General features: G+C 38.3%; 2 protein-coding genes across 3 annotated transcripts; both read left to right on the top strand.

Moving 5' to 3' along the window:
* Positions 1-111603: 111603 nt before the first annotated feature.
* Positions 111604-163310, top strand: hao2 (hydroxyacid oxidase 2 (long chain)). The gene is made up of 9 exons (XM_028800756.2): positions 111604-112011; positions 120895-120959; positions 138052-138204; positions 149201-149352; positions 149870-150153; positions 152454-152672; positions 162110-162268; positions 162513-162582; positions 162697-163310. The coding sequence occupies exons 2-9, from the start codon at positions 120931-120933 to the stop codon at positions 162750-162752; spliced, it is 1122 nt and encodes a 373-aa protein (XP_028656589.1). The 5' UTR covers positions 111604-112011; positions 120895-120930; the 3' UTR covers positions 162753-163310.
* Positions 163311-167920: 4610 nt separating this feature from the next.
* On the top strand, positions 167921-231640 carry LOC114650859 (kelch-like protein 9). 2 transcript variants are annotated; one of them, XM_028800757.2, is made up of 8 exons: positions 167921-168079; positions 175451-175509; positions 206545-206698; positions 215055-215187; positions 217033-217229; positions 220670-221465; positions 223923-224036; positions 230764-231640. In XM_028800757.2, the coding sequence occupies exons 2-8, from the start codon at positions 175499-175501 to the stop codon at positions 231252-231254; spliced, it is 1896 nt and encodes a 631-aa protein (XP_028656590.1). In that variant the 5' UTR covers positions 167921-168079; positions 175451-175498; the 3' UTR covers positions 231255-231640. The 2 variants fall into 2 exon arrangements, with proteins under 2 accessions (XP_028656590.1, XP_051782165.1); XM_051926205.1 differs by having other exon boundaries at positions 167921-168077; positions 175441-175509.
* Positions 231641-247065: the final 15425 nt, after the last annotated feature.

The following is a 247065-nucleotide window of genomic DNA, read 5'->3' on the forward strand; positions in this document are numbered from 1 at the left end:
TTTCAGATACTTGTATACAGGTAGTCTTTGACTTATGACTGTGTCTTACAACCATTCGACTTACAACCAATACCGCGTCTCATGGGCAAATGACAGTTTTTTCCATGCCAGCTCCATATGACTCATTCATCTTGATCTAAGTTTATTATCTGCAGCAATTTTGACTATGTTCCGTTACATTTATCTTACTATTACAGAAAAAAGGGCAATTTATCGCAACACAAAATGAAGGTGACTAAGCAGTATGAGGGAGGAAAGAAAGTGAATACTATCGCATGTGACCTTAATTTATTCCATTGTAACCAGTTTCTGCCACACACACTGTACTGCTGCGCTCTGGCTTTGAATCCGTTTAACCTCCGAAGCTTCTGCATTATAACTCACAATGTGCCACTTTGTGTGAACTGCCATGAAGGGGTAATAAAACCACACTGAAATCCTTTATCTGTTAATGTTTATTATTAACAGGCTGAAATGTTAAAACAGAAAACATATGAGTACTCTGTCTCTGCCGGAAAAACTCCTCCTCTCACAGTTAACAGTGAACACTGGGAGAGGCTCACACTGATGACGTAACATGATACAGACAAAGAAAGGATTTGTGAAGCTGTTAATGATTCGGCACCCATGCAAGCAACAGTAATAATGAAACAAAATGATTAAGTAAAAAAAATGTATAAAAAAATGATAGAAAATCCATACAATGTGCTAAGAATAATGATAAAAATATATATAAATCAAACAATATGACTTAAGCGACTTATTATATAGTAATAAACATACAGTCGGGTTTGAATACATATGTCAGTGCATCTTACATCCAGATCAACTTGTGACTGGTCTGCTGGAACCGAATGTGGTCGTAAGTTGACGACTAATTGTAGTTAGTACCTGTACCTGTATACTGTAGGTCAGCTCATAAAATGCTGAGAAGTGTCAAACACACAAGCTTGGTGGATGTTAGTTGCTGTTTAGTTCATTTTATGTTATGGTTGCATCACATACTTGGATCATCTTATGTTATGGTCATTAACGCTATTTCCGTTTGCCATAGAATGGAGGAGCATAGCCTGGAGGAACAGTGATGTCACTTCCACATGAGCCAAAAAATACTTCAACCCTCCCACTCCCACCTCTCTATATCAAGTCACCTGAACACTAGACTTCTGTCAGACCAGACCACAGGCTCATGAACAGAGGACTTCTCTACATCACTGAGCCCAAACTTGCATCATTCTGACATTACTTCAAGAATCTTGCTTTTTGCCATATTTTTTCTTTGCAAACAACCCTGTACATTAAATGGGACACCCATGGTGCCCTGACCTTTCTTCTGTTTATCTTGTCTCTTTTTACATGGTATAAACTTGTTTAGTGTCTGGTGCTATTAAATCAAGATAAACTGTTATACCACCAAGTACTTTTTGAGTTTATATTAAAACAGAAGAAGATAAACCTAAACGAATGAGGAGAAATGTCTGGGATCCATCCACAAAAGACAAAATCTGGAAAACTGAGGTGAGATTGACATGACAACAGTGAGGGACACCATTAAGTATTATGAATGAAAAATACTTTAAGACAGACATAAAGTAAAGAGACATAGACAAATGGGTGGAATGGATAATTTAAATTTGCTATCTGGACAAACATCAATGATAATTTTGTGCTTAGAAGGAGTGATAGAAAGAAACCTAGGTGGTTCTGTGGTATTATTTGTCCAATTTCCAGACAGATCAAAACTATGAGCACTAAGAAATTACACTCCGTACTAAATTGATTGGTGGGAAAACTAGGGGTTACTCTCATAAAATCTCAAATGCAAAGTGATGTCAGGATAAACACAAGAGGTTTCTTTATTTAACATAGCAAAAATGTACATACATAGGAGGGATAAGCACAGGGAGGACAGAGTACAACAAAATATTTTCTTGGTCTACCTACACAAGGAACTCCCTAACTGTCATTGTCAGATTAAAACACTCTCAATATCTCCTCCATCTTTCAAACTCACATTCCAGCTCCACACACAAACTGAATCAAAAGCATGGCGCAACCTTTATAACTGCACTTTGAACCATTTTTTAAATCACTTCTGGGGTCCTACTTGTGGCTTTGGGCTTCTTTGCATTTCTGAGCCCTACACTGTTTTTAATAACTTGGCCCTTGTGCTAAACAGATAGCCTGTCTTCCATCACATGAAGTAGTGGTTCAGATATAATGTAACAAGCCACTTTGTTGCCAGCTATAAGCCAGAGGGACTTCTATCTATCTATCTATCTATCTATCTATCTATCTATCTATCTATCTATCTATCTATCTATCTATCTATCTATCTATCTATCTATCTATCTATCTATCTATCTATCGTTTATGAGACTATTTCCTAAGCTTCTTAATCCAATCCAATTTCAAGTTCAAATATGTCACATGTGCAAAGCACAGTGAAGTTCTTACTTGCATATCTGAGAAATAGGGTTGTGTGTAAAATAAAGCCGATAAGCCAATTTTATGAGGACAAATTCAAAACACACAGATCTACAGTATGAGCAGCACAAAGGCGCAATTCATAAACTAATAAGAGCTGATCAGTGCAGTGCAGGAGGACTGCGTCTAAAATATCTGCATGCTTAACAAGCCAAGAGCACTTGCCGAGATTTTAAAGAGCAGAGTGAAATGTGGTCGATGCTACATGGCGATACATCGTTGCTTTTCACTGCACTTTGTAGAGATTTGGCAGTTACGAATCTATCAACAGCACACGACAGGCCTTGCCAATGTGTTTCGCAGATGTTGCCTCTAATAAATAATATATGAACTAATCATGGAAACATGTGTTTTGTTTAAAGGCAGAGAGTTTAGTCAAACTTAACCACACACATTTTTTTTCCTAGTACATTAGAGGGTAAATTTTCAGATCGTTAAATGCCTTAATGGTTTAGAGATAAGAAAACTAGAATCTGTCACCTGTTCATCAGTCAGTCTTGTGCAGAAACCTGAGAAAAACTGGAACAACAGCTAAATTTCATGTGGGTTTATATATATATATATATATATATATATATATATATATATATATATATATATATATATATATATACACCTGTATAGTTTTTAGAGTCTTTCTTATTAGTAAATAATGAAACACATTCTTTCATTTTTGTCTGGCACAATAGAACTTAATATTGTCAATTGTTTGTGTTTAATTTCATACAAGTATATTTACACTCATGGATGCAAAATGTTAATATTTTCAGCAAATATTCCACATTTACTTAACCCTGTCTGCCACTCATATAATCTCATGTGTGTATCTGTGATCTGATGTTGTATTCACAGTCTGTCTTTGTATTTATTGCCTGTTGTTGGGTCTGTGATGCTGTCACTAGTCTGAGGAAGACATGCAAGTAAGATTTTCTTTGTGCTATGTACAAATGGCAATAAATCCGAACTAAAGAAATACATATGCATTAGAGTAATCTCAAGAAAGTCCATCCATCAGTTTGATTTCTGTACCCACTTCTTCTATTATAGGCTAAAAGATGAACAATTATGAACAACATTGCACATTCTCTCTCTGACACACTAACACAGTATTTTCAGCCAACAAATTATTCATCAGAATTGTGTCAAGAAACGTAGCCGAGGCTCCTTTATAGCAGTAAGACTGTATAATGCTTTATCATGAGGGCATTTACATCCAAATATTAACAGAAACCTGACTTCTAAAATGCCACGTAAACCCATATTCAGATTAGAGAAATTGGTTTATTGGCATCTGAGAAACTTGGTTACCAGAGATGGATTTCTCCACAAACAACCTGATTATGTGGCCATGAAAACCCTTAACCAGGTTACTGTTAAGGATTTTGTAGTCTGCGCATGTCCATTGCACTTGGCCAGCCTGCCTATGTATTTGCTTTGCAGGTGCTTTCAGCAGCCACAGGTAAAATGTCCCCAAAATAAATTTCTAGAGTAAAATGTTCAGGAGATCACATTATTCCTTCTTCTGTCTAAAATAACCTGTCTCAATATTCAGAAATCTCTAAATTTATGTTAATGAGCTAAATGTACAGTTCTAAAGTCAGCGACACAATCTCGAGAGCAGTAGGGAAATATGTTAAAAATAACATGCATTATGTAGTTCGATTACTTTTTAATAACGAGTCACCTAATGCCATACCTATCTTACTGAAGTAAAAGTACCTGCATTATTAATTATTCCAGCAGTACTGGGTGTAAAGCAAGAAACACATGTACCAGGTCCTTTGAAGGTTCCTGTACAGCCAAGCAGTAAAAGAGTGTGCTGCATGCAATCTGGTAACAGAAACCTATAAATAAAGTGTCAATTTGACTAAATATATTTATAAAACACAATAAAATTATTATAGGCGTTATGCTTCTTTTCAAATTCGTGGTGGCCGATAATGATGTTTAAATCTTTTTTTGTGCAGTTTAATGAGTGCTCTGCCAAAGGAGGACTCCGGAAGATTACTGTGCATGTAAGTATGGATTACTAAGAAACCAAATGTTTGCTATAATCAGGTTATTCCCTTTAACTCAAATATGTGTGCTGTGGGAACTAACCCGAACATCATCAGACAGACACCAGCTCTACTAGAAAACACACACTTTTATTTACAATAAAGTTCCCAAACACAGTCCTGCACAGCACACAGTGCTCCCGCACTAATCACCCCAAATCACGGGCCTTTAACGTCTGTGGGCTGCCTTTCTGACGTTTGCTGGAGCTTCATCCTCCTCCAGTACCCGACTCTCGCTCCCCGACTGTAGGAAGGCGGCCTCTTTTATAGTCACCCGGATGTGTTCCAGGTGCTCCTTGATGTCCTCCGGCGGCACTTCCTGGTTTGGTGGAAGTGCTGCATGAGCACCCGGAAGCACTCCGGGCGTCCCTGGAAGGTTCTTCCTCCACCTTCCCAGGTGTGGCGGAAGTGCAGATCTCCTGGGCTCCACGATGCTCGGGGCGCCCCCTGGCAGTGGCCACGGGCCCCAGTGGGTTTGAGTCTCCTCACTGCGTCTCCGTGGTCCCCTCACTATCCAGGGTGGTTGCCCCCTCGTGGCCCCGGTGACGTATAGACAGCCACCCGGTCCTTCCAGGCGTCCCAGCTGGGTCTGGCCCCCAGCCTTCTGCCACAGTGTGCATGTAAATGCACGGTGGACTGAAACTGTCAAATAAAACGTTTTTCTTTCTTTTTAGTCATGCTGGTGAATATTTGAGAAGGGATTATTATTTTTCATAATTTAATATTTATTATATTAAATTACATAAAATATTAAATATATTTATTTATTGAGATTTTGTAAAAAGCCAAATTTTTCACTTAGGGACAAATACATTTCTATCTATCTGTCTATCTATCTATCTATCTATCTATCTATCTATCTATCTATCTATCTATCTATCGAGCTGGAACTTACAGTACATGAAACAGGCTGGAGGAACCAATATTGCAGAAAAGCTCTGATAATGAAACCAAGAGTCTCACCCTTACACAACTCAGGACTCACCACTGAAAATAGGTCTTGGAGTTGAGTTCGTTGATAAATCCTGGGTGACAATCTAGCCATTTTACCTGAGTAGGCTCAGCTCTGAATCGCTACATGAACACACTATGGATGCTCGCCACTTGCAATGCAGTACTGGGGGGTTCGGATGGCTGTGCTGCCAATCACTAGAGTGGACAATTGAATGGAACTTTTGAAACATGGAATTGGCTAAAGAAGAGGAATAAACTGTCCAAGCATAGTTAGTGTAATGTTTTCTCACAGCGTTGGCTCTGGTACTAGACACTGCATTTTCATTTCTCTCACTTTATTGTTTATTGAGGGGCTCTGGATGGCAGCCATGCATTGGCAATTTCTTCCAGCGTACATAACGGTTCACTCACTGCAAATACAAGCTGTATTGAGGTCGGTGTCGGTGGGGGTTTTCTTTGTTTTATATAATTTTGAAAGTTACCAAAATTTTCCATTCTTATCACAAAATAGTTTTACAGAGGTTAATGTTGATTGCTTACACATAATGACTATTCAGCAAATTCAACCTTATTATGTGTGTTTTGTATAATAAAATGGATGGGCTATAAATCTGACAACAACACCCAAGAAATTAATTATTTTGACTTGTTTAAAGGGCCAGGCCTTCATGCCTAAGCTTTCTTACCTAATTTACAAGACAATAGGACCTCATTGGTTTAGGTGCCATTTTGTATAAGCTAAGGCCAATAATGGATGATTCTAACAAAGATGACAGAAGTCTTAAAGGTGCCTCGACCTGTGTCAGTGACACATACTCTCTCAACCTCAGCAATTTGCTGATACCCCCAAAAGTTTCTGGCACTTGTCTATGCTGGCCGCTGATGACACTCAGAATCAAAATGTCCTCAGAATCAAAATGTGACAGTGTTAACCAGAATGTCCACTCAATAGACTTTATTGGTGCCTAAAGATTTTACATGTTAGTAACAGGAACTAAAATATTCATTTATCTGTAATTCTTGATGACAATGCAACAAATAAACCTTCTAAGCCATAGCTAAGATTTTTCCAACCACATAACCCAAACAGCATGGCAAGCTATCTAAATTCTAATGAAAGTAGCACAGAATCAACACAAATTCCTTTCACAGTTTCAGACGTTTTCAGAGTGATACAATTTCAATAATGAAAAGGTTGTTTTGTTTTAAACTATAAAGAAAAATGTTTTTTAGAAAAAGGGTTTCATTTTGTCTCATTGAAACCTTTTTTGTAATACCAGATGATTAGGTTCATATTGGCAGACTGAGTCAATTTATAGCCACATCCTTCATCATCATCTCAAACATTCTGACTTTTGAAATAAATTAGGTTAAGGTCCAGCACTGGTCGATAGTCCAATATTCTATCTTTCCACTTGATTGAAAGTCCTTGGCGTGGTTTTCTTGGCAGAGTTACTATTGAACTGTCAAATGTAGTGAATTTAATGCGAGGAAAAATGTCATCATTGCTCTGGAAATAAACAGAACCACGTTCGGCTGTCTTTGATGGTAAGTAGCTTTATTTTTAGCCAGACTGAACTTGTCATTGAACACATCTTCACAATACATACCATCCAGTGAATGCACAATGAGATTTATTCTGTTTACTGCTGCAACAGCTCTTAAGGGCTGGTAAAGGGAAACAATCACTATGTATAACAGCAACTTGCACATCAAAATGGTGCTATCACTTCAGTATAGCTGCATGTATAGTATTGGTGGGTTACTTTTTTAAGGTCACAAAATAAGACGTTGGAAGTGTATAAAGCAAATGTACGATTAAAAACATAGTCAGTAGGCCACACAGACAAGGCAGCCATATAGTTATATTAGTTCCATGTTCTGTAATGTGATCCAAGTATGCAGGTATTGTAGACCAGTACCAAGAAGTCATTTGTGCCATCTTAAAGGCTGCAGCTACAACTGATTCAAAACAGTTTATATATAAAGAGAGTTACAGTTGACATAAAACAAAAGCCTCCAAACTGAACTATGAAAGGTGGAAAGATGATACCTTGTTAAACCCCCCATATAATACTGGGTGGGCAAAGAAATAAATCCTTTATGTTTACCAAATAAGAATTCAATACTTACAATTGATTGGCAAAAGATAGTGGTACTTTGAAATGTGTGGTAACACCTACAGTGTTCAGCTTAAAGAAAGAAAGAGATGGAGAAATAGGGCATATATGGAATATTTTGCCATTTATTTGAGAAATGTTTGTAAATCATAGTTAAATAAGATAATAAAAGTGCATCCTTTACACCCAGCTGACCACTGTTGATCTCTCTTTTACTAACATGCTGGAATTCTATGAGGAGGCAACAAAAGGATACAATCAAAGTGGAGCATATGATATTATTTACCTTGATTTTCAGAAAGCATTTGATAAGGTGCCACATGAGAGGTTGGGCATCAAACTAAAAGAAGTGGGAGTTCAGGGTGATGTTTTTAGATGGGTGCAGAATTGGCTCAGACGCAGGAAGCAGAGGATGATGGTGCGAGGAACCTCATCAGAACTGGCCGATGTTAAGAGTGGTGTTCCACAGGGGTCAGTGGTAGGGCCGCTGCTATTTTTAAAATATATAAATGATTTAGATAGGAATATAAGTAACAAGCTGGTTAAGTTTGCAGATGATACCAAGATAGGTGGATTAGCAGATAATTTGCAATCCATTATATCATTACAGAAGGACTTGGATAGCATACAGGCTTGGACAGATTTGTGGCAGATGAAATTTAATGTCAGTAAATGTAAAGTATTACACATAGGAAATTAAAATGTCAGGTTTGAATTCACAATGGGAGGTCCGAAAATCGAGAGTACACCTTATGAGGAGGATTTAGGAGTCATAGTGGACTCTAAGCTATTGACTTCCCAACAGTGTTCAGAAGCCATTAAGAAGGCTAACAGAATGTTAGGATATATAGCATGATGTGTGGAGTACAAGTCCATGGAGGTTCTGCTCAACCTTTATAACACACTGGTGAGGCCTCATCTTGAGTTTGGTGTGCAGTTTTGGTCTCCAGACTGCAAAAAGGACATAGCAGCGGTAGAAAAGGTCCAGAGAAGAGCAACTAGGCTGATTCCAGGGCTACAGGGGATGAATTATGAGGAAAGATTAAAAGAGCTGAGCCTAAACTGTTTAAGCAAAAGAAGATTAAGAGGTGACATGATTGAGGTGTAAAATTATGAAGGGAATTAGTACAGTGAATCGAGACTGTTATTTTAAAATGAGTTCATCAAGAACACAGGGACACAGTTGGAAACTTCTTAAGGGTTAATTTCACACAAACAGGCAGTTTTTCTTTACACAAAGAATGATAGACACTTGGAATAAACTATCAAGTAGTGTAGTAGACAGTAAGACTTTAGGGACTTTCAAAACTCGACTTGATGTTTTTTTTGGAAGAAATAAGTGGATAGGACTAGCAAGCTTTGTTGGAACTGAATGGCCTGTTCTCGTCTAGAGTGTTCTAATGTTCTCTTTCTGTGTTTCAATATCAGATTACAAGGCAGAACTTTCTGTTGAACATTTAGATGTCTTTCCTCCAAACCGAGCCTCCTGGGCAAAGGTGAAGAGCCAAGAACTCAGGAAAGGACAAGAAACTCACCCAGGATTCTTTTACACCAGAAATTTATATAATAATAATAATCTAATGATGATAATGATGATGATGCGCTCATTCTACCTACAGTTACTTGTATGTGTAAAATTAAATCAGCATTAAAAGCCAAGCAAAGTGGTCTTTATTCTTGAATGTTCAAGTGAATCTGTACTTCGTCAGCAGTTTGTGCTTTGGTCTAAAAACAGACTGCAAATCAACTAACATATTTTTGAGGAACTATGCATCCCCTATATAGTGCACACCCCTGTTGTATTTGCATTCAGGAAATTGTAAAGTACTGTGGTGGGTTGGCACCCTGCCCGGGATTGGTTCCTGCCTTGTGCCCCGTGTTGGCTGGGATTGGCTCCAGCAGACCCCTGTGACCCTGTGTTCGGATTCAGCGGGTTGGAAAATGGATGGATGGATGAAATTGTAAAGTAATGAAAAAAAGTTTCATCTTTACCCCTAGCATGCGTGCACAAAGTATTTAAATCTGTATTTAAATAGCACTTTATAGTGACTTCCATTGAGCATGCAATCTCAAAGTGCCCTACTAAGCAGTATAGCCTGGCCCTGTTCTTCAGATCTTTATTTATTTAGCCAACAATTTTATCTAAATGAATTCTTTCCAAGTTAAAACAGTATATGCCCAGTGGGGCACCTGGCTTACTCAGGCTCAAGCTGTGAGGAAGAAGTAGAGATTGAGCCAGCAATATTGCAGTTTGTAGTCAGATGCCTAAATGTCTAGGCCACACATTTTTATGAAGTAAGTGAAAGTAAAATAAACAAGGAAACAGCACAATAAAACCATTTAAGATTGGTTTAATATCGCTATTCTACCAGAGTGGATTTGACAAAGGAAAATAGTAAGAAAATGATAAGGAGATATTAGGCAACATGTAGTCAAAAACTAAGGAAAGCCAAAAAGTGAAAAGGAGCTGATAACAGTCCTGAAAATCTAGGTAGTTTTTGCACTAGCTAATAATACAAAAAAGATTTGTTAAGAATTTATAATCCCGAATGTGAAATGACAGTGGAGGCTTCAGTGAATTTCAATAACTTTTTAATAACCAACTGCAACACATTACAACACATGCTCTTAACTGTGAACCATGCAGCGTAACTTGGTAATGTGGTTCCCTTTTTTTATTCTTGCCCCGCCTCCAGTCCATCCATTAATCACTTCCCCCAAGTTGCCATAAAACACTTAGTGAATACACATGCTGCTGTCTTTATATAATACCCAAGTAACGACATCAGCTACTGTCACTTCCTGTACTCATATGATGGCATCAGGGCTCCATTGCCAACAACTGTACTGTATGTGGCAATGAATTTTTAGAAAGGGAGAAGAAGACAAAAAGTAGTGAAGAATAAGTCAAAAACTTGTAACCAAGGAGAGACAATCAGAAACCCAAACAAAAATGCTAACTGAAAAATGTAGTCAGAAACCAACACTAGGGATCACCAACTATAACTTCAAAAAACAACAAGAAATAGGCATAACAGAATTTCAGTGAATATGCAATCTTAGATTAAGTGTCCCAGCGCAGAGCCCACTTAAATATGGTCACACTATTGACATCATGCTATGCTACTTCATGGAAAATAGACAAAGACTACAAGCTTTAAGTGAATGAACTTAATTACTTTTTTTATAAGATTTGAAACCAATGATTTGAGTATCGAAAATGTAGAAGTAAGGGAGATGCTTTGTAAAAGTAAAAGGAATACTGCTGGGATGAGGCTTAGTACAACTGAAGTGGAGAAATCTTTGTGGCAGGCAATCCATCCCCCTTGGAGAATAGCTACCAATCGTCATCCAGGAACGTCGGTATTGGAGTGGGGGCCCCTCATGGAGAATGACCACAAATCAATACAGAACCTTCTGGTTTCCCCTTGCCCATGGTGACCCATCACAAGGCATTCTGCAAAATGTTTGCAACCCTTGCCTGCTCAGTACTATTGTGATTCACGACTCAACATATCATGCAACCCAAAATTGGTCACGACCCATAGTTTAAGAAACACTGGATTCAAAAAATATTCTTTCTAACTAGGAATGTAAGAGCTCATCTTAGGTAGATTGAAAAGAAATGTTTCAAAATTGTGGTCACTCAATATGAATGTATTAAACAAAATAGTTTTTGAAAATTTAACTAAGGATAATACAACATTTGAGTCAGACTGACACGTATTCACAGTTATTCTCAGAAACTTCTCAAGGTTCCTATTAACCCGTTCCCTCTGACCATTGCTTTTAAGATTATAACCTGAAGTAAAATTAAAAAATGGAAACATGGAACAAAAATATAGCCAAAACTACAAAGTAAACTGCAAGGTTAATCCTCTGTCAATAATGATTGATTTTGGGTTTCCATGATGGTGAAAACATGGGTGCTAGGTGAGAATTAATCTACAATAATTAAGATTGTTGTATTATCCAAAGAGTGTAATAAAATCTATGAATAACTCTTCACATGAATGATGGAGGAGATAGGGAGAACATTTGGCTGTAACAATCCCAGAGGAAATCCCAGACATGGTGGTTACAGAACCTCAGAAACAGCTGTCCTCCTGGGATTGTCATACACTACAGTCTGTAATGTTTACAGTGAACAAAATAAAATAAAATATATGCAGTGATGTATGAAGGGCCTGACTTGACTACACTAACAGAAAAACATCAGCTCTTTACAACAATGGTGTGCTGAAGGGCATCTCTGAATGGACATGATGAGCAGCAACAGCAGAAAACCACACTGGGTTTCACATCTGCCCGCTAAGAACAGGAAAATGAGGTGCCAATGGAAACATGATCACTAAAACATGAAAATATTACTAGCTTTTAAAGATCATTTTTCATATTAATACATACATTTGTACATCTGGAAACATTCACAAATTATGCAAAAAAATAGACTTCATAAGGCTTCCTATAATTGTAATTTAAGCTAAAGGGTCAGAGTAGTGTAGATTAAAGGACAATATCTTAGGCAAACTTTTGTAGTCCTTTTCCTTGTAAAGCGTTTGCATTTGAAACTAATCATAGCTATTGGTCCTCAGAACATCTTTCTTATATTTGGTTGTATTTTTGTATGTTTGAAATTCTTAAAAAAAACTATATAAATGAAAAATATACTTATTTCATTTAGGCTCGGGGCAGGAATACATTTCTGTTTCTTTGAGGATCAACCCACCCACATGATAGTCATCTCAGGATGATTTTCTGCTTTAGCAACACATGAAATCGAGAGGTCAGCTGAGAGGACTGCGGAGGTGATGACATGTTTACGACTTGGGATACTAAGAGGAATGGATGGCATGTATGAAGTTGCACTTGATGTGACTGATTTTGACCAGCTCTTTGATATTGAGAACACTGTCTGCTGCTTGTAAATCTGTACTGCTTTTCAGGAACTGTCATGGCTGACAATTGTGTCAGAAGACAACTAGACGCGGTAAGGATACCATAAGTGATCAACGTAGAGTCATTTGTTTTCTGTCCAGACAGGTTGTGGGAAATCATACACAAATAAAATACTAAATGAAGGATATGCCAGGAAAAAAAGGCTATCATATAAACATCCCATCTAAATAAATAGCTTATATCCTGTCACAAAATATTGCAGTTTAATTGCAGGGCTATTAGAATTCTCCATTTTCAACAAATCAGTGGCTTTTTCTGAAAATGTTTCAAAAGTCTATCCATCCAGTTTAAAACCTGCTTGTCCAGTCCAGAGTGAAAGGTATCAGGCAACTAACCCTGCGGCAATGGGAGCAAAGCTGGGTCCGAGTGAGACATCCAATTCTGTTAAGTTTTGCTTAGTTAGTTTTTTTGAAATTACTATAAAGCAATCAAAAGAGTGGTCATTGATTAAGAAGGAAAAAGACAATCATCCCATATACTGTAGTTAAATAAATGGAGGACTAGTGGGGGAAACTCTGGCCTAAAAATGAATCAACCGTGGAGATCAAGTAAGATTTTCTGATTATTTCCTGGCTACATAAGAGATTTGAAAAAGAACAGGAGACCATTGTGTCCATCAAGCTTATTTGTTTAGCTAATGTCTAGGCTGACCTAATATCTCATACAGATACTTTTTAAAGGTTGTAAAAGGTTTCTGATACAATTACATATCATTTGTTTGTTCCAAATTCCCAAAACGTTTTGAGTAAAGAAGTGCTTCCTGACTTCAGTCCTAAATGCATGTCCCTAATTTAAACGGGTGTACACAAGTATGTGATTCACTGTTAAGTTGAAAGAATTCTGCTGGATCCACTTTATCAATGCCTGTAAGTATTTTTAAGACCCAGGCTAAGTCCTCACGTAGTCTCCTCTGTTCAAGACTAGACAGGTTTAACTCTCTAAGTCTGTCACAGTAGGACGTGTCCTTAAGTCTTGGGATTCACTTGATTGCAAAGCTTCAAAGGCTGCTATGTCTTTCTTGTAGGATGGTGACCAGAACTGCATACTGTACTCCAGATGCGGTCTCACTTGTGCATTATATAGTCTGAGCATAATGTCCTTTAATATATATTCAACAGTTTTTATGATATAAACTTCCAATATGTCTTTTTGATAGCTTCTGTGCATTGTTATGTTTTATCAAAGGGTGCTTTTTAATGAAAAGCTGAATGACTTCATTTTAGCTTCTGTACTATGCAAATGTTTATGTCTCTGCATTGCCGAAGGCTCTGTCTCTGGAAAAATTAATACTAAAAAATAAAGTTAAACTACAACACATGATAAAAGCAGTACACAGAGTCATTGCTGTTGTCTGTAGACCAGCAATAGCACAACTTGTACTTGATTAAATTCTTGAGATGTTTAATGATTATGTTATGACTTTGTTAAATTTTTCATGGCCTCAAATATACTTTTTTTAAGGATTTACAAATTTTCCCAAAGTTTTTGAAAGTTGCTGTTTTTAGCTTCATGGTTATTTTGTTGCCTTGTTTGCTTCTAGAATGAGTTCTTTCATTTTATCCCTATTTCAAAACTACGTGCTGTTTTCTGTACATGGTTGCTTAGATGTTAGTTACTGTTCCTATAGTGCACACCCCAGGGGTCATGTCATATAGCTACTATGACTAGGAGTCCCAAGACACATAAGTCCTAAAAGATTGCAAAAGCACTTCTAATAATGCCCACTAGAAGGGGATATACCGCCAAACCCCAGCTAGATAAATGGACAAACAGAGAAACATCATGAAAATAAGGAGGTTTTATTCTTCACAAAAATGTTCTGCTGCACAGAGAAGCTCCACAGAGCACAATGGCAAAATGGATTTGCCTAGAAACAGAAGTCAGTCCAAGGCGGATGCAGTCCCAACATAATAATGAAGCATGATGGTCAATATCTCAAAACGTACAAAGCACAGAACAGGCACAGGAACTCTCAAAACTCCCAGAGTGTATTCACAATGAACCTCCAAGAACTATGGGAGACCCTTCAGATTTATAGGGTGGAGGGCAGTTCTTGACCGTCAACTGGCAGGTGGTCCCACCTCTTGGGGAACCCAAGGACACTGACAGGGTTGTCCCTCAGGACTATGTCCAAACTTGGTCCATGCCAGCAGAGCACTGCCATTTGTCGTACTGGGGGAGGAACTGCTCTTGATACACAGCCTCCTCCAGTCCATCCACTAACGATACTAACACTTACAATATGAAGGCTTTTCAAGTACCCATATACAGTGGTGTGAAAAACTATTTGCCCCCTTCCTGATTTCTTATTCTTTTGCATGTTTGTCACACAAAATGTTTCTGATCATCAAACACATTTAACCATTAGTCAAATATAACACAAGTAAACACAAAATGCAGTTTTTAAATGATGGTGTTTATTATTTAGGGAGAAAAAAAATCCAAACCTACATGGCCCTGTGTGAAAAAGTAATTGCCCCCTTGTTAAAAAATAACCTAACTGTGGTGTATCACACCTGAGTTCAATTTCCGTAGCCACCCCCAGGCCTGATTACTGCCACACCTGTTTCAATCAAGAAATCACTTAAATAGGAGCTGCCTGACACAGAGAAGTAGACCAAAAGCACCTCAAAAGCTAGACATCATGCCAAGATCCAAAGAAATTCAGGAACAAATGAGAACAGAAGTAATTGAGATCTATCAGTCTGGTAAAGGTTATAAAGCCATTTCTAAAGCTTTGGGACTCCAGCGAACCACAGTGAGAGCCATTATCCACAAATGGCAAAAACATGGAACAGTGGTGAACCTTCCCAGGAGTGGCCGGCCGACCAAAATTACCCCAAGAGCGCAGAGACGACTCATCCGAGAGGTCACAAAAGACCCCAGGACAACGTCTAAAGAACTGCAGGCCTCACTTGCCTCAATTAAGGTCAGTGTTCACGACTCCACCATAAGAAAGAGACTGGGCAAAAACGGCCTGCATGGCAGATTTCCAAGACGCAAACCACTGTTAAGCAAAAAGAACATTAGGGCTCGTCTCAGTTTTGCTAAGAAACATCTCAATGATTGCCAAGACTTTTGGGAAAATACCTTGTGGACTGATGAGTCAAAAGTTGAACTTTTTGGAAGGCAAATGTCCCGTTACATCTGACGTAAAAGGAACACAGCATTTCAGAAAAAGAACATCATACCAACAGTAAAATATGGTGGTGGTAGTGTGATGGTCTGGGGTTGTTTTGCTGCTTCAGGACCTGGAAGGCTTGCTGTGATAGATGGAACCATGAATTCTACTGTCTACCAAAAAATCCTGAAGGAGAATGTCCGGCCATCTGTTCGTCAACTCAAGCTGAAGCGATCTTGGGTGCTGCAACAGGACAATGACCCAAAACACACCAGCAAATCCACCTCTGAATGGCTGAAGAAAAACAAAATGAAGACTTTGGAGTGGCCTAGTCAAAGTCCTGACCTGAATCCAATTGAGATGCTATGGCATGACCTTAAAAAGGCAGTTCATGCTAGAAAACCCTCAAATAAAGCTGAATTACAACAATTTTGCAAAGATGAGTGGGCCAAAATTCCTCCAGAGCGCTGTAAAAGACTCATTGCGTTATCGCAAACGCTTGATTGCAGTTATTGCTGCTAAGGGTGGCCCAACCAGTTATTAGGTTCAGGGGGCAATTACTTTTTCACACAGGGCCATGTAGGTTTGGATTTTTTTTTCTCCCTAAATAATAAAAACCACCATTTACAAACTGCATTTTGTGTTTACTTGTGTTATATTTGACTAATGGTTAAATGTGTTTGATGATCAGAAACATTTTGTGTGACAAACATGCAAAAGAATAAGAAATCAGGAAGGGGGCAAATAGTTTTTCACACCACTGTATCTATGTTACGTAAGTCAGTAATGATTTATTCATATCTATTATTTTTGGTATATATTCACTCTTTTTTGTCTTGTAACTTTTTCTTTCACATCTTGTAAAGCACTTTGAGCTACTGCTATCCTATCTATGAAAATGTGCTATAGACAAAAAATCCTGTTTTTATTTCATCTTCCTCTTTTGTATTTTCCCCTTTATTTTAGAATAAAACATTTCAGCCAAATAAAATGGAAAAAACACAGTAAATACAACAGTATGCTTCAAAATTAATCCAAAGAAAAGAATTCAGCTTTCAAACCCCACCCAGCCCCGAAAAAACAAAAAAAGAGAGCAAAATTGTTTTTTACATGAAAAAACAGAAAGTAGAGTGAGAAAGTTAAGCCCAGGCCCAGCTTGTTTTGATATATTTTATTGTTCTTTTTTTAAAGTTTGAGATTTAGTTTGGATTTAATTCAGTGAGTTACGTTAAAACTAACCTTAATGTCATGATCTGGCTTTTGCAGCTATTCCTTTTTTCTCTAAAACTATTTTAAAAATCATTGGTGCTTTGAGGCCAAAGAATCCAGTGGGAAAGTGTTTTGTTTTTTGTTTTAAATGCGTTTTTAATGAAGTTTAAATTAAAATGTGTTTTCCCGCAGTGCCATGTTGTTTATCTTATGGGTACCTCAATTGTAGGTTGCTTTCTGTTCACAGTTGCTATGCTGTTGTTCAGTAGGGTCAAGTCGAAGCATGCAGTGCTCGACATCGAACAGGTCTGTGTTTTTTACTTCCTTGTTGTTAAGTTTATGGATAAAACAAAGAAATGATTTAATGTTCTCAGTGTTTTGATTGAAATTTTGGCAAAAAAAATTTTTTTAATGAAGTTCTTTCATTTTATGTTTTGGCTCTGGTTGCATGAAATTATTTTGGTTTTTGAATACTCTGCCACATTCTTTGAATTACGATTTTGGTTTCACATTCTGGGTTTGTGTATTAGATTATTTTCTTCCTAGTATCAATCAATGTCTGTTAATCAAGCCACAACCTGTCCTGTTCCCATTCTTATTTAAATAATGCTGCTGCTCAGCAGAGTCTTTGTACTTAATGCTTTGTTATTTTGGGCCAGGGCTTGGCAGTTATTCTCTCCCTTAGCGATCTTTTTCAAAGTTTTAAGACATTCTTGACTTTTATGAGGCTTAAAATTATAACAAAATCATGTTGTTTGAATTTAGGAATGATCCCTCCCATCTCTTCTTTTCTATTGAACAATACATTAATACTTGGTTTACACAAGATTCTGCAAATACAGTCAAATTAGTTACTGGAATGTGTTCACCCTACCATAAACTGTGTATACACACCACTTTTGGTATTGCAGTTTTCCTTCTCTACATATTTACATTAACTACATTTACTGCTATACTTGATGCCATTGTGGCGAATGTGGCATTTGATTTGTCCAAAGAACAAAAATACTTACTTTCAACGGGGACTGGCAGATAAAGAGCTTTAGAGATTGCTTGAAAGAGAAGTCATATGTCAGAGCCAAGATTCTTTGCAAAAAATACCAAAACAAATTCTAAACTCAGCACTGTTTAAATAAAAAAAATCATAAGTCCTAACTGTAACTAGATTGACTTTGTCCAACTAATATAATTATGTCATTCTTCATTTAGAGTAATTTTTAATAAAGTTTAGATGTCATGTGCTGTGTGCAACCAAATTAGGTAACATATAGGCAGGGACATTACATACCATGTCAGTGTTTCATTGTTGTGATTTAGTCTTAAAGACAATGCCAGAAGGGGAGGGAAGCGTAATTAAACTAAAACTAATAGATATCCAAAATCCAGATATTTCAGAAACTACACAATAACTTGTAAGGAAACACAATCCAAGAATAAAAAACTAATAGGTCAAAGCTTAAAATACTATGTACATAAAAAAGAGGAAAAATACAAGAACAAAGGGAAAGGCAGTAAAAAGACACTTAAAGAAACTTACAAAAATATGAGGTAATTAAATCAGTGTGCACACTCCAAAATTCACATAGAAAACCAAGAGATAAAATCTGAAATATCAAAGCGATAAATGTTGTGTAGATACTCAAGTACACTGGATTTCTTGTGAAGGAAAGTGGAACGTGTAGGCTTAAAACCAATAAAAATCTCAGACAGGCAAGGTCAAAAACCACTGAGACAAAAATAAACTGAGCACCAAGTTAAAGGGGAGAACCAAAAAGAGTTTAACTTGAAACACATCCAAAGGTGAAACTGAAACAAACCACTCTACTAGGTTTTTAAAGTTAAGCTACCAAGAATAGCAAGAAAGATTTTCTTTATCCAACCAAGGGATAATTACCCATAAAAACATAGCCACATTCAGCTGTATGTAATGAATGTTATGTTGTTAATGCGATGGAGCAGTCACAAGACTCCCTGCTGGTATGGTGTGAATGGTTTCAAAAACAACATGGAGCAGAAAATAAATAGCAAAATCAAGTTCCCTGTAAAAATAACAAATAAGTCCAGATAAACATGTATAATATTAATGGAATAATAATGAATAATAATAAATGCAAAACAACTCTTTCTCCATAGCATGCCCATTTGTAAAATAGCAAGTATGAAAGTGATGCAGGTGCCCGGGTGCATGTAAATTGCATGCACAAATCCAACAATAGTCCTCAAGTCCAAAATTGCACAAGATATTCTACTTTAGAGCCTCTCTTCTTTCAGTGCAACGTACAGTATCTTGAACCTCATACTCAACCTCACCCTCCACAGAAATAGGGGGAGGAGGAAGTCCCATGTTGCAAGCCATACCTTTTACCTGATTTTAAACTGAGGTGGACTTTCTCAAGTAGCAACCAGTCTGGCAAAGGTTCCAGCCTAAGAACCGTAAAGTCCTAATAAAGTCAGGAAGATATGGATTCTAAGGAGACAAAAGAATGTTGTTGCAAAACTGGAGGATTTCCTAGTCAATCCAGTAGTTGGAGCAAACAGGGAGCTAAAATGTCTAATTAAACAATAGTAATAATTGTCAAGTCCAAGAAACCATTAGAATTGCATAACATAATATGGTGGTCTCCATTTATGAATGACGCTATCTTCTCTGGATCTAACTTCAGACCTGATTTACTAAAGTGATAACGGGCAGATGACTGATGAAACTCACACTTTCCTAATTTAGTAAACAAATTGTTTGCTCAAAATCTAGATAGAACCACATGTGCATGGAGAATGTGTGAGTAGCAATTAGGGGAAATATTAAAATGACATCGACAGTGTTGATTGTCGAAATTCGACAAAATGTTTTTCACAGCAAATATGTTGTCCACCAAATATTTTCCTGGACATTTTTCGTTTCAAATGCCTCATGATGCTTTGCCAGGCCAGCATGACATCACAAAGCTGTAGCAGCCATGTGCAGAACGTTCACACATGCTTACTGTAAGAGTGTTGCCAATGTGGCCATCACTAGATGACAAGCACATAAGGAAAAAAAATGTGCTGAAACTACCCAGCCCCATCCAATGAAGCGATTGACACTGCTGCATGATATTTTTTCCTCATCTGTAACTGCACTTGTTTTACTAAGGGGAACCCAGCTCCTCAATTTTTGTATGTAGGTTTTCAGTTAATTTAAAAAGCTAAAAATGGCACCCAAAGCCAAAAAGTTCAAGAAACACTGCTGGAGTTTCATCTCTCATCTTTCCATCTCTATATATTTAAAATCCAGTGTCTGTCTGTCTGTCTGCCTGCTTTTCATGAGAATACTACTTAACGGATTTAGATTGGATTTTTTTTCTATAATTTGCTTGAACATTCAGGTTGATTTTGCGACTTCTCTCATTACGCTATGTATCATAGTTCGCTTGCTGTACCGATTAATTTACGCAAATCCAAGAGACATGCAGCGAACTGAGGGGAGGGGGCTGGGCCCTCCTTCCTCACACACCAGACTTGGGGCTTTCCTTACCTCTGCTTAGCTAGTGAATGAGAGAACTGCTTAATGGATTTAGATTGGGTTTTTTCTATAATTTGCTTGAACATTTCAGTTGATTTTGCAACTTTTCTCATCGCGCTAAGGATCATAGTTCGCTTGCAGGAGTGATATATTTGCGCTAATCCGACACAGAGGCTGCGGGCCGAGGGGAGAGGAAAGTGTGACGTCAGGAGTTGGGAGCCAGGCAGGGCCTTCCTCACTGTCCTGTTTCACTATTGTGCGGGCGGAGCCGCAGGGGACGGCTAGTCTTAAATAAGTGGAAGGCCAGAAGGGGCAGGTCTTCCAATGACAGGACAGAAATGACATCATGGTTCACCCGGATTGCTTTCCTTCACTCTAGGGGATAAGACACATAGGCAGTTATAGACTTTGTTGAACTTTTCTCCTTCCCCATTATTCTCCCCTGATCTCAGTCAGAGGAGTACTCCCAATGTTTGTGTATATGACTATAGAACAAAGCTTAGGCGAAAGACCAAAGAAAAACTGATTGTGACTAGCGAAAAAGCATTGTTACTATCACTAATATGGTCAGGATCACTAAAAAACAGCTTAATATAGGATTCCCTTGAAAATAACAGTAATTTTATTTCATTGCAATGTCATAAACAAAGTAGTAGTAAACAAAATAATACACAAAATAATAAACAAAGTAATACAAATATTGCATAGTGTGATGAAGCACATCAGAGTCCATGGCAGTGTGTAATTTCTTTTCTCTGGCTTGGAGGGATATAGGTGTGAGTGGGCATGTAGGAGTGACTCCGGGGTGTTGATGGCCAGTTGGCTGGCCAGGCATTAACTTCATGACGTGTGCGGCAACCAATTGTCTTGTTAACACTTTGGGGTCTGTGATTACAGCGCAAAAGGAGCCTGAGTAGGAGAGTATAAGAACGATCAGATTGATAAGCAAAGGGAGAGCCGGGAAGTGCCAGCAAGTGCAGTGGTGAGAAGGCAGGTGGTTGGTGACTCCACAGCATTCAAGGCATAAATTGTTCCCTGTTGAACACAAGGGAGAACTGGAGAATGATCGGGCAGCATACTAGGGATCCCTTAGACACTGAAGAGAGTGTGTGGAAGACAGAGATCCAGCTCAGAGGTTTGCGGCTGTCATCGATAGAGGCAGTTGCAATGAGAGCCAGAGGAAGGGACCAAAGCTGCCAGCAACTCTGCCATGAGAAAGACCCAATGGGCTGAGCTGGGAAGACGGGGAGTGAGACAGAGAGACGCGCTGGGCTGACAGAAGCAGAAAAGAACCTGATACCTGCATGGTGTTACACTGGGATGTTTAACTTATTTATTAGTGTTTTTATCCTCCACATGAACACCTGTTTTTGTGGATATATTATTTATTGAAGAACTTGCATGGCACTACTATCACATTGTTTGGGTTGTGAAAACAAAACCACAATTGTACTTTGCACCTTACTCTTGCTGGTTGTGTGTCCTTGTTGTCCTGGCTCATCTTGGTACATGACTATCGATGGTCCCCATTTCAACAGTGACATGGAAGCTGCCAACCTGGACCTTCATACATAGAAAGAAAATATTTCTAACACGCTAAAGTCAATTAAAGTTTATTAGCATTATATATTTCCCTAAAATTTTGTTATTTTCAGTTTAGTGTATTGAATAATATTACTTTTACTGTTACTTCCTTCAGTTTAATTCCTATGGCCACGACAATGCTCTTAATGGTTAGTTACTATGCCAGCTGCCTTTAGTCAAAATGCATGATATCATCTTACCACAACCATATAGTCTGTGTTGAAAATTTCATCAGTTTCATCATATGGGACATTTTCATTGTCCCATTGGAATTTTTTTAAAGTAAATCCAAAATTTATGAGCAGAGAACTTTTTTTATTTATTTCCCTCATTTTGGAGCAGAGTTAAATGAGACGTTATTTATGCCACCCGGCTACAGAACAGCTCTCGTTAGTTAAGATTACAGAAGAAGAACATCATATCACAGGTGAAGCAGTCATCCCATGCATTGTGAACGCAGTCAGTATCAGCAATCTCAGACACATTCTGCCATCCACTGTCACACATGTCAGCCTCAGTGAGTCCAAGGCAACTACAAATGAATGAGCAGGCCTCCGACGAGGGTTGTCTGGGTTCCGCGCGGAATTTTATCGTTTGTCGAGTGTCAGCCTGTCAAAACCTGTTCTGCTGTGTAGAGGGAATATTAAAGTGGTTGCATGTTTTTGTTCAGATGTTTTGCTCCCTCTCTTCCTTCAGAATGAACACGAGAAGCAAACGAACTGAGAGTGTGCAGCCGGCAGTAGCGGCAAAGCTCCCGACTCCGTGCGTGACTTTCGAGTGCTGATTTTTTACGACATTTCTGATGGTTTAATCCGCCAGGTGGAACGTACCATGTTTGCCATCTTTTTCAACATCGATGGCATTGTCGCGTCAATTCCGCTGATGGAGAGGAAAACTGTGACCTCTGAGTGGTACACCACTCAGTGCCTGCCTGACGTTTTTTCTGCGATGGCTAGAGGCCGGTCCAAGAACTTGTGAAGGCACTTTTTGCATCATGACAATGCGCCAGCCCACACGGCTAATGCGACGAAGCATTTCATTGAAGACAGTGGTGTCAACGTTTTGAACCCGCCACCCTACTCGCCTGATCTTGCACCATGTGACTTTTGGCTCTTCCCGAAGGTGACAGAACCCCTGCGAGGCCACAACTTCGAAACTCGAGAGGAACTGATTGCAGCTGTCAAAGAACAGCTGGACAACCTCCCAAAGACAGCCTTTCGCGAGTGTTTTGCGGCGTGGGTCAGAAGAGCCCAAAAGTGCATTGATGTTGGCAGTGAATACTTGGAAAAAGTTTAAAAAGGATCGAAGTACATGAGAAAAATAGAAAAAAAAATCCTTGGCTACTTGTTTCGAATGATTCCGCGCGGAACCCAGACAACCCTCGTATCTATTCTGTTTCTGTTAAAGTGTCTGCAGTCTTTCTCAAATTGTGTGAAGGCACTGATCTTCCCTACTTGAGTGGAATCTACCACTTAGCTGTCTATCCAGAGCACACTTTCTATTGTAATATAAGAGGATGACATCATCAAAAAGTTGAGATGCCAAACTGGCAACTACATTTCATTCGAAGTAAGTCTTCAGCGAACAAATGCACATGGAAGGAACAATGGTAGTAGTTCATGCCCATGTACCACTGCTTGAGAGTAACAAGACACAAATTTGAAAAAATAGTGAAAAAACAGTGCTTTTTAATTTACAGGGTGCAATGAATAAAGCAAAGTCAGTGCAGTTTCATCAATAGCCATTTACACAGTTCAGACTAAAAGTAAACAGGAGAAAAAACAAATATTTGCAAAAACAAGTTGCGCCTTCTTCCTTAATTCTCAGTAGCAATCAAGAAAAAGAAAAAAGAGATTAGAAAGACAATTTTTAGTAAAAAGCAATAAGCCCATAGTTCACCTGAAAGACATCCTCCAGCTCTAAATACTCTGGTTTTTTAACCCCCAAAACTGCTGCATCCAATCTGCGTTGCTGTACTCATCCCCAATGCCACACTCCCTCTCCTGGAACTCTACACATGAGTGAGTTCATCCATCTCTCTGACAAACATTCTCTCTCTCCCTCCAGTAAGTAATCTTATTACCATTTTACTCAGGCCTTTCACCTTATTCCTCTTCTGCAAACTACTCATACCTGCTCTTTCCCTGTCAGTGTCAAAATAACAAAGGTGATTCTGACCTCTTCTGCCCTGAGGTACGTATTCTACGTGCCTTACCAGAGTCCTCTGCTCTGTACTTCCTCTTCAGTATAAAAGTAAATGCTTTCTTTTCATAAAAATTTACTCATTAAAATGGCTTTAAATAGTTATCTTTTAAAGTCATGACTGAATCCCAATGATGTGACTCATCATATTGCCCAGCACTGTTTTTTAAGGCTCTTCTTGAAAAGAGATCCATCTTTTTAGAGAAAAGGATCCAGAATCAACGCAGACTTCTGGTTGTCAGTCAGTCATTTTTTAAACCGCTTTGTCCTGAACAGGGTTGTGGGGACTGCTGGAGCCCATCCCAGCTAGCATAGGACACTTAGTAGGAACAAACCCTGGACAGGGCATTAGTTCTTCGCGAACTACACACACACACCCCAACCACACATTAGGGACAATTTTGTATAGCCAATCCACCTAACTTGTATTTCTTTGGACTATAGAAACTGGAGCAATCCACACAGACACAAGGAAAACATGCAAACTCCACACAGGGAGGACTCTTCTTAAATAGGGAAAGGACCAAAAGGGGTGGGGCTTCCAATGACAGGCTGGAAGTGACATCATGGTTCACCCAGAATGTCTTCCTCCACTCTAGGGGACAAGAGGCAAAGGCAGTTACCGACTGTCTTCTTCCCTGTTACTCTCACCTGATCTGAGACAGAGGAGATACTCTCAAGGCTTGCGTGCATGACACTATATAATGTCAAGTAAGTGTTAACATTGAGATGTGCTATTCATACCTTTTCTGTAAGGAAAGAAAATGTTAATATTCCTCTTTATAGGTTTGCCTTAAAATGTAAACATTTAATTCCATTGGTCAGCTTGTTTCCCATGTAAATCATAAACCATAAAGACATTTCTCATTTTCAGAAACATTAGCCTTTTAAGATTTTTTGTAATATTGTAGCGTAGTAAGAATTTCTAATATGTCATCTGGATAGTATCATACCAGCCACACTTCAGTAGGCTGAATTTTTGACATAAAATAAGGTGACAGCTAGCTTCTCATCTCCACCTTTCATTATAATTATTCATTTATAAAAAGGAGTGATACATGGAGAATTTCCTTCTAACTGTTATCTGTTGTTTTGTTAGCATCCTGAATATTCACTGTCTGCCCTCTGTGAACACATAAGTAGTTATTCTTGCTTTTATGCTTTTAGTGTTGGGTTTTCTAACACCTTCATATTGCATTATTTAAATACCAGTAAAGGCATACTGCACGAAAACGTGCAGTGAATACACTTGACTTGACCATTCCTAGTTTTCATCCTCTTTCTCAGTACGTTTATCATTTGTTTGCTCAGAGGTTGATGCGCTTGCTGCTTCCTGAGCAGCTCTTCTTTTTTCCACCCTAGCGGCCTGCTTCTTCTCTTCTTTTGTCGGCATCTTTTCATGTTAAAACTAATTAAGTCAGTTTTTGTGTTGCAATTACTTAGTAGGTTTTTCTTAATTTTTCACTTAAGCTGGCACTTAAGTCTTCAATCTGCCTCAAAAATGATTTAAGATATGAAGAGGTAGGGCAAGTGACGGCGAAGGTGGTAGGGATGAGAACGGCGCCCTGCTGTGCGCTGCAGAGATTTGATTCTACAATAAAATAAATATAAAAAGAGTAATAAAAATCATCACCCCGAAAGTTGACAGTAGAGGTCATGTAGTATATGTGTACCAAATATCAGATCGAAAGGTCAAACGGTTTGCGAGCTACAGGAGATTTAAAATCCTGGACAGACAAACGGACAGCCACGGTAGCGTATTATGTAAGAAGATACAGTACTTGAAAATAGATATTCTCTCATGCCATGTCCACACTGCTATATATCCATTTAAAAAGAATTTTTAAATAAAAACAATCTCTGTCCACACTATTATTTTCACATTGTTTACAAAAGTTCACACTACAATGACAGAAAACGCATATGATGTAGAAATTCACTTTCACTGGGCATGCGCATAAGGACAGAAAAATCCACAAAGGGACAGTAACACAACTGGCATAAGGATTTATCGTGAAACTGTAGCGACCAGTAAATATTTGCCTTTTGTGCAAGCATGAATCATCCATATTGTACAAAACATAATTTAAATGTAAGCATTTTAGAATTTAGATAAGCAATACAACAAGTGCCATTGAAAGCAACTCTTCTCTGTCGGCTATAATAGAATTTGGTTTTCTTTCATGAAGTCTACTTTTTTACCTATCCATATTGTAATGGCAAGTCAGTGTTTTTAAAAGTACAGTATATGGCTCTGGATAGCGTTTTCAAAAATCTCCATTATCGGGGGTTAAAAATGCCATGGAAGTGTGGCAGACTAATGTCTGCATATTTAAATGAAAATGTAATAGTCTGGATGTAGCCTCAGTCCTTTGGTGTATTTTTCCGTTAGCAGATTGTAGCCTTATAGTTGTGATAATAACAAAATAACTCTAAGCCATTGCAGAATAAATTAATGAATTTGGCATACTATTTGAATATATACCAATACCAACTGGGTACTAAATGTGATATACACACTGATCAGCCAAAACATTAAAGTCACCTGCCTAAAATTGTGTTGGTCCCCCTCATGCCACTACCACAGCTTTGACCACCCAAGTATGTACTCCACAAGACCTTTAAAGGTGTTCAAGCTGTTAGCATCAGATCCTTTAAGTCCTATAAGTTGAGAGGTGGGGCCTCCATGGATCAGAATTTATTTTTCCAGCATATCCTTCAAATGCTTGATCGGATTGAGAACTACGGAATTTGGAGGCCACCTTGAACACTATATCGTGTTCCTCAAACCATTTCTGAATAATTTTTGCAGTGCAGTGGGGCTCATTTTCTTGCTGAAAGTGGCCATTGCCGTCACAGAATACTGTTTCCATGAAGGGGTGTACGTGGTCTATAACAATTTTTAGACAGGTGATTTGTGTCAAAGTTACATCCACATAAATGCCAAGATCCAGAATTTCCTAGCAGAACATTGCCCAGAGCATCACGCTGCCTCTGTTGACTTGCCTTCTTCCCATAGTGCATCCTGATGCCATCTTGTATCCAGGTAAATAACGTACACTTACCTGGCCATCGACATGATGTAAAAGAAAACATGATTCATCAGATCAGGCCACCATCTTCCATTGATCCATGGTCCAGTTCCGATGCTAATGTGCCCATTGAAGGCATTTTTAGTAGTTGACAGGGATCAGTAAGCCTTGGATGCTCATGACCCTGTTGTTGGTTCACCAGTTGTCCTTCCTTGGAACACTTTTGGTAGTACTAACCACTACATACATTGTACACTGAACAAGACCTACCAATTTTAGATGTTCTGACCCAGTCATTTACCCATCACACTTTGCCCCTTGTCAAAGTCACTCAAATCCTAATGACCATCTTTTCTGCTTCCAGCACATCACCTTCAAGGACTAACTGTTCACTTGCTGCCTAATATATATAACCTTGACAGGTTCCATTGTAACAAGATAATCAACGCTATTCACTTTACCGTTCAGTGCTTTTAATGCTGTGGCTAATCAGTGTAATTGCACATAGGTGGGTATGTGGTCTTATGAGAAAGTCCTGGAAGCTGTAAGAGACATGTCACTGTCCACATCGAGACAACCACACAGGAACAGTTAAGAACTCTATCAAGATGTTAGGTTACATAAAACAACACGATGTGAGGAGGACAAGTCAAGAGTGCTTTGTTAAACTGTATGAAGCAGTTGTGATGCCTCATCTGAAGTACAGTCTACAATCTTATTATAAGAAGGACATAACAAGACTAAAGAAAGGAAAGAGATGAAATATTATTCTCATTCTAGTGTACAAGTTATCTATATATAGTACCTATCTACAAGCTGTCAGTATATTGTATCTATATATTCCCTCAATTGTATTGCCTTGTTCCATGCTTTCACATTTAAAATGTAACTATTGTTATTTATCATTTTCATCCAAGTTATGGTAGCCCAGCTATTTAATATTGGTAGTTATTTTTCAATCTTACTTAGTGTATTTAATCTATATAATCTTTGAAAAGTTTAAAATTAACTATAAAAATATCTTCCAGGTTAAATACTCAATTCTACATTGTCTTTGAAAGCACCATAATCGTAAATTATTGTTCCTTATATTGGTTGTAAGAATATACAGTAGTCTTTAAGAAAATATTTGGTTTTCTCTTTGGGTAAGAGAAATCTAACAAACAGTAGCTGTGGTTATGATCATAACTGCTCCAAATCCTCTTACTGCACATTTTGGAGATTAAACTGTGGTTTAAAGAATCTTGGAGGAAAAAAGAAAAGAAAAAAAATAGAAAATACAACTTTCCTTTCCTGCTAATCTGTGTCACACTTGCCTTTCTGTTACTTTGTTTCATTGGTTTAACAAGTGCCTTTTTGTGAAAAGAATTGGTAAAAATTAGAGCACATTACAAACCTAAATGATGGAGTCGGGAATCTAGGCAAGCTCATGAAAACAACAAAAAACCTAGCAGTGAACATTTGAAAGTCTTGAAAAGGACGCTTAAAATATACAGCTCTTCTGAGACTAGCAAATCACTTTGTTGTTAGACTCAACATGTAACTGAAAACATACACCTTCCTAGTCGGCCTCTCTCTTTGTCTCTCTGCTGCTTGTGCTGGATTCCAAACAATATTAATTGTGGTGTGTAAAACACAAAGTGGACATCCCACCACAGTTCATACTTAAGCCATGCTACTAATTGCATTGTCGGCTTATTAAATCTCTAGAGCCAATTACACACCCTTATCATGCAGTGCTGAATCACTGGTTTAATAACAATTCACCGTACGCCGCCATTCCAAAGTGAATTATAACCAGAGAGGTAGACACAATAGTCAATCCAGAAAAATTGCATAAATTGTCACACACATCTCTTCTTACCTTGTAAATCTGTCAGCACGCTGTTTAAAATTTTCATTAAAGCAATCTTGCTTTAATCAACATTTGGCAACTCTATCCGCTTTTCTCTTGAAACTTAAGAGTGGATTTGGTTTAAAGATGCCGCTGCCCTGTACTTCCTCTGACATTTTACTCAGAACCATCTCCCTTAGATGAAAGTGACTAATGGTTTTGTATATCTATTAGAATTGAAAAAAACGTTATGACTGCAAAATAAAGTTTAAAAAAATTATTTTGGTCCATCCATCCGTCAGTTAGTTTTCTGAACTGTATTCTCCAACAGTCTATTCTGGCAATACTAGGCCAAACTGGACACAAGTCCAATGTAGGCTGCACTAATGTGTACACCCGCCATTACTTACAGTACAATTACGATTTTCCTTCTTTCTACAGTATCTGACCATTTTCAGTATTTGGTTAATTCAATTAGGATCACATGGAGGCAGAACATATTTTTTAAATACTGAATACAAAATAGGAAAAACTACTCATGTGGCTGCCAGCATGCCCAATTTAGCATCCCATGGCCCACTCTGTTCATGGTATTTATCAATTACAAGGTGAAGTGTTCACTCAGTCTTTTCCGGATTACTCCTCTTTGCTATTATGTCAGCAATTTGAGAAGGTTTTCAGAGCAGACTGGGAGAAAGATATAAGGACAGAAACAGGCCAAAACTGGGAGTTCAAACAGCACAAATTTCATAGTCAAAAATTCATAGCAAAAGCTTAAAACCAGACAAACCAACAAAACAAAATAAAAAGTCAGAAAAGGTTATTTTGGAAAAAATGTTTTTCAATCTTCAACTCAGAAGAAGAAATGAACTTGCAGACAACCCTGGAACCTGCATTGTTGATTACTTTCAGGTTACAACCTCACATGACAAACTTCTATAAAAGCAAGCATCCAATATAGCAGTAGTCATTAAGAAAGCGATGGCTAAAATGGCACTAAAAATGAAACTATTGAAGTATGTAGAAAAATAAAAAGTAAACATTGAGTTCAGGACTATTGTCAATTCAACAAAGTATTTCATTTTTCTGGAAATTCACTGTGCAGCCAGCTTAGATGAACATTTTTTTTCACAGTGCCCCATGATGCTTTGCAAGGCCAGCGTGACATCACAGAACTGTAACAGCCATGCCTACTGTAAGATCGTTGCTGATTTGCTAATGTCACGACCCATTTATTACTCCAGCTGGATTTCCACCCCACATGCATTTGAGGGATACATTAGCTGACCTTAATGAGAATATTATGAGTACTGCCACCAGATGCATAACAATGATTCCTGTGCACCCGTAGCACAGCACTACATCACTGATTTTCATGCATAATTATCCATGTGCCTATGCTACTTGTCAAAACAAACCTTAAAGGAGCCCTCCCTGAATCACTTTCACATGAGACCTTGTAAAATAATAACAAAACATTTCTTACTAATTACAAGGTGTCTCATTAATGTTGATGGAAGAAAAAAATATGAAGCATCTGCACAGATAGATGGAAAACAGAAAAGACGTTCCAATTGCACCCAGAGCTGTGACTTCAAATAATGGAATGAGTCAGTCCTGCTTCGTGGAATTGCCACTGTTTGCTTTAAGATTGGAATATTGTGAGTGCAATTATCAATATTTTACTTATTTATTGCTAGTGACTATTTGTTATATTTTGTTTATGGTATATATTCAATCTGCTGTCTCATAGTACAGATAATATTTTTAGCCACAATAATCAGTCCAACATAGTTGGGAGATGTTTCCCTAGCCCTCAGGGACACTTAAAAGACCACTGCCCCATTATAATCCACTCAAAACTAGTTCTGTTCCTGTTTCCTCATTGACTTCAGTGCATTTCATAGAGTTTGGCTAAGTTCCTAAATTATTTCAATGATTTTGCCAAACTCACGTCAATCTGAACTCCATGGAGTTCGCTCATCACTACAGTAGTTCTGCCCATCCTGATTCTGAGATCCTCATTATGGCCTTGTCTTCTTTGGTCTTACATTCTAACTCTTGTTCGCTGCTAGATTAGTGCAATGCTTTAACGGTGAGCAAGCTTGTCATGTTTTCATTGATCTAAATCCTGCCTTAAGTGTAGTTTTATTTTCTGTGATCATTTTTTTTATATAGGTAATTAATTATGCTTTTTGTCCTTTTGGATGTTTTGTTTTGAATATTGCTTTGTTTATTATTATTGTTTATGTATTATGTGACAGTGATACCACATGCACTTCAGAACAGGTAATCCACCTGGAACTAAACATGTCTGAGCCCAGCCAGTACTTGGATGGGAGACCAACCAGGAAAAGCTACTGGAAGAGGTGCTGGCAAGGCCAGCAAGGGACGCTTACCCGGTAGTCTGTGTGTGAATCCCAGTACAGTGATTGGGACACGGTGCTGTAAACATGGTGCCGTTCGTCAGATGAGACGTATAATTGAGGTCCTGAGTCTCTGTGGTCATAAAAGATCCCTGGGCATCCTTCATTAAGAGCAGGTTTGTATCGCAATGTCCTTGCTAAAATGCATATCACGGCCTTGTCATTCTGGACCCCTAATAATCCCTTGTCTTTAATTGGCTATCCTGGCAAACTGTCTTTCACACTTTCACCATTTAACAGCTAATGTGTGGTGAGTGAACTGGGACAAAATGGCTGTCAGGTTAATGCTGCACCCACCACAGTTGAAGTAGCACCCCACTCACTATGTAAAACACTTTGAATGGTGAAGAAAGTGCTATATAAATGTAAAGAATTATTATTATTACTCTATTTAATTATGTGCCCTGTCCCCTTAAAGTTGAGTTTCATGGTGGGGCCACCATAATGTATTGCTGAAGAACTGCTGTTAGGGAAATTTTCTTTTTTTTTAGATAAAAAAAATAGTTGAGAGTTACCATTACTAATGTCTCCATGATGGATCTCCATTATTGCATCAAACCTGATGTAGCCTGCAAGACTAACTAATATAACATGCAGCATTCATAACACAGTCAAGAAGTATTTCAGTTTACAGCAAACAACAAATTGATAAATGGTATATTGTTTTAACACACTTATGTCTTGGTATAATCAAAAGGTTCCTAAAACAGATTATAAGTGTTTGGTTCATTGAAGAGGACATCTAACTGTAAATTATTATAAAGAACAAAATAAAAAGTTAGCTGTCATATGATCTCACCTTGGAAGTGATGTGCTGGTACAAATGATACAGTATGTCTTAGTTATATAGGCACTTTACACATTCATACACAAAGTTTTCCTCTAATCACCACCTTCTGCCTATTTAAGTCCATGCACAGGACCAGACCTTCAGACCGGCAGCGAGTTTTATAAAATTATCATTGTAACTTTGGTTTGTGGATTTTTTTGATTTTTGACTTTTCTTTGTTCTGCTTTTTGGTTTCCAATTTCTGGGTTGTGGATTTACCTTGCTTGCTTGTAGGTTGCCTTTTTTGATCACATCTTTGCTTGTTCATGTTTTAATATTTATATTTCAGAATTGTTTTAGATAACCAACTATCAAAACTCTCAGTGAGCTTAATTTGTTTATTTTTTTAACTAAAGGGTTTCAGTGTTTCCACTTCCTTTGAATATTTCTAAAGAGTGTTTTGAATCTGGGCTTTCCTGTTTTTGTGCCTTCTGGTTTGGAGGATTAGGCCTCTGTTTGGTCATGGAATCACACCACAATCCATCCCTGGTTGCACATTTTGTGTAGTGGTAACTGCTGGTGGCTAGCTGCAAACCCACAACAGCTGAATTACAAAGGCCCACAGAAGCAGTTTTTTGACTGTTTTCTTTGAAAAATAGAAGTAATTCTATATCGATGTGTGCAGGGACTGCCTTGAAGCACTGCAAGAGAGTGCTTCCTTATAACTTCAGTTGAGGTCCCTCTTACTCAGCCTTCACTTTTATGTGTGAATCACCAGAACTACAGCTTCAGGCTAGATTTGGGAGGCATGGCTTTCTTTTGAGCTTGGCGCCTACAAATAGGAAAGCATGAGACTCTAATTGGAGGTTTGGATCTCATTTTTACATTTTATTGTGTTGCGTTATATTGTGAGACACAAGTCATTAACAAGTTCATAAGAAAGCTGAGTGTTACTTTCTTCCACTCTTCTGACATCGTATAGAAAATTTGTTTAGGAAATCATGCAGTATTACTTTACTGTGTGGTATGGTGCACCCTTCATGTAAATGCACTTATTTCATTTCATTCATAGACAAACACTCATTTTATTTGGATTAATTTACTGCTAGAAAACAACATACTGTTTTAGAGGTCACACCCTCAGGTTTGATAAGCCTCGATCATCACCATCTTGCCAAACTTCACTCATGCACCAGTCCTCATAAGGTCTCACTGCTACCCAGAACCATTAGACAGTGGAATAACACACAAAGCTGCTTACTTGCAGCTAGTCCTACTCCCTTCCACTTCATGTGTTTAAAACTGCAGTGAAACTTATGAATCTTTGATGGATATTAGAACTGTCATGCTACATCGGGCCAATTGACAGTCAGATATTAATCTGACATAACTAGAATGAAACTGGCGGAATTGGCAAACACCACACAGACCAGGCTAGGACCTGGCATCATCCATCCATCCATTTTCCAACCCGCTTGATCCTAACTACAGGGTCACGGGGGTCTGCTGGAGCCAATCCCAGCCAACACAGGGCGCAAGGCAGGAAACAAACCCCGGGCAGGGCACACACACACACACACGCACACACACACACACCAAGCACACACTAGGGACAATTTAGAATCACCAATGTACCTAATCTGCATGTCTTTGGACTGTGGGAGGAAACTGGAGTACCCGGAGGAAACCCACGCAGACACGGGGAGACCTGGCATCAACTGTAATCAATTTTAATATTTAAACTAAGGATGCAGAACATCAGACTTGAATGAGGTGTGACCTGCTGCTTGAAGAAGTGAGCTGTACACCATGAGACTACCAGTTCAGTTTCTACTGTTGGAGCCCAGCATGAATCAGAATCTCTTAAACTGCGAGGACTCCCATTGCATAAATATCGTAACCTTTGGGACTGGTCACTCACTACAGAGGAAAGTATTAGGTGCAGAAAATAAATAAATAAATGTCGATGGTGGCCTACTCTGGCTACAGTTTTGACTTAGAGCCAAACTTCTGATCAGTGTCTAGTTTAGATCTGTATGCTTATTGGTGTTAACTGGTCATTCTTTTTTTCTTTCAGAAACTATATGGAATATGAGATGTGTTCCTCTTGAAGTATTTGCCCAGATTTGTATTGTAAAGGTTTCTTCTTTACTGAGTTGGATTTCTCTCCCAGCCTAAAGTATTGATATCCATCCTTTCACTAGCTGAGTGGTTACTCCATATTGAACTGGCGTGAGAGTCAAGTGGTGTTTGCTCCAGACCTGGCTCCTGCTTTGTGCTAAGTTATTGCTGAGCAAGTCCTCTGCTACCCATGATCCTATAAAAGGGATGCAGAAAGTCAGATGAATGGCTTACTAGAAGGTTGATTGTGTGGGTGAATGGAATAAAATTCTGTAATGCTTTTCTCAAGCCTGAAGAGTTAATTCCTTTAGTTGGTCAGAGAAGGACTCACATTTTAATCCTGATGTACACCTGTAAGTTGTTTTCATATTGCCCCACTGGAGTGTACCATCATCATATTGGGAATGCAGGCACTATATTTAAAAGCAAGTTACAATCCGTCCTGTTTACAGGAAGTTTAGACACGCTGTTTTGAACTGTATATGAATGTTTTTCTATGAGGATAAACTTTTTACTCACAGTTATTTCATACATACAGTAGAGCAGTGGTTGTGGGACTCCACTTTATATTTTGGTTTTTAATTCTATGTGTTTTGTCTAAGATTATACATACTTTCTTTTTGTTTCAGTTTATAACTCACATTATGTAGGTACATTATAATGGCCGGTCACTTTATAACTCAAAAAGTGGATGGGATAAATCTAGTCCTAGGGAAATTGGATACTGAACAGAGAAACATTCTTGACAAATTAAGGTCTTTTGCACATAACTTTCATGTTCAAAGCTTTTGATCAACATTATCCATCATTAGAATGATTAGCCAATTGCCAGTGAGTAACATTATGGGGTCCGAAATTACATGTGGGGATATTGGCATAGGATATAACGCCTAAGGTTGAAAGAAGAGACCATTACATCAGAGAAACTATGCAGCTGGACCCAAGAGACAACCCAAGAGGGTTGCAGCCATTTTGAGTAAAGTAAGAATCAGTACAAATAAAATTAAACTAGCCATGGTCAAAACCACAAAGGCAAAATATATTTAGCACAGTCCTTGACGTCAGACATAGAATTGTAAGCAGATAATTATAGTGAGACAGTCAGAATCCATGACAATAAAACAAGAAAGCCAAAAAGTTAGATGAAAATCTCACCCGAGGGGCAAAAAAGAGTTCATAAGTAGGGATTCTTTTAAGTGCTCACTTTTGCTATTTATTAGGTTGTACCCACATACTTGGATGATGGGCACTCTGTGCTTCCAGCTTATACATCGCCATTCACCTAGTGCGACCACTGCAAGCCGTAGCCTGGCAACCAGTCAACACATCCGCACAATGTGCACTCAAAATGAAAACAAGATGGCACCACGGAAGAAAATTATTAAACTGTTAAAAATGTGTCTGACTTAAAAACCAGTATGATAACCATATTTCTTGTAGATTCTAAAACCCCCAAAGCAAAGCCTTTGTTTCGAGGCCAAGGAGAACCTGTACAAAATTAAAAATAAATGTCAGATCCTGACACTTCCTTCAGAGATGCATCATTGGACACTGCTGTTGAGCCTTTATAATTATTTTTTTTTATCCAACTGTTCTAAAAGTCTTGGACTTTAAATGAAGGGTGTATTTTTATTAGGGCATTATATCCAGACTTTGCTATTATTTGTTTTCACAGCTATTCATTTTTTTGCTAATAAATATTGTTTTACAGTGAACTTCTATACTTTCTTTGCAAATCTTAAATGACTGAGGTAATAAGGTAATTAATGGGCACTTGGTTGTAGTAAACTGACATTTCTTTCCTACAGGACGAGAAAGGATGCCTTTAATACTGGGTGTCACTGGAAGGAGTAACTCACTGTTGATAGAAGGCAATAACTTACATGTATCAACCTCCATTGTCTTGGGGGCACCTGTCTGGTCTGCTCAAGCCAAAATTAGTGAGTCCCTGTCTGCAGTACTGAAGAGTTATACTCGGCGCAGGCATAACTCGTAATCATTACTTAAGTGCATTAAGTGTGTGTGTCTTTCTGTGTGAGTGAGTCTGTGTAATGAGACAGAGTTTCTGGATTTACTGTTAGTAGCAAAACGACCAAGGGATAATAACGTGAGCCAGATTTGCAGTTAGTATCAAGCAAGGTCATAACCAGGAGATCGAAAATATATTGAGCAATCAAAGCACCAGGGCTAACCAAAACACAAGGTCAAAAGCAAAGGACAGAATTTAACCAAACTGAAGCTAGCACTTGAACTACTCAAAAATGAATCTCACTAACACAATTGTGCTTATTTTTTCATCTAACTGAAGGATAATCTCAACTCACGCCATGGCCATATTTATACTGGAGATTCAGATGATGTTAAAAATGCGATGACTGTGGTCATATAATCAGTGATTTGTGTTGTGTACATAGTGAATGGGAAAACCAAAAATAATTAATGTGCACTATGACATTTTGTGTTAAGAGTAGGAAAACCCCTTCTTGGTACACAATAATACACCCACTCCGTAACTTTGCCGTAATATTTTTGTTTTGATTGCAACACTCAAATCTGGAAGGTGGATGCACCTTACTTTGAAACCTATGGCTGTCAGCAAAGGTCTAACAATGAAGTTGTAGCTGAACTAATGTTTTTAATTAAAGGCCAATTCTGTTTATTTACAATAGATGCTTCACTTCTCTCAGTCAGAACAGTCCATTATATAGTATATCGAATTCTGATTTTCCATAACTTTTCCTTTGGACTTAATCATTGCTTTAACTCTTTCAGGGCTGATGTCGACTTTTGTCAAAATTCAGGGGTAGAGGACAGTAATCAGCTGTAAGCTGCGACAAAACTCAGCCTTACGTTTTAGTTTGACTCTCTCTAGAAAGAATGTTACATAGCTTTGTTGATTTGACCTTTATTCCCTACGCGTGCATGAGTAGTAAAGTCCAAACCACCTCTAAAATAGCAAGAGACCAAAGTGAATGCGCAAAGCAAAATACTCCTTGGGCGTTTTACGTAATTTCATGCATTCCTGCTGTCTATTGAGGTGCCCCCACGCAGCCATTGTTGCCAGAGATGCCGAAAATGCGCCAACAACAGCCACGGCACGTAGCAACAGATATTGTATGTTGATTTATGTGTGAAACAATTGCTTTGTGTGCTTCTCAGAAAACTGTGTGTTTTAGAAAAAATATTCAGCCTTCAAAGAGTTAAGTTCTCATGCATTAACTCCCATTGTCTCATACTGTTAGTCACCTTCTTGGTATTAAACCTAACTCACTCTAACTCTTGTGGGTGGTTGCTGGGCTCACTCTCTGTGACAAGTGGAGACGCTAAGCAACGTGCTAAGTTTATCTATATTACTAAACGACAGTTTAATATATGCACGGACGGCAGATGCAGGACGCACCGAGGTGCATGTGCCAGAGCGCCTCAGCGCCTCAGAGTCAAACCCAGCGGTTTCCCAGAGTCGGTAAGTGGCGCCCAAACAACACAACCTGTACAAGACCGCATAGATGCGCCCAAACAACACAACCTGGAAACTAAACTTTCTCTAATCCACTGTGCCAGCAGTCAGTGTGGCATATTTGAATCACATAACGGTAATTCAGTATTAAAAGTAAGAGTTGTACCTAACGACACAGCCACCGAGAACAAATACGAGACAGCATGGATAAAAACAATAAACGGAGGCTCCTACAACACGCTTCAGAAACACCAGAAGCAAAGAAGTCAAGGCTCCAAAAAGAAACAGTTCAACTAACGGAAATACAAAAACGAGCCCGTATGGATAAAAACAATGAACGAAGGTGCCTACAACGCGCCTCTGAAACAGCAGAAGCAAAGGAGTCACGGCTCCAAAAACAAAGAGCTCAACGATTAGAAATACAAAACCGAGCCCGTATGGATAAAAACAATGAACGAAGGCGCCTATTAATATATGCACGGATGGCAGACGCAGGACGCACCGAGGCGCATGCGCCAGAGCGCCTCAGCGCATTGGGGGCAAACCTTTCCACTCCGATATTGTTTGTATTTATAAGTGCAACAACTCAAAGACATTTTGGACTTAAATGATGTAACAATTAAAATTCAATTTTTGTTTTAATAAATTGATTAATTTTAGTACAAATATATGTATTTAATTCAATGAAAACTTTATCAGGACGCTCCCACCCTCTATCATTTGTCATTCCTCCAAATATCGGAGGGAATAGAAACTGATTGCCATTCTTGCATTTGTGATTCTTTAGAGAATCGGGGGTTTACTGGTAGCAACATAAAACACAATTTGTAATATCCCATGTCATGTTATTTTCTATCCCGCTTAATCCAGAACAGGGTTGCAGGGCATGTATGTCGCATGGGACGCAAACCCTGGACAAGGCACCACTCCTTCACAGGGAGAACATACACACAAATACACATTAAGCCAATTAAGCATCGCCAAATCACCTGACCTGCATGTCTTTGGACTGTGGAAGGAAACCAGTGCACCCAGAGGAAGCCCACACAGACATGGCGAGAACATGCAAACCTCGTGCAGGGAGGATCTGGGATGTGGACCCTGGTGGTCTCCTTATCACTATCACTTGCGCCACCATGCCTCCCAATTTATAAGATGTACAGGCCAATTGTGGTTAGGCTTTGAAAGCCCAAAGTTCTATTACCTCAGCTAAACTGAGCCTATAAGACCATATGCATTATTATACTCTGTATGCCTACAAGGCAAATGTTGGCTCCTATTGTCACCTGAAACCCCCTTAGTGATTGCATCTGTCAGTCCAGTCAGGGTCTTTGTGGTGTTTCAGATTCTCCCAGTATCCACAACCATATTGGTGATGGTGTCTGTAAATTGGTCCAGTATTAGTGAGTGCAAGTGTAAGAGGGTGACGGTGCCCTGCACAGTCTTTTCTTCTTACTAGAATATCTTTTGAACATGTGACAGCTTTTTGGATTTAATAAAGACCGTAAGCCATACACATTGAATCCATTTAATATCTGCTTTTGATTGTTCTCCTTTCAACTTAATGTGCTTTTCAATGTCACTTTATATGGCAATGAAGAAATCTGTTTGTGTTTGAGCTTAAACATTTAATTCACTCTCCTGACAGCCATGTGTCCAGAAACAGTGTACCACAAAAATGCAGATGTGTCGTTGTTGTTAATTTTGGCAGTGAGACACAGAGTTACATTTAAAATTTTCACCTTAAACACATATATTGTGATGGGTGGTCCAGTGTATAAGACATTTACAGGCAGGATAAAAGGAAGACTCTAGGATAGACAGAAAAGGCAGAGCACTGCCAGAGACGATTCGTGTCAGCATGCCAGTGTAGAAGGAGGGTCAACACTGGACGTAATAGGATCTGTTATAGTACCAGATACATACAGAATGTAGACAGTGAGATACAGCCTGGGCAGTGTGGCGGAAAACCTTTATGTAACATTGTTAGTATGTTAAGCTTTTCAATTATACTGCATTTTGTCTATCTTCTCTAAGCAGGATGAGGTCCTTCAAGTATGCAGTCACCTTTCCGCTAGCCCCTGACCTTGGAATGAAACATCATTATCTCTCTCTCTATTACCAAATACAGGAAAATCTAATGTCCCTTATATGGATGTATTTGTAATTGGTTAACATGTTATAAGCTCTATGCTAAATATGCTTTTGTACAGTATATTCATATAATATAAAGCCTTTGTCTAACAATGGACTGGCAGCACTCCCATAATTACAATGCAGAAAGCTTGCAGTACAGCAAAGATTTTTTTATTAAATAAATATCTTACACTTATACATATTGCTGGAGCCTGAAGAACCATTTAATGACATTAGAACTGGGATCAAGATTTTTCCCTATCAGTTCAAGTACTCTCACTGGGCAAATTATTGGGAACACTAAGACTAATACTAGGTAAGGTCTTCTTTAGCTCTCAAAACAGCATCAGTTCTTTGTGTCATGGATTCTACAAGATGTTTGAAATATTCCTTTGAGATTCTGGTCCATGCTGATATGATTGTATTATGCAATATCTTTAGGTTTTGTCAGCTGCACATTCATGCTGCGTTCTACCACATCCCAAACATTTTCAGCTGAATTCAGATCCAATGTCTCTCCATCCATCCATTTTCCAACCCGCTGAATCCGAACACAGGGTCACAGGGGTCTGCTGGAGCCAATCCCAGCCAACACAGGGTGCAAGGCAGGGAACCAATCCCGGGCAGGGCGCCAACCCACCACAGCCAATGTCTATAAAGGCCATTTATGTTTTTTCTTGGTGATGTAGTACATTATTATGCTGGAAGTAGCCATTAGAAGATGAGTAAATTGTAGACATGAAGGGATGAACAGTCTGCAACAATACTCCAAGAGGCCATGGCTCTGAGGCTAGGGATCTGCACTGGCAATCAGAAGGTTGTCGGTTCAAATCCCGTAAATGCCAAAAGGGACTCTGCTCTGTTGGGCCCTTGAGCAAGGCCCTTAACCTGCAATTGCTGAGCGCTTTGAGTAGTGAGAAAAGCGCTATATAAATGCAAAGAATTATTATTAAAGAATTATTATGATTAATTGATACTAATGGGTCCAAATTGTGCCAAGGAGACATTCCCCACATCATTACAGCACCACCACCAGCCTGGATGGTTGATACAAGGCAGGTTGGGCACATGGATTCATTTTGGTGCTGTCAAATTCTGACCCTACCATCCATGTGCCTCAGCAGAAATTGGGATTCATCAGAGCAGGCTGTTTTTCTAGTCTTCCAGTTCACCAGTTTTGGTGAGCCTGCTGCCCACTGCAGCCTCAGCTTTCTATTCTTGGCTTAAAGGAATGGACTCCAACATGGCCTTCTGATGTTGCAGTCCATCCACCTCAAGGTCTGATGGTGCATTCTGAGATGCTTTCCTGCCCATGACCATTCTACAAAGTGGTTAACTGAGTTATCATAGCCTTTCCGTTAATTCTCCTCTGATCTGTCTCATTAACAAGGCACTTCTGTCCACAGAACTGCGACTCACTGGATGCTTTTTTTTTGTTTTTCACACAATTCTCAGCAAACCCTTGAGACTGTTGAGCATGAAAATTCCAGGGGATCAGCAGTTACAGAAATATTCAAACCACCTTATCTGGCCTCAACAACCATATTACAGTCATAGTTATTGAGATCCCATTTTTTCGTATTTTAAGTGTTTGATAGGAATATTAATTGAAGGTCCTGATCTGTATCTGCATGATTGTGTGCATTCCGCTGCTGTCACATGATTTGGCAGATAAGATAATTGCATGGGTGAATAAGTTAACAGGTATTCATAATAATTTGCTCAGTGAGTGTATATAATTTACCTTCAGTAAGATTGTTGTCTGTAGACTCAATGGTGATTGGGGGAAGCTGAGAAGGAAAACATCACTGGAGGTTACTTTGAGAGACCTCTTAGCATATTGTGGACTGTCAAAGGCTCAGAGAATAGGAATGAAGTTGCACCCTAGTAGAACAGCCAACAGTGTGGCCTACTTGAAGATGTGGCATTTTTGTGGCAGCAATAATCTCAGGAGTGATGAGGAGAGACCAGGAACCACTGGAGTGAGAGTCATTGCTATAAAAGTACAGCTGTCACTCATCCTGGAAAAGATCTCAGAATATGCATTAGTCATGTCTTGAAGCTAAAAACTCAACAAGTCAAGTAGTGGGGGTGAAGTGGGACAGGACAGAAAAAGAGGCCAGGGTTACAGTACAGAAAGGCAGAGACATACAGAGAGACAGGGGGCAGAGAAAGGTAGATAGGTGGTGAGTGAAGGTGTGCTTTGTGTGCTATTATCAGGTTTGCAAACCACTACAGCAGGTAAGCCTAAATCTGTGTTTCTTTCACTTCTATTTTACTATTTTACTTTCTACTAATTTTTGCAGTCTCTCCATGATTTTAGTAATGCAGTTGAGGCACTTGTCAGGTCAGGGGATGAGACATGTCAGATATTTTTTTTAATTTTCAGCATTGTATACAGTATGTGTATATTAGAACATTGGAACATTAGAAAAATCTTTATGAGAACAGACCATTCAACCCAAAAAGCTCCCCTATCCTGTCCCATAAATCCCCCAAAATAACATCCCTCACTTTCAACTACTTTTTCTATCTTGTGGTCCCAGGAAAGGTGTAGGGAAATGGATTTTCCAATGCATCACTGTTGCTACCATGTTTTGTCTTTTTTTGAAATCAGCTTGTGCGATCTTCTTCCAATCTTGGACTTAGTGGTCCAATGTTTGTTGCTTCATATGGCACTTTTTGACTTATGCTTGTGCAAAGTGTTTTTTGCTATTCAACCATTATATTCCTTTCATTTCATTGTATAGAGTGCCACTACCCAACAGTCCCTTATCCACTCTTGCTTCTATTCTCTTCATATACTGCCTATGGAATGGTTTATTATGCAAACTCTTTTCTTTGATCTGCTCCTTTTTTTAGGCCTGTTTGTCTTTGCTGATCTTAAATAGGGCTTTTGTGATGACATTTCTCATGAACACTTCTTGACGTAATCAGACAGACTTATTTTCCCTTCCACTACTCCCTGCTGAATCCCATGGTTGTCTGTGCTTCCTTGAAGACGGACACTGTCAATGTCACTTCACGGGTACACAACATTGTTGGTAGTCATTACCTTCATCCTTTTTCAGTCTAATGCTTCTTGCTCTTCCTACTTCCAATGTCAAAATATGGCTGTGTAAAATTATGTCAAAAATGGTATTACATCCATTGTGTCTGCATTTCAACATCTTCTTAACTCTTTTAAAGTATTCCTTAGTGATGCAGTTCTAAACTTCTGCATGTTTGATGTTATCTGACTGCAATACGCCCAAATATTTGGAGGCATCTTCTTCATCTAATGCTTGAATTTTTTGCCAGTGGGTATCTATCTCTATCCCTTTCATGTTGACTGACTTCCTTCTGTTCACAACTAATGTGGAAAAAGTGCTATTATAAGTACTTTTATTTATTAGCATCTTATTATTTTCTGTTTTATCTTTACATATCTTAAGTAATTGATACTGCAGCATTCATTTTGTGTAAAGCATATTGAGATACATTCAATTAATGAAATTAGCTATTTAAATACAGTAATCCCTCCTTCATTGCGGGGGTTGCGTTCCAGAGCCACCCGCAAAATAAGAAAATCCGCGAAGTAGAAACCATATGTTTATATGGTTATTTTTATATATTTTAAGCCCTTATAAACTCTCCCACACTATTATAAACATTTCACGCACAATTATACAGCATAAACCCGTTGTATTCTCTTAGATATTAGGTAAGATTCGTTGAAATTATGTATGTAAACTCAGTTTACATACAGTAAAACCTAAATATTATTTTAAAGATATCGAGCGTCTCCGATATCACATATGTTACAGCCATTACGACAGACAGGCCACCAGCAATAAATACGTACAATGCAAGAAAAATTGTATACAGTAAAATGTGTGTACATGTAATAAGTACTGTACGTAAATAATTAATTATGGTTACTCACCAACAATGACACGATGACTTGTCCGATAACGATAAGTTTAATTTTACTGCACAACAAAGGATAGCGTTACAGCTCTTCTAAAGGAGCCTCTTCAGGCGACTGTTTAGCACCGCCGTTGTTCTTCTTCCAGCACTCTTCAATCCAAATCCCTAAAGCAGATTCCATCCAGACTACTGCCTTATCATGTCCACTTGCAACTCGTTTTGCGCCCTGGTTAAAGGACACTGCGGCCGTAGATCTTATATGCTTTTCCTCCTTTTTAAATAAAAAGAATCGTGGACTCATTGATGCTGTAATGGTGTCCTGCAGCGGTGTAGCTGTTTCCTTCCTTCAACTTATCCAAAACTTTTACCTTTTCTGCTATCATTTGCATCTTCTGTTGGCGCTTGAACACGGCTCCTGAAGCAGTAGCAGGGGCACGTTAATGCTGAATGAGTGAGATTAGACTTCCTGGTTAATGCAGCACTCCGTCGCTGAGCCAATCAGCAGCACACAGGAACTTAACTGCATGCTCTGATTGGGTAGCTTCTCAGCCATCCGCCTATAGCATCTCTTGTATGAAATCAACAGGGCAAACCAACTGAGGAAGCAAGTACCAGAAGTAAAAAGACCCATTGTCCGCAGAAACCCACGAAGCAGCGAAAAATCCGCGTTATATATTTAGATATGCTTACATATAAAATCCGCGATAGAGTGAAGCCGCGAAAGACGAAGCGCGATATAGTGAGGGATTACTGTAACTGTATTATTAGACTCAAAAAAGATGCTAAGATTTGCACTGGGTGTGACGAGGATGGATAGGATTAGAAATGAGTGCATTAGAGGGTCAGCTCAAGTTGGACGGTTGGGAGGTGAGATTGTGTTGGTTTGGACATGTGCAGAGGAGAGATGCTGGATATATTGGGAGAAGGATATTAAAGATAGAGCTGCCAGGCAAGACGAAAAGAGGAAGGCCTAAGAGGAGGTTTATGGATGTGGTGGGAGAGGATATGCAGGTGATGGGTGTAACAGAACAAGATGCAGTGGACAGAAAGATATGGAAGAAGATGATCTGCTGTGGTGACCCTTAATGGGAGCAGCCAAAAGAAGAAAAACAAGACTGAATGGCAATCTAGTTTGCTATATTAAACACCTTCTGATTGATTTATTGATTATTTTCCCCTGTTTCCTTTCACCTTTTATGGCTACTTGACATTCTAAGACGAGAACAGCTAATTAAAAAAGATGTACAGTAATTTTCAAATTTAGTAACTCTTCACATATTTGTGGTAATATGGCATGTGTGGAGTAGATTTCATTTAAATTAAATGCACATTTGAATGTGTTTATCAAATGTTGTGCTCATTGCTAAAAAACAGAATGATGCCATTCACACATAATTGTTTTCTCAGAAGCCGTTGTTCCTGTGTTTGTCTTTTCTTTGTATGTTTCCTCTGAAGATTAAATCATTACCCAACTTTGCTAACCTCTTTGTATATTTTTTACTGCAAAGTTACCCCAAAAAGAAATATAATTTCTGGAAAATACAGAATTTTATGTTAAAGATAATGTAAATATATCACCAGAAAGGAACTGCATTATGGGTGGAGGGCTGACCTATTGTTTTGTACTAATATGAACCAGAACATTAACTAATTGTTTATTCTAGCCAATCATAGACTGCAGAAGGAGGGTGGGCACCCAGGATTTTTTTTTATCTTAAAGTGATGTGCCAGCAATTACTGCGAAATTGAGTCCACAGGGAAACTTAGAATTTCGCTTTACAAAAAGAATCACTAAACTATGCCATGTCTTGACGAGTCAAATTTGTGCAATTAATCCAGGAAGAAAGATATTTAACATATGTAACCCTCAACTCTCAATATATTCATCTCACCTGCAACCTTGTGGCAGTGCGGATGTGGGAAGTGCAATTCCCATCTGCCGGAAGGAGTGTGCTGTGGCGGGCAACTTGATCAGCGGCCACAAAGTTTAATAGGAGCATCAGAAAAAGCTGGATGTCATCAAAAATATCAGCTGTTGCATTTTTTTGTTTGTTTTTCTTTTCTCTACTGTTTTGGGATAACAAATCTTTGCTTTGCTGAATTACAGTTACAGTTGTATTAACAAGAGGCACTTTTCTACTGTATATTTTAATCTTTTTATTTTTATGAGAAATTTATGGGTCCAAAAGTAGCTTTTGCAATGTTACCAAATCCATAGGGAACCATGTTCCTTTTTCTACCGAATAAAATATTTAAAAACTCCCAGATCCAGATAACTGTAAATTTCGCTATTGCAAACCTGTATGTTAAATATAACATATTTGAAAGAATGCCAGCTGTTTTGCTTATAACTACCGATTATGATGTTATAGGTGACCAAATCTACAAAGCACGATTCGACCCACATACATGATGTACTTGGCTGAGTATCCATTATTGTACACCACATGTGACAATAAACCTGAAATGAACTGATTACACTGCATGTTTTTTTTTTATCAATGTTTGGCCTTACGTTTTTAAAAAAGCCAATAAATGAATTGATATATCTTTGCTATTAAACACCATTAAGCTTCAAAACTGTGGCTTGCCCTCTGGATTGCAGCAAACCCCCCAGTTACCGTTGTGTCTGCTGAGCAAAAGTAAGCTCATCAAGACATACTTGAGGTCATCCATGGCACAGTAACATATGAGCGGCTTGGCTCTCATGAAACGCTGCACAAAAGCTGTCATGTGATGTCCTAAAAGATGACTTTCTCTTCATAAAATGAAGACTTGTGCTGTTGTGGTTTACAACAAGAAAACATAAGAGACCCTTAAACATTTGCTTTTAATTTTTAATTTTTTTTTTAATATTTGTATTTGACTTTAAAAAGTTACAGTTAAGTCTGTGATGTGTGCTTCTTCGTTCATTTACTATTTATTTACATATTTATTGTTCAAATTAAAGCTGTTATGAGAAATACTAAAGTATTGCATTCAGGGAGGAGCAGGGTGGGGAATTTGGGGGCCAAAGAAGATTCCATTTAGGGCACTAGCTTGGCTAGGGAGTAGAAGTGGTAAAAGCAATTAGTAACTTTTATAGTTTTTTGTTGGTAACCCTCACTGTAATGAAGCGGTACAATTTTAGGCTTTGATGCCAATGCAAAATTGATATCCTAGCGGTTTTTAGTTTTGAATGATTTACATTTAATGCGGCTTAAACATAACTGAATATTGCTATTGTGATATACAAGAAGGGCCCCCTCTACTGTAGTCACTTTCTTTGGTCCAGGTACAGTAGCTTTCTTTGGGATGGCGAGACCACATTCCATGTAGTGTGGTGCTGCAGTGAGTAGCTCTGCTACTTCACAGATCCAGTATCCTAGGATCAAAGCTCATGCCTCCTAATTGTGCAGCGTGTATGTTCTAACCATGTCCTACTCCAGTCTTCCTCCCAAATCCACAAAACTCTGCAGGTTAAATTAAACATCCATCCATCCATCCATCATCCAACCCGCTATATCCCAACTACAGGGTCACGGGGGTCTGCTGAAGCAAATCCCAGCCAACACAGGGCTCAAGGCAGGAAACAAACCCCGGGCAGGGCGCCAGCCCACCGCAGTAAATTAAACATTCATTCCAAATTTACCAGTATGTGTATGTGTGCCATGTGATAGACTGGCCGCCACCCTGTCAAGGCTGCTTTCTGCATTGCATGTAGAAGGCTACAAAAAAACTGGTAACATCCTGTAAACCAATGCAATATAACAAACTTAGTCAAGTCAAGTTACATTTATTGTCATGTGCATATAGTACAACAAAACTCATACTGACATGTCTTCTCAGAACAGTTGACAAAAATGCAAAAAAGACCAAAGAAAAGTAAATAAATAAACACTATGCTTAGCATATCACATGTACAAATTTAGGTGGCCTGGGGGGTATTTTTCGTACGTGGATTAGTCGTTTAGCCGGATGTAATTGTTGACGATTTGGCCTGATCCTGGATCTGTCGGTTTTTTCGAAACTCTTGCTGGGTGTGTTGTCATAGCAACAAATCCAAATCCTCAAACCTGCTCGAAGCTGGTTTGTTCGATGTAAATAAGGATTAGCTCACACACTTAATCAGTGTCCGTGCATGGAATTCATTCAGTCATGACTTCACCGTTCAAGAATGAGCGACCGATTGATATCGGTGTGCAAATCATAAGAAGAGAATTTCATATAGAGAGGGTTTTGCGCGATCTGCAAGGTCCTTTATTGCTCCCGGAGGAAATTCTTTTCGAAAGATACCGCTTTAGCCGAGGGGGAATGTTGTACCTAAAAGATTTATTAGCACCTTATATTCGAAGTCAAACTCGGCGAAGTCAGGCTCTCACAACCACACAGACAGTATACATTGCTTTGAGGTTTCTTGCAAGAGGCACTTTTTTTATATACTGTAGGCGATGCGGAAAATCTATTTAAAAGTGCAGTTTGCCAGGCAATTCGTAAAGTCTGTTTGGCTCTGAAATATTTCCTTTCGGTTTTCATTGTGTTTCCTGGACACCTGCGTGTTCAGACAATAAAAGAGGCGTTTCATGCCATTGCAGGTAGGCAACACACAGGCAAAAACACCCACAGTTCCAGACTGTGGAAGATTGTGGGTTCGCTTCCCAGTTCCTCCCTGTGTGGATAGCGCTTTGAGCACTGAGAAAAGCGCTATATAAATGTAATGAATTATTATTATTATTATAAAGAATTTCACAATCAGCCAAACATTCTCATTACCCAGGATTTCCAAATGTGATTGGGGCACATGGAACTGATTAGAGTGGAGTTTGATTTGGAAAATATACCTCTCCTCCTTATGAATAATCGGACAGAGTGTCTTCATCAAATATTTGACCTTCGTCAATATCTCGTTGGTCAGACACAAGTTCTAGGGATATGACATTCCCTGCAACTGACCCAACAAAAAAGAGGGCTATATGGAACATACCTATGGCACACATTGATGACAAATATATGCGATGACCATCCTTTAACTGAAATGAAGTGACCACTGCATCCTGCCACTGGTTCTGAGGAGGATCTTCCCCTGAAATACCCTCAGAAACAGGGCGATGGGCATTTTGCTGGAGAGCCAACTCTTCTGCAGGGGATAGGTCTGGACCGCATGGACCTCCACCTGTTTTTTGCTTGTCTGCCTTCTTATTAGCTTTAGAATTAATGTTTTTTATATCACATATGATTCTTTATGTCAACAATTCTTTAAATAGTTATATACCAATATTTACCAGTTTGAAGTATATTCTTGAACTTCACTTTAACCTGTTCCCATGTTCTCCTTGTGCTCACGTTTGATCTGGAATTATGACATATTAAATAATAATTAATCTGACACATAGGAAATGAAACGCTGCATTCAGTAAGTACAATGCACACTACTTAGCGTTTAATTTGTCTGCCATTTTTTGCCAGCCGTCTTTTCTGGTTTGGGCTGCTTTTGCAGTGTTACCCCTTGTGCATATTAAATCTTGAAATTCTTCTTGTCCTTCAAATAAAAGGTCTTGCTCTGCTTGTGTGAAAAAAAAATGTGCCCATTCTTTTGTCATTTTGTTACATCCTATCAAAGACTTGTTGATCATGTTTTCTAGACTCAATATATATGGGCTTTTCACTCAGCACGGGCGCGCGCATTCATCTCGGATGATTTGATCCAGCTAGACTGATCTAATACACGGCTGCGTTTGAAAAACCGACTTATCCCGGATAAGTTTCACCGGCATTAACTCATCCAAGGTGAGGCATCTGATCTCAGATGATTTAAGCGACTTACAGAAAATACCCCACTGGAGGGCAAAGAGCAAAACACAAAAAAAACACAAAAAAATAAATAAAAACATAAACTAAAATTTAACATGAAATATGAATTAAAACGTAACTTGAAATGCAAACTAAAACTCGACTTGAAACACAAACGAAAAATTGACATTAAATGCAAATTAAAAATGAGGATATAAAGACAAACTAAAAATTAGAGTGAAAATGCAAACTAAAAATTAACATGAAACTCAAATTAAAACTTGACATGAAACACAAATTAAAATTGACATGAATTGCAAACTAAAAATCGACATGAAATAGAAAAGTAAAAATTAACATGAAACATAAACTAAAATTTAAGACAAAATGCAAAGTAAAAATTAACATTTCATGCACTTTTTGTACTTTGCCACCATAAAAAAAAAATTATATATATATATATGAAATTAAAAACTGCATAATTGAGAACATTAGAAAAAAATAGCAAGTCCCAAGCAGAGATTTATTGGGTTCAAGAAGAAAAACAAACCTTACACTAGAGGTGCTGCTAATCCTCAGCTGATCAGTGAAATTCACCAAAGCGTTTTTCGTAGTATTTGTCAATTTGGCCCTTGATCTTTGTTCATCAAAATTTTCCCTCTAGCTGTTTAAGAGAAACTTTTTTTTTGTTCTCAGAGCCCCATGATGCTTTGAAAATCTACAGTGACATTACAGATTACACAGCCAGCAAGAATGTAACAGCCATGTTGGATGGGAATGTCACTATCAAATCTGTTCTACCTGCCTGACTTGCATAGTGTATGGGCAGAACTTTAATGCATGCATATTATAAGCATATTCCATCTCACGCTTGCCTGATTTGCTTCACACATTCGTGAATAATTTATGGCATATACGCACATGCATGATGTCACTACCAGATTGGTAACTTAACCCACATTTCCACCCTTCATGTGTTTAAATAAAAAACAATAACTTGCAGTATTTTCATTTATGTAGGAGTATAGTGAAAATACTTTGTAGTTCTGCATAGGTTCATTAATCATTTTATGGTCCTTGCGATGTAGTGCAGATCAGGTAGTGACAGGGAAGCTCCCTGAGTATATAATGCTGATCCCTTGCATCACAGGTTCTGTGGGTGTTAGTGAGTCAGTGTGATAGGAGCTCTGGAGACACAGAAAGAGATAAAGGACAAGGACTATTATGGACTTGATGTTTAATTTTATCTCAGAGAGGTGTAGTGGTTAGCACTACTGTCTCACAGTTCAGTCCAGCATATTAATAAAATGTAAGAAATATTTATTCATTTAATAATTATATTTACTTATGAAGCATAACATAGCTTCACAGCCAAAAGAATAAAAAAGTCTCCATTTGTTTCTAGTTTGGTATGTAGCAGGCATGACTTTCTAGCAAGTAGCTTATTTGTCATGCAAAGTGATGTGAAAAATATTATCAGCTTTTCAAATTTTTTCACTTTGCCTGTAAAAGGCTCACATCACCTGACACACTGTGTTACCCTGAAAATCGAGTGTGATCGTTCTCCATATAGGAATACTATCTGTTATAAATACTGTATATTTAAGAACCTATATTTAAGAAACAGGAGGAGATCAGTCAGTCCATCAAGTTGTTATTTGTTATTTACATCAGCAACTTTTTAAAATTTGATTCCAGACTTGTTGGGTGTGTTTAACTTTCACTTTGTGAAAGGGCATCAGCATTCCATGAGTTACAATTGCTCATCAACAGGAATGTCTGCTTTATAACTCATAGTTCATTTCTGCACAAAGTGTGCCAAGTGTCAGATATAGCAACAGTTCTGTCAGTATACAAAGTGTACAGTCGGCATCAGTTTTATATGGAGAAAGGAGAACACACAAGATGGCACATTGTGGATGGACTGATCCACAGATGAATGCCGCTCACTTGTAATGTATTCACTGACATGACAAGCGTGACACTGTATACAATTACAAGAATAAACAACTGGTTTTCTTTACATGAGTACATATCTGCCATCAAATCATATATGTGATACATGTCATTGTGCATGTGCCTGTGTGTAATTTACATACAATATAGCTGTACTAATACCATATTTTTTTCTCCTAAAAGACAACTCATTTATGGTTAAATAACACTTTGCATCGACCCTTCCATTTTCACTAAGAAAGCCCACCATTTATTCTTGTGTTTATAACTATTGTCAGGTCTGCCATGTCTGTAGAAACTTTGTGAGTGAGCTGCCATCCACTATTGAGTTCTTCACTTCTTCTACTATGAGCCAATTCACATTCTTGCTGGCTGCGCACTTTGTATTCCATGTTGTGTGAATGACATTGCAACACCATTTTAAACAAGTTTATCTATCTGAAATAACTGGAGCACCAATGGTTTTCAAGTTTGTTTATTTCTTCATCACGAGTAGTGAAATAATGTAAAAGTTTGAACATTTTTTGTTGATTTTTTCATAGTTGTTTACTGAAGAAATTCAACAGTTTACATCTTGGAAACAATGCTTAGTAAAGTTGGTAACAGTGGCATGAGAGGATTTGTCGAGGTTAAAAGGATATGCAAATACAACCAAGTGCAAGCTGGAGGAGAGAGATAGCAATTTTACACCTTGGTACCAACGTTGATAGTCATTAGCACTAAAATATAAGTAACATAATAGTTATAATTGGATACTAACCCTCACCTATTCTGTTTCTCTTCTCGGTACTCAAATGTGGCACTTGGTGCCATGGCCCACCTGCCAAGTTGTTTTGCCTGCCTAAGGTAAAGTCATCCCTGATGGAGGATTACAGGAATCATGGGGCAGAGGGGTCTTTTCATCGGATTGGCTGGCCCAGCGCTGCTTCTGCTGTGGAATGGCCAGTTGGGTGAGGCAGCTTGATGGCTGAGGTCTCCAGGACTCTAAACACATCCGAATCATATTATGGGATATCATCTACTGTTAAATTCTGTACTCTGTACTTGTAATATTTTTTTTTTACTATCATACTGTATTGAGGATTACTTCTGTTCTGTTCTGTGTACTGTATTGTATTGACCCCCTTCTTTTTGACACCCACTGCATGCCCAACCTACCTTGAAAGGGGTCTCTCTTTGAACTGCCTTTCTCAAAGTTTCTTCCATTTTTTCCCTACAAGGGTTTTTTTGGGAATTTTTCCTTGTCTTCTTAGAGAGTCAAGCTGAGGGGCTGTCAAGAGGCAGGGCCTGATAAAGCCCATTGCAACACTTCTTGTGTGATTTTGGGCTATACAAAAATAAATTGTACTGTATCGTATTGTATTGTTGAATGGTGTTGTTTGTAGTGGTAATAAGGGGTCTATCATGTGAAATACAAAAACAAAAAAAAAATACCAATCATGTTTTCTGAGTGGAAGTTCATAGTTGCAACAACAAGAGCATTTGAAGTGCAGCTATTTAAAAAAAAAAGTCAAGGAAGGACATACGTGTGACATGCACATTGATAAAATAATTAAAGATTTAAAGACACAATACCAGTTGGGGTTGGCTGTGGCACTTCTACTGTTAAATTATTTTATCTCTCTACTTCTTGTGGTGCTCCTTTGAGGAGTTGGAGAACTGCTGCTGCAGATAGCTGTGCCCCTGCATGGGGGGAACTATACAGTGCAGATCAAGAGACAAGCACTTATGTTTTTATTACCATGAGATATGAGATTTGTGTGTAACCACAGTTAGATCCAGCATTTCTCTGACTTCTGTTTTTTTTCTCTGTAACTGAACCAACTCTAGAAGGCAACAATGCAGCCTGATAAGTCACATCATTTTATTTCAATGTGGCACAGTGGCTTAGTTGTTAGCACTGCAACCTCATAGCTAAAGTCACATTTTTGGCCACAATAATCAGTCCAGCATAGTTGGCAGATAATTCTCTAGCCCTCAGGGACACTTAAAAGACCATTGCACCATTATAATCCAGGCCATTTTTAAAAAAAATTATTCTTTCCCTTTGACTTCAGTACATTTTACAGAGTATTCTGAAATTCCTGAACATTTCTGCATTTTTGCCGCACTCTAGTCAAAGCAAATTCAGTGGGGTTCACTCATCACTAGTGGTGAGGTGAGGCTTCTTTAATTCTGTGGATACAGACACAACATTGAAATTTCCATTTGGTGTATCCACCCTGTTTTACGTTTTTATTAAATATCTCTCATTGATGAGCACTCTCATGACAATATAAAGTATAAATAGATTTAGGGAAAACAGAGTTTACTAATGTAATAAAACCAAGAGATAATAGCAGTGTTAATATTAACTGGATATAATGCTTAAGCTTAAGATTAGTGAATGTTAAAGCAATTTGTGAAATTGTTTACTTATATATGCAATACTGGACAGCAGAAAATGAGCTCTTATTTGATCATTTACTTTTGGAACAAGAAGAGTCCCTTAGGAGTATAAAATATCTGTCATTGTCCTTTGGAGTTTGTAGTTCTGTGCCTGGGAAAATGCCTTCTGCTGCCTTAAAGAAGATAAAGACGATCAGAGACTTCATACGTTGGACTGTACCATGGGGCTCTTCAGTTTTTTGTTTAGTTATGACTGTAAGCATATGGTAAAAAATCAAAGTAAGTGTTATGATATTAATGTTTTGGAAAGTGTAGAATTCATTTTTCTTTTAATTTTTTGTAGTTGCATTTTCAATTTGATCATGCGATTATTAATGTTTCCAGGCCTCTGTTTTATGTTGTTTAATTTCAATCTTAACCATTTTGTGAACTTTCAAACATCTATAGCCATGCTACTGCTGGCAATGAACTCCTGTTGCTATAACATGTTAGCTGAAAGTTGTAACATGTAATATCATCGACTCAAGGATATTTAAGAAATTGACATGGTGTCTGTGGTGCCCAGCATTTGGATTTGTAACAAAAACCAATGTGTGTAGCTATAAGAGACCTCCTTTAGGAAGTTGAGAATTTACAGATTATTTTAAGTTTGATTTCTGGCCTTTGCTGTTTTGGTTCATTTTGACTTTCTGGGTTTTGACCACTGTCTTTCTTCAACTCCTGTTCATGCTTTAAATCTTTGACCTTTTGCCTCTCATTTTAAAATCCACTGACACAGGGGAAATATATATAGATTTGAGCACAACTGATGGTCTTAACAGATGCATTGAGTATTTGTAACAGAATGCTGCTAAGTTTATGTTTTGTTATGACTTAGTGCTGAAAACAACAGGCCAGCCCAAACATAAATCTCCTTGGAAATATGGCCCTAGATAATGAGAGCTTGCAAAGTACTTGGATATGTCCTAAAATATAGAAACATCTTACTAATGGACAGAAAACCGTAAAAACCTTTGGATGTAAGATAGATCCTGTTATATTCAGGTTATTCCCATATCTTGTGTTCAAATTCCCATTGTATGTCTTTTTGTGCATGTTTAACTCATTTGTTTATGTTAATATTGTTTTGTATGCTTATCATTTGTGTTATTATGTGTTTTTATTAGATGCATGTGTTATTTAGTTTCTATTTATTCATGCTTGTTCTACTATGTTCCTTGTATTTTGTGGGAGGTTCCCCACGAGGCAAGGCCACCTCATCAGTCTATCTCTGCCCTCAAACCTATAAAGACTTAGGAGACAAGCAGTTACATGCTGGGTGTTGCTTTATTTACTGGATTATTAGCTGTTTTCTCTGTTTTTGACCCCTGTCTGTATTTGTGTATATGTGACTTTTTTGCCACTGGACTGCCTAGTTTTTAAAGCAATTACTGCTGAGCCTTTTGTGCTACTTTGAGCATTTTTGTAAGATTTTTTATAAATATTCTTTTTTTGCTATTTCTGATATACAAGCCAAAGGTTGATGTGACCCTTTCTCTTGTGGTGCTTCCTGCAGCTATGCTTTTACTCATTTTACCAGTTTTGAAGACCTGCTCCCCATCTACTTTAGAGACCTTATTTTGGGATTTTGTTTAGAGGGACTCTCCAGGTCATGACAGATCCAAAACAAGATTCTGTATAAAAAATGTTTACAAAAGAGCAAAAAAAAAAAAAAATAACTAAAGGTAAAAAGAGATACTACCACAGCAATCTGAAAGCAAACATATCCAAGAACAAAAACCTAAACCAAAACCCTTAAACAGAGGCAAAAAGAGTCAAAGAAACCAGTAAATCCAAAAAACAAAGCAAAACTCACAGAGAAGATCCAACATGCACCAAGGCAAACAGAACCACAGGGAACTTGCACTCCCAGCCTGCTTTAGAAGGCTGTGGGCGGTCCCTAGCAGTGAGGTATTGGTGGCCCCGCCTCTTGGAGGTTCACCCACAAAATACAAGGAACATAGGAAAACAAAATTACTGATATGGAAACTAAATGACAAAAAATAAAATAAAATTGATATAGAATACATAATTATAAAAATAAATAATATTAACATAAATGATGGTAATCACAGAATTAAAAATGAATAAAAAAAACATACAAAAGGAATTTAAACATAAGCCAAAGGAGTGAACCCTTAGCATTTTTTGGATGTAAATCAGCATATGCAGTTCACATTGCGTTTTCTTTTCATACAAATTCCAGATAAGTCTTGGGAGATGCCTGTTTTGACATACAGCAAGTCCACAGATATGAACAATCACATCAAACTCCAAAAGTTTACTTTTCAACTGAATTTCAATTAACTTTAATCTAATGACTTTTTCTTAATTCTAATTGAAGAGTAACAGTTTTAATGCAGATAAATACATACCAGATATCACTAACAGTGTGGAATACTACAGTACAATACACATTTTGTCATTATTTTAATTTATTTTGTGCTTTTTATGCATAATCGTCACCGAAGGCACACAATGCAATACACAAGAAGATCTGTCACAGATAATGACTTTGATCGACAGCAGGCAATTTACAGTATCTGAGCTGTACACACCACTAATTATAATTCTCAGCATCCTAAGTACACCCCTAGCATGTCGTCTTAGGAGTACAGCTGTTGGGGAGGGGAGATAACACTCTGAGCAGTCCCTCACCAAAGACAGCACTTTTCAACTGAAGGACCAATTGTCAGTTAAGTGGCGATTTTCTGTGCCATCGTTACGTCTTTTCCAACTCTGTGAGGTACTGTGCTAATCAGAAATTGTAGGATGCTTAAGCATGGGGTAAACATACTGTATATACCTGTGGTCTTTCATAGTTGAAATTAATTGTGTTTTGTTATTTAAAGTACAGTAATATTGTTTCACAGTCTTTTTATTAATAAGTTTGAAACATGTTTTCTGTTACACTGGTAATAAAGTACTATGAATTTTTGAATATTTTTCCATTAACAATCATTTTCAGTGCAAAGAACAGTACTAGCTCATAACCTGAGAACTGCAGTACTTTTTAGAATCAAGGATTATTATAGATGGAAAGGTTTTTTTGTTTAATTTTTAATTTATTGGAATAACCTGTCAGAGTACACATTAGAACATTACAACAAGCTAGACGAGAACAGGCCATTCAGCCCAACAAAGGTCACCAGTCCAATCCACTTATTTCTTCCAAAAAATATCAAGCTGAGTTTTGAAAGTCCTTAAAGTCTTACTGTCTACAACACTACTTGGTAGCTTATTCCAAGTGTCTATTGTTGTTTATGTAAAGAAAAACTTCCTAATGTTTGTGCGAAATTTACCCTTAACAAGTTTCCAACTGTGTCCCCATGTTCTTGATGAACTCATTTTAAAATAACTCTCAATCTGCTGTACTAATTCCCTTCATAATTTTAAACACGTCAATCATGTCACCCCTTAATCTTCTTTTGTTTAAACTGTTTAGGCTCAGCTCTTTTAATCTTTCCTCATAATTCAAACCCTGTAGCTCTGGAATCAGCCTAGTCGCTCTTCGCAGGACTTTTTCTAGTTCTGCTATGTCCTTTTTGTAGCCAGGAGACCAAAAGTGCACACAGTACTCCATGTGAGGCCTCACCAGTGTGTTATAAAGCTTGAGCAGAACCTCCTGTGACTTGTACTCCACACACCGTGCTATACAACCTGACATTCTGTTTGCCTTCTTAATGGCTTCTGAACACTGTCGGGAAGTCGATAGCTTAGAGTCCACTATGACGCCTAATTCCTTCTCATAAGGTCTGCTCTCGATTTTCAGACCGCCCACTGTGTATTCAGACCTAACATTTTTACTTCCTATGTGTAATACTTTACATTTACTGAGATTAAATTTCATCTGCCACAAATCTGCTCAAGCCTGTATGCTGTTCAAGTCTCTCTGTAATGATTTAACAGACTCCAGATTTTCTGCTAATCCACCTATATTGGCATCATCAGCAAACTTAACCAGCTTGTTACTTATATTCCTAACTAAATTATTCATATATATTTAAAATAGCAGCGGCCCTAGCACATGTATATATCTGTTTCATTTTTAAGGATTTTACATCTTATCTAGGATTTATTTTATTTCATGCATTTACTGTTTTCAACAACTCTGTGAACTGTTCCTTTTTGCTGTGATTTTGTAACTTTTGGTGGGTTTTAATAAATTTACAGCTATATTACAAAATAATGAGAAGCATCTTTTCATTGGGAATATGTTCAGTGAGGGAAATGATACTTTTGGAATCAGAAAATTTCACTACTGACACAAGCATTCAGTGTTACGTTTTGCACTAGCTCTTAGACATGCTGAGAATACTCCTCAGTCCTTAAATTAGATAGATAGATAGATAGATAGATAGATAGATAGATAGATAGATAGATAGATAGATAGATAGATAGATAGATAGATAGATAGATAGATACTTTATTAATCCCAATGGGAAATTCACAGATAGTTGAGCAGCTCACTGTTGACCAAGTTTAGCAGGAATGATTTAATAATGTAGTTGCATCTTTTGAAAAATATATTTTCTTAATATTATTTCACCCCTAGACACTTCTTTCACTTCATGTAAATGACTTTACTTATCCATATTTATTTTTGGCATGAAAGCTAGTGAGGCCACCCAGACCTAGAAGATGTCCAGGAATTGACAGGAGGGGCAGAGCCATAGGTTGATGAAGGTTGTCTAGTCAAATGCTGTGCTTCACCTCATCCTTCAAATACTCAGTTGAAAGTTCTGATGACTTGAGTAGTCAAAATGGGATGAGAGTAGGGGAGAGGAACTGCAGTGGTCGGCGTCTCAGCCAAACTGCAAGACTCATGAAGGGTAGAACTGGGGCGACAAGGTAGAAAGACGCACTGAGCTGATACTAAAAGAGAGGAAGGAAGGTAAAATCTGGAGGACAGTCAGGATCATGGCACATTGGGGGCTTCGTTTGCTGTGGAGTGGACCAAAAAGTTTGAGCAGCGCATGGAGGCTTGTGGTTGTAAGAATGTATCCTGACTGTTTATATACATCAGTTTTATCTTTGATTTTATTGGCTTATTTACTGACCTGTTTATTGATTTTTTTAACCTTATTAACACTTTTTTTTGGCATGTAGGAGCTCCATCCTACAGAGTGCTTGTTTCTCAGATTGACGCCTCCTTCTGGTAGCCTCAGGATTCATGGGGGGGGGGGGGGGGCAGAATGGGTGGAATCAAATGTATTCACTTGTCATCTTCTCGGTACTGTGGAGGGAACAGAAGAGGACATGGTTAGTGTCAGCGCCCCCTCTCGACCCAAGGCAGGAGTACATACCTCAGATGAGCCCGGAGGGTGATCCACTGACACACATGCATACAAACACCAAATGTAAATGCTTCCTACTCTGACCACTTAGGCAGTATAAAGCAATGGGCAGCTGGCAAATGCGAAGAAGAAAATGAAAACTTCAGTTTATTCAGATACTGAAAATAACGAACCTGCATGTGTGTTTGCACCATTAAAAAACTTACGTCAATGTTCTGGGTCTGCCAAAATTATGAAATGGCTTAGCTTACTGAGTTCTAAATAAGAGAGTGTTGCAAGAAAAAGCATTATAAAGCTGTATTCAAACAGCAGAGGACTTGGATCATGCAGTAGGATTTCCAGTCCATACGTTATTGTATTCCCCTACCAATCATTGAAGTACCTTGTCCTTCTTTAACTGGGTGTGACGTTTATATGTCAGATGTTATTTTAAAGCTACAATTTTGACAGAATGGGGTAGCACTGTAATACTAAACAAACATATAGCTGACAACTTCAAGATTGTAGAATGCTAAATGAAATCCTGTACATCATGTAAGTGCTGTTTATGTTCATAGTTCCAAACTCCTGCTGTGTAATAATAAAAAAAAATATCAATGAAGAAAACATTTTATTAGCATTCAAAAGTAAAAGCTGTCAGAACAATGCAAATACAGACAACCTCTAATCAAGAATAGCTAATTAGATTTTTTTTCCAGACTAAAGTTCTTTGAACTATGGAATAAAAAATAATGTTCTAATAGGAAACAGACGCATAGCAGAGAACCAGTGTAAATCCTGTCTTTGGCAGCTCTCCATACCTAAGTCTTGGTAATCACTAGTCGTTTCTAGCCAGACAGGCTAGAATACAACCAAAAAAACCCTAAATTATGGAAGATGATCAGTTCAAACTGAATATTCATGTCAGTGTTAATATAGTGCATTAGCAAATATAGTTGAACAGAGATGTGTGATGACTCACAGTATTATAATCAGTAAAACTGCATTGCCTTAAAATAGATATGTGCAAATGGTACAGTCGTTGCTATCAATGCATGTGAGCCGGTTAGTCAAGGTAACATCAGCATACAAAGGTTATTCCCATGCTGAAAAAATTAAAAGAATATTAGAGACATACAAATTTAGGTGATATCATTAAGAATGAGATTATTATTTTGTAATTGATGCATTCATTAAATTATCCAGCTAATCCAGTGTTATTATGAAATTGTACAGAATTAGTGCTGTATTATCTGTCCATTGATGTTCTTTATTCAAGAACTTGAAGGTATATCTGGCTTCAAAGGAGACAATCCAAAAAGGGAAACCGTATATAGTTCTGTTATGGGTTACCGTATATACTCGTGTATAAGTCGGGTCTTGAAACCCAAAAAATCGATCATAAAATCAGACTCCGACTTATACACCTGTTCAAAAATACGACACATTCTTTTTAAATCTTCTTGCTTCCTCCAATCTCGCACCAGTTTCTCAGACACATCGAATTTTGTTGTAATAGTGCAGTTACCAATTTCTTTCGCCACTTCAACAACTTTTAATTTAAAACCAGCTTCATATTTTTTTCTGATCGAATGCTCCATCGTAGATAAGGGATACTCTTACTATAAAGGTGTATGAGGGTGTGAGATACCAAAAACACAAAACAGTGCAAATGTCACTTCGGAATAGTTTGGGTATTACCGTGTGGTCACCTAGGCACAATACATAGAAAAAAAAGGCAGTGTGCTCCGTGGTTACTCTTTAAGGTGGGCGTCAGCATATCATAATCTCTTGGTCAAATAGCGTATTTTCCGCATTCGACTTATATGACTGACATTATAAAATAGCAGAAATTATATGATAAAATCAAGCTCTGACTTATACGCAGGAGAACGTAAACGTGAGTATATACGGTAATCAAGTCACTGCCAAGGTTTTGAGATTATCCACATGGAGTTTGTTGACATTTCTCCTGTTTGTGAATTATAATGTCCTTCTTGTTTCATTGAGCTGTTATGTAAGCTGCAGCAAGAAATTACTTTTTGAGAATATTACAACAATTTCAAAGAGAACAGGCAATTCTCCTCGAAAAAACGTGCCAATCCTATTTGCCCAATTTTTCCAAAATAATCAAGTTTATATACATATTACAGCCAAAGTACCTGGCATTGCCAGTACTGCCAGGAAATTCAACATGGCAAAAAAAAAAAACCCCAATGAGAAAAATAAACATACTCCGTGACCCAGATTGGTTGAGAAGGAAACGCAACACATACCTGCAATCATTAAGGTTGTGCTTACCTGGTAGAAAACTTTGTGCTTGCTGATGATGATGTTCTTCATCAACTGTTGCATACTCCTGCTACCTCATGGGAATTGTAGTCCCTACGTTAACACTGCTTTTTGGGCTGCCCACTCTTTGAAATGACATATACCCTAAATTTGAACTTGGGCCAACCAGTAAGGCACATGCAAAATTTTGTGAAAGTCGGTTCAACCATTATTGCGTGATTAATGAACAAACAGACATCCAAATGTCTACAATTTTATTTATATAGATATTTGTGTGTGTGTGTGTGTATGTGACCAAGAACAAAATAGTTGGTAGTTCTTTTATCGTTTAAGAGAGATGAAAGAAGAAATGGTAAGAGCAGCAGATTGGGGGAATGGACATTGTTAGTGCTACTTTGGACTGTAGTGATGTTATCAGTCAACAGAAGTTCTCGACAACACCTTTAACAACAGGTGGCTCATGTATAAATGGTGCATACGCACAAAAATGTTGTGTACGAACGTTTCCAAGCTCAGATCGCGATGTATAAAACCTAAACTTGACGTAAAGCCACACACATTTCCACGGTACCTCATACCCTGGCGTACGCAAGTTCTCCTCTCGGTTTTGCAGACTGGCGGCACCCAGCGTCAAAGCAGTGCTACTGTTCCTGTGTGGTTACCCTTTCTTTTTTAGATCCACATCCCTGACTCGGCTTTATAAATACACTGAAATTAACCGCATATCGTTTATTAGTTTAATGCATCTGATTGTAATTAACCTGTAACAATATAATGGTCCATGGAATAGCCATAGTATTCCAAATACCATAACTGATTTAGCGTTGTTACTGCACCTTCTTTTTCTTCTTTCAGCTGCTCCCGTTAAGGGTTGCCACAGCGGATCATCTTTTTCTATATTACTCTCACTGCACCACTCGGAGTATTTATATCACTGTATCTGAGTTTGGAATCACAGCAGCAGCTGATCGGAAAGAGAATTATCGGTATACAGCATCAAGCACACGCTGCTTCAGCCACGGCAAAATGCTTCAGAGCCTTTCCTGTACGGATTTCGCAGTTCAGAATCAGTTTCATCCCAAGAACTTTAAATGCACTCAATCAGTCCATCAAGTGCTCCTTGTAGAACTGTTTGTACTTATAAGTGCAATTACCTCACTGTTCCCTAATAAGCTTTCATATGACACTCAGACGGTTGACTACAACTTGCCTCTTCACAGCGACTTTGATATCTGACAACTTCTTTTTTATTTTGGGCACTGTGTGACTTTGTGAACTTGAGCTTTCGAGTTTCTCCGACACTATATGTCACTCGATCAACTTCCTTTTGTTGATTATACAGTATTACTGTTTAAACCAACGAATAGTAAGTTTTTTCTTGCCTCCACTTGGTATTCGCTGAAATTCTTCTATTTTCCCCCATGCTTTTCCCATTGTCTTTTCACAGAACGCTGAGCTTAAGGGCTATTTATATTGATTTGCATATTCAAAGAGGCGTAATTCTGGGAGTAGTTGGGGTGGGGCAGCAGGCACGTGCATGTGCGTTACTTTTCACGCTGACCGGGATTTATGTAGCGGAAGAACGTGGAAGTTGGCAAATGCACAAATTTATGCATCTGGATTTTTCTGTGTGTATGCACAGTCCCGCTTTTGTGCTTACGCCATGTTATAGTGTGAATTCTACGCACAGCTTTATACATGAGGCCCCAGATCTGTGCAGCTTTTAAAATGCTATAACAAAGGATACAAGTAGAATGAAGTACATTTTCCATGGTTAGTGTCAAAAACTTTACAACCCAAGAAGACTTTATAGTAGAACCACTGCTTCTGTATCCTTGATCTGAGAAAGGCTTAAGATTATTTTTATGAGGGTTCCTCAAGTGTTTTGAAGTGAAATCTGGGGTATTTTTAAGAAAGGTCAGAAGGATAATATCTATTAGATTACCAAGCACACCATTACAGGAGAAAGGAAAGTGTTTTCACTACAGGCTAGCATTGATTGACCGATGATATAAATAGAAGAATTCATATTAACAGTAGTTGAGGTAGTGGCCTGAATTACATCCTGCAGAAGGTGATACTGGACAGGCATAAGACCATACAGGATTCTGATGTTGTTCAGTGGTAACAGTCATCACTGAATGCAAACAGGTTGTGGTAGTTTCTTGAAATGTGTAAAGGGCCTTGGGGAAGATCATCCCAGCCGGACAGATTTAGGTAAATAGTAGTGGGGCACAACCAGCAATTCAGTGGTGTTTCTCAGGTTCTTTAAAGGTCATCAGGGGGTACTTTATTAATTTATTTTACCTGCAGTTGATAAAGACAAGTGATCTGGGAAATGCCTGCTAACCTTTAAGTGATAATTGGGCCTTAGAAGTGCAGGAGCTCCTGAGGCCACCTGAGGAATCCCTAGACTTATGACACAGGGCTTCTAAATGACATGTATGACCCAAGACATGGTTTCTGGGTTGCCATGGAATGGTCTTGATCTTAGAGGTATACAATTGTTTCATCCTCACTGTTGCAGCAAGCATGGAGTCAGAAGAGGAGACAGTGGCAAGGGTTCAACTGGTAGAAGAAAGAGAGGCCAGTATTTTGAGAATATGATTGCATGACAGAAGATAAACAAGCAGAACTGTACGTTTTAGTATTAAGCAATTTGTATGTAGGTTTTACTGTATTTCAAGCTAATTTTTACCGATTAATTATATTTTGGTGATTTATTTTTTATTTTGAGTTATTTTGAAAAAGTTTATTTTAATTACCTTCTAATTTAAGCAATACCACTGGGATGCTTCATATGCCACTGATCATTGTGCCAATGATGTCATGGATAAGACTCTACAAAGGTGTAACAATGTTACAGTGTATTATCCCATAGCACTAGATTTGGTTTATAGCTTCTGAATTTTATTTCGTCTTCAGCTTCTCAGTGATTTCTTGTTCTCTGATTGATGTTTATTTTTTTAACATTATTGGGTTGCCAGAATAGGTTACATATAATAGAGTTCTGAATGAATTTGCTTTGTATTCATTGTTTAATTTTCCTATAGAAAAACAGCTAGAAACCCTTAAACAAAAGATATCATATTAGCACCTCAGCATCCTGTATTTGCAGGTCTTTGACTGTGAAATCCATTTCATCAACAGGCAATAATTAATTTAAATAAGTCAGGACCCCTCCTTTCCGCCACATTGGTCTTACCAGTAGAGTGACTGAAACAATATCAACCATCTCTTTACAAATCCACAAAATCCAAATCAGGGCTGCAGGGAGCATGGCAGTAATGGATGAAAGGCAAAAAAACACCAAATGTGATACAACTTTTCTGGAAAGCACAGCCAGTCAATCCATTAGGCAATGTTGTGATGTAGCGGGTCCGTGGCTCTGAATGAAATGCCAGTTTTTAAATAATCCATTCGCTGTGTCAGTCTCCATGGGTGTGATCGTTAAGCCATGTGGAGCTGATGAGGCAATTGAGGTGAGTCGCACCTGCACATGAGGGTACGATCGTTCTCAATTGCTTAATCGGCTTCCTGTGGTGCGTGATTGAGGAACTGCGCCCACGGAGCTATATAAGTACAGGCTGCCACAGGAGAAGAGAGATGAAAAAGAAAAAAAACGAAAAAGGTTTGCAGAGCGAGAGTGTGGCATTGGGGGCATTGGAAGAGAGTAGAGAAGCCAGCAGGTTGAAAGAGAGGTCAGTGCGGTCAGGGGCCCAGTGTTAGAGTGAGTGATTGGTGCTCGAGGGGTGGATTGCGCCAACTGATTACAGGAGTAGAGGAGTGGGTTTGGTCGAGGTGGCATCCTTCCTAGGGATCAGAGGGACGACGGCGTATGCGAGATGGAAGACAGGAGGACAACCGACCCCAAGTGGTCTGGCAGACATCGACGGAGGCAGCCAAGATGGGGGTCAGTAGCGAGAGGACTGCGGTGGCTGAAGTCTCTCCAACTGAGCAAGCAATGGGTGAGCTGGAGAGACATGAAAGGAGGTGTACTTGGCTGATTTGCCCCAATGATGTCTGCAGATTTTTAGTCTCATTTTAGCCTGGCTTTAAACACATGGATTTTTTTTACCTGTTTTTATGGATTATTTATTTATGGACGTTTTGAGCACTGCACTTTATTTGAACACTGGTTTTGAGTTTGGTTTTAATAAAAGCACTTTTGCAACTTTTCACCATCCTCTTGCTCAGTTTGATTTGTCCTCATTGCACAGCTCATCCAGTTACATTACCAACGATTTTGGGTTTGAGGGCTCCCAAATCTAGAAGAGGGAGCATTGAGCAGGACCCACACTGTCACAAACATGGGCAGCCGCTTAGGGTGCCGTCATCCAAGCGGCTCCGTTTCTGAAAGTTAAAGAGTACACACTCCAGACACTGAGGGGTGATGTTTATGTTTATGCAATCTTGAACCCATAACTCCTATCTCAAACCCTCCACCCTAAGCCAAATAATATTGAATGGAGTTATGGACACTGATGGGTGCCATTTTGGTACTTCAAAGGGCATATGATCCAGACACCAAGGGGAATCAGCCCTGAACAAGGCACCTGGCCTGTGCTGTGCCTATTTTAAGAGACCAAACCTGACCAATCAAAAAAGAAAGACAGAAAAATTTTCAGAGAGTACACATAGAACAAGCCTCAGTACTCTCTCCTCAATATTTCTACCATGTTTTGAGAGAAAAAAAATATTAGAATTGATGAAAGAATTATGGGTGTTTGAAGTTTGTCTGGAAGTGTATACACTTCAAGTAAATCTGGAAAAATTCAGTGAAATATGGTGAAAAGAATAAATTGTATCCTGACGTACAGTATTATGAGGGGAGAAAGTGAAAAAAGCTGGTAGAATTATACCTTGATCTATCCAAGGTCAAGAATAGTGACATAGGACAAGGGGTTCATTTGTCACACAGTGAGAAGATCATAGAGCAATTGGTTTGATTTAGCATGCATTGAAGATAATATTTGATAGCATAGGTACACACTGCCCTTGGTCCATTTAGAATATTAAAACATAACAAAAAAATTGACAAGAACAGGCCATTTGTCCCAAGAAAGCTCACTAATTATATACATCTACTTCCTCCAAAATAACATCAAGTGAAGCTTTGGAGCACCCTGAAATCCTGTGCACTACCTGGTAATGTACTCCATGTGTTTATGGTTCTCTGTGTGAAGAAAAACTTTTTAACTTTGGTAAAAAAAAAATTATCCTTGCCAAGTTTCTAAAACTCTCCCTGTGTTCTTTTTGAACTCATTTTAAAGTAACTAATTGCTTTCATAATTTTAAACACTTTCGTCATGTCATCTCTTAAACTCCATCCATCCATCCATCCATTATCCAACCCGGTATATCCTATGTACAAGGTCACAGGGGTCTGCAGGAGCCAATCCCAGCCAACACAGAGCGCAAGGCAGGAAACAAACCCCAGGCAGGGCGCCAGTCCACCGCAGCATCGCTTAAACTCTGCTTGCTTAAACATACTTTATTCTTTCCTCATAACTCTCATACCTCCCACTCTGGAATCAGCCTGGTCTCTCTTCTCTGGACTTTGTCCAGCACTGCTAAATCTTTATTATACGTCAGAGACCAAAATTGTAAGTGATCCAGGTGAGGCCTCACCAATGTGTTACACTGTAAAGACTGAGCATAACCTCCTTGGACTTGTACTGTACACATCAGGGTGCTATATAACCTAACATTCTGTTAGCCTTCTTAATGGCTTCTGAACGCTCTCTGCAAGTAAATAGTGCTAAATCCACTATGACTCCTAAATCCTTCTCATAAGGTGTACTTTCAAGTTTCAGACCTCCCTTTGTATATTCAGATATAAAATGTATATATTTTACATTTACTTACATTAAAAAGTAATCTGCCACAAATCTGCCCAAGCCTGTGTGCTGTTCAAGTTCCTCTGTAATGGTTAAGCTGATTCTAGATTAGCTGCCATTCCACCTGGTTTGGCATCATCTGCAAACGTACACTCTGAATTTCCACTTCTTTTTGTTTAATGGCCAACCTCCCATGTGGGACCCTATACTATACTATACTATACTATACTATACTATACTATACTATACTATACTATACTATACTATACTATATCACTCATTTATTTATTTATAAACTAGCTGATTACCCAGTGGCTTCACTCACTAAGTGCAAGGGAAAAAATAAAATGTAGTATATAAGTTATTAAACAGTAAAACATTAACATTTAAGAATTAAAGATACATTGAACACTACTAGAGTAGTTACGGGTAAACTACAATTTAAAGGCAGTATAACAGAACAGGTAAGTGGTACTAACAGCAGCTAAAATGTATTTGGATCATCTCTCGGTAGTAGATCCCTTGTGAAAGGCGCTAGACGAACGCTGTGGTATAGAAATTACATTTTCTTTGTGATCGTCCAAATTTCTGACAACCTTGTACTGGTATCCGTCAATAAGGGCGCGCACATAAAGGCGACCTTCAAAAGGGCGACCTCAATTGGGCGCGGCGAATAAAAGCACACATAAATAAAAGCGATCTTCAAAAGGGCGACCTCAATTGAGCGCCGAATAAAGGCGCGCGCAAATAAAGGCGAGCTTCAAAAGGGTGACGTCAATTGGGCGCAGCGAATAAAGGCAAACACAGCAAAATTACAGAAAATTTATTAGATAAAGGCAATGATTGAACGTATAAAAAGGTGAAAGCAAGAATATTAAAACATCCAATTAATTAATGCATGAACTTCTACCGAACTACTTCTAACGAACTATTTCTAAAGCTCTCTATATTTCGTTGTTTTCAAAATTACAGAAAATTAGATTAAGGCAATGACTGAATGTATAAAAAGGTGAAAGCAAGTTACACTTGAAGCTGTAGATTATGTGCAATGCCACGTAGATATTCGAGATGCGGTCTATTAGCATAATCAAGGACAATTAATTTAATTCGCTCCAAAGGTCATCCTTTTGAAGCGCTCCTTTATTTGCGTGCGCATTTATTCGGCGTTCAATTGAGGTCGTCCTTTTGAAGCTCGCCTTTATTTACGCGCGCCTTTATTCGGAGCTCAATTGAGGTCGCCCTTTTGAAGATCGCTTTTATTTATGTGCGCTTTTATTCTCCGCGCCCAATTGAGGTCGCCCTTTTGAAGGTCGCCTTTTTGTGCGCACCCTTATTGAATAGAACCCCTTGTACTATGTGCCTGTGATTTAAGAGAAAAATAATTCTGATAAATGGGGACACTACCCTTCCGTGCTTAACGGAAAAAGGTCCAAACAATTCCCAAGTCCAACACTTTACTTGAAGAGGTCTGTACATCTTTTTAGATGTAAACTCTCCATTTTCTTAAAATACTTGAACACAAAAGCAACCTTGAATGTTTGGGGGTTTTAGTGACCCGAACTCACCTTAAGGGACAGCAATTAGTAATTTACAAACAGAGTCCTGCTTCAATGGCACCGATTACACTCATTCGCAAAGACTTCCACTCTCGCAGGAGCCAACGGGGCACTTGAAGTGTCACAAACAGTGCGAGAAGAGAGGACGCTGCCCGAAACTGCGAAGCTCTCGATCAGGCGGCGCAGCCCAACATTCTGCGCTTCCCAGCGTCCACTTTGTTCTCATGACCCCTCGCCGGTGAAGGCGGTCTCGTCTTCACATTGTTTACAGCTCGGCGCAGTTAAAAAGTAGAAAGATGCAAAGCTGTTTTCCTCATCTCTTCTACTATTAAGTACTGCCAACTAAAAAAAAGTTACAATGTGGCAGTTTCCGCAACAGTCAAGTGGACGAATAAATAAAACTTCTCTGTCAGAACGCGACTGGCAGCGGATGGCTCAGTACTGTACTCCAGAGAGGAGGGCTGGGAGAGGGCGACGCGGGGCGCACTTCTATGGGATAGATCGGCGTGTTTGTGTTTACTTCTTTTCAATATCAGTAAAATAACTCTCACACAAATAATAACAATTTGTAAAGACGATATAAAAATGGCATCCACAAACAAAGTGATTAGTTCCTGTATTATAAAATGTTCTGTGGTCATATGTAACTTCCATATCGCATGGTCATATGTAATTTCCGTTTCAAACGCGAAAAGAATTTTATATATATAGATTGTTAACAGAATATGAATAAGATATTCTAAAACCTTTTCATCAGAGTTAAATGTAGAAATAATTTATAAAAGCAGTCACTTTTTCATGTTTATTTTATGTGTTGTGAAGGCTAGGGGGCACCAGAGAGCCCCAAACCCCAGATAAATACGAATGCACAAAGACAGTCCCAGGTTCAAATAAAAAGTTTTTATTACACAGTACCTCAGTATAGAGCACAAAACACAGTTATCACAGTTCACAGTGTGAAAGATGGAACTACATGTTATGATACTGTGAAAGTACCAAATTTGTGAAGCATTTCTTGGTAATTCCAATAGGCTCTTTCCTTTTCATAGAGTAATCTCCTAACAGGAAGGGTCACTGAGGTGTAAAGGGATGACCAGGACAGGATAACATAAAACAAGCAGAAAAGCAATCCTGTCTTTCAACTGTGCCAAGTCATTAATCAAAAATTGAAGTAATAGTTATAAAACAGAAAATCAGATTAGCAAAGTCAGGTGCACATGATGATTTTTTTATGTGGATAAAGACATGACTAATGCGCCAGTTTTTACATTATTGCATCTGTTACATTAATTACAGTATCTCCTGAGACATGCTCTGTAGCAATCAACACCACATCATAACAACCGCCAACTCAACATGGTTGCACCCATAAAAAAAATTAATACTGTGGCGAAAGCAGTTCCATTTTTTATTAGTAACTGAACACAACAAGGAATGAAGTAGGAATAAGACAGAATACATGTGTGTGAATGACAGGGAGGTCAGAGGAATGGTGAGGATGAAGGGAGTAGAGTTGGTGACGGTGGATGAGTTTAAATACTTGGGATCAACAGTACAGAGTAATGGGGATTGTGGAAGAGAGATGAAAAGAGTGCAGGCAGGGTGGAGTGGGTGGAGAAGAGTGTCAGGAGTGATTTGTGACAGACGGGTATCAGCAAGAGTGAAAGGGAAAGTCTGCAGGATGGCAGTGAGACCAGCTATGTTATATGGGTTGGAGACGGTGGCACTGACCAGGAAGCAGGAGATAGAGCTGGATGATGTTAAGATTTGCATTGGGTGTGACAAGGATGGACAGGATTAGAAATGAGGACATTAGAGGGTCAACTCAGGTTGGGCGTTTTGGAGGCAAAGCCTGAGAAGTGAGATTCCATTGGTTTAGACATGTGCAGAGGAGAGATGCTGGGTTTACTGGGAGAAGGATGTTAAGGATAGAGCTGCCAGGTAAGAGGAAAAGAGGAAGGCCTAAGCGAACATTTATGGATGTGGTGAGAGAGGACATGCAGGTGATAGGTGTGACAAAGCATAATGCAGACGACTGGAAAATATGGAAACAGTTGAGTCCGCTATTGTGACCCCTAATGGGAGCAGCCGAAAGATGAAGAAGAAGAACATAATAATGTTACAATAATGTACACAGAATTATAATTTGTAGAACCCAGGTAGAAACAAATAATGAATCTTTTTGGCTGATGTCTCCTTTATCAACACAACATACATTTTTTATGTTTGAAAAACCCCTTTAATATTAGTTTATATATACTGTATAGTAGTTATTAAAGATGAGGAAACCCAAAGAAACTTGGCTGAACTCCGTATAATGTATTGAAGTCAATGGGGAAGTAGAAACTGAGATAGTTTTGAGTGGGTTTTAATGGTGCAATTGTCTTTTAAGTGCCCCTTAGGGCTAGAGAAGCTTCTGCTAACTATGCTGAACTAGGTGTTGTGGCCAAAAATGTGATGTGTGCTGTGAGTCAGCAGTGCCTATGATGGTGCAGGCAGGCTCCATGCTTTCGCTTTCCTTTGGGAGGTCTTGAACCCACAGCCATCAATAGTCATAACTGAGATGAGCCGGGCAAATGAGGACACTCTTACATAGCAAGAGGTAGGTGCAACAGTGTTCAGTGCTTTTATTTAACATCCATCCAAATCAAAAACTGTGTTCAAGGAAATTGTGCAGTGCTCCAATAATCAATAACTAATAATCTTCTAAAAATAAGGTAAATGTGGAGGTTAAAACAATCCCATAATTAAAGAGTACATTCAAATTAAGGTTAAAATCCCATGCAGGATCCAGGCCTTTAAAAAACTCACGGGCCTTGGTGCAATTACTTAAAACAGATTTTTCCTCTGCTTTCCCTTCATGAGACCTTGCAGCAGAGGAGACACCCAACCAACAACCAAGCAATGATGTTACAGTAAGCATGTGTGACTGCTACAGATAAGGCATTTTGAAAATAATGTTCATCAAATAATGTTCATCGAAGCCAGCCACAGGGCGAATTTCCTGGAAAATATTCAGAGAAAAAGGTCACCGGCACTTTTGTGAATTTTGCCAATCAAAACAAGTAGTTGTTTAGTTTGATGCAGTGACATGCAGGCAGTTGCTGTTGAATGATGATGGGCAATTTAACTAATGGGATTTGGAAGGGGAGTTAAGGGAACAGGAGCAGAAAGAAGGCTTGAAAAAATGAACTGCAAAGCTTAGGGTACTTGGGAAATCAGGACATTGGAGAGAGAAAATGTCAACCTGCAGTATTAATGAGACAGGAAATGTGGGAACAGAGAAGAACAACTCGATTGTTTTGAGGTGTGCTCCATAACTGAGATAACAGAAGATAAGGACTGAGCACCATTAAACAATGAATCTCTTTAGCAAGTGTCAATTGTGTTGCTTTGTTAACATTTCTTTACAACTTACATGTGGTGTAAATATTTCTGAAAAGTCAATACATTTGACCCCTCTTCATCTGAGTACATCAGCAAAGCTAAGTTACCTAGTGATGGACTTGTGGTGGTCACACATAATAATAAATCTATTTTTAATCCTAGTCCTCCTAGTGGGGCTGATAAGATTACTCCAGGCTAAGCCTGATGTTGGATTTTAGGAACAAAATTTAATTAATGCAGTTGATAAATTACTGGAGATGGTGAAAATGTGAAATTGTTGTTCAATAGCAGCTTTTAAGAATGTAGTAATGAATCATTCAAAGACGGAAAAATTATATGATGCTCAAGTCTATTTGTCATGGAAAGAAAATTTTCTTCTGTTATAAATATGGAAAAGTAACACGATTTGCTGAACATGTTGTCATTGTATCCTGATTAGTCACTTTTATTTTCCAACTATTGTTACTATTACGTTAACAGTACTGTATGCTCTTCACACATTTGTCTTCTGTTACACTTCTGTCTCTTTCAGTCAGCATGCATCTCTTCTGTCATTTATTATTATTCTTTATTTAGAACCTTTTACCAAGGAGACATATGAGAATAAAGCATTATCCACATAATGCACTTGGCTGATGCATATGACAAAAAATTATTTTGTATTTAATTGTTTTATATAATAAATATCTTATAATTTACTTAACCCTTTGGTTATTTAAATATTTATCTATTGTGGAGGTTGATTTGATATTGTTGGGGTTCTGTTGTTTCTGATACCATTTAAAGGTTGTTATTTCAAGAGATCTATTCAATCTGTTTAGCCTCACGATTGTTTGCTGAAGAACACATTATTTTACTGTACATGTATTAATCATAGTTTTAAAGGATCTCCTTATTTTAGGAAATTAAATAATGACTGATTTTTTTCAGAGCTTTTGTAAGCATTTTTTATAAAGGGTGAGTGACCTTTTTTTTTCTTCTAACAGAATATTGCGTGCTTGTGTAATGTTGGAAGCTTACTTTAAATCTGATTGTCTGAACATAATTGGCTATCCTGGAACACCATCTATGATATGCTTCCAGAAAAAAAGAGAAAACTGAAAACATTAGATCTACCATAACATGGAGGAGAGGCCTCTAAACCCAGAATAAGAATAAGGAGTTGAAATTATCCAAAACTAAAGGGTTTAATAAATATAAATAAATATAATGGAGGGTTACTCAACAGCAGAAGAACACAAAGTAAGAAATAAGTTAAATTGATATGAATGATCTTGTCTGTACTGTGGGGTGCTGATCTACTCCCAGCCTCTTTACCTTCTCTGTTAATTACAAATAGCTCCCATATCAGACTCAGCACGATTCTTGGCAGACTTTCACCTGCAGGTCCAGCTCTTGCCAATTAAAAATGCACTAGATTCTAAGATTCTATTTACATCTGGGTTAGTGTTATGCCTGTATTTGGTACAAAGACACCATATCTGTTGGCACCTGGTGTTGTGCAAAGGAGTCTCAGGTGTGCTACAATGGGTTAGAGGCCTCCACAAAGAGCCACAAAACAGGCCTGGAGCTTACCAGCCTGTCAAGAAAAGGTTAAAATAAATCAGCCAGCTGTCCAACTGCTACCTGCAGGCTTCTGCCTAAGATGAAGCTAAAATGGGAAGGTGACTTTGAAAGTTCAAAAAGTCTGCAATAGTCCCACAATACACACAAATGTCCAATAAGGGAGAGGGTAGCCGTAAACATCTGGCTTGTTAACAAAGGCAGCTTTGAAACTTTATAAAATTTAAGAGTTTAAAATAGAAAATAAAAAATGCTCAGTAGAGCAAAAAAGGATTTGCCTAAAAGGCAATCCCAAACAAACGAGTCCCAGTACACTATCCAAGGCCAAAATCCAATAAACAGAACAGAAACAATAGGTTTTGATTTAACATATGTTCTTATGTTTTATTAGTGTTTTTGTTAACTTTATTTCTTTTGATTTTATAATAATACGAGGTGAGACACAAAAATAACTGTATTGGTAAAAAAAAAATTTACTTACATACTTACAGCATTCTAAACATTGTCACCATCTATATACTCCCCCTCCCGATCTCTACACCGCTCCATACGTATCTTCCATTGGCTGAAACAGTGCTGGAAGTCTTCTTGCTTGAGGCTCTTCAACAGGCTTGCTGTTTCTGTCTTCACTTTATCCATTGAAGAAAAATGTGTTCCCTTCTGGTCACTTTTGAGTTTCAGGAACAAGTAAAAATCACAGGGAGCTAAATTGGGCGAATAGGGAGGATGATCGAGGGCAGGAATGTTATTGTCAGTCAAAAACTGCTTTACGGAAAAAGCATTGTGCGCGGGAGCGTTGTCTTGTCTTGTCGCGCTGTTTGCTTATTTCACCCGACATGGTCGCGGCAACTCGTGCAGCAATTGTTGTGCAAATACTGACTGGGCTATTCACAGGATACACCTAGCCAGCCGGCAGTTTGAGAGGCCGTGTAGAAGGGGATATAGTTCTATGATTCACATCCGGCTGACCTCCAGACGGTTTTCCAGGAAAGCTCCAAGCCCAGTCCGGTTATTTTTGTGTCTCACTTCATATCCTGTCTTTTTAAATGTAACTATATTTCTTGTACTTTGTGGGTGGGGCCGCAAGAGGCAGGACCACCCTGCTTTCAAGTTCAAATGAAGTGGGAACCATTCATCATTTGTCGAAGTTTTGTAAGCATCACATTTTATGGTTGGATGTGCTGTTTTTAGATTACTTAATGCCTTGTTTCAAGGATTTTGATGACTGGACTACATATTAGGACTTTATTTGCTTTGAATTGCATTTTAGACAAATTTTTTGTGTGCCCGTTTGTGCTTTGAAATTGTCTTTATGTTTTTCTCTTATCATTTATTGATAAAGATTCTTCGTTTACCCAGTTTTTACAAACCAAAGGTTTACGATCATCCTTTTCCTTTCAGGGCTCTAGGTGTACATTTTGAAATTTTAATAGTTTTTGCTAGCTCTGTATTTTTGGGCCTGCAATAGTTGAAGCCAGCACGTAACCTTAGCAGCCTGGCTGAAGTCAAAGTTGCCTCTGCTGGGCAGACCAGGTGTGGTTCTGGTCTGCTTTCTAGCTTGTTTTAGAGGCTTCAACTACAGTATTTTGCTCTGGAGGAAACCTCATTTCATAATGCAATACTTGCAATAGCTCCAAACTGCTTTCAATGACTGCCTAAGAGAAGCCATCTCATCCACAAGAATATAAAGTTGTGACGTCATGGTGGCTCCACCTCTTAGAGTTCCAACTACAGAACACATGAAACATTTTTAAACTTAAAGACACAGTAAATAAATATTAAATAATGAACAAAAATAATAGACATGACATACAAACATAAAAAACAATAAATCAACAACAACAATAGAAAAAGAGAAAATACACATAAGCCAGGAATATGCCATGGCAGAAACATAGCACCAGGTGTTCCTAAGGTCCCAGACCAACCACTGGTGTAAATGCAAACACACACACACACACACACACACACAGACAGAGGTTTTACCACCTCTATGAGGATTATTATGTTACACAGCCAAGGAAACTTTTATAATTCCTGTCAGGCCATGTTTCTTTTGGCATGACTGTCCCTGCTCAGTAGCACTTGCTTAACTACACTGACTTGACCATTTAACATTGACATTTTAGCTACTGTATGTTCAGAATAGACTCATCTCCCAGAAACCCTAAAGTTGGATAAAATGGGTTTGCTAAATGGATGGGTGGTAGAAAGTCAGATCAACAAGACAGCACATCTGACAAGCACAAGAGTGCAGACAGAAAATTACTGTTTCAGCTGAAACAAAGGCATCTGGCGGATAACCCATGCTCTGTAGATTGTCATCTTATAGCCCTTAGTTCCGCTACATGCCTTATATTTCACTATTTTGCAGGCAGACCAAATGAGATGAGGTTTTTAATGCATGGTTGTTTATGTCAGTACCTTGTTAGTATGGGACTGCTCCACAGAGTGCGGAATGCACATCTGGAGGATTTAGGAATTTACAGTGACTGAAAACGGATCTTGGAATGCATTTATAGCACATCAAACTGGAGCGAGCTGTGACATATGTGTTATAATGGTAAAATCCGTCACCTGAGCTGAAGAGGATGGGGTGAAGTTTCCACAAAAACTTTTATATATACGCCATTGAAAATGAGTAATCCTTAAATTGTAATAAACCCTAAAAGCACACAATATAATCCCCTTGCTGAAGTAATGTTCCCATGGTGGCTGTAATGTAAATGTATGCCAGAGTGTTATTTCTTTCAGCTGTCGAGTCATCTAACAAAGGATGATTTTTTCCCCCATTCGTGGTTTGGGCATATGGAATTCCATCTGGGTTCTGTTGTTTGCTTGTCATTTTTGGATTGATGGAATTGCTACTCATTTTTTTTTAAGTTAGGCATTACAAAGTAGCAGTGTCACTGCTAATATTTGCCTAATGACCTTATTAAGTGAAAAAAAATCTAGGCTGGTGGCATCACCAGAAACCTAGAGGGTTTTTCATTATTACAGATGGCATCTCTCAGAGTGTTCACTACCAAAAGCATTTGAAGTCAGCGTCACAGTCTGGATACCAAGAAGGACACATGTTTTGGTTAGTGTGAGTAACAGAGCCTGACATGGGGTCCATAACTGCATCATTCAATTCCCAAAGCCCCATTTGTAACCCATCGTGCCATGCTGGTTAGTTTCTGATAATCAATAGCTTAGTGATGTTTTTCATATCAGGTTTCAAAAGATCTCTTTTTAATAGCAGACCAGCAGACATTTTGAATAACCAAAGATATGCAGCTCATGTCTGAGTGAAAGTCTCTTGCCCTATTCCTTCTCTGCAGCTTTGCCTCTTTGTGTCTCTTGCGTCTCGAAACTGAAAATGTCAATTGTATTATTTTGCCTTTTTTGTTATATTCTGTATTCTCCCTAATTTTTCCCTTCTTTCTCAAATAATATTGTCTTTGTGTAGTTATTTGTAATGTTGCTGTTTACTCTAGTCATGTGGAACCACTTTGGAGGTTCTGAAATATTCTTTTAATCTTGACTTTATTTGGAATCTATTTCTATGTATTGTTTATGGACTGTTTGTTTCCATTTTGATGACATTATTCATGTTGTGTTGTGCTCTGTGTCTATGGATGCTTTCGTGCCTCTATGGGACTGTTGTGCAGGCATCAGTGCTTTCAGATGATCAGTGGTTTCAGACGCCACACTATTTAAGGTTGACAAGTTTCAATGATTGTTTAATCAGATCTTTACTTAAGAAAGGCTCTTTATTAAGAAGAATGTAATAGGGTATAGGGACAAGGGGGTGCGACAGTGTACAGGACTCAGTTACGGGGAGTTTTGGTGCAAAGGTGGTACCCTGCCACAAGAACACAGAGGGCCATTAACATGACTTCAAGAGAGGCCCACTAAATCAACAACTTAATTAAGAAGGTAGCGTCAGTTATGGGATGCAGTCTCAACCCACTAGAGGAAGTAGTGGAAGTAGATGGCCTATATTATAAATGCTACAGCACTTTTAGCCAATGAATCATTCATTAGTAGTGTGTGAAGAAAGCACTTAATACCAATGGCAATATGTCCTTATAAAGTCTCTCTTTGACAGTATCTTCCAAATCAGAAATTTCTCCTTTTTTTAATTCTTACGTGTGTTTGTGGTGGGTTGTTGTTGTCATTTTTTATAATATTCCTTGAGCTTCTGTAAAAAGATAAGTTTTCTCTTGGGACAAGTAAAGTACTATCTATCTATCTATCTATCTATCTATCTATCTATCTATCTATCTATCTATCTATCTATCTATCTATCTATCTATCTATCTATCTATCTATCTATCTATCTATCTCTTGTAAACACAATAAGACAACAGTCAAAAGAGTGTTGGGGATCTGAGGGATGCCCTGTTTAATAATACTCAAAGAATGAAAAGAAAAGCATGTGTCATATGAAAAGAATAATGGCAAACTAAAAAATAGTGAAAGATTAGAAGAGCTCTGTCCTGGTCTCCAGCTGGTCTGAATCTGAATGCTGACTTCTGAGTGCGCAAAGGCTTATTTGACCAGATGACCAGAAGGATTTGGGCTTCAGACATCACATCAGAAATTACACCAGTTGCCCTCTGTGGAATTCTGCTCCACTCTAGAGAGAGAAGCGGAATATGTGTTAGCGATGGTGTCAAAATTTACGTCTTGTCTCCAAAACCCATAAAACTCTATCCATGCCTGCATGATAGATAGATAGATAGATAGATAGATAGATAGATAGATAGATAGATAGATAGATAGATAGATACTATCTATCTATCTATCTATCTATCTATCTATCTATCTATCTATCTATCTATCTATCTATCTATCTATCTATCTATCTATCTATATACAGTCATATGAAAAGTTTGGGAACGCCTCTCAGCCTGCATTGTTACTCTACTTTCAACAAAAAAGATAACAGTGGAATATCTTTCATTTCCTAGAAACATCTGAGTACTGGGGTGTTTTCTGAACAAAGATTTTTAGTGAAGCAGTATTTGGTTGTATGCAATTAAATCAAATATGAAAAACTGGCTGTGCAAAAATGTGGGTCCTCTTGTAATTTTGCTGATTTGAATGCATGTAACTGCTCAATACTGATTACTTGCAACACCAAATTGGTTGGATTAGCTCATTAAGCCTTGAACTTCATAGACAGGTGTGTCCAATCACAAGAAAAGGTATTTAAGGTGGTCAATTGCAAGTTGTGCTTCCCTTTGAATCTCCTCTGAAGAGTGACAGCATGGGATCCTCAAAGCAACTCTCAAAAGATCTGAAAACAAAGATTGTTCAGTCTCATGGTTTAGGGGAAGGCTACAAAAAGCTATCTCAGAGGTTTAAAATGTCAGTTTCAACTGTAAGGAATGTAATCAGGAAATGGAAGGCCACAGCCACAGTTGATATTAAACCCAACAGGTGTGGTAGGCCAAGAAAAATACAGGAGTGGCATATGCACAGGATTGTGAGAATGGTTACAGACAACCCACAGATCACCTCCAAACACCTGCAGGAACATGTTGCTGCAGATGATGTATCTGTACATCGTTCTACAATTCAGCGCAATTTGCACAAAGAACATCTGTATGGCAAGGTGATGAGAAAGAAGCCCTTTCTGCACTCACGCCACAAACAGAGTCGCTTGTTGTATGCAAATGTTCATTTAGACAAGCCAGATTCATTTTAGAACAAAGTGCTTTGGACTGATGAGACAAAAATTGGGTTATTTGGTCATAACAAAAAACGCTTTGCATGGCGGAAGAAGAACACCGCATTCCAAGAAAAACACCTGCTACCTACTGTCAAATTTGGTGGAGGTTCCATCATGCTGTGGGGCTGTGTGGCTAGTTCAACACTTATCTTACAAAATCCCAGATTAACATCACTAGTTGGGTGACCCTAACCATGGAATGTCTGAGACTGCAGAATATAATTTATTAAGTGGCAGCTCATTTTGGGACTGACAATCTCCATGAATAGGCAGATAAATGCAGCAACAGAAGGAAGAAAGGAATAAATCAGATTTTCAGTAGTCACTCCCAAATATAACTTACTGCCTTCACTGTCTTTGGGTTTGAGGACTGAAGATTAGAGATTGGACTTGTCAGTTATCAAAGCCACATAATATGGTTGGACATAATTTTTATTTTGAGTGGCTTTAGAGGGAGATGGCCGTTTATCAGAGAATGATTTGAGCTTTCATCAGGACAGTGATTTCAGTTAAACTGTTTTCTGGCTCGTGTATGCTTTCAGCTGTCTTTTAAGAATTCTAATGCCTTGTGTAAATTGTTAATAAGTTCTTATTTTATTGGTGTTTTGTCTTGGTAGAGTAATATATTGCTCTGCTTTCCCCTATTGTATTATTAAAATGTAGCCTTTGTCAGAATGCCTCAGATATCACAGACTTACCACTGTTTATAAGGTATTATAGTATATAACTTATCCCCACCTTCCCTCCTACATCTATAACATCAGGCAATTAGGTGTAGTAAAAGACAAGCAGGAGTTAAGTTACAATTTAAACAATGTATTATTGGTAATATTCATAAATAATAATAATACGCAAAGTACATTTGAATATTGGCAACCATACAACCTGATTAAATGGTGATGAGTAGTTTCAGGAGGCACACAGACTTGTAGTTATTTAAAATGTCTAGTTAAGGCATCATTGGTGCTCAGCTTTCTTCAAAACAGGCAGCATGCCTGTTTCAATATGGCTGCCGAGCTGTGCTCTTCATTGTGTTGTCCTTTCAGTTCATCAGTTTGGTAAGAGAGAGATGCTCCTTCATCAGATGTTAGTAAGAGACAGAGAGAGAGTGAGTTTAACCAAGCAAATTTTATAGATGTTCTGTCCAACCCCTACAGCCAATAGGGCGTCATGGTACTTAAAGGTTTCTGATACAAGCCAATTCCAAACAGCCATACTTAAGACCAATGGGGGAATAGAACATCTTAACACCTGCCCCCAAACCATATGTTAAGGTAAAGCTTGGCAGTCAGGCAGCCTGGCTTTCTTGCGGGGTTTGAAGGGAGAGACTTTAGCTGAGAACACTTGTCAAACTTGTTTCAGGCACTTCCCCCAAATCCTGTCGTAAAATTCAAAGAGATTCAGTCCTGGTGTACTTAAACCATCAAACCATTGCTGTTATTATCAATAATGTAACACTAATATTACATTGCTTTGCCTAAGTTACATATAAAGACATACAAAATATTTATCAAGCTTTATACAAAATCTCACATCACAACAATTGGGTTTCAAGAGATTGCAGCATTTTTTTGGCATATGAGATAAAGTCATTTTCTCTTTGTAAATAACTTAATTGTTTTTGATTTCTGTTTTTTTTGAGACACGTGGTGTTTGTTCTTGATTCTGTGTCTGACTAATCTGTTTTTACAATGAAATTAATTTACTGTTATGTTCATTTTTGACATAGTGTTGCCAGTTTTTACAACTTTGCCTTTTGCCTTCATGTTCCACACACTTATAATGCCATAATGCTGCTCAATCTTATCTTTAATAATTCTTCCCATTAAGTTATCTGTGATTCACATTAAACTTACTGGTGTATAGTTGCTTGGATCTTCGCCATCACCTTTTTTAGATAATAGTGCACAGTGACTTCATCAAAATATGCATCAAGGGTTTATACAGTATTATGTTCTTCCTAACCTCCTTTAAGAAAGTTAAAGGGTAAATAAGTACATTATGGAGATTTATTTGATTTCAGCCTATTTAATCTGAGCAGTACTTCTCCCTCTACAATTTCCAAATCCCTCACTACCTCCTTAGTAGTTCCTTTTACCTATTGGAGATTATCTACTTCCTCACATGTGAAGACCTCAGAAAAATACGAGTTTAGTTTTTTTAATTTACTACTAATTCCAAATGTATGTATGTGCCTCTCCTGCATTATATGTAAAAGTTTAATCCGTTAATCTTATAAAGATGATTCAAAGTTGATTCATTAACCGTCAATTTAAAATTGTTACAAATCACAATGCTGTATTGGTGTCAAAGCCTAAAATTACAGCTGCCTCATCATAAAATGAGCTTAAATAAATGTCTCCCATCAACACAGTAAAAGTTATTAATTAACTCCCCAGTCATTCTCTTTCTGTCATTTCTAAAAAATACGCATTTCATACTGTTTCATCACGGTTTATCTCTATCGCACTTGGTAACGATATGCTGGAAGACTTTTTTTTTAATTGTCCCAGAGGGAAATTTGTTTGTAGCAAGAAAGTACAAAACATAGGATGTTGTTACACAGAAACAAGAAAACAAGCCAAGACCCAAAAACAGACAGCCAGTGTTATCATAAGTAAGCACAAAGATTACTACTTATCTTTAACAGTGAATCACTTAACTTTAACAGAATTCAGCAACATCCCTACAAATAACAGAATTTGAAATCAACAAAATTGCTTAAACCCCTGGGAATAAAAGAGCTTTTAAATGTGTTGCTCTTTACCCCTAGGAACATAAAAATCTGCAGCCTGATGACAACACCAGAAATTTATGAAAAAGAGGATGGCTATTGTTTGAGAACTGAGGTTTTGTTTGGCAAAAAATGAAGATCATCCATTCATTTCAGAGTTATCGTCCCATGTACACAGTGAAATATAATTCCTATCTGCATGTTTGACCAGTACAGCTGTGTATGTCGAATCCAAGGGTATTTTAATGGATTATTTCATCATTGATTTTAATGGGTTTTAGTGTACTTTCTTAGTTGTTTAACCGCCACAGATGAGCAGTTTGCATATGACTGCAAATGGGAGGAGAGAGAGAGATGGACAGAGGTTGGGAGCAAGTGCTGATAGAGCATTGCAGCACCCACCACATGAGAAACCACCTGGATTGTGACCCAGGTGCAGCCATAGACACCTCAGCACCACACTTGAACACTGTGAGATGTTTTTTATAGTGGCTGGAATGCCAGTCCTGCCACCAACCCCCAAGTTTTCCTCGTAAGTTAGAGGACCTGCTTGCAGAGCTGGATACAGATTAACATCAAATCCAGGATAAAGCAATTGGAGGTTAAATGTCTTGCTCAAGGGCCCAACAGAGTAGATAGAGTCACTTCTGGTGTTTATGGGATTCGAACCAGCAACCTGACGCAAATCCCTAGCCCCAGAGCCACGACTCTAAGGTGTGGTGTAATTAACTTGTGTCAGTTGGGGTTGCCATTAAATAAGAGTGGGTTAGTGCTCAGAAAGGGAGACAACAAGAACAGCAGTGAAACAGGAGAGACTATAAAGAAAGAAAAGACAGATCGAGAAACAGTTGGTGGAACGTATTCCTGTTAGAAAGGTCAGGACAGTTGACACTGGCTCTGTTGAGCTGTGTAGAGGGGCAGGACCAATGGCTGGGAACAGTTCTAGGAGGCAGCAGGTTGTATCCCTGCGGGATGGCAGAGCTAGTGATCAGAGATGCATAATAGAGAGTGGCAATTGGAACACAGAGTAGGGAGGTATCCAAAGCATAGTGGCATTGTTTAAAGGGCAAGAGGCCATCTGAGTTGCAGGGTACCAACTGAGGTGGCAGTTTGAATTTGTGGTGACTGATGAATGTGGCAGATTGTTATATGGTGGGCTACAAAATACGGGCTGTGGTAAGCGATAGTGGTGGCAAACTGGGATACAAGAAAATAAGCAGGAAGGATTTGTCCCTGGGTCCTGACAGGAGAAAACAGGAATACATCAACAATGTATTTTTTTGTTTTTCAAAAGTATTTATTTATTTATATACTAAGCTCCTTGGAAGATACTATTTTATGGGCACATTTTTTTAAAAGAAACTTTATTTATAGAAGGATTATTTTTACTGTATTACTTTAATTCTTTGTTTTTAATAAACTTCTGCACATTTTTGACCATAAAATCATGTCTCTCTCCTCACTTGGCCTAGTCCATTTCAGTCATGACTATTAGATGTTCCAACAAAGGGTGGTGCCCATGGTTACATGCACAGGGACATCCTAATTGCCCCCTCTGTCCTTATCTGGTGGCATGAATCTCGTTCTACTGGTTATCTCTTTATTATAAAAAAAAATCCTGTGGGAGGGAATGACTAGGAGACGACATGTGATCTTCACGTTAAGATCACGGAAGATAGTTAAAAGACCCGCGAGGACATTAAACATGAGACATTGTGCCAAGAGATTGACCCAGGACCATCTCGCGATGACGTAGAACATGAGACACATCCTACTTACAATCAATATCAAATAAGACAACGGGGCAGAAAAACATTCAGTCTTGTGAAGGATTTGAGCACACACAGATCCAGGGCATCAGCGCATATAAAGCGTATAAGGACAATACGTCATAAATGAAACGTCGATGACTAAGCGAAGAAGAAAGCAGCGCGGAGAAAAGAGACTCAAAAGCGTTGGAGAAAAAAAAGAGCAAAAAAGAAAAAATAATCTAGGTGCAAATTCAGAAAATAAGGAAAGTAATTATCAGCCCGTAACAAGTGGAATTGAAACAAAGCACGTCCAATTGGGCTCAGAATTACAAGACAGAGTAAAAGACAAAGTAGAACTTCATAAACACGTTCACAAACGTTGGTGCTATACAATGCAGAGCAGATTATGAAAGCAGTGGAATTCGAAAGGCTCAAAAAAAAAAGAAAAATGTATGCACGATACAAATGTGGAGAAAGTTAAAGAATATGAAAGTAGGAAAATTAGAAAGTATAAAAAAAGAAAGTAAAGATCACAGTATCACAATCAAATGGAAATTACTACTTGAAAAAGGGAAAATAATCACCACGGACCAGGTGTCATTGGAAAAAAAAGCAGGACAAAGCGAGGTCAGAAATAAAAGACAGAGTAGAAAACAAAGTAAAACGTCATAAAGAGGTTACAAAACAAAAGGGCCAAACACATGCAGAGCAGGCTAGAGGTAATGAAAACTGTAATTCAAAAGACTCAAAACATAGGCGCGAAACACATGCAGAGCAAGATACAGAATATGAAAGCACAAAAAAACGACAGTGTCAAAAAAAGAAAGTAAACAACGCATTAGTTCAAAAAAAGAGAAATTATTACTCGGAGAAACAACTAAAAGGCGAATAAAGATCGAATATATGGACACAGGTGATATGTCAGAAGTATGTAAATATTGTAAGGCTTTGAAGTTTAAGTCAGAGAATTTCAAAAACGTGTTTTACCTCACATGCATTTATTGGTTACTTTGCAAAAAAAAATTATTAACTGCTGATGATGTCGATCGCTTTGTCTGTGCTGAAATTCCAAACAGAGAAACCTCTCCTGAATTATGGTACAAAGTCATTAAACACATGTCTCACTGACCTCATTTAAAAGATTCAGCACAATGGGACTCGAAAGATTCCAAATATTGTATAAGGCAGGGGTGTGCAAAGCCATTCCTGGAGGGCCGCAGTGGCCGCGGGTTTTTATTCCAACCCAGTTGTTTAATTAGAAAACAATCCTTGCCAATAATTACATTTCATGGCTTTTTAGTGCTTTAACTCTGCTATGTCAAGTCATTCTCAAATCCTAGATTTTTTTTTCCATTCTAAAGATATCCAAATATTTTGAAGTGTAAAACGGATGGGTAATTCTCAATCCTTGACTTTTTTGTCTTCTCTTTCCTTCCAAGTATTTAATTAAACCAAATAGTGCATGATAAATACACACAGGCGTAAAGGGTAACAAGCAAAATGGATAACTGCTGGTTTCTTTTGTCATTTGCATCTTATTGCTAATAAGGAGCAATTAAAAACCAAGAATGCAGCTGTTTAAGACTTAAATAAGCAATAAGGGTTCAAAATCTTAACGAGGGAGATAACTAAAATGAAGCAGAAGTGTTTCTAGAGCAATTAGTGCTTCTTATTAAGCAATTGGGTTGGAACAAAAGCCTGCAGCCACTGCGGCCCTCCAGGAATGACTTTGCACATCCCTGGTATAAGGGGTGTTTTGGAGTTTTAATAGTTCTTTGGGGGTTTGAATGAAAGGAACTTTGCTTGCTTAAGGGTTTGGCAACACCATACACCCCTTTTGGACCCATATATTTCTCAGAAAAGGGTGAAACGTGGAAAGACACTTTTGGAAATTGGAACATAGCTAAACAGAAAATACAATGAGACAAAATCACATAGTCAGACTAAAGCTGTGATCCAATAAGTTAATAAAATTGTTATTCAATTTAGTTGAAAAGAAAATGCTGTACATACAATTTTAGATGAACTTTATGCATGCTGGTAATGGTGGTCCTCCTGCCAGCCCCATTGCTGCCTAATTGTAACTGTAGTCCTAATGTCAGCGCTGGCTTATTACAATACCTGTCTCTGATATGCAATATACTCTATATTTATTAATTCAGATATATATAAGAAAGCTTTGATGTATTTTATACAGTTGCTAGAAGTCATGGTCCTGGCTATGGAGTTTACTCATTTGAACCCCAACTTCTGACTACATTCTCTATTTGCCTTGTTTTTCTTCTGCATCCCAGACGTGTGCAGATAAGGCTGACTGTTGACTCTGACAGTGAACCTGAGAATGTGCCCTGTGTTGGAGCGGTGTCCCATGTAGAGTTAGTTCTTGTTTTGTGTCGGTTTCTGCCAGATAGGCTTCACTATCCTGTGACCCTGAATTGGAATAATTGGGTTTAGAAAAAGAAGGAGTGAAAGTAATCACTTTTGTAAGCTTCATTATAGGCAGTGATGTTCGGGGGCTAAAGCATTAAACCCGATGTCTACTAGTACAGGAGGAGTGCGTGTCTGACTTGGTGATTGATCCTGAGCATGTCAAATAACCCCCCAGCACTCCAATTATAAAACATGTATGTAAGAGTTGTACTGACTGTTTTATAAGTCATAAGTTATACGTCTCCCTGAATCAAAGCATCAGCCAAATATGCAATAATCTTTTTACATTAGGTTCAGTGAACAACATCTTTAAATAATCTGGCTGTAAAAGCAAAGAACTTGCAGATTTCCTGGCAATAATCTTCAAGTTAAAGACAGCAACAATTCCTTTCTGAGAGCCTCATTAGCAAAATGCTGGGACTATGAACAGGAATGAACCATCAATGCTCGGGGAGCCAAACTGAAATCCAGACACACCACATCAGACTTCAAAGAAAGCTCTACGATATTACAAATGGTCAGAAACACCATCTTCATAGTTTTGATGCTGTAAGACAGAACTGTGTATGGACTTGACAAAAATAAGCATTTCCTCCTCCTTGTTCTTTTAGGGGGCACAGCAAGCCTGCACGAGAGTCAACACAAATGCCAATCTCTTTACCCATTATCAAACCTGCTTTTTCCAATTCAAGGAATGGATCTTAACAAGGCTACAAACAATGGAAAGATTGTTAATCCATCATATATCCACACATGTTCAGATATATACTGTAACTTTAGGTAGAAAACCCATACAGACACATGGAGTCCAGTCAAACTGCACACAATCACAAAGTCAGGATTTATGGCAGTAGCTTGTACCATTTTGCCACCTTGTCACTTCAATCTAAATGTAATGGTAGTAATTTAATTTTTAATTTTTCAAATTTAATGTTATCATCAAATGAACAAGGTGTTTATTAACATAACAAGATGCAGAGGATAGAAAGATATGTAAGAAGATGATCTGCTGTGGCAACCCCTAATGGGAGCAGCCGAAAGAAGAAGAAGAAGAACAAGGTGTTTATTGGCTTTCACACATATTGTAAGTTGCTGAATAGTTCTAAAACTTTTAAATCATTAATTTAGGAGTTAATTGAGCATTCATTTTATGAGAACATTTGCAATAAACCAGTTCAAAAACAAACAAAAAATATTTCAGTTAGGATAGTTGTGGTTTAATAGGTGTTGTGTGCAGAAAGTATTTAGCAATATTTTAAAGATAGCACTACATGCATATTTTGTCCACTGGGCTGCTTTCATACTTATGGTAATATGCCTTTATGATGCCTCAATGTGACTGCTTTTCTAATTTTTGCAAAATCAAAGTTTTCTTTTTTTGTAGTAATTCTGGTGTGTATTGTTGTTGTTATAATATATCTTGAGCTTCCATGAAAATTTCCCCCTTGGAACAAAAAGTACTACCTATATACAGACATGGACACATTTGTTGGTAGACCTCCACAAAAAAAGAAGGACCCACAATTGTCTCAGAAATAACTTGAAACTGACAAAAGTAATAGGCACCCGTCATTGTTTATTCTGTATTTAACAAAAATCAGACTCTGATTTACAGTTTTGACTCAACAGAATATTTCAAATAATAACACAAATTAAAATGGGGTGGACAAAAATGATGGGACCCTTAACCTAATATTTTGTTGTACAACCTTTAGAGGCAATCACTGGAGACAAGCGATTCTTGTAGCTCTCAAGGAGACTTCTGCACCTGTCAACAGGTAGTTTGGCCCACTCGTCCTGAGCAAACTCCTCCAGCTGTGTCAGGTTTGAAGGGTGCCTTCTCCAGACTGCATGCTCCATTTCTTTCCATAGATGTTCGATAGGATTCAAATCAGGGCTCATAGAAGGCCACTTCACAAAAGTGCAATGTTTTGTTCTTGACCAGCCTTGTTTCTTTTAGCTGTGTGTTTTGGATCATTATCTTGTTGGAGGATCCCTGACCTGTGACCGAGACAGAGCTTTCTGACAATGGGCAGTATGTTTCGCTCCAGAATGTCTTGAGAGTCTTGAGATTTCACACAGACTCAAGGCATCTGGTGCCAAATGCAGCAAAGCAGCCTCCACATTTCACAGTAGGTATGGAGTTCTTTTCTTTGAAAGCTTATTTTTTTTGCTTTAATAATAATAATAATAATTAATTACATTTATATAGTGCTTTTCTCAGTACTCAAAGCGCTATCCACACAGGGAGGAACCGGGAAGCGAACCCACAATCTTCCACAGTCTCCTTACTGCAAAGCAGCAGCACTACCACTGCGCCACTATGTGGACATAGAGCTGATGTGACTTTCCAGTTTTGTCTCATCTGTACAAAGGACACTCTCTTAGAGGCATTATGGTTTGTCAATATGCTTTTTGGGAAATTCTACTCTGGCTTTTTTATGTTTTTCTTTCAACAGTGATGTCCTCCTGGGTGTTGTTCCATTGATCCCACTGTCACTCAGAAAGCAAAGCATGATGCAATTAGACACTGACGGGCCTTGCCCTTGGAGTTCAGCTTGTATTTCTTTGGAAGATGTCCTTGGCTTTTTGTCTATCATTCTCACTATCCTTCTGTCATTTTTGTAGTTGATTTTCCTCTTGAGGGTGAATCCCGGGAGGTTGGCTACAGACCTTAAACTTCTTAATATTTGCAACTGTTGTTACAGGAACATCAAGCTACTTGGTGATGGTCTTATGGCCATTGCCTTTAACATACTTGTCTATAATTTTCTTTCTGATCTCCTCAGACAGCTCTCTCCCTTGCTTTCTCTGGTCCATGTTCAGTGTGGGATGCACAATGATACCAAACAGAAGAGTGCCTACTTTAATCTATTTAAATTGCCTGAATGACGAACAAAAAGATGTGTAATACTAATTAGAGAAAACAGCTAGTTTGAAAAGTCTCTCTAATCCAAATTTTCTAGGGGTACCAACAAATGTGTCCAAGCCATTTTAGAATATCTTTGTAAATTAAGCAATACTTAATCTTTTTTGACACTTTCTTTGCTTTACTTGACATATCACAGACATGGGGGTGTACATGGGACCATTGCATTTCATTTAATCACTTTTTAGGAGGCATACATTTCCATGAGCTATGAAGGTACCAATCTATCTATCTATCTATCTATCTATCTATCTATCTATCTATCTATCTATCTATCTATCTATCTATCTAAAATATGCATTAGGCATAAGAAAATAAATATTTATTGATTTCTTCCTTAGGCATTATTGGACTTAAATCACGTGTTTTTTAAAACCTAATTGTATTAGTATTAAAGTATGCCGACTTTTTAATCTCTCTGATTATAGTCAAATCAGTCAGATTGTGGGTTTGTGCTCTGCGGTTCTATTCAATAAGGGCATGCACAAAAAGGCGAGCTTCAAAAGGGTGACCTCAATTGGGCGCAGCGAATAAAGGCAAACGCAACAAAATTATTACAGAAAATTTATTAGATAAAGGCAATGATTGAACGTATAAAAAGGCGAAAGCAAGAATATTAAAACATCCAATTAACTGAGGTCACCCTTTTGAAGCTCACCTTTTTGTGCGCGCCCTTATTGAAGGATACTGTGCTCTGGTTGCCCTTTCAAAGTAAGAATCTGCAATTACAAGAAAAATATTTTTATAACTAGCTTCACAATTAATATTTCCATTAATTAACAAATGTTAATTAGTAAATTTATCAAAATGAATTTTGTGAACAAATAATACAAAGTAAGCAAAGCCACCAAACAAAATATTTGTCATTCCAGCTTTACACTTTTTTCCTCTTCTTTTTTTCCTTTTTATTCACTGTAAATGGCATGCATGTCTACATGAAGTAAAATAATCTTATTTCACTTCTGTATAGTCAAGATGCTGGCAGAACATCAGACAATGCCAAAAAAAATGTTTCTTTCATTTATTAAACTGAGATCTAACGATGGCAAAGAATGTCAGAATTGCACTTTTTTGACCGACAAAAGCAAAAAGGAACTTTTTAAAATATCACCAAGTGCCTCATAAATGTCAGTGGGTTCAGTTCATTTTTTGAAAATGTTTTACAAGAGCTGTAATTCAAAATCCAAAAATATGTCTGTAATATAGTATATAAATATACAGTACCATATATATAGTTTTTATTTTACTCACGCTTCTTATTTTTTCTAATCAAACTGTCAAGGAGCTGGAGGTCGTGACCCACCACACTGCACAAAGCTGCTGTTTAGACCGTACACTCACTGCTCAGCGCTAACCCTTTAACCTACTGTGGTAATTACAAAATGAATATAGGACCAAAATACTTAATTATTGCTATAATGGGACTTTTTTGTGGATTACTGGTTAATAAATTAAACATGTTTACATTTATTTTTTTAACCTTTTGGTAACATTTATCTTGCTCCAAAAATGCTTTTGAAATGTATAATATTATTTAGCATCTTACCACCGCACCATTTTATTTATTTTTTCTGCCACTGTTTTCCAGTGTCTAGCATAACTAGTTGTTCTGACAATTGTAGAACAAATTGCATTACCCATTTTACTAAGTTTTGGCACACAAATATTAACTTAAAAAGCAGCTGCCAGGCACTCTCAATTTCAGCACAAGTGTCAGTTTCCTCTCTACTGGGACTCTTTGGAGTTCATTTTCTTAACTTTATCTGATAAGACTGATCAGACACATACAAAATGACACCCAGAGATTTTTCCTTAATGCACCATCTAATCATTTGGTTAGTAATCAGAAAGTCATAACTCAATGATTGGCAACCTTTATGGACAAAACCAATTGTCAATCAAAAGGTTTGTCTTATGTGCACCCATGAAATCAATGTCAAAATGTCAACTGCTTCCTTTAAAATCCATTGCAAGACCAGGGGCCTCATGCATAACACCATGTGTAGAATTCACACTAAAACATGGCATAAGGACAAAAGCAGAAATGTGCGTACGCACAAAAATATCCAGATGCATAAATCTGTGCGTTTGCCAACTTCCATGTTCTTCCACTCCATAAATCAGAGTCAGCGTGAAAAGTAACGCACGTGCACGCGCCTGCAGTCCCGCCCCGTCTCCTCCCAGAATTACGCCTCTTTGAATATGCAAATCAATATACATAGCCCTTAAGCTCAATGTTCTATGAAAAGACAATGGCAAAAGCACGGGGAATAGAAGATTTTCAGTGAATACCAAGTGGAGGAAAAGAAAAACATACTATTTGTTGGTTTAAACAGTGGTATAAACAACAAAAGGAAGTTGATCGAGTGACAAAGAGTGTCGGAGAAACTCGAAAGCTCAAGTTCACAAAGTCGCACAGTGCCCGAAATAAAAAAGTTGTCAGATATCAAAGTTGCCATGAAAAGGCGAGTCGTAGGCCACTGTCTGAGTGTAATATGAAAACTTATTAGGGTACAGAGAAAATAAAATAAAAATAGGGACATAGTGAGAAAAAAGCTTGAAATGTCAACTTTAATCTCGAAATTTCCACTTTAATCACGTAGTTTACAGTATTTTGTCATTAAAGTAGAACATCATAAACTTCAAATGGGCTTTCTCTTCCTCCGACTGGACACAGTATCCCTTGCATTCATGATATTACAGCTCTCTGATTAATTAAAATACTGAGATGTATACTTGATATCATTTTCATGATGATAGGAGATAAAGCTTGTTATTAAACAGTGGTGCAGTGATAGTGATGAGTTGGCGCCTTGTCCAGAGATTGTTCCTGCTTGCAGTGCCATGTGCGACCTTCGATGAAATAATTTATTGCAGCAGTACTGTCTCTTTCAAACGTACTAACCTCTAATTCCTGTCCTTCCTTTCCTTTCTCCAAGTAACCAATTGCCACACAATCAGCTCTGTAATACTGTACATGTTAAGTCATCTGTAAGCTTAGAACGCCGATTCTTCAAAACTTTTAAGGAACATTTAAATATCTTCGTAGTACATGTTTAACTATTATGTCCATCTATCATTCCAGTGTCGCGACAGCCCCAGCAAGAATACAGCGCGAGGCAGGAACAATCCCTGAACTAGCTAGCGCTGCGACACCGTGTCCTTACATGTTTAATTATAAAAAATATAGATTTTTTAAAATGATGTTAACATTTTATCTGTATAATGTAATAAACATATTTTGCTACATTTCATCTTAAAAATAATATCGCAATTATACTAATAAGTACAAACAGTTCTACAAGGAGCACTTGATGGACTGATTGAGTGCGTTTATAGTTCTTGGGATGAAACTGTTTCTGAACCTCAATGTCCCTACAGGAAAGGCTCTGAAGCGTTGCTGTATGAGAGCAGTTCAATAGTTAGTGTGCATGGCTGAGGTAGCATGTACTAGATGCTGTATACCGATAATTCTCTTTCCGATCAGCTACTGTAGAGCTGTGATTCCACACTCAGATACAGTGGGATAAATAGTCTGAGTGGTGCATTGAGAGGAACAATGCTAAAGCAGCTATGGTATTTGGAATAGTTTGGCCATTCTGTGGATCATTATATTTTTACAGGTTAATTACAATCAGATGCCTTAAACTAATAAACAATATGCGGTTAATTTCAGTGTATTTATAAAGCCGCGTCAGGGATGTGCATCTAAAAAAGAAAGGGAAACCATTGCTTTGACAATGGGTGCCGCCAGTTTGCAAAACCGAGCTGAGAACTTGCGTACGCCAAGCATTTAGCTGGCTTAAAAATGTGCGTGGCTTTACACCAAGGTTAGGTTTTATACATAGTGATTTGAGCATGGAAACAGGAGTATGCACCGTTTATACATGAGGCCCCAGATCTGCGCTCTCTCCAGATGTTCAGTGCTCTTGACCTGGCCATAACTTCTGCTCTATAACAGGGACCCTGTTACCTATTGTGTGGCTAATACAAAGGCTGGAGCAATCCCTTTAAATCTGAAGGGTATCCTGGTGCTGGACTAGAACAGTGGAAGTCTTTTCTGTATTGGAGTAAAATGAAGGTGCCACAAATCCAAACCTTGCTAAGGAAAAGCAAGTTGCCTGAGTAAGAGAGGGACTATACATAAAATGAATGTGCTCATATTGCTAAAGACAGGAGTTGACTGATCAGATGTAAACCTTATGGTAACAGAGTAGGACATCAGAATGTGTGACCAAGACAAAAAAAGAATAATAGTTCCTGAGCAAAGAATGAAAAACACACTAAACATCTTTCCATTATAAAGACAACTCAAAAGGATTGAAACAAAGCAGTGTCTACACCAAACCATAAGTACACCTACTTTGATTCTGAGAACTGTTAATTGGAGCTTAGTAGTTAAGATAAAGCCAGCTAATGTTATTATTGTATTGGTATCACTGTACTGTAACTGATAAGTAATAAACTTTGAGAAAAATACTTTTTAAGTTTCTCTTCCTAAACCAAATAGGAGACTTCAGAGAATCATCACACACACACAAACACACACACACACACACACACACTCACACACAGTGAACCAACTGTTTGGGTGGGGAGTTAAATCAGTGTACTGTATACTAGCTGTGAGCAAATGAACATTACTGTTATGGTATAAATGCTAGAAACTTCAAAAATAGATAGTTTATTCATTTTGTCCACCTGAATTGAAAAACAAGAATTCATAAGTTATGTGCCTTTTTCTATAGGAGAGAAGTTCAACTAAGCTAGAATAAAATTATGTTATGTGTTGTTTGTTTTTATCTATCTATCTATCAAATTGTATTATTTGGTTTATTGCAGCAAGCATGTCTGGTTCATTTGTTGAAAAATTGACTAACACCATATCTGAACCTCAACAGAGAAAGTTATTTAATGTAGACTTTTGTCAATTTATTTTCATAAAATGTATAAATCTCTATATATTTCTGGCATCCCTATTAAGAAGGAGAAACAGACATCCCTCACACACACTACACAATTATTCCCAGAATTCCTCAGGAATGTATGTCGGGTGATGCCATAAACGTGATCATTTAAATAGACTGGAAGGTATGTTTTCAAATGATTCAAGATTCAGATAGTGTGTGTAATTTTAGGCAAACCTTTATTTTGTTAGAATCTAGAGCTTTTTGATTTCTGCTTTTGTCTTTGCACTTTGATTTTTGATTAACATTTTGGGCTCTGAAGAATGATAGTTTTATTTCCTGGTGAACTTGGCAAATTTCTGGACCATGTGTTATCTCCCAGTCCTTACTCATAAAAATATTTTTTCTGCCTCTCCTTGTGCCAGAACAATTACTAAATGGTGGAGGGAAAACATTTCAAAGTTACACATTAGCTGAATCTCCAAATTAAAAACAATGAATATGGAAAGCATGGATCTCTTAGGTACACTTTCAGGTTTCTGATAGTTCCTTACAACATTTTGTTAACTGGCTTTCTCATTTTTGAAATCTCAAGGAGCTGAAGATCCTCCAATTAACACCTTTTGCTTAATTTACTCATTTGTGCTAGTGGTCATGTTATGATGGATAATTACTCTCTGCAACTAAAGGATTCCTTGATTTGAAATTTGAAATGATCTTAGAATATAACAAACTGGTTGCTCTCCACTTGTGGGCTGAGCTTTCCAGGAGCATCCAACTGCTCCCATTCTACTGACATTCCAGCATCTTCAGATATTGCAAAAAAGTTACACAAGGGAATACCATTTTGAAATATAGGAGCTGAACACACAGCTAATCTGTGCATCAGATAATTTCTGTAATACAGTTAAAACCTGAACCCATGACAGATAAAAGAAAAGACAGATGACAGAACATCTTTTTTAAAAAAGATATACAGTAGATTAGTTTGGTGAATAGTCGTATTTATTTACAAAATAAAACTATATGAACAAAATACTGTATAATATAGTTTTAACAAAATGAATTAATTCATATAATATTGTAACGACCAGCATACTAAGCAAATACAACTCAGAGGTACTGGAGTTTTCTGAATTTATTTATTTTTTAATTTTTTAATATTTTTATTTTATTAATTTTCATTGTAATCATTCCATACAAACAGATCAATTTATAACCCAACAAATTTGAAAACAAATCAAACCCCACCCCTGAGAAGGAGAGCTTAGCTAAAGGAAAATTTCTTTAAGCTTTTTAATAAGGCAACATTAGACAAAAGAAGGGGAGAAGTAAATATCTATATAAATAAGAGATGGAGAAGGGAGTTAAATGCAATAATAGTTATTTCTCTTATTCTAAAGGTACTGGAGTTTTCTATGTTTTACTTGTAGTCTTTGTTCCATACAAAACGGTGCTCTGTCTTATACACCGTTACTGTATCTGGGTTGTGGAGCACACCTCCAAAACAGTAAAAGAAAGCTTTCCCTACCAATCAGTTTATCTCCTGCCCCTTACACTCTCTTTTCTCTATATCACAAACACTCCTGCTTATTGACTCCAGACTCCCTACTCAAAACTTCCTTCTGTGGCACCTTCCTTTTCCTCCTAACTTCTACTGCCACTCATCTCCTGAACAGAAGCCCTTCACCCAGTCCCATCACTTACAGCATTCATTCCACCCTTTCTGCTCACATACAGTGCATCACAAGCTGCCTGCATTGCACAATATATCAACCAAACATAATATAACTGAATTTAAAAAGAAAAGTACAATACAGAAGAACCTTAATACAGAATAACATTATCGTCAGTAGTTTCCATTTTTGACACATTTTTCAATTTTGTCGACATCACGCTTTATATTGTTTACTGTTCTTCCTACTCCGTAAATTGAAGCAATACTTGAAACACTTTCACATTTCATAAATGTTTAATAATTTCCGTTTTTGTGACAATTCCAACACTATACGTTTATCGGCCATAACAATTTACAGTATAGCAGATCAATTATAACAAAAAGGGAAAAGTTACAAAATGCTATTAAAACTGAAGGTATGTAACTGACACTGTGGTGCTGGGGAAGAACAGTATGTGCTAGCACAAGAGAAAGTTGTTCCAATGTGCAAAGCTTGCAGTGTACTGCATGGTATTAGTAATGCAGTAATAGGTAGGCACTGGCGTGCGCAATGAGTTTTTTCTTTCTATTTTTTTGTCCCTGACGGTTAACGGAGACTGACGGTTAATCGAGTGATGGATAATCAAGGTTTTACTGTCTAAGGCTGAAGGAAGAGGTTTTCTACTGTAGAAACTGAGTGATGGTTAATCAGACAATTTCCAGCAAGAGACTAAGGCTAATTTTGTAGTGACTGCATTCAAAGAGCAATCAGAATTGGAAGTGAGAACAGAAAGATCAAGAAGAAGGAAAATGTGAGGAGCTAAAGGGATGTCGAAACAAAGGATAGAAGAAAGAAATCCTGATATATTAAGCAAAAAGCTGAAACTGTGGAACATTTTCAGTATATACTGTGATATGTGGCCGGCCTTTCATCTCGGCCAATACCCCCAGGCCACCAGGTGGAGCCCTTCCTGCAGCATGGAGGTGCCCCGAATGCCAGCAGGGAATTCTGGACAATGTAGTTTTTATTCCCAGCCCTGTTGGATACCTTGGGGCCCGCTAGAGGACGCTGCAGGGAGGCACAGAGACTATTTGCCTTACGCCCAGGAAGTACGTCAGAGTCACGTGGACAAAGGGAACGATGTGCTTCCTGGGTGAAGAAAAGAAGGATTTTTATCTGACCCGGAAGTGTTCCAGGTCACATGGACAGAGAGGGTGAAACGCTTCCGGGTCAAGGACTATAAAAAGGACAGTGAAACACCAGAGCGTTGAGCTGAGCTGGGTGGAAGGGTGGCAACGCGTCTGGGAGTGGAGGATTGTGATTATTGATTTATGAGTATTGTGGAGTGGAGGGTGCTTTGTGCACTGTTTATTGTTCAAATAAATTATATTTGGACTTTTACCTGGTGTCTGAAGAGTGGTCAGAGGGTTCAAGGGGTCGAAAGGACCTCAAACTGTCACAATACATAATCCCAATAATGTACACATTGTTGCAGCAATTTCTGTCTTCAAATGTAGTCATCTTAGCACCCAATTACACAAACTGACCCACCAGAGATAAAATCTGTTTGCTTTGTTCATCAAGAGTGTTCATCAGCTTACTAAAGTCCTCAGATATTTTAATGCTCATCATTGGCCACCATCAGCAATGAGTCAAGTTAATTTTAATGCTCTGTTGGATAGAGCTACTTGTTGCAGCAAGGTGCTCAAACACAAAGGACTTTATGTTTTCCACATGGGTGTCCACCATTGCTGCACTGACTTCTACAGGCACTGACGACTCCATGTGATGAACTTTCTTAGTGATGCCCGAAGATTCATGTTGCAAGTAGATAAGAATATCCGATTCAAATTGTATGGTTTTTTGGGTATAGCAGTAGAGACAGAATGAACCAAGTTTGAAAATGTACACATGGAGTAACATTCAGGGAAGTTTGAAGGCTGTGCAGGTAATTTAGCCTTCAATGGACCAAGTTCTGTAAGTCGGTTCTACAGTCTTTCCTATCCATTTCAGGGTTGTGGCAGACAAAGACTATCTCACCAAGCTTGGGAAAAAGGCGAAAAACAGGCCTGGACAGGACTCTAGTTGTCACAAAGACCACTCTCACTCACACACACACACACGCACACCATATTCACACACAGTGACAATTTGCAGTTGGCAATTAACATGACCTAAATATAAATAAATTAATTCATAAATACCTTAGTAATTAATTCCTTATTTGCTTGAGCATGTCTGGCCGTTGTCATTTTTATGAAATGGATCTCGCAAAGCTATTCAGTTGAAACAAACTTTATTATAGTGAATGACTATTGTGGATATCAGGTGAATGTGGCAAACTGATTGTAAATTATAGGGTACCAGACTGAGACAACTGTGTAACATGTAGTATGCATAAAGTCCATCCTGATTTGTTTAATGTCTGCTTTATCTCATCATCACCAACAAGAGTTCAGGGAACAAAAAAACAAAACACTTTCACACACAAACACATAGGATTCCACACAGTGCTTGTAGTGGAAACAAATAAATGGAAGTATTGTCTGTTTTTATCTGCTTCTTGGTTATCTTCTCACTGCTGTTCAAATTTTACACAAGTTCTTAATTAAGCTTTTTCTGTCATAGTTTGGAACGTGCTATTATATGTATATTACACCGAAATGGGATCTTGGAGTTTTGTACACACTGTCCTCAATATATTGTTTGTCGTGGTGGAGTAACGTTTTATTAGATGGGCATCCTGTTATAACATTTTGATATTCTCCAGTTATTTATTGGAATGCATAGCCTGAAATAGGAACGACTTGCCACATTAGTAAATTATGGTAACAATGAAATAGTGAATCATTATAATGTGTAAATAATGAAGCTGATTTAGTGTGAGGTAAATAGTACTGACTAAATGTTTATTTGCTTTGTGCACAATGGTGCACACCACAGGGTACTTTATTCATATCTAGATAACCGTTTTGTTTTCCATGCTTGCATTTTATACTTTTACAGCCATTAAAACCATTAACTTACCTGTAATGGGGTGGGAGATGTATGGCAACGATGTCTGTACATGCCAAACTGGATTTGCCAATAAGAGGATTGCAGTCCTGCACACGCGCGAGCAGCCAGTGGCAATAACTTCCTACCTGCGTGCAGTCGGTTGGTGTTTCATTAACTTGTGTTGGGAATCTGATTACCGTTAGCAGTGGTTCAGAAAAAGAAGAAAAAATACAAAGTATACAAGCTTGTGTAACCGCTCCCAAGGAATTAATTAGATGAGTTTGCAAATTCGCCAATGCTTTTCAATGGGAAATTTTGAAATTTTAAAACTGCATACAGCACAATATATTCAAAATATCTCAATGAAAATTGAACAACTTAACACGAATAAGTGAGACACATGTCAACAAAATTGGATTTTGCAAGCCTGAGTTGTTTCATGTGTAAAGACAGATGGACAGACATGGGCTTTGCACATTATATGCAAACACACCTAATCAACAAAAGCTGGACACCAGCGCAAATTGGTTACTTCAACTTACAAGGTTTATTTACTTTAACTGCTGCAGAACATCTGTACGATGTAATCTATTAGTTGTTTTCAATAGAAAGCCCATGTGTAATATCTTGATATTTCCTTTTTTCAGTTTTTACTCACCTACACTTTAAATTTAAACCTCTGGCAGTTTACTGCTTACATTTTCACCATTTTAGGTCATTTATTGTATTAAATGGATTAAATTTAAAGAAAAACTGAGATGTTCTGAAACTTGTCACCGGTAGTGTATGTATATGTATTGTGAGAGCCAACCCGACCACAGACAGACAGACACCGTTCTTAAGTCCACCACACACGGTTTATTTACAATATTTACAGTTATTAAGTCCTGCACAGCTCACAGTGCTCCATCACCAAACACCCTTTATCTCTCGGGCCTCTCAATGGTCTTCTTCGGGCCGCCTTCTCTCCTTCCTCCAAAGCCTTGTTCTCTTCCTCCTGACTCTCGCTCCTCGACTGTTGGAAGGCGGCCCCTTTTATGCTCTCCCGAATATGCTCAAAGTGCCCCTTGATGAACTTCTGCTGGCACTTCCTGGTGTGGCGGAAGTGCCGCACAAGCACCCGGAAGCACTCCAGGTAACCCTGGAATTCCTTCCTGGTGTGGCGGAAGTGCTGGCTTCCCGGGCTCTAGGATCCACCGGGCGCCCCCTGGCAGTGGCCATGGGCCCCTATAGGGTTGTTCTTCCCAGCTCTGTTCCCGTGACCCCCATAGCAACCAGGGTGACTGTCCTCTCGTGGCCCGGGGGAGGTATAATCCCTCTCCCAGTCCTTCCAGGCGTCCTGGCTGGGCATGGCACCTAGCCGCCTGCCACAGTATATATATATATATATATATATATATATATATAGTACTTCTGTCTTTGTTTTTGTGTGTTGGGGTTAATTTTGTACTTACAGAAGTGTGTCTCCTGTCCAAGATATGAGTTTTAGGACCCTCCTTCTCCCACAGCTGGAAGCTTTTCATTCTGTTCATTTTTAAGGATCATCCATTAGTTCGAGACTGTGGTTGAGTTTTCAACTGTTGGTGTCGTATTTGAAACAGACTGGGATGGAGTGCTAGACCATCATGGGGCCAATTCATGCACACATCAACAAGGGGCAAACTTAGATTTGAAAATTAACCTAACCTAACATAGGCAAACCCTGAGTATCCAGAGAAAAACCAACACAGACACAGGAGTAACAAGCAGAATCTACAAAGACAGCAAACAGCCACTGGATCCATGAAGAAGCAATGCTGTGCACTACACTACTCACTTATACATTATTCAAACTGATATGACTTGTTACACTGTTATAATTATTCTGTAGAAAAATGAAAAATACCTCCAACCGATACACTGTTGTAATGGTAATGAAGCCTTGGCTTAGACTGCCCTCTGCAGGTATCTTTAAGTATAATAATCTTTACAAATATCAATTTAAGGTTTAAGGTTTCTTTATTTAGTCATGTTTACACAAGAAAACATGAAATTTGCCTTCTCAGTTGCATCTAATAACAGACAGAATGAAATAAAACAGACAAATAGAAACAAGAAAGGTTAAGGTAAGACAGTTAGATAATACATATTTACACCAAAAAAAAATTTCCTTGCAGACAAAAACTAAGCAGGTATTTTTAATCTCTTAAATGAAGATAAAAATGAACTTTTTAGGCTGTCATGTAGATTTTTTGTTTTTTCTGTCCTCCCTGGCCATCGGACCTTTCTCTTATTCTATGTTAATTAGTGTTGTCTTATTTTAATTCTTGCTTTGTCTTTTTTTCTCTCTTTTCTTTATCATGTAAAGCACTTTGAGCTGCATTATTTGTATGAAAATGTGCTATATAAATAAATGTTGTTGTTGTCATGCAGATTTCCAAGATACACATCAAAATTATCTGGAGGCTTTTAGGTCATTTTACTTTGTGTGCAAGTTAAAAAAATAATCTTTACTTGACAAGTATTTCTAAATATTTGTTTATAATAATTATTATATGATATTGAGTAGCTTTCTAATATATTTATTCAGCATACTACATTTCTTAGCAATACCTATCATGATTTCACACTGAACTGTAGTAGAGCAGGGGTCCCCAACCCCCGGTCAACGGCCCACTACCGGGCTGCAGCCGTCTGACAGCCGGGCCGCGAGAGAACTGCCGGCAACGGAGACTCACTCAGACTTTTCAGAACGCTTGGCGGGCGGGGCTTTGCAGCGGCGCAGAGAGAGGAGAGAGACCGAGGTGAGAGAGTATTACAACAAAGTATTGTTACGGTCCCGACAGTTTCCCCATATGACACGAGTCTATAGAAATCACGTTACTACGAAGTACATTCAGCAGATGCTTTCATTACAACGAAGTGAACTTGAAATGCTTGAACGAATCTTCCACAGAGCAGTTAGATCTGTGGTCGCAGCTCAGATGTGCACGTTTGCACAACGATCCCCAAACAGAAACATTGTAAAAAATATTCTTTCTTCGAACTTTCCTCGTACTGTTTTTTTTTTTTTTTTTGCTGTTTTTGTTTTCTGTGGTTTTCATTGATACCTTTTGCTTATTGCTTGTCAACATTTGAAAAACATCCATTGGAATTTAACTCATTGTCACCCTCCTATAGAAACGGCAGACACGAAAAAAACGATAACAGTGTTAATGTTTGTGAGGTGCAATCTGTTGGAATGGCAAATGCAAAGCATATGTCTTTGTTATATGCAAAAAAAGAAGAAAAATCTCATTTGCAAACGTATGCGAACTGCTTAATAACTTTAATAATAATAGAAATGTTATGTAAATTGTGTATAAAACTGCCCTCCCCCCCCCGACCGGTCCGTGGAAAAATTTGCATGAAATAAAGTGGTCCTTGCTGTGAAAAAGTTTGGGGACCACTGTAGTAGAGGATGAAATCTCAGCAGGTGCGCAGTACTTAGATTTGTTCATTTTGTGTGAGTGTTTATTCAAATGTATTGCATTTCAGTGTATTTAAACAATGAAGTTTGCAGTGTCAGTGTGTTTGTCACCCTTCAGTTACTATATTGATATTGGTAATCAGACGAGTCATATATTTCAGGTGTGCCTGTTATTTTGCAGTTGTTTGACTGTGTCTTTGCAATAAGAAAAAAGCGGCGTTACGGTGATACTAGTTTCCCAATAAATTCAATGCCCCTTTAGAATGGACACACGATCATGGCCAAAGCCCCCCAAAAAAGCACATAAATCCAGTATAAAGACATACATCACGGATTTATGTTACTTAATACGTCAATAATCATAATTCACCTTTATGGAGTTGTCAGAATGACCTTTTCATTCTGAAGTCAAATAGGTGAGCATGTTAATAATAAAGAACTGCGAAGCAACAACCGTTCAGTACCAATGAAAATTGGTTTACATCTAATGGAAATTTTAAATCTATTTGTAAACTTTCAGAAAGTGCTTTTCACCAATCAACTGCGATGTTGAACTCTTCCTCTTTACGATTGAGGGAGGTCATTTTTCCATGGGAATTATTTTATCTGCTGTATACTCAATAAAAGCTCATTGAATTTAGAAGTTATTTATTTTTTAAAATAAGGCAAACTACTTTATAGAAAAAATATTTTATTTTTACTGTGGCTTCAGTGGGTAGAGATAATGGGTGGAGTATTTCCTTAACCTACTTGTTGACTGTAGCATTAATCATCATTATCAGTTACCATCAAAAGTGTTTATAATTAATTCTGAAGTACTAGGGTGTTGTACTGTGTTAGCCATTATGAATGTAGTGAGAAGTCAAGCAAAATGATACCTTTTTATTGGCTAACTACAAAGATTACAATATGCAAGCTTTCGAGACAGCTCAGGCCCCTTCTTCAGGAAAGATATAATTGCCCGAGTTGCCTCGAAAGCTTGCATATTGTAATCTTTTTAGTTACCCAATAAAAGGTGTCATTTTGCTTGACTTCTCACTAATTAATTCTGAGAAATGCATTCAGAAAGAAGCAAATTTTTTTCCAAAATTATCTCTGTTGAAAATTATAATGTGTTAACGTTTTATTAACCAGCGCTATAATTAAAAATACCAAGAATGAGCTGACACCAATTTAGAACTCCTCTTCTTCTTCCTAGCATTTGTCCCGCTTTGTTACAGGGTCTGCTGTTTGGCACTTAGTCTAGTCAAAAGCGTCTTCATGGTCGGCATTCATATGCTTCATATCTTCAGCTAGTTGATCCAGCCAGTGTTTCTTTGGTCTGCCTTGCAGTCTTCTACATTTGCTAACTAGCTTCACGGCTGTTTTGTCCACTGTCTGGTCATAAGTATGAAGCACATGGCCACGTCATCACATGATCTTCCGCAAATCTTTGATCATGGCGTGATCAGGCTGAGTCAGACTGAACAAAGCATCTGCATTTCCATAGCATGCAGTATCTGTTCGTGTTTCCCAGGCGTTGGCCAGCATTCCACGCTGTCCAAAGTGACTGGGTGGAAGACTGTTTTATAGATTTTCTACTTGAGGTACAGTAGGTTGCAATTTTTTGGCTGCAAAGGACTCTGGTGACTTGTCGCCATTTCATCCACGTGCCATTGGCTTGCACTTTGGCGTCAAGGATAGTGTCAGCATTGGAGCAGAACTGAGAGACAAGATACTTGAAATCAGTGACTTTGTTCAGTTCTTACCCAACAATGCAGAATGTGCCATCTGCTTTCAAGACATCTCCTAAAGGCATGCTGGCATATGAGTAAGTATGCTTGTCAGAGGTTGACATATGAATAAGTATGTATAGAATATTGAGGAATAAACTTAATTGTAACAAGCAGAGATAGAATGCAGTAGAGGACACCCTCCCTAATAAGTACAAGAGGTAGCTATGAGCGGGTGGTCAAGGGGGGGAGTGCTTGGAGAGCAAATGGTCGGTTCTGGGTTTTCTGGATGTACTAACATTGTTTCTGGAATTAGCTGATTTTGAGTGTTTCATTAAAGAAATAACCTAAAGTGCAACTGTGCGATTCCAGAATACAAGTTGCTATATATTTTGGCAATGAGGTTGAACTAAGCCAGCTGGAACTGGATGCTAAAGCAACTCAGAAACGAGTGCACATGAAAGCATACAGCAAACTTATAGAGATCAGAGTAGGACGAGGGTAGGGCTGTTCGATTCTGTACTAGTATGCACTGTATATAAAAAGAAGGAAAAAAAGGGGGTAAATGGTGACTGTTGGCACTGGATGTAAAGGCCCAAGCGTGGGAAGAATTCTGTGAAATCTGAAACAAACAATAGAGCCATATTGATTAATGTGGTCAGAGTGCAAACATATAGTTTAATGTGTAATCCCCTCAATGCAAAGAAGCCTAAAGATAAAACATATCAGCAGTTGGTAAACTTACTGAAGAATCATTTTGACCCAAAGCCAAGTGAAATAATGCAGAAGTATAAGTTTGACTCCCGCTTCCATAAACCAAACGAGTCAGTCATGGAGTATATAGCGTTGCTGCACAAACTCACTCAAGGTTGTAAATAATGGCATTACACTTCAGCAGATGCTGTGAGACAGACTCGTTTGTGGAACTGATGACAAGAGAATGAATTCAGCGACAGCTGATCTTTAATTCCTTAAAGATCTCATTATCGATGGAGGTAGCACAGAGGAATATGCAAGATTTGCAAAGTAGAAATGTGGCCATGATGTGCCATAAACTAAACAAACGCACAGAAAACAAAGAGTACAGGGAAAGAGAACAGAGATTAAACAACATTACAGGTGTACAGGAGTAAATCACACAGCAGCTGAATGTACTGTACATTTAAAACTAAAAAAGGCCATGTTTGTGGAAAGACAGGATACTTTGCAAGAGCCTGCCAGAGCAAATAGAAAAATAAAGGCGAGATGAGAGGAAATAAAAGTAAATTGAAGACGAGGCATTGTTCACATAAAGTGAAAGAGAAGACTAGCAAAACTGAAGTTGAAGATGAAACATTCACATTGGGATGCATTAAAAATCGTACGGGGATAATCAGATGAAAGTGAACGGCAAAGTATTTAAATTTGAAATAGATACTGGATGCAGCCTTACAGTGATGAATGAAAGAAAGTTCTAGAAAATGTGGAATGCATAAAAAAAAAACACAATTTAAGACAACTGAAATAAAACTTGAAACATAACCGAGACAACCTATCAGAGTAATTGGGACTGCACAATGGGCAAAGGAAAAATCTGCCTCTTTTTGTGGTGTCAGGAAATGGCCCTGACCTTTTAGGAAGAGGATGGTTAGAAGAAATTAATTTGCAGCGGAATCGGATAAAGCATTCCAAGAACATAGATTATGGGAAAACTGATAGTGAAGCCTTATAATGAATGCTAATAAAATACAAAGAAGTATTTAAGGAGAAATTGGGCACCTTGAGAGGGGCTAAGGCCAAAATTCATGTTTCTTCTGACGAAAAGCAACATTTCTTTTGCCCGCAGTCTGTGCCATTTGCCATGAAGGCTAAGGTAGAGGAAGAATTACAAATATTACAAAAATCATAAAACCTGTACAGTTCTCAAACTGGGCTGTGCCGAGAGTTCCTATATTAAAGCCAGATGGCCACAGGTAAAACACTGTGGCGACTACAAACTCACTGTGAATCGAACAGTTTCATTGGAACAACACCCCATACCAAGAGTGGAAGGCCTTTTTGCTACATTGTCAGGAGGTAAACAATTCTCAAAGCTTGACAAGAGCCATGCATACCAGCAGTCAGTAGTAGATGACGAGAGTGAAAAGTATTTGACAGTGAACACACATAGAGACATGGTCTCCTGGTCAATGCTCCCATTTGGGGTGGCTTCTGCACCTGCCGTATTTCAGCAGGTAATGGAAGGTCTGTTGCAGGGAATTCTGAAGATTGCTGTATATTTAGATGACATACTTGTTATGGGAATTGGCCTGGAGGAGCAGCTTGAAAATATGGACAAAGCGTAAAAGAGATTGTCTGATGCAGGTATGCCCAGGAACTTCAGCCCTTAGAAAGGAAAGTCAAAGCTATCATGTAGGCTCCCTCACCTAAAACATGTCAGAAGTAAATGATTAAATTATTATGGGAAGTTTTTCCAACTTTGTCAGCGTTACCAGCACTATTCCATAATCTGTTAAGAAAGGATGTGCATTGGGAGAGGAAAAAGGAGCAGGAAGAGGCATTCACAAAGTCAACTGAGTTATTACAGTCTGCCAGTGTGCTAGTGCACAATTCAGCAGACAAAGAACTCATAATTTCATGTGATGGCTCACCCTATCAAGTCGGTGTAGTGTTGTCACATCCTATGGAAGATGGAAGTGAAAATCCCTTGGAGCTTGTGTCATGCACTGTAACACCTATAGAGAAGCAACTCACAGCTAGACAAGGAAGGCTTAGCAGTTATCTTTGGCATCTTGAATTTCCATAAATATCTTTAGGGCTGACAATTTAAAATTTTCACAGACCATAGTCTGCGAATGGCACTTTTTTAATGAAAAGAAGGGTATTCCGCGAATATGTTCACCCATAACCAAGAGATAGGCAATACTCAGGAGTATTAATACAAGTACACCATTGTATGTTAACCAGGGAAATACCATGCAAATGCTGATGCTCTAAGCAGACTACCAGTTCAGGAGGTGGGAGAAGAGGATAAGCAGACAGAACAAGTGTTAATGTTGGATGTAATGGATGAGGCCCCTGTAGAGACAAAACAAGCGAAACAATGGATAGCTAAAGATACAGTTCTGTCTCAAGCAGAGGCGTAGCTAGGGTTTTCAGCGCCTGTGGACAACTGAAGATTTTGTGCCCCCTCCTGTTTGCCAAAATGCAATGGGGAAGGGAAATTTGGCGCCCGCTGGATGCTGCGCCCGGGGACAGATGTCCCCCCCTAGCTACGCCACTGGTCTCAAGTCCATGACTTTGTCCTTAGGGGCTGGCCTAATGAAGTAAATCCAGAGCTCAAACCATATTTTCAGGGATAAGGGATGGGCGTGCTCTGTGGGTAGCCAGGAGCTTTTGTTATACCGATGCAAGGATGAAAACCCTTCTTAAGCTGTTGCACCAATCTCACTCAGGTACCTCAACAACACAATGTTTAGCCAGGTTTTACTGTTGGTGGCCAGGCATGGACCAGGATGTGGAGAAAGAGGCGCAACTATGTGAAGAATGTCAGTGACATTGAAAAGCTCCAGCAGTTTACATCCTTGGGAATGGCCAGAAACACCCTGGTCAAAAATCCATGTTGACTGTGCTGGAACTTTTCTTTTAGTAATTGTGAATGCTCATTCAAAATGGATGGACATTTATGTGATGAATAATGCAACTTCTCAAGCCACAATAGAGAAACTGAGACAAGGTTTTAATGTCTTCGGACTTCCCCATACTAGTTTCTGATAATGGAACATATTTCACAAGTGCTGAATTTGCATTGTTCATGAAGCAGAATGGCATATAACATGTGGTATCAGCACCCCTCCCCCCCTTCTTTGAAATGGCTAGTTGTGAGAGTAGTCCAGAACTTCAGGAAGGGAATAAAAAAAATAAAAGGAGATGCACGGGAGACAAGACTGTCAAGATTTTTATTCAGTTATAGAATCACACCACAAATAACCACTGGATTGTCTCCAGCAGGAATGATGATGTCAAGGAGACTGAAGTCAACATTTGACTTACTAGTGCCAAATTTAGGCAATGCCAGAATTTGAAGATGCATGAAGAAGAGGCCTGAGTTACCTCAAAAGCTTGCATATTGTAATCTTTTTAGTTAGCCAATAAAAGGTGTCATTTTGCTTGACTTCTCATTGCATCCATAATGGCTAACATGGCACAACACCCTACTACTAGTGCCAAATTTGGAAATGAAGAAACTAAAATGGAAGGAATGACATGATACTGTAGAAACAGTAAGTTAAGAAGCTTCATGCCTGGCAATGAAGTGTTTGTAAGGAATTACTGCTACTGGCCAAAGTGGATTCCTGCTATGATAATATGTTGCACAGGGCCTGTGTCATATATGGTACTTACAGGCAACAGACAGACTTTGAAACACAATGCCAACCAAATAAGAGCCTGTGTCAAGTCAGAAGTGATTCCAGGGCTCTAAGTCAGAAGGTATTTTAGAAGATCGAAAGGACGAGGTTGTAGATCAGAAGAGAAAACGTTGTGATAAAATTGTAGAACCCCAGGACTCTGATATCAAAGAAGCAGTTGGGCAAGAAAGTCTTCAGGAAACTGCAGAAGAAAAGATAAATGGTCAACAAGAGAAAGACATTTTTCAAACCACTTAAAAGATTTTGTAACATAAAAAAAAAGATTTTTCATTTTTCTCACAAGTAACAAATGTTATAAATGTTAGGTAATTTGTTAATTTATTTAAAAAAATGTGAGATGATTGCAGAATTCTGTCCTTAGTGAAGAAGAAATGGCTTGTGACCCCATAAATACCATATCATCTGTGAAACACAGTGGAGGCATTTTTATGGCATGGTCATGCGTGGCTGTGAATGGAATTTAGTCACTGGTGTTTATTGATGATATGACTGCTGGCAGAAGTAGCAGGATGAATTCTGAAGTGTATAGGGCTATACTATCTGCTCAGATTCAGCCAAAGGTTACAAAACTGATAGGATGACACCTCACAGTAGAGATGCACAATAAGCCAAAACATACTTCAAAAGCAAACCAGGTGCTTTTCAATATAAAGAAGTAAAATATTCTTCAATGACCAAGTCACTCAACTGACCACAACCCAATTGGATATACATCTCACTTGCTGAAGACAAAACTGATGGCAGAGAGTCCAACGAACAAGCAGCACCTGAAGACACCTGTAGTAAAGGCCTGGCAAAACATCACTAGGATGGAAACCCAGCATTTGGACATGGCCATGGGTTCCAGACTTCAGGCAGTCATTGACTGTAATGGATTTTCAACCAAAAGTTGGAAATGATAATTATATTTATGATTATGTTAGTCTGTCCAAATACTTTTGAGCCCCTGAAAATAGGGAGACCATGAATACAAATATCTATTGTTTCTTAATGGCTCATATGATATTTTGGTAAACTCCTTAAATTAAAGCTGATAGTCTACACTTCAATCACATAATGATTGCTTTATTTCAAATCCATTCTGAGCCAAAATTATTCAAATTGTGTCACTGTCCAAATTGTTATGGACCTGACTGTTCATAATGGAAAAACCAATGTACACAATAAGTAACAGAAACACAGTCAATCAGGGCTATGTTTTTATACTAGGTGAGCCCTGTACTATAAAATATGTGCAGCATTTTTATGGTGTGATTATTAAGAAACATTTATAATGCTTTTACAATTCATAAAATCTGATATTTCTTTAATGAACTGAATGATTTAAACAAAAATTAACTGAGATGATGGTTGCCTTTCCTTTATTCTTGTCCCTTATCTACATTCAAAGCAGTATGCACCCTTGATTAAAGAACTTTAGTAACATGAACAGCTAGTGCTACCTATAGAGGTAATCTATCTATCTATCTATCTATCTATCTATCTATCTATCTATCTATCTATCTATCTATCTATCTATCTATCTATCTATCTATCTATCTATCTATCTATCTATCTATCTATCTATCTATCTATCTATCTATCTATCTATCTATCTATCTATCAGGCTCGCAGCCCCTATTGTATTCATTACCTCATTGTATTGAAGATCAGTCCTACCTTTATGCTGAAAGCCTAGAAACTTTATCAACTGAAGTGGATAAAGCAAAAAAAGGAAGATCAGTATCTTCAGCTCTTAATATTAGCCTTTTTCCTCCAAAAACGTATATAATAGAATTGCTCCCAACTGATCCATTATCTCATGATGAAGTCACACATTTCTGTCCAAATGGACTGTGCAATTATTCATCTCATGTATAAAAAGAAATATTTTCCCAAGTGTGAATTAATTCATATGATTTCTCTTAAAAGCAGTGCATGCAAGGAGAAGACTTACAAATAAGAACATATTTCTATTTATAGCAATGCCAGTGTAAGCCTATACTAAGTAATAATTATCATTTCTATAGTTCTATTAAATAATTATTTTTTCATAATATCCATTCTACAACTATACCTGTTACAACAAAAATAAAGGAAAAGCTGAGTATGCTTGGCACATTTTCTATGATACGCTACTTACACCACTTTGGATTAATGCATGTAAATCAGCTCGTCGTTCTACAACTAAAAATGCGGTGGCACTAGAAACCAGTAAGAGGAAACACAATGCCCCCCACACTAATGGGCATGTCCTTCTTTGACAGGCTAAGGGACCTGAACATGTTTAGTCTTGATCATGATGGCTTAGAGATTAGTGTTTTTACATCACAGTTCCTGGTGACAGTTCAGATCCTGGTCTGCACTTTCTCCCCGTATGGGCTTTTTACTCCCATTTTTTTTGTTTCGCCTAATTCCTAAAGAACTTTGTTGGAGTTTCTAAATTGGCCCAGTGTGAGTGTGCTCTGGGATGGACTGGAGTCCTGTTCAAGGGTCCTGCTTTATGCCCAGAGCTGTCAATTTAGGCTCCAATTCCCCACAACCCTAAATTGTGTCACTTTTTGTGTAGACAGCAGCAGGTTTTAAGATTTAACTTGTATTTATACTTTATGCTGTCCTTTAGTTTGTTCCTTTCTTTGTGTCTAGTTCTTTAATTCGCTATTTTTATTTAATTTGACCTCTTTATGTGTTATTCTGGGTAATAAGGTGGCATCCAGTTCTTTTGAAAAGGCAAACAAAGTAATATTGTGAAAATATTAAGACACTCGGGGTGGAGCTTTTAAAAGTCATAAAAAACAGTCCAAAAAGAAACTGAATTAACACAAGTTGGAAAAAGTTCATACATTGCGTAAGAGAAACAGTTTCAAGGTAGTAATAAGTGAAATTGTAGATTAGAAAGTAATAGACTTTCAGTCATTCATTGTTCATTTGAAGTTTACAACAGGTATCTGACCTGAGAGCAGGAGAGGCTAAGTTAGCCATTTTAGAGCTTAGCCCACTCTTCAAGGGCACCTGTTTTAATTATCCAAGCCTGAATCGTCATTCTGAGCCCACCCACCTACAGATCACCCAGGTCAGTAGCAGATTAGGAGATTTCAATGCTCCCTACTGTAACCTGGTGGAGCAGGCGCACATGCAGGCATCGAAGCATCAGGACACAATTGAAAAACACAGTCTGTCTGTGGCTTTTTAAATCCTGCACAAAAAGACCCGTGGCTTCAGCTGCTGACAGCACATGTCACTTTCTAACATGCATTGAGACAAACAGAGGGTCTGCTCAAAAGGAAGAAAGGGAGGATGAATGAGTGACAAAAATAATGTTAGAGGCCCAGCTCATCACTGAACGTGTGGCTTTTTTTGAAGGGTGCTCACTGAACAGAAATTATCAGTGTAAGTACAGCATTTTTATATTTATGTATTCAACTAAAAATAAATTAGTGATGAAAACGTATAATGATAAAAATAGACTTCAAATGAAATATTTCTATAATGTGGTAGTTTTCATTTTTTGTATAGTATGGAAAGGGTAGGTTTGAGAGTGTCATGCTACATACGTGTAATAAATATGCACCCATTTTATATGTATTTCAGTATATTAGTGATTGAATATGTGTATTTAAAATATGAATCTGTGTATATGTATTGTATATACTGTATGCTGTATAAGTTTTTATTTATATAATACTTTACATGAATGTTTATATTTGATGTATTTTTATATATACTGTACACATAAATATATTCATAAACAAAATATATACAGAATTATATAGCGCATATATTATTAATTACATAAAATAGAAATACCTGTAAATTTCAATTGAACTTCCATCTAAAAGGGGTTACTACTTTGTTCCCAATGCCAAAAGATAAATGAGTTGGAAAAGGAAACAGTCACTACATACCAGTCTATTAAAATAAATTAGTTTACTTTTAATAATAATGATTTATTATTATATGAACGTATGCTATTATCTGTTCAAGCTGGCTTCTGCTACATAATCTGCTGGTAGTCAGCATGAGCAAGATTTTCTTTTAGTTTTATTAGTATCCTCATCATTTTTAAAGCTATCTTAGCAGTCTAAAGTTTTTAATATTTGGATACATTTACTAATTGAGTTGTTTGTATGGAACTATAAGGACTATTGAAATAAATATGTGACTTCAAATATTTAAGCATTTGTTATGACAGATAAAGTAGTGTACAGTTATTATTATCATTATTATTATTATTATTACCATGGGCTAATGCTGTTAGTTGAGTTCAGCTGCTTACTGTTGAACATGCTACATACTTCTGTGGTGTTGGTGTGAAAAAGGTTGCAGCAGAACTCTGAATTAAAGCAGTATTTGGTAATTTGACAAAGGTGATTTAATTTGATTCATTCAAAATCAGAAACTACTAAAAATCTCAACTCTCTATTAGCAACACAGCATTAAATTAGTATTGCCTCAGTGGATTTGAATAAATATCTACCAACAAAAAAAGAAACATTTCTAATTACTTGTACTCACTCAAAGGCACCGTCCCATTCTCTACATATCACATTATGAAAAACAGAACATTGTGCTTCATTCTGTTCAGTCATGGTGTTTTTTTTCCCCTATCCCTATCCCTGTCTGCTTTTCAAATGCCGTCTGTTGGTGGTCAACAGACTGAAAAAGTAAAATTGGGTTCCAAGGCCACAAAGGTTGAGAAACGCTGTTATTCAGCAAAACAATAAAATTGTTATCTAAAAGTGGTTGAGGAAAAAAACTTCACAAGAGCTTCTTCCTTTGATGGCATGGAGCATTCATGGATGCTTTTATTAAAACATTGTAAAACTGATTAAATTGTCTGCGGTAGCGCACTGGCTAATGGGAATTGTAGTTCTCATTTCTGTATTTGTACTAGGTTGCAGACAAGATGAAGGGGGTGGAGGGTAATATTTGTTAAGTACAGTACCTTTTTTACTGAATCAGTTGTGTGAAATTGATTGCGCTTACAGCCACAGAACCTGGCAAGCACTTGCCAAACATGTCTTCTTTGAGCTTCGCTAAACTTTGCTTCTTTCATTTTCTGTTTTGCAGATGGCCTTCATTTGCATAAACTGGTACGACCCATTTCTCTGTGAGATTGCTCATTAGAATGTCCCACTCACTAGAGCATTATTAATGACAAATATCAAAAAAATCCATTGAAACATTTTTGAGATTTTTATGTATTTAGTTTTTCTATTGTGTTTTTTTCCCCTAAATGTTGATATATCGAAATGATCTTTCTTACTGGATACCTACTGCTCTTGATGTACTATCGTATCAAATTTAAGTTTTTTAGCTAAACTAGAAATAGTATTTTTGTTGGTGAGCATGTGAGCCAGTCAGTTTTATAGATTAAAATAATAATAATAATAGACAATTTGATAAAGCTTTCTTATATTTTGTGCAAATTTGCCTCAGGAATAACAATACATGGATATATGTATCTACGTAACCATTTCTCAACAGAAAATATTTTAGTAACATAGTGATGAAAATGACACCTACTGGCATTATAAAGTGGATATTATCTGGGCTTCTAGTTCCTAGACCCTTGCGAGAAACTCCAAAGACCTGCTGTTACGTCAATTAAGTCTACAATAGTGAATCACAGTGATCCCGTCTAATGCCACTTCTTGCCTTATGCTTTTTCGAACTTTAGAAATGGTATTCTGAAATATATTTGACTACAAAGTACACAGTTCCACAAATGGACCAGGGACTAGTAGAAACAATACAATCTACCAAGGATTACCTGTAAAGATATTGCTCATGTTTACTTTATGGTCACGATTACAAATTCTTAATGTTATTATATTTATCTTGCAAGCAAAATTTGTATTAATCAGCAATTAGTTAAGTGTGCTTTTGAAACTTAATTGTTGAGTTGTATCAATTTATTTATTTTTTTTGTTATTGTTATTTGTGTTATTTTGTCATTACTTTTGTGATTTTTGGATACCATTTTGATTAGAGATGCTTTGTGGGCCCTTCCATCTTAAGCATTGTTTCACCTGGGCAATGTCATATTGTAAATGACAGCAGAACCCATTGGCATTTATGCCCTGGGGTGCAAGCATCCTTAATAATTCTGGATGAAAAATATAAAAATGATACACAGCCTATACATATCCAGCATATTCTATTGTAATGTGACTTTATAAATGCTGTGTTGCTTTCCAGTTGAAAAATTATCCAGTTCATCTCATGGGAAAGTCAACACCTGTCTGCTTGTGTTGTGCTTGTTAACTTGCTTGTTTTGGTCTTCTGTACTCTTAGTTCTAACCCTGTGATGCAAGCACAATTGGATTGCGGCATTTAGTTAGAAATGAAGAGCATTTCAATTCACTTTACTGATTAATTCAAGTGAATCTATTCCTTTCATTTTTTTTTGATCTTTTAATGGGATTCAGTGTGACAGATACAATTATACAGTATATTCAAATAATTTATATACCTTACCTACCATGGCGAATATTTTATTATTTATTAAACAGAGGGGACATAAAAATGATAGCCTAGTGAAAAATGCATAATTAAGACAGATAATTCAACTTTGCAATTCAACTGAAATGTATTTAATCTCACTGTGACAAACAAGCCTCTTGATGGATAATGGTGCAGTTTTGGGATTTGCTGTCTAGTTTGCCAACTGTGTGAGTGTTAAGGATTTGATTCAGTTTTGTGTGACTCGGTTGCAGGTTGTATTCATCTTACAACTCAAAAGAATCAGTAAATGGTAACCATTTCTTAGTAGGACATAGTAGAAAAGTTTTGTAACATAGTGATGATAATGACACCCACTGGCTTTATGAAGTAGATATTATCTGGCCTGAAGGGATTATAAGTAAACAAGAAATAGGAAATTCGTGAGTCAAACCAGTGTTAAATGTGCTTTAAACATTTATCTACAAAATGAAAAACCCTGATGATGTCACATATGCACCTTATCACTAGTATTGCAATATGCTTAATCGATTAAAATGAATCACTGAAAAGTCTTTCAAAAACATGATGTGAACTTATTGCAATGAATGTGACAAAAAGGAGCAAAGCAGAGAAAATAAAAATGTGGATATTCTTGTCATATGACTAAATAAATTTTTACCAGCATAGTCATTCACAGCTCAGATAGACCCATATAATGATGCAGAAAATACAAATTCAGACAAAAATAATGCAAGAAAAGATGCAGCATGTGCTGATTTATTACAATGAAAGAGGCTTGAACATCAGAGGGAAATGATGCAGCAGGCTCGCTTATGAAAGCGTGTTTGAATGTGTATCTATATAATGAACACCCCAATTAATCTCAAAAGTTGGTGCCTATGATTGCTAGTCACGTATTTTGACAATCTTACAGCATGTAACGTCATTGCACTGCCGCAATTAAAGATGTTCCATACTTTAGAATAAAACAAAGGAATTACCTCACAAAAGACTTGAACTCAACCACTCAATCAAAGAAATATTACGATTTAGTCTTAATTTTGAATATTCCACTATGAGCTTCACTTAGTTTTTTTTTTAATGATTTCCGGTTTTCTGACCACTCTTTCTGAGTGTCCTCATTAGCTAATAACATTTCTCTGTTGCTTACAATTAAAAATTATAGTCTGTTTGGACCTTTCTTGAATACAAAAAAAAAGTTCAGACCTGATAAAATGAGACACCCAGAAGTTTTTCTGAAACCAAACAACTACATAGAAATGTCAAGGGTTTGCAAGCAGAATTAAGTGATCTCACAGTCACTGTGCAGAAAGTAGAACAGGAGATCAGTGTTTTGTAACAGCAGTGATAGGCAACAGAAACCACACAACCAACAATAACAACCAGTCTTGACAAATCCATACTCATCCCACTAGTTCCCTGTATTGATGGATGGAGAAGAGGAATAACCCAGCGATTAGGTTATTGAGCACAATATCTTGTACTTTGGAAGTGTTTTGGCTGTGAGTAGTGACGAGTGAAACAATTTGTACAAAAATTTATTTGTAGTGCATAACTTTGCAAAAAAATTCAGAAAATAAACTCTGCATTGATTCCAGCGAAATCCGTTACATTCCCTATAGATATAAACTGTTTGCTTCCTGTCTAGAAGTGTTTTCACATAATAATTCCTCCTACGTCTCTATATTATATGATATTTAAACAAAGATCTCTAGTGAAAGAAAAAACATTACTGGAAGTGTACATACCGACAGCTTGGATAAGGTGCTTGCTAGATAATGGTGGCTTTCCCTACAATAAGATCTTCATGTCGAAAATATGCAGTGCGTCACATTTTATAAAAACATACTGCACTCTTCAGTGGTAATGTGAACGAGAGGCATAAATAGAAAGAATTTTATTACCATGTTATGGAATATCCATCTATCCATCCATTATCCAACCCGCTATATCCTAACTACAGGGTCACAGGGGTCTGCTGGAGCCAATCCCAGCCAACACAGGGTGCAAGGCAGGAAACAAACCCCGGGCAGGGAGCCAGCCCACCGCAGGGCGTGCACACACACACACACACACCAGGGACAATTTAGAATGGCCAATACACCTAACTTGCATGTCTTTGGACTGTGGGAGGAAACCCACGCAGAAACAGGGAGAACATGCAAACTCCATGCAGGGAGGACCCGGGAAGCGAACCCGAGTCTCCTAACTGCAAGGCAGCAGCGCTACCCACTGCACCACCATGCTGCCCCTGTTATGGAATACTTAATACTTAATATGGCAATAAAATTATACTGTAAGTAATACATAATACAAGCAGCAGAAACAAGCACTTTAAACACTGAAGTGTGCATGAGGTTTTTGGAAGAAAATGTCCACATTTAATATGACTCTTCGAAAATGAAACATTTTGCAAAAATGATAATTCAGGAAGTTGAGTTAAACTGATTTTCTTGCAAATCAAGAAGTTTATACTGTTTCCAAGAATACCAACATGTGTTAGTAATGAGACGTACAGATCAAGGGTCACAGACACACAAACAGGCATCAGCAACAATAATATTTATTTATATAGCACATTTTCATACAAATGATGTAGCTCAAAGTGCTTTACAGGATGAAGAAACAGAAAAAAGACAAAATATAAAAATAAAATTAGGCAATATTAATTAACATAGAATAAAAGTAAGGTCTGATGGCAAGGGAGGACAAAAAAAAAAAAAAAAAACCCAGAAGGCCGCCTCTTCACTTCTTTTAAGTTTAGCTCTTGGAATTCTAAGCAGACATTCATTTGAAGATCTAAGGTTATGATTTGGAGTGTAAGGTGTAAGACATTCTGAAATATAGGATGGAGCGAGATTATTAAGGCTTTATATACCATAAGCAGTATTTTCAAGTCAATTCTAAATGACACAGGTAACCCATGTAGTGACATCAGAACAGGAGAGATGTGTTCGGATTTTCTTTTCCTAGTTAAGATTCTAGCAGCTGCATTCTGCAGTAGTTGCAATCGATTGATAGTCCTGAGAGGAGTGCGTTACAGTAATCTAGCCGACTGAAAACAAAAGCATGAACTAATTTCTCAGCATCTTGCAAAGTTATAAAAGATCTAACTTTTGCTATATTTCTTAAGTGAAACAATGCTGTCCTAGTAATCTGATTAATATGTGATTTAAAATTTAGGTCAGAGTCAATAATTACCCCTAAATTCTTTACCTCCGTCTTGACTTTTAATCCTAATGCATCAAATTTATTTCTAATATCCTCATTATATCCATTTTGCCAATCACTGAAATTTCTGTTTTCTCCTAATTTAGAAAATTACTACTCATCCATTCAGAAACACAAGTAAGACATTGTGACAATGAATCAAGAGTGTTGGGGTCATCAGGTGCTATTGATAAATACAGTTGTGTATCATCAGCATAGCTGTGGTAGCTCACGTTATGCCCCGAGATAATCTGACCTAATAGAAGCATGTAGATCGACAGACAGATCAAATTCAAGGAGTGTAAATCCATCTCAAACATGAAGAATTGTTTCCAACTCAATATGATTTTTGTTCTGTACTAAATATAAAGTAAGAAAATATTAAAATACACTTTTCTCAGAGGGTGGCTCTCTGAGAGGACATAACTGGAACCCAAAAGTTGGATTTGTTAGTATGTTTGAAAGATCCACATTTTGGATTGAACACCATTCCATTGTTAAGCACTTAAATAAAAATTGATCTGCCTGTAAATACTCCAAAACATTAAAAGATAAAGACAATAATGAGCATGCTTAGTATTAGTAAACATTTGGTCTCACTGTCCACAAACGTAGCTGGTTAAGTCATCCTGCAGTTACAGGGCTGCTGTGGTAAGGACCATTTTTGAATTGTCAATAATCATCAAGAAACAAAGGAGGAACAAAAACAGTTACTGCTGAAGGTGAAAGAGTGGTGAAAAAATGAAAGGGATAATGGGCAAGTGAAATACCTGTCCCGACATTTCATTATCTCTGAACTGGAAGAAGCAGGTTTGAAAAATAACAAAGAGATCCAGCAGACCCCCGTGACCCTGTGTTAGGATATAGCGGGTTGGACAATGACTGATTGACTGGAGAGCTACATCTTTTTTCTTTGTTTGTAATATTTGAAACTTATTTTCTCAGCTTCTAAGAATTTTGTCTCTAGCCCTGTGGTGATTCATGGTTGGAACTATGTTACTGGATAACTTACATCTGCACACTCAGAGTGGCTGGAGTCTTCTCTGATTCGTAATTGGCAGTGATTAACTCTTGATAGCTGGCTCATTGCCCAGCAGAAGTGAATATGCAGACTTAGACAGTCCTTGACTTACACAGATGTGATGCTCCTTGAAGCCCTATATATCTCGACTCTTTACTTCAAACCCATATCTGTACATACAAATACTGTCAGTTTTTTTTTCCTTTTTACAATATGATGATTTGGGTGACAAAAAAGTCTGCTACACGTTTGGGACACTCACATCTCCTTTGGTCACAGATTGTTAGGATACAGAATGAGACTGGGTGAATTCTTGGAAAAAGGGGAGACAAACAGAGAATGTCAATGTGAGTTTGTTATACTGTAGCTAATGCATGAACTGAGAGCTCTATTGGTTCATAAGCCATGTTTTCTCTCAGTTTCATTTGGTTTGTTCAGGAATTCCGTATCATTGCACACAGATGTGTGTATCAGCAAAAATCCATTTTCATGATTCATACTAATCCACTAATACCCACCTGCACATATGTAACTTGTGTCTGAAAGGTATTTGTAAAGAATTCAGGGCAGTTTAATCAGACAATACTGAGTGCTACCATTTTATGAAGCTCTACCAAGGTACAGTATTTTCACATCTGCACTGACTGAGAGTGATGAAGCGTATAAAAGGAAGTTGTGCATTTATTTCTGTTCTCTGGTTTTCCACTAAATAAAAAGTTGCTTATGTTAGGTGAAATGAAAATTCGAAATTGGTCCAGCATGTGGTTGAGTGGGTCTTGAGATATACTGGTGTTCTCTCCAGAGTTGTTTCCCCTATCCTCTTGAGAAGCTCTGACCGTGCATGACCATGAACTGGTAAATTTAAGAATGTTGCCATGCTTATGGTTTGAATTTGTGCTTGGCTGTATGTTTAAATAAGTTCCCTGCCATTGTTGTTTTAAACTCTTATTACAGTAAGATGCTAATGTATGTGTTATTATCCCATGCAGATTCACCACCTTACGTCGTCTTTGTATATCTGATCTATTAGGTGTACTGTGCTCATCTGAGAATACCCGCCTTTCCACTTCCTCACTTTCTGTCATGCACTTGAGTGTACACTGGGTATTTCAGTTTCATTCTAAATCAATGCGACAGATTAGCTGAATTAACTGGTTGTAAGTGTGGGTGGGTGTCAGGAAGTTCTGCTTTGATCTGCCTTCTTCTCCAGTGTTACTTACTGACTTGCATTTCTTTGCTCCTTGACCCTGCTGTTGAAAATGAAAGGGATGATGGATGTCTTCTAGATGTCAGTACAAAGAAAATTGGCTAAAAATACAGTATGATGATTAAAGAACACTCAAATTGCTAACATGTGAACACATTGTTGAAAACAGCAAACAGGATTCTAAGTATGTTTTCTCACAAACTAATTAGTTCTATTTATTTCAATCACTCTACATAAGCTAAGAGATCTATAATTTACACTCCACTAATACTCAAGTACTCTAACTCAAAGATCTTTTCTGTATATTAAATTAACGGAGTGTGTATGTGTTTTTATTAACTTCCTAATTTTTGTTTGATTTTGACAGAGGGCATACATTGTGTCATTGTTGGAAAAACAGAAAATGAGTACTCCAAGCTTAAACTGCAACAGGTATGTTACCTTTTCAAAATATATCTTTTTATTTTAATGTTCCCAATATTTATTGTATTAGTAATAGTTAACCCATACTGTATTATGTACATAATTAACTGTAGTCTTAACAATTACAAAAAAAAATTCTGAAATAAACTGCTGTTCTTTTTTTGAGTGAGTGTCTTTCTTGTATATGCAGCGTGGTGACACGGCTGACACTTTGGACATAAAAGCCTAGGAATGGAGGAGCAGTTAACCATATTGTGCTCCAAATTTTGAATAAAGCATGTAATAATTTTACTGTATCATTAACTTGAATATTGCCTTTAGTCAGAAGCCAAATATATAATAATAGCAATAACATATATAAGGTTTAAAATCTGGCTCTCCTGGACCAGACTAGGATGAAACAGATAAGACAAAAGAATATGATATATATTTTTATTATTAATTTTACAAAATATAAAAATGATCAGGGTGGCGCAGTGGTAGCGCTGCTGCCTCGCAGTTAGGAGACCCGGGTTTGCTTCCCGGGTCCTCCCTGCGTGGAGTTTGCATGTTCTCCCCGTGTCTGCGTGGGTTTCCTCCGGGCGCTTCGGTTTCCTCCCACAGTCCAAAGACATGCAGGTTAGGTGTATTGGTGATCCTAAATTGTCCCTAGTGTGTGCTTGGTGTGTGCTCTGTGGTGGGCTGGCGCCCTGCCCGGGGTTTGTTTCCTGCCTTGCGCCCTGTGTTGGCTGGGATTGGCTCCAGCAGACCCCCGTAACCCTGTAGTTAGGATATAGTGGGTTGGATAATGGATGGATGGATAAAAACAATAACAAAAACAAGCAGACTATTAGTTTATAAATTCAAAAGTGTACTCACTTATTTTAGGAATGAGTGTAACACTAGTATTATTCATATGTAGAACTACCATACTGTATTTTAATAACTTGTGGATGATTTATGAATACAAGTAAAATTAAGCCCAAAAATGCAATTTAAAAATATTTATTGAAAATACTCATTACTGAAGAAACCTAACGTAGTTCTTAAAGTTGTGAAGAAACATGTTGTGACCCAAACTTAAAAGCTTCACATCATAATATAATTTTTGCACCATGAACTAAGGCTGTTTCAAAGTTATGAGGGACACACAAGTCAGATGGACATTTTTCATAAAGTCTGTGTTTTTACAATAAGATTTAATTTTAAGGATTACATGTTCTTAAGAAAGAAGAATGAATTGGTGTATAACTTTTAAGAACATTCAGTATCTAATGTGATCTAATCTAATCTAAATCAGATTTAATAGAGGTCTATCAATGGCCACCGTTTAATGTATGAAGGACATTGCAAGTCAGTCAATATGTATTAATTACATTCAATATGGGACACAGCTTTTGTGAGTTTTTCAAAATATTAGTTGGGGCTGCTTTTAAAGGAGATATGGTGGCATTTATTTTAGAAATCAATTTGAAAGCTCTGTTTTATTATTAACTTAAATTTACCAAGAAAGCATTTCCAAGGTTGTATCTTTGAGTTCTACTTTCTGTAACTGAGTTTGTAATATACATATACATATATTGTTACTGTTTCATATTTCATAATGTTTTAGATGAAATTCAATTCAATTTTTAATACACCCTCAAGGCTCACTTTACAAAGGTCTGGGTCAACTCCACTAGTTGGGTGACTCTACTATAGAAAATCAATTATGGCACCCATTTATTTTTATTTATTTGGCCAGCACATCATTTTAAAGCTGACCACCTTGCTTATGGCATACAAAAGACAAGGAGAAGTAGATGGTGGAGGCCAGGTTTGAAGAAGCTGTTCTGACTAGAGCCTTCTATCTTCCTTGTACCAAAGTCTGTTGTTCAAAGATTGATGTCCTCAGAATGTCAATACATATTGGAGTTGGGCTATTATTGCTTCATGTCTAATTTTTATCTTGAGTTCTTATTAGGAAGGCCAATCAGAGATCAAATAATAATCTGGCCTGGTTGTAGCAATATAATTACATTTTGGAGGTTGGTCATAATTACTTATTATGACAGTATTATTAAACCCTTCAGATGCGGGGGAAAAAACTTTTGTGAAAAGTAAATGTTTACACTTTGATGTGAACATTGAAGTTACTCATTTAGATTATTTGTTTTATCATAATTTATAACTTACTGAAACAGCTCAGCTTGACTAAGAATGAAAAAGTATTGAATGATCTAGACCAGTAGTTTTCAAGTTCAGCCATGGAGAACACCAGTAGTTTTCATTCTAGTCAACTTCTACTTCTGACTGGAATCAAACAATAATTTAGCATACTTTTGTTTACCAGCTTTTGCCTTTTTTTGCTGAGAAATTATAAACTTTCACAAACAGTTACCTTTGGATGGTAGTGGACTATAGTACTGTATTTGTGTGTTACACAGGGATAAGTTAGCCTTCTTTACCCTGTTTACCCATATGTACGGTGGATTCAGAACATATTTTATTTTCTGAATACTTTGTATTGTGGATTTTATTTCAAATTAATAAATTTGACATCTTTGTCCATCATTCTGCATGCAATAACCCATAATGACAAGGTTTCAGAAAGGTTTGAAAATTTATTAAAAATCAAAAACAGAAATCTCTTACTCATACTGTATAAGTATTCAGACCCCCAGCTGTGTAACCTGTTTGCTTTAAGTATGTTTGAGATGTGTCTGAAACTTGATTGGAGTCCACATATGGCAAACTGAATTGACTGCACATTATTTACACTTGTGTGTGCCTTTTTAAAAGAATGTCGCACAATTTACCAAAAAGACAAAAATCAAACCATGCAGTCCAAGGAGCTCTTTGTAGACGTCTGCTATCAAATTGTGGTGAGGCATAGATAAAGTCAAGAGTACAAAACCATTTCTAGTGTTTTCATTGCTCCCAGAAGCAAAGGGAATACAATAATTGTGAAATAGAAGGTATTTGGAACCACCAAGACTCTTTCTACAGTTGGCCAACCAGCGAAACTGAGCAACTGGACAAGAAGGGCCTTGGTCAGGAAGCCAATGAAGAACCCAATGGTCATGATTGGAAAGGTCCAAGGTGAGTGAGGCAGACAATCAAGACTTTAAGATCAGAAGATTGACAGGTTACTATAAAACCAAGACAATTTTGCTCAAATGTGCAAAATAGTGCATTCCATAAATAAATAAACAGCTCAGTAAATAACTCAATAAAATTCTGCCTTAAGATCAGTGTCTCAAGGTGTTCAAATGCATATTTCAAAAAATATGTTAAAATCCAATGTGGCGAGGTAAAATCACTATCGCACCTTCCTACTTTTTCCCCATCCTCGTCAGAACAATGGGAATTCCCCCTGATGCAGCCCACCCAATCCCGATGATCAACCACCTCAGTCGGTTGCCACAGGTCTGAACTGCCACCTCCTCCAATACCTGCAGTTCACAGGGCTGACACCTCTGCTGGTCACCGGAGCTCCCAGGGTGCTGTGCCCTTCCCCTAAGGCAGCTGCACTGAAGCCTTCCTCCTACCATCAGCTCCTGTGCCCACTCTTCCTCTCTCCAGCCCCATTTTTCACCTGTCGAGAGCACATCCACCTTGTGGAGCTCTCACCCAGCCCTACATCCTGTACTCCAAAGACTAATCAGACTGATGGATGTTGCCCAAACTCGTCCACCTCTGTTTCTCTTTTCTCCAAATGTAAAACCTTTTCTGAACAGAAAGTTTTTTTCTCCCTTTCCCTTTCCTAACCTGCTACTCTTTAAACAAGCAGAGAAAATCTGCTGATAAGCGCACCACACAGCAAACATTGCATAAAACTGGTGCATGCCTTCATGTGCTGTCTGCATATTGTCACAAGTTAAAAATGGGTTGAATTAAAATCCTTAAGTAATCAATTAAAACACCTCATCCAGCCTTCCTCTCAGAACAACAGCTCACGTCTGGACAAACTGGTGAGGAAGGCAAGCTCTATTGTTGGCATGGAGCTGGACAGTTTAACATCTGTGGCAGAGCGAAGGGCGCTCAGCAGGCTCCTATCAATTATGGAGAATCCACTGCATCCACTTAATAGTATCATCTCCAGACAGAAGAGCAACTTTAGCGACAGACTGCTGTCACTGTCCTGCTCCACTGACAGATTGAGGAGATCGTTCCTCCCCCAAACTATGCGACTCTTTAATTCCATCCGGGGGGGGGTAAACGTTAACATTTAACATTATACATAGTTATTGTCTGTTTTTCACCTGCATTATTATCATTCTTTAATTTAATATTTTTTATTGTATCAGTATGCTGCTGCTGAAGAATGTGAATTTCCCATTGGGATTAATAAAGTATCTATCTATCTATCTATCTATCTATCTATCTATCTATCTATCTATCTATCTATCTATCTATCTATCTATCTATCTATCTATCTATCTATCTATCTATCTATCAGAACTTCAGAAATCCTCTTCTGAGATGAGAGAATCTGTTGGAAGGATCTCAGCAGCACTCCATAAATAAGGCATTTATGGTAGACTGCCTAGACTGAAGCTATTCTTAAGTAAAAAGTATATGATGGAACTTAAAAGACTCGGAGTGCTTGAGAAAAAAGATTGTGTGGGGTGATGAGACAAAAACTGAACTCTTTGCACAGAAGAACTCCAAGAACTATAACTAGCATAGACCAGGCACTGCTCATCAGCATCCTAATAGATTATATTGTATTAGATAAAATTTATTAATCTCATGGGGAAACCCTATGGTGAAGCACAGTGGTGGCAGTACCATGTTATGGGGGTGCTTTTCAACGGGAAGGACAGGGAGACTGGTCACAATTGAGGGATGGAGGAGTACAGTCAAATACCAAGAGGTCCTTGAAAAAAAAGTGACCTCAGACTGTGGTGATGGTCCACCACTGAGTACAAGAATGACATGAAGCATACAGCCAAGACAACACTTGAGGGACAAGTCACAACTGTCGTTGAGTGACCTAAATCCAACAACTGTGGAGAAACCTGAAGATGCTTTCCATCCATTCCAATGCAGCTTGAGAGGATCTGTAAGGAAAAATGAGATAAACCATCCAAACCCAGGTATGAAAAGCTTGTAGGGACCTCCGGTGACCTACAGGTAGACCGTAACTGCTGTCACAGAGGGTTCAACAAAGTACTGAAATAATGGTCTGAATACTTATATAAATGAGAAATTTCAGTTTTTCATTTTAAATCATTTGCAAACTATCTGAAAACATGTTTTCCCTTTGTCATTATGGCTTACTGAGTGTAGATTGAAGGGAAAGTAGCAAATGTCAGTCATTGTCCAACCCGCTATGTCCTAACACAGGGTCCCGGGGGTCTGCTGGAGCCAATACCAGCCAGCACAGGGCGCAAGGCAGGAACAAACCCCGGACAGGGTGCCAGCCCACCACAGGGCACACACACGCACACACACACACACACACGCACACACACACACACACGCACACACACCAAGCACATGTATCTATTTAAAAATAAATCCACAACACAATAAAATGTACAGAATGTGAAGGGGTGTGAATACTTTACGAATACTCTTTATCTATATTCTTTTTATGTTCAGCTGGGGTAATGAGCACACAACCGGAGAAGATGCTGAAGAAACTGCTTCTATGTTGCCTTCAGTCTTTGTTGAGAAAGCATTCAAAGTGTTGCTCCTTCTCCCAGCAGTTATCCTACCTGAGAGAGCAGTGCTGGGATGTGACTTTAGGACCCTGGGATAGCCAGCACTGAGTTCCACAGCTCAGGTTATCAGACCTTCAAACAGCTAGCGGCTAATCTGTCTACTTAGCTGCAACAGAGCTTTCTTATCCAACAGTGTGTCTCTTTCTCAGCTTTACTGTGCCTGCTGCCAGTTAAAAATTAACTGTTGTTTAAACTTCGGTCCTCTTGCTTTATTAAAATTTGCTATATGCACATTGAAGTTAATTTTGTGAGTATAGACATCTGGTAAATATGTGCATTTATCTTTAAACTTTTATCACTGGAAAGGTCCCACTTATCCATTATCTGTAGCTGTTTCATAACAAATTTCTTCTTTGTAAAAACTGAAAACATTTGTTCAGTTTCTTGTATAACCCAGAGGGTGTCTGAACTGTGAAAACTGCTGATAAGTGCAGATTCCTCTCCAACACAAAACAGTTTCAAAGGTCATTTGAAGGTTTCATTGCAGTGTTTGCTTCTCTGCTGACTACTCAAAAATAACAAACATGCATTTCAAAAGTGAACCTTGTCCAAGGGATATTTTTTTGCTATATGTCATTTATCTCAAACTTTTTAGTGGCTTCATTAAGATTTATTATACAGTAGTTTTTCAATGCAGTAATATTTAAAAAAAAAGGAGTGCTCACAAGCAAAACAGAAAAGACTTTGCTTATGCAGCAAGTGAGGGATCTTCATTTGACATTTCTGTGTAATTATTAGTTCAGTTAGACACCATTAGGTGATCCATTTACTGTACTGTCATTACTAATTGCACATAAAAGAGTCTTAAACTAAACAGATTTGAATGAATCTGTTGGGAAAATCTTAAGGCAACACTACCGTAGTAGAGCTGCCACCTCACAACACTTTAGTCTCAGCCTGATTTCTTAGTCCCTTTTTCTTCCTTTTTCACTTCTGCTTTCCTCCTACTGCCTACCAACCACAAGGTTGGCTGGTAACTGTTGGTAACTTGGCCCTTTACTATGCTCTTTAATGGACAAACATCACATTCATTTGTAATTCCAAGATATGTCAACCCTGGTAGCACTTTGTTCAGAGAAAAAATGGGCCTGTTCATGCAAACATCTGCACCCTGTCACACTCCAAACTATTTAACAATACTTATTTAAATAGCACATTTTTATGCAATAATGTAGCTCAGAAGTGCTTTATAAGATGACAAAAAGAAAGTAAAGAGAAAAGAAATACAATTAAAATAAAGCAATAATATTAAAGAATAAGTAACAACAAAGCACGGTTTTGGCTGGAGAAAAAAAAAAACAAAATCTGCAGGGGATCCAAGTCCAAAGGACCACCAGGCCCCCACTGGGAATTCTACCTAACATAAATGTTCTTAAATTAGTCCTCTTAGTTTTCATACTTCATGTGATAGGATTTGATGATGCTGGACAGCTGAGACACCCACCTTCATTCCATCATCTCAGGGGGCTGCATGGTGCCTTGATCAGGTGGTGGTGGTGCAGATCACCACCACACAAGAACTGGAAAAAACAGCAGAGAATAGTAGAGATTTAGTACAGATTGCGGATCCCTGAGGAATATGATAATTCTATGCCCATATAGTCTATTAGGAATACAACTGCAAAGTAGGTATGAAAAAGCCAAGTTAAAATAATGAGTTTTTAACAGTTTTTTCAAAATGTTCCACACTACCAGCCTGTTTTAGCCAGTACTAGAGTATTCCAAATTTTAGGTGCATTACAGCAAAGCCAACTCATCACTTCTAGTAAGCTTAGCTCTTGGAATTATACACAGACCTCCATTCAAAGATCTAAGGTTACAACTTGGAGAGTAGGGGGACACACATTCAAAAATATAGAATGGACCAAGATGATTTAAGGCTTTATAAAGCATTAATGGTATTTTAAAGTCAATTCTGAACGATACAGGTAACCAATGTAATGACACTACAACTGCTGGGATGTGCTCAAATTTTCTTTTTCTAGTTAAGATTCTGGCTGATGCATTCTGCACTAATTGTAACCAACTCATGTCTTTCTTAGGTAGTTCAAGATTGTTTTTATTATAGTTAATAAAACTTTTTGTTAATACTTATATTAACAAATATCCATCCATCCATCCATTGTCTCCCGCTTATCCGAGGTCGGGTCGCGGGGGCAGCAGCTTGAGCAGAGATGCCCAGACTTCCCTCTCCCCGGCCACTTCTTCTAGCTCTTCCGGGAGAATCCCAAGGCGTTCCCAGGCCAGTCGAGAGACATAGTCCCTCCAGCGTGTCCTGGGTCTTCCCCGGGGCCTCCTCCCGGTTGGACGTGCCTGGAACACCTCACCAGGGAGGCGTCCAGGAGGCATCCTGATCAGATGCCCGAGCCACCTCATCTGACTCCTCTCGATGCAGAGGAGCAGCGGCTCTACTCTGAGCCCCTCCCGGATGACTGAGCTTCTCACCCGGTCTTTAAGGGAAAGCCCAGACACCCTGCGGAGGAAACTCATTTCAGCCGCTTGTATTCGCGATCTCGTTCTTTCGGTCACTACCCATAGCTCATGACCATAGGTGAGGGTAGGAACATAGATCGACTGGTAAATTGAGAGCTTCGCCTTGCGGCTCAGCTCCTTTTTCACCACGACAGACCGATGCAACGCCCGCATTACTGCGGATGCCGCACCGATCCGCCTGTCGATCTCACGCTCCATTCTTCCCTCACTCGTGAACAAGACCCCGAGATACTTGAACTCCTCCACTTGGGGCAGGATCTCGCTACCAACCCTGAGAGGGCACTCCACCCTTTTCCGGTTGAGGACCATGGTCTCGGATTTGGAGGTGCTGATTCTCATCCCAGCCGCTTCACACTCGGCTGCGAACCGATCCAGAGAGAGCTGAAGATCACGGCCTGATGAAGCAAACAGGACAACATCATCTGCAAAAAGCAGTGACCCAATCCTGAGCCCACCAAACCGGACCCCCTCAACACCCTGGCTGCGCCTAGAAATTCTGTCCATAAAAGTTATGAACAGAATCGGTGACAAAGGGCAGCCCTGGCGGAGTCCAACTCTCACTGGAAACGGGTTCGACTTACTGCCGGCAATGCGGACCAAGCTCTGGCACTGATCGTACAGGGACTGAACAGCCCTTATCAGGGGGGCCGGTACCCCATACTCTCGGAGTACCCCCCACAGGATTCCCCGAGGGACACGGTCGAATGCCTTTTCTAAGTCCACAAAACACATGTAGACTGGTTGGGCAAACTCCCATGCACCCTCCAGGACCCTGCTAAGGGTATAGAGCTGGTCCACTGTTCCGCGACCAGGACAAAAACCACACTGTTCCTCCTGAATCCGAGGCTCGACTATCCGACGGACCCTCCTCTCCAGGACCCCTGAATAGACTTTTCCAGGGAGGCTGAGGAGTGTGATCCCTCTGTAGTTGGAACACACCCTCCGATCCCCCTTCTTAAAGAGGGGGACCACCACCCCGGTCTGCCAATCCAGAGGCACTGTCCCTGATGTCCATGCGATGTTGCAGAGGCGTGTCAGCCAAGACAGTCCTACAACATCCAGAGCCTTGAGGAACTCCGGGCGTATCTCATCCACCCCCGGGGCCCTGCCACCAAGGAGTTTTTTGACCACCTCGGTGACCTCAGTCCCAGAGATGGGGGAGCCCACCTTTGAGTCCCCAGGCTCTGCTTCCTCATTGGAAGGCATGTTAATGGGATTGAGGAGGTCTTCGAAGTATTCCCCCCACCGACCCACAACGTCCCGAGTCGAGGTCAGCAGCGCACCATCCCCACCATATACAGTGTTGACACTGCACTGCTTCCCCTTCCTGAGATGCCGGATGGTGGACCAGAATCTCCTCGAAGCCGTCCGAAAGTCATTCTCCATGGCCTCCCCAAACTCCTCCCACGCCCGAGTTTTTGCCTCAGCAACCACCAAAGCCGCATTCCGCTTGGCCTGCCGGTACCTATCAGCTGCCTCCGGGGTCCCACAGGACAAAAGGGTCCTGTAGGACTCCTTCTTCAGCTTGACGGCATCCTTCACCGCCGGTGTCCACCAGCGGGTTCGGGGATTGCCGCCACGACAGGCACCGACCACCTTACAGCCACAGCTCCGGTCAGCTGCCTCAACAATAGAGGCACGGAACATGGCCCATTCGGACTCAATGTCCCCCACCTCCCTCGGGATGTGGTCGAAGTTCTGCCGGAGGTGGGAGTTGAAGCTACTTCTGACAGGGGGCTCTGCCAGACGTTCCCAGCAGACCCTCACAACACGTTTGGGCCTACCACGCCTGACCGGCATCCTCCCCCACCATCGAAGCCAACTCACCACCAGGTGGTGATCAGTTGACAGCTCCGCCCCTCTCTTCACCCGAGTGTCCAAGACATGTGGCTGCAAGTCCGACGACACGACCACAAAGTCGATCATCGAACTGAGGCCTAGGGTGTCCTGGTGCCAAGTGCACATATGAACACCCCTATGCTTGAACATGGTGTTCGTTATGGACAATCCGTGACGAGCACAGAAGTCCAATAACAAAACACCGCTCGGGTTCAGATCAGGGGGGCCATTCCTCCCAATCACGCCCTTCCAGGTCTCACTGTCATTGCCCACGTGAGCATTGAAGTCTCCCAGCAGAAGGAGGGAGTCCCCAGAAGGTATGCCCTCTAGCACCCCCTCCAGGGACTCCAAAAAGGGTGGGTACTCCGAACTGCTGTTCGGTGCATACGCACAAACAACAGTTAGGACCCGTCCCCCCACCCGAAGGCGAAGGGAGGCTACCCTCTCGTCCACCGGGGTAAACCCCAATGTACAGGCTCCAAGTTGGGGGGCAATAAGTATACCCACACCTGCTCGGCGCCTCTCACCGGGGGCAACTCCAGAGTGGTAGAGAGTCCAGCCCCTCTCAAGGAGATTGGTTCCAGAGTCCAAGCTGTGCGTCGAGGTGAGCCCGACTATATCTAGCCGGAACCTCTCAACTTCGCGCACTAGCTCAGGCTCCTTCCCCTTCAGAGAGGTGACATTCCACGTCCCAAGAGCCAGTTTCTGTAGCCGAGGATTAACAAATATGTAAGAGTTATTTGTGGTTCAAACATACTGTAATACTAAAAAGAGCGGAGTTAATGAAGGGCTGTGTCAGATGGCATTTGCAAAGGAAATAAAGTTAAAGGTTGTTCCCACACTGAAAAGAAAAGAGAGTAAAAAACACAATGTTTTGGCCGTGTAGCCTTCATCAGGTGTGTAATTGGAAAGGAAAAAGCAGGAGAAATAGCAAGAAACAAACAAGATCGAGAGTTGGAGCATCTCAAAGGTGAAACCTATGCAATTAGATGAAAAAAGGCAAAAGTTGATAATATCAAAAATAGTGCTTATCACCGTAGAGCAAGGTTATTATAGTTTTGCCTTTTTATATTAGTTTTTATTTCTATATTTTTTCTGACCTTACTTGGAAATTCAGTTTAGTTTTAGTTTTCCTTCATCGTGTATTTTTAGTTTTAGTTTAGTTTTTATTTCACAAAGACATTTCTATTTTATTTTTATATATATTAGTTTCAGTTTTAGTAATTATGGCATGGAGCGCCTATGGAGTTAGTTTTGTGCCATAATCAGACAGAACTGTACACCTTAACAGAGTTTAATGTTAGTGGAAGCTTACTACACTGCCTGGTTTACTATCTGGTTTTGTTTTTGTCTGATAAAAACAAGCATAATCAAAACTAGACACTGAATATGAACAATTTTACACAATTTTATAATTTTTAAAATATTTTCTCATGAAAATCACAGGAGCTTAGGAAGAACAGGGCTCTTAGACTTGAATGAGTGTGCAGACCCCACCTAGCTGTACTGAGGAAAACAAAGAACAACAAGCATGTAGTGTCAAGATTAGGGGCAGTGAGACTTGAATAGCCTAACATAAAGGACAGTAAACCCACAATGAGCAGAGCAAGAGCAAGTAATAGGAGTACGGACAGGCATAAAACAACAGAGACAGCGTCTGAGATTAAGAACAACATATACATTATCTAAACCTGTTTATCCAGAGTAGGATTACAGGAAATCTGGAGCCTACCACAGCAGGTTTGGATGTAAGGCAGGAAAAATCCCTGGTATGCAATATGTATGATAAGGCTGACATTAAGAACAAAAAGAATATGATATTTCAACTATCTATTTTGAGAGAGAGAGAAAAACATTGAAAAACGGGAGACAAATATTTTAAAATATAATTCTGCTAATGGATTACTTTCACAATATCAGGTATTTTGAGTTGTGAATATGAACTAAAAAGGATAAATTAATAAATATGGAATAAATACAAAAACCCATTAGTATGTTTAGTTTTTCATCACTTGTCAGACTCTCTACCTTTGTTTGTATCGCTTCGTTGTTAAACGATGTTTTTAAAGCAAAAGTGATTGGTCAGTAACAATATGCTGATCTTATATGATGACCTAGTCAGTCTCTCGATCAGTGCCTGTTTTATTTTCAAAAACCGGGAGTGCTCTCCCCTTGACTTTCTTGTATACAGTGATCCCTCGCTATATCGCGCTTCGCCTTTCGCGGCTTCACTCCATCGCGGATTTTATATGTAAGCATATTTAAATATATATCGCGGATTTTTCGCTGCTTCGCGGGTTTCTGCGGACAATAGGTCTTTTAATTTCTGGTACATGCTTCCTCAGTTGGTTTGCCCAGTTGATTTCATACAAGGGACGCTATTGGCAGATGGCTGAGAAGCTATCCAGCTTACTTTCTCTCTCTCTCTCTCTCTCTTGCGCTGACGTAGGGGGGTGTGAGCAGGGGGGCTGTGTGCAGCTGCTTCCTGAAGGACATGCTGCACGGAGCTTCGCATACTTAAAAGCTCAAAGGGCACGTATTGATTTTTTTTATCTGTCTCTCTCTATCTCTCTCTATCTCTCTTCCTGCTCCTGACAGAGGGGGTGTGAGCTGCCGCCTTCAACAGCTTTGTACCTGCGGTGCTTCGCATACTTAAAAGCCAAAAAGCCATATTGATTTTTTTTTGACTGCTTGCTTTGCACTCCTTTGAAAAGGAAGATATGTTTGCATTCTTTTAATTGTGAGACAGAACTGTCATCTCTGTCTTGTCATGGAGCACAGTTTAAACTTTTGAAAAAGAGACAAATGTTTGTTTGCAGTGTTTGAATAACGTTCCTGTCTCTCTACAACCTCCTGTGTTTCTGCGCAAATCTGTGACCCAAGCATGACATTCTAAAAATAACCATATAAACATATGGTTTCTACTTCGCGGATTTTCCTATTTCGCGGGTGGCTCTGGAACGCAACCCCCGCGATGGAGGAGGGATTACTGTACTCAGATATGGGGATGGATATTTGAGGAGTAAACCGCAAGACAATGATTATATATTTATACTATGTACATTAAGGAACCATCAACAACAAATCAAATTAATAATATATTGAAAAATAATTATAAAAGTAAAGTTGAATAAATCGGACTCTGCAGCTGTATAAATAAAAAAAAAAATCGAGTATGTGTTCAGATAAAGTACCACTTCTGGTTGATGGATTTTGCCCAAAAGTTAATACACATCTATAATTGTGGTGTAACAACCACATGCTGAATTTCATCCATTTATCTAGTTGTGTTTTTGAGTTATCATGTTTACACACAAACAGACACACGCACACACACACACACACACCCACACACACATGCGTGTGCGTATAAAAACAATTCCAAAAAACAAGTATTGTTGAACACTGGTTAGTCTATAACGTCAAGATTCATCAAAATATCGAGGTCGAATTTTTCATGATTACTATACTTTCTCTATACTTCATATATGAGAAAATAAAAACGATTTCTCCTGTGTGAAGTGGCAGGTGAATTGCTGTCAACAAAAAGCAGACACGTGAGAAATAAACTGAAACATTACTCACTCGTGATTTTTCTGTCCATATGGTAAACGTTTTGTTGACCAGCAAATTCTGATTTCAGCCGTTTGAATTACATCTTCATATACAAAAGGGCATAAAGAAAGGCGGCACGCAAATTGCTTTCTACTATTTCTCACGCTTTACGCACCCGCACTCAGCTTGCTCTGTCACCGCAAATGCTGTGTGAATAGCCGCCCTCCACTGGATGAATATATGCAGGCAGTTCGTGGTGGATGACTTTCTGTTTTAGAGAAAACTTACAAAGGTTAAAGACTAACGGCAAGAATATTCATTCAAAAACGAAAACTAAAAATATTTTAGTAAATTATTATTTTATTTCAGTTAGTTTTTCCAGCTACTTTAATAGTTTCGTTTAGTTTTAGTTTTTCATTTCGGTTTTGTTAATTATTTTATTTCGACATATTTACAAAACAAAAGATGCTGATGGAGAGGTACAAAGGGATTTAAGGTGGGCCAGGATTACGAGTTTTTTCATAGGCTTCAGGAATTCTACTTTTAAACCATATGGCAGCCACCTCCCCATTTCACCTATGTAGATAGCTGGAAATGCAGTAAATACAATTATTGGACTGGTGTAATGTCCTTTAATATTACATTTTCCAGATGAGCCAGATGCAGTGGTATTATTCATAACATATTTGGAAGTTATACAGAGAGTATAGATCTGTTTTGTGATGTGAACTGTGGACAAGAAGTTTATGTACAGTAAATTAGGAGGTCGATAGGAGAAAATTGAGAGAGCTTTGGGGAAAAAAGGCTCCCATGGAAGGATCCACCTGTAAAGGGGGAAATTTGTTTCAGTAACCTGTAAGAGAGAAAGAGTCTTATGATGGCACAGGAGGACCAATGGGATGATGGTTTCATTGCTACGGTGTCTCTAAGAATGGATGTTAAGAGGTTCACTCCTGGCTTGAGTGTGGGCACTGTCCACAACATGAAAAGGGTATGCATGTCGAGGAAGAAACTCCTCAATTCTGAGTGATTTATTACTGAAGTCAACTTCACCACTACAGAGGTGGCAGAGGTTGATGGACTGTTAAACGTGATGGGGTGAAAAGAACCACGGAGAAGGTTGGTTAGCTTGTAATAAACAGGGTTTTTAAGTTTTAGAAAGCTAACACGAAAAAGCAAGATCAGGAAATGGTGAAGTTGTGGTAGATACATTGACTGAACCTGAGAGATGGATGGAAACTGGTAAAATTGTTAATAAACTCCTGTAGCTGGCTTCTGAAGCAAGAGGCAGCACCATCACAATCATTGATATATCTTTTGCAAAGGATAAAAGAAACTTGTCTACTCAGCTGATGAAGATGATCCAACCCCACTGAGCTGGTAATAAATGTTGTTATTGAAAGACATTGAAAACATTTAGGTTAATAAAAAAGTCAGTCTGATGATGGTGTGTGTGGGAGGATTTTGGTCTAGACATTTGTTAAGTGCCTGTTTGAGGTCAAACAAGGCAGTTTTACTTTTAATACAAAAATGTGTGTAATCTAATAAAAGAAAGTGATACTCTGTGGAAGTACTGCCGTTTGTTGGTTTCTCTCAGCCTTTCCTCTACTGAACACACAGTGTCTTCTATTGCTAAGAAAAAGTTGTCACGCCAGTGAATGGTTTTCCAACTATTACCAGTTAAAAGAGATGTCACAGTATGTCATCACATTGTCCACAAGTCAATGATGATTGCTGTTTTTCCAGTTATGATGCTCTATTAAGTTCTGACCTTCTGACACAGAGGAAGTCCCACAGTGTAAGTGTCTCAGAGGTGTACAGATTCCGTATACAGAACCATATCTGGGAGCCAAAAAGTTATTGTTTGGGTAGTAGCAGCTCAATGGAGTGTGACAAGGTGAACTCCCTACAGATCACCAGTTAACCCCCAACCACACAAATAACTCCATGAAGCAGCCTGAATAGTCAAATCCTGAAAGAAATAAAGCAGAGATTGGCCTTTAGTAGAAGGAATCAGGAGGTAACAGTGGAGAACAGAGGTGATATGTGGGAAAGCAGTCATGATAGACAGACGTTTTGCATTTGGGTGTTTGTGCAGTATTGCTCTTCCTTGTCAGCAACTGTTTAAATAAATCCAATTGATTTATCAGTCTGCCTTCTTGATTTAGTACATAAGGGCATGTCACATTAGATGACTTTTTCCTTCATTTAGTCGGAGGCAGCCGGCAGTGCACTCCCGTAAAGACCCGTCATTTTGTGTAACATGCCTAGCAACTCAGTCCAGCTGGTTAATGACCCACTTCAATAAAATCAAACAGGTTTGATTTTGTCTTTAGCTGTAGGGGCATGACATCTGACAACCAACGAATGCTTATCTGTATTATAGCTTAGAGTCCCAAACCACTAAAGAGTCCCAACATTTCTAAAAGCACTTCTAATAATGCCCACTTGCGGGATTTATCATCAAAACCGTGACTAGATAAAAGGGCAAACACAGAATCTTTATATAATAAAAAGATTTTTTCTCACTAAAATACTCTGAACACTGTAAAAGCTCCAACAGCACAAAAGGTATAGAAGAGTTGCCAGCAAAGGAGATCCAAGGTGAGCCAAGTTACGATATAAAATCCAAATAGAGAAGTCAAAAATATGGAACAAGAGGGTCATAATTCCAAATATATATGTGAACATTTAAAATTAAGTATGCAGTAGCATCAGTTATGCTGTGCCATCTTTTGCATATTGAGTTATATTAACAAATGTGTGGGTTAAAGACAGCTACTACGGAAATCTCTTGACCACAAGTGTGCTTGTCAATTTATCTCCATTTTTTTTTTTGGCCACACACTTTTTGTATTTCATGACTTGGTTGTGCTTTTCATGCGACGAAACAAGCTACTTGTATTACGTTTAGTCACAGCAGTGGTTTTTCGGCAGAATTTACATTTAACTTTTGTCAGATTGTTTGTTCAATATCCAATTTGCTGAAGCCAAATATCCCAATTAATACTGCATCTTACTTAGATTCCAGCTCGTCTTCACTTGTATCCAACTCATCTCTACCTGACGGGGGTTCAGCATAAACACTCGTGTTGTCTCCTGCCCAGCATGCTGCTTTTGTTTTGAAAGAAGAGAGAGGACTGAATGAGATGGAGGGGCATGACACATATTACATATGGGATGGATGCTGTAGTTTTTTAAGGGGACAGCTGCTGAAGTCACACAGTAGGAGAGAGCTTTTACCGAACATACCAACATGAGCAAAATGAGTTCAGTGAGATGTTCTTATTGTTGATATCAGTACATTTTTTGGTATATTGCCCACAGGCACTTCTTCACTAGTGTCCTCAAGTATGTGATTCAACATTTAACTGAAAGAATTCTGCTGGATCAGTTCAGTCAAAACCTTATGGAGTTCTGAAGACTTGGAATACATTCTCATTATATGTCTGAGATTAAAGAGTTTTAATTATCTTGGCTTGTCATTTTAGACTTAAACAGATGTTTTTTTCTTTTTCTTTAAGACATGTAGGACACTGCACTGAGATATCCATGGTGTGTCTAACAGATTTTGAATTATATGCTAAGGAACATCTACCAAAAGCAACTTGGGACTACTACGCAGCCGGAGCGGATGAGTGCTGCACAAGGGACGACAACATTCTTGCATATAAAAGGTATTCCCTGAAACATTATAAAGAATCCCACGGTATTTGCAATGACGTGTGTGGATATATATTTTATTTGTTTAATTTTAGTATTTCTTTACTGAAGTGAGACAGCTGAGCAGCAGCTAAGTACCTGAACTGTGAGGGATTGCGGTGTGCTGTCCACATCAAGTGACTGCATGACACACACTCAGGCATCCATTTCCAATTTGTGCTGATTATATATGCTAGCATAAAATTCCTATGCATAAATTCATTTTAGTAGTTTATTCAAATTACATTTCCAGGCTACAATTTTCTAATAAAAACAACATGAGTCTGTTTTTGCTGAACAGCCAGCATGGGTTCAGAAGAGATTGTTGTTTTACCAATATGTTGAAATTCTAAGAGGAATCAATCAAAGGATATGATCAAAGTTGAGCTTATGATTGATTTATCTTGACTTTCAGAAAGCATTAGGTGCCACTTGAGAGGTTGAGCATAAGGCTAAAAGAAGAGTGTGGTGTGAAGAAGGGTGCAAAATTGGCTTAGACACAGGAAGCAGAAGGTGATGGTACAAAGAACCTTATCAGAATTGGCAGATGTTAGGAGTGGGGTTCCTCAGTGGTTAGTGCCAGGGCTGCTGCTGTTTTTAATATATATAAATGATTTGGATAGGAATATAAGTAACAAGCTGGTTAAGTCTGCAGATGATACCAAGATAGGTGGATTGGTAAATAATCTGGAATCTACTAAATCTTTACAGAGGGACTTGGACAGCATACAAGCTTGGGCTGATTTGTGCCGAAAAAATGAATGTCAGTAAATGTAAAGTATTACACATAGGAAGTAAAAATGTTAGGTCTGAATACACAATGAGAGGTCTGAAAATCGAGAGTACACCTTATGAGCAGGACGTATGAGTCATAGTGGACTCTGTAAAATGAATAGCCTTGACACACGACAAAGGTTTGGGGCAGCCACCCGTGTACTTGACCTTGGTTGCAAAAAGGCAAAGTTTCAGTACAACAATGTACAGAACCGAGTCCAAAACAGAACTGATTAACGGAGAAAGGAGGTCAGGTTTTATAGGAGGTCAGAGGAAGTGACATTGTCCTCGGGGCATAATTTCCCGTGTCTGGTCTATGGGGATAAAATAAGAAGGTTTAGTGCACCCTGCCACCCCTTGGCCTGGCATGGAATACCCTTCTTTTAGTCCCTGTAGCTGGCTCCCATGCACACATGTGTGACAACTCAACATTAACAACTTCCCAACAGTGTTCAGAAGCCATTAAGAAGGCAAGCAGAATGTCAGGTTATATAGCGCAATGTGTAGAGTACAAGTCCAATGAGGTTATGCTCAAGCTTTATAACACACTGGTGATGGCCTCATCTGGATTTCTGTCTGCAGTTTTGATTTCCAGGCTACAAAAAGGACATAACAGAACTAGAAAAGGTCCAGAGAAGAGCGACCAGACTCCAGGGCTACAGGGGATGCATTATAAGTAAAGATTAAAAGAGCTGAGCCTTTTCAGTTTCAGAAAAAAAAGATTAAGAGGAGACATGCTTGAACTTGGTTGTTTTATTAATCTGCTTTTGCATGATTGTTTGTATTGTGTTTATTTTAATGCTTTTTTTGTACAGCACATTGGTGCAACCGCTGTTGTTTCAAATGTGCTTTTATAAATAAATAATCTAATCTATTCTAACTGTTTAAAATTATGAATGGAATAAGTCCAGTGGATCAAGACTGTTATTTTAAAATTAGTTCATTAAGAACACTGGGACACAGTTAGAAACTTGTTAAGGGTAAATTTCACACAAACTTTAGGAAGTTTTTCTTTATACAGAGTACTATAGACACATGGAATAAGCTATCAATTAGTGTGGTAGACAGTAGGACTTTAGGGACCTTCAAAATTAGACTTTTGTTTTTTTAGAAGAAGTAAGTGGATACGACTAGCAAGCTTGTTCACTATTAAATGTTTGTAAAAAGCTTTTAGCATAAGGATGGCGCATAAGTAAACAATTCACAACCTTTAAGTGGGTCTCAACAAAACACTTAAATTTCTCTTTATATAAGACATTTTCCCAGAATATGTGCAGTTTATGAGATTTACTGTAGGTTGCAATAGGGGTTTCTGGTAGTAGCTCAAGGTAATTAAAGCTCTATTTCATGGTTTTAAGTGCTTGAAGGACAACTGTCACTGTTCTGATTTTTTGTGTTCTCTGTTAATTTGATTTCAGTCTCCAGGAGCCTCATGTATAACGCTGTGCATAGAATTCACACTATAACATGGCACACGGACAAAAGCGGAAATGTGCTTATGTACAAAAAAATCCAGGTGCATACTGTAAATCTATGCGTACGCCAACTTCCACGTTCTTCCGCTAAATAAATCCCAGTCAGCATGAAAAGTAACGCACGTGCATGCGCCTGCTGTCCCGCCCCAACTCCTCCCAGAATTACGCCTCTTTGAATATGCAAATCAATATAAATAGTCCTTAAGCTCAGCCTTCTGTGAAAAAAAAATAGCAAAAGCGCCTGGGAAAAACAGAAGAATTTCAGTGAATACCAAGTGGAGGCAAGGAAAAACTTACTATTTGTTGGTTTAAACAGTGATATAATCAACAAAAGGAACTTGATCGAGTGACATAGAGTGTCAAAGAAACTCGAAAGTTCAAGTTTACAAAGTCGCACAGTGCCTGAAATATCCATGAAAAGAAGCCATGAAAAGGCGAGTCGTAGCCCGTCAACCGAGTGTCATATGAAAGCTTATTAGGGTACAGAGGAAAAAAAAAATAGGCACACAGTAGGGAAAAAAGCTCGAAATGTCAACTTTAAATTTTGAAATTTCCACTTTAATCACATAGTTTATTTTGTCATTAAAGTAGAACATCATAAACTTCATCTTAAAATCGTTTAATTTACTAGTTTCTCAAATACCATCGTAATTAAAGTAGCATGTTAAATGCTTTATTTTGTATTTGATCTTCTATGTGCTCTATGTGCACTGTGTATTCTTAAACGGGTTTTCTCTTCCTTCCGACAGGACACAGAATCCAGTACATTTGTAATATTACAGCTCTCTGAATAATTAAAATACTGAGATGTATACGTGATATCATTTTCATGATGATAGGAGTTACAGCATGTTATTAAACATGGGAACACAGTGGCGCAGGGATAGTGATGAGCAGGCGCCTCGTCCACAGATTGTTCCTGCCTCCTGCAAGATGCTTGACGCGCCGTGCACTACTTTCAATGAAATAATTTATTGCAGCAGTACTGTCTCTTTCAAACATACTAACCCCCAATTCCTGTCCTTCCTTTTCTTTCTCCAAGTAACCAATCACCACACAATTAGCTAATAGATGTTAAGCCATCTATAAGCTTAGAACGCCGATTCTTCAAATCTTTTAAGGAATATTGAAATATCTTTGTAGTACATGTTTAATTATTCTATCCATCTGTCTTTCCACAGTGTTGCGCCAGCCCCAGCAAGAATACAGCGCAAGGCAGGAATAATCGAGGCGTCATCTCGTCACTAGTGCTATGACACCGTGTCCTCACATGTTTAATTATTAACAATATAGATTATTTAAATGATGTTAACATTTTATCTGTATAATGTAATAAACATATTTTGCTGCATTTCATCTTAAAAATGATATCGTCATCATATGTAAATATGCGCTTTATAAAGTGGCGCAGGTTGTGCAATATTATAACTGTATCGCAAGTTTACAGTGAGGTAATTGTACTTGTAAGTACAAACAGTTCTATAAGGAACACTTGATGGATTGATTGAGTGCGTTTATAGTTCTTGGGATGAAACTGTTTCTGAATCGCGAGGTCCGTACAGGAAAGGCTCTGAAGCATTTGTGCATGGCTGAGGCAACGTGTGAGAGTAACAACGCTAAAGCAGCTATGGTATTTGGAATAGTTTGGCCATTCCGTGGACCATTATATTGTTACAGGTTAATTACAATCAGATGCCTTAAACTAATAAACAATATACGGTTAATTTCAGTGTATTTATAAAGCCGTGTCAGGGATGTGGATCTGAAAAAGAAAGAGTAATCACACTGGAACAGTAGCACTGCTTTGATGCTGGGTGCCGCCAGTTTGCAAAACCGAGCGGAGAACTTGCGCATGCCAGGGTTTCAGCTACCGTGAAAATGTGCGTGGCTTTACACCAAGTTTAGGTTTAATACATCGCAATTTGAAACGGGCTTACGCAACATTTTTGTGCGTACGCATTGTTTATACATGAGGCCCCAGATCTCCTTTGTATCTTAGCCTTTTGAAGAGAGAAATGTGACTCCAGTTGTGAGCCACTGAGGTATACTGCATGGATCTTTAACAGGCCTGTTTAAAGCATCATCTAGTGGTTTGGGTAGCACAATGAACTACGGTTTGGGTAGCACAATGAGCTACACAATGTTCCATCTGGAAGCTATGGACCTTCTCTGGGTCAGTTTTGAGTATTCTTGATTACTCAAACAATCTTGTCACTAAAAAGTCAACCTGATAGTTATCTGATTCAAGGAGTTTGGGGCCTGTTCTTCCATTTAAATTCACCATTTCAGGGAATGCCCAACTCCAGAAGGGTTTCTATTTGTTCTTTTGCACATTGCAGTCCATTAAGTTGTCAGTAGAAATGCTTTGTGTCCTCATAGAAGAGCTTGGCTTAGAACACTTTCTTAATGATTTGATTGTACTCCGTTTTTAATTTGTTCCTTGTTAATTAAACCAGTTTCTAAGTAAGAATTTGATTATTATTATTTTATGGACTGATGAATTTATTCCTGGTGTTATTTTTTTGTTTTGAGTTTTTTTTTCATATAGTTAAAATTATTTGTCTATTACTTTGACACCATGTTATTTTTCTTGGGGGCCACTTTGTTGTGTTATGGTTGCCATCACATTACTAGGGATTTGGCTAGTAATGCATAGCACATGACATCACCTTTGTGATGGCTTAAAGGGTCAGTCTTACAAATTACAGGATTATCCAAAATCTGGACAAAGACTGTGATAAAACCAAGTATATTTTGTTTTTGGTTTTCTTGTATAAAGGATTATTGGCTTGAAATTAGAGTATGATTTAGGATTTTAGTTTTTGGTTTGGCGAAAGAGTTTGATTCCTCGGTGACAGATTAGGCTGTCATTTGACTAAAGTTCTTCTTCTGGTCTCTGTTTAAATTCCTCTGCTCAATAGTCATGGGAATTTTGCTGCAATGTAAGGTATAGACGAAGCTCGGCTTCAGCAATGTCAGTCTTAGCATGTTTGCGTATTTATTGTGCTGTTTTGCTGATGTTTTTCATGTGTACTCCCTTTTTCAGCTCACTAATGATGAAATCATCTTTTCCGAAAGCCTCAATTTGTCTCAATTTGGAGTCTTCTTTTCCATGCCAGGTCCTCTCGAGTATGCTTCACTCTTGGCTTCTCTGGGAAGATTTCTGCTTCAGTAGGATAAATGAGTTTGTTCTCCTCAATAATGCTGAGGTGCTGTTCCTGTACAATTCTAGACATTGCTTTGTTTTCAGCACAGACACCATCGTTTAGTCTTTTTAAAGATTGTACTTTTGTTGATCTTTTTCTTAATCCTGATTCTAATGTGCCGTATCTCAGGCTGTTTAGTGAGAACTTTTAATCCATTAGCTGTACATTTTGGTCCACACTGTGAGCAATTGGCTGTTTCTTGTGCAGCTGCCTCTGGATCATCTTGAGTCTCGGCATAGTCTTTTAGCATACTTGCCTCACGTGGGATTTTTGTGCTGCCAGCATTCTTGTCTACATCATTTGAATCTCCTTTAGTTCATATGCAGAGAGTTCCACTTTGATGACGCACTGTTAACTACTGAGATATTGATATTCTAATTAAGGTTTGGATTTTTATTGTTTTTTTTTTAATGGTAAGTGGACTCTGGCAGTTGTATTTCTGGCAGGTCAATTTGAGATGGGGTCTTGTTTTTAGAAATGAGAGATGCTGTTGAGGATTGTGGTTCTGATTGGTGGTTCCCTGATTTAACAACTCAAGAACTGATAACCTCTTATTATACTGGGTGACGGGCAGCCAGTATGTATTTTTCATCTCAAGAGTACAACTCTTTTAAGACTACATTCACATTGTAGCTAAAAGTGACTTTATCCTGAATTTTTTTTTTTGATTGCTCAAATTATTTTTGTAATTCAAATCTGATATGAGTAAAGATGTCCATCCTAAACGTGCCCCACATGTGCAGAATGAATAAAACAATTTTGTCAGACAGACGGTGGTTGCTGCTGTACTTTATGTTGATATAGTGCAGAACGTCCATGAAATCGTAAGCTTTTAAAGGCAAGGAAGAGAAACAGGAAAGATCAGAACTGTGTGTATTTACTGTATTACTGCCGGTGTTCTATAAATAGAAACAAATGGCCCAAAGGACTGGCAAGTGCACAATGGGACATTTGGATGCATAATAGTAATTATGAGATCAGTGTAAATCCTTTCTGAAAAGTTTTGATTCCATATCCACATTGGCAATCACACTTCTCCAAAAACAACAGATCTCTGTCAAATATGAGTGAAAAATGGGAATGGAACTGCAGTGTGAATGTAGCCTTTTTGTGGTTTCAAAAATCAAATAAACTGCTAAACGCAGTGGTTTAACTACGGTGCCATTGCTACCAACAATACAGCGATATTAATGAAAAGGAATAACAATCTGCAAATTTTACGCAAATTAAACATGCCAAATCAGGATGTTTCAACTTTGATCATAACTACTAATCATAAAAAAAAACTTCAGTCAAAATATACAAAACCTAAACACAGTGAAAGACCTATACTAATGGAATTCCGAGAAATCATTGACAGTTTCCTGCATGTAACACATTTTTTTGTCTTTACCTTGGACATGCGGAGTGTCTGTTGCTGGAATATGCATATTTAGTGCCATTTAGTGCTATTGTATAATAAAGAATAGATAGGAAAGGAAACCCTTTTTAAAAGGTCAAATTTTACCTATTAATGGCTTTAATTAAATGACTCATGTGAATGTGGTAGCTGCAAATACTGGAGGACATAAAGAGAAAAATATATTAGTAAATAATACCTAATAAAATAATGGCCTTGCAGTTCATGTATAACCCTTTAATAAGTCAGGCAGTTTCACTATTTTATTTATGTAGTGTTAATTTGGAATGATGTTTGTTCAATGGGACTTGGATTGATAGTAGCGACAGAGAACTGCTTTCAAGTAAAGAGGTAATTCAAAACAGTAGCCATATAACAAGCTAGGGTTATTTTCACAGATGTCAACTAGACTAAATCACCAAAATCGAAGCAATGATCACATTTTTTTGCTCACTATTGAAAGATTATTTTGTAGTTTTAAATCAAATTTTGGATGCTAAAAAATGTACTCCACCATCTTTTATAGCAGAAGTGCAACTCACACAGCTACCAATAGGTGTCACCAGTACCAGCAACATGGCAGCAACTATGAGCATAATACAAGGTAAAATGGCAACACTGTGACTTCACAAAAAAAATAACAAGAAAACTTTATAACAAAAGTAACAATTAAAAAAATAAAACAAAACACCATATTGCCTAACAAGACCCTGACATTTTATAAGAGAGAAAGAGATTTACAAATTTCTGTTTTCATAGTCACCCAAATTTATCTCGATGCATGCTCAATAATCCAGGTAAGGAAATTCTAGAAAGTTGATTCTGTTCATCTGGACATAGTTTTTTTCCAGGGAGATACATTACATCACTCATCCAAGTGACTTGCCTTCCCCTGGGTGATGTAACGTATCTCCCTGGAAAAAAACTATGTCCAGATAAACAGATTCAACTTTCTAGAATCACCCAAATTTAGTAACACATACCAGAGCAGGCCAACATGTCTCCATATCACCTTAGTCAAGACCAAAAGTTAAAGAAGCAATTTTGTTAATGTAGATATAATAATTTCCTATACTATAATATCCTATTGTAGCAGTAGAGGTGTGTGTCCACCTCTTGAACCCTCAGGTACCACTCCAAACACCAGGTAATAGTACAATTCTTCTTTATTGTACAATAATTACGTGCACAAAGCACCCTCCACTCCACACTACTCATATAAATCAATACACTATCACAAATACCAATCCTCCACTCCCAGACACTTCGCCACCCTACCTCCCAGCTCAGCTCAGTGTCTGGGCTTTCCCAGAGTACTTTTATACACCCTGACCCAGAGGTGTTCCTGCCCAACAGTCCACAAGTCCTTATTCCTTCCGGGTCAGGGTAGAAGTCCTTTTCTTCAACCTGGAAGTACGTCATCTCTCCTGCTCACGTGACCAGGACGTACTTCCAGGTTATAGGGCACATATGAGTCCACGGGCTTCCCGACAGCGACTCCCAGTGGTCCCCGAGGTATCCAGCAGGGCTGTGTATAAAAACTACATAGTCCATAAGGCCCTGCTGGAACTCGGGGCACGTCCATGCTGTTGGGAGAGCTCCTCCTGGCGGCCTGGGGTTGAGGGCCGGAATAGGAAGCCGGCAATCCACCACACTATATTATATATGTATACTATATAATAATTACCTATTACTGAATGTGAAATCAAAAGAAGTTGAAAGTAAAAGCAAAATATTCACACATTTAGTAGGCTTTAACCAAAACAAAGCCAAAAATGTTTTTTTTTTTCAGTTTCAGCCTGACAGTGAAACTCCAATTTATGTTGCTTGTTAAATATGAAATATGGAACTAAAAGTCATGAATGCAGTAAACATTACTTCAACATATAAAAGATATAAATGTTGTTCAGTTTGGCTTGATTATATGGAATGTTGTTCTCTTCAAATAAAAAAAAAACAAGATATCAATTTCTTGCACTATAACCCTAAGACACTGTAGACAGTTAGAGAAGGAGAGGTTACATAAAATGTTATGCAGCTGAGAAATAAAAAAAAATAGTTTTATGTGAGTGTAATCATAAAAATAAGGTTTCAAAAGATCTCAATGATTCCCATGTACATTTGTGGGTGTATGATGGAGCACCAAGATAACCATAAGCATGCTGGTACGCTATGGAACATGGCTGGTACACAACTAGGAGTGCCAGAACACATTTGCAAAAAAATTCAGTAGTGTCGGTTATACGGACTCAGAGTAGGACAGTACATTTTTGTAGAGGATCTGGAGATACATTTTATCAAAAGGCAACCCCAAGGTTGGAACCAAAAGTCAACTCTATCTTTCAAACAAAATGGAAATGTAAGTCAAAAATCAGTAGTCAGAAACAAGAGTGAAAGATAAAATGAAACGGGTAGCAAAAGGTACAAAGGTTTAGAAAGATTTGAGCGTAGGTACTGTCCTTAAAAATGCAGATACTTCAGAAACGTTTGTAGCAACCTTCAAACCACTGCTTCAATGACATCACAAGCAGTGACATCACAGAATTGTGGGAGAATGCAATGACAATGGGAGATGCCAAACACCCGGAGAGATGGAGGGATTGTGTTAAAAAAAATGCTTTAGTTGCCTAACATTTTTATGCAATCGTTTTCTTCACCCCACTGAATTAAAGCTGAAAGTCTGCACTTCAACTGCATCTGAGTTGTTTCATTTAAAATTCATTGTGGTAATGTACAGAACCAAAATTAGAAAAAAGTTGTCTCTGTCCAAATATTTATGGACCTAACTGTAACTAAACAGGCTCCGTCTCAAGTGGGTGTTAATCAAAACAGATGTTAATTATCACAGGTCTGCAAAATTAGACTCATAAAGAATTGTTTTTAACTATGAAGTTATTTTTATTTGCATTCACAAACACAATAAAAATGTAAGTAGAATATTTCCATCACGTTACATTTAAGCACAAAATTGAAAAAAATAAAATAACATTTAGCAAATTATTCAATGTATTCATGAATACAATATTGTTCTAAATCAATTTAGCATGAAAATATTTTCTCTTTCAAATATTTTTAAACAGAAATAGAAAGAAAACAGCAATACATACTAATTGACTTACCTATAACTTCTCTAAGTTTTGTTACTTCTCAGTTTTTTTGATTTGGTGGGCCATTGTTTGTCCACATTTATTGGTGGTGCGACCCTGTGAATCACCCAGCATTTGTTTGCCATCATCGGTCTGACATCCTCCCTGGTATGTTCTTTCCTGGTGGAATATTTCAACCTGATTTTTATTCACAGCTCCAAGATTTTCAGGGAATTATTCCAAATATGAATCTAAAAGTGAACTTTGAAATTAATGTTGCAACCCAATTCCTTAAACTTAACTAATACATTTTTCACAATGTCTTTATAATTTATTGGTACATAAAAAGTTAGAAATTACTTATTTGAGCGATATACATACTGTACCCAAGTTTCGCATTCTTTGTCATTCATCACATCAGTTTCTGCATCAGAAATTGGCTTTCTAATATCAGTTCCGGAAATAGTGCCTTTTTTAATTTAGCGTCAGACAAACCCAGAAACTTTCAGCATGAATATATGAAACATGCTCCATCATTTGACTGGGCTTTGACAAAAAGCTGGCCAATCTTTCTGAATCCAATGTCAATTCTTTGGTTCCATTGTCACACTAACTGAGAAAACTTGGGAATTTTGTATACCCTGACCGCTACTGTGACTCATCACTGTGTTAAATTCCAGCTATATTCTAGCCTTATTACTGAATAGAAAAACTATTTTTCTTCAAATATAGATTTCAATATTTGAAAATGTTAAATTCAAACAAAATATCCATTAAATAAAATACTAATTATTATAGTGCAAAAAACAATAAGAAAACTATAATTGACAGTTAAAAATGTACTTTGTGAAAAAAATGTTATATGGAGAAAAAAAGTTTTTGTTTTTGAATTCGGCTCTCTAAAACATTTAAAAATCACATGAAATAATCAAAACATTTTGTCTATGTATGCTGGCGTTACCAATGACTATTTTAATCAATTACAGTCAAAAAGAAAATGAAAAAAAAAATATATTTTTGGTTTTGAACAGAATTCGCCTGCGGCCCAGGATGCTGAGGGATGTCTCAATCAGTGATACGAGAACGACAGTACAGGGCACAGAAATAAGCTTCCCGGTGGGTATTGCTCCTACTGCATTTCATTGCTTGGCCTGGCCAGATGGAGAAATGAGCACGGCAAGAGGTATGTATGTGCAAAGCTGACTAGTGGTGCAACAAAGAGTGTCATCATGACAAATAAATCATTGTTCATAGTAAAACTTAAGCACTATTATGAAATGTTTGAAATATTGTTTACTTCTTCGTGTTTAATGTTACAGCTTCAGCAGAACAGTTCCTTCCAGTTTTTCTTCCTTCTTTCAGGGAACTTTCTCCCCCTCATAGTTCACTTCCTCACTTATAATTCATTTATACCCCACCTTGAGGTTCAGATCAAAGTCTGGGATCTCCATACACACACCTCAGGCTACCTAATAATACTATTGGTTTGGAACACTTGGCATTAAATGTAATCCCTAAATGTATTCAAGGGTTAGAGAGCACTGTCATTTTACAATACATGGCACCCTAAAACCAGGATTTTACTAAACACTGAATGACAGCAATCCATTTTGTGTAAGTTACCGGTTTTATTGGCACTGTTCCTTATATTAACATGAAAATGTGCATTTTTTTTCATGTACTTTTCGGCAATGACCTAGCAACGGAAGCCATGAACACCTGCTACATCACTAGCACCTATTCTACCTGCTCGGTGGAGGAGATTGTCACTGCTGCTCCCAATGGTTACCGTTGGTTTCAACTTTACGTCTACCGAAATCGCAAAGTCTCAGAGCAGATTGTCCACCGGGTTGAAGCACTTGGCTATAAGGCTTTGGTTCTTACTGTGGATGTTCCTTACACTGGAAAAAGAAGAAATGATATTCGGAATCAGTTCAGACTGCCACCACACCTCAAAGTAAAAAATTTTGATGGAGTGTTTGAGGTACAAAATCTTTGAAAATTGAAAGTTTATTCATTTATTAGGGAAAATGAATACACTAATGAGATTCAGTTCCACAGTACATTAAATATAGTGGGACATGATAGAAATTGTAATTTTGTAATTAAATTATGAATTAACTTGATATTTAAAGCATACAAATAATTACCTCAGAGGAATTCCCAGTCCATTGACTAAATATACAATTCAATAAACACAGGTGGTTTTATATACTGTGTATTTTCAATATAATTTACATATCTTTGGTGCTCCAACATCATAGCTTTGAATCCTGAATACAGTTTTCATACTTTTCTGTATCAGCACTTGGTTTTCTATTTTTGTAATAATAATAATCATAGTAATAATAGATTTTATTTAGATGCTAAGATTTGCACTGGGTGTGACGGGGATGGATAGGATTAGAAATGAGTACATGAGAGGGCAAGCTCAAGTTGGACGGTTGGGAGACAAAGTCAGAGAGAGGCGAGATTGTGTTGGTTTGGACATGTGCAGAGTAGAGATGCTGAGTATATTGGAAGAAGGATGTTAAGGATAGAGCTACCAGGAAAAAGGAAAAGAGGAAGGCCTAAAAGAAGGTTTATGGGTGTGGTGAGAGAGGACATGCAGGTGATGGGTGTAACAGAACAACATGCAGAGGACACAAAGATATGGAAGAAGATGATCCGCTGTGGCAACCCCTAATGGGAGCAGCCGAAAGAAGAAGAAGAAGACTAAAATAACATTGTCACCCCCAGGTACTTTACAAAACAAGATGAATAAAACCATAAATAAACAACAATACCATTTAAAGCACTATATTAAAAATTAAAAAGTTAATTTCAACAGAAAAAACAGAAGTGAATGTTACTTATCTCTTATATATTTTTCTCTTCTGGTTCGTCCTGCTTCCTCTTCAAAATCGGTCCCGCCCACACGCAGCCAACACGGCATTTCTCGATTCCTATTCCTGTTCTTCCAAACCCTTTTCCACGCTGCCTGAGGCCTCCCATACACCCCAATGCCGCTTTTCTCGATTTCTATTCCCCCTTCGGACTACCACGTTCCCCGCTCCTCTCTCATGACCCCATTGGTGTCACGTCACCGCTCTATATCTAGCCTGACCGCGTGACCTTTTACTGCAGCCATGTGTGCAACCTGGGAGTCTTTTCCGTAGCCTGCTACAGAAAGGTACTCTGTCGACCATTGCCATTGGTTTCGCTCCTTGCTATTGGCTTCGCTCCTTCATATTTTCGTTATACTGCGACGGTTGTTTCCTAAGCCTTTGTTATAAAATGAATGACAGTATCTTCTCTGTCAAAGGGTTTTTGTACAACGTCATCTCTATTCCGGAATCTGGCAACTGCCTGTTCCTATCAGTGGGTTATTTCTTGGCACAAACGGCTGACGAAGGCAACGCACTCTCACTATGACATAGGGCAGTTTCGTTGTATCACATTGGGACAGATTTGGAGACGTTGTTCCTGTTGTTCTTTCCAGCGCAAGTCGAGTTATGACAAAAAGTCAGGAGTACTTTCAATACATGGCAACATCTGGAGTTTATGGTGGTGAAGCTGAAATTCAAGCTCTTTCCAAGATTCTCCATGCTACCATTGTCATTTACTTCAAACACGACCCCAACATCCTGCCTTGCATTTACAATTCTGACTCGCCTTCTCCATGACTATCAACAAGTCCCAAGGACAAATGTTTGCAAAGATTTGCGTTAATCTACAACAACTAGTCTTCAGCCACGATCAGTTGTACGTGGCTTTTTCTAGGGTTAGATCTTTCAACTCATTATCTGTCGTCTCCACCAAAACACCTATCCACAACTGCGTCTTTCAAGAAGTATTTATTTCTTCTTGATTTCTGAATTTCCATTCCTATTCTTACACCGCTGTATGCTACAGCAGGCGTTGGCTAGTTATAGAATATTAGAAGAATATTAAAACAAAAAAGTTTTTAAATTGTTCCTAAAAATTGCCAGTGTTGCAGAACTTCGAAAGACTGAGGAGCTTTTGTTCCATATCGAAAAGATATGCGTGTTGGCAATTCTAACATGGCTCCATGTGGCCATGAGGTGGATTGGTCCAGAGTTAGTTACTGCCTTGCACCCAGTGCTAATTGATTAGGTTTTGCCTCCTTGCAAAACTGAATTAGATTATGTGGGCTTGGAAATGTTCTTTTATTCAAGTTTTCAAAAGTTTAAAATATGAATAAATTAGTAAATAGTGAAGAATCTCACATACAGTATATTATTTCATTTAGGTGAAAATGTGTTCTGTTTTGTTATAATGCAGGAAAACAATGGTCCTGAAGAATATGGAGTTCCAGCAAACACTCTGGACCCGTCTATTAGCTGGAAAGATGTCTACTGGCTACAATCCTTGACCCGTCTGCCCATAATCATTAAGGGAATTTTGACCAAAGAGGATGCAGAGTTAGCTGTGGAGCATGGTGTTCAGGGCATCATTGTATCTAATCATGGAGGAAGACAGTTAGATGGTGGACCTGCCACGGTATCTAAAATTATAATTTAGTTTTCTCTATAGGAAATATACATATTACTGCTTACAATATTCCCAATGATAAATGGCTCTTTTAATTTGTGTTTGACACTTCAAGCCATATAAGCTAACATTCCTTTAGTCTTCTTAATCAATTCTATGTACTGTCTTGATGTAGATAGTCCGCTACTAATCCTACGTCCTTCTTCTTTTAAATTTTCTAATGTTTTCTAAATATTTTTACTCTCTACCTTAAACATCTTTTATTTACTTACAGTAAATTTCATCTGCTGCATATCTGACAAAGTCAGGCATATATGAAAACACTTTCTTCCAGTTTCTCTCTTATACACTTTGACATATTTGTTCATAATTTGCCCTTGCTCAGCTGCCAAAATACTGTGAATTTTATCAAATTTTGATCACTCAATCCTAAGATGATCAATTATCTTTACCACTAAATTCTATTATAATTAAAATAAAATAATAAATCTAGACAAGCTTCTCCTCTCATTGGTGACATATTGAGTTAAAAAGCAGGCACTGATTACATCAATGAATTCTCCTCCTGTGCTCTTCCATTTATCGGCGAGATTTTTGTTCTCTTGCCTGCTTTGTTTTTTTTTCAAATTACATTTTTTTTATTCAGGTTTCAGAACTGTTGTGTGGGTTTAGTTTTTCTACTTAGGTGGCCACACTGAAAGTTGTCAGGGAGTGAAGCATTTTATCTCGTCGTTGTTAAAATCCATGTGATTCAACGGCACATTTCTGTGCTTATTGATAAATATTTGTGCCATTTATATCAGGTGTGAAGCCATATATTATGCTCAGGGCTATCAAATAGTTTTGTTGCAGGCATTTATTGTATCTTTCTTTATTTTGTATTCTATTAATTAAGTTAGAAATAATCCATATGAACTGTTAGGGTACTCATGCTGCAATGATTACTACAGACATTCTTTTTCTTCCCTGCCACTCTTTTTCTCTTGGTCCAGATAAAGTTAGATTTTTGAAAACAGGTGTACATCTGGATGTGATTATTGCAAATCAGAGCCTTTTAACTGTCATCTTTGAAAACCAAGGGTAGTACTCAAGGAAAGTCCTGCATTATAAATCCAGCTATGATAAAAGCGCAAAATCTCCAGCAGGCACATACACCCAACTTCCATTGGTGGAAAAAGCACTAACCCACCCAATGATTTATTATCACTAGTGTGGATCAGTGAAATTCGCCAAGCATTTTTTGGTGTGAAGTTGCTGTGTTCTCTGGTGATCTTGGCACTGAATTTTTCCCTGAAAATGCACTTGCTGGACATGTTAATCCCCGATCTGCACTCTCTGCCCAATTTGTCTCCAACATATGTGTACTGTAACTGTGTTCCACCTTACTTTACAGCACTGCCTAATCTGCTTCACACATTCGTGAACAATTTACAGCATATACACACATGCGTGATGTCACTACCTGATCAGTACTCCAGGAGTTGCACCCTGTGTGTGTTTAAAAAAATGTAAAAATACAAAAAATGTGCAGTATTTCATTTAAAGGGTAAATTAGCTGACCATAATGAGAACAATTTGTTCTGCATAGAAAATGTGTTCACTGCTGGATTACGCATGTTCTGGTTATCTGAAATATTCATGTAAGACATTGAGTGAAGTGTATTACTGGTAAGTCAGTTTTCTCTATTTGGTCTGTATTGACTGTTTAGCAAGTGAATTGAGTTTCTAGTTTGTAATAGTATGTTCATCTTGAATTAATACATGGCCAGGTAGGTGAATTTTGGAGGACATAATGGGTACACCCATATATATATATATGTGTGTATATATATATATATATATACTAGCAAAATACCCGTGCTTCGCAGCGGAGAAGAAGTGTGTTTAAAGAGGTTATGTAAACATATATATATATACATAAACATATATACATATATACATTTATATATACATATACACATCCACATATATAAACATATATCAACATATATATATATACACATACATATACACACATACATACATACACACATATATATATATATATATACATATATATATATATATATATATATATATACATATATATAGACACATACAGACACATATATATACATATTTGTATATCTACATATATATATACATATTTGTATATCTACATATATATACACATATATACATATATATACATATACATATTTGTATATCTACATACATACACATATATCTATCTATCTATATTATATACATATATATATATATATATATATATATATATATATATATATATATATATATATATATATATATATAGCTGATTACCCAGTGGATTCGCTCACTGAGTGCAAGAGAAAAACATAAAATGTATGTATAAAATAAGTTTAATTGCCAAATGTATTTTTCCACAAATAAAGAGCACTTACAATAACATAGAAATCAATATAAACAACATTAACATCATTATCATATGAGAATATGAAGTAATATAAAAGAAGCACATTGCATATAAATATAAATCATTAAACAGTAAAATGTTCTTCTATAATACGCTACCGTGGCTATTCGTTTGTCTGTCCAGGATTTTAAATCAGCTGTAGCTCGCAAACCATTTCACCTATTGACTTGAAATTTGGTACACATATACTACGTCAAGTGTACTATTCGCTTTCCCACACATATGAACATACATATATATATATATATTATATATATATATATATATATATATATATATATATATATATATATACACACATATACATATATACATATACATACATACATAGTGCGTTGCAAGACGGGCTGTGATTGTTACATGGGAGGGACAGGACAAATCACAGCTTCCCGCTTTCTAATCGGGCTTGTGATTGCTGCTTTGACGGATGCCCAGATCCCACAGTATTTCCCCTTAGGAGAGGCGTTAGGCAAGTGTAATTGAATAGCGGTGCTGCAAGTTATTACTCTTTTTATCTTTATTTTATTTTATTGTAGAATCAACTCACAGCTGCGCGCACCAGTGCGTGCGTGGCGGATGCGTACGGCTGACGTTTTCATTGTCTACCACCTTCGCTAATTATTCTTGAGGCAGATTGAAGACTTAAGTGCCAGCTTAACTGAAAAATTAAAGAAAACATACTAAGTTTTAAAAGAAATCAGTTTTAACGGGAAAAGATGCCGACGAAAGAAGAGAAGCAGCGGGACGCTAGGGTCAAGAGCTGCTCATTAAGCAGCAAGCGCATCAACCTCTGAGCAAACGAATGGTAAACGTACAGAGAAAGAGGATAAATACTATGAATGGTCATGTCAAGTGTATTCACTCCACGTTATCGTGCAGTGCGCTGTTACTGGTATTTTGATAAAAGAATCTGAATAACATATAAGAATCGTATAAATTATTAAACAGTAAAACATTAACATTTAAGAATGAAAGATACATTGAGTACTACTGTAGTGCTTTCGGGTATAGTACATTTTTTGTTTGCCCATTACATGCATAAATGTATACATTTTTTGGTGTACCTACCCAAGAACACGCGACATGACCCGGCAGTTAAAAATTTATCGCTCCAGCAATTTTAACTCTGTTACAAAGTCATCTAATATGGTATTGCAAACGGCAGCGGGAGCGTTTCTATAAACTCAATTTAAACTTACTGTTTACACCGTGCTTTGAAGATGCATAGTATGCGACACGTGTTTCGCCGTAATTGTGGGCTCATCAGGAGTACACAGTCACTGCACTCCCTTACGGGAATCGATCCTCGGACGTAGAGGCGAAGCCCCTAACGTTGTGCCACGGCGTGAGGTTCGTTCATTTCACAGCATGTAGATCGGGGTAATTACATTGCAGGCATTCGTAGTCTGATTCACAATCTGATTGTATGGGTGGTTACCTACCAGGTAATGCTTGTGGTTGGTGAGCAAGTCGGCTAACTTCTGCCACGGTGCCCTCTTTCAGTTGCGAGAAGCAGATCATACAATGGTTGAAATAGTTTAATATATATAGCAAAATCACCGCGCTTCGCAGGGGCGAATATGGTATTGCAAACGGCAGCGTTTCTATAAACTTAAAGTTACGGTTTATACCGTGCCTTCTTTCATATTCTTTTCCTACCTTATCAATTGTGTAATGTGTTTTTTGAACAGGTTTGATTAATGGAAGTGATCACTCGTGCTGCGTTCAGTCACTTCACGTGAGCCACTCTCTTGTGTGATGTTGCGATGTCCACGGGTTTATTTCATGTTAGCTAAGACCCGGCAGTTAAAAGTTTCTCGCTACAGCAATTTTAACTCTATTACAAAGTGATGCAAACTGTCGTTTATACCTCGTGTCTTCTCATTAAACTTGTATCTCGCGAATATGGCATTGCAAACGGCAGCGGGAGCGTTTCTATAAAGTTAAGGTTACGGTTTACACCGTGCTTTTTTATACCTCGTGTCTTCTCATTAAACTTGTATCTCGCGAATATGGTATTGCAAACGGCAGCGGGAGCGTTTCTATAAAGTTAATTTAGACTTACGGTTTACACCGTGCTTTTTTATACCTCGTGTCTTATGAAGATGCTTGTATGCGTCACTCACTCGCTTCTTATTGTTTCGCTGCCTTGTCAATTGTGTAATGAATGTTTTCTTCTGCGCTCTTTGGGGCTCCTCCTTCTTTTCTACGTACTGAGTTCACAGTCAGTTCATGTGATTACGTGGGAGGCGTGATGACGCGACACGCAACTCAGTCTCCTACGGCCATCTTGCTGCCTACCATTACAGTATATGGACAAAAAAGAGGTTCCAGTTATGACCATTACGCGTATAATTTTGAAATGAAAACTGCCTAACTTTTGTAAGTAAGCTGTAAGGAATGAGCCTGCCAAATTTCAGCCTTCCACCTACACGGGAAGTTGGAGAATTAGTGATGAGTGAGTCAGTCAGTCAGTGAGTGAGTGAGTGAGTCAGTGAGGGCTTTGCCTTTTATTAGTATATATATATATATATATATATATATATATATATATATATATATATATATATATATATATATATATATATACAGTGGAACATCGGGCAACAACCGTAATTTGTTCCAAAACTCGTCGTGACCCGAAGTAATTTCCCCCATAGGATTGTATGTAAATACAATTAATCCATTCCGGACTGTACGAGCTGTATGTAAATATAAATTTTTTTAAAGATTTTTAAGCACAAAAATAGTTAATTATACCATAGAATGCACAGTGTAATAGTAAATTAAATGTTTACTTACTTCTTCTGGTCACTCCAGCTCCTTGATCGCTCAGCTGGAGCGACCGCTTCCTTCTGCCTCACTGAGTGTCGGCCAAAACACCCCTGCTTGGGCTCTCTCTCTCTCTCTCCCCCTCTCTCTCGCTCGTGCTCTCTCTCTCTCTCGCTCGTGCTCTCTCTCTCAATCTCGCTCATGCACTCTCTCTCTCTCTCTCTCTCGCTCGCTGCACTGGGAATGCACAGGGAGAGACTGAACATGTGTGGAAATCATTGGCGCGTACAAACCGGAAGGGAAACTGGCTTGTTCGTCACCAGAGTGTGTGGTCGTGAACAGATACAAAAGTTTGGCGAACTTTTTGGTTGTAACCCGATTTGTACGTGGTCCGAGATGTTCATGACCTGAGGTTCCACTGTATATATATTTATACAGTCGTATGAAAAAGTTTGGGAACACCTCTTAATTCTTTGGATTTTTGTTTATCATTAGCTGAGCTTTCAAAGTAGCAACTTCCTTTTAATATATGACATGCCTTATGGAAACAGTAGTATTTCAGCAGTGACATTAAGTTTATTGGATTAACAGAAAATATGCAATATGCATCATAACAAAATTAGACAGGTGCATAAATTTGGGCACCCCAACAGAGATATTACATCAATACTTAGCTGGGCCTCCTTTTGCAAATATAACAGCCTCTAGACGCCTCCTATAGACTTTGAGGAGTGTCTGGATTCTGGTTGGAGGTATTTTTGACCATTCTTTCATACAAAATCTGTCCAGTTAAATTTGATGGCTGCTGAGCATGGACAGCCTTCTTCAAATCATCCCATAGATTTTCGATGATATTCAAGTCAGGGGACTGTGACGGCCATTCCAGAACATTGTACTTCTTCCTCTGCATGAGTGCCTTTGTAGATTTCGAACTGTGTTTTGTTGGAATATCCAATCCCTGCATAACTTCAACTTTGTGACTGATACTTGAACATTATCCTGAAGAATTTGTAGATATTGGGTTGAATTCATCCGACCCTTGACTTTAACAAGGGCCCCAGTTCCTGAACTAGACACACAGCCCCACAGCATGATGGAACCTCCACCAAATTTGACAGTAGGTAGCAGGTGTTTTTCTTGGAATGTGGTGTTCTTCTTCCGCCATGCAAAGCGCTTTTTGTTATGACCAAATAACTAAGTTGTGTCTCATCAGTCCAAAGTACTTTGTTCCAAAATGAATCTGGCTTGTCTAAATGAACATTTGCATACAACAAGCGACTCTGTTTGTGGCGTGAGTGCAGAAACGGCTTCTTTCTCATCACCCTGCCATACAGATGTTCTTTGTGCAAATTGCGCTGAATTGTAGAGCGATGTACAGATACACCATCTGCAGCAAGATGTTCTTGCAGGTCTTTGGAGGTGATCTGTGGGTTGTCTGTAACCATTCTCACAATCCTGCACATATGCCGCTCCTGTATTTTTCTTGGCCTGCCAGACCTGCTGGGTTTAACAGCAACTGTGCCTGTGGCCTTCCATTTCCTGATTATATTCCTTACAGTTGAAATTGACAGTTTTAAACCTCTGAGATAGCTTTTTGTAGCCTTCCCCTAAACCATGATACTGAGCAATCTTTGTTTTCAGATCTTTTGAGAGTTGCTTTGAGGATCCCATGCTGTTACTGTTCAGAGGAGAGTCAAAGGGAAGCACAACTTGCAATTGACCACCTTAAATACCTTTTCTCATGATTGGACACACCTGTCTATGAAGTTCAAGATTTAACGAGCTAATCCAACCAATTTGGTGTTGCAAGTAATCAGTATTGAGCAGTGACATGCATTCAGATCAGCAAAATTACAAAGGTACCCAAATTTTTGTACAGCCAGTTTTTCATATTTAATTTAATTTCATACAACTAAGTACTGCTTCACTAAAAATCTTTGTTTGGAAAACACCCCAGTACTCAGATGTTTCTAGGAAATGAGAGACATACCACTGTTATCTTTTTTGTTGAAAGTAAATTATTGTGCAGGCTGAGAGGGGTTTCCAAACTTTTTAATATGACTGTATATATACAGTATATATAAATAATTTTTTGAGAAGTTATTTGTAAAATAATACATAAAAATCACACTAATTTTATAATACCAAATTTTAGACACAGAACAGTAAAACATTAGAAAAATTAACTGCTAAAGGCCATTCATTCCAACAAGCTTATCCATCCTACTATTGATAGTCCAAAATAATATCAAGATGAGATTTTAAGGTCTGTAGAGACTGTCCACTAAGCTACTTGGTAATTTATTCCATGTGTCATTTGAGTGAAATTTGCCCTTAATAAGTTTCCAACTTTGTCCTCATGTTCCTGTTGCAGAATTTATTTTAAAATAATAACTGGTGCTATATAAATAAAAATATTATTATTACTGTGCTAATTGCTTTCATAATCTTAAAAATTTCCCTCGTATCTCTGTTAAACTGAAAAGGTTCAACTCCTTCAGTATGTCCTCATAGCTCATACCTCTTAGTTCTAAAATCAGTCTGACCTCTCTTCTATGGACTTTCTTTAGCACTGCTGTTTTTTTTTTGTAATATGGAGACCAAAGCTGTACACAGTACCCCAGGTAAGGCCTCACTAGTGAATTATATACTGTAATTTAAACATAACCCCCCTTGACGTGTCCTCCCCACATTGTGATATATAACTTAACATCTGTAAAAGAATCAGTCTCAACACACGAAAAAAAGGTTTGGGGCAGCCACCTGTATATTGTTCCTGGCTGCAAAAGTGTATAGAAATAAGTTGAGATGTGCTCTCATTGAGTTCCAAACTGAACTGATGAAGTTGTGATATGATGGCAGCTTTAAAGGCCAAAACCGGAAATGACAGCACCTGTGGACAAAACTGAAAGTGGTGTCTTTCGTGGTGCCAGAACCGGAAGTGACGTCTTTTGTGGTGCCAGAACTGGAAGTGACGACTTTGATGATAAATCAGGTAGGTTTTCCGGTATCTGGTCTGCAGAGATAACAGAAGTAGGTTTAGCGCACCTTGCCATCCTCTGACCTGGCAGGTAATTACCTCCACTTGTTTCACTCAGCTTCCTCCTAATGGCACATGTGTGACACATCCTGTTAGCCTTCTTGATCACTTCTGTACGAATCTGGATGTGGATAGCAACAAGTCCACTATGACTCCTAGGTCTTTCTCATAAAGTGTACTTTCAAGTTTCAAACCTCCCATTGTAAATTCAGATTTAACATTTTTAGTTCCTTATTATTTAAGTTCAATTTTATCTGCCTCAAATCTACCCAAACCTGTATGCTGTCCAGGTTCTCCATTATCTGGCCTTCACTTAGTTTTGTAACATATGAAAACATAACCAGATTATTTATTATATTCTTGTCCAGATTGTTTATGTATATTAAAAAAAGCAGCAGCCCCAGCTCTGATCCCCAATGGACACCAGATTTAATGTTAGCTAATTCTGAAAAGGTTCCCTTCACCATTACCCTTTGCTTCCTTCCAATTTTGGACCCATCAACACACCACTCCCTGAAATCCCACTTCTTTGATTGCTAAGCTTTCATTTTTGTACCTTATCAAAAGCCTTCTGGAAATCAAGGTAAAAATATAAAAAACAGAGTATCCATTGTGACTTCTTCACTGTTCACTGGAACTGAAAGTGAAAGTAAAGTTTCACATGGGAACTTTCAATGGCTTTGTTTTAACTGACATATCACCACATTCTTTAGAATTTCACACACCTTCCTATAGATATTTCCTTAGTTCTGGTCTGTTCCTGACCTGCTTTCCTGCTTGAAGTGTTTAATTTCTAATTTTTTCCTACTACATCTAAGTCTATGCATCCTTCCCTCATGAAACTCACAAATCTTAATAATTCAAAAACTGAAACTACTGGTATGATTCAAGTTTTTCATATCATCTTTTTCCAAACTTTAACCTAAGGGTAAAAGTATATCTTCATGGTAAGCTGAATATCCAGTCCTGACTGATAATAGAGTAGCTTGACAAGATGCAATGACCAAACCGAGTAAGCTATTATTTAAGACACAATTGGGGAATGTTAGACAACCAAACTGGACACCTATCACTTTCAGTGTATTTGCTGTTTACACTGTAACTCAGTTACTTTTTTGCTTCTACTTCCCTCATCCACAAAACTCTTGACTTTGATGTCTTGTCTTCCTTTTTTAACAGATAGATGCCCTTTCGGAGATAGTTGATACCGTTCAAGGCAGAATTGAAGTGTATTTAGATGGAGGAATTCGAACTGGAAGTGATGTTTTGAAGGCACTGGCACTTGGAGCAAAGTGTGTTTTTATTGGAAGGCCTGTAGTTTGGGGACTCGCGTATAAAGTAAGTAGAATACTATCCAACCCATCTATTTGTTTCTTTTCTGAGCCCAGTTTTTGAATTGCAATTTGGCCAAGGTTGACTCCAATTGTCTGTTACCTATTTGACTAGTGAACCGATGAAAGAAATCAGGATAATAACTGTATCAAATACCACAAAAATGTGTTCATTTGAATTTGAATGTAGTCTTTTCTCATTTACTTGCAGGTTTTTAGAGACTGTTTTTGTACTTTTTTCATCAATACAGGGAGAAGACGGAGTCAGAGAGATTTTACAAATTCTCAATGATGAATTTCGTTTGTCAATGGCACTTGCAGGTAATTATTTTAACTCTTGTCCTATACTGTGTTAAAATAAATTTATGTGCAAAAATTAGATAACAAATGAAAATACAACTAAATAAAAAAATTTTGCCTTGTTACATTTTGTAGGCTGCAGAAATGTATCAGAGATCAACAGGAACTTGATCCAGTTCTCCAGGCTATAAGTGAATTTACAGACTTTTCAATTTAATTTGAAAAAACTGCAACACACGAGGAACAAAATGTGTCATGTAGTTTTAATAAGTCATCTTAATAATTTAGATTCATTTTGGGCAGAAATGTTGCCTGGTAAAAAAGGGATTTAGTACGACCAGTTGATGTGTACTGCGGGTCATATCTGCTGATTCATAAATAGAGAGGCACAGCTAACAGGCTTACTGTATTAAAATGAATTTCAGCTTATATTCTGGTGAGTGCCTCATAGTATTTGAATTGAAAGGAAAGTTAAAGAATATAAAGAGGGTAGTCTTTTTTGTTATAAGGTACGGATATTGAAGTATATTATTCTTAAATTTAGTAACAATAAACATTTTACATGTTTGAGTGAAATAATCATTTTCCTTACATTTACTTTGGGAAAACCAAGTTCAAAATGTATTCAAAAATAAATTAAAAGTGTAGAATGACACTGCCATTGAAATGTTTCCAGCATAGTATACATTATTGGCAGAAAAACATAATAAATACAAATGTTAATGCAAAATAAAAAAATGCCTTCTTAATTCTTTTAGCTGTTCATTGTTTTGTGTATAGTTTTCAAAAAGTTTGTAAAAAGGTGAGACGTTTACATGGTGTGACCTGTTGGGGGAGTCTCAGAGCACCAAACCCGAGATCAAATATCACTGCAACAGTCCTAGCTTCAAATACACTTAAATTTTTTTTAAAGATACCTAGATATAGACTTTCCCACAATAAACACAAAGCTTTTGCTTTTTCTCTTTTTTTTTCCTCCCCCATACTTCCCAGACAAGTGTTGTTGTTCTCCTCTCCTCACTCCAACTCTTCAAGTGAGGTGAGTTGTCTCCCTTTAAGCCAAGCCCGGGATTACTTCCTGTGCCGCAGCACTGCATGGAGAAAGCACTTCCAAGCCAAGCAGAAGACCCTCAGAGTAGGATTACCTGCTCTCCCCACCACCCATGGCACCCCGCACGGCTGCTTAATAGAACTACAATTCCCAGGTTGCCCCGCAGTTATACGTTCGGGTGATCCAACAAAAGGACGCTACTACCTAGTGTACGGGGGGAGTCTACAGCCTTTCTAGGCAGTTTTCCCCTGTTCTTCCATTACATGGGTCTCCCAGGCATGTAAAGGTCCATCCATCCCATTCGGGAAGCTATTACAATAGTTTTAAAGGAAAAGATCTCATTAGGAAATGTTTACTTATTACAATAAGATCATATTATCCTGCAATTTAAGGCATTTTATTGTGATTAGAGCCCATAAACATATCATACAGTGTGTGAGGCCTCCTAAAAAGCAGGCTAGGACCTTAGCTTGCCCAGATACAGTATAGCCCATGGCAACCAGCCTCTAAACTCCACAGGCAGGCTTCAGCCTGCATATTCCTAAAATGGGGCCCTTGCTTTTCAATTTTAAAATATATTACATGATATATGAAAAAAAACACCAAAATGGAAAAGGAATTGAAAATCTTTGACTTTAGAAACAAATAAAAACAATATTTTATGAATGAAAAAACAGTTATTAGTTATTCAAAAAGTAGCAAAAATGGGAAAAAGTGACAAGAAATCAATAACCAGGGAAACAATACCTCACAGTAAGCACTGTTTGAACGTCAATGACCCACTGAAGGACCAACTCCCCATTCTCAAGTAGAAAGGCTGAGGGCGGTCCTTCAGCAGTGATGTCAGGGTGGCCTACGCCTCTTGGGGTTCCAGCTACAAATCACAAGGAATATACTCAAAGCAAAACACAATAAATATATAAACAGTATTTCAATCACACAATAAACCCGAAAATTACATTAAAAACAAGATACACATGACAAATAATCCATCCATCCATCCATTTTCTAACCCGCTGAATCCGAACACTGGGTCACGGGGGGTCTGCTGGAGCCAATCCCAGCCAACACAGGGCACAAGGCAGGAAACAATCCCGGGCAGGGTGCCAACCCACCGCAGAACACACAAACACACCCACACACCAAGCACACACTACGGCCAATTTAGAATCGCCAATCCACCTAACCTGCATGTCTTTGGACTGTGGGAGGAAACCGGAGTGCCCGGAGGAAACCCACGCAGACACGGGGAGAACATGCAAACTCCACGCAGGGTGGACCCGGGAAGCGAACCCGGGTCTCCTAACTGCGAGGCAGCAGCGCTACCACTGCGCCACCGTGCCGCCCTATGACAAATAATAATAATTTAGAAAAAAACAATTAAATTTGTATGGTTAGCTTCATGGGCATTGCTTCACTATTTGTTCTTCTATGGGTGCCACCATTTTGTGTGATTGTTTTCATGGAGACTGCCATTTTGTATGTCTGATTTTGTTTTTATTAAACATGATGAGTATTCCATTTGATCTATGGCAGCATGGTGGCCATGATTTGAATGATGACTGCAGAGAGCAGCATGTGTCCAAACTTTGAAATAAAAAGAGAGGACCAAACTAAATAAAAGAAAAAGATGAATCACTAAATACAGAATTCAATTAGGGTTTTCAACTTTGCTTTAGACTGCTTTCTGCTTTTCACTTTTCTGATTTGGCAAACTATTGAAGGTGTGCAGATGTAAGCCTGTCTAAAAAACCAACACTATTTCACTATAAATGCATGATATCCATGATAAGTCTACAACATCGGATTTAGAAATGTTACGCCTGTCCATGAGCATCAGTGGGCACCAATAGGAGTCTAAAATATGACTGCCTCTTTCTGGTGGTTTTAAGGGACTCTAACTACTCGATCCACCCCGGCAGGGACAAGGACTGGTTCCTGGAAGGGGCAAGTCTTGGTCACAGAAGCACGAAAGTGTCGTTACTCATCTTCCAGTTAACATCACTCTGAACTGTAAAAAAAAAATGTCATGTTAGCAAAAGTGACCCCTCTCATCCCAGGGGGAATCGCTTACTTGTCTGGAGCTCTGATAATGTCGTATACTTGCACATCCTTGACAGTGAACACAATAAAGCTAAATATTAAACAGGAAGTTAATAAAATCAGCTTATGTATATACTGTATGTTATTACGTCCTGCTCACTAATCAGCTTTCAAAAGGAACTGCACAGTTCCAATGTTTCCCATTGCTTCCAATGAGGAATAACAGAAATTACTGTGCAGCTTTCAGTTAATGATAAACTAGCATTTCATATGGTTAAAATAAAAAAAGAGACGTACAGAGGCTATACGATCAACACTGTCTGACAAGTCGACTTTTAAAATAGATCTGTGATGGGAGGAACACATGGAGCGAGAGAGGCAGGCGGAACAAGCTGGGGTGGGATGGAGCGCTGCAAGGAGACAGTGACTGGTGAAATTGTTTTAAATAATGAAAGAAAAGATAAGTGCTTTGGAATCGAGCACCCCAAACCAGGATGGCAAGCAAAATAAAACAAGTCAGACAAGTATGTGTTTCTTGTATCACAAAATCTACAATAATGATTACCTTGTTGGGACAATGATGAAGCAAAACTGAATTACTAAACTTAGATTGCTGCACTGTGCCTGCCTGTAAATTCAAACCGATTTATATGTACTGAACCAACCTACAGTAAATATCCAATGTACTGTATATACCTGAATGAATGTATAGCATATATATAAAATGATTTATTTAAGCCTATATATATACTGTGTGTGTGTATATATCTATGTATATATATATATATATATCTACAGTATACTGTATATATCTCAACCAATGTACAGTATCTTTACCAATGCATAAATTAGAATGGATGTATTCAAGTGTTTTTGTACCAACTTATATATTTTGCAAAGCAATATTTTTTTTCCTGAATGGCATCTCATAATACATACCGATTGGCAAAATACAACCTAAGTACAAAATTATTATTGTGTCATAATTAGCATTTCTTGTTGTTGATGTTGTTATTTTCACAATATTGCAGCTTTGAGGTGGTACAGTCAGAAGTACATTTGCACAGGGCACTTATCAACAATAAAGCAGGTCCATTATGTAGAACATTACAACAGTTTTTACAAGATGAGGTCATTCAGCCTAATAAGCTTGTACGTCCTATTCTCATAGGTTGTCCAAAATAACATCAAGTTGAGATTTGATGGTGCCTAAAGTCCTGCTCTCTGTCACACTTCTTGGTGATTTATTTCTGTTTGTCTTTGGTTCTTTGCATGAAGAAAAACTTTCTAACATTTGTGTGAAATCTTCCCCAAACACATTTCCAAACATCCCCCTGTGTTCTTTTTGCAGAAACAGCTAGGATCGAAGATACTAATCCCTTTTGTAATTTTAAACACTTCAATCATGTTGCATCTTAATCTCAGATTGCCTGAAAAGGTTACATTCCTTCAATCTCTTCTCATAGCTCATACCTCTTAGTTCTAAAATCAGCCTAGCCGCTCTCCTCTGGACTTTCTCTAGTGCTAATATGTCTTTTTTGTAATATGGAGACCAAAACTACCCAGAGTATTCCAGGTGAGGCCTCACTAGTATGTTGTGTAACTTAAGCATAACCTCCCTTGACTTGAACTTGGAGATAATGCTCCATGCTGGACTCAGTATTACACTCTGGTGTAGCTGTATTTATGAAAATGTCTACCTGTGATCTTACCTAGCGGTACACTAACATGATGTCAGTTTCAAAAATGAACACTGCTTAACTATATAATAAATATGAGACATAAACTAAGGAAAACTGTCAGCAGAGGGCTGCATATACTAGAGATGGTTTGATTAGTTTAACCAATGACAAAGTTCTCTAATAAAACAAAGTGCTTTTTAGGGATTAATTAATAAAAGGTGAATGATTTTGTGTGTGTGTCTGTGTTTTCTTTTGCCCTTTTTTCTTTCAATTGTCATCTCAAATAGCATATTAGAAAATACTAAATCAACTAACTTGGATTTTCAAAACTTAGAATTCACAAATGCTTAGCTCAAACACCATGAAGTTTAATTATGCACTGTACGTAGCAGTGATGTTTGTTTCTTTGCTGGTCTGTACTTTCGTAAAATTTTAGATTTTTTTTTCCATCGTGTTAGTCATATGTAGAAAACAGTTTGTGGCTTTCTGCTTTACTGCAACATATACAAATTTTTTTTCAAAACAAGGCCTCAAAACAGTGACACAATACAGGAAGCACATTTCTGTGTGTGTGTGACTCTCTGGCTTGTGGTTAGCCCTGCTCTGAGCTAAAACGAGTCAAGAGGCCAGTTAAGTGAGCCTGTATCTCGAACTGACCTAATTATTAACGATAAGCGCGATTGGCATCTTGCATGGGTACAGCACAAAGGACAGAAGCTTGTGTTTAGCAAAACATCACAAAGTAAGTACAAGGATGAATTCATTATTTCTTTGCAACTACACATCTGCTATGATCACCTGCAATCGCCTCGAATTTAAAACTAGCTTTTAGATATGAACTATACACACACTGAGTTCAAAAGGCTGGCGACACTTGTTCGTTTGACAAAAATGGACACACTATATGTTAAGTTATTTGAATACTTTAACTGTTTTCATTGTCATTGTAAAAAAGAAAGTGTCATGCCATCGCTTTGTCAAAAATGGCTGGCTGACTGACGAGGAACCTTTAAAATATAGCGCAAAAACAAAAAGAAGAAAAAGAAGAACTGTAGTTACCCTTGCACATGTATGACCTCCGTTTTTGGATAAAGTCTTAGAAGTTTTTGATAAACTTCTCTATTTCTGAAAAAAGTAAAGGTTTAAGACCTTTGGAAATACAGGGATTTTGTACGATAGCTTACTTCAAGAACACTTCCAGAAGTATTTATGCATTGTAACAAAAATATATCATGGTCTGATTTTTTTAGTGCTTGATGTATGGTAGCATTATTCTGGTTTCAAAACCCATGCCTGTGAGGAATCTGTATGTTCTCTCTGTATTTATGTGGGTTTTTTACAGGCACTGCAGCTTAACTCCCACATGCTAAATAAATGTATGTTAGTACAACTGTAAATTGGCTCTGTACCAGTGTGAAGGTGTGTGTGTGTGTGCATGAGTGGGCCCCGCACTCTGGCTACACTGCCAAAGAAACCTGTGTCTCTAATCTTTTGTTTCAGCATGGAAACCTTTGCCTATTCTTTTCTTCTACTGTGTATATTATATATATATAATACACTACTGTGGCTGTCCGTTTGTCTGTCCAGGATTTTAAATCACCTGTAACTCACAAACCATTTGATCTATTGACCTGAAATTTGGTACACATACAGTATACTACGTGACATCTTCTACCCGCTTTCGAGGTGATGACTGACCTCCAAGGTTATTCCTCTTTTTATTTTTATTTTATTTTATTGTAGAATCAACTCTCAGCAGTGGCCAGCATGGCGGACATGCAGCGCATGCATACGGGCGCTGTTCTCATGCCTACCACCTTCGCTGTCACTTCCCCTACCTCTTCATATCTTAAATCATTCTTGAGGCAGATTGAAGACTTAAGTGCCAGCTTAAGTGGAAAATTAAAAAAAATGTACTAAGTAATTGCAACACAAATACTGACTTAATCAGTGTTAACGCGAAAAGATCCAACGAAAGAAGAGAAGAAGAGGCCCACTAGGGTGGAGAAAAGAAGAGCTGCTCAGGAAGCAGCAAGCGCATCAACCTCTGAGCAAACGAATGATAAACATACAGAGAAAGAGTAGGAAAAGTATGAATGCTCAAGTCAAGTGTATTCACTGCATGTTATCATGTAGTGCACCTTTACTGGTGTGCATATATATATATATATATATATATATATATATATATATATATATATATATATATATATATATATATATATATATATGTATGTGTGTGTGTGTATATGGGGCGGCACGGTGGCGCAGTGGTAGCTTCCCAGGTCCTCCCTGCGTGGAGTTTGCATGTTCTCCCCATGTCTGCCTGGGTTTCCTCCGGGTGCTCCGGTTTCCTCCCACAGTCCAAAGACATGCAGGTTAGGCGATTGGCGATTCTGAATTGTCCCTAGTGTGTGCTTGGTGTGTGTGTGTGTGCCCTGCAGTGCGCTGGTGCCCTGCTCGGGGTTTGTTTCCTGCCTTGCGCCCTGTGTTGGCTGGGATTGGCTCCAGCTGACCCCCGTGACCCTGTAGTTGGGATATAGTGGGTTGGATAACATTTACATTTTACATTTACATCATTTAGCAGACGCTCTTATCCAGAGCGACTTACAACAGTGTTTGTTAGTTTTTTTCGCATACCCCTTGGGGTCAGAGCGCAGGGTCAGCCATTGTACAGCGCCCCCTGGAGCAATTACAGGTTAAGGGCCTTGCTCAAGGGCCCAGCAGAGTAGGATCTCTTTTGGCACTGACGGGGATTCGAACCGGCAACCTTCGGGATACCAGCACAGATCCTTAGCCTCAGACCACTCCGCACGGATAATAGATGGATGTGTGTGTGTGTGTGTATATATATATATTATAGATCCCAGGGTCTGGAGCTGAGGGACATGGTGATCCTAAGGTGGCCGTTGACTGTCCATGTGGATGGGAATACCTGGAGAAGCTGGCTATACAGCAGTACTTTGATTTCACCTCCCAGCTGCCAAAGCCCATCGGCTAGGACATGTGGCTGCTGGAGAGCCTCGCATGTGGACCTTGGGTTGGCTCAAGATGCCTGGAGACAGTGTGGTGCATGGGTTGCCTCTGACCCCAGGTAAATGTAGTGAGATGGAGTCGAGTGGCGAGTGTGAGTAGAAAAAGGGACAAAGCAGCTGGGAGCATGGCGGAAACGGAGCTGAAGATGCCAATAGCCCTTTTTAGAGCCACTCAACAGCATCAATGTAAAGAGGCTAAATCCATATATACTGTATACACACAAACAGAAAAAGAGCATTAAATGGTGTCTTTTGCCAGCAGCATCAAGATCTCTAAATTGTGATTAAATGAATGTGTATTTCAGATTTTTATTTTAATAACATTTTGAATTTTAGTTTTTAATAAGATGTTATTTGCAGTATTGCATTTGCCAGTTCTACATGTGTGCATAAATAATTAATGAAATTAATGTATATTTCTAAACATGTATTTATATATATATTTGTAAATAGTTATTTTATTTATATATTAAATGGTAAACATTAGCAGGTTAACAATATTATTATTATTATTGTTAACAACACTTAATGACTTATCATTAGAGAAAAACACATTGGCAAAGCTGTACTTTATGATCTTACACCACAGTCAAGAGGACATACTGCCTGGTTTTATGCAACTCAACCTAATTCTTAACAATATTTAAAAATATGGAGGTTTTACTTATATCTGGAAAGGAGAAATCGGATTCAGAAGATAAAGAGATGGTTAAACAGCTTGTTACATAACTCATCCGGACATTTTCAGAATCTGCTCAAAGTGCCTGCAAACATTTATTTTTTTTTGCTCTTTATTTCGCCTTATACGATTTCTCGTATTAGGAATTTGTTAGTTTTCGCATACCCCTTGGGGTCAGAGCGCAGGGTCAGCCATTGTACAGCGCCCCTGGAGCAATTACAGGTTAAGGGTCTTGCTCAAGGGCCCAGCAGAGTAGGATCTCTTTTGGCAGTGACGGGGATTCGAACCGGCAACCTTCTGGATACCAGCACAGATCCTTAGCCTCAGAGCCACCACTCCACTCCATCAATGCAGCTCAGTAGTTAGTGATGGCATTCATAGGAAAGCTCAAATTTAAAACTGAATTGCACTATGCAGGTAAGATTCTGCATGTCCATTGACTCAAAATAATCCATTTTTACTCTGAGCCATAGAATGCTACTGCTGTTCTAAGGGTCAATCAAACCTCTTTTCCTGTGTGATTCTTAGTTGGTGGAATGGGCTGCCCACCTCCATCAATACTGCTGACTCACTAAATGTATTTAAGAAGTGATTGAAGACCCATCTGTTCTGTGAATATCTGTTTAATTGAAAAGAAGAAAAAAAACTTTGCTGTAATACTTTATATTCTAGGTTATTTGTTTAAGTTTAATTGTTTTATTGATTGTAATCTTGTGACAATTAACATTTTTTTTACTTGTTCTATTACACTTGAACAAACAGGCCCTAGCTAAATGTTACTCGATTGTTTACTTCTTTTGAAAGTCGATTTGGTTAAGAGTGTCTGCTAAGCAAATAAATGTAAATGTCTGCTTGACCTTTGAGAGACTGGTCCAAGAATAAATGAGTGACGGATGCAATTATCTATCTGCTCCACAAGGCTTATTCTCACCTGGAAAAAGCTGGCTGCACTTTAAGGATTATGTTTTTTGTTTTCTCAAGTGCCTTCAGTATTATCCCGCCATTCCTGTTAAGGGGTAAATGCCAAGGTATGTGGAGCCTGTGGTGTCCTGGATAATGGACTATGTGTCGGGCAGACTACTGGGACTCTAGGACTGTGTTACTTATACGGATGTGAGGAACACTGGAACAATACAAGGAACTGTCCTGTCTCCTTTTCTCTTCAATTTGTACACCTCTGGCTATAAATAAAAAAAACAGGTATTTTTCTCTTGCAGAAACTCTTACATTATTCTGCACTTATGGGGTGTATTGATAAAGGGTATGAGGCAGTGTATAGGAGTCAGGTGGAGAAATTTGTTTGTTGGTGCAGAAAGAATTCTCTGCATCTTAACATCAGAAAAACAAAGGAACTGGTTATTGACTGCACCAAAGAGTCCAGTCACTTTTCAAGGAGTGGATGTAGAACTGGTGCACTCCTGCAAGTACTTGGGGGTCCATATAAATGAAAGGCTGGGCTGGTCTTGTAACACAGAGGAACTATATAAGGAAGGGCAGAACAGGCTCTTTTTTCCTAAGGAGACTGGTGTTCCTTTAATGTGGCAAATGATATCCTCCATGTCTTCTATAAGTCTGTGATGGCCAGTGTAATTTTCTATGCTGTTGTGTGCTGGACTAACATCACTTCAAGAGAGGCCCACTGAATCAGCTGGCTCAGTTATAGGATGTACTCTGGAGTCCTTGGAGGTCATAGCAAAGGAGAGAATGAAGACAAAACTGAGCGCCATTATGAGAAATGCTGCACATCTCTGACAGACTAACAATGAGGACTTTCAGCCAATGAATTAAGTTAGAAGTTTTCCTTTCTTTTCGGTTTTCTTTCCTTTTAATTATTTTAGTACTGTATGTTTTGGGGGAGTTGTTGCTTTTTATAGTACTGTAAAACAATATTTATTTATTTATTTATTGGGCTACTGCAATAAGTCAAAAGGCCCCCAGCAACAAATAAAATTCTATCTATCAATCTATCTATCTATCACAGAAATTAAAGCTTTTAAACAGAATTTAGTGATGTATGTCAAATTATGCATTCATCTACAAAACACGTGTACACAAATCCTGAGCTGAGTGCAGTTTGGTTGTTCTCCTCAAAGGTTTTCTGCAGATCCCAAAGATGTGCAATTCAGGTTATTTGGCTACTCTAAACTGAGTGTGGATGTAGGCCAATAAATCAATGTACTCAATGGAATTTATTAATTTAAACTAATTTATTAGCCTTAAAAACGATTATATAGAGTATGGTTACATAACTGAATATCACAGTCAATTCAATTAATTGTCACAAGGAGAGAAAGCCTATCTCCACAGCATCATGCTCAGGATGGGAACCGACCCCAACAGGGAACCACTCACACATATCTCCAAAGTACTTTGATCAGTCAACCAACAGTAACCTGCATGCCATTAGCAATGTCAGATAAACACCTAAGTACTGTACTTAGAGAAAAGACCATACAGACAATGGGTATGCAAACCTCATAAACACAACAACTACCAACCAGATGGGGCATTCCAACTCAGAACACTGTCTTCAGTAGCCGAGGCACTCAATGTACCACCAAATAAAATTAGATCTTTTATTTAATTGGATATTAAAATGAAATAATACGAATTTAATATTTTCAAACCTGTTTTATTAACTTAAGGGTTGTGGAGAGGTAGAGTCTGTCTTAGCAGCATTGACAGCAAGTCAGGAAACAACTGAGGAAGGGGAAAATATCCATTGCAGAGACACACTCAGTAACTAACTTAACTAAATTAACTAACATGGCTTTGAGAAAGTGGAAGAAAAACTCAGGCATCTAGAAGAATGGAAAGCCACATGGACACGGTGAGAATGTGCAAACTTCACAGTCCAGAGAAGGATTTAAAATGTACATAAAAAAGCATTTATGGAATTGTTAGACAAATATGTCAGATACTTTTTTATTTAAAACTTTTGTTTTAAATATACCTTGAATTTGGATTACTAATGCATGGTCATAACATTTATTAATCTTATCCTTTTTTAAACCCTACTGTCACAACTGGTTATTTGTGGATTCTGAAACGTTACTCATATGATCCTTGATGTTACCATTTAGTGGGCTGTTAAGGAAGCAGATTGGGTGTATTCTTGCTACTTTTCTCCACAGTACATCATTCTCTTTAACAAATGTAGCTCTTTGTGAACTTCTGTGGTTCCTTGCATTACACGCCTATATTTTCAAACCTGCTCAAACCAGTTCAGGCTGGCGGGTTGGCTAGAGAATATCAGGGCAGGGTACAGTGTCCACTCATTGAGTTGGCAATCACCCTAACCTATACCTACACAACCTTACAATATGAATAGTGAATACAGTAATCCCTCCTCCATCGCGGGGGTTGCGTTCCAGAGCCACCCGCGAAATAAGAAAATCCGGGAAGTAGAAACCATATGTTTATATGGTTATTTTTTATTGTCATGCTTGGGTCACAGATTTGCGCAGAAACACAGGAGGTTGTAGAGAGACAGGAACGTTATTCAAACACTGCAAACAAACATTTGTCTCTTTTTCAAAAGTTTAAACTGTGCTCCATGACAAGACAGAGATGACAGTTCTGTCTCACTATTAAAAGAATGCAAACATATCTTCCTCTTCAAAGGAAACAGAGAGGAAAGCAAACAAATCAATAGGGCTGTTTGTTTTTAAGTATGCGAAGCACCGCCGGTACAAAGCTGTTGAAGGCGGCAGCTCACACCCCCTCCGTCAGGAGCAGGGAGAGAGAGAGAGAGAGAGAGACAGAGAAAAACAAAGTCAAAAATCAATACGTGCCCTTTGAGCTTTTAAGTATGCGAAGCACCGTGCAGCATACTTAAAAGCTGCACACAGAAGGTAGCAACATGAAGATAATCTTTCAGCATTTTTAGACGAGCGTCCCGTATCGTCTAGGTGTGCGAACAGCCCCCCTGCTCACACCCCCTACGTCAGGATCACAGATAGTGAGCGCAAGAGAGAGAGAAAGAAAAGTAAGTTGGGTAGCTTCTCAGCCATCTGCCAATAGCGTCCCTTGTATGAAATCAACTGGGCAAACCAACTGAGGAAGCATGTACCAGAAATTAAAAGACCCATTGTCCTCAGAAATCCGCAAACCAGCAAAAAATCTGCGATATATATTTAAATATGCTTACATATAAAATCCGCGATAGAGTGAAGCCGCGAAAGGTGAAGCGCGATATAGCGAGGGATCACTGTATTAGAATGTTCTGCTAGAAAATTGTGTTTTATTAAGCAGACAAATAATTCATAATTTTTCACATGAAAAAAGGGAGCTTTGTATCCTTTTGTTCATTGTACAACTTATCGAGTTGAATATTTAATCAGTTCATTCAAAAATATGTTTTTTTTTATGTTGTTGTATTTTTGTTTCAACTTTACAGAAGATTTCTGGCCACTCTGTTTGAGAAGACCTTTACTTGGGAAGCTGGATGCAGATGGGGTGAGTCTGTGCTTTCTACCTCTTATTACTTTTCATTTTGTACCAAGGGGCTTACTCGTAATATCAACATTTTTATTATGATATTCACCCACTTTTATCAATGCATGTATTCCATATCTTGTGAAGGGAATACATCCCAACACTGGTCAAAAAACAGGAAGCAAGTGTAGGTAAGGTACTCGTTCAGCAAGGACTACAAGTGTACATCCACAGGGTCAATTGCCTCTAGGATTTCAGACTTCAGCCTTAACATTGATGGCGTATTGATTTAGACTTCATAAGTTGTATGTAACTTACAGGTCATTTTTGACCCATCCCTTACCTTTGTGCTCCATGTAGGCCCACCTATTAAAAATGTTTAATTTCACCTTTGCAAGATCACCTGTCTTCACCGGGTACTAAATAGTAGAGATGCTGAAACACTTCTGAAGGCTTTCTTTACTTATCACCTTGACTATTGTAACTCCCTGTTTGTTAGTCATTTTGTTGAATCGCTCAGTAGACTGCAGAATATCCAGAACTTAGCTGTTTGAGTTCTCACACACACTAAGTAAACAGAACACATCATTCCTGTTCTTTACTGTTTGTACTGGCTGCTGTCTGCTTCCTTATGTCCATCCATCCATCCATCCATCCATTGTCTCCCGCTTATCCGAGGTCGGGTCGCGGGGGCAGCAGCTTGAGCAGAGATGCCCAGACTTCCCTCTCCCTGGCCACTTCTTCTAGCTCTTCCGGGAGAATCCCAAGGCGTTCCCAGGCCAGTCGAGAGACATAGTCCCTCCAGCGTGTCCTGGGTCTTCCCCGGGGCCTCCTCCCGGTTGGACGTGCCCGGAACACCTCACCAGGGAGGCGTCCAGGAGGCATCCTGATCAGATGCCCGAGCCACCTCATCTGACTACTCTCGATGCGGAGGAGCAGCGGCTCTACTCTGAGCCCCTCCCGGATGACTGAGCTTCTCACCCTATCTTTAAGGGAAAGCCCAGACATCCTGCGGAGGAAACTCATTTCAGCCGCTTGTATTCGCGATCTCGTTCTTTCGGTCACTACCCATAGCTCATGACCATAGGTGAGGGTAGGAACATAGATCGACTGGTAAATTGAGAGCTTCGCCTTGCGGCTCAGCTCCTTTTTTACCACGACAGACCGATGCAATGCCCGCATTACTGCGGATGCCGCACCGATCCGCCTGTCGATCTCACGCTCCATTCTTCCCTCACTCGTGAACAAGACCCCGAGATACTTGAACTCCTCCACTTGGGGCAGGATCTCGCTACCAACCCTGAGAGGGCACTCCACCCTTTTCCGGCTGAGGACCATGGTCTCGGATTTGGAGGTGCTGATTCTCATCTCAGCCGCTTCACACTCGGCTGCGAACCGATCCAGAGAGAGCTGAAGATCACGGCCTGATGAAGCAAACAGGAAAACATCATCTGCAAAAAGCAGTGACCCAATCCTGAGCCCACCAAACCGGACCCCCTCAACACCCTGGCTGCGCCTAGAAATTCTGTCCATAAAAGTTATGAACAGAATCGGTGACAAAGGGCAGCCCTGCCGGAGTCCAACTCTCACTGGAAACGGGTTCGACTTACTGCCGGCAATGCGGACCAAGCTCTGGCACCGATCGTACAGGGACTGAACAGCCCTTATCAGGGGGGCCGGTACCCCATACTCTCGGAGTACCCCCCACAGGATTCCCCGAGGGACACGGTCGAATGCCTTTTCTAAGTCCACAAAACACATGTAGACTGGTTGGGCAAACTCCCATGCACCCTCCAGGACCCTGCTAAGGGTATAGAGCTGGTCCACTGTTCTGCGACCAGGACGAAAACCACACTGTTCCTCCTGAATCCGAGGCTCGACTATCCGACGGACCCTCCTCTCCAGGACCCCTGAATAGACTTTTCCAGGGAGGCTGAGGAGTGTGATCCCTCTGTAGTTGGAACACACCCTCCGATCCCCCTTCTTAAAGAGGGGGACCACCACCCCGGTCTGCCAATCCAGAGGCACTGTCCCTGATGTCCATGCGATGTTGCAGAGGCGTGTCAGCCAAGACAGTCCTACAACATCCAGAGCCTTGAGGAACTCCGGGCGTATCTCATCCACCCCCGGGGCCCTGCCACCAAGGAGCTTTTTGACCACCTCGGTGACCTCAGTCCCAGAGATGGGGGAGCCCACCTCTGAGTCCCCAGGCTCTGCTTCCTCATTGGAAGGCATGTTAATGGGATTGAGGAGGTCTTCGAAGTATTCCCCCCACCGACCCACAACGTCCCGAGTCGAGGTCAGCAGCGCACCATCCCCACCATATACAGTGTTGACACTACACTGCTTCCCCTTCCTGAGATGCCGGATGGTGGACCAGAATCTCCTCGAAGCCGTCCGAAAGTCATTCTCCATGGCCTCCCCAAACTCCTCCCACGCCCGAGTTTTTGCCTCAGCAACCACCAAAGCCGCATTCCGCTTGGCCTGCCGGTACCTATCAGCTGCCTCCGGGGTCCCACAGGACAAAAGGGTCCTGTAGGACTCCTTCTTCAGCTTGACGGCATCCTTCACCGCCGGTGTCCACCAGCGGGTTCGGGGATTGCCGCCACGACAGGCACCGACCACCTTACGGCCACAGCTCCAGTCAGCTGCCTCAACAATAGAGGCACGGAACATGGCCCATTCGGACTCAATGTCCCCCACCTCCCTCGGGATGTGGTCGAAGTTCTGCCGGAGGTGGGAGTTGAAGCTACTTCTGACAGGGGGCTCTGCCAGACGTTCCCAGCAGACCCTCACAACACGTTTGGGCCTACCACGCCTGACCGGCATCCTCCCCCACCATCGAAGCCAACTCACCACCAGGTGGTGATCAGTTGACAGCTCCGCCCCTCTCTTCACCCGAGTGTCCAAGACATGTGGCCGCAAGTCCGACGACACGACCACAAAGTCGATCATCGAACTGAGGCCTAGGGTGTCCTGGTGCCAAGTGCACATATGAACACCCCTATGCTTGAACATGGTGTTCGTTATGGACAATCCGTGACGAGCACAGAAGTCCAATAACAAAACACCGCTCGGGTTCAGATCAGGGGGGCCATTCCTCCCAATCACGCCCTTCCAGGTCTCACTGTCATTGCCCACGTGAGCATTGAAGTCTCCCAGCAGAACGAGGGAGTCCCCAGAAGGTATGCCCTCTAGCACCCCCTCCAGGGACTCCAAAAAGGGTGGGTACTCCGAACTGCTGTTCGGTGCATACGCACAAACAACAGTTAGGACCCGTCCCCCCACCCGAAGGCGAAGGGAGGCTACCCTCTCGTCCACCGGGATAAACCCCAATGTACAGGCTCCAAGTTGGGGGGCAATAAGTATACCCACACCTGCTCGGCGCCTCTCACCGGGGGCAACTCCAGAGTGGTAGAGAGTCCAGCCCCTCTCAAGGAGATTGGTTCCAGAGTCCAAGCTGTGCGTCGAGGTGAGTCCGACTATATCTAGCCAGAACCTCTCAACTTCGCGCACTAGCTCAGGCTCCTTCCCCTTCAGAGAGGTGACATTCCACGTCCCAAGAGCCAGTTTCTGTAGCCGAGGATCAGACCGCCAAGGTCCCCGCCTTCGGCCACCACCCAACTCACACTGCACCCGACCTCCTTGGCCCCTCCCATAGGTGGTGAGCCCATGGGAAGGGGGACCCACGTTGCCTCTTCGGGCTGTGCCCGGCCGAGCCCCATGGGTGCAGGCCCGGCCACCAGGTGCTCGCCATCGAGCCCCACCTCCAGGCCTGGCTCCAGAGTGGGGCCCCGGTGACCCGCGTCCGGGCAAGGGAAAACGCCGTCCAAAATTGTTTTTCTTCATAGGAGGTTTGTTTAACCGCTCTTTGTCTCATCCCTCACCTAGGACCAGTTTGCCTTGGGTGGCCCTACCAGGGGCATAAAGCCCCGGACAACAGAGCTCCTAGGATCATTGGGACACGCAAACCCCTCCACCACGATAAGGTGACGGTTAAAGGAGGGGGCTTCCTTATGTATCAAATAAAAACTGGCACTCATTATTTTTGAAATTTTGCATAGTTCAGCTCTTACATATCTTGCCAGATCATTCAGTGTCATGGCTATCAGCATCTAGCAATCAACATTTGCACAGCTGCTCTTCACTCTTCTTTCAAAACTCAACTCAAACTCTGGTTATTTTTCAGTCTTAGACTTTTAACCTTTATAGAATGTGAATATTGTTTGTTCTGTTTTGTTATTGTCATTAGTTCCTGGTTTCTTATGGTTTTAAATATTGTGTAAAGCGTCCGTGGGTATGAAAAAAGATGCTATCTAAGAATAAGCTTATTATTACTGCATTTACACTGAACTAATTTAGTGCCTTCTGTCAACCTAAATCCAACACCACCTCAGGCATATTCAAGGAAAAAACACAAAAGGATACACTGAGAACAAGCACATAGTACCCCAGAAAAGGATTTATTTACTTAGCAGCTCTGACCACATACCATTGTGCCCTCCACTGTTACACAATACAGTCGACCCTTGATATACGACCGGCCTGACATGTGAACAACTTGATTTATGACCAAAATTTTTGTTTTGATTTACGACCAACATCTTGCGTTATGACCTGAATGCGGTCACGTGTACCCGCTTGTGCGATTGTAAACAAACAGCCGAGAGCGTTCGTAAGTGTCAGTCGGAGCCTAGATACATGTGTTTGTGGACATAATTTCGGTCAGTGCAGTGATTTATATAATTTTTTTCGATAATTGCCAAGGAAGGAAGAGAAGGTAACGAAAGTAAAGAAAGCGATCACAATCAAAACTAAGAAGGAAATTGTGCGGAAATATGAGAGTGATGTTCATGTGACCGATCTTGCTAATATGTACAGCATGTCGAAATCCACCATCTCGACAATTTTACAAAGAAAACATTTGCATAAGGAGGCTCCTTCCAAACAATAACCACCTTCCATTTCATTCTCCTCCTTCTCCCTTCCTGCAGCCCAAAGATGTCAAATTAAATGGTGAGTACAGTATGAATTTGTTGTTTCTGGTAGGCTAGGCACTTTTTATACCTTTTTGGTTAGTACATTAGAAAAATTATTTTGGTAAATTATGCACATTATACAACCCTTTTTTATTATGAAAAGGTTAAGTAAGTGTTGCTGTGGGAGGTTCGGAACGCATTATGGGTATTTCCATTATTTCTTATGGGAAAAATAGTCTTGACTTACAACCAACTTGAGTTACAACCAGCCCTCGTGAACAAATTGAGTTCGTAAGTCAAGGGTTCACTGTATTTATTTAATATAGCACCTTTCATTGTAAGCCCTAACATGGAATTTCAAAGGGATATCACACTATAGTATTAGCTGAAACAAAGTATTGCACCCAATTTGTACTTGGGTAACTGAAGATAAAGGCAATTCAGCAATCAGTCAATGCCTATTTGATGAAGAGACTTACAGTAAGAGAGAGAGAGAGAGAGGTTGGGAGTATGCTCTGATACAGCATGTTGTTGCACCCACCACAAGACGAACCACCTCAGGATCCCAGCTTAGGATCCAAGTGCAGCCGTGCAATGGGTGACATTTCAGCACCACTCTAGTTTGAATGGGTTGGAACAATATGAGGTTTTTTGTACAGTGGCTGGAGTACCAACCCCCAAGTTTTCTGGAAAAAGTCTGCAAAAAAACTGCATTAAAAAAATTCACATTGCAATAAGCTTTGAAACAAATTTACAAGACAGTTTATAGTACAGTACATCCCCAAAATTCGCAGGGGTTACGTTCCTAGAGCACACGCGAATTGTGAAAAACCGCGACTTTTGGATGTGGTTAAAAAATGCCTTTTAAATGTCTATTTTTATAGTTTAAACCCTAAATACAGTATGCCCCCAAAGCACTTTAATTTCATTGCAAACTCAGCTTAATACATTACCTAAAAAATTACCTTAATACATTACCTAAAAACAGAAAGTAAAGGTAAACCCGTCTACTGTGCAGTACTGTACTGCTATGTCTCCCGCGGTGCTAGAATGTAAAATACCGATGTTACCGCTATACGTACCGGAATTCAGTGCCAGAAGCCTTAGAAGGTGCAGGGCGATTTGGCGACATCTTGTGCGTTTAAGAATAACAAAATGAATACATTAACAAAATGAAAAACACGAGGACACTCAGCTGGAGTCGCGTCACAGGGCAGCAATCAATCAGCAGCAAGGAGAAATGAATAATGCTCTCGGATTGGCTACTTTCACCATTCCAAACTGCGTTTCCCTCAGTGGTTGCTTCCTGTTCTCAGCAGAAGACCAATCAGATCCACTGCAGGGACTGCTGGGAGTTGCAGTTTCAAATTCTATTGGCTACTTTTACCATCCCAAGCCACGGTTCTCTTTACAGCACAGTGTTGCGACAAAAAAAGGCATAAAAAATTGCAGAAGGATATTTGCGCTTTCCGCTAACAATTAATAGTTAGGTTCTAAGGAAAAATTCGCGAATGACTGAGTCCGCGAACCCTGAACCACGACTTCGCGGGGTCTACTGTATTTTGAATAACTGCTGACATGGACAGCTTATAAATCAATGTTTATTTTATGTCGTGCATTTATTAAGTGAGTGTTTAAACGTAATGCATGTCAATGTTACTCACACAGAAAAAGTTTAAATAAAAAATACACACAATTTACAAATAATTAATTAACTATATGTATAGTATAACGGACAGCTGGGATTCCTACTTGGCCAGGATGCCTCCTTAATGGAAAGACAGGGGGAATGACCTTGCACAGGGCAATAGCTCCCACGGGATGACAGAGACTTGCTACAGTGCCACAGGTTTGGAGCATGGAAGCTTAACCCTGCTGGGGCCCGTGGCCATCGCCAGGGAGCGCATGGAGAATGGCTGAGTCCTACTCTGTATGGAACACCTGCAGCACTTCCGAGTGCTCTATAAAAGGGGCCACCTCACTCCATTCAGGGAGCTAGATTCAGGAGGAGGTGGACATAGCTTGCTGGTAAAGGATTGGAGGCAAACAAGAAATAGAAATTGCTGTGGACTGCGCTTATATTATTATTCTGTACAAGGAGGGAAATAGATAAAAACGTTTCCCATACTTAATAAAGGTGTGCTGTGTGCTGGACTTGGGCTCAGTGTTGATTGTGTCTGGGGTTTGGGGAGCTGTACGCCCCCTGGTGTCCACAATAGGCAATTAACCTATTTTATGCAGTTTATTATATACAGTAGTAATGCCTGTGAGAAAATGAATAACAAAGAAATCTATACACTAATAGTTTGCTGCCACACCTACCACACAGAGAACCACCTGGATTGAGACTCAAGTGCAGCAGGTGACACCAACCCCTGAGTTTTCACTGCAAGTTGGAGGACCTTCCTGCAGGGCTGGATGCAGATTAACATCATACCCAAGACAAAGCAATTGCAGGTTAAGGGCCTTTGATCAAATGTTACAGTAAAAGCTGAAACAATGCCTTTTATGATTACTATATACAGTAATGTGAGGTGCAGGCATTAAGTGAATAAATTAATTTTTATTTAACCTACTAGACAATCCTCTGCCCTTCTAAGATTGAGGTTCCAGCCCTAGTAGTGCGCAAGTACCAGTAGGCTGCCATGCCAAATTTGCTTGATGGGCAGCAGATGCCAGAGCTGTCATTCTTCTCTTCCTAGAATGTAATTGGCTTTTGCAATTTTCTTCACGTTCAGCAGTCATGTCACACTCCTTGATCAGTCTGACTGTGCAGTCGGCCATAGGAAAACACAAATCCTGATAACTTTGCAGATGTCAGAGCTGTCATTCTTATTCCTGTCATGCCTCATGCTCAGGAAATCCGACCCTAGTAATTCAAGAGTACCAGCGAGTTTGGCAGAGAAGAAGTCTGGGTTGTCATTCTTTTTCATTCAATCATGTAATTGGCTTCTGCAAGTTGCTGCACTTCTTTTCATGTCAATAATGCTGTTGTTTAAGCCTTACAACAATAAAACAAAGACTGCATTGAATTTCGGCTTGCACCTACAGAAGGAAGGAAACCTTGATCATGTTGATTTGATCATGTCGACTCTTGCTTGTTGAAATTCCTCATGTTTGATTTAAATTTTCCATATGTTTACCACTCTGCTTGCTTTTTCTGGCAATAAATCTTTTTTATTTATGAAAAAACATATTTGCTGGTTACATAAAATTTTGGACAACTCAGAATATGCTGTTGAATCCACAACATGATGTTTAATCTACAAGTTCATGGGTGCTTCACCAAATCACACTGTTTTATTTGGGTGCTTTGATGTCATTTAACTCAAATATACTCTATTCGATGAGAGTAGTTGAAGCTGAACATTGATGAGCAATAACATTTACAGCAGCAACTGTTTTTTTAGGTTTACCTTTTTTCATGGGACGCCACACACATAGGGTACAGAAATGTCCACACGCTGCAAGCATTCACTGTGAGTCCACCCTACAAATCAATTCATTTTAGTTGTGGAATTAATGAAAACCATGTAAATATTAGTAGATACAAACTAAATGTATTCGACTAATCTGATTTGTAATATTTTGGTGTAGCACACCTTTTGATAATGTTGTATTTCAGTAATTCACGTGAGCATGGAAGAGCAGCTGCAACGATGTATAGATGATGTTAGTCAGGCCATACAGATGTTAAAATAAGCTTTTTGTAAAGTTCTTTAAGCGTGTTATAAAGCAGTTCATGTCACAAAACATAAGTGCAGACATGTGGTATATGAAAGTGCACATCATATTCCTCTGATATCAGAATATATCTTTTTGTATGTGGAACTGAAGCAAGGGCCTTAAGTCTATATTTGAGTAAGCAGGGCTAGAAACTGGCAGGGTGGAAATATGGGCCTCCATGATGAATGCTGGGAACAGAGAGTGAATGAACAGAATGCCAAAAAGATACGTTCATATTGCCTTGGCTCCTGCCCTTGGACTCTTTTTATTCATAAACTTTCTTGACAGGAAAGTAGTGATACTGTAAATTAGAGTAAAAGTGACCTTGTTTAATCACAAAAAAAGCACTTTGTAGTTTCATAAACTGCAGAGTTTCTCTTACTTAAGTGATAAACTTTATAGTTGACAAAAGTAAATACAGGATCAAAATTATATTCACTTTTCAATAAGTCAAAAATATCTAATAAAACCAAAAAATGATTTTAAAAATGAAGAAATAAAATATAATAAATCAAGTCCAGGCATGAATTGCCTTGTTAAACTGAATAAATGTTACAGTTGTCCTTATCCATTTTGGATAATTCTTCAAAATAACTTACATGTTATTTCCTGCAGTGTTTCATGAATTGAAGTTTGCTAAGTATTTTGCGCATAGTTTTAAAATTAAAATGGAATAACAGACAGCATGGGTTTATGAGAGAAAGATCCTGCCAAAGACTTTCAAAAAACCTTTTGATATGGCCCCACACTGCAGATTAATTCTAAAACTAGAGGCGACAGGCATGAGAGATAACTTAAAAAACTGGACCTCATGTTGATTAACTGGCTGGAAACAAAGTGTATAGATATGAGAAGAATGCTTCACATGGAGAGAGGTCACCAGTGATTTACAATAATGACATAGTGTAGATATCAGTATAGTTACTAAACTTGTAAAATGTACAGATTATACAAACAATTGAGGAATGGCAGACAATGAGGAGGCATCAAAAAAAATTCTAAGTCTTGGACAAGCTCCAGATCTGGGTGAATACTTGGAAAATGCTGTTTAAGGTAGCAAAGTACAAAGTGCAACATGTGGACAAAAGGAACATCAATTTTAAATACAAGATGGGACACACTTTCATACAGGAAACAACATCTGAAAAGGAGTTAGTGGTTTTTGTGACACAACATTTTCATCATTTAAGCAATGTGTGTAAAAAGGCAAAAATATTAGGTGATATTGTAAATAATGTTGAATGTCAATCAGGGGGTGTTATGCTCAGACTATATAATACACTATTAAGACCACATCTGGAGTACTGTGTGCAGTTCTGATCACTGCAATACAAGAAAGACATAGCAGCACTTGAAACTGTGCAGAGAAGAGCAATCAAGTACATCCCAGGTCTTAAGGACATGTTGTACTCTGGCAGACTCAGAGGATTATACCTGTTTAGTCTCAAGCAGAGGAGACTTTGTGGGGACCTAATCCAGATCTTCAAAATACTTACACACATTGATAAAACACAGAATTATTTCAACTTAAGGTTAGTACTAGGGTGTTGTACCATGTTAGCCATTATGAATGTAGTGAGAAGTCAAGCAAAATAACATCTTTTATTGGCTAACTAAAAAGATTAAGGGTAAATCACGCACTCAACGACACCAGTGAAAATGCATTTCGAACTGAAGGCAGGAAGCACTTGTTTAAGCAAAGAGTTGTGGGACTGTGGAACAATTGACAGAGACATGTAGTCGAAGCAGACAGTTTAAGTATTAGCTAAACAAATGAGCCTGATGGACCGAATGGTCTCCACTCATTTGTTAAATTTCTTATGTTCATATCTATGGACTATCCATATTACTAACCGAGAATGCTAAACCGGATGATGGACGCAGGCACATCCGGCAATGGGCCGTAGCTGCAAAAAGACGTACTGCGCAGGCGCAAAAAGAGTCCGCGAGGGTCGGCTGAGGAGCCGAGAAAGGCGGATAGAAGAGGGCGAGAGAGGCGGATGAGGGGCCGCGAGAGGCGGACAAGACCACAGAAAAAAGGAGTGAGCACAGGAAAAATTGAGAAATGAGGCGCAAAGAGCACCGAAAAAAGGAAACGGCACATAAAAAAGTATTCAAACGCAAGCAAAGCACGAAACACATTGCACACGAAACTAGACCCAAAAAAAAAAAAAAAAAAAGAGGCTCGCGCACAACAGCAAGGCACCCCCCCCCCCCTACAGGCACCGGACGGGACACACACCAAGAGGGGGATTCAACAAGCCCATGGAACACAAAAAAAAGAACACAAAACCACCCCAAAGACCCTACAAGCAAGGGACGGGACACACACAAAGAGGGGGATTCAACAAGACACAGGAACACAAAAAGAAAGAAGACGCTCGCGCGACAACAATCCTCACCCCCCCCCCCCCCCCCACACACACACATCCATAAGAAGTGACACCCAAAGCCACATATTCTAAAGTGAACATCAACACCTTCACACTAGACAGCATAGGTGTCAGCATTGGTGGATCTCCTTACAATAAAGCACTATTAACCGTTCAACTGCAGAAAAAGAAACATATTAACAGTGACTGCGATCCTTCTTATTACTTATCCATATTTCGCATGCTGAGAAAGAAACAAGTCATGAATACACGGTCACGGGTACAAAACGAAAAGGAAAGGATAACAGGAACAAACACACGAAAACGAAAGAAACAACAAAATAGACGGCTATGCAGCATAGGTGGATCTTATTACAATAAGGCACTATTAACCGTTCAACCGCAGAAAAGGCTCCATATTAACAGTGAGTGCAATTCTCCTTATTACTTATCCATATTTCTAAAAGAAAAAATGTCTTGACTCCAAAAACGCAAAGCTCAACTAAAGCTTCTAACTAACGATGTACCTAAAAGTAAAAACTTTATGAACTGCATTAGATCCTACAATGGTTCATTTGCTTTTGCATATACCGGAGTAAATATCAGGCCACCAAAAGGCAATGGCCCATACTACTTTCGCATATGTGCACAAATACTGCATCGCATTGGAACAGTGCACCCTGAAACAAATCAACAACGCAAATATGCACAAATCTACATCCTAGATCCACATGACGCAAACTATCAATCAAAGTGCTGCATCGCAACAGGCACGGATTCAAAACGAAACACCTCCCGTCTCAGACATACGTTAATGGCAGCGAAGGCTACAACGGGCTTCTCACACAGCACAGGCAAATCGATTACAGCTCCAAAACAACACGTCCCAAATACTACACATGCAACAACGCGCCTCTCAAACGGCACAAGAAAAACATACACCAGTAAAATTCATTCGGATTAATGAATGTCATTTGCAATCATTGTCATTCAGTTCACTTCCCTGAAGAAACAACTGGAAATACAAGTTATACATTTAGACGTTGTTGTCAAAAGGGTCAAATTAGACTGCCTTCTTTACATTCATATACTGAATATCTACAGAGGCTTATAACTGACGATGTACCTGAAAGTGAAATCTTTATCAACTACATTAGATCCTACAAATCGGTATCCACTATGAACATTAACGGTGGCACTGCACGTGACATCCGTCTTGAAAAAATGTTGTTTATTGATGATGTTCAATGGCATGAAGTCACTTACTCAACACCATTCATAAACTTCTACAAACGTTTATGAATAATAATATTCGATTTGAAGGAAAGGTACTTTTATGAGGAGGAGATTTTAGACAGTGATTAGCTATTCTTCCAGATGCCATGCATTCAGCTATTGTTCAGTGCACCTTAAAATACGCAGACAATTGGCATTACTTTCAAAACATACAGTTAGTAAAAAAGATACGATGTCCAGAACCAGATCATAACAATTGCTTATTACAACTGAGAGATGGTACACTCACCAATACAGCTGGACTTCAGGCACATATTATTACAATTCCTCAAGCCTTTATCTGCGACAACTTAGTTACAGAGACATTTCGAACAGCAATCTCATTAGACCAAATGCCCCTTTTAACACAACGCACTATATTATGTCCAAAAAATATTAATATGGAAAACATTAATACCCAGGTCATTCCATTACTTCCTGGAGAGACACAACTCTTTCTAAGCTCTGACAAACTTGACTCTGATCACAACAATAACCATCTTAAATGACCTTACAAGTTCTGAGCTGGAATTACCTTTTACACTTAAACGGCGTGTACAAAGAAATTTTCAAATAAACCTTTACACTGTGCCACACACTTTATTGTTTGCTTTCTATTTGCATCATCTACACCGTCACACTATTCTATATCTCATTCATACATCACGCTCTTTGTCATTCCCAACACCAGGGGTTGGCGAGCGAAGCGAGCAGGGGGCGGAGCCCCCTAGTATAATGTAGAAGGTAATCCTTTTGTTAACTGAATTTAGTTATTTTGTGCCTTGATGCATTTTACGCCTTGTAATATGCATTTAACACTTGCTTTAAGCCTGTCAGATTTGTATATTGCTACAGAATGGTGTTGTAGTGGTGAGCATTGCTGCCTTGAAGCTCCAGCCCCAGCCCACTGTTTGTGTGGTGTTGCCGTGTTTTACAATGTTTATGTATTTTCTTTCTCTGGGGACATTCCAAAGATATGCAGATTAAATGGAATGCCAACTCTAAAATAGTCCAAAATAAATTAGTTTAGTTGTGTCCTGCAGGTAAAACAGAGTACCATTCAGGGCTGATTCTGATTCCTATCTTCCACTGGAGACTCACAGATTTGGCCCTGACCACAAGGAAGTGCAGTTGCTACCTACGTCATCTTATTTTTCACCTGTAGTGGAGTTTTTAACCAGATTGTTTAATGGAATCTTGGAAAGTGAAAGGATGCCTGAGGAGTGGAGAAGAAGTGTACTGGTGCCGATATTTAAGAATAAGGGGGGGGGGGGGGGGGGGGGATGTGCAGGACTGCAGTAACTACAGGGGAATAAAATTGATGAGCCACAGCATGAAGTTATGGGAAAGAGTAGTGGAAGCTAGGTTAAGAAGTGAGGTGATGATTAGTGAGCAGCAGTATGGTTTCATGCCAAGAAAGAGCACCACAGATGCGATGTTTGTCCTGAGGATGTTGATGGAGAAGTTTAGAGAAGGCCAGAAGGAGTTGCATTGCGTCTTTGTGGACCTGGAGAAAGCATATGACAGGGTGCCTCGAGAGGAGCTGTGGTATTGTATGAGGAAGTTGGGAGTGGCAGAGAAGTACGTAAGAGTTGTACAGGATACTGTATGTAGGAGGGAAGTGTGACAGTGGTGAGGTCTGCGGTAGGAGCGACAGATGCATTCAAGTTGGAGGTGGGATTACATCAGGGATCGGCTCTGAGCCCTTTCTTAATTGCAATGGTGATGGACAGGTTGACAGACGAGATTAGACAGGAGACCCCGTGGACTATGATGTTTGCTGATGACATTGTGATCTGTAGCGATAGTAGGGAGCAGGTTGAGGAGACCCTGGAGAGGTGGAGATATGCTCTAGAGAGGAGAGGAATGAAGGTCAGAAGGAACAAGACAGAATACATGTGTGTAAATGAGAGGGAGGTCAGTGGAATGGTGAAGATGCAAGGAGTAGAGATGGCGAAGGTGGATGAGTTTAAATACTTGGGATCAACAGTACAAAGTAATGGGGATTGTGAAAGAGAGGTGAAAAAGAGAGTGCAGGCAGGGTGGAGAAGAGTGTCAGGAGTAATTTGTGACAGACGGGTATCAGCAAGAGTGAAAGGGAAGGTCTACAGGACGGTAGTGAGACCAGCTATGTTATATGGGTTGGAGACGGTGGCACTGACCAGAAAACAGGAGACAGAGCTGGAGATGGCAGAGTTAAAAATGCTAAAATCTGCTTTGGGTGTGACAAGAATGGACAAGATTAGAAATGAGTACATTAGAGGGTCAGCTCAAGTTGGACGGCTGGGAGACAAAGTCAGAGAAGTGAGATTGCATTGGCTTGGACATGTGCAGAGGAGAGATGCTGGGTATATTGGGAGAAGGATGCTAAGGATAGAGCTGCCAGGGAAGAGGAAAAGAGGAAGGCCTAAGCGAAGGTTTATGGATGTGGTGAGAGAGGACATGCAGGTGATGGGTGTAACAGAGCAAGATGCAGAGGACAGAAAAATATGGAAGAACATGATCCACTGTGGCAACTCCTAACAGGAGCAGCCAAAAGAAGAAGAAGAAGAAGAAGTGCAAAGAAGACGCCCATTGAGGGTAGCTAACCCCGCCCAGTACCTTCGAAGCAGACCTTGCATGTCAGTGCCCCCGGGATTTGACCCACTCTAGAGAGCTGACTATACTGAGCCTTAAAGGCTGAAAAAGCTTCAATTTTACTTATTTGTGTTGTGTCACTATATATTTGTTCATTTTATTGGTCTTTGGCTATAAACAGGATGGCCTTGTTGGTACCCCAAATTTTCATTTGGCCTCCTTTGCCTCTGACAGAGGCAGTGATAGTTTCTTTGTAGCATGGCAGAAATTAAAATAGAAGCAACTTCTTTACAGGCTATGACAAGGCAGTGCTCAGTTTGAAAGAGGCAGGACGCTGTGAGGAAATGGGAGTCAGATATTATATATCTGTGGCTGTGCGGTTTGCATAGACACTAAAGTTCTGTCTTGAAAATTTCAAAGCATCTGTGTTCCTTCTACTTGGGTATCCTGAAGAACTCTTGCAATAGTTGTGTGGGTTCTGAACTTCTAGAGGGTCTGCCTTATGTCATGTAAGAAAAAGTACTGTACTGGTAGATTTGTTGGTTACAGAACGCTGCCTGAGCTGAAAGATTCATTCACTATCTACTCCATGGAACCTGGTATGATCTAATGGCTAAAGAGAACAGAAAAGACCATTAAATACTACAAAGTAAATAATTCATCAGTTACTGCTTGCTTATAAATTATTAAGCCAAATGCAGCAAGAAAGCTAATCAGTCAATAAAGAAGCAAACTACAGTGCCTATAAAAATTATTCACTGCCTCTTCCACATTTTATTGTTATATCACATTGAATTCCAGTGGATTTAATTTGTTTCTTGATGCATATCAGTAGAATAAAGACTCTTTAATGTCAAAGTGAAAACAGATCTCTACAAAGTGAACTAAATTAGTTACAAATATACAACACAAATTAATGGAACACATAAGTATTCATTCCATTTAATTTGACACACCTAAATTATCACTGGTGCTGCCAATTGGTCTTAGAAGTCATACAGTTACTTAAATGGAGAGTCCCTCCCCATAATGAAAGGGTTTCAAATGATTGCACCTGAATGTGGAAGGAGAAACTTGTAATGATTCAGTATTAGTATGTTTTAGTATGTATCAGTATGGTTATACACAATGAAGACAAAACAACACTCCAAGCAACACCAAGAAAAGGTGATCAGGAAATGGGGACAAGAAAATATCCAAGTCATTGAATATTCCTTGAAGTCCAGTTAAATCAGTCAATAAAAAATGAAAAGAGTACAGCACAGGTGTAAATGTGCCCAGAACAGGCCGTCCACAAAAACTGAGTGACTGTGCAAGAAGTAGACTAGTGAGGGAGGCCACCAGTGGCTGAGATAGGAGAGATTGTGCAAACAACAACTGTGCCTGGATGCTTCACCAGTTTTTTACAAGTGGGTGTTAAAGAAAAAAAGCACACATGACATCTCAGCCTGAGTTTTCCCGAAGGCACATAAAAAGAATGTTCAGTGGTCTAATGAGACCAACATTTAGCATTTTGGTTATAAGACTAAACACCATGTTTGGTGTAAGCCAAATGCTGCAAATTATCAAAGAGAAACAGCATGATGCATGGTGGTGACTGCATCATGCTATGGGGATGCTACTTTACAGCAGACCCTGAAAGGCTTGTGTGGGTGGAGAATAAAATGAATGCAGCAAATAAAGCAAGTAAGATCCTGGAGGAAAACCTGCAGTCTGTAGGAAACCTAAACCTTGGGAGAAGATATTTTTCTAGACAACAACTCAAGGAAAAGGCCAAAGCTACACAATGTGGAAGAATATTATAATAATGTTTAATTTAACAAAAGGAAGTCTTTCTTAGAATTAATGCTAATCCAGAACTTTAACATTAAAGTTTTGAATTTTGATCTTCTGTAGTGGAAGTAACTTGACTCTCTGCGACTGCTAGCTGGGCAATGGAAGGTTGAGCTGGAACAGGGTTGGCAGCAGCAGCCTACTATTTTGGTTATAAGGAGGAGGTGGTAGACAAGGTGCCCATTCATCATCTTCCAGGTTACATTCTGAATTGCAATTTAATGTTGGGATTGCAGGAGCATTAGGGATTTGAAGATAAAGCTTATGCTCCTGTTCCCATATATTTTCTTTCATCTTTTGTATTTCTTTCTTTTGTTTTTCCAATTTACTAGCCATGACTGATTTTCATGTCTGTCATACAATTCATCTTTCTAAGCATTATATGCTCTTTTCTTTAGTCCAGTCCTTTGGACAGACAGTGTCCAGAACCCTTACAAAGTAGGCTCAGTGTGGCAGCCTCAATGCTGTCCTTCATATTTGTTGATTACTTTCAATACTCCTTGTGTATATCCCTATAATTTTATTATTTTTGAAATAGCTGCTTGTTTTTGATAAAGACCTTTGTTCTTCCCATTTTGTTCTGGGAAGGGCAGTACACAGAGATGCCTTCTCGTCACAAGGCATAATTTAGCTTGTGATCATCAGTTAGCTGGAATTAAAACTAGTAGTGAGTGCTACATATACATATGATCAAAGAATCTCTCCTTTGGTCTAAAGGCTAAAAGGTGCATAAAATATGGGCATTAGGATTTTTGTATGATTTCTTTATTTATCCTTTTGTTTCAAATTACCACCCAATGGGTCAACCAAAAGTTATAGGCTATTCCACTCTCTCTGTTGATGCCATCTCAGAGACTAAGGCTGGCTAATAAAGTGGTGTATCTCCATCTGTCTCTCACTTTGAGTATATACTGTATGTTGTTATCTGTTAAATCCTGTCCATCCAGGATGTTCTTCTCCTTCCACTTGCCGGTTTTACTTCAGTCTTTCCCCCTAAAATATATTGTAGTATTTTGTAGTTTTCATGTCTTTCTATGTGTCCAAATTAATTCAGTTTCCTTTGTTTTATTATATTTTGTGATATGTGAATTTCCCCTTGGAATTAATAAAGTATCTATCTATCTATCTATCTATCTATCTATCTATCTATCTATCTATCTATCTATCTATCTATCTATCTATCTATCTATCTATCTATCTATCTATCTATTGTGACAATAGAGGCACTGTCGACCCCTTGAACCCTCAGACCAGACGTCAGACACCAGATAAAAGTCCAATAATAATATTTATTATTATAAATAAAGTGCACAAAGCACCACCACTCCACTTTACTCAATAAACAACACCAAATAAACAATCCTCCAATCTCCCAGACACTTAGCCACCCTGCCTCCCAACTCAGCTCGTCCATCTGGGATTTCCCACAGTGTTTTATAGTCCTCGACCCGGAAGTGCTTCCGAGCCCTCAGTCCATATGATTAAACAGCACTTCTGGGTCAGGTAAAAACTTCTCTTTTTCTTCAGCCCGGAAGTGTATCATTTCTTCCGTTCTCGTGACTTGGAAATACTTCCGGGCTATATGGAAAATATAAATCCCTGGGCCTCCCTGCAGCGACTCCTGGCAGCCCCCATGGTATCCAGCAGGGCTGTGCATTAAAACTCCACTGTCCATGAGGTCCTGCTGGAATTCGGGGCACCTCCATGTTGCAGGGAGGGCTCCATCTGGCGGCACTGGCCGGGATGAACGGCCGGCCATATCCCACACTATCTATCTATCTATCTATCTATCTATCTATCTATCTATCTATCACCTCCAGGACCTTACTAAATTTAAGTAGAACCTAGTAATTTCTCCACGATATATGTAGAATGCACCTGTAAGTCCACATCTGGAATGTATTTATCCTGTATAGGGTGTCTGATTTAAGCATCCATGAATCACAACCGTAAAGAAGTGTTGGCCAAATATAACACTTTAGAATCCAGAGCTTAATTTTAAGATTTAATTGACTATTACAGGGGATGTTTTTCATTTTTATAAACGCAGAACAGGCTTGTGCTAGTCTTGCCCTTACTTCCCACCTTAGTGTCAAAATTGTTGTCAACCATTCTTCCCAGACATCTGTATTTGTGATCTTGTTTGATTTAAGTGTAGTGCCTTTTAATATCGATGTTAATCCTGTTCTGACTTATAACCATGACCTTGGTTTTCTTCACATTCAAATTTAGACTCATACTTGCATCTGTCATTGTGTTCAACAGATCTTGTACATTTTATACAGTACTGGCTAACATCTATTTCACTACAACCATTCAAATATGTTTTTGAGCACTAGGCAGAAAGTAGGGAACCAGGAAACACTGTATTATTACTTTTTAAGTACAGGTGCATGTCTCTATTCACAGATATTTACAGCGGCTATGAGGTATGTCTATTACGGCCAAGCTGGAAATACAGAATATCGTATAGAATGTGAAAGTAAAATAATTAAATTATAGAGAGAAAATCGTGAGATGACAGGCTTTCTTAAAGGAGCGGGCAAGATCCAGGCATAGGTCACAACACATAAGGTTAAATACCAAAATAGCAAAATAATAAAGAGGAGACCAAAAACATAATCAAAAGTGTCCTGACACAATGAAAAAAATAACTTCTCCACATCTGACCTTCAAGACCATGACAATTTAACTTTTATTGTTTAAATACCAGGGCTGGATTAATTATATGGGATACTGGGCAAGTGCACAAGGCACTAGGCCCTGGAGGGGAGCACGGGCACTAAAAATTTTAAAATTAAAACACTCGACTTAACACTTCACAGGTTTCACAATTATCTAAGCATTTACAAAATGTTAAACAACAGCCCTTGCAAAATATAAAAAAAACGCTTGTACTGGATTGCTGTTTATCCACTTCATTTACAATCAGTGGTGGCACCAACTGAGAAAAAACAAAACAGACAGACTTAGGGTGGGCATACAATATGTAATTTTCTCACATTTTATAACACCATAAGTACATATGTTCTCTCATACACTTAATGACTAATCGGTCACTTTTGAACAACTGTGAATGTTTGAATAGCAACATCATTGGGTGAGGCTTTAAGGTATCCACACAATTTGACAATGTCAAGCATGATATGATTTTTCACTATTTTTGCTCTCAGCATTGGCTAGTTCACCATTTTTATGAGAAGTGGACAGTGTTACTTACGCTAATCTATTAAAAGCACAACTATAGAATACTACCATGAATTTGAAGCTGTTGGGAAATGTCCTCAGTATTTCTTCTTTGAACACCCAAATATAATATTTCTAAGTAGAAATATCATGTAGTGGATAGTTTTCTTACCACAACTGAACAGTCTGTTCTGCTTCCCACACATCCACAAATGATTTGCAGCCATGTTTGAAAAAGCATAAACACACAATCAGCTCACATGGCTTTCTCACACCTGATGTTTCAGTGCCAAAATTCTCAAAATTTTTTGGCACGTTGGTAGCCCGTATACCACACAGATTGTTTTGGAACAAATCACATACCTTGTAAATATCACCTTTATGATCTTCAGGGACTTCCTCATGATTTTGTGCAAACGCCATGAACTACTTGGGTGCTCTCAAGTTGTGAAAAGTTGTGCTAAAATTGTGAAGTGGATGCCCACTGTTAGTGGATGTATTAAAAGAAAAACATAAAAAGAAAATAAAGCTAGAAATATGTGCCACATTATAAAATGTACCTAGATATATATGTGTGTGTGTGTTAATGAGGATTGGTGTGTTGGACCAGAAGTGTTTTGTCCAGGTACACGGAAGGGTCTTAACCTAGCCCTGGCTTTAAGGTGAAGCTATCTTAAATAGTCACAGCTTGTTGACATCTCCATGACAGTTTGAAGATGATGCCCACATGACAATGTGCATCACGAGCATGTGACTAGCAACGGGCATCAGTGAAAACAACAATATGGCTGCACCTATGAACAAATTACACAAAATGGCAGCACAAGCTAGAAAAATGAGCCATAAATTAAAAATACAAGACAACAGAAAAATAATAATCAAAAATAAATCCCATGAAAAAAAAATGGGTAAATGTGATGAAAACTATAATACTTGTTTTACTTCATATTTTGGAGTCCATACTGCTGAAATGACCACATCCTCACACAGATATATTAAGTTCTGCTTAACTGCTCAGGAAAAGAATGCAAAGGCCTCCAGTTTGCAAACAGCTTTTAAATGTAAATTAAATCCCATACACAACTCAGTCTAACATCTGAGCATATGAAACTAAACTGGAGACACTGCAAATGAAACCACAACAGATATTTTAGTTGAATTTAATAAAATGTTTGCATTAACTATGAGAGAAAAAATGCATTTAATAGCAAATGTTTCCTTTTATTCAAGTGATGATTCATGCATACTTAGAAAAAATATAATTAGAGCTGGGCAAAAATAGCAGGATGTGCAAAGTGTTAATCAAAAGCTGTTTTGCATATTTTAAAATTAGTTGATGATCTGTTTGTACTAGCAGGAAATAACTAGATTTCCTGGAGAGCAATATAAGGTGATGAGTAAATTCAATTTTTTTAAGTGGCTCATTTAAGGAGTTTTCCATGCACATAATCATGTGCAATTCTGTGTCTATATTTGTATGCCTCCAATAATTATTAATAAATATTCAATACCAAAAATAATGTAATATGGTGTAAACCAGCATGAAAATTATAAACGCACAATGCAAATCAGGCAGGGGGTGCAGTTCAAGTAGTGTACAAGCACCTTAGCTAGAAAACAATTGAGCAGCGTGTTCCACGTAAAGTGAAATGCAGGAAAATACTAAGCAGTTGACATGATAGAGGAAGCGACTCCCCCACTATTGGAGGATTGTGGGACGGGACCTCTGCCCCTCCTCACTTTTCATGTGTAGTTTGCTTCTGAAGTTGCTTTTTTTGTTCTGTTGCTAGCCAACAATAACAGCAGTGTAATGGGTGTGGGAATAAAACAGAAGCTCTTTTTCCCCTCTTCTAGTAAATTTAGAGTTTTGCACAGTGCTTTTCAGTACAAAATTCTGATAGTGTTGTGGTTTTTAGATTGATTTTACTTCCTTTTATAACAAAGTACCTACTTATCTTCCTACCTGTTTTATTAACCTTTATTTTCTGACCCCGTCTTTGCATAATGGACTTTAAATCTTGTAAGTATGGTAGCAGGAAAAAGTCAGCAAACCCTTTGGAAATACCTCATTTTCTACATTAATTGATCTTCAACTAAGTCACACGTATAGAAAAACACAATATGCTTACAGTACATGAATAACACACAAACAATCATAGTCTTTCATGTCAAACATTCATAGTGTGATGTGGAAAAAGCAAGTGCACCTTTGGATTTAATAGCTGCTTCAACCTCATTTCGCATTAATAATCGGCAGGAGCTGCGGATCAGATCTGCACATTGTTCAGGACAGATTCTGGACCATTCTTTGTTACAGAACCACTTTAGCTCAGTCAGATTCTTAGGATGTCTTGTGTGAATGGTTTTCTTGAAGTCATTCCAGAGGATTTTGTTTTGGGTTAAGGTTTGCGCTGTGACTGGGCCACTTCTTAAGGGTGAAATTTCCTTTTTTGAAGCCATTCTTCATGTAGATTCTTCAATTCTATTGAGCTTCAGCCAGCTGACAGGCACCATGACATTAACCTGCTGGGTATCTTGATAACCTTGTGAAAGCAGCTGCACAATACTTTATCATTGGGATGATGTATTCGTGTTGGTATGCCATTGCCTTTCTAAATTATATGTACTACTGCATATTCATCCTGAAGAATTCAACCTTAGTTTCATCAGTACACATAAAACATTTCTCTATGAAATTGTTGAATGTCAAGACTTTCTTTGTCAAACCTCAGGCATGTAGTAATATACATTTATATTTTTTGGAGAGTAATAGGTTACTCAGTGGTATCCTGCCAATTGGACACCTTGCCTGTTCAATGATTTGAGAATGGTAGACTCATGAACAGAGATGTTCACATGTTCCAATGATTCCTTCAATTTATTATTTGTTACTCTATGGTTCTTTTTGTACCTCACTGAGCATTCTGGATTGTGCCTTTCAAGTAAACCTTTGTAACCCTTTTCAGCTTTATGCAAATCAATAATTCTCAATCAGTTCTTAATCATAGATCTTCTCATATCTCTTTTTGCAAGGCATGCTTCCCATCAGAAGATAATTCTTGTGAACTTTATTGCAGGCCGACGTAGCTCTAAAGCACATCTCCAGTGCTGTTTCATTCCAAGTTTGATTAGATTCCAAGTTTGCCAGATCCTGACTCCAGTTAGCATTTGTTGAAGTCATCAGCCTAGGAGCTCCCATACTTTTTCCAGAATAATTGTGCGAATCTTTGAATGATGGATTCATTATGTACAAGAACAATACAATAATCTGTGTGCTATTAATTTAAAACAGATAGTATTTGTTCATTATTGTAACTTAGATGGAGATCAGACCATATTTTATGATACACGTATGCATAAATGCAGGTATTTACAAAGGGTTCCGTTTTTCTTGTCACTATATTTTTAATTTTGGCCAAAGACCTCTGATTCATAGATGTTTGCTGTTAGAGAATTTTCTCTAATGGAAGAATTTCATGTTTTAATACTTTTCATCTGAACTTCAGTGCATAATGAGATGGCATAATGACATCTCCCAGCTGGAGCCAAATTTACAAGTACACGTTGGTTGGGTGGCATATATTGATGCAGCTAGTAAATAACAGGATGTTAGTCATCTTTCCACTTTGGTTTGCTGACTGCAAAAGTGGCTAGATTATAGCCAGGTGGGCCAAACACTGGTCTTGGTTCCATAACAGTTTGTTAATAAAAGAGATACACAGCCTCCATCAACTTTAGGGCACTGTCAAATTTCCACGTGCTAAAGTTCAATACTGCAGTCTAATATGATTATTTGGTGTTTTCTCAATAAATATCAATGCCCTATAACATCCAGTCATTCTGATACTGACTTGCTAGCAGCTGTGGCTTTGGATACTGAAGATACTGAAAAGAAAAAAAAGAAAAAATATAAAAAGGGACCAGTAAGAGATAAAAAGGATTTGATATGACATGATGTACATCACTGCAGTGGGTTGGCACCCTGCCCGGGATTGGTTCCTGCCTTGTGCCCTGTGTTGGCTGGGATTGGCTCCAGCAGACCCCCGTGACCCTGTGTTCGGATTCAGCGGGTTGGAAAATGGATGGATGGATGATGTACATCAAGAACTGAATGGATTAGTTGATTGGTTGTTCAACTGGTTGATCAGTTGTTAGGTGTGTTGATTGACTAATTTATTGTTTAGTTGGTTGTTTGACAGAAATTGATTGTCACTTTTTTTAGCAAATGTGTGTGCCCTACACACTAGGTATTGTGGATGGAAGACAATTCTGCACGTAGAATTTATCTAAAATAACTTTTTGTTCATTACGTATCATATTGCTATTGTCACATTTTCCATTCTCCTGTGACTGAGTTACTGTATGCCTTTTTCCAACAGCACTTACTGGATTAGACCCTCAAACCTCCTAATAAAATTTCGAGATATCCCAGAGGATGGTCGTATCATACGCTGTACAATATAAGGACTCTACTAAAGAGATATGTCTGCCTCAAAAACAGTGCGGTAACAGGACTCCAAGTTCTCATTTCAGTGTTATATTCTGGGGCCTCTCCACAAATGATAACAGGGGAAACAGCTTCACTGGGCCTTACAAAACACCTGGCTTCAGGAAACACTGCAGCACGTTCTCAGACCACATCATTTCATCAGGCTCATGTTTACTCTGAACTTTAAAATTTGGCATTTTGTTTTCAGAACTAGAATATGTCATAATAGCAATGAACACTTCAACATATTTCTCTGTTCTTTTGTTGTCCTTTTAGTTAGTTTAATTATTTGCTCTTCACTTTTTATTTGCCAAATTGGATATAAATGTTAAATTTTATTTGTTTTTGTCTTCTTTTTTGGTTTGTATATTATTAATGCAAGCTCAACCGTGAGATTTCTAAAGTCTGTACTTATTGCAGCTGCCTTTTCATATACTCTGAGAATCTTTTTACTGTTGATTCTAAGCTCTGGATGTCTTAGATGTTTTCATACCCCTATACTAGTGTATTTTTTTTTTATTTTCATCTCAAAATGAAGAATGGCTTCTCCTGTCCAAAGCAAAAAATGTCCTTGTAAAGAGCTCCTTAAATCATCAGAAACTGTGCTTTCTGTCCTTGATGAGTCTAGCATTGCTTAAGCAACCTTTTTATCATGTTTTTGACCTTCACCTGCTTCTAAAACAAGTCTCTGTGCCAGAAACAAAATATATACAGTATATATTTTTACAGTTGTTTTGTAAAATTTTCCATTCAGCATTTAAAGCCTTACAGATTACAGTGTACGTCAGTGAAACATCTGCTCTTTTGATTATGTGTAACCTCACGTTTTTCATACACACAACTTTTTCTGAATTTACTTTTTTCACTACAGGAGACCTGGAGCCTATCCCAGCATCATCAGGCACATGGTAGCTAAAATAGAAACTCCTACTTACTACTAGAATGTTCTTGAAACTTCTGCTTAATACTAAAGTGTTCTGGAAACATCTGTTTACCACTAAAATGTTCTAGGAAGTCCATTTAAGTAGCAGAATGTTCTGTTTCTTTTCTTTATTGCTTACTAATCATTTAGCCAGTTAAGAACCCCAAAGAAGAGTATGTTCCTACTATTTACTATCCTACACATTACAAATAAAGTGTTCCGAGTGAAGTAACCCCTAAATGTTTCACAATCAGGCTGAAATTTCACAGGTAAACAAGCTATCCCTAATACATTTCTGAGTCCCAAGTATGTACATACTTTATCACACCAGCGGTTGCTAAGCAGCCTGGAACTTCTGGATAACTTCTGTCTATCAGTGGAGCTTTTGGTGTTCTCTCTTACTTCATTAAAACCTGTGTTTGACCTATAGTTTAAGCATGACTAATTTAGGCTGACAACACCCTGTTCACACAGATATCTTGCTAACTGTACATTGGGGCACTGTGTTTAATTGGCAGCCACATTAGCTCTGTTCAGAACAGACAGTGATCTGATCAATAAGATGGCTTGTGATTGCAAAAATCTCTGGCTGGGAACAACGCTTGCATGCCATCAATATGCTCTGTAGTCATACAGCTTGCTTTGGCCGTGTTTGCTACATTCATAAAGTAGCTTCAAGAGAAAAATACAACTCTCAGACACAGGACAATCAGTCAAACTCCTCAAGTAAAGAAAGGAATTTTTTAAATTTTGTTCCTGAAAATATACTGCTGCTGAGTAATGTTGATACATTATTTTGATGTTAACTTTTAGAGTTTAGAGATTGTGGTTTGCATCCAATGAGACAGTCTAGTTATTTTTTCTTTTTCAGTATCTGTTTCACATGCATAATGTGCTATCTACAGTGTACTAATAACATTGGCTAGATTATCTGGTGTGACAAATAGGGGATGCTGTTGTCCCTTTGAACCCTCAGACCACACGTCAGACACCAGGGGGTATTTTTCGTACGTGGATTACTCGTTTAGCCGGATGTAATTGTTGACGATTTGGCATGATCCTGGATCTATCGGTTTTTTGAAACTCTCGCTGGATGTGTTGTCATAGCAACACATCCAAATCGATATAAACAAGGATTAGTTCACACACTTAATCAGTGTCCTTGCATGGAATTCATTCAGTCATGGCTTCACCGTTCATGAATGAGCAACCAATTGATATCGGTGCGCAGATTATAAGAAGAGAATTTCATATAGAGAGGGTTTTGCGTGATTGGCAAGATCCTTTATTGCTCCCGGAGGAAATTCTTTTCGAAATATACCGCTTTAGCCGAGGGGGAATATTGCATCTCAAAGATTTATTAGCACCTTATATTCGAAGTCAATCTAGGCGAAGTTGGGCTCTCACAACCACACAGACAGTTGCTTTGAGGTTTTTTGCAAGTGGCACTTTTTTTTATATACTGTAGGCGATGCGGAAAAATCTGTCTAAAAGTGAAGTTTGCCAGGCAATTCGTAAAGTCTGTTTGGCTCTGAAGTATTTCCTTCGGGGTTTCATAGTGTTTCCTGGACACCTGCGTGTGCAGACAATAAAAGAAGCGTTTCATGCCATTGCAGGTAGGTAATACACAGACAAAAACACCCACAGTTCCATGAAGAATCTCACAATCAGCCTAACATTCTCATTACCCAGGATTTCCAAATGTGATTGCGGCACATGGGACTGATCAGAGTGGAGTTTGATCAAACATTATTTGGAAAATGTACCTCTCCTCCTGATGAATAATCAGACACAGTGTCTTCATCAAATATTTGACCTTCGTCAATATCTCGTTGGTCAGACACATGTTCCAGGGATATGACATTCCCTGCAACTGACCCAACAAAAAAAGAGGGCTATATGGAACATACCTATGGCACACATTGAGGACAAATATATGCAATGACCATCCTTTACCTGAAATGAAATGACCACTGCATCCTGACACTGGTTCTGGGTAAGAGCTTCCCCCTGGAATGCCCTCAGAAACAGGGTGATGGGCATTTTGCTGGATAGTGAACTCTTCTGCAGGGGTTAGTTCTGGACCACGTGGACCTCCACCTGTTTTTTGCTTGTCTGCCTTCTTATTAGCTTTAAAATTAATATTTTTTTATATTACATATGATTCTTTATGTCAACAATTCTTTAAATAGTTCTATACCAATATTTACCAGTTTGAAGTATATTCTTGTACGTCACTTTAACCTGTTCCCATGTTCTCCTTGTGCTCACGTTTGATCTGGAATTATGACATATTAAATAATAATTAATCTGACACATATGAAATGAAACGCTGCATTCAGTAAGTACAATGCACACTACTTAGCGTTTAATTTGTCTGCCACTTTTTTGCCAGCTGTATTTTCTGGTTTGGGCTGCTTTTGCAGTGTTACCCCTTGTGCATATTAAATCTTGAAATTCTTTATGTCCTTCGAATGAAAGGTCTTGCTGCGCTTGTGTGAAAAAAAAAAAAATGCGCCCATTCTTTCGTCATTTTGTTGCAGCCTATCAAAGACTTGCTGATCGTGTTTTCTAGACTCAATATATATGGGCTTTTCAATCAGCGTGGGCGCGCGCATTCATCCCGGATGATTAGATCCAGCTAGACTAGACTAATCTAATACACGGCTGCGTTTGAAAAACCGACCTATCCCGGATGAGTTTCACCAGCATTAACTCATCCAAGATGAGGCATCTGATCTCGGATGATTTAAGCGACATATGGAAAATACCCCCCAGGTAAAAGTCCAAATATTTAAATTTATTATAATAATAGTGTGCACCAGGCACCTCCACTCCACAATACTCCAATAATAACCAATAAACACAATAATCAAACACAATCCCTCACTCCCAGCAGCTCCGTTCCACTCCCTCCCAACTCGGCTCACTGACGGGATCTCCCACAGTCCTTTTAAAGTCCTTGACCCGGAAGTGCCTCTGTCCCTCAGTCCACGTGACTTCCTAGCACTTCCGGGTCAGATCAAAACTCTTCTTTTTCTTCAGCCCGGAAGTACTTCATTTCTTCCATCCTCCGGGCTATAGTGAAAATATAAATCCTTGTGCCTCCCTGCAGCATCCCCTGGCGGCCCCCATGGTATCCAGCAGTGCTGTGAAGGAGAACTCCAATATCCATGATGCCCTGCGGGAATTCGGGGCACCTCCATATTGCTGGGAGGATTCCACCTAGCGGCGTGCGGGTATTGGCCAGGTTACACTGCCGGCCATATATCACACTGGTTAATTGTCTACGGCAGTTGTTCCCAAACTCGATCCTGGGGACCCACTGTTGCTGCAGGTTTTTGTTCCAACCACCTTCCGTTTTTCGTTGGACTAGCCTAATTATGTGACTCATTATTTCCCATTATTTTACTTTGGAGTCAATGCAGAAATTACAAACTAAGTTTGGAAGATTTTTATTAAAATGTAATAAGCAGTTATATGGGGAATATGTATTTTTTAAACTTGTTAACAGTATTTTCAGCCTAATTTGATTATTTACTAATTAGCGAGTCTGACACTGAAGTCGTTGCTGCTTTCATTATCCTGGGTGGCTGCTGTGCTGGTGGTTAATTGTCACTATTATGGTTAAATGAAGGGAGCAAACCACCGAGGAAAAGGGGAAAATAATAGGATAACAACAAATGAGAGTTAAGCATTTATAGCTTTAGAAAAAAAAATAGAAATATTTCTAAATGTTTTATAAACGTAAAAACCATACTGTGGTGTTTTTCTGAATGCAGAATAAGAGAAGAGTGAAAAAAGACCAGCTAATTAAATAAGATGAGTTGTTATTTGATCACTGGTCTAAGGGCTCCTTGTAGTTCTGTATAGTTTTTGTTATTGTAATTGCAATCAGTTTTACCTTGGGTGGAAGATACTGATAGATGATCTCATAATATCACTATAAAAGAATATTGGAAAATATATAACAAAATTATAACAACTCATAACAAAAAATAAACAGGCCATTCAGTCTAATATAGCTCACCATCCTCTGTCTTTTGTTACATGTCATCCTGTCGGGGTTTGAGGATACAAAACATAATGTTACAGTACTTGTGTACTAATGTTAGGCTCATTAGAAACAAAGTAGAAGAAAATAAAACCTACAATTGACACAGATTCTCAAGAAACAAACCTCCAAGTACCAACAGTCTTTAGAAAAAGACAAAATTTCAGTAAAGCTGGCTAGGTCAAGTAACCATTTACTTATGAGTTTATTATTGTCATTATATCACACTTTCCATGATTTTGGTTGAATTATATGATGGACTGACATTGGTGTCTATCACTAGTGGTGCCATTAACCATTTGAAAAGGAAAGACACTACAATCAAACACTTGGCAGCTCCTTGTAGGTTCTTCCTCACATTCTCTTTAGGAAAGAAGGCACACTGGATGGACAAGTATCCCATCAGGAAGTCGGCATACAAAGGCATCCCGGCCAAGAGAGGGAAGGGTGGAGCACCTGGACATGGCTGCCCTAAGGGATGGATAGACATCCCAGACGGAGAAGATTCCTTACGTGGGCGGGAAGCCCCAAACAAATGGACAGGCATCCAAACCGGACATGTGTTTAATGCCTTCCCTGGTTGGGATAAAAGAGGACAGGGAAAGAGAGTCTCTGAGGGATGTTTATTTCCCCCAGGTGCTAGATGGCGGCAACCGTTCATATCAGTACCCATCGGGAACCAGCAGGGAATGCTGCAAATTATAGTCCAGCAGCACAGCCCTGCTGGAGTTCATGGGTGCTGCAAGGGGGTGCTACAGGGAGAATTGCTCTCTGCTATATTGGACTTCCGTATGACCTGGAAGTACTTCTAACGGACAGCAGCACTGGCACAAGAAGTACTCCCGGGTCCTCAGTAAAAGAGACCGCACTCTCTTACTGTATCCAGGCAAGTCAGAACTTGGGGGAAGGAAGGCAACACTCGACTGAAAGAGGGCAGTGCAGTGGTGAGAGGAGAGGAATTGTGAGGTGAAATGAATTGTGAGAAAGATTTCTTGTGCTTTGTCAACTTTTTGGAGGTATTGTGTAATAAACCATTCTTTATTTGAACCTGGGACTGAATCTGTGTGATCATGTTGGGGTTTGGGGCTCGGTCGTGCCCGGTTCCATCACAAATCATAATATGAGTGTGTTTCTGAAAGGGTGCCATTTTAGCTGACAGCAATGGAAATGCATGCTCCATATTTAGTATACAGTTTTAAAATATCTAGATGTAATGTTTCTAGAACATTCCCATCTATTGTTTGTCATGTGCAGATGCCTCATGCAGGTTTAATTCTATGATTATCTGTAAGGTTTAAGGCTACCAACCAACGCAACCCTCATTTGGACTAAATGAGTCTGAGAATGCGGTGTTATGTTATATTTAGTTTAACATCAGTTAAATGAATAAGCATGATGACCAAATAGTATCCTCTTTATTGTCAAACTTTAATAAATAAAAACTTTTTATACTTTTTTTTTTTTTACATTTATGACTTTCTGTGTTATTCCTACTATTAAACCACTATAAGCATCCAAACTGGAAAACAACATAAAATATAAATTTAGGTTTAGTTAAGTGAATTTTGCCTAGTAAATTGTATTTTTAAGTAGAAACTATTAAAAAAAATCAAAATTTTTGTTTGTTCTTTTGTTTATTACAGTGCGAACGAAGAAAGTCACCTCCACCGTAAGCTGTCTAGGGTCTTCAGTATCGAAAGCAAACAGAGCTCAATAAAAAACAACAAGGGGACCACAGAAGTTGCTGTGGAAACCAAAAGCTTCAGTAGTGATGACCACAGGTCTGCTCTTTTAAAGGTAAGAAAATTTAAAGCTTTTGCGTGTATCCATTTTCTAACGTCACATAGACCCTAGCCCAGCAGTAGTGTATGCAAGGAAGGAGCATCCCAAGATAAAACTTCATTTTAATGCAGAGTACACACTGATGTGTCCAAATTAGAGGTAGAAATCAACTTAATTTGTACACCTTTAGGAGGATAAAGGATGCCCAAGTACCTAGATAACATACTGTATGATGTGATTGTGAGGAGAATATGGAAACTGCAAATAGACAGGGACCAGACCAAAACTGAAACCAAATCCCTAGACCTAAAATACAGCAGGACTAATCACAGCATCAAAATACTGCCCAAAAATAAATCAATACATATAAAAGTAACTAATCCATTCAGTAAATGTAACTCTAAAGTTGATTGGTCATTTGCCTTTTAGAACAGTAAGCAATTTTTTGTATAAGCACTGTCTGCCATTGACATTTTTCGAATGACTTCTACAGAAGCACAGATATGCAAGCACAAGAAATTAACACAATGCAAAAAACACCCACTGCAATAGTCATGTTTATCTCTCTGCCTGTTTTTCTTTTCTGTGTGTCAGCATGAAACAACTCAACTCCCAGTGGATCAGTTTTGTTGAAATTTTGCACACATATTCATCAGGAAAAATTCCCATGGACAGTTTAATTTTTGTTGATATATCTTGAATGCAGTGTTCTATACACATTTTTGAAATTTTTAAATCTCCAATTAAAAATCATTGACAATTTTGCAAACTAATCTATCTTAAAACAAAGAGACATACTGTGCAACTTCGTCTATAAATTAGTATACTGTGTAAATTTTGCCTTGAGAGCATTTACTTCAGCTTGTATATTGTTAATATCTTTGTCTTCCACTCATTCAACTGCCTCTTCTGATGGCAAAACAGGGAAAATACCTGTAGTTGTGTCCTCTGAAGCAAGTACACATTGGATGAGTTAGGATCAAATGTAGCTGCAGTTGGATGTGGTGGCCGAGTATTACCATATAAGGAAAGCATTTTAGACATGTATTTATTCAATTCTCTAATAATTATATTCTTCAGTACGGTAATAGTGATATTTAGGTTGTTCCATGCATCTCAATCATTCTATTATTTACACTAACCAGGTTAGTGAAATGGGGTTGTTGGCCTATGAGAAACCTAGTTAACAGAGGCAGATTTCTCAGAGAATAACCCGATTATGTGGCCATAACACATAACCAGGGGTCTCATGTATAAACAGTGCATATGCACAAAAATGTTGCGTGCACCCATTTTCACGCTCACTTCACGATGTATAAAAACTAAATTTGGCATAAAGCCACACATTTTCACACCAGGTCAATCCCATGCGTACGCAACTTCTCCACTCGGTTTTGCAAACTGGAGGCACCCAGCGTCAAAGCAGTACTACTGTTCCTATGTGGTTTCCCTTTATTTTTTAGATTCACATTCCTGATGTGGCTTTATCAAATACACTGAAATTAACCGCATATCATTTACTAGTTTAAGGCATCTGATTGTAATCAACCCGCAACCATATAATGGTGCACAGAATGGCCAAACTATTCCAAATACTATAGCTGCTTTAGTGTTGTCACTGTTAGTGCACCACTCAGAGTATTTTAACCCACTGTATCGGAGTGTGGAATCACAGCTCTACAGCAGCTGATCAGGAAGCTCTACAGCAGATTGTGTCAAGAGCGGGGAGAAATATCAGGATACAGCTTCTAGCACACACTGCCTCAGCCAGGTGCACAGTCTGTTTGAACTTCTCCCATTCGGCAAACACTTCAGAGCCTTTCCTGTATGGTCCTCACGGTTCAGAAACAATTTCATCCCAAGTGCTATAAATGCACTCAATAAATCCATCAAGTGCTCCCCGTAGAACTGTTTGTACTTATGAGTACAATTGCCTCACTGCAAACTTGCATTACAGTTGTAATATTGCACAATCTGAGCCACTTATGCTTTCATATTGTATATTTTTCACTGTTTTTCATCCTATTATTATTATTATTATTATTATTGTTATTTTACCATTTTATAGGAAAATAAGTTTATGGAGGACTTGCATATTGAATCTCATTGTACCATACAATAACAATAAAGGAATCAATTCAGAGCGCATATTTACAGATGATGACGACTTGTTTCTAAGTCGATTTAGATTTTCAGGCGCTATCTTCGTGGAGCTCTTGATATCATTTTAAAGATGAAATGCATTAAAGTATATATATTACATTATACAGATACATTTTAAACTTCATTTATATAATGTATATTGTTAATGATTAAATATATGAGAACTCAGTGGCGCAGCGTCAGCGATGAGCTGGCGCCCCGTTCAGGGATTGTTCCTGCCTCGTGCTGTATGCTTGCTGGGGCTGGCGCGACCATGGATGGATAGATGGTTGGAGTAATTATACATGCATTATGAAGATATTTCAATGTTCCTTAAAAGTTTTGAAGAATTGGCTTTCTAAGCTTACAGATGGCCTGTCATTTATTAAAGTGCTGATTGTTTGGCGATTGGTTATTTGGAGAAAAAAAAGAAGGACAGGAATCGGGAGTTAGTACGTTTGCAAAGAGACAGTAATGCTGTGATAAATTACTTTACTAAGGGTCGTACACAGGGCAGCAAGCATCTTGCAGGAGGCAGGAACAATCTCTGGAAGAGGCACCAGCTCATCGCTACCACTGTGCCAACGTGTCTCAATGATTTATACATGCTTTAATTTCTATCATCATGAAAATGATACCAAGTTATACATCTTAGTATTTAAATTGTTCAGAGAGCTGTAACATCATGAATGTAATGTATTCTGTGTCCTGTTGGCATAAGAGAAGGCCCGTTTAAGAAGTACGTAATGATTTACACACGTAAGACTACATAGAATATGAAGCATTTAATGTGCTACTTTAGTTACAATGGGATTTGAGAAACTATTAAATTAAATGATTTTAAGATGAAGTTTATGGCGTTCTACTTTAATGACAAAATAAACCACGTGATTAAAGTGGAAATTTCAACCATTTTTTCACACTGTGTCCCGGTTTTTTTTCTTTTCTCTGTACCCTAACATGCTTCCATATGACACTCAGACGGTGGGCTATGACTCGCCTTTTCACTGCGACTTTGATATCTGACCACTTCTTATTTTTTTCGGGCACTGTGCGACTTTCTGAACTTGAACTTTCGTGTTTCTCCGCCACTCTGTCACTAGATCAACTTCCTTCTGTTGTTTGTATCACTGCTTAAACCAACAAATGGTATGTTTTTCTTTGCCTGTACTTGGTATTCGCTGAAATTCTTCTTTTTCCCCGTGCTTTTGCCATTGTCTTTTCACAGAACGCAAAACGTAAGGGGCTATATATATTGATTTGCATATTCAAAGAGGAGTAATTCTGGGAGGAGTTGGGGTGGAGTGGCAGGCGCATGCACGAGCGTTTCTTTTCACGCTGATTGGGATTTATGGAGCGGAAGAACGCAGAAGTTGGCGTACGCACAGATTTATGCATCTGGATTTTTTTTGTGCGTACGCACATTTCCGATTTGTCTGTATGTCAAGTTTTAGTGTGAATTCTACGCATGGCATTATGCATGAAGCCCCAGGTTACTGTTAAAGCCCGAACATGTATTTGCTTCACACACTTTAGTCTCGATATTTTAGAAATCACTAAATTTATGCTGCTGAGCTAAACACACAGTGCTAAATTCAGCAATACAATTTTGACAGTAGTAGGGTAAAGCATTAAAAGTAGCATGCGTTACTTAGTCCAATTACTTTTTTTATTATTTCATTAATTTCAATTGAAGAAAATAACATTCCATTCGATCAAGTCTAACTTATACAACAAAGAAAATAACTTTACATACAATCAAGTTGAACTTAACAAACCAGAATTCCATTCCCAAGAGAAAAAGAAGAGAGCAAACACCAAAAGAAAATCCTTACAAACAACAAAGAAGTGAGTATGTACTTTTCCCTGATATAAATGTTTATTCTAAAATTTTATTCATTAGATTTTGCCATATTTAAAAAAAAATTTAAACAAATCCTATGAGCGAGAATTTGATTTTTTCCAATTTCAAACAGAATAGAGCAGTTACCCACTGACTTATACAGGTGGGCTGGGATTCTTCCAGTTGAGCAAGATAAGTCTACATGCTAGTAGTGTGGTATAAGCAATTACAATCAATTTGTCCTTCTCCACTTTAAGGCCATCTGGGTGTACACCAAACACAGCTGTTAATGGGTTAGGAGTGGTTGTGACACCAAGACTGTCTGATAGGCATTCAAAGATTTTTGTCCAGAATTTTAAATGAGATAAATGAAATTGATAAAAGATTTTAAGTTGAATGTTTGAATGCTTTGCGCATATGTAGCAAGCAGTGGCGTAGCTAGGAGCGGGCGGTCCACCCTGGGCGGCACATTTTTGGGGGTGGCATTATTGGCCAAAAGGCTCAGAACACTTCACGTGTAAGCAGCAGGGTTCGGAAAAATATCACTCATGAATGAAAAAAGTCAAATTCTCTGATTTTCATCCACAAATGCTTTAAAAATCATTTTCATACGATCCTTCTGTGATGGCATCAGACACGGCAGTTGATATTTATGAGGCAATAACAAAAATAAACAGAAACATTACACCGATAATAATTTCTAGGAAGATAAACAACTAATTTACAATGTATTATTTCATTTCGTTAACAATCTGAATGCGTTCTTGCTCATCCCCACCTATCGCTTGTACACTACAGCGGTTCTGGTTTTTGCAGCGTAATTATATTAAACTAATAATCAGAACACGGCTTATCAGTGCGTCTGTACTATATTCTTGTCTAGTTGATGCTTATAAATAATTATATGAGTAAAAATATTGCTGTTTCTCTATATATAAATAAATATATGCAAAATGTATCTTAATTTTTCTCCATACGTCATTTTAATTTTCTATTTAAATAGGTTAACATATTCAGATACGCTGGAGGACGGCAAATTGAAGCCCCATCCCTCCCCGAGTGGTGCGAACTCGAGCTACGCCACTGGTAGCAAGAGTGTATTTTATGTATGGCTGCCTTCTACTCCTTTTCTGAGATGTTAAGTGAAAGATCTTTTCACCACCATACCCTAGGACCTTTGAATGGAAGAGACTTTAATATGTTTTTATGTATTATTGAAATGTTGTCTGAGTTCTTCAACACTGATCAGTGTTTCTTCTGGAACAGAAATGGGTGGGAGATGTGGAAAATTGGGCAGGTTCATTTTTTCTGATTTGAAAATAGTGGAAAAATTGTGTTAAATTCGAAGTGTAATGGTTCGTAAGATGCAAAGACATTATCTATATACAATTCTCTAAGTGTTTTAATCCCGGACGTTTCCAAACATTAAATACTATATAGGTTTGAGAGGGTAGAAAAAGGTGATTTGCTTGTAGAAGAGCAACAGATAAAAATGCCTATGCCTTCACGTGCTTCCTGCATTGGTTCCATATTCTGAATGATTTATGGACAATTGGATTATTAGTATATTGATGATAATTTGCATTTACTGGGGCACAAAATAGGACATATGAAGAAGTACAGCAAAATTTTATTTCTATAGATGACCAGGCTTTTGTATATTCATCAATTTCTGTCAACGTCCAGGACTTTATAGCTTGTATATTTGCCACCCAGAAATAAAATTGAAAGTTAGGTAGTGCCATGTTTTACATCTTTGTAGAGTCGCCTTTTGGATGCGTGGATGTCTCAAATTCAAAATGAATGAGGTTATAATTAAGTCTTATTTCTTAAAGAACTATTTGTTAATGTATATGGGGATGCTCTGAAATAGAAAAAGACACTTGGGAAGGATGTTCATGTCCAGTCTAATTATCATGTGCTAGAGAGTTCACTGGAAAAAGCAAACTTTTATTCAAATTAAGTTTTAGTCCAGTTATCTTTTGAAATTCTGCTAGTGCCTTAAGGACTGCTGATAAGGAAGTTTATGGGTCTGATATATACAGTACCATATCATCTACATATCATGATATTCTCTGTTCAAGTCCTTCTCTGGTAAGCCCCTTTATCTCTGATGCATTTCTAAAGTGAACAGCCAATGGCTCAATGGCAACTGCAAAAAGCAATGGTGATAGGGGGCATCCTTGTTGAGTACCATGTTCTAGTTTGAAGTGGGTTGAAATAATGCTGTTTATACCAGTCCAGAAGCTTCTGTTTGCATTAAGTAGTTTTATCCATGCACATATGTTTGGGCTAAACCCAAATTTGTGCAATGTGGTAAATAGGTAATCCCATTCAACCATGTCAAATGCTTTTCCTGTGTCCAAACATAATAAGATCTTTGGTGTGTTAGATTTTATGGGTGAGTATAAAGAAATGTGCTCTTGAGTTTGGATTTAAAAATCTCCATAGGTCTGATAAATTATGATCCATTACAAGATGGATTAATTTTGCAGTATTAGGTGTTATCGTCACTGAAGTTCAAGACCTATCCCGGTCTGGATTTAAAACACAATTTTATGAGTGTTCATATTGGGAATAGCTGCAAATACATTTTAGGTGAACTCTATATCATCCACATTAGGTGCATAGGTATTTATCAAAATTTACTTTAGATTTAAATAAATTTCCCATCACCATAACATATCACCCTTCAGGAGCATATACTACGTGTGAGACTATAAATGAGATTGTTTTATGTATTTAGGTTCACACACTTCTAGTTTTCTATGTATAGCTGGAGTGAAAGATTAGGCCAATCCAAAGTCTTTGCAACTGAAACTGGTCCTGACTGATTAAGTGAGTTTCTGGTAAAAATACTATCTTGGCATTTAGGCCTGTTAGGTGAGAAAATACTTTTTTTCTCTTTAGATCATGATTGAGACCTTTGACATTCCAGTTTACAAAACTCACTGCTTGGTCAGAGACACACTGCTTGTGAACTTTTGAGGACATGTTTTAATCTCAAGTAAAGGTAGTGTGTTGCTTCATAAAATAGCTTTAACCTTGGTATCATATTATTGCCAAGTATTACGGCTAAAGTTACAGTTGTTGGGGCAAATTAAGATAAATAAGAAATAACTTACTCTCTTTCTCCCGCAACTACCCGGCCTCAATTTGCCTCCCCAAGTGAGGCTAGACCATACTTCACAATCACTTTTTAAAGTAACGAGTGACCTAATACAATGCATACCTTACTGAAGAAAAATACCTGCATTATTATTATTCATGCAGCACTGGGTGTAAGGCAAGAAGCACACTTACTGGGTTCTTTGCAGGGCCCAATTGCACTGCCAAGCAAAAAACTACTGTGTGCAATCCAGTAACAGAAACCTATAAATAAAACATACATTTAACTAAACATAGTTAAAAAACACAAAACAATTATCTCAGGCATCATGCTAATTTTTGGATTCATAGTGGTCAATGATTGTGTTTAGCTTTTATTGCATGATGTCACAGTGTTTCAGCAAAGAATTCCAGATGATTACTTGCACATGTAAACACTGATTTTTAAGAAGCCAGGTTTCTGCTTTAACTGAGTTATTCAACTTAACACGTTTATGTGTATGCATGTAAACACACTCAATGTTTATATATTCATTACCATGCAAGGTAAGCACCATCGCTTTACTGGACCTGAATGTAGTGGTAGGTGTCGTTATACAGTACACTAAGTCTGACCTCAGTCAGTGCAGCTCACTTATCTTGCTCCTTGAAACTGATGCGAGTAAATGACATGATGTTCTTGTCCCTAAAAGTACAAAATACATATTAACACTTTATGCTACAGTGTTTAAACATGTACTATGTGTTTCTATTACATTAAAAACAACTTCATGGCTGTATTAACTAAAGATTATAATGGTTTTACATTTCAATGCCACTGTAGTGTATCAGCAAGATGCCATAATGATCCGCTATTTATCATGTTCAGATGCAGCCAAAAATTACAGCTTGAGATTTTAATTCTCCAAAGGGTACTTGTTTGAAGAATATTATTTTTAAGAAATCTGATCTCCAATTAGGTACACTCCTTCAACATCCAACAGCAACTAACATTATCACATGAGTAGGAATCTGCTGTCTATGAAAATAACTTCATCATGTTTTATGCACATACTTGTACATATAATTACATTTTATTATCACTGTGTTTTTGAATATGACTCACGGTAACAAAGATATGTAAAAAAACAAAACTGATAACAAACTCTTAGATGAAGTAGCTAGAAAATTTAAAATGCTTCAACTTTCACACCAGCTAACCAAGTCTTTGACTACACCTGAATGATATGCCATGTGTACATTTTCTTACTTGTTTCTCTCTTTCTTGCCTCTCTTAAGGGATTAAATCATTTACGGTCTGATGAAACTCTGTGCGATGTGACACTCATCCCAGGGGATGGGCTGGAGACATTTCCTGTCCATAGGGTTGTCATGGCCTCTTCCAGCGACTACTTCAAGGCGATGTTCACAGGTAATTTTATTTACAATTTTACTTCAATAAGGTCATTTGATTAAAGGTTTCAATGGGTTTTATCAATGTCAGCTCCCTATTATGTCACAGTACCTGGAAAGGTGTCAAATTTGTTCAAGACTTGACTATATCATTTGGAAATATAACACATTATTTTTAATGTGCTTATATTATTGTTATTATTATTATTATTATCATTAATTCATCCATCCATTTTCAGATTCACTAATCCAGTTCAGAGTTGTGGGGTGCCAGTGGCTATTGTATACCCACACACACTTTCATGCATGCTAGGCTAATTTAGATTTGGCAGTCAACATAACCTGCATATCTTTAGAACTTTGGGATGTGGGATGAAACTAAAGTACCCAAAGAAAGGCAAAGCTGACAGACACACAGTGACTGGCTTAACCAAATCCTCCATATATTATTTCAGATTTACAACATTTATACTATAACTATCTACACATAAGCTATAATTTCACATAACAAATAAAACCTTAATTTGCAATGATTCTATCTTAAATATCCTGACAACTCAATCTGGAGATGGATGTTACTCTTCTTGCTCCTTTAATTAAACAATAAAATAAATTAATAAATAAATCAGCAATATGCTTTTTATCAATTTTATGGACTGGTTGGCTTTCTATATAATAGACACTTTTAATAAATCTAAAATTATGTTAAAATATTTTTGAAAAGCAAGAGCTTATCCCCATACCAATAGGTGTAATTCAAGAACTTGCTCTGGGCTGAACTGTATACTCATGTGCACACCCACCGTCAGACACTATAGGGCTATTTAGAGCCCACTAGTAACTTGATCTGAATGCCTTTGTGATATGGAATGAAATCCATCTACTCAAAAAAAAAAAAAAAAACATACAGGCGTAGGTAGAACATGCAAACACCACCCAAATGGTGAGGAACAAGGATTCAAATCTGGTTTCTTGGGGCTATGAAACAACAACATCAAGAGACCAGGAGTGACAGAGTAAGAATGCGCATGTGTGTGTGTGTGAATGAAAGAGAGAGAGAGAGAGAGACTTTTTTTCCAATTGAATAATTTGACATGTCATTGGACTTGACTCCTCCATGTTGTGCAACTTGACTAAATGCTTCTTCATCACCATACAACACGAAAGCAGTTATCTATACCTCCAGCTAAAGTCACTAATTCTCATCTGTCCAGAATTCTAGTAGTCACTGGACTGAATTGTTGTAAGATACTGTTCTAAATAATCTTGACACATAAGGGTATACCGAAAGGCCTGTAGCCATCTTTTAGCTGCAGGTATTAGTGAAATTAATCAGTAAAAACTCATGCATCCCATGTTTGATAGTAAAAACGTCACAAATTAGCTTCATATTATGTACAGTACACACTGCATCTATTTATTAAATAGCACAATTCAAATCTATCTATCTATTATTACTACTGCTTCTGCTACTAATTAATCATTGTGTGAGGATTCAAGGCTGCACCCATATCACTCCGACACCACACATTGTTTTGCCTAAGGACTTTAATGAAGGTAATACCACAGCCTTAATTAAACATAAATTAGTTAACATCCCTTAAAAGGTGCCTTCTTTTTTCCTGAATTCTTTGCTAGTCACGTGTCTAAAATATACCATATAATATGTTCTGAACATTCATACTTGTCAAAGGTTAGATTCTGGTATGTTTTAAGTTTACGTAGTCTTAATACACTTCTGAGTGAAACAGTCATGGTATCATTCCACATAACCTGAGTATGTGTAAAATCTTTATTGTATTCTACAATGTAATAGCCAATTTGCAACATAAAATGAATAGTCAGTCTATTTGTTTCTAAAAAGGTGGCATGAAAGAACAAGATCTGAGGACCATCAAGCTGCATGGGCTCAGCTGTGTTGGGCTGAAGAACATCATTGACTTTATCTACACAGCAAACGTGTCTCTGAATATTGACAACTTGCAAGATACATTGGAAGCAGCTAGCTTTCTGCAAATCATGCCTGTACTGAACTTCTGCAAGGAACTGCTCATCAGTGAGGTAATCAGATGCACAATATTCCCATTCTGACTTTTTTTATTTATTAAGTGTTTTTTTATTCAAATAATACCTTTTAAGGGTGTGACAGTTACTAAAGATGCTGTTTCAAAGCTACATGGATTTAGGTTTGATTCCTAGCATAATCACCTTCTGTGTTAATGTTGTATATTCTCCCAGTGTCTGTCTGGGAGAATTTACAATTTTATATTGGACTTTCTAAGGGTTCCCTAAGTGACTGGATGTTTTAAAGGCCAAATCCTAAACATGCGTCATTTTCAAGAGGTTCATTCTTTAGGCAGACAACAACAATTTCTTTTGGATAAAAAGCGTCCAAAAAATTATCAACCTGAAAATTGTTCCAGGGGCACTGAACAATGGCTGGCCCTGTCCTTCAACCTCCAAAGTTCATGTGAAGAGACAATTTTCCATCAGGGATTAATAAAGTGTACCAAATACAAAAAAAAACAAAAAACAAAAAAACAAATTCATCCACTTCAAATGACACCACAGACACCAAGAAGAGGGAAAAAAAGAATAAAAAGACATACTAATGCAATTACTATGACTAAATATGAGTGAAAGAGTTGTTTCCTGCCTCTTCTTGAGAGGCTCACTGAACACAATAGTAGAAAAGGCAGGTGTAGATGATAGAAAGATGCATTCTTTTTTAGGATTCCTTTGTTTTGTTTGAGGGGAAATAGGCAGAATAAATATTGGAAAAAATGTTAAAGGCTATTTCCATGCTAATAAGGGAAAGAAAGTTAAATACACAATGTTTTGGCTGTATAGCCTTTATCAGATGTGCAGCTTAAAAAATAAAGAGCATACTCATATGAGGGGAAGCAACTTCAGCTTAAAAGATGCACAATGCCTGAACAAACTTATCAGGAAAGCCTGCTCCAACACAGGGCTAACCCTGGATACATTGAAAAAGAAAATAGTAGCAAAACTGGATGAAAAATCCCCTCCAGGAGACACTCTCTTGGAACACATTTGGCCATTTCACCACAGTATGCTATGAAGGGCTTCTGGGTGTTTTTTCTACCTGCTGCTATCGCTATCAAGTAATTCAATGCTTCCTTCCAACATCCTAAACTAAATGCTGCTATTCTTTAAATTAATTTTGCAATTTATGTACAATATATTTATTATTTATTAATTTATGTTTTATTGCTATTAATTGATTGATTGTAGTATTTGTCGTGTGAGATCTTTGTTTTACTTTCTGTCGCTGTATGCATCTGAATTTCCCCTTGGGACTAATAAAATTTATCTAATCTAATCTAACTAAGCCAGGGTAGATGAAATAGGAAAAGGTGAAAGTAGGAGAGAAAAAAACTGCCAATAGAAAAGATGAATGGAGAGATTAAACATTCAGTCATTAAGAAATGAAGAAATATGTGAATATTAGAATGAGCTCAGCTTCTTCTGCTTTTCTTTGAAAAGTGTCTTTGAAGCCCTATGATAGAACACAAATAAGAAGACCAGTGTGGCTATTTCAGGGTATCTGAAGTGATCTACAGGTCTAAGGTCTTAAATCTTAATGGCTCAGAAGTGCTCCCTGAAATGCTAGCCATTTCACTTTACCACCTATGTAGAAGACTGGACTCTTCATACAAGAAATCCAGTAATTAAGATTTTTTTAGACTGGTAAGAGGCCCTTTGTTTAATAGTGAATTTACCTTAGGGACCACAAACAATGGCAATATAGGCGGCATATTTGCAAGTGACATAGCGGCCTGGTGAGAACTGTGGCTCTCCTCTGTGAAGTGAACTGTAGACAAGGCATTTTCAAAGGTTAGGTGGTCAAGGAAGAAGATCAAAGGAGGGTTAGGAAAAATGGGTTCCTGTGGAAGGATCAGTTTGCAAAATTGGGAAATGTCATTTAATGACTTGTGAGAGACATTGAATGGTAGGGTGGAATGAGAGGACAAGAAGAATCCTGGCATGATTGAGGACCCCCTACCGATGAGAAAACTCCTTCATTACAGAAGTCAGCCTCATCACTACAGAGACAGCAGAGGAACTATGAAAGAGGTAGAGAGTTTTTAGTATGCCAGGCATGGAAGGAGCTGTGGAAGAGGTAATTTAAATTCTGGAAAGCTGATAGAAAGACTGATTTCTAAAAATGGCAGGAGTTTTAGTGGAAACATTGATAGTAAACCTTGAAAATAAATGTTATACAAAATCAATGTCATTAATGTCAGAAAGGTTTCTTACCAAAAGTCAAGATAAACAAAACTGCAAATCCCAATAGACAAACCAAAAATCAAAAAGCATAAGAGACACATAAGACTTCCTAAATATTTTGTCAAATCACACACTAACTACCAATGCAAAAGTTTTGTGTTGATTGAATTCAGATATTTTGACACTAAGAAGTTGACAGACATTTCTCAAAGGACCAGAAGAAGCAATATGAGCCAAAAGACAAAAGATTCACAACCTTAAAGTCAATTAAACATTGTCACCAATCAAAAAAAGAGCTTTAAATCATTGTAAAAATATGAAGAGCAAAAGTCATTTAACAGGAGCATTAACTAAATAAACATATACTAATTTTTTGTTATTTATCTGCAAACTTGGATGCAAAAGAAGTGTCTGTTACTACCCTCCAAACCCATGATGCCTCAGCCACTCACTGGCGGGTTGTTAACCTAGCAACAAAGCAACAACCTCTCCAAAAAATTGTGGTTCCTGAGGAAACAAAATGGCATCAAGGAACCTTTTATATAATGCTTTCTGGAAGCAAACTAATTTTATATTGAGAATCTTTGGGCAAAAAAAAACCCCTTATCTATATGCATTTTCTTACAGAGGACATCTCTAAAAAGGCACAAAAAATTAAGTAAAAATGCAGATCATAACTTCAGATTATTGATTTTAACATTTGAAGTGTAGGTTTTCATTCTTTTTGAACACAAATCATGGAATCAGCAGTTCTTACTATAATGGCACTTATTCTTCTTCTTCTCAATGCAATGCTGACTTGTACTGCAGGTGCTATGAAGGGGTGCTAGGCGGGCAAAAATATAAACCAACAGATCTAAAAGTGGTTCAGGTTATCAATGTTGGCTATGGCCTTGTAATGGGCCTATATATCAAAAGATGGAGAATAATAGATTATGGATACAAGAAGAGCAAACAATGTTTGCAGTTTTCAAAAGAAATGTGATATCTGCTGGGTTAGGTTATGCTAAAGAGGTTGTGTTAAAGCCAGTAAAAGCCTTTTGGACTGAAGCTTCTCTAAAAGGGCTTCAATAGTCCTGATATCTGACACCATGAATGGGCTGATGATGAGCTGATATCTTCTATGGTTTGATTTCTGCTCTATAAAAACTGCTACAAGCTAAATAAGCAGCAGAGAACATACTGTAGAAAAAAGAGAATAATAATAGGTACAGAGAAGCCATTAATTCATCGGTTGATTTTTTTTCCAGGTGACTACAGACAACTGTGTGGAAGTTGAGAGGATAGCCAATAATTTCCACCTTACTGAGGTCAACAATTTCATTAATGACTTTGTTCTAGAGAATTTCTCTTGGCTGTTGAAAGACGGCCAATATTTAATGCTGTCCGAAGCCAGCTTGGAGCATGCTTTGGCAAGCAACAGCTTGAAAGGCTGCACTGAGATGGAACTCTTCAGAGCTGCTTGTGACTGGATTCACCATGACAAGTCCCGCAAAGTCCATATGTTTCAACTCATGAAGCACATTCGCTTTCCACTCATGTCTCCCAGTGAACTGTATGACATATCTCAAGAAGCAGCCTTCCTTCGTTCTGACACTGACTGTGTCAACCTTCTACTAGAAGCCAGTAATTATCAAATGATGCCATACATGCAACCTAATATGCAAACTGAGAGGACCCAAATTCGCTCAGACGCCACCCACTTGGTCACTGTGGGGGGTGTTTTGCGACAGCATCTGGTGGTTAGTAAGGAGCTGCGCCTGTATGATGAAGCTAGTGAAAACTGGAAAGTCCTAAGGCCGATGGATGTTCCAAGGTACCAGCATGGGCTGGCAGTGATTGGCAACTTCCTGTATATTGTAGGTGGGCAGAGCAATTATGACACCAAAGGCAAGACAGCGGTGGACACGGTTTACAGATATGATGCTCACTTTAATAAATGGTTGCAGGTAGCCTCTCTAAATGAAAAGAGAACTTTTTTCCATTTGAGCGCCTTAAAAGGAAAGTTGTATGCAGCTGGTGGAAGAAATTCAACAGGGGAGATTGGTGAGTGGTGCATCCATCCATTTTCTATATCATGCATCTTTAAAAGTACGTTAATAAGTAAAAGATAAGTTATGACATTATCTCAACCAGCCATTTACTGAATGCCATAATGATATCTGTTTATACATAACTGGGTAGTTTGTTAAAATCCCCTTAAGTATCTGAGTGAGGAAGTGCTTTCTGCTACTATTTATTGGCTTTTAAATATCTGCTTTGAAATTATTCTCACCATTCTGTCATTTCTTGAATGATGAAAGCATTGTAAGCACTGCATAATTAGTCTAAGGAACCTAAATACAGTAACAGTGAGGAAATAATTAGCTTAAAAAGTACGGTAACTAAAATAATCATGATTATTATAACCAGAACCAGTTACACTGAATACTGTGCAGATATGGTCAGAACAAGCATTGGCTGAATTATAGACTGTTCTAAAATCACTGATATGGATTTGTTTAAGTTAGCCATGTACAATATCCATGAGTATAAAGAGACTATTAGCTCCCATATGAACTACTGTGCCCCTGTATGTGTTTCTTTAAAGACTATTCATGTTTTACCCAATCTAAAGCCATGGTTTAACCAAGAGGTTAGACACAGGATCAGGGAAAGCAACCTTACTTTTCAAGATGGAAATAATCAGATGTACAAAAATTCTTGCTATGCATTGCTGAAGGTCATTAGAACAGATAAAAGAATGTATGCAGAAAAACTGGAACATGGTTATTTTGGTAATAATTCCCAGAACATGTTGCAGAGTATCTAGACCATTACAAAATATAAGAGGATAAGAAATACTAGCATATATACAGCATATATACAGAGAACGCTCAGACAGAATTAATATTGTTTATGCTTGCTTTGATTACCTGAATAAAAACTTTATCCCAAATCACCATTCAATGGACCTCCAGGTGACACACGCACAGGTTCTTAAGCCTTTGCATCCGGTCAGTCCTCATAAGGCAGTGACACCTAATGGAGTATCACTGAGAGTACTGAAAGCCTATGCTTTTCGGTAGGCAGGTCAGTATATGGATATCCTTAACACCTCACTGGTACAGACTATTCTTCTACATTTATTTAAGTATTCAGTCATTGTACCAATCCCCAAAAAGCCAGAGGATACCTTGTCTGAATGATTTTTGTCAGTCACATCAGTCACCCCAAAGTGCCTGGAGAAACTTGCATTGAAATTCATTAATTCAATCATTCCTGTGACCATTGATCCCCTGCAGTTTGCCTATTGGCCAGATAGGATGGTAGACAATGCTGTGGCTATTGCACTTCATTTAGCCTTAGAACAACTGGATAACCCTAACTGCTACGTCTGCAAGCTCTTTTTGGATTTCAATTCAACATTTATTGTTGAACCCTAATTTGTGTTTGGGAGGATGAGCTAGAAGTCCTGAGCAACTTTTGACAGCAGCAGACATTTCATGCAGCTTCTTTTCGAGAGTTAGCAAGAAAATGGTACATGGGATTTTTTAGTAATATTTCAAGGTGTTACTAGGACAAAATCAGAATCAAAGCAATGAAATGAAACAAGATGCAAAGCCAGAATTTCATTGTCTAATTTATTGTGTTTGAACATTAGTGTATCAGAAAGCCTTTCATTTTGATTAGTCAAGTTTTAAATTCTTGAATTCTGAATGCTCTCTGCCTTTTTTAATAGTGCAAATATGCTACACTCCGCACAGGTGTTCATTCACCTCTGAACCGCACTTTGCAATGGTACAAACTGAAAAATGAAAAATGTGAAAAAATCAAAATATTAAAAAAACAACATAATGGAAATATCAATAATAAAAATAATAATTTTTTTTTTCTGAAAATGATGTCACTGTTATAACAACTGAACACAATGATAAAATGAAAATAAAAATTAACATATATAATCAAAAGCAAATACATAAAATAAATTGACAGTACACTCCTGAGATCCAAATCCATCCAAATTCATTAGTGAGTGAATAAAAAATAAATCTGAATTAAAAATAGGTAGGAGTCATCAACTGAATAAATATTACTTCTGTTAAACCACATTGTTTCACCCTCACAATCCAGTAGATAACTAACAAAATGAACTCAAATAATTTATTTACCCTTTTGAGTCATATTTATTAAAGTTTTGTTCACAGGAAAGCAAAACAGAAACAGCAAAATCAAAAAATAAACTTAAAAAGAAGTGCATCTATTACTTGTAAGATACATTTTTCTTCTTGTTGTTGTGTATAATATCTATGTAAATGCAGGCTGTGTACACTAATAGTAATAATACTGGCAATTGTTCCATACCAGAATTAATAATACTTAATATATATACTTAAAACACTTTTGTGAAAAGCATTTTCTATCATATGTACTTAACTGGCAAATGAAAGAAAAAGAATTGTGCTTTGAAAGTGATGTCTAAGAAAAATTCTTAAAATGTTGACATTTGTTTTCTCTTAACAGCCAGTGTGGAGTGTTACAATCTTCAGAAAAATGAATGGACATTTGCTTGTCCAATGAGTGAACCTCACTATGGCCATGCTGGAACAGTCCATGGGGATCTGATGTACATCTCAGGTAGATAAGAGTGGCCTCAACCAACATGAAAAAATAAATAAAATAAATACAATGCATGTATAGACATGCACTATATAAAAACAGACTGAATTAAATATTCAGTCATTAAATATTGCAGGTCTTGTGTTTCCTACTGTCCTTAATTTCCAACCATTGTGTATGTGAGAATGGACTGACTAGATATATTTCTGCAAGTTAGCTTTTGCTGTGATTATCACCCTGGTCTGCAAACCTTTAAGAAACCAACTCTGAATGGAGCATATCTGAGGTCCACTTTTGAAAGTAATTTGGCAAAATGTGTGGGATGTTCAGTGAAGAGGTGCTGACTGAAAGTATATTAATAAAATGCGTAGGAGGTCTAGTGAGCAGGCAATGGCTAACCACATAGGCTTGACCTTAACAGGAGAGCAGCATCTACAGCATTGTCCCCTTAGTTAGTGCCCCTCCTCACACCAAAGTGTTTCCTTTTGAAAACCACTTCCTTCTCATTCAGTTAAGAGACAAGAGCCTAAAATCAAGATATCTACTGTGGCCAATGCACAATCCTACATTTAACTCTCCTTTTGCACCCTACCACATCTCAGTCTCCTCCATGATTGCTCTACCATCCTGTGCATGAAGGTTAAGTTTACACATTAAAATTAATTCACATGGCTGTTTGTTTTTTTTTCTTTTTCATTTCTTTAATAGGTTTATAGCTATACCACTTTTTATCATATGAAATGAACAAATAAAGATTAAGGAAAAAAAAACTCTCACACAGCCAAAATATCATTGTTGACTCATTGGTGGATCATTGTTATAAACCGTGGAACATAAAGTTAATTGACTAACCAACTTTAGATATTTTTTTAAAATTTCTGACTATTAGGTAATTTTGACTCAGTGATGTGCACGCAGATAAAGAATAAAAACAGGAATCGAGTGCCCAAGATCCACACTGTAATAAAATATTATTGTTTTGCAGATGTCTCACCAAATGTTTATTTGTTTTCAAAACAAAACCAAAAGAAAATAAAAAGATTTTTTTTCACAAACAAAAATCAAAACAATTTCAAAACAAAAACTAATAAAGTTGGAAAAACGGCAAAGAAATAAGAATACTCTTTCCAGGGGTTTGATGTTCTTTGGCCTTCAAAATGAGACGTGTTCCCTGGGGCTACCATGTAACAACTACATGATTATATCATTAAACAACAACCTGACAACATCACATACATCCACTGTATTGTAGCTGTTATTCTTTAATCTTGTTCATCTTAAATTTATTATGGAAATATATTCGTGTCATACTGCTGTTTTTTGCATCTAAATGAGAATTCATTTTTGTCATTGGTTATGACATCTATATAAGCACCATAAAATTATTTTGTATCATCTTTAATGTCATGTTTATTTTTTAACTGATGCTGCTATTTGTTGTCTTTTCATCAGTGGAATAAAAGGTTCACCCTTGCGTCCTGTCGGCATCTGAGATTGCGGATATACTAGACTTTGCAAATGTTTTCTTTACATTTCTAAGCTATATTTTTCTGAGTTTAGTTTAGTTTAGTTTTAACTTGATTCTGACAACGGTCAAATTGCTTTTCGCAGTGTCAATCTTTGCTTTCATTTGGACTTTGTCTTGTCTGCTGAAGCCTTATCCCTTTTCTGGTGCATTTACCTATGAAACACAACAGTAACAACACAAAGTGACAGGGAATGCAAAATGGCAGCATTCAATAAACAAAAAAGGCAGTGGGAGAACAAAATAATGGTAATGAATTGGTAGAGTTCAACATATATTTTTGGTCATCTAGGCTCACATTTACAGCAGACACTTCAGATACAGACCCTTGAAGAGGAATTCAGAGCTTCTTGAATTAAAGTAGGCACTTTGAGTGCCAATTCTGGGCAACTTTTTTTTCACATCTGCCACAGACATGCACAGTCACAACTTTGGGCATGTGCTTCATTGATGATTCACCAATCAAAACACAGTGCTTGTTAGAGCCTACCCTCTCAGCTTTGATGGGTAAAGATGACATTTTTCACGACATTGCATATTTCATGTTGTGAGTGGTTTTACTGAAATAAATAATTAAGAAATAATTAAAGAAATATATAAATAAATAAGCAACAAAACACATTTCATGAAACATTTAGTTATTTATCCTCACATAGCATTATATTTAAAATTAAGTACTTGAAAATGGCAAAGGCACTACAGTTGAAGTCAGAAGATTACATTCATCCATCCATCCATCCATTTTCCAACCTGCTGAATCCGAACACAGGGTCACTGGGGTCTGCTGGAGCCAATCCTAGCCAACACAGGGGGCAAGGCAGGGAACCAATCCCGGGCAGGGCGCCAACCCACCGCAGGACACACATATACACACACACCCACACACCAAGCACACATTAGGGCCAATTTAGAATTGCCAATTGACCTAACCTGCATGTCTTTGGACTGTGGGGAGGAAACCGGTGCACCAGAAGGAAATCCACAAAAACACAGGGAGAACATGCAAACTCCACGCAGCGAGGACCCGGGAAGCAAACCCGGGTCTCCTTACTGCAAGGCAGCAGCGCTACCACTGTGCCACCGTGCCGCCCCAGATTACATACACTGTATAACCCCTCCACAGATTTTATACTAACAAACTATACATTTGGCATATCTTTTAAGACATCTACTTTGTGCGGGGCAAAAGTATTTTTTTTCCAACAATGTTCACAGCGTATTTCAGCATTTATTGACTATATCACAAATCCAGTGGGTCACAAGTTTACATACACATAACTGTGCCTTTAAACAGCTTGGAATATTCCAGAAAATGATGTCAAGCCATTAGGCAATTAGATAATTAGCTACTGATAGTCAATTAGCCTAACTGCAGTCAACATGTGGGTGTATGTTAAGGCCTACCATCAAACTCACTGCCTCTTTGCTTGACATATTGAGAAAAAAAAAAAAAAATTAGCCAAGACCTCAGAAAAAAATTGTGCACCTCGAAAAATCTGGTTCATCCTTGGAACCACACAGCTGTTGTACCATTTAGGAAGGAGACCCAGTCTGTTTCCTACAGAAGAATTGCCTTGTGAAGATGCTAGAGGAAACAGGTAGACAAATATCTATATCCACAATAAGTTCTGTATCGACACAACCTGAAAGGCTGCTCAGCAAGGAAGATGCCACAGCTCCACAGCCCCACAAAAAAGCCAAACTGCATTTTGCAATGGCACATGGGGACAATGATCTGATCTTCTGGAGAAATGTTCTCTGGTCTGATGAATCCAAGATCAAACTGTGAGACTATAATGTCCATTGTTATGTTTGAAGGAAAAAGGGCAAGTCTCTAAGCCAAAGAACATGATCCCTCTCATCAAGCATGGGGATGGGAGCATCATGTTGTAGGTTTGCTTTGCTGGAGGAGGGACTGGTGCACTTCCCAAAATAGATGACATCTTGAGGAAGGAAAATTAGGTACTGTAGATGTACTGCAGCAACATCTCAAGAGCTCAGCAAGGAAGTTGAATCTCAGTCACAAATGGGTCGTCCAAATAGACAATGACCCCAAGCATACCTCCAATGTTGTGCCAAAATGGCTAAAAGACAACAAGGTCAAGGTATTGTTGCGGCTATCACAAAGCCCTGACCTCAATCTGATTGAAACTTTGTGGGAAGAACTGAAAAAAAGTGTCCGAGCAAAAAGGCCTAGGAACCTGTCCCAGTTACACCAGTTCTGTCTGGAGCAATGGGCCAAAATTCCAGCAACTTATTGTAAGAAGCTTGTGGAAGGCTACCCAAAATGTTTGGCTCAAGTTAAAATAATTTAAACACAATGCCACCAAACATTAACAAAGTGTGTGTGAAATTGTGATATAGTCGATAAAAAGAGAAATCTGAAATCTATGAACATTGTTGGAAAAAATTACTTTTGCCCTGCGCAAAGCAGGTATCTTAAAAGATGTGCTAAATGTATAGTTTGTTAGTATAAAATCTGTGGAGGGGTTATAAGTGAATATTTGAAAAATTCACCCTAAGTGTATGTAGGCGTCAGACTTCAATTGTACATAAATAAAATATATTGTTATTTATTGTCACATTTCACAACAAATGTATTTATTTGCGTATTTATTTATGCATTTGTTTTGTTTTGTATATTACAGCGAAGCTGTATTCTGAGTTTCCCTTTTATTTCCTCTGACCCTATCATGATGACTTTGTGAACAAAACTGCATAACAACAGATGAAGATGGAAGGGGTGAGGCTAGGGGCAACTGTAGTGAAAGGGAAGGGTAAAAGGGTGGGAACTTAACATCTTTTCCACAGGGTAGAGAATTTTATGCACTTTTTGGATTGTGCCATGATACCCTTCAAAAGCTGCTGTTTAATTATCATGGGCAAAGTTATTACAGCCATTTAATGGGGTAAACTTTTTGGCAAAAATAAAAGAGTTATACCTCTCATTGGGTCTTCTGGAGTGTCATCCAATTTGCTGGTGAACTTTTTAAGTGAATAATTTATAATAACTTTCTGGGTAGAAAGAAACACTTGCCCCACTCTTCTATTTCTTGTGAACACTTTCCAAAGAACTATTTGTGTAAACTCATGTCTGTGGAGGCCAGAGTTTAATCCTGGCAGCATTGCTCTATATGCAATCACATTGCAATTTCAAGTCACCAGTTAACACTCCATTCCTGTCCTTGGGATTTGTTTGGAAAACAGAGGTCCCCTGATAGTAAATATAGACTAAATATATGATTTTCAATATATGTCTCCATGACAGAAAGCCCAGTAGGGGGTAGGATGATCGCCAGTTAGTTTACTATTTAAATCAATTAATTAATGGACAGATATTGTTGGTTTCCATTTATGTTTAATCAGTTTCTACCTTAGTCTTTGTATGTTTTGACAAATCTGCACTTATACAGTATGTGTACCAGTTTTGTATTTAGTAATTAGTATAATCCATGTCTGCATTTTAACTGAGAATTTTTCACAATGCTCTGCACCTACACTTAGTGATTTTATTAAACAAAGCTAGTGAGACTCTTAGAATGCCTTTTTTTGCAGAACATAGTCATATCAAGATAGTTCATGCTACTTCAGACATTGCCAGCTACCCTTCAGGCATGTTACTTGCTGTGCAAGGTGACATTTTCCTTCATCTTTATTGACAATATAGTAAATGTGATTTTGTGATTAGAAAAGCAGCAAAGCCCCCATCTAAACAGCACTAAGCCAATGGTCCAAATTTTAATCTTGCAAGGTTTTAAATCATCTTCAAATAAATGATGAATTAGCAACATGATATAAATTCTGCGGTACAGAATGAATGCAGTGAAATACAAGGAATGATCTGCCCCTTAAGCAGTAAGTCTGTTTTAAAGATTAAGAGGAGATCAGCAAGAACTTTAAGGTATTTTGTGTTTAATTGAGTATTTTTCTTTTCCCCTAATTGTGTGATCTTTTGTAGTTTTTATTGGAACTTACACTTACTGAGCAAATTATTAAGATCACCTGTACATCTGCGTATCCATATAATTATCTACAGTAATCAGACAATCATATGGTAGCAATGCAATACATAAAATCCTGCAGATCCTGCCAATGTGAACACTGTTGGTGTGATGGGATCAGCAATGGCAATCACATTCTCCCATCTATCGTTATACTCTTCTGCATCACTGTGACCAAGACAAGCAGTAACTACTGTGTGGAGCTCTTATTTATGCTTTTTTCAAGCCTCTTTCCATTTCTTAAATCCCCCAGTGGTCTATCAAAGGACACACCTCCTTTCCTGGCACGTTGACTGCTGCCACTCAAGTCTCTAGCCCCGCCCAGCCCTGTAGAACTCTCAGGCCGTTGATTCTTATGTTCCTGTCTGTCTTTCTCGCAGAACGAGTAATGTGCACAAAAGTCACTATGCTATTTGTGTGATATTACTTTAAAAACCTGATCTTCCTGTCTGTCAGACTGAAAACAAGTGCCCATAGCTTCTGGCTCTCCTTTCCGAAGTGAACAATTTGAGTATTCTTTCTAAAAATATCCTATCTTTATCTTCGCTCTTTTACTTTTTGTGCAGCTCTGTGCTTTTCTTTTGTAAAATATTCACGACTCCATACACAGCAAAATGAATTTTAAAATGTATTAAATGGTTGCATATTATTTGAGTCTGTAAATTGCTTTTTGACAGTGTAAAGTATGTAAAACATCCATCCATCCATTTTCCAACCTGCTGAATCCGAACACAGGGTCACGGGGGTCTGCTGGAGCCAATCCCAGTCAACACAGGGCACAAGGCAGGAACCAATCCCAGGCAGGGTGCCAACCCACCGCAGGACACACACAAACACACCAAGCACACGCTAGGGCCAATTTAGAATCGCCAATCCACCTAACCTGCATGTCTTTGGACTGTGGGAGGAAACATACATATGTTTGGAGATTTGAGAGAAAAGCCGGAGTAGCTGGACAAAAACCACACACAGACACAAAGACAATGTTGCAAACTCCATGAACAAGCAACGCCAGCCACCAGACCACCACATCCCCCATATCATCTTTCCTTAAATCTGAGAGTTATTTTTCCATTTGTCACTAGAAATGGCTCCTTTTCTGAAGTATGTTGCTATCATAATCTGACTTTACATTCTTCTCATTGTCTTTCACTTGACACATGGCTATTGTACATTCTACTCATACATGTTGTTGAATTTTCTTTACTGTTTTTCCTAGGTGGCATAACCCACGACACTTTCCAAAAGGAGCTGACTTCTTATGATCCGGAAACTAACACATGGAGCCGCAAGGCAGATATGTCCACTGTCCGAGGCCTTCACTGCATGTGCACCTTCAATGACCACCTCTATGTTATTGGAGGAAACCATTTCCGAGGAACCAGTGACTATGATGATGTGCTCAGCTGTGAGTATTACAGCCCAGAAATAGACCAGTGGACAGATATAGCTCCCATGCTCAGAGGACAAAGTGACGTGGGGGTGGCTGTATTTAAGAATATGATCTTTGTGATAGGAGGTTACTCCTGGAACAGCCGGTGCATGGTGGACATAGTGCAATGCTACGACCCTAAAATTGACGAATGGCAAGAAGTATTTGATGTGCCAGAGCCTATTGGTGGTGTCCGAGCCTGCTCTATGACTGTCCACCCACCAGAAGACACAGTAGAATCTCAAACAAATGAGTGTCCGCTGTCCACCAAGAGCTGAAGAGTTACTAAGGCCTTGGAACCTTTAAGGCCAGCAGCGGTCATCCCATAATGTTGATGAGATCTGACCAGTCTGTCTAAAGGTTTTTATTCTATCCCAGCTCTTGATATGAATCCATTCCCATCTGTATTACATGTATTTGATTCATTCAGCTTATTTTCTGTATCATTTGTACATGGTATCGTTAATCTTTAATTTTCTATATCAAACTGTTGTTTAAATATAGTATTTAATTTTTTCTTCAAATGTTTTACTTTAATAATGTATCTTGTCATCTATGTATATGGTTTTCCATTCAGTCTCTTATGGGATGCTGGATAGAGGTGTCTGATGCATTTGTGTATACAGAATTAAAAAGGAGACTATGACACCAGGCACTATACTAGTTTATCTTACCTATGGTGTGTATCATTGTTCTCTTCTCTGTTGGAAAGAAATGACAAACCACTTATTCATTGATTTGATGTATAAATAACATTCTAGGTTCTCATCATCGCTGTTGATAAACACAGTAAATAAGACACTGAAATGTCAGTTATGATTATTTATTTAGGTAAAGACTTGATCTAAAGCAACCTACCACCTAGCCCAGGAAATATCAGTGTGGTGTCTGCATGTTCTTCACATGTGTGTAGGTTTTCCTGCCACATCTCAAAGATATGCAGGTTAGATTAACTGGTGGATATAAATATTTTGCAGTATGTGTGTGTGTTTGATGTACTGGTGTCCCATCCAGGGACGATTCCTACCTTGCAGTTGAAGTTGCAGAGATAAGCAGTGGCTCCCTGTGAGCACAAACTGGATAAGTGGGATAGAAAATGAATAGATGAATGGATTGGCTGACTTCCATGTTGCAGCTGCATTCAAAATTTTCCACAAATATGGCAGAACATTAAATGACTAACAGAAAAATGGCCAGTTGATATTTATGATTAAACTTACAATCAAATGGTCATCAGTCTGCCTTTAACACCATCTATGATCACAAGATACTTTAGGATGAAAACAAGATTATAATATAGCATCAAAAGCATGAAGTAAACTTTTAGTTCTAATCTACTTTAAGATTCAGATAGCCATACCTATTTTCAGAATTCTTTAGTTTTACTTTCTTTTGCCAGATGAGCCATTGCCTTATCTCACTTGGTTTTAAATTCAACAAGCTGGAAGGAGCATTTATGCCCGAGACAGGAATCACTTTTACGAGTCTGGGGAGCTTCTCTGAACTCCTGACGCCATCTACTTAGAATCCCAGTTGAGCAACCCAGGTGTCTCTGCAGCCCTAACATCACCTAACATTTTAAGGAACAGGTGAGACTTTCCAGCATAATGCATAGCAGAAGCCTTAATGTATTACAATGGACATCCTTGCTGGCACCTGTCAGACTAAGGGACTTAATGTTCCTGAAGAATTAATTCTAGGACATTCTCTGCTGCCTACCAGTGGCATTTATGTTATAGCAGTATATGTCATTCCTGTCAGAGGGGTTTTTTTTATTTCTATTTTCCAGGCATAATGAGGCCATGGACATGTTTTGCTCTTAGTTACTATGGTGTGCTTGTGCCATTTTGCTGAGAATTATTGCTTTCTTCCATATCTCAAAAATGTGAATGTTAAGTGATTTCCTGACCTAAACTGGTACTGCAGGAATGACCTCGTAACAAGTGCCTCCAGGATGAGCTCTAACTCACTGTGACCCTGCATTGCAAAGACATTCTTAAAATAGACAGGATTGGTCCAAACAGGAATGCTAACAAAACCATTCAGTAAAAACAATACCATTCTTCCAACATAATGAAGATGACACAACACACCTCTAACAGAGACACAAATCCACATGAGACGAGGAATAGAGGTTAAGATATTATGTCTTACTGCCGAAAAGGGAACTAAATTAGACCTAAAAATAGCTAATTTATTTGTAAGAACAAAAACTATTAATCTAATACAGTTAGAAATTAAAAGCACACCAAAATCTTAAAGGACTTCTTTGCTAGTTTATTTTCTTAATATGTTAGTTAAATGAAGATGGTGCAAGTCTGCACAAGCAGTATTAAAACAAATCAGCTCAACTAGGAGCAGCTTTAAAATGTGAAAAGCTTATTATGCTGAGAGGCAATCTGGAACTATGTGAAAACACAAATGAATGAAAAGGAGCAGCTCTGGAGAAGACAAAGCCAAGCAGCTCAGACCCACTGTAAAGACCACAACCACATTAAAATACTGTGGCTAATGATGAACAAAGCAGCTACATTTTGATGCATATACAGTTTTGCAAGACTGACATTAAAATTCATTTTGCATATGATTTTGCAATCGTGAAACTCACCAAAACAAAATTTGGGGGGGTTGAATGCAAGGAATATTGCTCCCTAAAGCTTTGTTCACACTTCTGCATTTAAGTGTATATTCTTCTGTAGCTGCATAATTCAGGCAATTGCAGTACATCTGTAAAATCAAGCATATTTTATGACTCTAATTCACATCACCACAGAGAAGCACAGTGCATTGTTTCAAAATGTGACATGCTATATTCTGAAGATACTCTTAAACATATCATCATTCACATTACTGAATTTTCTCTGCAGAAACATGCACTGCAGAGGAACTCACTGCTTACTGTGCCTGGCAATCAACATTAGCTGACTCCTGTAGACGACGTGGCTTACGATAACCACGCTTCAAGCCATGGAAGGACGTACTGTTTCTGTCACTGAGAAATCTTGAAGACTGTAATCACCAAGATTGTCATCATAGTTGCAAAACTACCATGAACAAACACAACACACATGTAAAGGTTTAACAAAATATTTTTACATGACAGGAAATGTGTCTGATGATTTTTTTATTTTTACTTTTTTTAAACACCTTTCTTTTTATGGTGGAAACTTTTTTACTGTGAAAGTTAAAATTTCATAACAGATTTAACTTTGTGTGAATTGCTGGCATATTACTAACTGTAACCAAAAGTAAGAACAATTTGGCCGGTTCATTCAGAAAGGCTAAGCAGTGCAACACATGTCTCATCAGACAGCTAAATGCATCTGATAAAGCAACCACTGGAAAAACAGCTGCTTCTTCTTATTTAGTCTTTGCGTAAGTCTTTATAAAGTTTAAGTGCATTAAAATGAATAATTAGAAACAAAGCAAAAAGTGGACCAGATGATGAAGATGTGAATGAAAAAGTCACAGTTGAGGAGAAGCAAGGGTCCTTACCAAGAAGGAAAAAAAGCATGCCACCAAAGACAAATCACAAAATCTGAAACAAAGTCAAAAAAAGAGACAGTAAAACAAACTCAAAGTCAAAAAAAGAGACAGTAAAACAAACTGAGGCCTACTTGAAACTGGAGCTAACTATCACTAATAATTGTGAAGTATAGAATGTTTATCCACTGAGAGAGAGTGGGAACTGTGACAACAGCAACAACATTTATTTATATAGCACATTTTCATACAAATTATGTAGCTCAAAGTGCTTTACAAGATGAAGAAAGAAAAAAGAAAAATATTTATATAGAAATTAGGCAATACTAATTAACAAAGAGTAAAATAAGGTCTGATGGCCAGGGAGGACAGAAAAAACAAGAAAAAACTCCAAAGGGCTGGAGAAAAAAAAAAACAAAATCTGCAGGGGTTCATGGCCACGAGATCACCAAGCCCCCTCTAGGCATTCTACCTAACATAAATGATCACAATCAGTCCTCATGGTTTTCAAGCTTCACATGGAAGAATTAGATGATGATGGTCATGTGGACCTCTGGTCTTCAATCCATCAATGTAGGGACTGCACGGTGCTTTGATCGGGTGGTGGTGGCGAGAAAACCAGAAAGAGAACAGCAGAGAAAGTAGGAGTTAGTACGGATTTCGGCGCAATGCAAAAAATGATAATTAAATGCATAAACAGACTATCAGGGTTACACTAAAATGAAGCTATGAGAAAGCCATGTTAAAGTAATAGGTTTTTAGCGGTTTTTTAAAGAGCTCCACTGTATTAGCCTGACGAATTTCTATTGGTAAGCTATTCCAGATCTTAGGTGCATAACAGCAGAAGGTTGCCTCACCAGTTCTTTTAAGTTTAGCTCTGCAGACATTCATTCACACTCAGTGACCACCACTACATTTTTAGCTTCACTTCATGTGACATCAGAAACACAACTAAGATGGTTATGTGGCTTTACTTGAAGTATAAAGAACAAACATAAGACATTAAAGAAAATAAACTTCTTCAAAACGAGTTAAAATAAAAAATAGACATGAAATAGGTAATCCTGAACCTAAAAACCATGAACGTCCAAATGCATGTCTAAAATTGCTTATTATAACAGTCTGGATCATCAGGCTCTGGTGATAAAAAGATCAATTTTTGTTATGTTCATGAAGAGGTCTGATCCTGCTAGGCTTTTCTCTTTCATCATACTGAATGATTTGAAGCCCAGAGTGTAAAATGGTCTTAGGCTGTCTGAGCAGAACACCCTCTGTTTTTAGAAAGCCACCATCAAGTTTAACGTGTTAGAGCATGAATTAAAGTTTATCCAGCTTCTCCCATCATTGTTTATTGCTAGAAATATTGTGAGGTTGCATACATATTATCACCGAAATCTTTTAAGCACCATAAAAACCTCACAATATATAGTCTGTTTAAACATTCTTTGCAATTCTGAAACTTCTTAAAGCTTTAAGCCGATGTCACATTACAGAACTTCTATTCGTGGGGTATGTCAGATTTGCCGACTGTTACAATGATCTTGTTATCGGACTATTTCATTTTAAACGATTAAAAATCATGGCCCATGTCTTCTATACCAACTATGTGCTAACCTTTCAGCATAGCTGTTCTCACTCCTTTTTGTGACAGCCAATAGCATGCTGCCTGACGGACCTGGAGCTGTACGAAAGGTTAACAGGTTAACAGATGCAGCGAGTTCGGTCACAGTCTCTGTCTTTTTTCTTTTTATCCATTCTGTTTTAGTATATCAAACATGAGCCATCAGAAAGACAAGCCTCTCTTCTGTTTGTGAGGTCTAAAATACCCGTGTTATTTCTTTTCACTACATTCTATGCATTGAACTTCAAGATGAACATTCATTGGTTGTCAGCTCTCATGTACACAAATATCCCTACAACTAAAGGCAAAATTAAACCTCTTTGATTTTATCGGAATGAGTTGTAGGCTAGCCAGAGTGAGTTGCTGGGCATGTCACATGAAGTAATTGGCTTCAGAGAAGCACGCTGCCAACTACCTCTGACTCCCTAAGACTATGTAAATGAAGGTTACAACTGAAATGCTGGAAAATGTGCCTAATGTGACAGAACCATTATTAAATGCCTTGTTTATTTGAAAGCATATTTGTCTGTTGGATAATTTCTTAATTGGGTTGTTAGTGATGCATGCCTCACAGCTTCAGGACACAGTCATCAAAACCATTTTCCCCATGTCTTAGGTGGGGTGTTTCTCCAGGTACTTGCTTTACCTGCTTTTCTCCCAATAACAGAAACTAAGCAGTTTAAGACTGAAAAGAAGGGCCAGAAGATTAATTGCTTGTCAATAAATGTTGTATGGGTCAAAACAGTAAAGGACAGAAAATCTTTTCTCAAAACCATAACCAACCAGCTAACCCAAACTCGGCATCAAAACTTAAGTTGCCAAAGATGTGTAACCCTAAATCACACCAAAACACACTCAGTTTTATTTATCATATTGATAATCTTGGAGGCTTTGAAGCAAACAGTGTCAGTTTATAAATCATCACACTGCTGACATTATGTCATCTCGTAGCATAACTATCACAGTCTTCACCCCTAGCAACTGCACGTCATATCATGGCAAATACAAAACAAAATGGTGGCACAAACAAACTTGCAACAGAGTAAAAATAAGAATATTTACTCATTTGTCTAATTCTTTTATCTACAGCAATTTACAACATTTTAGATGCAACTGGTTACATTTGTTTTGCTTTATTTAATTGAAGCACTTGCAGGTGAAGTGACTTGCTCATGGTCACAAAGTATTAGTAATGGATCTGAACCCACAACTTCTGGACCAAAAACCTTTACCACTATGCCTACAGGCAGTGTGATAACATAACGGCAAAAATAGTCCAAAGACCATAAACAGCAACAAATACACATATAGGAAGAATCGCTTTGATCCAAAAATTCAAGAAATACCAAAGTAAGTCTGGACAAACATAATTTTTATTTGTGTCTGAAACCTAGCAATGTGTGTATAGGTGTCATTGACTGACTCCCAGTTCAGGTCCAGTTCTCAATGATGGTGGGATAGACGCTGTGACCCAAAATTCCATGGATGGATGGATGGATGGAACTTTACTTCATGCCTAGTTGAGTAAATTATGAGGCCAAAAGGGAAGGACAAAAGGCAATGAAACAAACAGAAAACAGTAAAAAAAAGAATGGAAATTAGTGGGCTTCTGATCGATGATCAAAAAAATTGTTTCATACTCTATGAACACCCAGTTTAATTTAAATTCATGATATGAAGGCCAAAACATGTTCTCCTGCCCTGGAAGAGTTAAACATATTTTCCAAAAATTGGCAGCAAGTATTGTAAAGGTTTGGTGACACATTTGCCTCTGTATTTTGCAGAGAAGAACACCGACACACCTCCTTGAAAACAGGAGGCAGTGGTCTAAACCTTTAAAAAACAGCTATCTTTTAATGATGACTTAACTTAGAAAATACAAGCTTTTCAGACCAGACAACAGAAACATGCTCATATTTATTTTATGATTCTGTGTTTTCTTGCTGGCGCTTCAGCTACACTGAGGCTGCTTGGTTGGAAAAAGGTTTTAAAACTGAATGTCTTGACGACTTCTAACAACACTCAATAGCAACAACAGCATGTACTATCTGCCCCTGTCATTTATTCATATTTAAATATTATTTATACATTTTCAAATATATTATACAATTCCATATACACCCCTGATTCTAAAGGTAATCTGACATTCTTGCACCAACAACAACATTTATTTATATAGCACATTTACATACAAATGAGGTACAGTGTAGGGCCATTAAGCCGCGGGCCTGTAATCCGCGAATTCGCTTAAGCTGCGCAAAAAGCTTGGATTCCAATTTTTTGACTCTATGGATCGTACAAACCTATACATGGCCTCTCAAACACTCGAGACAGATGTTAACAGCTGTCATTTTGGCATTTCGAAAGTCCGTGATTGACATGCTATGCACTATCGCGGATTAAATATTTAAATGCTGGCTTATAACTTCAAAGAGCTATTTATAGAAGATTAGTCTTTTATTTATCAATAAACAATAAAATAACTTACAATGAAATTCAAATATTAATCTGTTTTATCCACGCTGAGTGTCAACATTATGGAGGCCGTCATTGTAACCGATTCACACCTTACAATGCTACAAAGTTAATCCGCAGTAAATCCGCAAAAAATTGACTCGTTTTTAAAGTACATGTATTATTTTTAATTCGATAATCTGATAAAACTTGAAATTGTATAAATATGAGTCACAAACCCAACGTAAATCACTTCAGTTTCTGATTCTATAGCAAGCACATCATATTTGCTTTAAAAATTTTTACACCATGAGTAATAAACGTAAACACGCTTCATATGAAGTTCAGCAAAAGCTGGATGTCATCGAACTATGCATTTAATATGCAGCACGCAATATCGCGATCGTGAAACTACGGCGCAACTTTCAAAATGGCGATTCACGGGTCAACACATGAGAAAGGATTGTGATCACAAAAAACATTTATTTTTTCATTATTTATTGTAATTTATGCATTATCAAAAAATATTTAAGCTGCGGACCACCTAAGCCGCGGTTAAGCAGTTTGGACCCCAATCACCGTGGCTTAATGGCCCTACACTGTAACTCAAAGTGCTTTACAAGATGAAGAAAGAAAAGTTTATAAAAAATACAAAATAAGATTAGGCAATACTAAATAACAAGGAATAAAGCAAAGTTCAATGGCCAGGAGGACAGAAAAAAATAAACCAAAAAAAAAAAAAACTCTAGAGAGCTGGAGAAAAAAAAAACAAAATCTGCCGGGGTTTCATGGCCATGAGACACTCCAAACCAGCCCCTACTGAGCATTCGACTTGACATAAATTATCTAAACTTGTCCTCTTGTATTACAGGCTTCACATGGAAGAATTTGATTATGATGGTCATATGGACATCTGGCCTTCAATCCATAAAAGCAGGGGCTGCATGGTGCCTTGATCAGGTCTTCTGCTCTAACCCTGTTTTCTAGTCTTTCATTGAATGTTTACATTTCAAAAAGTCCTATAGCTCAATTACCTTTTGTTATGGTGTATAAAATCTGTACATTTTGGTTTCCATTATATTTTGTTCGAGACAAGACAACAGATGAACTAAGACGGATCAAAGCAGGTTTTGTCACACCTCACTTTCAAACAGCTGTTTCCTACATTGAAAGGAAGACATTCTGGGGCTCAATTATTTTACAACCCGGGAAAGAATGCTCTGCTGACACCCCAGGCTATTGATTACTTTATGGATGGACATCTGGGATTTATGGCCTGGGAAAGGGAAACAGGCAATATCAAAGAACTTTATTATCTGGGAAAGAGTTTGAGCAAAATTCATCAATCACATTGACAGCCAGCCAATCAGGTTCATGTGTTGTGTAACCAAGGCATGATATTTCATAATAAATATGCCTTGGTTTGGAAGAGGAGCAGAAGAAGGAGAAGAAGGAGGAAGAAGGAGAGGAGAGGAGGAAGGAGAAGAAGCAAAGAGAAGGAGGAGAAGAAGAGGAACAGACGAAGACGACATCAGAAAGGCATCATGAACATCCATTGCTAAATCAAACGCCTCCCTGGGACATTCATCCTTGTCATTTCAACTTTTTCGTAAGCTTTTCCTAAAAACTATATATTTTCAGACTTTCCTATCAGTACTTATTTTCTATTCTTTGTTCCAGTGGTATTATTATTATTCTTGTAATAAATACCATGCTGCTTTTAACTTTCTATGCTTTGTTTTAATGTCTAGAGTGATTGAATTAATAAGGTAGATTTCTAAGAGCACCTAGCGTAGCTGGAGATTTTGCCTTTAGCTTTGTGCTGCGGGGTTTTAAGGCTGAGAGTGAGGCACCACTCAATAGCTAGGGACAGTGTGAGAAGAAGGTATTCTTGGCTGATAAATGGCCTATAGTCAAGGATACTGAGTCTTTGTATGTTTTAATATTTTCTTGGAGACCAAAAGTAACATTTAGGTCTGAGGTCTATTTAAAACATCATATGTTGTCCGTGCCTATAATAAGTAAGTCTCTTGAAGTGCTGAGTGACAGGCTGATGTGTGGTATAAAGTGCAAAGGGTTAATCAGCGTGTGTGTGTCATTCATAGGGCACTGTTGTGGTTAGGGTCTGTGAGTGTGTTTATCTATATGTGTGTGTGTGTTCATTTTAAAGTGCAACAGTAAACCAACCCGATAACGAACCTGACGAGAACATTTACCCTTGAGAAACCAGGTAAAGGGTAAGTAGAGGGAAATACTACGATAATATACCTTTCCACATCCCAAGCAAAAGTATTTTAGGTGTACAGTATATACGTAAGAAAAGTCTATATGTAAAATATGTAAATATAGCAAAAAATGTATATGCAGTATCTACATAACCAACTAAAACATGAATAACAATGACAGACCAATTAAGCTGAACATTATTAGAGCTTACTTGAGTTTTTCTGCTCACCTCTTCACCAGTCCCTGACTCCTTCTTGAAGCAGTCACAGTCTTTTCTCATATGTAGTCTTCAATTTCTTATGAATCAAATAATGCTACTTTTTTGATTACATTAAGAAACATGATTGCTTTTACCTTGGATAACAAAATTTCTCGAGTGAGTTCAACCTCCTTTTTACTGTCATTCTTGAGTTCATGAGTTTTCAGATTTTGATGACAACTTGCTAACAATAAGAACATCCTGCTATTTCTTCAGGATAACTCATTTTAGATAGCTCATACGCCTGCATCTGCACTCGTGTCCTGTGGAACATAATCCTTCAGCAACCAAGGCTGCCGAGGCAATCCACATTCAAACATTTATATATAATTATATATAATTAAACTAAGTAAAATGTCTACTGTCACTTAAATGGTGTGGCTAAGTTTACATTTAATTAAACTAAATAAAACACAGAACTATCTGATCTTATGTTTATGTTTACTCAAAATGGTGTTTATCAATTTTAGTCAAGGTGGCATGAGTTGTTGTGACCAAATACAATGGAAACATTTACAAGCAGGGCCGGATTAAGAGCTTTGGGGGCCCGTAGCACATTTCAAATTTGGGGACCCTTTTGGTCTGCATCATCTGAAGTTTAGATTCTGAACAGTTCAAACCGGACTAAAAAATTATTTTACTCTCGATTATAAGAATCTTATAATATTTATGTGAATTTTATGTGTTGGGCCCCTAAAGTTTTGTTGTGTAAGAAATTTACAGTTTAAAAACGTAAAGATAATATTTTTAAAGACCAGTTTTTCAATACTACACTTTTTCATTAAATATTGGGTCCACCATTTGGGGGCCCCCGAAATTGCGGGGCCCGTAGCATATGCTACATGTGCCTATTGGTTAATCCAACACTGTTTACAAGTTTATAAAATATATAATGAACCAATTCACTTTAAAAAATAAATCTAAAATCTTTTTTTTTCTTTAGTTTTTGGGCTGCAACATATACATCAGGGCTTCACAAAACACTAAATACTGTATGTTCAGAAGCAATAAACACCGGTAATACAAAAAAAAATAAACAAATCACAGAAAAATTAAATAAATTGAAATAAAATAAATTACAGGACAAACGTAAAACAAAAATATTGGACAACTATAAAGCAGCTGGCACAAACAAGTTCAAAACTACCTTCAGAAACACAGCAAAGAATATAAAAAAACTTTATTTAGCCAGTACCACAAAAACGTCACTGAAAACTTTTAGGAGTGCAGTCATGGGTATATAACAGTAAATGCACAGCTCTGGCAAAAAAACATACTGCATAGTCCACAAAAATTCACAGATTCCTTGACTTTCCATCTTTTATTTATTATAAAAATCTGCCGTTCAAGTAATTTTAAACACATCAGAAGTCTATTACAGTAAATTTAATAAAGGTTCACTCTTAAATGCATACATATACAAAGCAAAAAAACTAAGTATACAGTACATGTATTTCAATATTGAGTGTGTGTACTGTTAAGTATTGATCAAAGTCAACCTATACGTCTTTTATGGGCTCTCTTCTACTACCACGTTGATTGCTCTCTTTTCTGTAAATATTACCCTGCATTAAAGGTGACTGCTGCCTGGTTATATTTTAAAAATAATTTATGAATATGTATTAAGATTATATATCCTACATAAATATACATAATGTAGATAAGTCAAACTGTTGTTGATAAACATACATTTATGTACATACTGTAAACTTCTAGTTCTATGCATTCTGGTCTTTTAACTCACTTAATGTATTGTACATTATTCATAGGTTTCTATGTCTTCTTGTCTCTTTTTAATTTCTAAATGCTAGGACTGTCCAGAGAAGTTTAGCACTGTTTGTTTGTAATATGTACATTCTTTCTTTGTCCACGTAGTCTTTCTTCAGGTAGCTCCCTTCTATATCCCAGAAATGTGCATTTACTCCTGTGCTTTGTGCCTGGAGCTTCTTCTAAAACCCTGAACAGTATATATTGTTTTAACATTTTTTCTTTAAACGGTTTTTATCAGTTCTGGAATATATATATATATATATATATATATATATATATATATATATATATATATATATAGATAAGTGTGTGTGTGTGTGTGTATAAAATACAACTACCTGGGGAATACCTGGATTTGAAAAGGCTAATATGAAGGAATTTTGAATTCAAGTGAAACGACTAGACAACACAGCAAGTGTAGCACCAACACTGAGATTGACTAGGCCATTGCACACCCATTGTACTTATCCTACTCCACTGTTTTGTAGCTTAGGCTGTTTTTTTTTTATTTTTTCCAATGAAAATGGGCTGTATTACATATGCTGATATGTTTGTTTACACAAGAGGGAAAATTTAAAATAATGGAGATGACCAGGAGAAGAAATGTCAGAAAACTAGAAAGAAGAGTCAATACTGAGAATCTGTCCTATCTTTCATCTAAACCATATCGCTAAACCAAAAAATCAAAGTCAAAGCCAGAACAAGGGTCTGTAATGCTAAATCAAAATACAAACAACACACACACAAAGATTTCTTTTGATTATCTCAAAACTCGCTGCATGGTGTCGACCATTTTTTTGTTGCAGTAATGACATCAGCACCAAGCATGTCTGAGAGTTGATGCACACAAATGGCATTACAACTGATGCTCAAAATTGTGGTGTCCATAAAGACAAAGATGGCATCGTAAAAAATATATAAACATTATAAAAATATTTTTAATCAAAAAACTGATGCTAAAGTTGTGGAAAACAATTTAATAAGGTCAGCACGGTGGCACAGTAGTAGTGCTGCTGCCTCGCAGTTAGGAGACCTGGGTTCGCTTCCCGGGTCCTCCCTGCGTGGAGTTTGAATGTTCTCCCTGTGTCTGTGTGGGTTTCCTCCTACAGTCCAAAGACATGCAGGTTAGGTGCATTGGCGATCCTAAATTGTTCCTAGTGTATGCTTGGTGTGTGTGTGTATGTGTGCCCTGCGGTGGGCTGGCGCCTTGCCCAGGATTTGTTCCTGCCTTGCACCCTGTGTTGGCTGGGATTGGCTCCAGCAGACACCCGTGACCCTGTAGTTAGGATATAGCGGGTTGGATGATGGATGGATGGAAATTTTAATAAACCCTCATTGTAACAAATACTATATGCATTTTCATAGGCATTTTCCATGATTAAAATATTGTGACCCACACTAAGATGAATGAGACTGACACACGGACAGAGACAGACACAACACTGTACAAGCAGGCTTAAGCCCTCAGACAACTGGGCATGTTTATTATTTTACTTCACAACACATAATAGGCAAAGCACAAACTCTTACCATGCCCAAGCAAAGTTACTCACTGTTAAAGGACCACAGTAAATGCCACCATCACAGAAATTCTCTTTTAATATACCCTTAAATAGCAACTAAGATCATCATTGCAATGAGCAAAAAACTACCATCCTTTAATATAACATTGGAGCCAATGGAGCCTACATATCAACAGGTGAGATCACTATGCTGACCGAGGAATATATCAAAGTACAGACCTTAAGTAAACTAGGTTAATTTGTATTAGAAAATCTTCAGATCAATTAGTATATCATACTATCACACATTGAGAATAAAGGTTCTTCTTCTTTTTATAAGTGAAACATTACTTTTATTCAAATTATAACAAAACACTGCAGTCAAAAAGTACCAAGGGTACTCTTAAGGTTTGTCTGACAGCCGAGTTGTCACACAGGCGACACCATTCTTAATCATCAGTATAAGCCCTCTTTTGGATAGAAAAGGGTTCTCATATCCCATCCTTTCAGAGGCCTCTTTCAGTGAACTTTTACCCATATAAATGAAGCATCCTTGATCTACTTAAACTACTTGAGGTTATAGCAGTTTAAGCACTTTAAAACATAAATTCAATATCTTCATTTCACAGGCAGGCACAATCAGGAACACTTCAAAAGCCCATGCAGAAAGTTTTTCCTAACACCACCAAAACAATAAACTGGCATACAAGTACTGGGGCAAGCTCTGTCTCACTGCATCTCTTACAGACACTGTTCACTAGCAGAACTGAGAAGATGAGAAGAAGCACAGGACATCACAAGTACTGTACCTCCATATACATAGGTGCTGACCCACTGACTTCTCTGTAGGCAAGCTCCAAGGATTATAACTTAATGCATGGTGCTGCTGGGATCCATTGTAACAACTAAGAAACAGTGTTCTCCCTCAAATAATGTAACACATGGAAAATATATAATAAAATATACTCATTAATAATATAATTATTCTATTCCCCTGAGATTCTTAATAGGCTGAAGCAGCTCATTTCCTTTAGTAAGTTCCAAATATATTGCGGTTGAATGACATTTTTCCTTATTTAATCTATAAATGTTTAAATAAAATTTGGAAGAAAAGATAATCAGAAAAAAATATACACTCACTTTATTATGGGTCTTTGCCATTCCAGTTTACACAAGTTTAGTCAATTAGACATTGAATGCTTATTTTACTGACATATACATTGAGTCTGTCATTGCGTGCCTTGAAAGAACAAATTGTATGTTCATTACTCAGACAAAATTGAGGTCAAAGAAGAAATGTGTTACATTGAGGCACATGGGCAATAGCCTTGGCATGTTTACAAAAGAGCTAACAAGATAAGGTGAGGGCTGGCAAATGCTTTATGTCTACAAGTCATCATAGTTTGTGCACAAACCATAAAACAGTGAAGCCATATTTTAAACTTGTAGTGACCAGCGGCAAAAAATGAAAGTAATCAAACATGAATGTTTAATGTAGATGGTGCCTAAATATATTTTGGAATCACCCATGATTTTTTTTTAACTTTATTGTAGGCAATTTGAACAATAGCTCTTAGCCACAATAGGATTAATTTTCCACTTCACAATTAATTTAAATTAATATAGGATTAGTATAAAATTTTTGGTGTAGATGAATTTTCATTGAGCCACTTTGCAGGTTACTTCTTTACTAAGAGGTAAATCTACAATTCTCAAGCAACTATGGTTACTAAGCTAAAGTAAAACTTTTGCTCCACTTCAGTTTTGTGAGGATATCAACACTTAAACACGATCATATTGAGCCAAAATACTGAAATTACCATATAATGTACTATGATCAGGACAGGTTGGGAAGCATGCATTGGTACAGCGCATTGCCGCACCACCCACACAACAAAACAGCTCGGGATCCCAGTTGGCAACCCCCTCCAGCAACCCCCTCACAACCCCCCACCATAAAATGACCATATATCTGCCACAGCCAGCTGTCAAGTGGGTGTCCCCTTGGCCTGGTCAAGCCGCTCAGGTCCTCTCAGGGAATCACACCACATGGCCATACTGCCGTAACTAACACTCTCTCACAATGCAGGTAATGTGCCTCATTCAGCAACAGCTCGTTCGACAGAAAGTCAAACCAGCGTTACCCGAGAATTCTCCTAAGAGACCCAGTACCGAAGGACTCCAGTCTTCGTCTCAGGTCACTGGATAGCGTCCCTGTCTTGCAAATATATAGCAAAACAGAAAGTACCAGGACTCTTCATTCTCTTTGCAAAGGTATTGAGAGTCCCACACACCCCTTTCCAGTGACCTCAGGAGCCCTCCATTCTCACCCGATCCATCTACTAATTTCATAGGAAGAGTCACCAGAGACATGAATGTCACCGCCGAGAAAAGTAAACCTTTCAACATGGTCGACACTCTCTCCACAGACAGACACATTGCTGATGGCTGTGCCCAAGAGATCATTAAAGGCCTGGATCTTGGTTTTTATCCAGGACACTTGCAAGCCCAGACACTCAGACTCCTCGCTCAGTCTCTTGAGAGCCTCAATCAGAGTCTCCATTGGCTCTGAGAAGATCACAGCATCATCGGCAAAGTCAAAATCAGTGAATCTTTCTTCACTAACAGATGCCCCTCAGCCACTGGACCCCACGACCCCGCCCAACACCCAGTCCATGCAAGCACTGAACAGAGTAGGAGCAAGAACACACCCCTGACAAACCCCAGAATCCAAATGCAGAGGTTCTGCCTCTGATATCCAGCAACCTTGAGGG

The sequence above is a fragment of the Erpetoichthys calabaricus genome, chromosome 4 (genome assembly GCF_900747795.2).
Source record: "Erpetoichthys calabaricus chromosome 4, fErpCal1.3, whole genome shotgun sequence".
Taxonomy (NCBI): Eukaryota; Metazoa; Chordata; class Cladistia; order Polypteriformes; family Polypteridae; genus Erpetoichthys; species Erpetoichthys calabaricus.

What these genes read in the sequence shown, in the direction of transcription:
- LOC114650859 (XM_028800757.2), top strand. An exon ending in AAATTCAACAGGGGAGATTG is followed by an intron (nt 221,466 to 223,922) that starts GTGAGTGGTGCA and finishes TTCTCTTAACAG; the next exon opens with CCAGTGTGGAGTGTTACAAT. An exon ending in GGATCTGATGTACATCTCAG is followed by an intron (nt 224,037 to 230,763) that starts GTAGATAAGAGT and finishes TGTTTTTCCTAG; the next exon opens with GTGGCATAACCCACGACACT.
- hao2 (XM_028800756.2), top strand. Translation starts at nt 120,931, where the DNA reads ATGAGTACTCCAAGCTTAAACTGCAACAG. An exon ending in ATTTTGATGGAGTGTTTGAG is followed by an intron (nt 150,154 to 152,453) that starts GTACAAAATCTT and finishes GTTATAATGCAG; the next exon opens with GAAAACAATGGTCCTGAAGA. An exon ending in TAGATGGTGGACCTGCCACG is followed by an intron (nt 152,673 to 162,109) that starts GTATCTAAAATT and finishes CTTTTTTAACAG; the next exon opens with ATAGATGCCCTTTCGGAGAT.